At 45.1% G+C, this 288358-nt stretch overlaps 1 protein-coding gene across 1 annotated transcript; it reads left to right on the forward strand.

Annotated features, from left to right (window-relative positions):
* The first annotated feature begins 59453 nt into the window (after nucleotides 1-59453).
* grxcr1a (glutaredoxin and cysteine rich domain containing 1 a) lies at nucleotides 59454-214579 on the forward strand. Its single transcript, XM_078562104.1, has 7 exons — nucleotides 59454-59837; nucleotides 77929-78168; nucleotides 116225-116290; nucleotides 161870-162052; nucleotides 168153-168213; nucleotides 211298-211435; nucleotides 214536-214579. Exons 1-7 carry the CDS (start codon nucleotides 59454-59456, stop codon nucleotides 214577-214579), a joined length of 1116 nt encoding a protein of 371 aa, XP_078418230.1.
* The last annotated feature ends 73779 nt before the right edge of the window (nucleotides 214580-288358 follow it).

Genomic DNA, 288358 nt, shown 5'->3' on the forward strand with positions numbered 1-288358 from the left:
TGCAAAGCATTCTCCCTGTACACGAGAGGCATTTTGGAAATGCAAATTATTGTTGATCTTGAATGAGTCTAGACAACAAAGGTAGTTTATCATGGGGACTATACGGCTGAGCCCAATTCTGTCCTTTCTCAATGGTAACGCATGCAGTCGATGTCAGCCTCTAATCGAGGCACAGCTGATGAAACTGGAGTTGACGATGACAGCAGAAAGGGGTGTGTGGACACCATACTCATGACTGAGTGGGACATAGTTTGAGTGAGGAGTTGGGAATTTAGATCAGGTTGGAATTCGGGGCAGAGAGGGAAAGTGGTGCTCTTTTTTCTACTTTTTTGCAGCCTCCAGTTGTTGGTGAGTTTCCTTCCTTGTCACCAAGGAGTGCAACACTATCCCTTATTAAATAATTGACTAATTAAATAAATAAGGTTGGACAGAAATGACAGGGCTGGTGGATGTGTGCCGTGACTGCAGCATGTGTGAATCTATAGAATGCTTTGCAATCCTGGACAGCCATATCTGCCATAAGTATCTGCAGCTTAGGTACCTTTGGCTCTGAGTTGCTGAACTGGAGCCTGAGTTCTGGACATTGCGGGGCCTCAGGGAGGGGGAAGAGTTACCTGAACACTTTGTTCCGGGAGGCAGTCACTCCCCTTAGGTTAGACCGAACTTTAGAGCTGGTCACTGGTCAGGGACAGGAGGATGTGACTGTGAGTCAGGCAGATAATGGTAATCAGCATGTAGTGATGGTGGAGATTCAGCCCCTGACTTTGTCTTACAAATATGAAGTGCTCGCTCCCTATGTGGATGAGAAGAAGGACTGCAAGATGGATGACGAGACTGACCATGGCACCATGCTGAAGCATGCCATTCAAGTCGAGGTAGTGAAGAGGAATGTGGTAGTGATAGGAGACAGCCTAGTTAGGGGGATCGATACTGTTCTCTGCATTTGAGAGCGTGAGTCCAGGCGGAGGTATTACCTGCCCGGTGTCAGGGTTTAGGATATCTGCTCAGGGCTGGAGACGAACTTGCAATAGGAGCTGGAGGATCCAGTAGTCATGGTCCATGTCAGTACCAACAACATAGGTAAGACTAGGAAAGAGGTTCTTCATAGAGAGTATGAGGAGCTAGGCACTAAATTAAAAATTAAAAAGCAGGACCTCAAAGGTAACAGTCTGTGGATTATTTCCTGAGCCATGTGCAAATTGGCATAGGGTAAATAAATTTAGAGAGATGAATGCATGGCTCAAAGACTGGGAGAAGTGGATTCTGGTTTGTGGGACACTGGCATCAGTACTGGGGAAAGTGGGGCTTGTACCATCAGGATGGTCTACACCTGAACCATGCTGGGACCAGTAGTCTGGTGAGCCACATAACTAGGGAAGTAGAAAGGGTTTTAAACCAAATAGTGGGAGCAAGGGATCAAATTTGGGAAGGTTTGATAATTCAAAGTAGGGATAGGCCAAGAGAGAAAGGTATAATATGGGAAATTATAAACAGACTATGACGGGAAAGGACAGAGAGTACAAATCCAAGAGTAAATCAGCAGATAAGATGAGTTATTACAAAACTAATTAAAGGACAAAACAAAAGACTCTGCATCTGAATGCACATAGCATTTGAAATAAAACAGGTGAACTGATAGCACAAATAGAAATAAATCAGTATGATCTGATAGCCATTACAGAGACATGATTGCAGGATGACATAGATTGGGACCTATATATTGAATGATACATGACAGTTAGGAAGGGCAGGGAACTAGGAAAAGGTGGAAGGGTGGCTCTGTTAATTAATGATGGTATTAGCACTATATAACCTTAGTTCAGGAAACCAGGATGTAGAAGCGGTTTGGGTAGAGATGAGAAATTATAAAGGCAAGACATCACTTGTGGGAGTGGTGTACAGGCCTGCTAGCAGTCACTACATGGTAGGACCGGGTATAACGGAAGAAATTATGGGAGCTTGTCAGAAAGGCATGGCAATAATCATGGGGTATTTTAATCTACATACAGACTGGGCAAAGATAGCCTAGATGAGGAATCCATAGCATGTTTTCAGCATAGTTTCTTACACAGCACATTCTGGCACCAACCAGAGACCAGGCAATACTAGACCTGGTATTGAGCATTGAGATAGGATTAATTAATGACTTCATAGCGATGGCACCCTTAGGTAGCAGTGATCATAATATGATTGAATTTTACATTCAGTTTGGGGGAGAAAAGAGTGGGTCTAAGACTAGTGTTTTAAACTTAAATAAGGGCAATTATGAGGGCATGAAAATAGAGCTAGCCAAAGGGGACTGGCAAATTAGGCTAAGGGATAGTCAATGGAGATGAATGGCAGACATTTAAAGGGATATTTCCAAATACATAAAATCGATACATTCCATTGAGAAAGAAAAATTCCAAGTGGAGGATCCATCATGTGTGGTTAACTAAAAAAGTTAAAGCTAGTATCAAACTTAAAGAAAAAGCATATAATTGTACAAAGATGAATGGCAGGTCAGAACATTGGACAGAATAAAAAAGAAGCAAAGAATGACTAAAAGAGAGAGAGACAGAGTGAGGGAGAGAGAGAGAGAGACAGAGAGATATAGAAAGTGAGAGCCTGCCCCGCACATCGAAGAGAAAATTCTGCCCCATGTGTGTGTATGTGTGTGTGTCTTAATTGGATTAAAGCCAGCTGGTCTAGAGGCTTTGATGTAAGTTTGAAATGGAAATTATATAAACATGGGGCAGTTTAGAAACATAGGTGTCAAGGCGGCATTTTGCATTTTTAAATAAAGCATTCAAAAGAATGGATGAAATCTTTCACCTAGCTAGAAGATGCCAAGCAATGTGTTTATTTTTTTCAGCTTACTAAAAAAATTGGTGGAATCAAAGGATATTATTTTTAGAAGAGGTAAAATTAAAAACCTAGTAATACAATGGAAAATTTACATTCAAAGGAAAAGCTAGGTATAAACTGAAAGGAGTTTGTGTGCGTAAGGCAGAGGCATTTAAGATCTAACCAGCCTGTATGCCTCCAACTGTAGCTGCAAGGAACCAACTTGAAACTCATTTTGAATTTGTAAGGTCAAACGTGCTTTGCCTGGGGACCTTTTAAATCTATAAGTTTTACTGTTGCATTAACAGGGGTGTTGCTGAGAGTCAGATTAATTAGGGGATTTTTGTAGTTATTATAGTAATAATTTTGTAGACATATGTATGTGGTTATGATTTTTCTTCTATTAATAAATGTTTAATTTAGTTTTATAAAAACCTCTTGAGACTCTTAAGCCTGCATCTCAAAACATACAAATTGCAAAAATGGGTTATGACTGTTGTTTCAAGTTTCCCTCTGGGATTTGAGCCACTCATCCTTTACCATCAGCTGTATCATAGTAACAAGTAACATCCAGAAATAGCTGTAAATCAGGAAATGGAAGAGAGGGAGGAACTTAAGAAAATTACAATCACCAGGGAAGCGGTACTGAGCAAATTGTTGGAGCTGCGGGCTGAACATGTCCCTGGGTGCTGATGGATTTCATCCTAATGTCTTAAAAGAAGTGGCTAGTGAGATAGTTGATGTGTTAGTTTTAATTTTCCAAAGGTCCCTAGATTCGGGGAAGGTTCCATTAGATTGGAAAATAGCGAATGTAACTCCTTTATTCAAAAAGGAAGGGAGACAGCAAGCAATAAATTACAGGCCATCTGTCATAAGGAAAATGTTAGAAGCTATTATTAAAGATTAAAAGGAGGGCACTTAGAAATATTAAATCAATCAAACAGAGTCAACATGGTTTTGCGAAAGAGAAATCATGTTTAACCAATCTATTGGAGTTCTTTGAAGAAGTAGCTTACACTGTGGATATAGGGGAACCGGTGAATGTACTGTACTTAGGTTTCCAGTAGGCATTTGATAAAGTGCCACATCAAAGGTTGCCATGGAAAATAAAAGCTCATGGTGTAGGGGGTAACATATTGGTATGGATAAAGATTGACTAGCTAACAGGAAACAGAGAGTAGGCATAATTGGATCATTTTCTTGTTGGCAAGATGTAATGAGTGGTGTGCCACAGGGATCAGTGCTGGGGCCTCAGCTGTTTCCAATTTATATAAATGACTTGGATGAAGGTATTGAAGGGATGGTTGCTAAATTTGCTGATGACACAAAGATTGGTAGGAAAGTAAGTTGTGAAGACGTTATAAGGAGGCTACAAATGGATATAGTAGGTTAAGTGAGTGGGCAAAGATCTGACAAATGGAGTAGAAAGTGGGCAAATGTGAAATTGTTCATTTCGGCAGGATGAATAATAAAGAAGCATATTATCGAAATGGTGAGTGATTGCAGAGCTCTGAGATGCAGAAGGAACTGGGTGTCCGAATACATGAATCACAAAAGGACAGTATGCAAAGGCAGCGCGTAATTAGGAAAGCTAATAGAATGTTGTTGTTTATTGTGAGGGAAATTGAATACAAAAGTAGAGAGGTTAGGCTTCAGTTATACAGGGCATTGGCGAGACCACACCTGGAGTACTGTGTACTGTAATGGTCTCCTTATTTAAGGAAGGATGTAAATGCATTGGAAGCAGTTCAGAGAGGGTTTTACTGGACTAATACCTGGAATGGGCAGGTTGTTTTATAAGGAAAGGTTGGACAGGCTAGACTTGTATCCGCTGGAGTTTAGAAGACTAAGAGGCGACTTGATTGAAACGTATAAGATCCTGAGGGGTCTTGACAGGATGAATATGGAAAGGATGTTTCCTTTTGTGGAAGAATCTAGAACTAGGGGCCATTGTTTAAAAATAAGGCGTCGCCCATTTAAGACAGAAATGAGGAGAGATTTCTTCGATCAGAGGGTTGTGAGTCTTTGCAACTCTCTTCCTCAAAAGGCAATGCTAGCAGTCTTTGAATATTTTTAAGGCACACGTAGATAGATTCTTGATAAGCAAGGAGGGGGTGGGAATGTGGAGTTGAGGTTGCAATCAGATCAGCCATGATCTTATTGAATGGTGGAGCAGGCTGAAGGGGCTAAATGGCCTACTCCTGCTCCCAATTCATATGACCAACAAATAACAATTGAGGCAGGAATCTGTTTTTCTCTATGCTAGTCCATGGGAGCATAGGAACATAGGAGAAGGAGTAGACCATTCAGCCCTTCGAGCCTGCTTCGCCATTCAATAAGATTATGGCTGATCTGGTCATGGTCTCAGCTCCACTTTTCTGTGTGCCTCCCATACCCCTTGACTTCCTTGTCTATCAAAAATGTGTCTAACTCTGCCTTGAGTGAATTCAATGACCCAGCTTCCACTGACTTTCTGGGGAAGGGAATTCCACATACTAACAACCCTTTGAGAGAAAAAAATTCTCCCGATCTCTTTCTTAAATGACGGATCTCTTATTCTTAACCTGTGTTCCCTTGCTCTAGTGTCCCTGACGAGTGGAACCATCCTTGCAATATCTGCCCTGTCCTCAGGATCTTATAGGTTTCAATAGGATCACCTCTCATTCTTCTCAATTCCAATGGGTATAGGCCCAACCTGTTTGACTTTTCTTCATAAGGTAAGCCCCTTATCCCAGGAATGAGTTGAGTTAACATTCTATATACTACTTCTAAAGCAATTATATCTTTTTTCAAATAAGGAGACCAAAAATGTACACAATATTCCAGACGTGGTCTCGCCAAGGCCCTGACAGCTGCAGTAAAACTTCCCTACTTTAAAATTTCATTCCCCTTACACAAATGGCAACATTCCATTTGCCTCCCTAATCACTTGCTGTACCTGCATACTTTTTGTGATTCATGTACAAGGACACCCAGATCCCTCTGTACCTCAGAGTTCCGCAATCTCTCTCCATTTAAATAATATATTGTTTTTCTATTCTTCCTGCCAAAGTGGGCAAGTTCACATTTTCAATCCAGAAGTGCTGGAGTCAATTACATTGCCTTTACTGCTTTAATGGTTAAGGTGAGCCAAGTCAGTAGAGGAAATACGATCTTCCTCATCTGTGTGTCTCACCGTGAACCTACTACTTTTATCCACTGAGATAACAAGAGAGCTATACATTTTCACTTCCAGTAAGCGGGCTTTCAAAAGAGGGTTACATTCTCAACAGATTTGCTTTGTTGCCCCAAACCATTGCTGCCTTTTGCATTTCTGTATTTGTGGCAGACTGTTATGCTACAGATTTGTGGGCTTTTTCCTGCAAAACACATCCTGCTGTGTGGGATTGTGAAAATTATACTGAGATATGAGATTTTGTACTATATCTGAACTTCAAAAAATTATTATCTTACTGTGATTTCATGATACATTCTTCTCTCACCCCCTGGGAGCTTGGAGATTCTTTAGTGAGCAGCAGGTGATAGGCTTTTATTCACTGATTCTGCTGCTTTTAACGTACACCACATTGTGTTAGACCACAACTTATTTTAGAACATGGTGTAGGTTCATTTCCATCTGTTTTCAAATTCACATATGGCCGCAAAAGTTGCAATGCCCTGCAACAGATTTTTAATAATGTGATAGGAGCACAAACATATCATTCACAACATTTATACAGAATTTAAATATGTCAGTTTACTAAATACTGGATTTTAAAGAAAGAACTGCAAAAGTTGTTGAGAATAACAGGAACATTTCTAATTAATACATTCAGGAAAGAAACTGAGAACTTTCTGCTTCTGTTATATTTTTGATTTTGGTGCAATAATGCTACAAAAAGGAATTAAAGCAGAATAACAATGAGATCTGGCAAGAAACAAATTCATCTTAAGGATGTGTGAAGAATTCACCCATTACCCCATTGTGTAGCCATAATTTCGGACTTCCAGGTCATTCTGGGTGGACAATAGAAGTTGCTTGTGTGACGGACCTGTATTCAGATAATGCATTGTACTTATTTCAAGATTGTTATGACCACAGCTGATCATAATTGCTGCACAAACCAAATCCCAGAGGGAAACTTGGCTAATGGCTATACCCTTTTTTTAATGTCTTCTGAAAATGAGAAGAAGATGTACCGATCTCAGCAGCAAGAGGTCCAGTAACATTTTTGGGGATTTTTAAAAAGTAAAAGTGAAAGTTTTATTAACAAGAATAAAAGAAAACTTAAGCACACAAGATTACAGTTAGTCTTATTCCTCCCAACATTCCTCCCAAAAAAGGACTTGGTCAGACCCACAGGTAAACACCTTCTGGACAACACTCCTTTATGGATGTGTAACAATAAGAAATCCAGTAATATTACCCAAGGCAAACAGCAGTAGCTTCAATAAAGGCATACCACATGACCTGCAAATCACTTCCACACTGCTTTGGAAAATCAAACTTCATAACACAACTGCTTTTTGTAGCCCAAGACTTTTCTGGCTTGACTGGATGGTTGGATCAAACGGCATCTCCTCCCAGCGAAGAGCTAACAGCTCCCAACCCAGTTGCTACCTCAACAGCTCAAACAGCTATATCTCCAGCTCAACAATAACTCTAAAATACCTTTCCCCTCCTTTCATCTCCGGTTCCATTATTTTCACATGTCTTTGACACTCAGACCCTTCCAAATATAAGATCCTTCATGTTTCTATCTTGTCTTTGTTTTCTGGGCAATAAAATATAATACCCCCCTTCCATTTACCTATGGCACTCCTGCAAGATGCCAACATCTTTCTACCTCTGACTCCCCTTTGATATTGAAACAAACTCTCAACTTACCTAAAAATGCAAATGTTAGATCTAACCTATTTACTTGTGCCTCAACCTAACACATCTATCCTCTCCATCTTTTAAACCTCTGCCCCCCCCAGACAACATGTCTCCTATTAATCCCTGTTCAGCTTAATTAAATCATACACCCACACAGACCACATAGCCATTCCAAAGAATAACACAATATTCCCCCCAAATAAAAAAAAGCATTCATTTCTCACACCTCCCTTCTTGGCAAAAAATGAACTATCACAATTCCAAAAAGATGGTTTCATTTTTCAACCCATTTCTTATTCCTAAATACATTTAGCTATACAAACAAAACGTTTACGCCATAGTGCCCATGCATTAACCATGAAATATATTTGTAAAAATAGAGTTCATTCCAGTTCATTCTCCATTTGCCAATATTCAAGTTCATTGAATTTTAAATTCTTGACAACACATCTGCAATCAAATTTTCTCATCCAACCACATGTATAACTTGTAAATTGAATAGTTGTAATAATAAACTCCACTGAAACAGTCTTGCATTTCTGTCCCAAAACTTTTCCAGAAACTTCAAAGGATTGTAGTCAGTATATATATCTGTCCCTGAAGAATTGTTTGCAACATATATACTTCAAAATGCTGGAAAACCAACACCAAACTTGAAGAGCCCCTTTCTCTATGGTTGAATATTTCTTCTGGTGTACATTCAACTTCCATGAGAAATACCCTACCGGCTTCTCAATTCCCAGTTCATTTTCTTGTAGTAACACAGCACCAACCCCCACATCACTGGCATCAATAGCCAACTTAAAATGCTTCGTATAATCAGGTGCTGATAGAACAGGTGCAATTGTTAGTACAGCTTTCATACCAGCAAATGCTTTCTGACAGTCCTGGATTTTTTTTTTCTTTTTTAATAATCCAGTCAGTGGAGCAACAACACGGCTGAAATTTGGCACGAATTTCTGATAAAAGCCACTCATGCCTAGAAATCTCAAAACTTCCTGGGAGTTCCACAATAGCTTTTACCTTTGCATCTCGTGGGGCCACTTGACCATGTCCAACAGTGTGGCCTAAATGTGTAACTTGCGCTTTCGCTAATTCATTTTTAGACAAATTCACAACCAAATTGACTTCCTGTAATCAATCAAACAGTTCCTTTAAATGTTGTAAATGTTCCTCCCACATTTGACTGAATACATTGAGTCATCAATATAAACATCACAATTTCTCAGTCCCTCAGTCACTTTGTTTGTTGGACTCTGAAATGTTGCTGGTGCATTTTTCATGCCAAAGGGCATTTCTTTGCATTGATATAGACCATCCGTCGTTACAAAAGCTGATATTTCTTATGCCCATTTCCTATAAGGAGACTTGCCAATATCCTTGCAGCAAGTCAATTTTTGTGATAAATGTTGACTATCCCGCTTTCTTGATACAATCCTCCAATCGTGGAATAGGATATGAATCTGCCTTTGTTACTGCATTCATTTTTCAGTAATCAATACATAAGGCAGAATTTTCTGTGGCCGCTGGGGTTGGGCGTGTTCGGACAATAAGGCGAAGAAGGCCAAAAATTGGTTTCATGACATTGTAAAACCAGTTTGCCATTGACCGCTCAGCCCGTTGATGGCAGGCCTCGTTTCCTGCCTTCGGACTTTGGGAACCTCATTATAATACATCTGCATATCATTAAAAGGCCAGCCTGCCGGAATCATCCCCTTCCACTGGTGGATCGTTTGCTCATGTTGGCGGGAAAACACGTCGGTGCAGAAAACAACTTGATAAGTGTGACGTGCAGAAGTCAGACATAAATCCAGGGCCTGGCTCACATCTGGACATCCGAGGAGCAGGTGATGCTGGAGCCCAACAGCAACAGCACACTGGAGGAACGTCCATGGCATGCTGGGTGGATTCTCATGGACGTGGCTCTGCTGTGAAGCAGTTTATGGAAGTCGAAAAGTCACTGTTGATGCTCACGATGGATGATGGTTGAGGGAGTGCAGTGGAAGGCTGTGTTTTGGAGAGGAAAGTGTACCGGGGGTGGGAAAAGAAGGTCTAGGATCGACCGGGAGAGGAAGAGGCGTCGGTGGGTGAGGTTGGGAGGGGGGAACAAGGGTGTCAGGGGAGTAGGGTGGGGGGAGGATGGAGCATGGGGGGAGGGGTTAACGGGGAGAAAATAGCAACTGGGGAGGTAGATGAAAGGGGGGGCTGGAAGGTGTAAGGAAAGGAGTTTGGAGGGGGAAAGATTGTGGAGAAGGCAGGGAGTCTAGGGGGAGAAGGAGTGTGGAGAGGTGAGGGAGCTCAGGGGGAGGAAGGAATGCAGAGAGGGGAAGGAGTCCAGGGGGGAAGAAAGACTGTGGGTAGGGAAGGGAGTCCAGTGGGGGAGAAAGAGTGCAGAGAGGGGAGGGAGGAAGGATGGAGGAAGAAGTCAGGGAGTTGGAAGGTGTCAGGAAGTGGCAAGGAGTAAGCGGAGTGGGGAGTTTGGTGGGTGGGGAGGACTGGGGGGATGTCCAGTGGAGGGGAAGGAGTTCCAAAGGGGGAAGGGGGTTCCAAGGGCGGAAGGGGTCCGAAGGGGGTAAGGGTTCCAGAGGGGGGATTTCCAGGTGAATTTGCAAGGGAGGGCTCTGATGAGTCCATGGCTGCCTCCTGGGGAATGAACTGAGGGTGGATGGGGCATGAGGAAATGGTGAGAATGGCTGAGGGAAGAGTGAGGCAGTAGGGTGGAAGGATGAGGATTCGACAGTCAGTAGAAGGGACGGTGAGGGTTGTTGGTGGGGACTCGGAGGCAGACACAGACCCTGGGAGTGGGAAGGAGGAGGTCGGGGAGGTGAATGTGGATGGGGGTGGGATCTTAGGGAAGGAAGGGAATGTGCATGTTCACTTCGACATCCCTGAAGGAAAAAGGTTGTGTCTGGTAAGTCACAGAGGGGAGGTGGAAGGTGATGCCAGGAGGGGTTAACTGTGATGGGAGAAAGGAAATGCATGACTGGGGGAGGGGAAAGGATGGGGAGGTGAATGCAAAACTGAATTAGCACCATGGTGTCTAAATCAAAAGTGAAACGAGAGTCGTGGCGGGTGAGATCAGGTGCTGTATGGGAGTGTGATCAGTGGGTGGGCAAAGATGCAGCTCAGCTCAAATAGACAACTGCAAGTGAACCCCAGCAGGCAGCATTGAAAATGCTCAGGACATTGAGGTGAATGTGATATGGGAAGGATTAGCGTGCATGGGAGGGTGCTTGCACAAGGCTCTGAAAGGCCCTGTCACACATACACTTCTCCCTCCAGAATCACTCATTGGCCAGCGGCTTCTTTAGCGGTGACAGAGGTTCAGGGGCTCACAGGCAAAGGGGACTCAGAGGGGGAGGACAGTCTCTGAGATTACCCAGAGGTGTCCTGGGGATTACCCAGGATGACCCAAGGGTTCCCAGTTGCTGCTCCTCCTCCCTTTGGGTGCCCGTGGCCTGATTCCTTGAGGGGAAGGAGCACCTGGAAGGACGTTGAGGTGCCCCGTTTCCGTCTCGCATTGCCACTGCAGGAACTCACCTGTGGCTTCCACAATGGAGTGCAGGTCTGCACACAGCTCCACATTCTGTCATAGGGAAAATGTTGGAAGCTATTATTAAAGAAGTTATAGTATGGCACTCAAGGTCATCTGGCAGAATTGATGTGGTTTTGTGAAAGGGAAATCGTGTCTAACCAATTTATTGTAGTTCCTTGAGGAAGTAACGTGCTGTGGATAAAGGGGAACAGGTGGATGTACTGTACTTAGATTTCCAGAAGATATTTGATAAAGTGCCACATCAAAGGTTATTGCGGAAAATAGAAACTCATGGTATAGGGGGTGAGGGGACATGGATAGAATTTCTTCTCCGCCGATGCTGCCAGACTTGCTGAGTTTTTCCAGGTAATTCTGTTTTTGTTTTGTTTTGGATTTCCAGCATCCGCAGTAGCTTTTAGCTTTTTGTTTTTATGGATAGAAGATTGGCTGGCTAACAGGAAGCAGAGAGCAGGCATAAATGGGTCTTTTTCAGGTTGGCAAGGTGTAACGAGTGGTGTGCCACAGGGATCAATGCTGGGACCTCAACTGTTTACAATTTATATGAATGACTTGGATGAAGGGATTGAAGGGGTGGTTGCCAAATTTGCTGATGACACAAAGATAGGTAGGAAAGTAAGTTGTGAAGAGGACATAAGGAGGCTATAAACAGATATAGATAGGTTAATTGAGTGGGCAAAGATCTGGCAGATATAGTATAATGTGAGAAAAATGTGAAATTGTCCATTTTGGCTGGAAGAATAAAAAAAAGCATATTATCTAAATGATGAGAGACTGCAGAACTCAGAGGTGCAGAGGGATTTGGGTGTCCTAGTGCATGAGTAACAAAAGGCTAATATGCAAGTACAGCAAGTAATTAGGAAAGCTAATAGAATGTTATCATTTATTACGAGGGGAATTGAATACAAAAGTAGGGAGGCTATGCTTCAGTTGTACAGGGCACTAGTGAGACCACATTTGGAGTACTGTGTACAGTATTGGTCACCTTATTTAAGGAAGAATGTAAATGCATTGGAAGCAGTTCAGAGAAGGTTTACCAGACTAACACCTGGAATTGTCTTATGGTTGTCTTAAGAGGAAAGGTTGTACAGACTAGGTTTGTATCCACTGGAGTTTAGAAAGAGTAAAAGGTGGCTTGATTGAAACATATAAGATTCTGAGGGATCTTGACAGGGTGGATGTGGAGAAGATATTACCTCTTGTGGAAGAATCAAGAACTAGGGGTCACTATTTAAAAATAAGGGGTTGACCATTTAAAACAGAGATGAGCGAAATCTTTTCACTCAGAGCGTCGTGAGTCTTTGGAACTCTCTTCCTGAAAAGGTGGTGGAAGCAGTCTTTGAATATTTTTAAGGCAAAAGTGGATAGATTCTAGGTAAGCAAGGGGGTGATAGGTTATTTGCGATAGGTAGAATGCAGATTTCTGGTTACTATCAAATCAGCTATGATCTTATTAAATGGTGGAGCATGCTCGAGGGGCTGAATGGCCTTCTCCAGCTCCTTGTTTGTATGTTCGTATGTTTGTATGCTGGATCAGGGTCCCTATAGGTTCCTCCATAAGTGTACATATGGGCACCAGTTCATCAGAAAGCAGGCAGACACACTCCTCTGACTTGCGAGCCACTCTGTTGATGGCTTCCAACAGCCCTGCACGATGCTTCCCTGCCTTCTGCTGACTCTCCAGGATGAGTTGGAAGGCCAAATCAGAGGTTCTGACTCGGACCTCACAGATGCCTGTTCCCCCAGCAGTCCTCCGAGTGCCGGGGACCTCAGCTGAACCTGCTGTGGACACATGTCCATGTGGTGACCACCAGATTGTGAACCCAAGCCTGCTCTAGATCTAGGGCCCAGGTGTGTGTTTCTGTGCTGGTGGAGGGTGCTTATTTCCAGTTCTTCAATGGAGGAGGTGTCCTCTTTGCTGTAAATGAGGACCTGGGTGGAGTTGAGGGACTGACTGGCTGAGGATGCTTGGCAGAGCTCCCTGTGAACCAAAGTAGAAATAATTAGTGTATGGCAGCAGAGTCAAAAGCAGGAGAAAAAGCACTCAAATTTGCATTAAGAGAGGAATGATGGGGTGCAGAGTCCTCACAAAGGTGTTCATTGGCAACTTCACCATCACCACAGGCACGGTCCATGTCCTCACAGATGGAGAGAGTGTGAGCAGGACAGATTGCACTGCATGGAATGTTTGTGTGGTGAGCAGAGCCATGGACAGGATGAGGATGTGAGCTCCAGAAGATATGAGCCTGATGGAGATGTGAGGGTGTGTGTGAGAGTTAGTGGTGTTGTCCCTTGAGGTGTGAGATCCCTGTGGATGTGTGATGGGTTTGTGAGTGTGTGAGTTGAGAGTGTGTGAGTTGAGAGTGATGAGGAGAGTGACTTACCCTGGCAGAATGGATGAGACCATTCATTCTGCAGTGGCACTGGGTGGCTGTCCTTTTTTCCAGGGCATTGACTCTGACCACTGCTGCCACTGCCTCCCATATTGGATTGGTGATGCCGCTGCCCCTCCTGCGGCCAGAGCCGGGGTAGACAACATCACGGTGGACCTCCATGGCGTCCAAAAGGAGCTTGAGGGATGCGTCACTAAACCTGGGAGCTGCAGTCTTTTTGCCCTTCAGGGCCACCCTGTCTTCTGTGCAGCAGTCCTGACTGGAAGCACTGAGAGGTCTGCATGCGGTCGCACTTTAAATGTGACGCATGGCAAATGAAAGCCCGCCCACCATCAAAACGGCGTATTTTCCGGGAATCCATAATTAATGCAGCAAGTTTGAGATGATACGACATGAGAAGCTGCCATTGTGGCTGGCAGGTAAAACATGGTTTGTCCACCCACTACCACACTTACTGCAAACCTAGGATGATTCTGCCCATAGTCTTTGTGAAACATCCGGTTTCGGCACCATTACAATGGGTGAACTTCAATTACTGTGACAGGGCTCTTTGATGTTATTTTGAAGCATAAATTGAATTTCTCTCTGTGCTTGATCTAATTTTACTGGATTTAATCCATATGAGTGTTGCCTTATTGAATCTGAATTCCCCACATCAACATCATGTATAGGTAAATCTGTTTTCCCCAATTTATTTCCACAATTTGTGTGGCTGCAATAGCTCCTTGAAATCACTTCGACCCTTTCCTGGAAGTTAATCTAACATGACATCTAGATTCTTAAGCACTTCCCCATTGTCCAATTTTAATCAGAGGAAGATCAATTTCAGAATCTTTAATTTCTACTCCTGTTTCCTTACTTACAACTACCAGTACCGACTCCTGTTTATTCTGTCTGTTAAAGTATATTTTGAGTATATGTACATGGCATACTCACTGACTCTTCCTTCTATCTGAGGTTTTTACTACAGAGTTTACCTCACTCAGTCTTTTTTCAACCTGGTAAGTTCCACTAAACTTTGCCTTCACTAGTTCACCTGACACTGGCAACAATACTAACCCTTTTTTCCCCAGCCACAAAACTACAAACCTTTGCCCTTTTGTCTGTCTTTGCCTTCCTTTCTTGCTGGGGTATCTTTAAATGTTTTTTAGTTAGCTCACACTTCTTATTTAATCTCTCTCTACACTTCATCACATAATCTGGGAAAGTTGTTTCAGAACTTTGATTCACTAATTTCTCCTGAATCAGTTTGAGTGGTCCCCTTACTTCATGACCATAAATTAATTCAAAAGGACTGAACCCTATTAACTCAATAGAGGCGTCCCTAACGGCATATAACAAGAATGGAATCCCTCGACCCCAATCATGTGGATAATCTTGACTATATGCTCGAATCATAGGGCAGAATTTTGCCCTTGGTGTGCGGGATCGGCCTGGGTGGGTGGGGGCGGTCCGGAATCAGAACGCCGCCCACGATCGTCAGCACTCCGCGATTTGACGTGAGCGGGCCAATTAAGGCCCACTCATCATGATACGTGGCCTGGAATGTGCATGAAGGGGCAGACAGGGGCGGGGGTGGGGGTAGGGGCATGATGTCCGCCGGGTCCAATGGCGACCAGGTGGCTGATTCAAATGCGGCCTTGGCAGCCCCTGGAAGGCTGCCACCGAGGGATGCAGAAGTGTTGCCAATGAAGACCGTAGTGGGTGGACGTGGCAGGCGGGAGGGCAGGCTGGCGGTGCAGTTGGCCCTGCGTTTTTCTGATGAGTGTCTCGCAGCCCTCCTGGAGGAGGTGGCAGCGAGGAGAGAAATCCTTGTCCCCAGGGACGGGAGGAAGAGGCCCCCCAACCTCACCAAAAAGGCCTGGGAGGAGGTGGCATCCAGGGTCAGCAGCCATGATGTGGTGAGGCGCACTCGGGTCCAGTGCCGGAAGTGCTTCAATAATTTGCAGCAATCAGAAAGGGTGAGTACCGTGTTGGCATGGGTCACTTTGCAGAACAGATAAGAGCTGCTCATCCCCCTGTGGACCTCAGAGGTGTTAGAATGTGAGTGCCAAATGTCAATGAGGCAGGAGCTGGCCAAGGGGGTGAACCCTGGCTGCTTGGACTGAGTGCCTTGCGGCTCCAAGCTCACGAATTGGCTGAGCTCTGCGAGCTATTCCTCAGGTGGGGTTGGTCAGGCTGCAATGGCACTGCAGGTAGAGAGTGGACTAATCAATGCTCCTCTGCCCTTTCAGGAGAAGACATCCCATAACAATGCTGAGTGGTTGTGGATTGGTGGGGGCCCCCACACCTCCTCATCCCCTCGCGATATGAGTAGGAGGCCCTGAAGCTGGAGAGGCGCCTCTGCCAAGTGGCTGCGGTGAGGTTGGGGTGCCAAAGGAAGGTAAAAATGCAGTGCACTCAGGTGAGAATGTCCATTATTGCAACCATTCCAGTGCAGTCTCTATATTTACGTGAGCCTCGAACCTGGAATCCCCACTGATAATCAAATGATGAGGGCACCATGATGCATATCTCTGTCTCATCAAGGTGCCAGGCGTGCACAGTGACAGTTTCATGAGTTAACCTAATGACATGTTCTTCTTCTCCCTTTTAGGCTCACCAGCAATTTGTTATGAGAAGCCTGAAGGCCCATCCCTGACCCCTGAGGGCCACCATGCTCACCACGCACCTGCGTCACACACTCTCTGTCAAGCCGGCACTATTGCAGATACCAGCACCTTGGTGGGCATAACATTGTTGTCTAGTCTATCGGTGCACATTAGTGAGGGCACTTCACACTTGCCTGAGGTGCAGGTGGAGGCAGAGAGTGCCCAGGCGTCGGCAGTCAGAGGACTGCTGGAGACCTGGACAATGCTCAGTCGATGGCTGATGGTTAGTCTCTGGAGTTGTCCATGAGGCAGCAGCTGCAGGATGTCCAGCAGAGTGTGTGGGAGGATCTGGCGGAGATACGTGAGGGTGTGTCCGTTTTGTAGGAGTCCATGTGGAGCATCGGCAATGCATTGACCCTCATGGCCGAACACAATGCTTCCTCCATGGAGTGGTGACTGTCATGGAGAGGATCCGCCAGGGAATCAATCAGGGGTTCCTGGGGATGCGCTCAGATCTGCAAGCCCTCACACGGGCAATAGCCTCAGCTGGTTAGTGTCAGTTTGGGAGATAGATTGGGCACCCAGTATCCCAGCTAGGTGCCCGTCCATCGACGGTGAGCAGGGAGGTCCAAAGTGACGTGATGTTGGCGCAAGAACTGCCTGTCTTCTTTGCGGGCTCCTTTCAGGGCGCTCCGGATGACGGCAGCAGCTCTTCCGTCTCTGTGCCAGTGACCGTGGCATCTGATGGGGCTGCGGCGACTGGGGAGATGCCGGTTGTGGTACTGGCTGCTCCCTCCCAGGCGGGGCCAGCACAGGCTTCACGGGCCAGAGGACGCCCGCTGAGGTCATCTAGGCCAACAAGACAGCAGTCAGCAGGCTGTCTCCAATGCTGGTGCCAGTGAGGGGGGAGAACCTAGATGTAGCAGCCACAAGCAAAAACTTAAAGCTCCTTAAGCAAAACACAGGCTTATCATGGGTGATATTTGTTTCCCCCATTTTTCTTCATTTTTTAATGGTGTGATGGAAAACATTGGTTCCTGTTAATTTCTGCTTTTAACATTCACAAGTAAATGATATATTATTTTGTGCAACTGGCCTCTGGATGCTTCATTTGTTCTGTAGGTGCAGGGTAGGCCATGATGTTATAATGGACGTGTGTCTCCGAAACTTTATTGCAAAGACACATAGTTTATGTTGTTGACCAAGGAACTGCACCTGTCAGGGATTGAGTATGGAGCCTGCAGCCCTGACATGTGGTGGTGGTTCTTATTTGGTACTCGAGCTTAAGGAGCGTTGGATCAAAGTGTCCCGGGTGTCCTGCCTCCCTGTAGGTTACCTAGGTCTGTGTCTATGCCCTCACCATTCTCCTCACCATGCTTGTCCTCGGACTCACTACTGGACTCATCATCTGTTGCCTGTGCAGCCGCGTCAAGATCTTCTTCCTCTACTGTGACCCCCCCCCCTTGCCAGTGCCTGATTGTGGAGACTGCAGCATGCAACCACTATCAGTGACACACACTCTGGGAGGTATTGCAGCGCGCCCCCTGAACGGTCCAGACATTGGAAGTGCATCTTGAGAAGACCCATGGTTCTCTCTACCATCGCCCTTGTGGAGGCGTGGCTCCTATTGTACCGCTGCTCGGCCTCTGTTCTTGGCTGGCAGAGAGGTGTCATGAGCCACCTTTTGAGGGGATAGCCCTTGTCACCCAGCAGCCATCCATCCAGCCGGGATGGAGCACTGAAGACCCCTGGCACCTGGGAGTGCCTCAGGATGTAAGCCTCATGGGAGCTGCCTGGGTACCTTGCACAGACTTGTAGAATCAGCATCCTGTGGTCACACACTATCTGCACGTTTATGGAGTGGAAGCCCTTCCTGTTGACGAAGGCACCGGGCTCACCTGCTGGTGCTTTGATGGCCACATGTGTGCATCTATTACACCCTGGACGCGAAGGAAGCCAGCAATCGCTGTAAAGCCTCTGGCTCACTCAACCTGGCTGGCCTTGTCCATACGGTAAAGAATAAAAGTCTGAACAGAGCGTCTGTCACCAGCTTGAGGCAACTATGGCCAGCTGATTGGGAGACACCACACAGATCCCCCACTGACCTCCGGAAAGAGCCGGAGGCATAGAAGTTGAGGACCACTGTGACCTTCAGCGCCACTGGCATGGGGTGTCCACTCACTCAGTTGGAGCTGATCTCAAGGCTGATCCTCTGACAGATGGAGGTCACTGTCTCCCTTGAGAGATGGAGCCTCTGTCAGCATTACACCTCAGACATATTGAGGTAGCTGCATCGCCGCCTGTAAACCCTGGAAGCAGCATAGTCGCATCTTCTGCGGCCCCTTCTGCCTTGGACTTCCAGTTGTCCCTGCGCCCCTTGTGCCTGTGCCTCTCCTCCCACAGGTCGCTCCCCTGGAAGCTGAATAGGGACACCTGGCCTCCTCCCCTTTCTGGCCCTCTCCTCTCCAAAGGATGTGCCTCCTGCGGAGACCACAATCCCATTACCAGAGTAAGGGAAGGCTGTCTGATACCTGGAAGGCCCCACGTGGTGTGAATCCTCGGGGGGCCTAGAAAACAACACTGAGTCCTGAACTGAAGCCTCTAAAAGATCTGACTGCCGCTCTGAAATGAAATGAAGCTGTCTTGTTTACAGAAGCAACCAGCATCAAGTGATATCCTGCACTCCTCACTAATCACATTGACAAGGCCACTGACCCCTCTTATCCCGCCCACGGATGAGATTTTGCAAATTGTCACGTGCCGCCTTCCTGTTTTGCCCGTGTGCACGAAACCCCATTTATTACTTGTGCACAAGGGAGAACAATAGAGTGAGAGTTATTGTACCGTCTCAAAGCAGAATACACAAAAACTTGCTTAAAAGCATTTTACAACCAATCAGTAAATTTTGTACATCTCAATCCACTAATTTGCATAAGTTTACTGACCAATCCATATTCCAGTAAATTTCCATTCCTACGCAAGTGCAGTTGTTTATAATTTGACTATCACAGCTTTGATTACATTCGGCCCAAGAGAGAGACACATGGAATGTCTCAAGGCCCATCTTGTTATAGTGGTCAGACAAGATGCTATTGTTCTTCAAGGTTGCAGTATTTTTCTCTTAGGCCTAAGCATTTAATTCAATTTCTCCATTAACCCTTTCAATACTGAGTGGGCTCCCTATAGTTGTCTAGGCCACCACACTTACCCCCTTTTGTCCTAAAAGGACAATCCACCACCCTTAGCCAAGTTCTATGTATCCTAGTCGCCGGGCTTCTTCCTCAGTGGAATCCTGATTCCAGAGGATAGGGAGGGAATAGATAGCTGGCTTGAATCAGCAAGGTAGGCACAGGAACCCAATGGCAGCTCGCCCACGCGAGTGCTACCCTTAGTATAATTTCTCCTGATGCATAGCCAGCCCTCCCCCTTAGCAACCACAAAGGTGGGCTCCCGTCTCCAAATGGGCGTTTGCTGAATGAGGGCCCCTGTATTACCCAAGGACCATGCGGAATCTGAGGGGAAAGCCAGAAAATGCATCTCAGAGGAGGAGAGGTTAACAGGAAAATGAATACAAATCCAACATTTAGTCCGATTAACTTGTGAGGCTACGGCCTGCATTTGTTGAACCGCAGAATTGGTAGTCCATGCCCCTTCAAGGACCACGCAGGACAGGATCCAAATCAGAGTCAGCATTCTGATGGCTCAGTTAAAGTTCTTGCACAAGCACTTCCGTCCGAGGTCAGCGTCCGCTTGATGTGCGATGCGTGTATCCACAAGGGACGTCTTTCAACCTTCACGGCCGTATGGGTAGTGAGCAACACTTGGAAAGGCCCCTCCCATCGAGGTTCCAAACAGTTCTTTCTCCTGAAGGTCTTTACCAGGACTAGGTCCCCGGGCTGGTATTGATGGCAATCTTCAATGGTGGGCTTTTTCTGAGCTTCTACTACCTGTATATGCAAGCTCTTGAGAGAATTAGTGAGCGCTATACAGTATGTAATCATTCCCTCATCCATAGCGTGGATGTCCATTTCCCTAGTAGACAAAGGTGGGGCCACTGGGAGGCCCATAGGACGTCCTATTACAACTTCATAAGGAGAGAGGGAGGTGGTACGGTTAGGGTGAGAGCGTATGGTCATGAGCGCCAAGGGTAGAGCTTCAGGCCATTTCAAACCGGTTTCTTCACATAATTTAGCTAATTTGTTTTTCAGAATACCATTTTGTCTTTCCACCGCCCCAGTGGACTGGGGGTGGTATGGGCAGGAAAGGTGATGGTTGCATTGTAAGGCTCTCAACAGTTCCTTTATCACTTTAGCGGTAAAATGAGGTCCATTATCGCTCGATAAAATCTCCGGTATCCCAAACCTGGGTATGTATTCACGCAACAACAATTTTACAACAATAATAGCATCATTCCGTCGGGTGGGATACGCCTCCACCCATCACGAGAACAAACATACTATAACTAAAACATAATTATATCCCATACATTTAGGCATTTGTATAAAGTCTATTTGTAGGTATACAAATGGGCCCCATGGCTGGGGTCCTGTACCAGCAGTCACTGTGGGCGTCTTGCCTGGGTTATGTCATTGACATAGGTATGACAGGTATTACTAATATAATGCCTATAGCATATTACTATTCATTATACATTCAACATTAATTCTATATACACGTGTTAAACCTCTGAGCAGGCAACCAGTCAAGTCATGATTCTTGTCCATAGGTGCTGCATACATCATTTCTGCTCGCTTCGTCTGAAATATCTTTCCCTATTTCAATTAATTTATTGATAGTCCCCGCATGACTTTCAAGCTCGGTAGCCAGACTTTGGATTAACCACTGATGTCCCTACATTGAATATCGCAGCGGCATCATTTATCAGGCTGCGTTTAACGTGGTTCCCTCCCAAGCCTGATCGCATCTCGCCATTGAACTGAACTGCTTCAGTGAACAATTGGTGCGTCAGAGCTGTATAGAGTGCTTGGGTATGGGTTGAGCACCACTGGGGCAGGACAATTCCGGATATGTTCAAGACTACGGGTACCAGCTCATGGTGTACATTATCATACAAAACTTCTGATTAACCAGTACCAAACCATTCGTCGGTCAACCTAGCCAGACAGTGATGCGGGAACACCAAGTCCAGAGGAGCAAGGCGCTGGTGATGAAGAAAAACTGTCATTCAATTTCATCATGCAGTCACCAGCTCAGATACTGGCACTGCACATAATTTAGTGGATGACAGAGAGGTGGGATCTGCACTTAGTGAGTCAATGGGCATGACTGGGCTGCAGCCAGACCAGGGGAAATGGATACTGTATTTTCCGGCTCTCCAAGGATGATGTAACACTAAGTTATGCTGCAGAGGACTCTGATGAGGATTTTGATGGAGTGGGCACGCATGCAGAAGTGCTTGGCACAGTAGCGGACCTGGCAGAAAGCCAGCTGTCACTGTCAAAGAGCATGCAGGCATCTGACTCCAACTTGGCACATGCCTTGCATAGAGCTTGGAGCCTATCATTTCCAGGTAAAGCAGTGGCCAACTCTATGAAGGCACTTATAGACTTGAATGTGATTCAGTGTCTGGTGGATGATGTCAACACAATGTCTGAATGCTGCAGTGGAAGCTCAGGGCTGTGGTCATGAAACCTCAGCTTGGTGCCATGCATGCTCAGACTGCTGCCATCATGGCTGTGGATACCAATGCTCGAAAGGGTTTTCAAAGTGTCAGTCCAGCAATTTGTCCTGCAGAAGATTACTAGGATTGCTGAGGCATTGCCCTGAGGGAGTGACAGCAGCTCTGTGGAGCCTGAAACCTGTTGTCCTTTCTCAGTGTGACGGCTTTCATGTTCCCACCATTGCCACTCAGTCAGTGCCCTTGTGTTTGTCTGTCAGCCTGGCAGACCAGACTGTCGCTGCCCATGCTGAGATGGTACAGCACAAAGTTGGGCTCTCAAGGCTTGAGCTGTTCACCCTGGAAGGCCATCTGCAGTCTCCCCCACTGAAAGTCAACAGCCTTCCACCAGCCATGCTGCCGCCAGTACAGTAGAACTGAGTAGGAGCACTAGGACAGGCAAAGGCACCTGCAAGACAGGCACTAAGTGATTGCACTAAGTTGATTAGTTGAGTTTTGTTTGAAATATTGGTTGTTTTATTGGATAAAGTTGGCTTGGAATGATTGTTTTGTGGCAGCTTCTATTATAGAATTGTGGCCAAGAGGAGGCTGGGAAACATAGGGCAGGATTTTTTGGATGGAGGGGTTTCCTGTCCCACCATCTGAATACTCGGCAGGCAACACGTCCTGCTGATCCCCGCAGCTTCATAGCTATTAACCATTTGAGGAGTGTTAATTGACTGGAGACAAGATCTCCGGCATCGCTCAGTGGAAGTCCTGCCTCAGAGAGCTACCAGAAATTCTGTAGTCCCAGCTCTGCCAGTGGCAGCAGTGGCCAGGACTGGGACTACAAGCAGTCCCCAGATTCCCCTGTAGGTTATGGCACTTCAAGTGCATATCCAAGTGCTTTTTAAATGTATTGAGGGTTTCTGCCTATACCAGCCATTCAGGCAGTGAATTGCAGACCCCCACCACACCCTAGGTGGCTCAACACTCCTCTAATCCTTCTGCCAATTTCTTTAAACCTATGCCCCCTGGTTATTGATCTCTCTGCTAATGGTTTTCTTAATATGCATGCTGCCTATGTATGCATGGGTTGTGTACCAATGAGCCAAATAGTGATTAGTCCTGGTTGTTCAGGTAGCCACCATCTGGTTTCTCGTGGTGGCTCAAATACCAATGGAACAGCAGACTGGCACAGAATAAAGGCATCATGACTACTGCCAAGGTAATGGCCATTGACTTGTATGATGTGCTGCATTTTGGTGTACACTAACTAGATATTGAGGGAGTGGAACCCTTTGTGGTTGTGGTACATCTCTGAATTTAGATGCAGTGCCTGCAAAGCAAGATGCAATAAATGTTGGCCTAGCCAGTGATACCCACATCACATTCCCTGCAGTATGGGGAAATCTGTTATCTTGGTAAAGCCTTGTGCTCAGTCCATCTGCTTCTTTCTGGAAACAGAGAATGCAATGTATTCCTCTCTCTTTGTGTACAAATGGTTGGTGCTTTCCTTTATACAGCAGTGGATGCTGAAATGCAGAATATCAGAAATATTGCCTGCTTTAGCCTAAAACCCACCAGACATGAAGATGTTAAAGGGCACAGTTAACAATAGAGCCAATGGCAATGCTGTCCTTGCCCTGCTCTGAGGCTGCAGGGTTGCCTGTATCAAAGGACAGATTTCCCTTAGTGGAACAGAGACATTTCACACACTGTTCCTTGCTACGGTCAGGCAATTTCTCCCTGAACATTTTGGGCAGATTTTGTGTCCTGCTGAGAGCCCTTCTCCCCCTCCTCCTCCCTCTTCAAGCAACTTGTCCTCCTCTGTGTCACCTCTGTTAATTCTCCCTATCACGCTGCAGGCCATGGGGGATGAAAACTACAGCGTCCATGGCTGGGAACAAGTGGTCTGAACTGATCCCTTGATGTGAGAACTAAGGCTTTCACCACATGCTATACCACTCCCTATAGACTTCACCAACTTTGAGCAGAAGTTCAAACATTTCTACTAACTCAGCAACAATCAAAAGCAATCAATCAGAACTAACCTGAAATTATTTAAATAGCACTGGTGGAGGATCTTTCCTGCAGTTGAACGCATGTTCAGATGTGCGAGGTTAAGAGAGGGTATTAGCTGGAGTTTTCAGTTCAAAAATGGCACCATGGTTGTCGAATTAGCATTGTACGCTGACTGACATTAGGATCTGCTGACTCTGCAAAGTTCCATTGCTTGCTCCCAGCTAAGGCCCACATCAGACACCATTTTGGACCTGAGCCGTCATACATAGTGTTGAAAATATGGGGCTGTGAAACTAAATTTTTCAGCCTGGGCCTTTACAAATACCATGAATAGATTATTGTGTCACTGGTTAAGGTACCATACTTGCACATAAAGCTGGCAGGTTCATTTATTTCTTTAAAGTTAAAGAAACAGTTGCCACACAGACAAACTTTCATAGATTTTGAGGCTTCCCTAGATTGCTGTCTGTGTATCATGGATGGCACTGGCCAATCCTATGATGTAAATCTACTGTCAATGATTTCATGCTCTCGACAGGGGCAAGACAAAGAGATACCAAGAAAATGATCCTCTAGTGACAGCAAAATGACCAGAATAGCACAATGCCAGCAACATCCATTAAAATTAATTCCAGTAGCAGGCTTTCCAGTTCCTGTAATCACATACATTGGGCCTCCTCCCAGCCAACAATGATTGTCAGGGTCATGTGATCAAACTCCACTTGAATGTTGAGTATCTTATCCTTCTGAAGTGGATAAAATAATTACCACATCTAAGAATCCATCCCTATTAACAGTGAAGGAGTGGATTGATCAGACCTTCAACATATTCTGAGCTCTCTCCTCTAGCAATTACTCTTTTTTATCACTTTTTCTGAATCTTGTTTTTTTTTAGCATTATATTCCTTTCATGTCCCCTGAGAATGACCTTTCTTTTAACACATCCTGATCGATGTTCCAATCAAATCTTTAGACTGAAGACTGTTACAGAAATTCATGAGCTATCACCAGCAAGAATTTGGAGTGTCCTTCCTGATTCAGGCTCAACAGAAGTCTGCAAAGGGGAATTGATTAAATACCTTAAGGAGAAAAGAATTGCAGGGATGTGGGGAAATAGCAGAGGGGTGGGACTAACTGGATTGCGCTTCAAAAGAGTCGGTGCAGACTTGATGGGCTGAATGGCTTCTTTCTGTGCTGCACTGTTCTTTGATTCTATGATCTTAGAATATGGGGAGAATGCAGAAAACTACAAGTTAGACTTACTGCACGTGTCAATATTTGTCTTTGGACACAGTCATTACCTTTAGCAATGGACATGAGGATCAGCATAACACCCAAGCAAAAATATGTGTTTCTAAATAAGGCTGACCTTTGGGGTTGACCTCTCTCTCACTTTGATAAGTCTGAAGACAATACATTCTTAAGTTCACAGGGTCAAAGACATAGAAGAGGCAAAAGTATCCCTCAATCAACATTGCAAAAAAACCCCAGATTATCTATATTGCTGTTTTCGAGAGTTTACAGATCAGCTATGGGCCTGAATTTTATGCTCCCCCACCGGCGGGTTTTTAGGAGGCATGAAATTGCAGGGATGGGATTCCCTCCACGTTCCTGCCCGCCCAGACCAAACAGTGATTTTACACTGGGGGCAAGCAGGGCCTCGGATGAGAAGTCTGCTTTTGCCCCAATTAAGGCCTCTAAGTGGCCAGTTAATGGCCACTTAAGGGTCGTTTCCTGCCCAGCTCAATTTTTAGGCTGGCGGGAATGTAGAACTTCCGTGGGTGTTATAGGCAGCTTTTCTTGGTGGGCACATTTAACTTTATTTACAAGATAGCAGCAGCAACTACATGTGTACATCAAACTATATAACTAAAGAAGAACTGTCTCCAAGAGGTTCCCTGCGCTGCTCACTCATTGGTTTACACAGATCATGTAATCTTACAACACAGGATTATTCTTAAAGCTATAGCCCTACATTGCTTAAAACTATAATTACCACATTCCTCCCCCTTTAACTTTTCTGTACATTTTGTGTTTACAAGGATATTTATCTTATGACATTACAATATTTACACAGGTCATGCACTAGTAATCCCAGAGACCCAGGGGGCCTGGGTTGGAATCCTGCCACGGCAGATGATGAAATTAGAATTCAATAAAAAAATCTGGAATTAAAAGTCTGATGATGACCACAAAACCAATATCGACTGTTATAAAAGCCCACCTGGTTCACTGATGTCCTTTAGAGAAGGAAATCTGCTGTCCATACCTGGTCTGGCCTACATGTGACTCCAGACCCACAGTAATGTGGTTGACTCTTAAATGCGCTCTGAACAAGGGCAATTGGGGATGGGCAATAAATGCTGGCCTAGTCATCGACTCCCACATCCCATGAATGAATAAAAAAAAGTTACAAGTTCAGTCTTTCAGGTAGTTTCCTGATCCATGTGGAACATTGTAGCTCCATGACTTCCGATTCTTTTGTAGGAAACACATTTTCTGGAACTGCATTAACATCAGGTGCCTCATTAGGCACAGGCAGTTCAGTGTCTTCCACTCTGACAGAGACATCAGGCATGTCTGTCCTTGGTTGAGCAACCTCAACAGGAACCACAAGTTCAGCAATGGTTACAGGTAGAACATCACTTTCTTGGGCTATCTCCCTTTTTCTTAAATGATCCACATGCTTACGGGTGATCCGGCCCTCCACTTCTACATGGTACGACAATGGTCCGGTCACAGAGCTTACTTTACCAGGTAACCACTTCGGTCCTCCACTGAAATTCCTTACATATACTGCTTCCCCACAGTAAATTGTCACTCATGACTATCCAAATCATGAGTTGCTTTTTGGTGCCCTTGACTTTTCTCCACCTTCCCCTCCAAATTGGTCTTGCTTGAAGACGGTGCCTCATCAGTAATTCTGCAGGTGTTGCTCCTGTCGTAGTGTGGGGGGTTGTTCTGTAGTGAAATAGGAAACGATTAAGTCTAGTTTCCTACGATTAATTTCTTAACTTTTTCATTCCCACTTTAAAAGTTTGTACAGCTCTTTCCGCCAGTCCGTTAGATGGTGGATGGCACAGTGCAGTCTTCACATGGTTGATAACATTGATGCTGACAAATCGTTGGAACTCAGCATTTGTAAATGTAATACCATTATCTGAGATGATTACCTCTGGCAATCCATGGATGGCAAAGCTTTGGCATAGTTTTTCTATAGTAATGCTTGACTTCGGTGACTTTAACTCATAAACGTCTAACCACTTGGAATGAGCATCTATAATCAGTAGAAACATGGTTCCAAGGAAAGGACCGATGTAATCTATTTGAAATCTCACCCAAGGTCTACTAGGCCACTTCCTTAGTGTAATGGGGCTGCCATCAGCAACTTTTGTAGCTGTTGACATTGCACACACTGTTTTACCACTCTTTCAATATTGCTGTCCATCCCCAGCCACCAAAGATAACTTCGCGCTATCGCCTTCATTCGTGAGACTCCCGGATGGGCACTGTGTAACTCTACTAAGAGTGATTCCCTTCCTTGTGAAGGAACTACTACTCGTGGACCCCATAATAGAATACCATCTTGATTACTCATCTAGTGTCTTCGGTTATAAATGGCTTCAATTCATCAAAGACTGGTTCCTGGGACCAACCATGTAACACTTGGTCTCTCACTTGAGATAGGACTGGATCACAATTCATCTAGTTTCCTATCTGCCTGGCACAGACTGGTGAAGAATCCAGGAAATTCATCACTAATATGAGCTCTTAAGCAATTGGGACATGGTCATCATTCTCTTGCAAAGGAAGGCGACTTAGGGCATCAGCATTGGCTATATGAATCCCGGTCTATGTACAAAGGTGTATTCAAATGCTGCCAAAATTAGGGCCCATCTTTGTATTCGTGTAGAAGCTATGGGAGGGATAGTCTTTCCCTTACTAAACAAATCCAAAAGCTGTTTGTGGTCTGATGCTATCGTGAAATGTTGCCCATGCACATATTGGTGGAATTTTTTATACCAAAAATAATCAACAGACCTTCCTTTTCGATCTGAGAATATCCTTTATCAGCTGTGATAAGTGGCCTGGATACATAGCCTATCGGCCTCCCAGTACTGTCGTCCATCTTGTGAGATAGTACCGCTTCCGCTCCATATGGAGTCATATCGCAAGTTAGCACCAATTCCTTTGTTGGGTCATATTGCATCAGCAAATTGGAAGAGTGCAAGAGTTGTTTTACTTTCATGAAAGCTTCATCTTGGGGTGACTCACAAACCCAATGCTGGTTTTTCTTTAGCAGTGAGTGTAGAGGGACTAGAACTGTTGATAAGTTTGGTAGAAATTGGCCATAATAATTTACCATCCTTAAAAATGATTTAAGTTGAGAGACGTTCTTAGGTGCAGGTGCCTCTCTGATTACTTTAACCTTCTCTTCAACAGGCTATAAACCATGGGCATCTATCCGGGGACCCAAATAAATTACTTCATTTGCCTGAAAAGTGCATTTTTCCTTCTTTAGGTGTACTCCTGCTTCTAAAAATTGTTTCAGGACTTCCTCTAGATTAGCCAATTGTTCCTTTTCTGTGAATCCAGTTATCAGTACATCGTCCAGGTAGACCAGAACCTGAGGTAGTCCCAGCAGTAAGCTCCCCATCTTCCTCTGGAAAATGGAACAGGCTGACGAAACACCAAAGGGCAGGTGTGTATATTGGTATAACATTTTGTGGGTATTTATGGTCACAAATTCTTGGAAGGCATCATCCAGCTCCAGTTGCTGATATGTGTGACTCATGTCAAGTTTTATATACATTGTACCTCCCTCTAGTTTGGCATAGAGGTCTTCAATCTTGGGAACAGGGTACCACTTCAGTTTGGCTGCTTTGTTGACCGTTAGTTTATAGTCCCCACAGATCAGGACGGTCTAGTCTGGTTTAAGGACAGGGACTATGGGTGCTGCCCACTCTGAAAACTGAACCACTTTTATGACACCCAGCCTCTCTAGCCCGTTCAACTCAGGGTCAACCTTCTTTCTCTCAGGGCACTGAAAAAGAGTCATAGGGACTCGAAACGTTAACTCTGTCTTTCTCTCCACAGATGCTGTCAGACCTGCTGAGTTTTTCCAGCATTTTTTGTTTTTGTTTCAGATTTCCAGCGTCCGCAGTATTTAGCCTTTATCTTAAGCTCTGTGGTGTTCCTTGGGGCAGGTGCCTCATGAATGGCCTAGATATTTCCTTCCACAGGATGCAGGCCCTGTGCATCAACCTTGTGACCCAAGTAAACTACCTCCTTAGCTTGGAACAGGCAGTTCTTTCATTTTAAATGTACCCTGCTTTTGCGAAACGTTTGAGCACCTCTTCTAGATTAGCTAAGTGTTCACCCTTGGTCAGTCCTGTGACAATACGTCATCTAAGTAAATTATAGCATGGGGCAATCCTTGGAGCAGGTTTTCCATGTTCTATGGAAAGTAGCACACGCCGAAGAGACCTCAAAGGATAGACGTGTGTATTGATACAATCCTCCGTGCTTATTAATGGTGACAAATTCCCTAGAGTCCTTTTCCAAATCTACCTGCTGGCAGGCATGGCTCATGTCTAATTTCGAATATGTGGTGTCCCCTGTCAACTTTGAATACAATTCCTTAATCTTGGGTATTGGGTATCTATCAAGTTTGGCCACCTTATTGACAGTTAGCTTATAGTCACCACATAAACACACGCTTTGGTCCGGCTTCAGTACAGGTATAATGGGTACCGCCCACTCAGAAAATTTCACTTGTTGTAGGATGCCCAATTTTTCCAGTCTGTCCAGTTCAGTTTCAACTTTGTCCCACAGAGCATAAGGGCTGGCTCTTATAAACCTGGGGATTGCGTTTGGGTCTATCTGGATCCTGGCATGTAGCCTTCGAATCCTTCCTAACTCGTCGTTGAAAACGGAAGCATACTTTTGCAACAATTCCTGTAAGCCTTTCATTGTCATTTGAAAGGTTTCGGCCCATTTCAATTTAATCTTTTAGAGCCAATTGTGGCCTATTAAGCTGGGGCCCTCTCCAGCTACCACTAACAACCTTTCAGATGGGTCTTCATATGTCACTGAGACTTGACATAACCCTTTCAGTCTTATTTCTTTGCCCGCATATGTCCGCAGCTTTGTGGCTGAAACTTTTAACTTCAAAGGATTGCTTCCTTTACTCAGATATCTAAATGTATGCTCTCCAATGACGGACATCGACGCTCCCGTATCAACTTCCATCTTAATGGGTTGTCTGTTAACTGTAATAACTACTTGGATTGGCTGGGTTCCACCCATTTTGAGGTTATATGATGAATGGTTGTCTGATTCTATTTCTTCTGGCTCTTCCATGAGGAATATTTCACGAGTTTTCCTTCTGCCTTTATAGTGTTGTTTTAGCCTTTCCCTGCAGTGCTGCCTTATGCAGCCATAGTAGTGGCAGAAAAAGCACTCGACTTGTTTGAGTTATCTTTCGCTCACTGGAGGCCTGGATGTACTTCTCCCATTCATTTTGTGGGTTTTCACTGCAGTACTGTTGTTTTTCAATGGTCTGAGCTAGACAGCGTTTCCCACCTTTCTGTGGAGTCTGAAGTTTTTGCACCTTTTGTGCCAGATTGTCCCGCTCGACCAGATGGATGACAACATTTTGTGTATTTTTTATATCATTGGAATTTCTAAAACACTGGTAGCTAATTCTAATGCCTTATTGAAGTCTAGACTAGGTTCGGCTAGCGAACGCGTTTGGGTAGTATCATCTCCAATCCCGTATATCAGCCGATCTCTCAACATATCACTAATGGATGTTCCGAATACGCAATGCTCAGTTAATACCTTTAAAATGGCCACATAGTAAGCTATTGGCTCCTCTGAAAGCCTGTTCCTTGAATTGGACTTGAAGCGCTGCATAATGACTGAGGGCTTTGGTCTCAGGTGCTCTGTACAACTTTTATTAACTCATTGAAAGTCTTTGAGTCTGGTGCGGTAGGTGACATGAGGCTGCGGATCATCCCATATGTTTTGCTCCCATATGAGGACAAAAGACTCGCCCTGTTCTTCTCCTCCCCCACGATGTCGTTAGTGGTGAAAAAGAACACTAGGCGTTTGACACACTGAGACCAGTCATCTGAAATGAGGTTGAATAGATCGACACACCCAAACTACGGCATCGTGAACAACTGCAAGGGGACTGCACTTCCGATAGGCTTCCCAGGTAACCACGAATTTAGATGTTTTGCTTACCGCGGAGTAGCGCTCTCTCTGGGGTCTCTTATAATTTTCTGCCTGTAGCCATTTTTCATGTATTCACCAGTTTAGATGCATTGCAGCTTTAAGAGTAGTCACTGCTTTTTTTAACTCTGTCTCTGCAGCTGTCGGCTTTTCTCTGCTGTGTTTCATGCTCTTTTTGAGTTTTGGCAGGATCCCTGTGATCACGGTCCTGCAGGGTTTTTTCAAATTTTAAACCGTAGCACTGCTTTCTTTTCCGATAGCCGGCTGTCACCTATTTTACAGGAGAAGTACAGATGCTCTTTTCAATGCTTTGCTCACCCAGCTTGTAATTAATTTTGTTTTGTCCTTTATCTTTGTCGCCACTTATGTGTCTTGGGTAAATGAGTTCATTGGACAACCGAACTCTAATTGCACGCCTTCCTATGTTCTCATCAGTTGCTGCTTGTAATGAATAATGGGGAGAGCCTGATGTAAGAATAAACAGTGAGGGTTTATTGACATATAATGCAGAGCACCAGATCATACGTGCTCACTCAGAAACCTCTAGAACTAGACTTACAGTTCCCAGTTGCCCGCGCTATACAGTGATTTGTCAGTGCTGTCACATGATCAGTACACGTGCATTCTCTTAAAAGGACAGGGTACATCACTTTACCACAGCGCCCTTCCCTTAAGGCCTGGTGACCTGCAGACTTCCCTCCCCATCCTTGCACCCATCCCCACCCCCTCATGACTCCCCAGGCCTTCCCTACCCTCCTCACCCTGGGAACCCTTACACTTACCTTGTCGCTCGACTCCAGCTTTTTTGTTCAGGCAAGTTAGTGTATTTCTTCTTCTGTCCACTGCAGCGTTGTTTTTGGAGGGACTGGAGAGCTGCTGGCCAGTCAGGTTGGCTGGCAGCTCTCGAAGGTGGGACTTCCTTCCAAGTGCTTGCAGCCAATCAATGCTCATTGCCTTTGGGGCAGACAGAATCGGTGGGGATGTGTTCTGTGCTGACTCTTCGGGTGGCGGAGGGTGAGCCCCTGCCATTCGAAAAATTCGGGCCATGATTTTATTGAATGGCACAGCAGGCTCAAAGGGTTGAATGGCCTGCTCCTGCTTCTTGGTCCTATGCCCTTACGTGTAAATTGGCAGTTGCATTTCCTACATTACAATAGTGACTACATTTCATTGGCTGTAAAGCACTTTGAGACATCAGTGGTCATGAGAAGTGCTAGATAAATGCAAGTCTTTCTTTTTTTCTTTTATTGTATCCAGACTGGTTTGTTTAAACAAATGTACCTTTTCTTTTCTCTCTTTTTTATATGAACAAATGCATGCAGATTTTTTGATTAAAATTGACTTTTGTGGGCCATGACAAAGATTTAAAACTGTTTTATGACAGCAATATACAGGATACCCACAAGTGCAAGCAACTGATACACAATTGTACAAGGCGGATGGGTTGCACCTGAACTGGAATGGGACCAACATTCTTGCAGGGAAGTTTGCTAATGCTGTTGGGGAGGGTTTAAATTAACTTGGCAGGGGGGTGGGATCCTGAGAAGAGGTTCAGCAGGGGGAGATGAACAGCCAAAATTAGAAAAGACAGCAAGTGAGTCTGAAAGGCATAGAAATTATAGGCTAGTTAAGGCACAAGGGAGTTTGGCAAGGTTGGGTGGTATTTATTTTAATGCAAGGAGTCTGACGAATAAGGCAGATGAGTTGAGGGCACAAATTAACACATGGAAATATGATGTCATTGCTGTCACAGAGACACGGTTGAGAGGGGGGCAGGATTGGCAGCTCAATATTCCAGGATATAGGGTCTTCAGGCGAGACAAGGAAGGAGGTAAAAGAGGAGGGGGTATTGTAATATTGATCAAGGAATCAATTATAGCAGTAAGGGGAGATGACATCTTAGAGGGCTCCTCAAATGAAGCCATATGGGTAGAACTTAAAAGCAAAAAAAGAGCAATCACATTGCTGGGCATGTGCTATAGGTCCCCAAACAGTCAGAGAGAAATTGAAGAGCAGATATGTAGGCAAATTTCAGAGAAGTGTAAAAATAATAGGGTAGTAATAGTGGGGGATTTCAACTTCCCCAACGTTAACTGGGTTAGTCATAGTGTGATATATTTAGAGGGAGCAGAATTCTTAAAATGCATCCAGGAGAGCCTTTTAAGCCAGTACGTAAAAGGTCCTACAAGAGAGGTGGCGATCCTGGACTTAATTTTAGGGAACGAAGCCAGGGAAGTGGTAGTGGTGGTAGAGGCAGTGGGGGAGCATTTTGCAGATAGTGATCATGGCTCCATTAGATTCAAGGTTGTTATGAAAAAGGACAAGGATGGGCCAGAAATCAGAGTTCTAAATTGGGGGAAGGCCGATTTTAATAAGATCAGATATGATTTGGCCAGAGTGGACTGGGAGCAGTTACATTTAAGTAAATCTGCATCAGAGCAGTGGGACTCATTCAGTGGGGTTCCACAGGGATTGGTGTTGTGTCCCTTGCTGTTTGTAGATTCTGCACTTCGGTCCATCAAGTCTGCACCGACACCTGAGAAACACCCAACCTACCTACCTAATCCCACTTACCAGCACTTGGCCCATAGCCTTGAATGTTATGACGTGCCAAGTGCTCATCCAGGTACTTTGTGATTCTGTGATTCTGTGATTCTGTGATTCAGTGTAAACGAGGGCAATGCATTTGACGTAGTCTACTTGGACTTCAGCAAGGCTTTTTACAAGGTCCCGCATGGGGGACCTATAATGAAGATCAGACCCTATGGGATTCAAGGCAATTTGGCAAATTGGACCCAGAATTGGCTGAGTGGCAGGAAGCAGAGGGTGATGGTTGAGGGGTGTTTTTTTGACTGGATACCTGTGTCCAGTGGGGTTCCACAGGGATCGATGTTGTGTTCCTTGCTGTTTGTGGCATATATAAATGATTTAGACTTGAATGTAGGAGGGCTGATCAGTAATTTCGTGGATGACGTGAAAATTGCTGGGGTGGTAAATAATGAGGAGGATAGCCTTAGATTACAGGAGGATATAGACGGGCTGGTCAGATGGGCTGATCAGTGGCAAATGGAATTTAAGTATGAGGTGATGCACTTGGGCAGGACAAACAAGGCACGGGAATACACGATGAATGGTAGGACCCTGGGCTGTGCTGAGGATCAGAGGGACCTTGGTTTGCATGTCTACTGCTCTGTTAAGGTAGCAGGACAGGAAGATAAGGTGGCTAAGAAGGCATATGGGATACTTGCCTTTATTAGCCGAGGCATAGAATATAAGAGCAGGGAGGTTATGCTGGAACTGTATAAAACGCTGGCTAGGCCACAGCTATAGTATTGCGTGCAGTTCTGGAATCCGCATTATAGGAAGGATGTGATTACACTAGAGAGAGTGCAGAGGAGATTTACCAGGATGTTGCCTGGGCTGGAGAGTTTTAGTTATGAGAAGAGATTGGATAGACTGGGGTTATTTTCCTTGGAGCAGAGGGGATTGAGGGGGACATGATTGAGGTGTATACAATTATGAGGGGCATAGATAGGGTAGGCAGGAAGGAACGTTTCCCCTTGGTGGAGGGATCAATAACCAGGGGGGCATGGATTTAAGGTAAGTGGCAGAAAGTTTAGAGGGGATGTGAGAAAGAATCTTTTCACCCAGAGGGTGGTGGGAATCTAGAATTCACTGAAAGGGTGGTAGAGGCAGAAACCTTCATAACATTTAAGAAGTATTTGGATGTGCACTTGCGATGCCATGGCATACAAGGCTATGGGCTTAGTGCTGAAAAATAGGATTAGAATAGTTAGGTACTTGTTTGACCAGTGCAGACTCGATGGGCCGAAGGGCCTTTTTCTGTGCTGTTGACATCTATGACTCTATGGCTATGACTAATTGTGTTTGATTTATACTTTGGCTCTCTTTTCGGTAATTCGGGAGATTCCCAAGGATGTGTCCTCCTTCCTACTCTTTTCCTTCTCCACAGCAGTGACTTCCTTCTCTCATCATTCTAACCTACCCGTTGTTTTGCTGATTATTCCAATCTACATGTATTAATTTCCTTCACATTTCATACCTTCAGTTCATGGACATGGACTGCTTCAGTATCTGAGAAGTTGCGAATGGTGTTGAACATTGTGCAGCAATCATCAGAAAACATCCTCACTTCTGACCTTATGATGGAAGGAAGGTCATGGTTAAGAAGCTGAAGATGGTTGTGCCTCAGACACTACCCTGAGGAACTCCTGCAGTGATGTCCTGGAAGTGAGATGATTGACCTCCAACAACCATAACCATCTTCCTTGGAGCTATGAACATACGAACAAGGAGTAAGAGTAGACATTCAGCCCCTGAGCCTGCTCTGCCATTTAATAATATCATGGCTGATCTGATAGTAACCTGAAATCTGCATCCCACCTACTGCCATTAACCAATCACCCCCTGCTTACCAAGAATCTATCCATATCTACCTTAAAAATATTCAAAGACTCTGCTTCCCCACCTTTTCAGGAAGTGGGTCCCAAAGACTCATGACCCTCTTGAGAAAAAAAATTCTGCCTCATCTCTGTTTTAAATGGGCAATCCCTTATTTTGAAACAGTGACCCTTAATTGTAGATTCTTCCACAAGCGGAAACATCCTCTCCATATCCGCCCTTTCAAGACCCCTCAGAATCTTATATGTTTCAATCAAGTTGCCTCTTACTCTTCTAAACTCCAGCAGATACAAGCCTAGTCTGACCAACCTTTCCTCATAAGACAACGCACCCATTCCAGGTATTAATCTGGTAAACCTTCTCTGAGCTGCTTCCAACGCATTTACATCCTTCCTTAAATAAGGTGACCAATACTGTACACAGTACTCTAAATGTGGCCTCACTAGTGTCCTGTACAAATGAAGCATAACCTCCCTACTTTTGCATTAAATTCCCCTCGCAATAAATGATAACATTTTATTAGCTTTCCTAATTACTTGATGTACTTGTATACTAACCTTTTGTGATTCATGCAATAGGACACCCAGATCCATCTGCACCTCAGAGCTCTGCAATCTCTCAACATTTAGATAATATGCTTCTCTTTCATTCTTCCAGCCAAAATGGACAATTTCACATTTCCCCCACATTATACTCCATCTGCCAGATCTTTGCTCACTCACTTAACCTATCTATATCTTTTCATGGCCTCTTCACAACTTACTTTCCTATCTATCTTTCTGTCATCAGCAGATTTGGCAACCACCCCTTCAATCACTTCATCCAAGTCAATTAGATAAATTGTAAACAGTTGAGGTCCCAGCATTGATCCCTGTGGCACACCACTCGTTAGGCCTTGCCAACCTAAAAGAGACCCATTTATGCCTACTCTCTGCTTCCTGTTTGCCAGCCAATCTTCTATCCATGCCAATATGGTACCCTCTATACTATGAGCTTTTATTTTCCGCAATAACCTTTGATGTGGCCCTTTATTAAATGCCTTCTGGAAATCTAAGTACAGTACATCCACCAGTTCCCCTTTATCCACAGCACATGTTGCTTCCTCAAAGAACTCCAATAAGTTGGTTAAACACGATTTTCCTTTCACAAAACCATGTTGACTCTGCCTGATGAGCTTTAATTTATCCAAGTGCCCTGCTATAACTTCTTTAATAATAGCTTCTAACATTTTCCCTACGACAGATGTTAAGCTAACTGGCTTGTAGCTTCCCACTTTCTGTCTCCCTCCCTTTTTGAATAATGGAGCTATATTTGCTATCTTCCAATCTAATAGGACCTTCCCTGAATCTAGGGAGTTTTGGAAAATTAAAACCAATGCATCAACTATCTCACTAGCCACTCCTTTTCAGACCCTAGGATGAAATCCATCAGGACCCGAGCACTTGTCAGCCCGCAGCTCCAACAATTTACTCAGTACCGCTTCTCTGTGACTGTAATTTTCCTGACTTCCTTCCCCACTTCCATTTCCTGGTTTATTGCTGCTTCTGGGACGTTACTTGTATCCTCTGCAGTGAAAACTGACGCAAAATACCTGTTCAATTCATCTGCCATTTCCTTGTTTCCATTATCAATTCTCCAGACTCATTTTCTATAGGACCAACACTCACTTTGTTAACTCTTATTCTTTTTTAAATATTTATAAAAACTCTTACTTCTTTATTTCTGGCTAGCTTTCTATCGTACTCTAATCTTTCCCTGCTTATTAGTCTTTTAGTCATTCTCTGCTGTTCCTTATATTCTGTCTAATCTCTGGCCTTCCACCTAGCTTTGCACAATTAAATGCTTTTTCTTTAAGTTTGATACTATCTTCAGCCTTTCTAGTTAACCACGGATGGTGTGTCTGTCCTTTAGACTTTTTCTTACTCATTGGAATGTATCTATTCTGTGCATTCTGAAATAACCCCTTAAATAGTAGCCACTGCATCTCTATTGACCTATGCCTTAACCTAATTTGCCAATTCACTTTAGCCAGCTCAGCTTCAATGCCCTCATAATTGCCTTTATTTATGTGTAAAACCTTAGGGTGGAATCATCCCAGGTTTGCACTAAGTGCGGTAGTGGGCAGGTGAAACGATGTTTTACCTGGTGGCTGTGATGGAGGGTGTTCACGCCGTATCATCCCAAACCCGCCACATTGTTTATGCACTCGCAGAAAATACGCTGTTTCCATGTTGGGTGAGCTTTTATTTGCCCACCCGCCATCACCCCGCCGCTGCATCACGCCGGGCACCATATTTAAAGTCCAGCCGCAAGCACACATCTCAGTGCTTCCAGACCACCGCTGCTGCATGGAAGACATGGCAGGAAAATGAAGAAGACTGCAGCCCCAGGTTCAGTGAAGTGTCCCTTGAGCGCCTTTTGGATGCCATGGAGACCCGTCAGGATGTCCTCTACCCCCACTCTGGCCGTAGGATGGGCAGCAATAGTGCTAATCCAGATTGGGAGGTGGTGGTAGCGGTAGCCAGCAAACGCCCTGCAGAGGAGGACAGCCATCCAGTGCTGCAAAAGGATGAATGATCTTCTCCATTCCACCAAGTTAAGTCACTTGTTTCATCACTCCCAACTCCCAACTCACATTCTCACACACCCACAGGGATCTCACCCACTGCCATTTCAAGGGACATCACCAGTCACTCTTTCATATGCACCGTCATTGTCCTCATTCTGTCCATGGGACCACTCACCACCCACACATGCCAGGCATACTTATCATCTGGCCTGGCAGGCATCCTGCTTACACTTTCTCCATCTCTATCCATGCAAGACAAGCTGGCAAGCAACAACAGGGAGTGATCACAGACTGGTGGAAGAATGCCTGAAATCAAGGTCCTCACAGACTTTGGAAACAGAGCCATCCAGCTGGCCGGCGAGGATCTGGACTTTCCCGTACTGACGGTGAGGTCAGCGATGCTCTACCAAATGAGGATCCAGCAGTGCAACCTCCATCAGACAACCATGCCCTGAGTGATGTGTCCTGTTTCACAGGCCACTGCCATGCACTAATTATCTCCCCTTGCTTTCGTAGGCACATCTGCCAAACAGACGATGGAGTCCACGACACAGAGCCTCTAATCAAACCCCTAAGAAACCTCTGAAGAGGAATCTGAAGGCACCCTCCCTGAAGTCCCATCACAGCACTCACCCTCACTCTCCACCAGCGCAGAGACACACACCTCGGTGGGACCTAGCTTTAGAGTAGCCTCGGGACCACAATCTGGTGAGCACATCACACTCTCTGATCCACAGCAGGTGGAGGCAGGGACTTCCCAGGTCCCCAGCACTCGGTGGGCTGCTGGAGGCCAGAAATCCACTGAGTCCAAGTCAGATAATGAGCCTTGGGACTCAGTCATGTCACAGTTGCTGGAGCTGCAAAGGCAAGCTCGGGAACATCAGGAAGGGATGTCCGCTGCATTCTTCAGATTGCAAGGCACGATGGAGGAGTCTGTTTGTCTTCGGCTGAGGTGATAGCGCCGACATGCCAATACACCAAGGCCAACGCTGGTAGGATGGCGGCTGCCATGGAAACTTTGGTCCAGGACGTCAGTCCTGCACTGCTGCGCAGACTCAACTCCATCGCTGTTGCCATAGTTGGCCTCCAACAGCATGTACACAAGAGGGGTGCTGGGCAGCTCGATCTCACTCCAGCTTCTCCTTCCCCTCAAGAAGTCAGCCTACGGCCCCCAGGCACCCATAGGGAGGAGGATCAGCAGGTGCACACTCTGGACCCATCCATCCAGGTGACTCAGAGAGTGTCTGGCCCATCTGACTCCCCTTTTGCTCAGAAAGGGCCTCTGGACCTCAGAAGCTCCAGCTCTACAGGCCAAGGAGGGTGTCAGTGCCACACAGCAGGATGCCAAAAGCAGGAATCTGCCAAGCCTTGGCTCTCCAGAGGACACCCACCAAGGTCATCATAGACAGGGCGTCACAGTCTGCAGGCTGCCTCCGCCTCCACTGTGGATGTCCAGGGAGCACCAAGATGTAGCGGCAGGGTTTGGAAAGTGATGGCGAATTAGTTGCACAGCCTGGGCACTGGTGTTAATCGTTTGTACATACTGTTCTCTATTGTCAGTAAACTCCCAAGAATGTCTTCCTGCCTATGGCCCCTCCTTCTGATGAGCAGTGTTATTGTCACTCAGATGTGAAACTTTTCTGCACAAGATAAAGGCAGGTGTCTCAGTCCAGGGCCTCTTCCCTGTGCTCTGTGCAGCCTTCAGACCACAGTGAGCCTTACACTCCCTGGAAACATTACTGATGTCTGCACCTCAGAGGTGCTTGTCATTGCTGCCAGAATAGTGGGCAGGCACCACAGAGTTCTCTCATTCTCTTGGTGTGCTCTCAGCACCTTCAAGGAGGGGCTGGCTCCTATCTCTTCAGCACCTGTGACCACCGATGCTGTGCTCCAGCTCCTGAAGGGCTCAGGTGCTGAACGTGGGCAAAGGATCAAATGCTTCTAAAGTTTCATGGCTGCATCTCTATGATATGACCCTGATCGCAGAGTGCAAGCGATCTGCCCTTAGCCAGACAGGAGTCAGACATTCTCAGGGGCTATGTGAAGATTTATGGAGTGTCCTCACTGCATGTCATCATCATCCTCCTGCAATCGAGCGACTATTAGGGCTTCCACTGCATCTCCATGACAGGAACATTCTCAAAGAGGGTATTCAAGCTGCCATGAGCCAGACTGGAGTCAAATGTTCACAGATGAGATGTGAGGATCTATGGGGTCTCCTCATTGCATGTTGTCATCATCCTCCACAAATCTAGCAGCAATGAGGACGTCCTGAGCATGCCTGTCTCATCTAGCCAGTGCGAGGGCCTCATCCCCGTCATCGTCGCTACTAAGTACCTTCTCACCCTCATCCCCATCGGCATCCTCCTCATCGGAGGAAATGTGCAGCTCCTCCATCTCCTCCTCAGCCAGCTCCCTCACCCCGTTGCAGCACCAGGTTGTAAAGGATGCAGCAGACGATGTCAATGCTGACACCCTCTGCGGACTGTAATGCAAGGCTCCACCAGACCGGTCCAGGCACCGGAACTGCATCTTCAGCATCCTGATGGTCTGCTCCACCAAGTTGCGAGCTGCAGCATGAGTTTCATTATAATGTCGCTCTGCTGCAGCCTGAGGCCGCCACACGGGTGTCATCAGCCACGGCCTCTGCGGGCAGCCCTTGTCCCCAAGGAGCCAACCCTGCAGCCTCTGTGGACCCTGGAAGACTCCAGGAATCTGTGACTGACTGAGGATGTAGGCATCATGGACACTCCCTGGAAACCATGTGCAGACCTGCAGGATGCGTTTCTGGTGGTCACACATTTGTTGCACATTCAGCGAATGGGAGTCCTTGCGGTTGATATAGTTCACCGCGTGTTACAACGGAGATTTGAGTACTACATGAGTGCAGTCCATTGCACCCTGCACATGTGGGAAACATGAGATCTGGGTGAATCCAATCATTCTTGCATCCTGGCTGTCCCGGTCCTGGTTAAAATGCACAAATTTGTGTGCCCTCCTGAAGATGGCATCCGTGACCTCATGGATGCATTTTTGGGTGGAGGATTGTGAGATCCTACAAAGGTCACCTGTGGAGCCCTGAAAGGAGCCACTGGCATAGAAATTGGGCACCGCCACTTTCACAGCCACTTGCAGCGGATGCCCTCAATGTCCCTGTGGTGCCAAATTGTGCAGTAGCTGGCAGATGTGACTGACCTCCCCTGGGCATGCACAGTGTTCGGCGACACTGGTTATCAGTCATCTGCAGGAATGAAAGGCTGCGTCTGTTGACCCTGGGTGTCGCTAGGCACCAGCCTGCGACGGCTCACAGTGGCTCTTGGGTGGCATTTGCAGGAGCCCCAATCGCCCCTTCATTCTGAGGTTGCTGCTCCTGCATCCGCGCAGCCAGGTACCAAAGTTACTCACTCCTCCGTCTTCTTCACACTCTATAGGCCATCAGGCATACAGTTAGGTCACCAGGCTCCACAAGCCTGATGTACTCCACCTGCAGGATGAAAGAGAGAGACACGTGGTTAGCGTGGGTGTACTAAGAGCCTGTTCAGTTAAGTGTGACGGCCCCTTAATGCTTCCCGGAGAGTGCTGGTCACACGTGGATGGCCAGAGATTAGTGCACTGCATGGCTGCCCTGTTAGCTTGAACCATGGGGGAGACTGGTCCAAACTGGGTTGCTGAGATTGCAAGGGGCTCTGAGCACCTCCAGCAGTGACTGCTCCATGGACAGCTTTAGTGAGGAGATTGTACAACGTGTGCAGTCATCCAACTGTCCTGCAGTCCACTAAAACGCTCATGAATTTACAGTCTGTGCTGGGTGGGGAGGGGGTGTGGAGTGGGGGAAGCTCTGGGGCACTTGGTGGCATTTTGATGCCTCTACGTTGCTTGACTGAGCAGAAAAGCTAGGAGCCTGACTCCAATCATATCAATGTGACTGCGGCTGAACTGTCTGAGTTGCAGAGGAATGGTCACTTTATATAGATTTCCCTAATGTGTGGCCACTTCCCTCGCCCACCTTACCCCTGACCCTGAATGCGTATGCGCTATATTCAACGGCAGGGCTGCCCTTCCCCTCACCCACCCGCCCCCTCCCCCACCCCCCACCTCCACCAGTCCCCTCAATAGCAGGGCTGCCCTTAACCCCCCCTGCCCCCGCCAACAGTCACAGAACATGTTGGCATGCTTTCCTGCTGACAGGGGTGGATGATCCAGTGGGGGAGGGACAATTCCGATGGGTTGGCCTGATAATGATACGCTGATATATTACAATGAGGTTCCCGATATCTGATAGCAGGAAACACGGCTTGCCATCGGCGGGCTGAGCGGACAATCAGGAACTGGTTTCCAGCTGTTGTAAAACCGATTGTGCCATATTGTCTGCTCATGCCACCGATCATGCCCGATGCCAGTAAGCACTGAAAATTCCATCCTTAGTCTCAGACCCAATCCTCTCTCCCTTAAACTGAATGTAAAATTCAATCATATTCTGGTCGCTGCTTTCTAGGGGTGCCTTCATTATGAGATCATTAATTACTCCCATCTCATTGCACAATACCAGGTCTAATAGACCCTGCTCTCAGGTTGGCTCCAGAACATACTGTTCTAAGAAACTATCCTGAAAACTTTCTATTTACCTTGCCTTTACCATTTCTCATCTCTACCCAAACCATTTCTACATCCCAGTTTACTGATCTTAGGTCATCCCTTTCTATTGTGCTAATACCATCATTAACTAACAGAACCACCCACTTCCTGTCCTTCCTAAATACCCTGTCTCCTTCAATATTCAGGTTCCAATCCACATCCTCCTGCAGTCATGCCTCCATGATTCCTAATGACCCCAGTTTTGCTAGGGCTCCTTGATGCCAGACTCGGTCAAATGTTGCCTTGATGTCAAGTACAGTCACTCTCACCTCACCTCGGGATTTCAGCTCTTTTGTCCATGTTTGAACCAAGGCTGTAATGAGGTCAGGAGGTGAGTGGATCTGGCAGAACCCAAATTGAGTGTCAGTGAGCAGGTTATTGCTAAGCAAGTGCTGCTTGAAAGCACTGTTGATGATCCCCCTTTCATCACTTTACTGATGATGGAGAGTAGACTGATGAGGCCGTACTTGGCCAGGTTGGATTTATCCTGCATTTTGTTTACAGACATACCTGGGCAATTTTCCACATAGTCGGGTAGATGTCAATGTTGTAGCTGTACTGGAACAGCTTGGGTAGGGGTGTGGCATGTTACAGAGCATAAGTCTTCAGTACTATTCTTGAATATTGTCAGGGCCCATAGCCTTTGCAGTATCCAGTGCCTTCAGCTGTTTCTTGATCTCACATGCAGTGAACTGAATTGGCTGAAGGCTGGCATCTGTAAGGCTGGGGACCTTGGAGAGTCCAAGATGGATCATCCACGTGGCACTTCTGGCTGAAGATTGTAGCAAATGCTTCAGCCTTATCTTTTGCACTGATGTGCTGGGCTCCTCCATCCTTGAGGATGGGGATATCTGTGGAGCCTCCTCCTCCAGTGAGTTGTTTAATTGTCCACCACCATTCACGACTGGATGTGGCAGGGCTGCAGAGCTTAGATCTGATCTGTTGGTTGTGGAATCGCTTAGCTCTGTCTGTCACTTACTGCTTCTGCAGTTTGGCACTGTTGGATCCAGTGCCCTGGTTTGTTGGGGCTAAAGGATCTGGGTTGCACTTGTTTCGGGGTGACCGAGTTGGTATCAAGACAGAGAAGGTCAGTAGGTCGTTCTTAGAAGAAACACATTCTGTTTATTTACAAAAGGAACTCAGTAGCTACACTCACGTACTTACAACTCAAAACTCTGTTTATACTCTTCAGACTTTAACTCAAGACTACTGACTACAGAGGTAGCCCGTGCTACTCTGTTATTTGGATTTAAGATCATGTGACCTCACATTACAACATTTGCCTCAAAGGTATATTACATATCAGATTACTACAGGCATGCAAGTAGTCCTATGCCTGGTGTGGCCCCTGGCATGCCCTTCTGCACTCTTCATTGAACTGGGTTTGATCCCCTGGCTTGGTGGTAATGGCAGAGTGGGGGATATGCCGGGCCATGTGGCTACAGATTGTGGTTGAGTACAATTCTGCTGCTGCTGATGGCCCACAGCGCCTCATGGTTGCCCAGTCTTGAGTTTCTAGATCTGCTTGAAATCTATCCAATTTAGCACGGTGGTAGTGCCACATAACACGATGGAGGGTACCCTCAATGTGAAGATGGGACCTTGTTTCCACAAGGGCTGTCAGTAGTCACTCCTGCCAATACTGTCATGGGCAGACATAGGCAGGTTGGTGAGAATGAAGTCAAGCCTGTTTTTCCCTCTTTTTGGTTCCCTTTCCACCTACTGCAGACCCAATCTAGCAGCTATTCCCTTTAGGACTTTGGCCAGCTCGGTCTGTACTGGTGCTACCAAGCCATTCTTGGTGATGGACATTGAAGTTCCCCACCCAGATTACATTCTGTGCCCTTGCCACCCTCAGTGCTTCCTCCAAGTGGTGTTCAACATGGAGGAGCACTGATTCATCAGCCGATGTGAGGGGGTGGTGGGCGTGGGGGGTGGGTGTACGGTCGTATGGTATGTGGTAATCAGCAGGAGGCGCGACACCCTCTGGACACTGTATTACAGGTGCCTGTCGAGGAACCGGAACCTCATTTTCAAAATGCCTATCGTTTGCTCCACCAAAGTCTGGGATGCAGCATGAGCCTCATTGTACCGTTGCTCTGCTGAAGTCTAAGGCCGCCGCATGGGCATCATCAGCCGCGTCCTCTTTGGGTAGCCCTTGTCCCTGAGGAGCCAACCCTGCGACCTCTCTGGACCCTGGAAGATGTCATGGATCTGAGACCTGTTAAGGATGTAGGAGTCACGGACACTCCGTGGGAATCATGTGCAGACCCGTAGGATGAGTTTGTGGCAGTCACAGACCAGCTGAACATTCAGCGAGGGGAAACCCTTGTGGTTAAAATAGTTGACTGCTTGTTGCCATGGAGATCTAAGTGCCACATGAGTGTAGTCAATGGCACCCTATACTTGTGGAAAACCAGATATCTGCGCAAATCCCAGCGCTCTTGCTTCTTGGCTTTCCTGATCCCAGGCAAAATGCGCAAAATTCTGTGCCTTCATGAAGATGGCTACTGTCATCTCCTGGATACACTTGTGGGTGGAGGCTTGAGAGATCCCACACAGGTCACCTGTGGAGCCCTGGAAGGAGCCACTGGTGTAAAAATTGAGCACCGCAGCCACTTTCACGGCCACTGGCAGTGGATGTCCTCCATGTCCCTATGGCGCCAAATCCTGCAGCAGGTGGCAGAATGGACTGACCAAGTCCCTCGACATGTGCAGTCTTTGGTGACACTGATTCTCAGTCATCGGCAGGAATAACAAGTGCCATCTATGGACCCTGGGTCTAGCGAGGTGCTTATGAGTGATGGCTCCCTGTGGGTCTTCAGCTGTGTGCACAGCAGGCCCTGCCACCCCTTCATCTTGAGGGAGGTGCTCCTCCCTTTTCCAAGCCACCGCTCTCTCCTTCTTCTCTGGCGTCTGTAAGTCATGAGGCATACCATTAAATCACCAGGCTCCATGATCCTGATGTCTGCCTCCTGCAGGCCCAAAGAGAGAGATTTGTGGATTAGCATGGGTGTACTAAGAACCTCTCTTGGTTAAGTCTCATGGCCCCTTCACGCATGCTGGATGGGCAGTGTGTTGTGCGCTGCATGACTGTCCGAAATCCCACCCATCTCTGCCCACTCCACTTGATCGGTTGGCGGCAGCTTCAGCCACTGGACTGCATGCTGTGCTCTCAGCTCAGGTGCAGGTAATCTCTTAACATGCACTGCAAGGCTGCGTTGTTAGCTTGAACCATGAGGGATACTGGTCCAAACCTTAATAAAGACATTGCAAGGAGCTGTATGGACCTCCACTGGGGACAGTGTCATGGTCACCTTTTGTATGGGGATTGTACAACTTGCTCAGTTGGCCAATTGTTCTGCTGCCCCCTAATACGCACATTAATTTGCAGTTGGTGCCCAAGGGGTGAAAAGTTCTGGAGCATTTGGTGGCAATTTCTTGCTTTTGTGTTGCTTGAGTGGACAGAAAAGCTTCAGAGGCCCAACTCCAAGCATATCAATGGAGCTGCAGCTGAACGTCTCAGCTGTGGAAGAATGCACAATTTGACAAGCTTTTCCAAGTACGAGGCCGCTTCCCTCCCCCCATCCTTTCCCCACCCTCCTTGCCATGTGCTTGTGCACTTCCTTCAGTCTGTTCTGCCTTGCCACCCATTCAAGCACCATCCCCCACCCCCGCCCTGATCTGAATTGGAGCACTTGCCCTGGAACCGCACTGAAAGCCAGCTGGGAAAAAGGGACTTGCTTGTGCACCCCCTGAATGCGTGGTGCCTGTCCCTTGATGTCCTATGGGTGATGCTCTTGAGCATTGCGCAAGGTTGTGTGCACTCGCCTCTAGGTTCCTCTTGAAGTTCAGCTCACCAGGTGCATTCCTTTTAAAGGCAGTCGTGAAGCATGCCGTTCTGAAGTCATACTGATGTGGGCGTAAAGTGGACGTAGGGGGAAGATTCTGGTGAGCAGAGCTTATAATGAGATGTTAAAGTATTGAAATAAGGTTCCCAATGTGCAGTGGTGGGAAATGCGGCCCGCCATTGATGGGTGGAGCAGAAGATTGCAAGCTGGTTTCACTATGGCGAAAAACTGATTTTTGGCCTTCTCGCCATATTGTTGTCGCCCCCCCCCCACCCCCCATCCTGCCATGACGCCCGATGCCAAAGAGGCTGCAAAAATTCCAGCCTTCATGGTGGTTTGATACAACTGAGTGGCTTGCTAGATCATGTCAGAGGGCAGTTAAGGGTCAATCATATTGCCGTGGGTTTGTTGTCACATGTAGGTATCATAAACAATCACCTGAAAATTTAGCTAATGAAAATGCTATGCACAGATATTAATTTATGGACAGAATTTTATGCTTTGCGGCGGGCGCCTGACCTGATCAGGCATAAAATAACGCGAGATGACGTCGGGCGAGCGTCCCGAAGTCATTTCACGCTCCCGTGATATTTTGGTCAGCGGGCACGCGCAAAAGCCGGAAATGCACCTGCTGACAATTAAGAAGGGAATTAAGCCCATTAACGGCGCAATTGACTCCAATTTTTCTTTGCCCATCCAACTCACGGTTGGCAGCCGGGCAAATCGGCCTTTGCATTTTTCATCAAATCTCATCCACGGGCGGGATGAGGTTTCTGTGATGAAATAAAATATAAATAAATTTCTGTGGACAGCAATTTCATCAGCCAAATTTTCAGGTGATTGATTATGATGGATGGACACTTTTGTTCAGCTTTTGAAACCTTCATTTTTGCTTTTTCAGGTCTTCAGCTGCCTGAGGCAGCTCTCTGCCTTCAGGGAGCTTTCTGTCAGTGCTGGCCTGTGCCCACGTTGTTGTCATCGCCCATCCTCTTCCTGCCCCCACCCTGGCAGTGCTGAGCATTTCAAAGGTTGGGGACCGATCGTGGTCGGAGGTCGGTTTGCGGACTACTCCCGGGCACGCCGATCATGCCCACCTGCTGAGCTGACAATTCAGGCCTAAATTTTATTTCATCACGGAAATCTCATCCTGCCCGTGGATGAGGCTTGATGAAAAATGCAAACGCTGCCTGGTCAATTTGCCCTTCTACCAACTGTAAGGTTGGACAGGCAATGAAAAATTGGAGTCAATTGCGGCGTTAATGGGCTTAGTTGCCCTCTTACTTGTTGGTGGGCACGCTTCTGACTTTTGCACGTGTCCGCTGACCAGAATACCGTGTGAACGTGGGATGACGTTGGGATGCTTGCCCGACGTCATCTCGAGCTATTTTATGCCTGATCGGGTCGGGCACATGCCCGCCCATGAGGCGTTAAATTCTGCCCTAGAGTTGCAGTGTTGGGTCTGATTAATTTATAGTAAAAACAGAAAGTGCTGGAAAAACTCAGCAGGTCTAGTAGCATCTTAGGTAGAAGAGTCATTTTTGACTCGAAACATGAACTCTTTCTCACTCCACAGCTGCTGCCAGGCCTGCTGTTTTTATTTTGGATTTCCAGTATTGGCAGTACTTTGCTTTTACTTTACTATGCATTAATTTGCTTGTTGCTAAAGAACAACATGTCGATGAGGAAGGGGCGACATTTGGGGAAATTCTGGAGATAAAATTGAACCGCCAGGAAGAGAAGCATTGCTGGAGATACTCTGGCTATGATTGTATGGATAAGAGTGGAACCGAGAAAGGAGGTTGCATTAAGCTGGGCAACAAAAGATGGGCATTGGAAGAAACATTAGAATGGTACTGCACAGAAGAAGGCTAACTTACACATGTGCTTACACTGGCTCTTTGAAAGAGATATCCAATCAGTACCAATCCTCTACTTGTTCCTCATAACCCTGGAAAATTTCCCTTTTCAATTATTTAACCTTGCTTGGATTTGCTTCTCATGATCCCTGTGTGTTGACCCACCCCTCACCCCCCCTGCCACAAGCAGGAATAGCGTTGAAGAGCCTTCCTGCCGTGGACTTAATCGGGGTGGGGGCGGGAAATGGTGGGTTCCCCAACCACCACCCTCCCACCTGAATAAATGCCCCCTGCAACAGGAAAGGGTTCCCTTTCATGTTGCCCACCAATCTATTCTCACACACTCTCTTTGTTCTTCTATTTCTCCCCCGTATTTTTTTTCAGCTTGGTTTGTTTGCTGTAAACCTAACATTCATCATAAGACTAAAAACAAAAAACTACTGCGGATGCTGGATATCCAAAACAAAAACCGAATTACCTGGAAAAACTCAGCAGGTCTGGCAGCATCGGCGGAGAAGAAAAGAGTTGATGTTTCGAGTCCTCATGACCCTTCAACAGAGCTAAGTAAAAATAGGAGAGGGCTGAAATATAAGCTGGTTTAAGGTTGTAGGGGGGTGATTCATCATAAGAATCCTTTTTCTGTTTCACTTGAACCTCTATATAATTGATAGTTTGTGCAACTAGCTGTATATTGCGCTTGAAATGGCATCATTTTTTTCAAAGTGAAACTCATTTGCCTGACCTAAAAAATAAAATCTTCCATGCATCAGCACAACAGGCAGCAAAATGGAACACAATTGTTCTTTTTCTTTTTGCATTTAAAAATATCCATTGATGTATTTAAGAGTTGAACCCTAGAGCAGTTTTATCAAAATAGCTGAAAATGGGTTATCACAAAAAGATAAGAATTTTTAAATCAGACTGTATTGTCCACACCGTGTGAGTAACCTGATTTTAAATGACGTAGTGAAAATAGCGTAAACAAAGCATATCAAACCATTTACTAGTTATTTGGTGTATGCTAATCAGTTTCTAAGGCTGGGATCTTCCATTCTGGAGTCTAAGTTCGATGGCAGGCGCGGAAGTAATTTCCGCTGTGGGGTAGAACAGCTGACGGCACGCGATCTTGCACTGGTCAGCTCATTACCTAGGCATCTGTGCAGAGCACAGTGAATTTCCAGATTGGGGCGGGGGGTGGGGGGGTTGCGGGCAGGAGGTCACCATCCCCACCATTACCTCATGGGGTTGAATGTCCGGGCGCCATATTTAAAGGGCACCCAGACAGCCTGCACTATCTCTTCCACTTTTACCCGGCCACTGCTCCACCCTTCCCCACTAACACTTCCTCCCTTCCTTGGTCATCCTCCATGCAACTTGTACTGCTACCACCCGGTCTGAAGCATAGGCTGGCATTTACAGATGCTCCCCAAAAAGGACAATGCAGTGGCAACTGACCATTAATCATGGAACAAGATAACCTCGCCAGGTGCCACTTATAAGCAGTAGTAAACGTGAATGTTCTAATTTCTCACTGGCGGGGAGCTGAATTTGGAGGGGGAGCTTAACTCTGGTGAGGCAGCCTTTTAATGAGCATGCATGACTTGTTAATGCATGCAAAGGGGCTTCTCGACATTGTTCGTCGGGAGGTTTGACCTGCCTTTAACCTTCCTTTAAAGGCCCGAAAATATAGTTGCTAAAGTTCATCCCACTGTCGGGAAACTGATTTTTGGCCTTGCACCAAATTAAGCTCCCCACCTGCCAAGCTTCCTGCTGTTGGTGGGACCAGAAGATTCTACCCGAAGTAAATTAAATACCTTTTGATATTTAAAAACTTTTATAATGTCCCTCTTGGTGCCTGTACGATAAATGAGCTCAATTTGAAGAATCCCCTCGAAACAGGCGTGATATATGGAAACCTAGCATCCTCATTATTTCGTTTGGGTGGTATAGTCTATTTTGTGAATGGTGCCAGATTCCAGTCTGATGTCTTTAAATCAGTATTAAAGATCATGGATACTTGATTTATACTTGATGTAAATTGTGTTCAATATTCTGTGTTCTTTTGCATTGGTTTGGCCAATTTAAGCCTATCAGTACAAGCTTGTGGAAGGCCCAGGCCTATGTTTTAGTCATGCAGTAAGTTTTAGCTTTGGATCCCCTTCCCTGCCCCCTTTTGGGAATGTGCTTATTCTGTACCCAAATGTTCTCCTCTTTAAAGATCTCCATTTGATTCCACAGAACTAGATCGAGCATTGCTTCCTTCCTTGTTGGGCTGGAAGCACACTGATAAAGAAAATTCTCTTGTACACTTTTCAAAAATTCCTTTTCCTCTTTCCTCTTTGCACTCTTATTTTCTCAGTCTATATTATGATAATTGAAGTGTTCAATTGTCAACACTCTAAAGTGCTTGCACCTTCCTGACAATCGCCTGCAAATTTGCTACTCTATCTCCTTCTCACTGTTCAATGGTCTTGAGTGTAACCCAGTTGTAATAGCTCCTCTATTGTTCCTTAATTCTACCTATTGGATTCTGTCTTTGAACCCTCAAGCACATCATTACTTTCTAATTCATGACAATACCTTTGATCAATATTTCCAACCCCTTATTTTTCCTCTCCGTCTTTCCTGAATACATTGTAGCCAGGAATATTAAGTGACCATTCTTTTCCTTGTTTGAATCAGCTCTCTGTTATTATCAAAATCCCATCTAGCTACTTGTGCCTGCAGCTCACCAACTTTATGCTCTGTATATTTATGCACAAGCACGCTAAACCCACCTTCTTCCACCTTGCACTTTCCCTTTCCCAGTCCTATGTGCACTCTGTATCTCTTTTCTACTGCTTCATCTTGGTGTCTCTCCCCCTGCCAAATCTATTTAAACCTTCCCACACAACAGTTGTTAACCTCCCTACGAGGACAATGGTCCCAGCCCTATGAAGGTACATTCCATCTACCTCATCCTAGAACTGGTTCCGAAGCTCAAAGAATCTGGGCCCCTCACACCTGCACCATTTTTCTAGCCATGCTTTAGTTTGCATTATCTTAAGAGCCCTATTTTTACCAGCGAGCGACACTGGGAGTAATCCAAAGATTGTCATGTTTGGATGGTTAATCAACTGTTTTGAAGCTTTCAGAGAGTTTGAGGAGGACATGGGGTCATATGCACCACAGTTACAGTCGCAAAGAATATAATTTGGAGAGCAGCACAGATAAAGCAAATATCTTCTCTCTTAGCTGTTTGGTGGTACAGGCATGAGCATTGCTGAAAAAAGATATTGTCGAAGACTCCCTGGCACTCATCAGGACAATTTGCAAGAATGCCAAATGTAAATGGAACCACGATTTACATTTTGTGAGAAGAGAGTGCTGATTGGTTGGTGAGAGGACTCTGGTTGGTAGATCTTGCATTCCATGAGGAATGCACCAGTTAACTGATGACTGACAGTTAACTGCCAAGCTTTGTTTAAAATCAAACAAGGCAGCTTGACTCTTATTGGTCCAGGCATTGCCCCGGGGAATAAATCAGGGAATGATTGTTGTCTATTTTGTTTAGTTGAAACAGGCGCAATGTGTGTACATAAAAGCAAAATACTGCGCATGCTAGAAATCTGAAATAAAAACAGAAAATACTGGAAAAGCTCCACAGGTCTGACAGCATCTATGGAGAGAGAAACAGGGTTAACGCTTTGAGTCCATGTGACTCTTCTGAAGAAGACTGAGTTTTTCCAACAATGTGTGAACATGTTCTTTCTGTCTGCAAAGAACAAGGCCCTGTGTATTCATATGAGTAGCTTCTGGCACATGTAAGTGCACTACACTGCAAGCCTTATGGATAATCCTGAATTGGTTGTCAGCATAATTCTTAGGGCACTCAGGGTTGTTTAGCAAATGCTGTCCAATTGTGGAATCACATCTAATGTTGGACACTGTGTTTTGAGTATTACAAGCACGGGATGGTTGGATACAGTCAGTATTTTGCCAGTTGGGAACAGCCAACCAATCAGCATTCTGTTTTAATTAAGTATAAATTGCTGTTTCCTTTACATTTGGTATCCTTGTGAATTGACCTGATGAGTGCGAGACAAAATGCTTTGACAACATGTCTTTTTTTCAGCAACATCTTCTCTCTATGAAAGAAGGTGGACACACAGCAAACAAATCCACTTCAGATGGGGTGTCTTCTTGTGGCGTATCTTTGCTGATGGCTCAAGAGGTCAATCCTTGAGAGGCAGGTTCTGCCACAAGTACCACACATGAAGCTACCAAATGTTGTTGTAGGTTGTTGTTTTTGGCGTAAGCGTCTGTTGCAAGCACCTGTAGCCACTGGTCATTGTGGTGGTGAATGTCAGCCCACAGAAAGTGTTGCCATTTTCCTCTGTAATCAGCTATTGACTCCCAGGTGTGATAATTGATGTCTAGGGCCTTCATGTCACACTTGCAAGTGAAGCTTTGGGCATCCCCCTGGTCTAACTCACAATACAGAAAATCCTTGGTATCCTGCAGACATGCTTGAGCCAGCAAAGCATTTTCTGTTTGATGAGCGTGAACAAGCCTGGGAGATCTGACTTGGAGAGGACTGCCACATTCGTGGTTTTGGCCTGCAGGGAAATACCCATAATGCACTGCAAACAGTGAAATTTTTAGGCTTCTTTTTTTGATAGCTGTAAATCATCCAGGTTTCACAACCATACAACAAGATATTGAGAACACAGGCCTTATAAACTGTCAGCTTGACCCTAAGGATCGGCTTGATGTTGCAGGAATAGGGCAGGGTAGGTTTTGGGATGAAGATCAGGACATTAACTTAAGCACTGGGGACTGGGAGGCAATTAATGAAATCATGCTGAGCATCATATGGTAGGATAAGACAAATGTATAAAAAATGACAATTTATACAGAAGATTCGGATTGGCAGGATTTGATCAATCTGAATAGTGAGCTCATAATTGTAATGCACTCAAGTCCTCAAATATGGACCTAAACACTCTGAAGAAGAGTCATATGGACATGAAACGTTAACTCTGTCTTTCTCTCCAGATGCTGTTAGACATGCTGAGTTTTTCCAGCATTTTCTGTTTTTGTTTGGACCTAAATACTGTTGTACATACTATCTGCTTGCTAAAACTAATTTGAAGAATCTATTGAGTTTGAATCATAGAACATTTTATCATATTTAAAATATACTCCTCTAACAGAGTGGATGCAAACAGGTAAGTTTTAATTATTTTTCAAATTTTGTGGAGTCAATATGAGCTGCATTACTTCTCCCAACTCCACAGCTTTCTTGCCAGCTGTGATCAGCCATTGCTCCTGCTTGAGGTCTGGAACTTGAGGCCTGTTGCCAGCAAGCCAGAGAGCCTGAGCTTTGAATCATCAGTCAGAGAGCTGCCTGTGGAAGCAGGACAGGGTCCAGCAGAATTGCTCATATTACTTAAGATAATTATTTAGACTGAACTTGAGCCTCGGGCTTCTTAGTTCAAATGTGGCATGGATTAAATCATTGTCCTCATGCCCAAAGACTTTGAGAGCTATTAAGTGGCAACTTGCGGTCATCAGGCATCCGATCCAGTGCAGCACCTGCTCGACTCATTCCTGGGATGGAGGGCTTATCTTAAGAGGAAATGTTGAACAGGTTGGGCCTTTACCCATGGAGTTTAGAATAATTAGAGGTAATCTTATTGAAACATATAAGATCCTGAGGGGACTTGATAGAGTGGATACCGGGAGGAGGTTTCCTCATGTGGGAGACGAGAGCACAGCTTAAGAATAAGAGGTCTCCCTGTCAAGACTGAGATGAGGAGAAATTTTTTCTCTCAGAAGGTCATTAGTGTGTGGAATTCTCTTCCCCAGAGAGGAGTGGAGGCTGAGTCTTTGAATTTTTTCAAGGCAGAGTTAGACAGAATTTTCATAGACAAGGGGGCCAATGGGTGGAATCATTCCAGATTTGCACTAAGTGCGGTAGCGGGCAGGAAAGATGAAGTTTTACCCGCTGGCTGCAATGGCAGCTTCTCACACCATAGCATCCCAAACCCACAGTGTTAATTATGGATTCCTGGGAAACATCCCATTACAATGGTGGGCGGGCTCTCATTCGCCCGCCATGCCATCATCACGCCGCTTCATCAGCTGGGCGCTACATTTAAATAGCAGTTGCGCACAGACCTCTCAGTGCTTCCAACTGAGGACTGCTGCACAGAAGAGACAGGGTGGCCCCGAAAGGCAAAAAGACTGCAGTCCCCCGGTTTAGTGACGCATTCCTCTAGCACCTTTTGGACATCTAGGAGGCCCACCATGATATCCTCTGCCCCGCTCAGGCAGCAGCATCACCAATCCAACATGGCAGGCGGTGGCAACAGTGGTCAGCGCCACTGTCCTGCAAAAGAAGACAGCCACGCAGTACCATGACAGGATGAATGATCTCATCCATTCCGCCAGGATAAGTCACTCTTCTCATCACTCTCAACTCACATGCTCACAAACCCATCACACGTCCACAGGGCTCTCACACCTCACGGGACAATATCACCAACTCTCACACACACCCTCGCATCTCCATCAGGCACATATCATCTCGAGCTCATGTCCTCATCCCGTCCATGGCTCCGCTCAACACACAAACATTCCATGCAGTGCCACGAGTCCTGCTCACACTCTCCTCATCTGTTTACATGGAGGAGAAGCCTGCTCACATCAACAGGGAGAGGTCCCAGACAAGGCGTGGCCCACATTAGACTCCTCACTCACTTTGAGGAGTGTGCCATCACACTGACTGGTGAGGAGATGGACCGTGCCTGCGATGATGGTGAGGTCGGCGGCAAACACCCTCGGGAGGATCCTGCACCACACCATCCCTCTCTCAACACAAATATGAGTGCTCTCTCTTCTGCTTTTGACTCTGCTGCCATGCACTAATTATCTGTACGTTGGTTCACAGGGAGCTCTTTCAAGGGAACAACACCCTCAGCCATCCAGTCCCTCAGCTCCATCCAGGTCCCTAACTCGCCAAGAAGACACCTTCTCCGTTGAAGAGCTGGAAATAAGCAGCCTGGAAGACCGGTCACAGTGCTTACCCACACCCTCCACCAGCGCAGAGACACACACCTCGGTGGGACCACGATCTAGAACAAGCTCTGGTCTATAATCTGGTGGTCACCATGCGGACATGTGTCTGCAGCAGGAGAAAGCAGGTGCGGCCAAGCTCCCCAGCACTCAGAGGGCTGGTAGGGAAGAGGTCCAAGCCAGATGACGAACCTCTGGATTTGGCCTTCCAACCCATCATGGAGAGTCAGCAGAAGGCTAGGGAACATCATGCAGAGCTATTGGAAGCATTCAACAGAGTAGCTTGTGAGTCAGAGCACTGCGTCTGCCTGCTCTCTGATGAAACAGTGCCACACATGTGCATATGGAGGTGTCCATGGGAAGGATGGCGGATGCCATGGAAACCCTAGTTCAACAGAACATGGAAATGTGTGCAGAACTGCACTCCATCGTGAGACCCATGGGTGAGTCCCTGCAGTGGCAATGCAAAAGGGAAATGGAGCACCTTGACATCCCTCCAGGTGCTCCAATTCCTCCAAGGAGTAAGGCCGGGGCCCCCAGGCACCAGAAGGGAGGAGGAGTGGCAGCTGGACACCCCTGGGTCATCCATTCAGGGATCTCAGAGGCTGTCCACTCCCCCCGAGTCCACTTTGCCTGTGATCCCCTCAACCTCATCCTCTGTCACCGCAGAGGGAGCAGCTGACTGACGAGCGATTTTCGGAGGGAGAAGTGTGTGTGTGTGGCAAGGCCTTTCGGAGCCTCGTGCAAGCATTCTCCCACGCACACAGATCCTTCCTGTATCACACTCATTTCAATATCCTGAGCATTTTCAGTGCTGCCTGCTGGAGTTCACATTCAGATGTCCATCTGAGCTGACCTGCATCTCCACCCACCCACTGATCACACTCTCATGTAGCAGCTGATCTCACCCACCACGACTCTCATTTCACTTTTGATTTAGACAGCATGGTAGTGATACAGTATTTCATTCGTTTCCCCACTCTTTCCCCTCCCCTAGTCATCCATTTCCTTTCCCCCATCACCTTCCACCTCCCCTTTGTGACCTACCAGCCACAACCCTTTTCTTTCAGGAATGTCCAGATGGGCATACACATTCCCTCCCTTCCTGAAAATCCCACCCCATCCACATTAACTTCCCTAACCTCCTCCTTCCCCCCGGGGGACCATGTCTGCCTCCGAGTCCCCACCAACCACTCTCGCCACCCCTTCTACAGATACTGTTGAATCCTGACCCTCCCACCCTACAGCCCCACTCTGCCCTCGGTCATTTTCACCATTCCCTCCTTCCCCACCCGCCCTCAGTTTGCTCCCCAGGAAGCAGTCATGGACTCATCAGAGTCCTCCCTTGCAAGTTCACCTGGACATCCCCACACTCTGGACTCCTTCTCCCTCTGGAACCCCTTCCCCAGATGGAAAACCTTCCCCCCTTGAAACTCCTTCCCACTCACCACCCCCCCCAACCCACCGGACTCCTCCCCACTTAGTCTTTCCCTCCTCACTGGACAGTCCTTCCCTCTTCGTGACTCCTTCAGACACCCTCACTTCTTCCTCCACTCTTACTTCCCTCTCCACACTCCTTCCTCAACCGGACCCCCTCCCTTCTCCGCAGTCCTTCCTTCTCCTGCATTTCCTCCCCTCTCTGCATTCCTTTCTCCCCCTAGACTCCCTCCCCTCTCAACACTCCTTCCCCCTACCTGTACTCCCTCCCCTCTCTGCACTCTTTCCCTCCCCTGGACTCCCTCTCCTCCTCCCACTCCTTCCACCCCCTGGACTCCCTCCCCTCTCTGCACTCCTTTCTCCTTCCGAACTCTTTCCCTTACACCTTACAGCCCCCTTGCACCTATCTCCACAGTTGCCGTCTTCTCCCCCCCATACTCCCTCCCCCCTCCCAACTTCCCCCCAATACCTTTGTTCCCCACCTCTCAACCTCACCCCTCCCGACATCTCTTCCTCTCCTAGTCAATCCGAGAGCTTCCTCTTCCATGCCCCTGGTACATCTGCCTCTCTCAAACACAGCTGGACCTTCCTCTCCATCCCCTCGGCCATCATCCATTGTGAGCAGATCCTCAACGGTGACTTTCCACTTTCCATGCGCTGCTTCACTGCAGAGCCATGTCTATGAGAATCCACCCAGCATGCCATGGACATTCCTCCAGTGTGCCGTTGCTGTCAGGCTCTATCATCTCCTGCTCCTCGGAAGTCTGCGACGTGAGCAAGGCGGTAAGTCCCGACTTCTGCATGTCACACTTGTCAAGACATGTTCTGCACCGTGTGTTTTCCCAACAATGTGGGCAGACGATCCAGTGTGGGGTACGATTCCAGCTGGCTGGCCTTATAATGATATGCAGATGCATTGCAATGAGGTCCCAATGACCGTTGGTGGGAAACGCAGCCCGCCATCAATGGGCTGAGTGGACGATTGCAAACTGGCTTCATGCAGCTATGAAGCCAATTTCTGGCCTTCTTGCCATATTGTCCGCTCATGCCGCTGAATACGCCTATTGCAAGATGGCACGGAAAACTCTGTCCAATGGTTATGGGGGACAGACAGCAAAGTGGAGTTGAGACCACAACAAGATCACCCATGATCTTATCAAATGGTGGAGCAAGCTCGAAGGGCCGAACGGCTTACTCCTGCTCCTAAGCCCTATGTTCATATATTCCTAAAACTGTGCATCTTTGGAGCAACCTTCAACATTGCTAGCCCTCACCTCCTGTTCAACTTCTCCTCACCAGGGCTTACCTGTGGATGGAGCCACTGCTGGTGAGGAATGTGGGGTGAAATTAATGATTAGGCGATGAGCTGCCTCTGGAAATGGCTCATTCAAATTATTGAAATAGGATCCAAGGCCCAATTTAAGGTGAGTTTCTGGCCTCTAACTTATGTGCTTTTTTTTGCCTTTTTTGCATTACTACCCAAGTGAATTTTACCCCTTTATCTTTTTCTCTTGAAAATAGAAGGCTGAGGGATGACCTAATAGAAGTCTTTAAAATGATGAAAAGTTTTAAGAAAATGAATACAGAGAGAATGTTTCCTCTTGTGGAGAAGAGAATCACTAGAGGCCATCAATATAAGAAAGTCACCAAGAAATCCAATAGGGAATTCAGAAGAAACTTATTTTCCCAAAGAGCGGTAAGAATGTGGAACTTGCTACCACAGAGAGTGGTTGAAGTGAATAGTATAGGTGCATGTAAGAGGAATTTACACAAGCATATGAGGGCAAAGAGAATAGATAGCTATGAAGATACATTTAGATGAGACAAAATGGTAGGAGGCTCAAGTGGAGCATAAACACCGTTATGAACTGGTTGGGCCAAATGGCCTGTTTCTGCAGGTATACCCCATGTAATCCTTTGTAATTCTATATAATTTACCTAGTTTGTACTAAACTGTGGCAATGTTCATTTAAAAAAATGTTCATATTCTTCTTACAAAGGCTGATGGGTTTTCCTTTTGGCATGTTCTGTAAGGATTATACATTCATTCTCAGCAGCTGTTCCTTCCTGCACTCCGCTCAAGTGAGGTTTAATATCAGTTGCTAAAATCTACTGTACTGGCCATTATATTTGAGACAAAAGAGAGGTTTAGTATGAATTGGTAGAACATGTTCCAATGGAACTAAATATTTTTAGTACCTTCCTACGTCTGGATGTTACACAGAGAGTGCACAATGGTGATTAAATATTTAATCATTTGTATCACTTTACCTACTGCTGGTATAAAGGTGACTATGGTGTAATCTTATGCATTATTGAAGTAAGACGGTATGAGGATCAGTGCTAATTACTGTCCTTCACGCTCTTATGTTTTGATGGCACTGCTATATATATATGAAACATCTACCCATATTATAGGGAAGTCTATATATACCTTTTGAACTGACTGCAAGAGGATTATTTTGTTGAAAAGACAATGTGAAGTTTACTCTTCAATGGAAAAAGGTAGACTCATCGGCATAATGAAGACAGACGGAGAACGGCAACAGAAAAAAGTTAGATTTCGAGTATCTTCTGCAACCAGTGGAAGAGTGCTGAAAGAAGTGTACACCGACGGAGACCTGGTGGACTCCCAAGTGTCAGAATGTGCCAGCAATTCTGAGACTGAGCAGTGCAGTAGTTACAGTGAAGTGAATGGCCATAATGAGCAGCATTTTGCCTTGGAAACTGATGGCAGTGAAAGTGAATGTGATGACATGTTTCTGTTCGCAAGCGCCACCAAAGACAGAGGGATCTTTAGAAAGAGAATTAATATCTTGAGTAAAAATGGTACAGTAAGAGGGGTCAAACACAAAGTCAGTGCTGGGCAAGCACTTTTCAGTAACTTGTCAAATGGTGCTGTTCAGGTACGTCGTTAAGAATATAAAGATTGTCTGATTAAGCTTTTCACCTACTGTAACATTAATTAACGCTAGCTTCTGATTTTTCTTCAAATGCAGTTAACCTGAGACCCTGTTGTAATTAAGTTGATTGGCTTTTTGTTTGCAGTGTGCTTCTCCTTAGATTGCTGTGTCTGGTATTATCAGGAATCCAACATCCAGAGTAGAGTGCAATAATACTCTCACCACAGCTTGGATCCCTTTCTGTTTTTTTGTTGCAGCAAATGCATGATGCAACAATGTCAAAGGTCATCTGCTGCCTGAACACAGTATTGACAATTTAAGTATTAAGGAAATTAATGTTGGCAACTGACGCACTTGTGGATTTCCACTTAATAAATTATGGAAAGGTTGACTTTTATATCCCTTTCATTATAACGTGAGTGTACGTTTTCAGTTGTAATAGCTTCTTTGGATATGGTCTGATATAACTCATAATGCTAAAATGGCAACTGCCCAGTTCTGTATATGGTTATGGCTGATCACATTTGTAATGTCTGATTCATGTGGATAGGCTTTTGTGAATTGTTAGATTAATACAAGTCATCTCAGTCTAAGATTAAACTTATTTCCCAATGTTAAACTTAATTCCTCTTTCACTCTTAAGGCTTCTTTCACTTTGTCCTCTGATTCTCCTGTCCTGAATAACTCTTAAAAACAACCTGATAAACATGGATTAGGTGCTCTGTAATCATTTTCCAGTTTGTTTGGTTTCCTGACTCATCTATCAAAATTCAACCATCTGAAACCTGTTGTCTCTCTTTTTAAACCCTTTCTTTCATCAATAACCTTGTTATGTTACTATAGCATATTCCCTTTGTTTCATTGTTTTGCATTTTAATAGAAATGTTGAATTCTTTTGTTTAAATAGGGTTAATGCTTCTGTTAAAATAGCAGACCAGGGATACCATACGAAAGTTTTAAATGTTTGTATCATTGCTGAATAATTTGCTGGCTTATAACTTGTCAGTATAACATGGAGGCATTGGGCAGTGTAAAATATTACACAGAGTTAGATAGATTTTACAGCACAGAAACAGGACATTTGATCCAACTGGTCCATGCATGTGTTTATGCACCACATGAGCCTCATCCTATCTCTCTTCATCTCATCCTATCAGCATATCCTTCTATTCTTTTCTCCCTCACGTATTTATATAGGTTCTCCTTAAATGCATCTATGCTATTCAGCGCAACCATTCCGTCTGGTAGGGAGTTCCACATGCTCACCACTTATTTGCTTTTTAATTATCTTCCACTAGAAATAAACCCAAGTTTGTGCTTTTTATGGTTTTGTTAAACTGCTTAGCTACTTTTTAATGATTTGTGTATCAGACTTTGATCTCCTCACTCTTATTTTCCAAGGTGGGTTTCTTATTCCTCCTAACAAACACAATTTTACACCTGTCGTTAAGTGTAATACCACTTCCAGATAGCAATGTTTACGTGGTGGCCATGGAACTGTCACTCCTATCCTTACAACACCAAGACCACCTGCAAATAATCACATTTTAGATTTAGGACTGTCACTTTCCTGAACTTAAATTCATGAGCTATCTTGAGCAACAGTTGGGTGATATGACCCCAAGATGCATAGACCCATTGCCAGGTGTTGAACCATTCCAGGCAAGGAGGGAAGGGCAGGTCAGAAGTGGGGATGTTCGCTGATGATTGCACAATTCACGATTCAGCACCATTCACGATTCCTCAGATACTGAAGCAGTCCATGTCCAAATGCAGCAAGACCAGGACACTATTCAGGCTTGGGCTGACAAGCGGGAAGTTACTTTTGTGCCACACAAGTGCCAGGCAATGACCATCTTGAATAATAGAGAATCCAACCATCTCCTCTTAACATTCAATGGCAATACCATCGCTGAATCCCCCACTATCAACATCCTGGGGGTTACAATTGACCAGAAACTAAATTGACTAACTATATAAATGCTGTGGCTACAAGAACAGGTCAGAGGCTAGGAATCCTGTGACGAGTAACCTACCACCTGACTCCCCAAAGTCTGTCCACCATCTACAAGGCACAAGTCAGGAGTGTGATGGAGTATTCTCCACCTGCCTGGATGAGTGCAGCTCCCACAACTCTCAAGAAGCTTGACACCGTCCAGGTCAAAGCAGCCCGCTTGATTGGCGCCACATCCACAAACATTCACTTCCTCCACCACCAACACACTGTGGCAGCCGTGTGTACCATCTACAAAATGCACTGCAGAAACTCACCAGGACTCCTTAGACAACACCTTCCAAACCCATGACCACTACCATCTTGAAGGACAAGGGCAGCAGAGAAATGGGAACACCACCACTTGGAAGATCCCCTTCAAGCCATTCACCATCCTGACTGGGTCAAAATCCTGGAACTCCACACCTAACAACATTGTGCACGTACCTACACCACATGGACTGCAATGGTTCAAGAATGCTGCTCACCACCACCTTCTCATGGGCAATTAGGGATAGGTAATAAATGCTGGCCTAGCCAGCAATGCCCACATCCCTTGAATGAAAAAAAAGCGGGCCTTGAAAGGGTAGCGGAGCGGCTGTTTAAAGCCTACAGAGGCTCTTCTGAAGGTCCTCCTTGCATTGCTGGTGGACCCTCGGCTCCCTTGATGGTGAGATGAATGTTGAATGCAGCCCTGATGACAGAGGCGGACCCTGCACAGATGCGCTGGGCCCCTCTAGGGCTCAAGAATCCAGCGGCTGTCCATCATGGCTATCTAATGTACTGGAGAAGAAAATGCAGCAAGAGCTCTACACATCCATATCAGAGCAAAATGTAGAAGCACCCGGACGTGTTCACACAAATGCATCTAGCACACTTGGGGTCTTACTAGGTGATACTTATTTGCTGAATGCCACAGCATTAGAGCTTTGTACAACTTGAAAGTGCTTGTAGTGTATGGTGTCTGTTCATTTCTGCACCAATGGGCCTTTACCAGATATTGAGCTCTTGAGACGGAGGGCATGAAAGGGAAGTGAGTTACTCACCTCAGAATTCCCAACCTCTGACTTGCTCTTGTGGCCATGGTATTTATATGGCCAGTCCAGCTCAGTTTCTGGTCAATGGTAACCCCCAGGATGTTGATGATGGGGGATTCAGTGATGGTAATGCCATTGAATGTCAAGGGCAGATGATTAGATTCTCTCTTGATGGAGACGGTCATTGCCTGGCACTTGTGTGGCGTAAATGTTACTTGCCAGTTATCAGCCCAAGCCTGAATGTTGTCCTAGTCTTGCTGCATATGGGCACGGTATGCTTCTGTATCTAAGGAGTTGCAATTGGTGCTGAACATTGTGCAATCATCAGTAAACATCCCCACTTCTGACCTTATTTGGAGGGAAGGTCATTGATGAAGCAGCTGAAGGTGGTTGTGTCTCAGACAGTACCCTGAGGAACTGCTGCAGTGATGTCCTAGGACTGAGATGATTGACCTCCAACAACCACAACCATCTTCCTTTATGCTAGGTATGATTCCAACCAGTGGAGATTTTTCCCCCGATTCCCATTGGCTCCAGATTTGCTTCAGTTCCTTGATACCACACTTGCTGCTGGACCCAAACTGAGCATCCAGGGTCACTCCCAAATAACTCTATACCACTGAGCTCACACCTCTGGGGGACTGTCCTGCAAGTGTTACAGTACATATCGAAGGGTGCTGATGGTGGAGTGTGGGATGTTTGACTGATACATGTGATTCTCTGAGTACAACTATCTTAGGTTGTTGCTTAACTAGCAAGTGGGACAACTTTCTGAGCTTAGGTACCAAAGAGGAGGCGTTTGCAGCTTTGACTGGACTGAGGTTGCCTTCATCTCATCCTTGTGTGCCATCTGGGTCATTGTTAATAGACCCATCTGATTTTTTTCCCTACTTTTTTTAATTTTTGTGGTGATTTTTTTTACTTGGCCATTTTAGAGGGGATTAACAGTAAACTGGAGGACTAGAATCACACATGGGCCAGGCCAGATCATGGTGTGAGACCCCCTTCCCTGCAGGACATCAGCGAACAAGTTGGGTTTTTACAAAAATCTTTCCTTGTTAATTTTCTGGTGCTACCCCACAAATTACTGGATTTAGTGAATCCAATTTCACAACTTGCCTTGGTGGGATTTGAAGTCACCATCCCTGAGGTTCTGGTTCACTAGCTTATATCTAGCAGTTAGGGAAGGTCGATGGGTTAGGTATAATAGCATTATAGCTAATGACAATGTAACCAAAAGCAATCTTGTCTTCTTTTGAACCAAGTCCCAACCCTGACTATACTTCCACTTGCACTTTCATCCTCATCCCATTCACAGTCCTCTTTACCTTTTTAGGTACCATCAACCAGCCCCTTCATTTTCTCCATCATCAATCAATTCTTGGATCTATGGGTGGAATTTTATGGGCCACATGCTGATAGGCATGAAGGCAACTGGACCGGTAACATGGGGCTGCATTTTATGGGGTGGTGGGGCTGGTGGGGGGCAGACTGCTCGTGCCCACGAAAGTAAAATTGGCCAGAAGCTGACTTGCTCCATTCCAGCCCCCTCCACAGCCATAATATACTGCAGGCTAAACTGGTGAACATTAGGACTTCTACCCTCAGGAGCTGCCAGCCAATCTGATTGGTTGGCAGTTCCATCACTCCTGGCAGTACCAGAGCTCAGTAGTGGGTGCTGCTGGGACTGCAAGAAGAAGGCCAAAGAGGAACATGCCAGCCTTGAGAAGGTAAGTCCCATAGTTCTAGGGCAGGGAGGGATCCCAGAGCCCAGGGATGGGGGAGAGGGAGCAGGAGCCAGATTCAGTTGGGCAGGGGTGGAAGGAAGGTGGTGGGGTTGACACCTTGACATATTTACATATGGTGGATGGCTGCCGATTTTGGTGCCTGCTCACCTAGTGTATTATGAGGGTGAGCTCGGGAGTGGGCAGGAAGGTGGTGAGCTAGCTGCCTGACCTATTTTACATGACCCCCCCACCCCCTGCCCAAAAAAACATGCCTGGGGAGGGGCACGTAAAATCCAGCCCACAGTGGAAGACCATGTCAGGGCAGATTCCAATGTCTTCCTGCTGCTTGGCAAATTTCCTGGGGTGGTCAAGCAACAGGTTTGGGGAGGCACAGGCAGCATTGGGCAGGCAATCAAGGCTGTTAAACAGCCAATTGGAAGCGACTTTGCAGTGCTTTAAATTTTCCATGGTGCATACAGTTTCCCCAGAGTGTCAGCAGCTCAAGAGGTGAAAGTTCAACGGCAGGTGGGTGATGGCCGGAAGCACAGCTGCATTGTCAATCTGGCATCCTGAGTTTCAGATAAGCAAAGGTTTGTACATTTGGAGAGGCTGCAGAGTGTGAGACCATAGCAGAGGACAGTTAGTGGAAGGGTGACTGCTAGGCCCCATGCAGCAAATGCAGGCTACCCTAGGGGGTTGAGAAGTGTTGGGCTGTGAAGTTTCCAAATCTCAACGTGTGCTTTGCATTCTTAAGATTCATTCCTCCAGTCATGAGGAAAGTGGGAGAGAGATGCAGAATCAGTGTGGCTGTAGTGGCCAGAGGATCACCACTGTCAAGAAGCTATGAAGGGACATGGACAGGGAGGGTGCATATGGGCAATAAGGCAGGCTAAAATTTGCAGCAGTTGCTATCCAGCTGCAGGGCTTTACAGATCAAGACCTAGCTTCATGGAGATGTCTGAACACCAGTGTCTCTGAAGGCTGTGTCTGTCCAGGCAAATGATCATGGACCAGTGTGGAATGCTGGAGGAGGAGTTGAGGCCACCGGGATTTGGTGGCCACCCATTCCCCGTGGCAGTGAAGGTGACAATGGAGCTCAACTTTTACACCTCAGACTCACGTTATGGATCGTCTGGCAACATTTGTGAGATCTCTCAGGCAACAGAGATCATTGCATCATGCAGATGATAGTGTCCTGTAGCAGATGGCAGGCCAGTAAATAAGGTATCACACCGATCAGGCCAGTCAGACTGAGAGGGCAATTGAGCTCAGGACCCTGGATACTCTTAGAGTCAGGGGGTTACCGACTGCACTTTTGTTGCCATCAAAGCTCCCACAGAGCAACCAGGTACCTATGTGAACAGGAAAGATTTCCACTTGCTGAATGATCAGGTAGCCTGCAACCTCCATAAACAAATCTTGCAGGTGTGTGCAAGGTTCCCAAGAAGCTGCCATTTCTCATACATCCTGAGACAGTCCTAGGTATCTCAGATATTCAAGCCACTCAAATGTCTTCATGGAAGGATCATGGGTGACAAGAGGTATGCACTAAAGACATGGCTATTTACAACTATGCAGGCCCAAGGGCAACCATTGAACAGACCATTAATTAATAAACATGGAATAAAAAGCTAGCTCAGTAATGATGATTATGGGGTTCACTAATGGCCTTCAGGGAAGGAAATCTGCTGTCCTTACCCGGTCTGGTCTACATGTGACTTCCAGCAATGTGGTTGACTTTTAACTGTTAAGAAGCTCGACACCATCCATGACAACGCAGCCTGTTTGATTGGCAACCATCCACCATCTTCAACATTCACTTCCTCCATCAACGATGCACAGTGACAGCTGAGTGTACCATCTACAAGCTGCACTACAGTAACTCATCAAGGCTCCTTCGTCAGCACCTTCCAAACCCCTGACCTCTACCACCTAGAAGGACAGGGGCAGCAGGTACATGGGAACACCATCACCTGAAAGTTCCCCTCCAAGCCAAACACACCATCCTGACTTGGAAATATATCACCATTCCTTCACTGTCGCTGGGTCAAAATCCTGGAACTCCCTTCCTAACAGCACTGTGGGTGTATCTACATCAAATGGACTGGAGCAGTTCAAGAGGGCAGCTCACCATCACCTTCTCATAGGCAATTAGGGATGGACACTAAATGCTGGCCTAGCCAGCGATGCTCACATCCTGTGAAAGAATAATTTTTAAAAAACCCTCTTCTCCAAGTTTTCTTTTTAATCACGCACTGTCCTGAGCTGAGCATATATCATTGTTTGTTCATAATCATGGGTTAGAATCCTGGAAATCCATACTTAATACTATTGTGGGAACACATTCATTACATGGGCTGCAGTAGTCTAAGGGGAAAGCCCACTGCCACCTTTTCAGGGCAACTAGGAGTTGACAATAAATGTGGCCTTGCCTGTGTCACCCGCAAATATAAAAAACAAGCTTAAACAAAATCAATACTGCCAGATTCTGACTCACCAAAACCTTCAAATTCCTGTTGCGATCCTGTTGAATGCCAGGACTACACCCCCACTCCCTGCTGTTGACATCAACCAACATCAATGAACAGAGAAATGCCCTGCCTCGAAGCATACACTGAAACATTAAGATCCAGTAAATAGGAACTCAAGCAAATGAATTCTTCTCCTTCAATCCTACCCTCGCCACACCCCTCCCTCCCTCCTTCCCTCCCACCCCCTCCATGTCTGTGGCCTTTTTTGGGTGGGTGCAGGCTCCTAGCAGAGTCTTCCAAACTCTGTTTGGCGGGAAGACTGCAATCCACCTGGAAAGTTGATTAAATGCTAGGCCTATGCGTATAAGATAAATTCATTAACCTGGTATTGCACATGAGCCTCGCCAGAAAGTGGCATTAACCTAACATGTCAGAATTGATTAAAAGTGAATTTATATTTTTCATTTTATAGCTTTATAGAAAAAAAACTTCTTTGGTGATCACCCTTACCCTATCTTGTGCCCCCAGCTTCAAAATATCATGTGAAAATATCATGAAAATTATACCTTACTGCATCTCTATATACAAACATATATTGAGCATCTGAACATCCTCTACAGGGACAGGCACAAGTGACACTGGATGAACTACAACTCATTCATGTTATGTTGTTTCAGTCAGTACCAGTGATGTTGGAAACACATAGTTAATTAGTTTTCACAACAGTATCTCATTTGCATAGTTCACTACCTGGTGTGGAATATGATTAATTTCCTCATCCATTTAGTCCCCAGAATAGCCTTATGACATGCTCTGAAAATAAGACATGTTGTAATAACTTGCTGCAGCAGTTGCCTAAATTTCTAACTTCATAACTCATTGGCTGTGTAAAGTTAAAAGCATTTTAGAAGTGGTAGATAAAAAAGTGCTGAAGGAAAGATTGTGTTAGGAAGTCTAGTTAATGGTAAAGCTATGTGCCAGTAACATAATATGAATTTATATTCTTGTACGTACTTAGACTGCTAAAAAGTCAGGGAACTATAAATATCTGTAAGCTCCAGAATGGTCATTGAGATGCAAATTTTTAATGCAAGTGCTCAGTAATGGGATTTTCAAGATGGTGAACACACAACCTGAAATGACTCGAAAGTGATTTCACAGAAAGACCAGAGATGGGCTCTAAAAACCCATTGAGGGAAGGGATTTTTTTTACTCTTTCATGGGATGTGGGAGCCACTGGCTAGGCCTGCATTCTTATTGCTCATCCCTAATTCCCCTTGAGAAGGTGGTGGTGAGCTGCCTTCTTGAACTGCTGCAGTCCATGTGTTATAGGTACACCCACAGTGCTGTTAGGTTAGTGTAAGTCCTAGGGATCCACTTGCCTGAGGCCTCCATTGCTGATTCTACCAACAACTGTGGAGTTGCGGAGGGCCTCTGTGCAGCGGTGTTGTCGTCTGCACCACTGAAGTGCACCAAGAGTACCTGTCACAATATGGAAGCTGGAAAGTGCAGTCAAGAAATGCACTTCCAGCAGTGCAGGGAGCAGGGCAATGGGGCATTGGGAGGATCCTGTACCCCAGAAGAACAATCCTCTTGTGAAGGGTAGCTGGAGGATCTATTTTTTACAAGCCTAAATGGAATTTCCCCTATCCAGATCCTGGCCTAGATTCCAGTCCTTCTGGGTTCATCCCTCTATCAATTTTGACGGGAGTCCCTCAAAAGGCCTGGATTTTCAAAGCCAGAAAATATTCAAATATCTCTTCAAATAAGGTTTTTTAAAAATTCATTCATGGGATGTGGGCTTCGCTGGCTGGGCCAGCATTTTATTGCCCATCCCTAGTTGCCCTTGAGAAGGTGGTGGTGAGCTGACATGAACCGCTGCAGTGGTGTAGGTACTCCCACAGTGCTGTTAGGAAGGGAGTTCCAGGATTTTGATCCAGCGACAGCGAAGGAGGTTAGTTTAGAAACAGCACTGTGGGTGTACCTACACCACATGGACTGCAGCAGCTTAAGAAGGCAGCATACCACCGCTTTCTCAAAAGAAATTAGAGATGGGCACTAAATGCTGGCCTAGCCAATGACAATCACATCCCATCAAAGAATAAAAAATAAATAAGCTTGATTTAGGAAAAGTAAGAAAAAGTAAAAGGAAGCTTCTTATGTTTAATTGATATTACACTTGGGCATAGAGGGAGTTATTTAAAAGTCAGATGAAGAGAGTCAGCCTATTTTAGTTCACCCTTCCAGAATATTAACTGCACTTTCATCCCATTAAAGCATCTAATTGATTCTTACATAAGTCCAATGTCCTACCTATGACCTTTCTCGAGTACCAACTGAGTGATAGCCTTCTGTATCTTAAGACGATGGCTTACATGGTAGAAATGGTGGCCAACTCTGTGTTAAGTGTCACCTGGTATGGCTGAGGAGTCCCACCCTGGCATATGTCAAGCTCACAAAGTTATACCTGTGCCTTTATGGAAAAATGGATACTACACTTTTAAAAACAGCATGGAAAATGGACAATTGACTTTGAAATAAGATGGAGTTGGGAGGTCAGGTGATCTTTACTCCTTTCATGTCTGTCAATATACAGGAAACTGCCCAAGGCTGGAAGTAGCCTGCTTGTCTGATCAGGACATCAAAAATATAAATGGCCTTTTGGAAAATTCCTTTGAGAAGATATTAGATTGCAAGAGATCTCTTCAGTGAATCTAACAACTGCTGTTGCCCAAATGCCTGCAGAAATTGATGCACAATGGCCCCACAGGCTTAATGGCTGTAGAATGAAATTCCACAAAATTGGTATGAAGGAAAAACATTCTATCACACGGAGATGCAAATGCCTGAGATTAAAACCCCATTCTGTGTCAATGCTCATGTTGTCATGGATCATTTCTGTGGATAAAGGGAACACCGATACTCTGGTTACCTGACAGAAACCAGCTTTGGGATGGAGCCTCACGTCAGTCAGTCTGGGAGAAAAGGAGATCACAGAGGGAAGGTAATCCGCCCAGCAAAGGAAGAACCCTGCCCAGATTCTATTAACAGACAGAGAAGTGAGCCATTTACCTACCGATTTGAAGAACCAAGCCAGATCTTCACTACAGGGGCTTGGCTGCACCTCAACTGGACCAAAGTCAGAAACCTGCTGTTGTAAGGAGTAAGCTACTATAAATTCGTTGCTGGAAATTTCCAACCTCCATTTCCTCAGTGAACCAATAATGAATCATCAGGCCTGCAATGTTTCTGCTTCCACCTCAAAAGTTAATAGTTAATGCTCTCAAGTGTAGTCATGACTTTTTTGGACTTTTGAAAAACTTAAGTACAGCTATCTCATTTGTAATCAACTTTTCTTGAGCGTGTTTTGTGTACACGTGTGAATGGGTGCTGTTATGATTACTTTTGGGTGTCGAGAAATAAACATTTATTCTTTTTCTCAACCTTATGAGAAAACCTGTCTTTTATCTTTGCTAGACAGTCACGGCACTCGAGGGGTTAAAATGCTTCTTCTTTTAAACACATCTTGTTGCGGTCAGTCGAGAGATGGATAAAGGGGAAACCATCCTATCATCTCACCCTTTTCACATTTACTGCGGACAAAGACAGTGGGCTGAGAAGGTACATGGTTTGCTGTCCTCTACTGTGGGACCTCTTCTTGGCAGCTGAACTTCTCATTTCTGCTTGTCTCTTCCAATGCCCTCCTAAACAGTTAGCTTGCAGAGATCAAAGCCATTAGTGACTGTTGCCCAGTTGTCAGTGTCGATGTTCGCAATCTTCATATCTCGTTCGCAAGTGCCCTTGTAGCAGAGGTGTGGATGCCCAGGCGGTCGTGACACAGTGGCCAGTTCACCTTCCAAAATGTATTTGGGTATATGGCTATCATCCATCTGATGGATATGGTTGAGCAAGTGCAGACATTGTTGGCTCAGCAATGGCTGTATGTTGACGGAATTAACATGCTCCAAGAACTCTGTGTTGGTGACCTTGGGTGGAATTGTCCATGCCCACAGGCAGTGGGTGTGTTCGGTGGCGTGAGCGGACAATATGGCAAGAAGGTCAAAAAACGGTTTCATGACATGGTGAAACCAGCTTGTGATTGTCCATTCAGCCCGTCAATTGCAGGCTGCTTTTCCTGCCATCAGACATCGGGAACCTCATTGTGATAGATCAGCATATCATTGTGAGGCTAGCAAGCTAGACTCATCCCCCTCCGCTAGATCGTCCACTGTTTCACAACAGCATATAAAAGTGTGCACTTGACAGGCTGCACTTTGAACCCAGAGGCACAGTAATGTAGTGGAAAGCTCGTGAGGGACACCTGTTGGACTTCAAGGCTGAGGCGCGTTGGGGGGAGAGGACAATGGCTGCTCTGTAGTTGAGGCAACTTTGGTGTGTTTTTCCCTCTTTTTTGTTCCCTCACCACCTGCTGCAGACCCAGTCTAGCAGCTATGTCCTTTATGGCTCGGCCAGCTCAGTCAGTAGTGGTGCTGCCAAGCCACTCTTGGTGATGGACATTGAAATCCCCCACCCACTTCCTGCGCCCTTGCCACCCTCAGTGCTTCCTCCAAGTGGTGTTCAACATGGAGGACCACTGATTCATCAGCTGCGGGTGGCAGGGTTGCAGTGCGTGGTAACAGTGCTATCAAGTGGCACTGGCTTAGCAATAACCTGACGCCTAGTTTGGGTTCTGCCAGGTCCACTCAGCTCCTGACCTCATTACAGCCTTAATTCAAACATGGACAAAAGAGCAGAATGCACAAGGTGAGATGAGAGTGACTGCCCTTGACATCAAGGCCGCATTTGACTGAGTGTGGCATCAGAGAACCCTAGCAAAACTGGAATCAATGGCAATCAGGGTGAAAACTCGCCGCTGTTTGGAGTCATACCTAGCAGAAAGGAAGATGGTTGTTGCTATTGGAGGTCAGTCATCTCAGCTCTAGGACATCACTGCAGGAGTTTCTCAGGGTAGTGTCCTCAGCCCAACCATCTTCAGCTGCTTCATCAATGACCTTCCTTCCATCATAAGGTCACAAGTGGGGGTGTTCGCTGATGATTACACAATGTTCAGCACCATTCGCGACTCCTCAGATACTGAAGCAGTACATGTCTAAATGCAGCAAGACCTGGATAATTTCCAGGCTTGGGCTGACAAGTGCCAAATAACATTCACGCCACACAAGTGCCAGGCAATGACCATCTCCAACAAGAGAGAATCTAACTATCGCCCCTTGATATTCAATGGCATTACCATCACTGAATCCCTCCCTATCAACATCCTGGGGGCTTACCATTAACCAGAAACTGAACTGTAATAGCCATATAAATACTGTGGCTACAAGAGCAGGTCAGAGGCTAGGAATCTTGTGACGAGTAACTCACCTCCTGACTCCCCAAAGCCTGTCCACCATCTACAAGGCACAAGTAAGGAATGTGTACCATGTACAAGATGCACTGCAGTAATTCATCAAGGCTGCTTAGACATCACCTTCCAAACCCACGAACACTACCATCTAGATGGACACGGGCAGCAGATAGATGGGAACACTAGCACCCGGAAATTCCCCTCCAAGCCACTCACCATCCTGACTTGGAAAAATATCACCGTTACTTCACAGTCGCTGGGTCAAAATCCTGGAACTCCCTTCCTAACAGCACTGTGGGTGTACGTACACCACATGGACTGCAGCGGTTCAAGAAGGCAGCTCACCAACACCTTCTCAAGGGCAATTAGGGATGGGCAATAAATGCTGGCCCAGCCAGCGAAGCCCATATCCTGTGAATGAATAAAAAAAGGAAAGAGGAGATCACATTGAGAAGCTTCAGTGGGAAACCAATTTTCTCCAGCAGCTTAAAATCAATGGTGAGATTGAAGTCAGTAGTAGGTGTGTTAGTGTAAGCAAAGGGAGGTGAAGTGAAGGGACTTATTGTGGTTGAAGGAATGACTTGTGCAATGCATAGGAAAGGATTGGAAGTGTTGTGGGGGTAGTTAGGGAGGTGGTCTTGCAATCTCATTCAACACAAGAGAGGTGTAAAGAGAAGTTTTAATTGCCAGTACTGGCGAGACCATTAAACCATTTGTGGCAACCCAGCTAAATCCTGAGAATGATGCTCCACCACTCACCTGCCATCTCCAAGCCTGCTGACCTATTTGCTATGACACTCAGTTGTTGTCTAAGGAAACAGGACTTCCTCCTGGCCTTGATCTCTTCAATAGGCACTTCCACTGCAGTATCAAAATATCAGGATGGTTTAGCCCATGACATTATTTCTGCTGCTCCACTGTAACAAAAACTCTTCTTTAAGAGGCACAGACTAGTTTGATGAATTGGGAGATCACTAACAGTTAACACGTAAAGAAACAATATACTATTCCGGACAAACTGTCAAATTTAATGCAAACAAAATCTCAGGTCCAGATGAATTGCATCCACCAATACTTAAGGAAATTTCAGGAAATAGCAGAGGCTAGTATTTGTTAGTGTCCCTATGAAAATATTCATTAGGGAAAGGAATAGTGCCAGAGGCCTGGTGAACAGCAAATATAATTCCTGTCTTCTAAAAGAGAGCTAGAACAGGGAACTTTAGATCAATTAGTTAAAATCTCAGTGGTAGGAAAGATACTAGAGTCTTTGCTAAAATATCAAATAACAAAACATCTATGGCAAAATGGTGGCAAACTCCTCATTATTTGAGTATATCCAAGCTGTAAGTGACTTCATTGTCTTCTGACAGTAGAGCCTAATGAGAGATTGGCATGGATGTTCACAGAACTGGCAGTTCATGTTGTCGTTGTACGTGTCTGGGGGAATTTCTGCAGCTGTGCCTTCTCTGGCCTTCCACTTGGCATGTTGGATGTTGTGAGTTTGGCACAGATGGTCCTTAAAACACTCTGAATCAAATTTCAGTGCTTGCCTCCACGTGGACTGGTTGGCTGCAGTGTCTTTCCAAGAAAGGTGCTTTGTAATGCAGAAGTTGGTAAGGTTCTTTTTGATGTTGTTTGTCTTGAGACAGTTCTCCATAAAAGACCTGCTTGGGGAATCTGTAGTCATCCATGCAGAAAATATGGCCTGCCCATCTAGGTCGAAGTTTTTGGAGGTGGTCTTCAAGCTGTTGAGTCCAGATGAAGGATTTTGTTGTTTGTGGTTTTGTCCTGCCATTGAATTTTCATGATGGATCTCAGGCTTCTTTGGTGGAAGTGTTCCAGAGCTTTGATATGACACCTATAGCAGACCCTGGATTCTGCACTTTACAGTAGGGTGGTAAGAACAACGGCCTGGTAGAGTTTGATTTTAGTCTTCAACTTAATGCCATGCCGCTTCCATACACTATCATGGAGTCAACCATAGGCAGAACTTACTTTCTGGATGCATGCACTGATATCTTCATTAATAGTGATGTCCCTAAAGAGCACAATACCAAGGTATGAGAAATTTTCATACCATTGCCATCAACTGTTATTTCTAGTGCTTCATATTGTGTGCCTGGTGTTGGCTGAAACATAACCTCAGGGACCAAGGTTTTTGGCAGAACTCAACAATTTGTTTGCCATAGTCTGGATGTCATTCTTGTTTTGGGCAGCTAGGACAGAGTCATCCACATACAGAAGCTCTCTGATTATTTCCTCTGTTATTTTGATGGAGGCACACAGTCTGAAGAGATTGAAAAGCTTCCCTGGGCAGAAATTAATGTTGATGCCTGCAGGCATGTCTCTGGGGGCTTCCTTAAGCATTGCAGCAAGAAGAGATGAAGAGATTGGGAGCCACCATGCAGCCTTGCTCTACACCGCTAGTTACTGCCAAAGGCATCAGACATCTCACCACAGGCACAAACACTTTCAACTTTGCCATTTTGCAAATAAGCACAGGTTTTTGACAACTTATTTGTGGGATATCCTAGTTTGGAGAGCAAGTGCCATAGGCTATGGGTTGACTCACTCAAAACTTTAGTTAGGACTATGAACAGCATCAATAGACCAACCTTATAGAATTCTTTGAAGAAGTAGCAGAAAGTAGACAATAGCAATGGTGTGCATGTGATGTATGTGAACTTTGAAGAGACTCATAAACAAGGCAGGAGCCAGTGTTAGCAGAATCGATGGTAAGATGGCCAATAGCCATTGGGTTTCCTCATTTGTATCATTGAAGAAACACATAGAGACCGAGCAAGTATGGCCGGCAGTTCAGTCTGCCCCTGGAGAATAGGCGTGGTCTGTGCAGCGTCACTTTGAAATGCTGCTATGCAAATTAATTAAGGTGCGCTATCCCAACTGAGTACTTAGTAAGTAACATTTACAGCACAAAACTGGCCAGAAGGGTGACCACATTCAGACTGCCCATAAATATGGCAAACATGGGAAATGAATAAATTCTGGCAAAGTAAAAGTTTTCTTCTGAACTTGGGGTTAAAAATAAAGCAGTGTAGATCTATGGGCCTCAAATTAATTTTGGCCCATTTTGAGGCTGCCGGCAGCTCACTGGTGTACTAGCCTCAATTAAGTCCTGTCTGAGGGTGGTGTGGGAGATCGAGAAGGGAATGGGAAGGCTGATTGACAATGACTCACAGTAGTGCTATGGGTCCAGGAGGAGCACTCCGTGTTAGGGTAGGTATTTTCAAAAGTAAACACACCATTTTGTTGGAGGAAATGGAAAGAAGTATAGCTGAAATGGTCCGACCCTGTACAATGTAGAGGAAAGGAGAGATATAGAGGTAAAGATATTGGATGGATTTTAAATGGTGCGAGTACAGTTAGAAAAAAACATCATAACAGCAAATCGGATCCTGCGTTTCATATTTGGAAGAATTGATGGTAGAAGGAAATATTGAGTTGGTACAAGACTTTGGTTAGGCCACACAGTTCTGGACACCTCATTGTAGGAAGGCTATTAGAGCTATGACAGATTCACTAAAATGATATCAGAAATTGCTATGACAAAAATGCTTAAAGAATTGAGTAACATTTTGCTTCAATGTAGAAGGTTAAAGGAATTCAGAATTGTGAAAGGTTTTTGATAGCTTTTTTCTACTTCTTGATAAATCAGTGACAAACATTTGGAATTAGTGTCAGAGAATTAAGGGGGAGGTTACCAGAACTTGTTCACACTCAGCATTATGAAGAACATGGGATGCTTTACCATAAGCAGCTATTGAAGTTGAAACAATAATGTAATGTAAAACGGAAATGGATAAGTATTTAAAAAGTACGTTTGAAAAATGTACAGGGGAGGTGCAGGGAAATGGGAATGCAGTAGACAGTTTCAATGGAAAAACTAGCATTGACACAATAATAGAACAAATGGTCTCATTTTTGTCCTGTAATTTCTGTCATTGTTCATTATCTGCATAACCCTCAGAGCATATTTCAAGATACCACTGTAGTCAACCTGACATGATGTCACTCAAAATTTTCAGCCATGGCTCTGCTGGTGGCACTCTCACTGCTGAGCCACAAGGTTCCAGGTTCAAGTTTCACTCCAGTACTTGAGCACAAAAATCAAGGTTGACACTCCAGTGCAGTACTGAAGGAGGGCTGCATTATTGGCGGTGCTGTCTTTTGGATGAGATATTAAACCAAGGTCCTGTCTGCCCTCTCAGGTAGACAGGATTGATCCCATGGCACTATTTCGATGAAGAGCAAAGGAGTTATCCCTTCTGTCCTGACCAATATTTATCCTCTGTCAACATCACAAAAAACAGATTATTTGTCAATTATCACATTGCTGTCTGTGGGAGTTTGCTGTGTGCAAATTGGCTGTTGCGTTTCCCACATGACAGCTGTGACTCCATTTCAAAAGTACTTCATTGGCTGTAAGAGAGTCATGAAAAGCACTTTATAAATGCAAGTCTTTCTCTTTTTTCTCTTTTAATATATTTAAAGTGTATCCACTATGATATAAAAACAAAACCTAAAGTTAATCATAATGTACCACTTCTAATAGAAAGATATCAAAAATTGTCTGGAGTATGCCAGTGAGTCACCCTAGGAATATATATGGAAAGGAGACGGGCAGCATTTGGAATAAATTTGCTGCCCACATGCATTTATTTAGCTTCCTCTTAAATTCTAACTTAAGTGAAGAAGTTAATTAAAGGCGTATTCATATTGACAGGCAACAAGCGAAGAATTAATCTCATGACAGATTGATCCATAAACTTTTAAATGCTGAAGGAAAGATCACCTGATGAAAGGAAATAAAAATACCCCCAGGGCATAGGCATCTAACATGGGGGCCCCGGTATTTACTCAGGGCCAGTGAAGAAAACAGGCATGGGGGATAGAGTTTCCTGATGGGAAACCTGGAAGCCAGGATTTCCTGAACGTCCTGCTGAAAGTAACCACAGGAAGATCTTTAAAATGTGTTCAGCAGGTTACCCATCTGGAAACCAGGCTCATGGACAGCCTGTTGGGTGGGAAAGCAGCTGGGGAAGGTGGGGATAGGTGAGAGATTACAGGCATGAGGATGAGTGCCATCAGGAATCCCAGGGTGAGTGAGAGATGGGAGGAGGGGGGTGGGGGGGAGTGGGTGGTGTGGGTTGAGATTGTGAGATGTAAAAGGGGGCTTGCTTGTTGGGCCTGGAAGAAACACTCCTGCTCCTCCTGATCCATAAAAAATGCTGTTATGGCACTTACCTCCTGGACCTGGCACTTCTTGCTTCCTTTTACCCATTGGGATTCCCGAGACCTGGGAAACACAGCATCCATGGGTTAAAAACAAAAATCTTGTCAAAATAGAGGCAAATAGCCCCCTTAAAAGCTCTAATTATCCGACTTACCTCCTAAACCAGAAGTGGGCACAGTTAAATAGAGAATTAGCATAATAAGGAAAGGATAACACTGTGATTGAGACCTCTCTTTATTTGTTGCAGCCACCACTAACACTAGAATTTGGAAGAATAGTAATCTACACAACTAGCCTTCGTGTTGTGAGGACAACATTTGACCGCTGTGAGATAGTGAGGAAAATTTTCCAAAATCACAGAGTAAAATTGGAAGAGAAAAATATTGCTTTGAACAGTGATTATGGAAAGGAGCTAGAAGAGCGTTGCAAGAGAGCTAATGAATCTCCTTCCTTACCTGTGGTGTTCATCGATGGTCATTACCTGGGGGTAAGTTGAGAAGCTCTGGCCAATTGCCAAAGTGTGTTTATCTTTTTATTTCAGCTGATTTATGGGGAAATAGAAAATAAAACAATACATTCTTCACCATTCTAATGAATCGTACTTTATCTTTAGACCTTAATATGTTCATTTACCTACCCAAGTTACCAAGGTGAAGTTACACAATAAAAAATGAGTGATGCGAGATCAGTGAATGGTCAAATGGATGTTTCAGTGGGACTGATTCTGGAAAGAAGTGCGGATATTTTTATATTGTATATCGACTTTACTTTAGATCCTCAATATGAGGAGCTGTTCAGAATGAGGCTCAGCATAAGCCCGAGTTTCTCCCCACCCCCAATGTTACTTGTGCAGTCCCAATGCCATGCAATTTTGGGACAATGTGGTTTTGCAGAAGCTTGATAAAATCATCCAGATATGTGGCATTAAAGGGAATGGCACAACATGAACAGAGGGTTGGTTATTTGGGAAGAAATGGTTAGTATGCTTTGGTTGGATTGGACAGGGATCGAATTGGTGTATCTTGGAATCAGCGCCAGGCACATTTCATAAATATAAATTTAACATTTGATATTATGGGATGTATTTCTGTGTGGTTTGTTCATGTGTCTGTTGAACCAATTTAAAATTAGCACTAGGAGGGAAGTTAGGAGAGATTTATTAATACACTGTTTTTTTGAATGCTTTGCTACAAATAGCGATTGAGGCAGAGATCACTGTAGTTTTTAAAGGAATAATAGGGAAATATTTTGTGATAAAAAGGGGGCAGCGCCATTCGTGATGGATTTTTCTCGCTAAGAGCCAGCACAGCCACGATGGACTGAATAGTTGTAAATTGGCATGGTATTTCCCGCTTTCCAATCCCCTCCAGGATCACTGACCTCCTCGTGATAACCAACCGGCATCCCTGTGATCATTGACTTTCCAGGTCACCAATCCGCACGCGTGATCTGCAACACCAACTCTGTGCCTGATATCCCTTTTATCCTCCCTCCTCCTCTTTTCACCCTGTGATCTCTTGATTGTTACCCTGAGTTGTAGGATACCTACCTGTTCTTGGACTGTGTCCTCTTCAGGAGTGTTCCCCGTCCACAAGGAGCTAAGGAGCTAAGCCTGGCTTCTGGTGGGGGAAACCTGTTTAAAAAAGACATGCATACGGTGAGGTAAAACCAGACCTTCCCAATACTTGGAAATTTCATCCCAGTAAATATTGTGTCTCAGTGGTTGAACAGAGAATCTATGTCACTATACTTTACATTCAGTCCTGGAATATACTTCTCCTTGCCTTCAGTAACCAGGAGAATATACACACGATCAGACTTTGGCTCCACTGAACCACTTGACAAAATTATTGATCATTAAATAATTAAATAAATAGACTCAGAACAAACAACAGAAAAAGCAAATTTTACTGATCTGCTCAGGGTCAAAAATAAAAAAGGTGCTTTTTGTGCTGAGTCTTTAATATAAAAAAAACTGCTACTTGAAGGGTTTCTTCATCTTTGTGGCTGTATGCTAGCATGGAGTTTCTGACCTGCCAGTGTCTCCATTGGCTTTAGGCTGAATGTTGTCTTTGTGCAATACTGCAAAAGATGCAGCTTTAAGGTCCTTGAAGGATATTCCAGAACGAAGGACAGTAAAAACTGTATTTCTTATTGATCAGCCAATCACAGGATCACTGCATCTGAAGTAAGTGATTTTACCCCTTACTGGGAACCTCATTGATTTGTTTGAATCACCCTGAGTAGCCTGTGATTGCAGGGAATTAACATATATCAAGAAACTGCTAGGATGCTACTGAGCAGAATTGTGCGAAGGCTTTGCAGTTAGCAGACACCAACATATTAAAACACCTTTTGCTTTACAGGGACAATTTGCAGACAAATATTAATTCCCATATCATGGTGGACATTGCCCATCAAGTGGACATGTGCATTCTTTTCAGCCTGCAGAAACACCTTGTAATATCGTATTTTAACTCCTGGGTTAATTTTGATTTCATGCGTTAGTTTCAATTGAATGATAGTGAATCAGCAAATCAGCAGCAATTTTCCATCTCTCTTGATTTTTATTCCCATATTTATTGTGGCTTTGAAAAGGAAATTAGAAAAGCACCTGAAGAGAAAAACCTGCAGGGCTTTGAGGAAAGGGCAGGGGTGTTAGTACCGCTGAGTTCCTGTTGCAGAGAGCTAGTAGGGACATGACAGGCCAAATGGCCTCCTTCTGTGCTGTAAACAGTCAATGATTTCATGATTCTATGACCTCAACCTGGCATAAAAATGAATAGAAAGCAGGTCAGCTAGGGTGTGCTGACATCCACCATTGAATTCCCAGTGTGTATTCCTATTGTGTGAAGTACTGTGCTGGGAGAGCTGCTTTGTAACCTTTATTCTTTGGTGAGCTTTGAATGCACAGGCACTGCAGCAGGTCCTGCTCCATGGAATTATAGAAAGTCCAGTACAAAAGAAGGCATTCAGTTCATGATACCTGTGCTGGTGCAAACTCATCAACTAGAGCTCTTTCCTCATTTGTTTTCTCTTCTTCCTTTGCAAATTGTGTTTGAATTTCTTTTGAAATTATGTATAGTTTGCATGGAAATTGTAGCAATCACTCCACAATTTAAGAAATTCAAGAAAAGCAAAATCTACAAACCAGTCAGTTTAATGTTAGTTGTGGGGCAATGACCGGAATCGATAACCAGGGTCAGAGCGAATAAGCACTTGAACCATTGGCTGAACAATGAAAGTTAGCATGGGTTTATGAAGGGTAAGTCATGTCTAACCAATCTGATTAAGTTATTTGAGGCGATCATGAACATGTTGAATGAACTGTTATGGATATAGTCTATATGGGTTTCCAAAAGGCATTTGTGAAAGTTCCACACAAGAGAACATGAGCAAAAATGAAAATTTGGAATTGGACATAACCTTATGATATAGGTTGGTATTTGGTTAGGATAGAGGAGACAGAAAGTAAGGGTAAAGGTTTTCATTCTATAATTGGTGGGACATGACAAGTAATATTTCCCAAGGATTTATACTGGGGTCTGGACTTATCACCATATATATCCGAAGCTTGGATGAAGGAGTAGAAAGGTATGTAGTCAATTTTGCAGATGATACTGACTTAGAAGATGTAGCATGTTTTGTAGATGGGAGCAGTAAGTTACAATATAACATACACTGATTAAATGAATGATCAAAAATGTGGCAGATGAAGTTCAATGAAGGAAAGTGTGAGGTCTTCCATTTTGGACAATATAACTCTTTAGTGTGTTATCTAAACCATTGGTAAATACAGGACTGGATTTTATGGCAATGGATTGGACAGCTGTTCCTCCCGTGCTGCTGTAAAATAGCATGTCATGACGTCGGGTCAGCCACCTGACATCATGATGCCCTCTTGCAATAATATGGAAGATAAGTGGGGCCTGAAGTCAGAAGACTGCCACCCTTCCAAAATGATCAATTAAATTGTTCTGAAGACAATCAAGCAGCCAATACACCAGAATTTTACATGGCCCATGCAATTTTATGGGCTGTTCACAGCCAAGCAGGCGTGGGTGAATCTCGGCAGATAAGTATGGCCGGCATATGGGTGCTATGTTACAGTTGTGGAATTTATTAGATTGTTACATTTTGGGACTGTGCCTTTAACTTTAAATGAAGGACCTCATGTGGCCTTTGCTGGAGATGGCCTGACAGCAGGTCTGGGTGATGGGGCTGCTAAAGATTAAAAGACCTAGATTGTCTTATTGGGAAAAAGGTCCAGGGTATTCACACATGCAAGTAGTGGCAAAGAGATCTGTGATGCTAATGGACAGACTGTGAGCGCTCAAGTCCCAGAGAAGTGTTAAGAATGTCAGGTTGTAAAAGGGTATAATTTGAACAGTCCATTTGATCCCAGGATAGGAGAGAGTTGGGGTCTAAAGGACAGCTAATCAGCATTTCTACCTGAATACAAGACACACGTGATTCACATTGCCATGGGGAAGCGTGCAGAGGAAGCCATTGTAAATATTGGACTACAGGCTTTCCTAAAATATCATGAATATCACAGATGGTGGGTCTATCTCCAGTAATACTGTGAAGGACAGTTCTGGGTTCTAAGTTACCAGGCTGAGAAAGGAAAAGAACAGAAGTAAGCCCTCAGGAGTTAAGAAACATTGGGAGTTGTCACAATTCCTATATCCTCAGGCACTCCCAGAGACTATGGCTATTCTCTCCAGCACCGTTTTTGGAGGGATGGATTCTTGGTGATAAGGGGTATTTGCTGAAGACATGGCTCCTGACGGAAGGAACCCATGAACAGAGGTTGAGGACTGGTACAATGAGAGCCATGTGTCCATTAGGGGTGGTCTACTCAAAATGAGATTCTGCTGCCTGGGTTGAACTAGTGGCTCACTGCAATATGCCCGCCTGGGGCCTCCTTGTTATTGTGGTTTGCTGTGCCCTTCACAATCTTGTGATCCAGAGAGGGGGAGGCCCTGGCATAAGAGGATCTTGGTGGCCACCCAAATCCTTAGATGGCGAACCTGAAGAGGGTTCAGAAAATGATCAGGAGGATCCAGCTGGTGTACCTGAGGGTGTCCAGGAGACTATGGACAGCCTTTATAATGAGAGACACTTCACCTGAGGATATGGAGGACTTTGATCAACAACATCTGAGCTCCATAGTCTTCTGATCTGTGACCCCGCTTGAACATTGTAAGCTAACAGAGCCAAGGCCAGCATTGCATACTTAATTGCTGAGGAAACTTGTGTGGGAGCTGACTGATATGAACATCACCAGGAATTCATGGGCTAGACGCCTTCATAAAGCCACCTACCACCATCTAACCACGAGGACCCTCACAACAATGACATGCCTATTCTTGGTCAAAAGCATATAATAAAGATCATGAACACCATGGGGCAGGATTTTACGCGTCAGCAAACGGGGGTGGGGCCCACTCGTCAACGCATAAAATGACGCGTGGTGACATCGGGGGAACTTCCGATGTCACCGCGCCCCATTTAAATTTTCCGGTAGGCGGGCGCGCAGCAAAATCAGCCAATTGAGGCCATTGACAGGGTCAATTAAGTAATTAAAGGACCTGCCCGTCCAGCCTTAAGGTTGGCGGGCAGGCCAGGAGCCCTGGTGGGAACTAGAAAAAGCATGAAACCTCATCCACGAGCGGGATGAGGTTTCATGTAGGTTTTTTAAAAAATTAATAACATTTTTGTAAAAATTATGGACATGTCCCAAGGTGGCATGTTAGGGAAATTTTATTTTTCTATTTTTATCTTTTTTACATTTACAGCCGATCTCCCTGAGGTTGCACTTAGCCTCAGGGAGATGAGTGCGCTCTTTCGTGCGCATGCGCACGATAGAGCGCACTCTCGATTTTGGGATTCTCTCCCTGCCCACACAGAAGCATTGTGCTTCTGTGCAGACGTCACACTGGGTGGGCCTTAATTGGCTCGCCCACGTAAAACGGCACCACGCCTCCAATCGGGGGCGCCGATTGGAAGCGCGCCTTTATGTGCCCGCCCTTCAACATCCCCCCCCTCCGATGGATGGAAAATTCAGCCCCATCTCTCACAGAGTAATATCAAGTAAAGGAACACTCGTGATGATCTGTGTATGTCTATAATGATTTCTGAATGTTTTTATGGGTGCTGTGCCATGGTGCTCACCCCTAGCTGTCACCTGCACGGGAGGCAAGCTGCTAGTCCTGATGCCCCTTTGCCTGGGATTACCTGAGTGTACGTCCTCTGAACACCTGAGGCCAAAAGGGCCCCGATGTTGTGAAGGTCTCCCGCACAATGATAAGAGTTTCCTCTGTTACAATGGCAGCCTGAGGTGTCACTGGCAGAGGGACAGAGGAGATACTGTCACCACTTGGAGTGCCCTGAATGGAGCTCCCAGATGCAGATAGCTGCTGCTGAGCCACCATTGTGAGGTCCAATTGGCCCTCCCTGCTTACCTGAGAGGAACGAGATGCTGGTGGATAATTTAGGCCCCTCATTCCCCTCTCGACGTATTGGTGGTTTCTTGAGCTCAGTGACAAGGTGATGGTATGGATGCGTGCACACATCTCCAGCAGCTACTAACTCATTTGCTGGATGTGGCTCTCCATCAGAGTCATCAGTCTCTTGATGGAGGAAGACATGCACACAGCTATCGCAGGGGGATAGCAGCAGTCATGATTTGGACGGACTCCTCCAATGTTCTTGTCAAGGCACACATTCCCTGTGGAATCTCTGCCAGATCTTCATGCACCTCCCGATGTATGTCCAGCATCTGTTGCCTTACGGATGACTCCAGAGGTTTGTCACCAGCCTGAGACTCAGCATCGACCCAGCCTCCCACACTTCTCTGAGTGCCAGAGGTCTGGTCTGTCACAGCCTCCAGCACTTGATCTGGTGCTGATGTGGTTCCCCTACTAATCTGTGATTCCCATTCAGTTGATGTGCAATACCCACCGAGGGACTAGTATCTGAGCTGGAGGAAGGTGCAGAGCAAGAATGGGACAGTGCACCCTCTGAGATCCCTTTGTTTCCCTTAGAGGCTAATGGTGGTTCTGTAGGGTGATGGTGCCGATGACTGACCTGTTGCAGAAGACATAAAGATGAGCAATGATCCTTTTCTCAGATGAAGCTCCAACACAGGTCACCTCATTTTGGAGAAATACCTAAGCCTTTCATCCCACGGTACAGAGTGATGTCCTCTCTAGTTTTTTGACAAGACAATCTCATCCCTTCTACCACCCATTCAACACCACCATAGTCTCTGGACATTCAAAGATTTCAGATCATTGAACGGATGTTTGTTGCTGCATTCAATTCCATATTAGTCAGTGCTTAGTGTTAAGTCTATTTTAATGGGTTTTTGGTGAGGTTAGGTTCACTTAGTATTAAAATTTCCTTTTAGTATGTTCATTATGTTTTCCATTAGCTCAAATATTAAGAGGCAGTTTGGGTATTGCAGCTACTGCTGAGTCCTCCTCAGAGTCTTTAAGTTCTCAAGGTCTCTCTCTTTTTCTGTAGCTACAGATTGTGTTTTTTGTGGGGGTGGTGTTATTTGTAGACAAATTGATTGATCACCTCTGTGCACATTTTGCTCTTGACATAGCAGCACCAGTGGAATTTGCAGTGACAGCGCTCGGTGGGAAACATCTTGAATTGGTCATAGTATTCTTTACACTTTTATATGCTCTTTTCTTCAGTTTTATGTTACCTCATTTGTCAGCTATGGCTGCTTTATTTGTTAATTAGGGATCTTCTCCTTCAGGGAATATGTTGGTTTTTTTGTTGGACTCATCCCAATGTTCCTTTATAGTTTTACCCGCTAACAGTTTTGACCAAGATCAAAATACTGTAGATGTTGGAAATCTGAAATGAAAACAGAAAATGATAGAAATATTCGGCAGAAATTCTCTTAGGCAATGAAGGAACAGAGTTAACATTTTTTGTAGAAATGATCTGGTAGAAATGATGAGATCAGCCATGATCTTATTAAATGGCAGAGCTGGCCCAAGGGGCTGAATGGCCTATTCCTGCTCCTTGTTCGTATGTTTGTATGTAGAAGACCTCTCGTCAGATGTCAGTTCTGACAACAGTCATTGACCTGAAACGTTAATTTATTTTCACCAATTTTCTGTTTTGAGTCTCTGTCTCATCCTATTAAAGTTAGCCTTATCAAAATCTAGAATCTTAGTCACTCAAACCTACTATTGAAGTTGAATATATTATTATCATTATATGTTAGATAAATATTCACTTACTGTTAGATTAACAAAGTCTTGCTCCTTATGCATTACTAAATCTAGTATGGCCGGCCCTTTTCATGATTCTAGAACATAATGCTCCAGAGAACTATTTAGAAATTCAATGCATTTCTGACTTGAGCTACCATGCTCTCCCCAATCTATTGAAATTAGTCTTCCATTAAAACAACTGTACCTTTGCTACAAGCCACTCTAATCTCTGAATTAATGCATTTTATCTCTTCATTTGCTGCTAACAGGAGACATATAGACAACTCCTATTACAGCTGTAGTGCTCTCCTATTTCTTAATTCTAATCATACCATCTGCTGATAGCTTTCCCTTACATATTATCTCTCTTATTAATGTTGTAAAGTATTTTTGATCAATATGGCTACTCCTCCTCCTCTTCCAGTTCCCCTTTCTAATACTTTCCTCATCATCAGCACCTTTCCATCTATGTGAGATGATGGATGTGCAGCAAATTCATTGACAATGGGATAGTTTCACTATTTTGCTGATGAATGAAGGGACCAATGTGTGAGTGGCATGTTCGACCACAGGTACCGCATATGAAGTGGTTATCAGGTGTTCTTGTGGTCTGCTGTATTCGCCATTGGCATTGCTGTCAAGCCATTTTAGCCGCTGATCTTCATGGTGGTGCACAGTGGCCCACAGGTAATGTCGCCATTTCCCTCTGTTGTTGTCAAGTGTCTTCCATGCATGAAAACCAATGTTTAGGTCCTTTATGTAATGCTTGTAAGCAACCTTGAAATGGAACCATGGGCGTGCTACTTGTCTTCAGGCTCTGGCAACTTCTGAAACAGAATATTTTTGGGAATATGCCCATCCTTCAACGTGCAAACGCGCCCAAGCCAGCAAAGTTGCCTCTGTTTGATGAATGCTGGCACAGTTGGGGGATTTGCCTTAGAGAGGACTATTGTATTAATGATTTTGTCATTCTATGAGATGCTCTAAATGCCCTGTAGCCACTAAAGATGAAAACTGTTGAACTTCTGCTCATGATAGCTGTAAGTCTTCCATACTTCAATCGTACAACAAGGTGCTGGAAATATAGGCCTCAAACCAGCATCTTAATCCTATGGATCAGCTTGTTTTTCTCATGAACATTTTGTTGGAATCAGCAAAGGTGGTAGCTGCATTCCCTATGCGTATGTTGAGTTCTGCATCAAGAGTCAGAATGTCCATCACCGTGGACCCAAAGAAGCAGAATTTGCTAACCACTTCCAGTGGAGTGTTGGTTAGTGTTATGATATGGAAGATGGTATTTGCTAGGCTGACCAAATTCACGAGGAAAACTTGGCCACACTATCACAACGATCTTGCAATTTATATTTATTACGAGAAGGCTTGTGCACTGAAGTCAGAAGTAATGAGTCCACTACCACCTTTAGAGATTTTAAAGATCAAATTAAAACATTTATTAACAAAAGAAGAACAAAGTTAAACACACACAAGATTACAGTAACACAGTTGTAAAAGTTCCCAAAATTTCTACTTAACCAGACTCCCAAGTTCACATCCCTTTAAGGCAGCAGCACCCACTGGACAATGGAATTGCAAAGGCTTTCAACACAACTTTGGTTACTGGAACAGCAAACTTCTTCAGGATGGCTAAAAGCTTTTTCCCCAAGGTCTGTTTCACACAGTCACCTTTCAAGGTCTCACATGATCACACCACACACAGCCTTCCATCCTTCTTTCAATATTTTTTACCCCTTTTGATCTATAAATCCCATTGTTTCCACTTGTCTTTAGAAGTTAGTTTTCCCAGAATATAAAAATATTTCATGTAATCATTATGGCCAGCACTTTTGGGAAAAATCAATGTGATAAACTTGCTAATGTTTATCTTGCTAGCTGTAAACATTTCCACGTCCCTTTGAAAATCAAACACCTTTCCCACTTATTTAAAAATGAACATTTCATTCATGGCGTCTCTGCTGAGACCTCACTTTAGTTTACTCATATCCATTTCAAACACCTGTTTTACACCTCACTTCTTTGATAATTTAAACATTGTAGTCTAATCGTCTCTAGTTTAATTAAATTAGCCACACACACAGAACTATACAAACAGACACACACACACACCACACACACACACACCACACACACACACACACACACACACACACATGCTTTAAAATATCCCACAATAATATTAGGAAAAATATGATAGTCTCTTGACATTTCTTTATGGAAAAATGAACCGTCATAATTTTAAAAGATCGTTTCATTTTCTCAACCCATCTTACATTGCTTACTACACTTATCTATGTACATGAAACTATCACACTATCAGGTACATGCATTAACATAATATATCCAAAGCCCTTGTATCCACAAAGGTCACTTCAGTCCAGTGTCCTGGTTTCAAATGTCCAATTTCCTTTGAACTTGAAACTCTTGACAATTGTAATGACTGACGTGGTTGGTAAAGCTGAGTTATTTAAAAATCCCAGAGGGAAATTTTAAACAACTGTCATAACCTATAATTTAAGTGTTATGTTTGAGATGCGACTCTAAATTCAGGAATCAGACCACCAGTTCTCGAGGTTTTACATTAAACTAAATGAAATATTTTATAAATTTACACAGGCTAAAATATATATACACATGGCTTCAAATTACCACCATCATAACTTTTAACAAGTTCTCAAACTAATCTCCATTAAGGCAATAGCAACTCTTGACTTAACCAAACACCAGGCAAAGCATTTTCACCTTACGAATTCAAAATGAAGTTCTTTTCACTTTGGTTCCTGTGGGGTCAGTTGGAAGTTTACAGCTGCTGTTGATCTCACATTGCCTCTGCCCTGCACACACAAAGCTGCTGAAGTTATACCTAGCACCACTCATTGAATGTAAATTCTCATTGTATCACCAGCCCCTTTGAACTCCACCTTTTAACAATAAAACTCCTTTCATAGTACCAATTTCACTAGTAATATAAACATATTGCTTGGTATCTGCTAGCTAGGTGGTAGTTTTCACCCCACTTCTTGAATGCTCTATTCAAAAAATTCAAATGCACGCTATCTTTCTTACATATCAAAACTAGTACACATCAAAGCACCCAGACTAGCTGCTTTAATCCAATTAAGACACACCCACAGACTAAACCTCTATTTAAAAGAAAAATATTTTCCAATAATATTATATACATTAATAGCTTCATGACAACAATGCACCCGCAATTAAATTTTCTCGTCCAGCCACATGTATAATCTGTAAATTAAACGGTTGCAGTAATAAACTCCATCTGAACTGTCTTGCACTTTGGTCTCAAAATTTGTTCAGAAATTTTAAAAAGGGGTAAAGATTGAGGAGAGAGTTCATGGTTTGAAGTTGTTGAGCTCAATGTTAAGTCCAGAAGTGCTGTTCCTTCAGTTTGCGTTGGGCTTCACTGGAATATTGCAGCAGGCCAAGGATGGATATGTGTGCATGACAGCAGGATTGTGTGTTGAAATGGCAAGCGACAGGAAGGTTTGGGTCATGCTTGCAGACTGAACGAAGGTGTTCCGCAAAGTGGTCACCCAGTCTGCGTTTAGTCTTCCCAATGTAGAGGAGACATATGATACGAATTAGGAGCAGGAGTAGGGCACTTAACCCCCCGAGCCTGCTCCGCCATTCAATGAGATCATGGCTGATGAACTTAACCTCAACCCCACATCCCTGCCTACCCCCGATAACCTTTCACCCCCTTGTTAATCAAGAATCTATCTAGCTCAGCTTTAAAAATATTCAAAGACTTTGCTTCCACTGCCTTGTGAGGAAGAGTGTTCCAAAGACTCACGACCCTCTGAGAGAAAAAAAATTCTCCTCATCTCTGTCTTAAATGAGCGACCCCTTATTTTTAAACAGTGACCCCTAGTTCTAGATTCTCCCACAAGGGGAAACATCCTCTCCACATCCACCCTGTCAAGAACCCTCAGGATCTTAAAGGTTTCAATTAAGTCACCTCTTACGCATCTAAATTCCCAGATCACATGGTGGGAAGTGAATACAGTAGACCAAACTGAAGGAGGTGCAAGTGAAGCCCTTGAAATTTTGAGAATTTGGAATGTGTTCCAGAACATCATGTGGAGAGTCAGAGAATTGATCTTTCTCTATGATTTTGACATTTAAATTTGTTGCATAAGTGCAGATGATATTGACAAGCCCTCCAATAGATAATAAATGCAGAGAGATGAGACATTCACTGGTTGTAACTGGTGGCTCAATTGACTGTGTCAATTTGTTGTGGACTCCAAAGCCTACGCCATATTCAGAGTGGTCTTCTACACTCTTTCTATGTCAATAGAAGGTGTAGTTAACCTCAGGCATAGAACCTGTTTTGGCTAATCTGGTCTCCTATAGAGCAGCAATGTTGACATCAAACTTGCAAAGTTCACAGACAATCAGTACTATTTTGCATACGCTCGCTGTACAATGTAGGTCATTGTTCATGAAAGGGCATATAGTCCAGACAGTCCTGTTACCATATTGCTTTAATAGAATATGTAAATAGTGAATGTGCAAAATCACTGCAGGAAGTGATGTCATACAACATGTGACACAGCAGTAGGAGTTGAGTTGATTCTCTTCTAAGTTGTGCATGTGGAGCTCTTCCGTAACTTATACATACAATTGTGAGTCTTCAATAAAAAAAAAAGCAAAGTATTTGTTACAATTGATCAGTGTGTGATTGGTAAGTTTGTTTGAAGAACCCAGTAACAGAACAATTTCACCTTCCAAGCTGGAAAATGTCTCCTTTTCGTACATTAGGAATGTACTTTCTGTCCACTCATTGAACTAAAATCCCTTATCCTCCCATATCCAGAGAGAAAGGCAGATGTTGGTGGTTTAGTACCTGACTAGCTGGGGGTGCCCAGCTTGAGGAGGTGGTGACTGACTAATAGGATGTGATGATCCATCCCACCATTGGAGGCAACCCATGGCACTCTTACACTGAACCAGTTGAGCTGGACTTATAACCCATGGACTGCATCCTCCTATGTGTCTTTTCTCACTTGTGAGAGTTCGGATGAAGTGACCTCTTCACTTAATTTGCTGCATAGCCAAGGCAGCTAGGGCCAAGGAGAGGAATTGTGGGCCCTGGAGCCTCTCCTATTTCTGGGCCCCTTATCCCTGCCCCCCTTTAACCCTTCCCCTCAATCATGCATGTTGAGCATGTGTTCAGCTGTGCAAGGTTAAGAGAGGACACTGGTTAAAGCCTGTTGCTCCAAAATGGCAGGGCTGGCGTCAGATCAGTGGTACTCACTGAATGATGTCATGATGTGTCTACTCTGTATATTTCTGGGAAACATGAGGGGCAGGAGTTTCCTTCATTTGGCGGACGCGGTTGGCGGGCCGGGGAGCAGCTGCGAAATGGACCACCACCCGCGATCGGGCCCCGGCCGCGAATTCACACTGGTTGGCCAATTAAAGGCCAGCCACCATGAAAGGTGCATTGAAATGCTCAGTGCTGCTGGGGTGGGGGCGGGAGGAGGGCAAGCCTGCACATGTGCAGGAGAGCACGGGCTGACAGCTCCCTGAGGGCACAGAGCTGCCTCAGGAAGCTGAAGAATTGGACACTGATCAATAACGATTTTAAAGATGAAATAAACATGTCCTCACATGTGACTCAGTCACATGAAGAGGGGCATGCTTGAAATAATGGCAATTTATTTTCCCTGGTTTTATATTTGCCGTTGGAAACCTCAGCTCGCCCGTGGATGAGATTTCATTAAAAATGCAAAGGCTGCCTGGCCTATTTGCCCACCCGCCAACTGAACGGTCCAGCAGGCAGTGAAAAATACAAATTAATTACTTGCTTAAGGGCTTTAAATAGGACTCTTAATTGTTGGTGGGCGTACTGCCGACTCTCATGTGTGCCCGCTGACCAATAGATTGCGAGAGTGTGCAATGATGTCGGGACGCTCGCCCGACGTCATCGCGCGTGATTTTATGCCCGATTGGGTCAGGCGCGCGCCTGACCGACAAATGTAAAATCCTGCCCTAGGTGTGTGTCACATACCCCGCTACCAATATAGCATCCGGCATACATCAGAAATGTGTGCATGCACTGCAAACACCATTTTGCAACTTTAAGAGGCCTTGTAGCACCCAATAATCCAATTTTGCTCCCAGCGTCATGTCCTTTCTGTTGTGAATCTTGCTAAGTGCAAATTGGGTGTCAGAAATCTCGACATAACAACATTGACTCGAAAAGTACTTCAGCAGCTGAGAAACACTTTTGTGAAGTTGTGAAAGGAACTCTATAACTGCAAGATTGTTTCTATTTAAAACTATTACAAAACACATTTGGACACAAAAGTAGGATAAGTGTCTAACACATAATATAAATGCAGCATCAACTTCAAATTCTGTCGCATCAACAAGGAGCTCAACTGAACAACTGTATTACTACTGGGAAAAATAACCTGAAAATTAGCTATACTTAGGACATGACATGGAAAAGAATACTTTGTATCTCTGAACTTTTACTCATAATTGTTTGGATTATATACCACTTCCTACAATTAGAGCCTTGTATCATAACCAAGAATTGGTTTTACCTCAATCTCATGAACTGCTGGACCATGTCATGCCTATTGCATTTTGTTGCATTCCTCCAATCTTGGCATCCATCAAGCACCTTCACAATGTGCTTTGGGGGAAACAGTGACAATAACATGGTGGAATTTAGCATTCAGTTTGAGAGTGAGAAACTTAGTTTGGAAACAACTGTGCTAAACTTTAAGGGTAGTTACAAAGGAATGAGGGCAGAGTTGGCTGGAGTGGATTGGGAAAGGAGTTTAACAGAAAAGATGGTTGATGAAAAATGGCAGACGTTTAAGAAAATAGTTCATGACTCCGAATAAAGATATATCCTAGTGAGGAAGAAGCATTGTAGGAAAGGGATAAACCAACCATAGTTAACCAAGGAAGTTAAGGACAGTATCAAAGCGAATGAAAAAATATACAATGTGGCAAAGATTAGTGGTAAGCCAGGGGATTGGGAAAGTTATAAAAACCAACAGAAGATGACCAGAAAAATAATAAAGAGGGAGAAAATAAGCTTTGAAGGTAAACTAGCAAGTAAATAAAAACAGATAGCAAGAGCTTCTTTAAATGTATAAAAAGGAAGAGAGAGGCCAAAGTGAACATAGGCCCCTTAGAGAATGAAGCTGGGGAAATAATAATGGGGAACCAGGAAATGGTAGAGGAGTTGAATAAATACTTTGCATCAGTTTTCACGATAGGAAATACTAATAGCATTCCAAAAATACTAAATGATCATGGAGCAAAAGAGGAGGAGGAAATAAATACAATAATTATCACCAGTGTAAAAGTACTAGGGGAACTAAAGGGGCTAAAGGCTGATAAGTCACCTGGACCTGATGGGTTGCATCCTAGGGTATTAAAAGAAATAGCTGCAGAGATAATGGATGCATTGGTGGTAATCTTCCAAGAATCCTTAGATTCTGGAAAAGTCCCAGGGGATTGGAAAACTGCCAATGTAACAACCTTATTCAAAAAGGGAGGGAGACAAAAAACAGGTAACTATAGGCCAGTTATCTTAACATCTGTCATTGGGAAAATATTAGAATCTATTAAAAAGGATGTAATAGCAGAGCATTTAGAAATGCATAATATAATCAAGCAGAGTCAGCATGGCTTCATGAAGGGGAAATCATGCCTGAAAAATTTATTAGAATTCTTTGAGATGGTAACAAGCAGGATAGATAAAGGGGAACAAGTAGATGAAATATATTTGGATTTCCAAAAGGTGTTTGATAAGGTACCACACATAAGGCTACTTAATAAGATAAGAACTCGTGGTTTTGAGGATAGGATATTAGTATGGAAAGAGAACTGGCTAACTAATAGAAGAAAGAGAGTTGGGATACAGGGGGCATTTTCAGGACGGCAACCTGTAACTAGTGGAGTGCCACAGGGTTCAGTGCTGGGGCCACAATTATTTACAATATATATTAATGACTTGGATGAGGGAAATGAATGTACTATCGCCAAGTTTGGGGATGACACAAAGAGGCTACAAAGGGATATAGACAGGTTAAGTCAGTGGGAAAAAATGTGGCAAATGGAATATAATGTGGGAAAATGTAAGGTTATGCACTTTGGGAGGAAAAATAGAGGAGTTGAATATTACTTAAATGGAGAAAGACTGAAGAAAGCTGCAGCACAGAGGGATTTGGGGGTCCTCATGCATGAATCACAAAAAGTTAGCATACAAGTTCAGCAGGTAATAGGTAAGGCAAATGGAATGTTGGCCTGTACTTCAAAGGAATGGAGTAAAAAATAGGGAAGTCTTGCTAAAGCTATACAAGGCGCTAGTTAGACCACACTTAGAATACTATGAACAGTTTTGCCCCCCTTATCTAAGGAAAGATATACTGGCATTGGAGGCAGTCTAGAGAAGGTTCACTAAGTTGATCCCGGGGATGGAGGGATTTTCTTATGAGGAGAGGTTGAGTCGGTTGGGCCTGTACTCATTGAAGTTTAGAAGAATGAGAGGCGACCTTATTGAAACATATAAGGTTCTTAGAGGGCTTGATAGGGTAGATGCTGAGAGGTTGTTTCCCCTTGTGGGAGAATCTCGGACCAGAGGGCATAATCTCAGAGTAAGGGGGTACCCATTTAAAACAGAGATGAGGAGGAATTTCTTCTCTCAGAGGGTGGTGAAACTGTGGAATTCTTTACCACTGAGGGCTGTAGAGGCTGGGTCGTTAAGTGTATTCAGGGCTGAGATAGACAGATTTTTAATCAGCAAGGGAATCAAGGGGTACAGGGAAAAGGTAGGAAAGTGGAGTTGAGGATTATCAAATCAGCCATGACCTCATTGAATGCCGGAGCAGACTTGATGGGCCAAATGGATTACTTCTGCTCCTACATCTTATGGTCTAAAGGTCTTATGGGTCCTATAGTCTTTTAGTGGGCTGGCACCTGCGTGAGAGGGCAAGAGCATGACCAAGGCTGGACTACATCACCCAGAATGCACCCTGTCAAAACAAATGGCCCCACGGACTCAGGCTCATACTTCAGGACAACCGGAGTTCAAGCACTGGAACTTTGTCCTGGGGTGAAGTGCATGGTGGATGTTCCAGATTCAGAGGAGTCAATGTTACCATATGCTTGCACCCAAGGTGTGAGCCAACCACTTGAGTTGGAGATGCGCGGTGCTGCTAGTAAAGGCAAAGGCAAAGGCAAAAGCTGTGAGTTGCACTGGGGCCCCCAGGGCACCTGACCCAGTGATTTGCACCTTATGTACCTCCCTCTCCTGGGCTCTGAGCCAAGGCATGCTTTTAGGAGGTGCAGACTTACCTAAGATCTGAACCCCTCTCTTGTCCTTGTAGGCTGATATCCAGAGGAAAGACAACTGGGACCTGGTTGTTTTGCTGTTGCCTATTGGTTTAAATTACTTAACATATCCATCCCCCTTCTGCACCTAATTCTCACTCTCACCATATTCGTGTCACCACTCTATTTTACAGTTTCTCCCAACTAAGTTCTCATAGCTCTTCCGGACAAATCAATATCTTGCAGTATTTAGAAATCAAAACCTGTAATGTGGCAATTACAAGTAAATTAAATCTCACACAATTAAATTTGTACACAGCATGTATGTTGTGTGGAAGATGTTATGGCAGTGGTGGTGACAGAAGGAATTGCTGATAATGTGAGTGGGAGGAGAAGGAGCTGGAGTGAAATGTGGTGCAGTGATTGTATGAGGGATGCTGGTGAAGGGAATAGTCTTGCATTGCACTTTTCATGATCGCAGGGCATCCCAGCCAGTAGAGTACTTGGGAAGTGAAGTCACTATTGTAAATGGGATGGTTTATGTCCACATGAGGAAGAGAGAAGATGGGCTTCAGTTTAATGTCCCCTCTGAAAAACAGCACCTCCGACATTGCAGCATTTCCTCGGTATTGCACTACAGAGTCAGCTTCAAATTTTTGTGCTCAAGTTTCTGGAGTGGGACTTGAACCCACAGGCTTGTGACTCAGGTATGAGTGCTATCAACCAAGCTATGGTTGATTGGATGTAATGAGACTGAAGGTGGTGAAGGCGTGAGTGGAGAGTAATTGTGATGGGTGGTAGGATTTTTACCTTAGCAACTTCGTTGATATCATTTAAGTTTTCCAGCTAAGCTTCTGGCATATTTTTTTCTAAAACCTCTTCCCAATGCTGGTGCTGCAGGTAGGCCAAGAGGGTGGTGTTCAGCAAAGTTTAATAAACTTCAGGACTGAATATTGAGTTCAACAATTTTAGATCATGAACTCTCTCCTCCATCCCCACCCCCTTTCCGATCCCCCCCCTTTTTTTTCCAGTAATTTATATAGGTTTTTCTTTTTCCACCTATTTCCATTATTTTTAAATGTATTTCCATCCATTGTTTTATTTCTACCTTTTAGCCTATTTCGATTCCTTCACCCCATCCCCAATAGGGCTATCTGTACCTTGCTTGTCCTGCTTTCTACCCTTAATTAGCACATTCCTTAGATAATATCACCACCTTCAACACCTCTTTGTTCTTTTGTCTATGACATATTTTGGTTATCTCCACCTATCACTGGCCCTCTATCCAGCTCTACTTGTCCCACCCCGCCTTAAACCAGCTTATATTTCACCTCTTTTCTATTTTTACTTAGTTCTGTTGAAGAATCATACGGACTCGAAATGTTAACTGTGTTCCTCTCCGCAGATGCTGCCAGACCTGCTGAGTTTTTCCAGGTATTTTTATTTTTATTTCCATTTTTGTTTTTAATAAAATTTAATTGGGCAGGATTTTCTGCCTGCCAGGCGGGCGGGCCCAACCCAATCTCCAGCGGGTGGGGAGACGATCCCCACCAGAGAAATGGGCCCCGCCGCCATTTTACGTGGGCAGGCCAATTAAGGCCCGCCCAGTGTGACGTCTGGCGGGAAGCGCTATGCGCTTCCTGCGTGGGAGGGGGGGGGGGGCATTCCCCAAAAGCGAGAGTGCGCCCTTCCACGGGCTAAGTGCTGCCTCAGGGAGATTGCTTCCACTTTTAAAAAGATTAAAAATAGAAAAAAAAAATTCCCTAACATGTCCCCCTCATGTGACAATGTCACATGAGTTGGGACATGTTCATAAATTACAGTAAAACTTTATTAAACTTTTTAGAACCCTGCATGAAACCTCATCATCAACATAATGCTGAGGATTCCAGCTACCGAGGTGGAGATTTGTCCTTGCTACTCTTAAATTAAAAGGAATATATATTATTGAAACAGATACCTCCAGCTGCTTCATGTGTTCGATAGTGACAGGGAAATCTCTAAAGGGTCTGAAACACTTCACTAATTAATGCTGCTGGCCAGCCCCCTGCTGGCCCAGTCTGCCTTCAACTTCAGCTCAAGAGCAAAATTTGAAGGTTTGACACTCTCGTTTAAGTAGTTGCTCAGTTAAAAAGTAAACTAAAGCAAAGTGAGATTTATTTATTTAACTTATCACCAGATTTACCGGTGACTCTTTCAGAATTGAAGGATGAAGTTCACCTAAATGCTATCTAAAAATCAAATATTTAACATTATTTGCATTTGTTGTTCCTGATGATCTTTCAGTTGTGACATAATTCGGGCAACTAGCTGTACACTCTGGTCCACTCCTCTGCCACCTCAAACAGCCCCTCCATTTCCAACATATGGGACTGGATTTTACAGGCCACAGGTGGGAAAACAGGCAGGTTGATCCATGGAGTAAAAGGTGTCTGTCTGCCTTGAACTTCAGCCCATGCTATGTCCTCTTGAAGTTCCACACCGTCCTCCACACAGTTCACAACACTCCCAAGCTTTGTATCACCCACTAACTTTGAAATTGTCCCCTGCATACCAAGATCTAGATCATTAATATATATCAGGAAAAGCAAAGGTCCCAATACCCCTGAGGAACTCCACTACAAACATTTCTCCAGCCCAAAAAATATCCATTGGCTATTACTCTCTGCTTCCTATTTTTCAGCCAATTTTGTATCCACATTGCTACTGTCCCTTTTATTCCATGAGCAATAACTTGAGGCCCATAAGTGGACAATTAACACCCAATTAAGGGCCTCATCCCACCGCCGCTTTGGTATAATGAGCGGTGGGAGAAGCTTGTCCCATAACATGTAGTCCAGCAGGATAAAACCTGCTGGCTGCTGGTCTGTGAAAGGGGGTGTGCCTTCTTCTCAGGCCCCTCACTCCCACAGCTTTTCCTCCCTATGTTCATCCCCTCAACACTGCCTGTCCAATATGCCTCCCCAGCTGGGGCCAGGCTGACAGACCTAAGTGAGATCTCAGACTTACCTGAATGTCAGACTCCTTTGCTGAACAGCACCTCCTTGGCCTACCTGCAGTACCAGTGGTGGCCATTGCTCCTGCTTGGCACTTTCGGTGTGCAGAGCTGCCAGCCAATCGGAAGCTGGCAGCTCTATGAGGTGGGATGTCCTCCTGGAGATAGATGGAAGTCCCACCTCATACTAATTAAAAGGCCGTTGGCTGAAAAATTAAAGCAGGGCAAGCTGGCTGAGGGGAGGCCAGCTCGCCCCTGAAATTTATGCTGGGGTGCAGGGGGCCCAGCCTCAGGGTAAAATGCAGCCCCATCTTCCCATGCAGGTGGAGGCCTCCTTTAAATGTTAATAATCAAACCACCCAGGCTTGCTGCCAGGCTGGCTTCAGAACAGGTCACATGACCACCTTAAATGAAAGACATAGTCCTAAGGCATAACAATCTTATAGACATCAAAATTATAACACCTCCTCCTAAAGAATGTCCTAGTGCATGAAACGCAGAAGGCTAGTATGCAAATACAGCAAGTAATTAAGAAAGCTAATAGAATGTTATAATTTATTGCGAGGGGAATTGAATACAAAAGTAGGGAGGTTATGCTTCAGTTGTACAGGGCATTGGTGAGACCACATTTGGAGTACTGTGTACAGTATTGGTCACCTTATTTAAGGAAGGATGTAAATGCATTGGAAGCAGCTCAGAGAAGGTTTACCAGACTAATACCTGGAATGGATGGGTTGTCTTATGAGGAAAGGTTGGACGGGCTAGGCTTGTATCTACTGGAGTTTAGAAGAGTAAGAGGTGACTTGATTGAAACATAAGATCCTGAGGGGTCTTGACAGGGTGGATGTGGAGAGGATGTTTCCTCTTGTGGAAGAATCTAGAACTATGGGTCACTGTTTCAAAATAAGGGGTTGCCCACTTAAAACAGAGATGAGGTGAAATTTTCTCACTCAGAGGGTCGTGAGCCTTTGGAACTCTCTTCCTGAAAAGGTGGTGGAAGCAGAGTCTTTGAATATTTTTAAGGCAGAGGTGGATAGTTTCTTGGTAAGCAAGCGGGGGTGCGGTGATAGGGTATTGGCCTTAGGTGGGATGCAGATTCGAGGTTACTATCAGATCAGCCATGACCTTATTAAATGCCCGAGTGACTTGAGTGGCTGAATGGCCTACTCCTGCTCCTTGTTCATATATTTGTATCACCATGGTGATGAATTTTCATAAACCCTATCCAAAATATAACAACTTATAACATTCTATACACTTTAACAACTGACTTACTACCTACAGAACAAGTAACATTGTCTCCTCATACTGTCACATTTCCCATTAAACAGCCCATTTTGGCAGTATCATAATGCTAACCTGTATGAACCCACAAACATATAAAAGTTATGATTTAAAGTCTTCTTTATGGCGATTCTTAATTTCTTCCATTCATATGACTAAGAATTGGTTTCATTGCCAGTAACTTCACCTTCTGAGATGCGTCATTGCAAATCTCCTTTTTCATGATAACGAAAGTTTACATTGTTTCCATGCATTTGGTGAGAAAATTGCATCCTTGGTCTTTTTGCATAACACTGTCAAGAACGACATTGCTGACTTCTGATAGTCCCTCTGGCTCTTGCATACCAACAGGTGTAAATTGTAGCCCCAGAAGAAAGTATTTGCATTTGCTTTCCTTTAGCATCAGTCTGTGAACTACTTGGTCCCAGTTCAAACATTTGCCCTCCATTTTCTTCCTCACCTGCAGGTTTTTTAATATCTAAATCTGCCAAAAAAAGTCTCAGCTAGCCAACCATCCACATTGTCTTTCTCCTATTTAAATTCAGGAATATTGTTCTTCTTTGTTGCTTTAAGAATGTTATGTCAATGTTCTGATAAAAATTCCTTATATTATTTTTTAGTTCTTGCATTCTTTTACATTCATTCCATTTTTTTATCATCCTATTTAGCACAAGCTTTGTCCAATTCCTTCTGAGCAAGAGCCATAGATTCTTCATTTTGAAGTTTTATACTCTATAACTCAAATCTCTCCTCATAGCTCCATAGTAACAGTATCAGTTAGAACCACATCATTTTGATTTAAAGCACTGTCTCTCTTTGTTTGCTGTTGTATTCTGTTTTGATACTAGTGACTTAGGATCTACATGCAGGTTCAACCCGTTACTGTGAATCTGAGGCTACAGTATCTTTTTGGGAACCCCTTGAATCAAACTATTATCTTTTATAGCAGATTCAGAGACAGACATATGTTTTTCAAAGTTCACTAATCTGGCTACCTTTTTCCACTTCAATGGATTTTGTGGAAACTGCTGGGGGCAGGACACTTATTAACAGTCAATTTGGACACCACTCCCAAAATAACACAACCACTGACTAAAGTAGTTTTGATTCACTTTACACAATGGATCAGGTAAACAATTTCCATCAATACCCTGTATCAATACAGTACACTTTTATTTAGCATACTCTCTGGAGAAAAGTTCATGTATTTTGCTAACATCAAGCTTTGAGCCGATCCTGTATCCCTAAGAACAACAATCTTTTTGGCTCATTTATCTGACAAAATTGGAGTTACTTCAACCTCAAATATAAAGCTCCCATCATCTTTTACATCCCGATTTTCATTCACAGTAAATACATTAGATGGTAATGGTTTGTCAACAAGCTTCATTTACTGGTACGGTATTATTAGGAAATAGAGATAGTTTAAGTAAGTTATATGTGTATTTGGGTGTGTTAGGAATAAGGTATATCTTTAAGTTTAAGTTTAATTTTCATTTCTGTATTTGTGTGCTAAAGAACAAGGGAAGCTGAGTTTTAGTCTCACTTTATAAACCGTCTGCATTGTAATGAGATTTTATGACTCTTGAAGGGAAGGTAACAGATACACCGCTTTTGGATACTGTTGGCGGGGGGGATGGTCTCTCAGGGGAAAGCAGCAGTAGCCAAGTTCACGGCACCGTAGGTGGCTCTGCTGCTCAGAGGGGCGGGAGGAAAACAAGTGGCAGGGCTATAGTGATAGGGGATTCAATAGTTAGGGGCACAGACAGATGCTTCTGTGGCCACAAATGTGAATCAAGGGTGGTGTGTTGCCTCCCTGGTGCCAGGGTCCGGGATGTCACGGACATTCTGGGGAGGGAAGGTAAGCAGCCAGTGGTTGTGGTACACATTGGTACCAACGACATAGGTAAACTAAGGGATGAGGACCTGCAAACTCAGTACAGGGAGTTAGGAGATAAATTAAAATGCAGGACCTCAAACATAGTAATCTCAGGATTACTCCCAGTTCCACGTGCTAGCGAGAGCAGTAATAAGAGGATAGACCAAATGAACACATGGCTGGAGAGATGGTGTAGCCGGGAGGGATTCAGATTCTTGAGGCACTGGGACCGGTTCTGGGGAAGGTGGAACCTGTACAAACCGGACGGGCTGCACCCAGGTAGAGCTGGGACCAGTGTCCTTGCGGGAGCTTTTGCTAATTCTGTTGGGGAGTATTTAAACTAGTGTGGCAAGGGGATGGGATCCCAGGAGTAGGATCAGATAGGTCAGATTCAGATCAGAAAAATGGAGGTAGAACACTAGCTAGGGACTTTGTGATAGACACGGAGTTACAGGAGAAGCAAAGTTTAAAAAGTGTCCAGCAAGGGAAATTGACGGGGTTAAACTGTTTATACTTCAATGTAAGGAGTATTACAAACAAGGTAGATGAGTTAAGGGCACAAGTAGACACATGGCACCAAGATGTCATTGCTATAATGGAGACCTGGCTAAAGGAGGGACAAAACTGGCAGCTAAATATTCCTGGTTATAGAGTCTTCAGACACGATAGATTAAAAAAAGGTGGTGGGGGGGGGGTGCGGTTAGGTGGGTGGGTAGCACTAATGGTTAAAGAATCAATTCCAGTTGTGAGAAGGGATGATATACTAAATGGGTCAACAAACGAGGCTTTATGGATTGAGCTTAGAAATGAAAAAGGGGCAGTCACACTACTGGGAGTACACTATAGACCCCCAAATAGTGAAAGGAAGATAGAAGAACAAATATGTAGGCAAATTTCTGCTTGTAAGAACAAGAGGGCAATTATAGGAGGAGACTTCAACTATCCTAATATCAACTGGGATTCACACAATATAAGGGGCACTGAGGGAGAAAAATTCATGCAGTGTGTCCAAGAAATTTTTTTTAACCAATTAGTGACAAACCCAACGAGAGGAGATGCAATTCTAGACCTAGTCTTGGGGAACGAAGAAGGGCTAGCGGGTGAAGTGAACAGTTGGCGACCATATCGGGGACAGTGATCACAATTCAGTTAGATTTAGCATTACCATGGAAAAGGACAGAGATAAGGCAGGAGTAAAAGTCTTGAACTGGGGGAAGGCAAATTTTTCAGAAATGAGAAGGGACTTGGCTGGGGTGGACAGGACAGCACTGCTGGAGGATAAAACAGTGGAAAACCCGTGGGAAGCACTAAAAAGCGAGATCCTAATTGTACAAAGTAGACATGTCCCCTACAAAAATAAGTGTGGTACTGCCAAATCTACACCCCCCTGGTTGTCTAGAGGAATACAGGGGAAGATCAAACAGAAAAAGAAAGTGTACGATAGGCACAAAGAACCAAGCACTGCAGATAGCCTAGACGAATATAGGAAGTGCAGGGGCGAGGTAAAAAAGGAAATAAGGAAATCAAAGAGAGGGCATGAAAAAAGATTAGCAAGTAAAGTTAAAGATAACCCAAAGATGTTTTACCAATACATTAATGCTAAAAGGATAGTTAAGGAAAAAGTGGGACCTATCAGAGATGAAGATGGAAACTTGTGTGTAGATGCAGAGGCTGTAGGAAGGGTTTTGAATGAATATTTTGTCTCTGTGTTTATAAAGGAAAGGGAGGATGTAGATATAGTAGTCCAGGAGGAACACTGTGAGATATTGGATAGGATAGTCATAAAGAGAGAGGGAGTACTCAAAGGGTTGAAATCCTTGAAAGTTGATAAGTCACCAGGGCCAGATGGATTGTTTCCGAGGCTGCTGAAGGAAGTCAGGAAGGAGATAGCAGATGCTCTGAGGATGATTTTCCAATCTTCACTAGATACAGGGGAGGTACCGGAGGACTGGAGAAATGCAAACGTAGTTCCATTGTTTAAAAAGGGATCAAAGGAAATGCCAAACAATTATAGGCCAGATAGTCTTACATTGGTGGTGAGCAAATTAGTAGAATCAATCCTGAGAGATAGGATTAAATATCATGTGGAAAGGCATGGACTAGTCAGGGATGGTCAGCATGGATTTGTTAAAGGAAGGTCTTGCCTCACAAATTTGATTGAATTCTTTGAGGAAGTGACAAGAAGGGTTGATGAAGGTAGTGTAGTGGATGTTGTGTACATGGATTTTAGCAAGGCATTTGACAAGGTCCCACATGGCTGATTGGTCAGGAAAGTAAAAGCCCATGGGATTCAGGGTAATGTGGCAAACTGGATAAAAGGTTGGCTTTGTAACAGGAAACAAAGGTAATGGTCGATGGATGCCCTTGCGAATGGAAAGTTGTCTCAAGTGGTGTTCCACAGGGCTTGGTGTTGGGACCTTTGCTGTTTGTGTTATACATTAATGATTTGGACGTGAACGTGGGGGGCATGATTGGGAAATTTGCAGATGACACAAAGATTGGCCGAGTAGTGGATAGTGTAGAGGATAGCCATAATCTCCAAAACGATATAGATGGGTTGGTGGAGTGGGCGGTAAAGTGGCAGATGGATTTTAATATAGAGAAGTGTGAGGTCATACATTTAGGGAGGTCAAACAGTTACAGGGATTACACAATAAATGGGAATATACTAAGAGGGGTAGATGAAGTGAGAGATCTTGGCGTACAAGTACACAGATCCCTGAAGGCAGCTGTTTAAGTAGACAAGGTTGTAAAGAAGGCATATGGAATTGGCAGAGGTATAGAATATAAAAGTAAGGATATAATGTTGGAATTGTATAAAACACTGGTGAGGCCACAACTGGAGTATTGTGTGCAGTTCTGGTCACCACATTACAGGAAGGACGTAATAGCTCTGGAGAGAGTGCAGAGGAGGTTTAAAAGAATGTTGCCAGGGTTAGAAAAGTGTAGCTACGAGGAGAGATTGGATAGGTTGGGGCTATTTTCCTTAGAACAAAAAAGGCTGAGAGGTGACTTGATTGAGGTGTACAAAATTATGAGGGGAATAGATAGAGTGAACAGGATAAAATTGTTTCCTTTGATGGAGAATTCTAGAACCAGAGGACATAGATTCAAGATAAGTGGCAGAAGGTGTAGGGGGGACATGAGGAAGAACTTTTTTACATAGAGGGTAATGGTTGTCTGGAATTCGCTGCCCAAGTTGATGGTAGAGGCAGAAACTTTAAACTCTTTTAAAAAGTACCTGGATCTGCACCTAAAGTGCTGTATGCTGCAGGGCTATGGGCCGGGTGCAGGAAGGTGGGATTAGAAAGGGCACCTGGGTGCCCTTGTGCTGGCATGGACAAGATGGGCCGAATGGCTTCCTTCTGTGCTGTAACTTTTCTATGGTTCTATGGTTATAAATAAGGTAGGAAAAATCTGTGCTGTTGCCTAGCAACAGGAGGCCCCACAGAGACAGAAATACAGTTTTAGTTCAGTTGAAAGCAGTTTTAGCTCAGTTGGAAGCAGCATAGCAGAGGGACAGATAGCAAATCTCAAACTAGAGTTGAAGCCAGGATTCCAGAGAGGCTGGATACTGGGAGAGGGAACTGCCAAAACAGCAGATTTCCCAAAAGAACTGAAAGGTCCCAAAGCCAAGGAGTGAGACAGAAAAGAGGGGTCCCAAGAAGACCTTTGAGTCAAAGGAAGAATATTGGTCTGGAAAAGGTCCTGTTCTGTGGAAGTGAAAGTAAGGAGCTCCAAGCTCCAAGCCGAAAGAGAAGAAAGCTGCAGGATGCAGATTTAAAGCAATATTGGTTTGGGAGAAGCCGGAAGTTCCAAGGGGACAGTCGACGATCTGTAACTCTTTCCTATTGTCATGTGAAGCAGTGGTGCTCTGTTGGCACGGCTGAGTCAGTGAGAGAGAGTGGATGGAGGAAGGCTTGAATGCACAAAGTGATCCGGGGAGAGAACATTGAAAGGGGAATTCAAAACCTTGGAGATGAACCCTTGCAGAAGGCGTCTGAGAGAAAGCGTCAGTTTGGGAGAAGATTCCAAAGCAAGTTCTTGGAGAGTGGAAATTGGAAACCCTCAAATGAAAGATGGAATTCAGTGAGACTGGTTGGCTCACAGTGTGACAAGCGTCCGGTGGGGAGTTGAGGAGAGATCCATAGCATCTATTTGGGGTGGCATCTGTCACTTGTGGTGTGCCTGACCACAGGTCATCTATTAGTTTACATGGACTATGTACTTACTGTGAACATGAAAGTATAAGATAGCTTCCGTACCTTGTGTTATCCTTACAAATCTCTGATTCTGTGACCTGTAAAGGTATATTTGTGGGTGAAGGAGTATTGTAATATAGTTCCTCTTTTCTTGTTTAATAAATGTTTTATTCTTTTGTTAAAAGTTCATCAGCTGACCTCTGTGACTCTGTTTAGTAGCCACCTTCCATGTATCTAAACAAAAAAAGAGTTAGGATCTATCAAGTCGAGTTCCACCCTGGGATTTGGCTTGTCCAGTAGTAACATCAGCTGGGATCATAACAGTATTTTCTGGAGAAACACTAGACACACCGACGAAAGCTATCAGCTTGGCTTTCAACTTCCAGCAGTCAGCTTTCACATGCCCTGTTTAATGGCAAAAGTAACATGTTGGTTTCCTTGAATCATTTTTATCCTCCATATTGTCTTTTTATTACTCTGAGAAGCATCTGTCATTTAATTCCTGCTACCCTTCTCATTGTAATTAGTGTTCTGTTTATTATCAATTTGTTTATCTTTCCAGTTTACGAACATACATATGAACATAGGAATTAGGAGCAGGAGTAGGCCATTTGACCCACGAGCCTGCTCCACCATTCAATAAACTCAGTCCTAATCTGATTGTGACCTCAACTCTACATTCCGCCTACTCCCGATAACCTTTGACTCCCTTGTTAGTCAAGAATCTATCTAACTGTGCCTTTAAAATATTCATTGAACCTGCCCCCAACGCTGTTCGAGGAAGAGAGTTCCAAAAATTCACAATCCCCTTATTTTTAAACTGGGGAAACACCCTTTCAGCATCCACTTGTCAAGCCCCCTCAGGATCTTATATGTTGATATAAGATCAGGCTCCATCTATAGATCCTAAGGCCCCCATGAGCGATGGCTTGCTGTGGATCTTCAGCTGTGTGCACAGGGGGCCCTGCCACACCTTCATCTTGAGGGTGGTGCTCCTCTCATTGGTCAAAGAGCCATTGAGTCATAGAAGTCTTCTGAAAAAGGCCCTTCGGCCCATTGAGTCTGCGCCGGTCAAACAAGTACCTAACTATTCTAATCCCATTTTCCAGCACTAGGCCCTTGTGTGCCATGGCATCGCAAGTGCACCTCCAAATACTTCTTAATTGTTATGAGGGTTTCTGCCTCTACCACCCTTTCAGGCAGTGAGTTCCAGATTCCCACCACCCTCTGGGTGAAAAAATTCTTCCTCACATCCCCTCTAAACCTCCTGCCCCTTACCTTAAATCTATGCCCCCTGGTTATTGATCCCTCCGTTAAGGGGAAAAGCTCCTTCCTGCCTACCCTATCTATGCCCCTCATAATTAAGCCAGGCACCTCTGCTGCTCTCTTCTTCTTCTTATCTGCTCTCTGTAAGCCATGAGGCACAGCGCTAAATCACCAGGTTCCATGATCCCAATGTTCTCCTCCTGCAGAATCAAAGAGAGAGACTCGTGAGTTAGCATATGTGCCCCAAGGATCTCTCTTGGTTAAGTCTCAATGCCCCATCACACATGCAGGAGAGTGATGGCCAACCCTTGGACGGTCAGTGCGTACTGCACTTCATGGCTGTCCGAAACCCCAACCACCTCCGTCCCACTCAATGGCCGGTAGTGTTGGACGTTGGGAGCTTAATTTTAATTAATTTGCATCTAATTAGTGTGGCCACACATCAGAATCATCTCCCCATGTCAAATTTAAATCCTGCGTCGGTGTGATTTCACGGCGGCATGAACCTGGCGACCTTAAATTCGAGGGAAGTCAGAGGTGAATGCACACACCTTTGTGTAGTGCTTGCAGTGATCTCAGTACTCCGTGGGTTTGGAGTTGGGGGGACACAACAAGTCTTCTTCATGGTTGGCTTATGGTGCCAGGGCAAGGGCCGGTGAGAAGAGGGAGAAGGCAACCTCAGGCCATGGGTGAAAGTGCAAGGGCGGGGTCATAGCAGCACTGACTGAAGTTTGAGCACAAATACATGTTTGGGTGGGGGGGGCGGCAGTTGTGTGGTGGGGAGGGAAACAGCCAGGTTAATGGCAAAACATCTCAAAGATGAGCACTCAACCGCAGCTGAGAGTGTTTAGCTTGAGGTCAATTGACATGCCTGGAATTAGCCTAGTCGAGCAAGTGTGCCCACTCAAGCATCACTAATTCCCGAGAGTGACAATGATTACTCCTCTACTAATAACCCCTCATATGCACGCTTCAAACTGGAATGAGTGCTTTGATGCTGCAGAACCATTGGGCGACTGGGCAAGCTTGAGGCTCCTGTTGGGAAAGGTGGCCATCGAACACTGACGGAGGGGTGTGCTCCTAATCCCTTGCATTATGTTTCAGTTGACATTGAAAAGTCACCCTCATGGTACAAGCAAACTGCAAAGCCTTGGATATCAGGTTAGGACAATGCCTGCACCTGAGGTGAGAGTTCAGGATGCAGTTGAGTGTCCGAAGCTGCCGCCACCCGGTCATCTGGCGTGGGGCGGTGCTGGCTATAAGTATGGTGAGCCATTGTGTGCTCAAAACATTGGGCATCCATGTGGTGGCCTGAACTCTATGGCATGTGATAAGGGGCTTTGAGAGGCAGCCGCAGGTGATGACTTGACCGAGAGTGGTCCTTAGGAGGTAAGTACTGACCCTTGTGTCTCTCTGATTCTGCAGTGAGGAGACCATCAGGAACATGGAGTCTGGTGATCTCGCTGTCTGCCTAATTGCTTATAGGTAGGAGAGAAGAAGGAGAAGAATACAATGGAGGCGCCTGGCTCAGCAATACGAGGAGCAGAACCCTTAAGACCAAGAAGGAGCAGGTCCTCCTCCGAGGGCAGAGGATGAACCCCACAGAGCTGTTGTTCATAGGTGCATTGCTGGACCCAGGGATTTGCTCAGATTTCCAGCTTCCCACAGGTCCAGGGTGCCATCTCCCTGGCAACAAGCAGTATGTGAACCGCAAAGGCTTTCACTCTCTCAATATACAGCTGGTTTGCGACCATAACAAACGGGTCATGCAGGTGTGTGAAAGGTACCCTGGAAGTGTCCATGACTCATACAACCTCAGCAGGTCTCAGATCCCTGACATCTTCCAGGGACCACACAGGATGCAGGGTTGGTTCCTCGGGGACAAGGGCTACCCATAAAGGATGTGGCTGAGGATGCTGGTGTGGCTGCTTCAGACTCCCGGTGAGAGAAGGTACAATGAGGCACATGCTGCAACTCAGAGTTTGGTTGAGCACATCATTGGCATCCTGAAAATGAGATTCCTGTGCATGGACAGATCTGGTTGAGCACTGCGGTACACTCCTCAGAGGGTGTTGCACATTATAGTGGCTTGCTGTGCACTACACAACCTAGCAAAGGGGACAGGACCTGGATGATGGAGAGATGCAGCTCTCCTCTGATGAGGAGAAAGTTGAAGGTGATGAGGTCCTGGAAGGTGAGGGTGCAGGCGATGAGGCCATTGCACTGGTCAGACGAGGCAGGGGTACTTGTGAGGCCCTCATTGCTGCAAGATTCCAGGAGGATGATGATGAGATGCAGTGAGGACACTCCTGATATCTTCAGATTGTATCTGAAACACCTGACACAAGCCACATGGAGGTGCAGCATCACTAATCTGGACAGTGACTTTGAAGCCAGACAATCACTTTGCTCAAAAGGTTACACTCTGCACAGGGGAGAGGCCCTGGACTGTGATATTCTCCTTCGCTTTGTGCAGGAACCAATGTTTCACATCTGATTGACACAAACATTGCTCAACGCAACACAGAACCATAGACAAGGAGACATGCTTGGGAGTTTATTTACAATGGTCAACATTAAGTACAAGTAATTAACATCCATGCCCAGGCTATGCAACTAAATCTTCCTAACCCTGCCACTACATCTTGGTGCTCCCCCGACATCCACAGCGGAGGTGGAAACAGCCTGCTGACTGTGACGCCCTGTCTGTGATGACCTTGGCGGGCGTCGTCTGAAGGGCCAAGACCTGGAGGGCCCCGGCCTGCTTTCGGGGTCCTGCTGTGTGGCAGTGGCACCCTCCTCGACCAGTGGAGCTGGAGCAGCTGGGGTCACAGGAAGTGGGGATTTGGGTGGCCTGGACTCCTGGAGTCACCTGGGTGGATGACACTGGGGTGTGCACCTGCTGATCCTCCTCCCTATCTCTTTCCAATCTGAGTTGCTTCATTTGTAACTGAATTCTAGCCAACTCAATATGTGTTTTATCTGGATCAGCCTTTGTTTCCTCCAGTTTCAGATATTGAGCCAATACATCAGATATCTCAAACAAAAACAAAATTACCTGGAAAAACTCAGCAGGTCTGGCAGCATCGGTGGAGAAGAAATCAGTTAACGTTTCGAGCCTTCACGGCCCTTCGGCAGAACTGAAGCATAGTTAGGAGAAAGGTGAAATATAATCATCAGATATCTCTGCTTTCTTAGTGCCTACTTTTAACTCTTCTGTCACTTCTTTTAAATTAACCTCTGTTAACTGTTACAAGGCACCCACAGCACAATTTCAAGAAAAGGTTCAATAATAGACAAAGCCTTTTTAACTTTTCAATAAATATGACAAAAGTCACTGTGAAGTCTCGTATGTTTAAATTCTGACCAAACTCAGTATACTTTACTCAGCCTGTGAATTGGAAAGCCTGCCAGAGCTCCCAATTTGCTATGATCGCCACAGATACTGATAACTGTTAAAAAGAAATTTGAACTTCCAGTTAATAGCCAAAAGCATGTCAGAGCAAGATTTCACGTTTTAAGATGTTTAATCTAACAAACAACCTAAAGGCACTATTGTCTAAAGACTACTTTTGTAGGCAACTTATACTTTAAATTACACAGAACCTTTAATGCAACTGAAAAAAGCACCATCAGGTATACGTTACAGTGTCATTTAAGTAGACATTTAATTCTCCCAGAATCTGTCCAAAATTATTCTTAGCTCCTGAGGGTTTACTTCTGATCTATTCCTTACCCAGCTTGGAAACTTTTAGCTCCAGAATTGTCTCTCCTGGTTTACTGGAGAGCCCTCCTTCTGGCTAAAGCCAGGCAAATATTTCAGCTTCATTTTTGCTCCCCACGAATTTAATCTTTCCAACCTGAACTCGAGCTTCTATCTGCATTCCTGCACGATGAACCTCTAGCTGCTTTGTCCCTCCCTGGATACTGGCAAACTAACATGTCTGTGATATTCAGTGATGTTTTGTAAAAGCCTATAACCCAATATCACAATGGCTTCCTCTCCACCCTTCTCATATTAAAACCTATTACCATGGCAACATGAATCACATGGGCCTTGTATCTGGGTAGAGATGCTGGTTAGCTATCCTTGAGACTCCAACTCTCTATTATCTTGAAAGTACATGGACAATTTAAAGCACAAATGTTTATAACCTAACATGCTCAATACGTTTCTGGGACTTGCAGACTCAAAGTCCATCTACTGTTAGCACACAAGCTGCTGTTATTGTCTTCAAGGGCAGAATTTTTACCTCATGTGGGCCCAGGAGCCAATTAATGGCCAGTCAGTGTGAAACGTGCGCTGATAACCTCAGCGCTGCCAGGGTGGGGGCGGGAGGAGCACGAGTGCTGAAGTGTGCGCATGCGTGGACGTGCTCAGTGAAAGCTCCCTGAAAGTACAGTGCTACCTCAGGGAGCTGAAGATTTTTAACATTAAAAATAAAGATTTCAGAAATAAGGAAAACATGCCCCTCTGTCACATGAACAGGGACATGGTAAAAATGAGCTTTAAAAATTTTTATTGGTTTTTTATTTACTGCGAAAAATTTGATTTAATTAATTGCTTAAGGGCCTTAACAGGCCTCTTAATTGTCGGCGGGCACACTGCCACCTCTTGCCCACGCCCACCGAGCAAAATATCGCTCCTGTTTTACTTCCTTTCTGGTCGGGTGTGCGTCTGCCTGGCAAGAGAAAAATTCTGCCTTGCATCTCCTTCCCAGTAAAACAATCTGGACCTCCCTTAATCTCTAACAATCAAACGACCCAGGCTTGCTGTCAGGCTGGCTTCAGAACAGGTCACATGACAGCCTTCATTTTTACCTTCAAGACGCAGTTCAAAACATAACAATCTTATAAACCTCATAACAGTAACAATTCTTAGTCTGACCTCTCTGTCCTTGGCCTCCTATACTGTTCAAGTGAAGCTTAACATTAGGATTGAGGATCAGCATTTTTGACTAAGCACTTTACAGTCTTCTGGACTCACCACTGAATTTTTCAATTTCAGATCATAACCACTGCCCAACTGAAGTTGTAAAGCTTCTGCTCTTCCCAATTACACCTCCTCTAGGCCCATTTTTTGTTTCTTTACTTGTCCCATAACCATCCCCTTTGCCTTGCACCTTCATCACTTTTGTCATTTAATTTCTCCTGCCTTCCCCTCTAACACAGATCTTACCTTTTGTTCTTCCTCCTCCCCCTATTCTCTGCCTCTGTATTTGCTCAAAACCTGTTCCATCTCGAACTTTTTCCAGTTATGAAAGATGAAAGCTCATCAACGTGAAGTATCAACTTTGTTTCTCTCTCCACAGATGTCGCCTGACCAGCGGAATATTTCCAACATTTTCTTTAATTATTCAACCAGTTTCCAAATTTCTTTATTTTTATTCGCAATGTTACCCCAATGTTTAATTTGACAACCCTTTTCTTCTAATATAATTGTAATAATGATTTGTGTTCATTTTGATGCCACTCACAAGCTTCTTTTCATATTTCTCTTTCTGCAAATCTTACTGTCTTCCTTGGCCATTCTTTATTTCTCATCCCCTGGACTATTCCTTGCACTTTTATGCTCTTTCCTTTTATTTTATGTTTTTTCTCAATTCTTTTGTTTACCATGGGAAGAATTTTCCCGTCGGCGAGCGGGGACAGGGCCCGCTCGCCGACGTATAAAATCACGTGGAATGATGTTGGGCGGACTCCTGACGCCATCCCGCGTCATTTGCATTTTCAGGTCAGCGGGGGCGCAGCTGAGCCAGCTGTGCCCCCCACCGACCTGTCAACGGGCCTATTGAGGCCATTCAAAAAACAATTAAACCAATTAGTGGACCTGCCTGTCCAGTCTTAAGGTTGGCGGGCAGGTTGGGGGCGCTGGTGGCCACCTGAAAAAGCATGAAACCTCATCCATGGGCGGAATGAGGTTTCATGACTGAATTAAAAAATTAAGATTCACTTTTATTTAAAGTTATGTCCATGCCCCAACTGACATTGTCACATGAGAGGACATGGATGGTAAATGAAATTTTCGACAGAAGAACTTTTTCACTTTTGGAACCAATCTCCCCGAGGCAGCACTTAGTCTCGGGGAGATCGGAGCACTCCTTTGTGCGCATGGTGAAGGAGCGCACTTCCGCATTTGGCATTCCACCCCCCAGCCCGCACAGGGAGTGCATAGCGCTTCCGTGCGGATATCACGTTGGCCCACCCACGAAAAATGTCAGCGCGCCCCCGATGGGGGGGGGGGATAATGTTGCCCCATGTCTAATTTATTTGGTAAGCAGAGCTCTTTCCCTTAGGAATTTATCTTGGTCCTTCAAACACTTCTTATTACTCATGTTTAGTTTTAGCCAATAACAGTTTAGACCAATTTGCTGTTGTCATTCTCTGCCTTATCCTGTTAAAGTTAGCCTTACCATAATCTAGAAATAATTTTGTTACAATAGCATGCATAGCGATTTGACATGACTTTATTAACCGATGTGCTAAAAAATATCAGTTCAGGCAATTTTAACACCATAGTTGTCTGATTGTATTCATAGCATTTGTGATGCAAGCAGGGCAGTGTTGGAGGAAAAGGAGTAGAAAAAGATACTTGTGCAGGATATCAAGAATAACAAAAGAAGTTTGGCAATTATATTTGAAGAGAAAGGATAGTCAATGCTAATGTGGGCCTTTTGGAAACAGATGTGGTTAATATTCCAAGTGAAAAAGGAGGAAATTACAGGAAGGACATCATTGCTCTGGAGAGAGTACAGAGGAGATTTACAAGAATGTTGCCAGAGCTTAAAAATTGAAGCTATGAAAGATTGGATAGGCTAGGATTGATTTCCTTAGGACAGAGGAGGCTGAGGGGTGACCTAACTAAGGTGTACAAAATTATGAGGGGCCTAGATAGGGTAGATAGGAAAGGCCCGTTTCCCCTGGCAGAGGGCTCAATTACCAGGGGGCACAGATTTAAGATGATTGGTAGAAGCATTAGAGGGGACACGAGGAAAAATGTTTTCACCCAGAAGGTGGTGGGCATCTGGAATTTGCTGTCTAAATCGGTGGTTGAGGCTGAAATGCTCAACTCATTTAAAGGGTACCTGGATATGCACCTGAAATGCTGTAATCTGCAAGGCTACGGACCAGGTATTTTTAAAAATTCATTCATGAGATGTGGGCTTCGTTGGCTGGGCCAGCATTTTTATTGCCCATCCCTAGTTGCCCTTGAGAAGGTGGTGGTGAGCTGCCTTCTTGAACCTTGGCAGTCCATTTTGTGTAGGTACACCCACAGTGCTGTTAAGAAGGGAGTTCCAGGTTTTGATTCAGCAACAGTGAAGGAATGGTGATAAATTTCCAAGTCAGGATGGTGAGCGGCTTGGAGAGGAACTTCCAGGTGGTGATGTTCCCATCTATCTGCTGCCCTTGTCCTTCTAGGTGGTAGTGGTTGTGGGTTTGGAAGGTGCTGTCCAAGGAGCTTTGGTGAATCCCTGCAGTGCATCTTGTAGATTGTACACACTGCTGCTACTGTGCATCGGTGGTTGAGGGAGTGAAGGTTTGTGGATGTGGTGTCAATCAAGCAGGCTGCTTTGTCCTGGATGGTGTCAAGCTTTTTGAGTGTTGCTGGAGCTGCACTCATCCAGGCAAGTGGAGAGTATTCCATCACACTCCTGACTTGTGCCTTATAGATAAGCTGGAAAGTGGGATTAAAAATGAGCGGCTAGCTCCTTTTTACTCTTTTAATGGCTGGTACAGACACAATGGGCTGAATGGCCTCTTTCTGATCTGTAACATTTCTATGGTTCTATACAGGTTCAGTGTGTTGTGCTGTGGAGTGTAGGATGTGGGCCTCTCTTTCTGATAACTCCGCTCACACAGAACAGTTTTCAACCTACTTTGGGCTTTGTGAGAAGGCACTGAGCAGCAGCCAGCCACTCTAATATTGGGAGGAAAACTCAGAGGAAAATAATTCAGGTCCATTTACATTTAATTTGCAAAAGCTGTTTACAGCGCAGTTAGCAGCTCGCTATAATGAGACAAGGTAGCAGGAAATAACAAACTAGAATACTGATCAAGTCGATGCTATGGTGGGGAGAGTGATGTGGGTGGGGCTTGGTCTGTGTAAATATCACAATTTTGTGCTTTAATTTGTTCTTAAAATGTCTTACTAAATTGTACGTAAAGAAATTGACCAATTTAAGACCAATTTAAGATTCTCAAACAAGTAAAATGGCCTTTTGCAGAACTGATTACTACAGCTTGCAGAATTGCTAAATAATGCTTAACTGTACGTTATAATTAAATGGTTCAGCAGAGGAATATTTTCACCCAGTACCTCTGAAGGTGACTGTATGTAACCAATTTATTGAGACGTTACTATTTAACACATAATATGACACTGAGTGTGTCAAATATGTTGCATAATGCCTGGTCTACTGTCCTGCATTGCAACTGTCATCAGCGTAAAGGAGGTACCCAACAAACTGAAGAAGCCTCACGAATCCTGGCAAGACATCTGAATAAGTAAAATACAGGAAACATGAGTATTATAATCTTCATTTTGATCCCCGATCCTTGCTGTATTAGTTGAGCACAGGCAGAATAGCAATTGGGATGTGACAATGCCTCAAGATCCAGATTTAGAAAGGGAACAAAATGTTGGATTCACAATCCACCGACTGCTGCTGGAAATTGCCAAGTGAATACAGCACCATGCTTGATTATGATACTCCCACAGGCTAACAATGTGCTGACACATTTCACCTTGAGGGAAGGCGGTGGCATTGTGCTTTTGTCACTGGCTAGTATTCCAGAGACCCAGGGTTTGAAATTTGAATTCAATAAAAATCTGGAATTAAGTCATGAAACCATTGTCAATTCTCGTAAAAACCCATCTGGTTCACTAATTCTTTAGGGAAGGAAATCTGTCATCCTTACCTGGCTTGGTCTACATATGACTCCTGACCCACAGCAATGTGGTTAACTGTTAAATGCCCTCTGAACAAGGGCAATTATGGATGGGCAATAAATGCTGGCCTAGCCAGCGATGCCCACATCCCGTGAACGAATTTAAAAAAAACCTTGGCTTGTACCAATGGAGTACAGCAGCACTCTCAGCAAGAATCATTGCCTTTCGGGGAGGAAAGGAAGAATTGGGGGGAAAAATGTGCTCTAAGATATCTTAATTGTCTTGCCAATAATTCCAAACACTAATTTGCCATAATTATTCGTGACTTGATATGTACAATGAAACAAACTATATTATTTTAATTTTAAAATAAATGTTCAATGTTCCTTAATTTGGGGATTTGGTGTGAAGTTTCTCTTAGTGCTATTGTGCATTTATTTGCTAACAGGATGCAGAGAAAATATTGTCAATGAATGAATCAGGGGAGCTACAAGATCTCTTAACAAAGATTGAGGTAAATATACCTTTAAAACAAAAGTAGCATGCCTGAGGTTTAGAGAAAGTTCAGATTTGTTTAAGTTAGCATGTTGTTTCATACAGTAACAGGCCTGGTGATCTGCTTGCCCCAAATAGTTCATTACTGATTTTCTGTAGATTACTGTTCCTGAGTTTGGATGATCTTGAAACTTGTTTAATGTCAGTTCACCTTTTAGTTTTTTTGGCCACATTTATGATGCATTATAGACATTACTATTGCACCCTTTCAGAACTGAGTGTGTACCATCTTTTTTGCTGTTGCAATAGATTTCTTCAGCTTTACTCATAATGCCTCTAAACCAAACCATCATAAAATATTTTTTATTTATTTGCTTTTCCTTTAACTATTACATAAATTCAAATATGTTGCAAGCTATATAAAAAAAATTAAAGGTTTAATTTATGTGTTGTTATACTTAGGTATAAGTGGTCGCCAATTTTAGGGAATATAGGTGCTAATATTTACAGGGAGACAGGGAGGTACAGCAAAGGGTGTAAACAGCTGGGAAATGCATCGATGTCGGAGGTGCAAAACTCGCATCAGCAGGTGTCAGTTGGGGACCCTTGGGGATGTTCCTAGCAGTCAGGAAGGGTGGAAAGCTAGAGATTGTAGCTGCAGGGTGGGAGCGAGAGGTCTTTAAGGGAAATGGAAGGCTGGACACCTAGGCTTGGTGGGTAGAGAGAGGCCATCATGGGAGACAGAAGACTCTAGATCAGGGCTGGGAGAAGGATGCCATCACGTGAGAGAGAAGGCTGGATTTGGAGGTGTGAGAGAGGCCATGATGAGGAGGGGGAAAGTTGGATGTCAGGCCAGAGTTTTACAAGTGTGACGGGGGAAAACATTGGTGCTTAAGTCAAGGGGAAGGTTGACTGCTCTCGTGGCAGGAAGGAGAGAGAGGCTGTAGTTGACGGATGGGAGGACGAGGTTCCTTGATGAGCAGGGCAAAACACATCCTCCTGTACAAGCAGAGCTATAAAAGGCCTTGTGGAGATGGCAGTCCCCACCTCCCTTTCATGGCTGAATTTCCTGAGCACTCAGAAACCTTTGTGGCAACTGCTAAATTATGCTGTGAGAGCTCAATTTAAATATGTTAATGAATTGTTCTGCTTCTTCACAGTGGGACACAAGCACAACATGATGCCTGCTGCCATGAAAATGACAGCAGGTGTGTACGTGCATGAGTTCGAGACACATTTCATTTTTAGCTTGCCACCCCTGCCCAACCCTCTCCCACCTGTCATGGGGGGGACGGTGGTAGAGGGTGTGGGGGTTAATATCAAGGTGTGCTTTACACAGAATTAATATGTACATTTTACTGAAGTTATATAAAATTAGCAAAATTAATCCTTTCATTATTGCACAACAAATCATATAATATGTCATAATTTCAGAACTGTTTTGTAAAAAGAAAAGCTTTGTTTTACCAGTTTGAGGAAGTTAAGACTGAAGGACAATTAATTATTTGCCAAACAAAAGGATTTAATAATAACACACACCAGAGCACAGCTGAGCGATGACAATGCCTTCTGGACAATCCTGGTGCATGTTTCCGAGAGAGTAGAGTGCTACCAAAAGTCGGTAACACTGTGCATCTGGTGACGTTCAAATTGATGTATTCTTCCTCAGACCAGCAGGTTATGAGGTGATACTTACGACTCTGTCACACGGCAGAAAAGAAAAAACTCTCTGGAAGCCTTTCTGTCCATTATCTTGTTAGGGATAATCCCACTAGTTTGGGAAAATATTGTGGAAATTCTCTTGGCAAAAGCAAAACCTGTGTCATGTGGTACTGAGCCGAAACAAATTTCCTTTTTTTTGATACCTATAAACCACTTAGACTGTTTCTCATTTTGTTTTTGTTTTGAAAATCAAATTGAAAATTGAATCAATTGTTTTTCTCCTTAAACTTCAAGTAAACTTCCCTTTGAGTGCTTGAAATGACAACTCATATCAATTTATTTATCAATTTTAATTTCAGAAACAATTGTTTCCAGGCTTGATGGTTTCATTATTGCACAACAAATCATATATGTCATAATTTCAGAACTATTTTGTAAAAAGAAAAGCTTTTTCTGCTTGCAATGTTTAGAGGTAACTTTCACATCTCCTGTTGTTCTCGAGCACTTTGTCTTAAAAGCTAACAAATGGCCTGAGTGATTAAGATCAAGTCTTTGAAGGGCAATACATTTAGTCCAAATTTGATGCCTGTAGATAAGTCCTTGAATTTATAAGACTCCTAGGTACCTTGCTATGGTATCAGTATTTATGTGGCCCTGGGAACTGTCATCACCTATTTAAAGAAACACAACAATCCATTGTCGCTCAATGGGCCCAATGTGTTAAAATCTAACACACCTGTAAATTTAGAAACTTAAAATTTAATAATGCCCAATATATACATAAATGTACTGAATTAAAAAAAACAGCTGTCAGCAGGATGGCTCTGCTCATTTGAAAGGGGGTGGAGTTGTCATGCCAATAAGCTCATGTGCAGTCATGCATTGGTGCTAACCAATTCCTTAAAAGAGAGCCTCAAACAGAATGGATTAGAACAATGATTGTCATTTAAATGTTTTGGCAGAGATTCAAAGGAACACATGCTTATGTTAGAGGCTTCCACAAGCCATTTCAATAAAACTGTTGCTTCTTTTTGAATTGTTTTTTTTCCAATTCTTTTGATATATTTTCTTCAACAATGCTCAAATGAGGCATTTAAAGATGAGTTCTCCCACCACTGTGGCTGATGCTCCTGTGTCTACTTCTACGAGCAGAGGCTTTCCATTTACTTGAAGTGTAACAGTGATTGGTTCAGTTTTCCTGGCCTTCAGATTGTGTAGGGAATAAACGTCAGCCTCAGTAAATTCTGGCTTCATTTAACTTGACCTGATGTCTGAATGGCTGTCTTGATCTAGCCTGCACTGTTTAACAACATGCCCCTTTTTGTGGCAGTAGTGCATTCTGCCTCTTTAAAACTACAGACTTCAGGTGCATAATTTCCACCATAATGGTAACACATTAACTTCTGGGTTACTGCTGAGCTGCTTCCAGCATTTCTTTTTGTTTTTTTAGTAGTCAGGATCGTGTCCCGCTTTGCGGTAACCTCTCTGATCTTCGTGCCATGCCCGGCAGCAGGTTCCCGCCCTAGCTGCAAAACAGCGCCATGTTCCATGTTACACACTCTGCAAAGCCTGCGAGTCCCTCTCAACACTCGCCATTTCTAGCGCTATCTCCATGTCGTGCTTCAGGTCGATCTCAACTTCTGTAAGCAAACGGTGCTGAATGGCGTTATCGTTTATGCTGCAAACCAAACGATCTCACAACATGTCATTTAAAGTATCACCAAAGTCACAGTGCTCCGTTAATTGTTTTAACTTTGCTACGTACATTGCATTCGACTCACTGGGGGCACTTACTGGAGAATTAAACTTGAATCTTTGCGTGATCACTGAGGGTTTGGGCTGAAAATCTCCTTTCACGAGGTTCACTAGCTCGGTGAAGGATCTGGAATTTGGCGTGTTCAGAGCTGTCGAGCTATGGATTAGGTTATAGGTTTTGCTCCTGCAGACATTTAGGAGAATTGCTTTCCGTTTCTCCTCCACCGTTATTTCGTTAGCTACAAAGTAGAAACCTAATCGCTCAATGTATTGACTCCAGTCCTCAATGGATGAGTCATAAGGGCCAATTCTGCCAAAAAGAGGCATGGCTGGTGAACATACTTCTTTTTTTTCTCTTCCCTTAAAATCTCAGAATACCCACAGCTGCGAGGTGAGGTGCTGCGTGAGTGCTATTTATGTTCGCCACCAATTGTAATAAACTTGGAGTGCAAGACGGGCTTCTTGTAAGATACGGTAAACGTTATTTACAGACTCCTGGTGAGGCCACATGTTTGTTCCCAGACCAAGGCTAAAAAGCTTTGCCCCTAAGATTCCCCACGCTCAGGGCTGATTCAGCTGTACAGTTACAAAATCCCCATAACATTAAGAAATGGTTTAACTTACAATTACTACAATTGATTCAAGTTATGGGCTATGAATTCAAAGTGCCAAACATCCATTCCCAAACCCAAGGAACACATATACAGTTTCAAGCAATTCACGACTGAAACATGATTCAAGCGTCACCCAAAAGATATCTATCGGAAAGTCAAGTTATGCTTCTAACACCAACAGCCAGACATCGAAGAATTAACGACTTTTAGCTTTACAGAAAGGATCATGAGTATAAACAGAGCTAAGACCAGGCATTCATTTGCGGAAGCTGCCAACATCAAAAAACACAAGTACTGAAAATAAAATCCAGTCACCATTGTCTTAACAACAAAACATTCCTTTCTCATAGCCATTTAACCTTTGTTGTAGTCCCTTTTAACTTTAAGTTCTCTTTTGATTCCTGTTACAATTTCTTTAGTGCAGGAGTTCAGTTCCTCCTCCTGTTGCTGGCATTTAACTGTCAGTAAATTGACTTGTCCGCAAGTAAAGCTTTGTTGCTGTAACATTCCTACATATTGTTGGTTTTCCATTTCTAAACTCTGAACTTGTTTTTCTGACCATTTAATTTTTTGATCTTTCTATATTTGTAACTTTTGTAATTACAGTTTCAAACGCTCTACTTCACTCTGTTCTTTTGCTACCTTTAATCTCCTACCAGATACTCTTTTGGAATAAATACAAATATCTCCTCGAGGAAGACTCGGTCTCTCTTCATTAAATATTCTGTCAACAAAGTTGGGAACTTACTACCCAATATTTTATCTAACTTCTCTTTATACACTGACAGCACATTATTCTTATCTTTCCTGATATATTTTTACTTACCTTTAACCGACTGGCAGGTTCTTCTGATCCCACAAATATAGGGCTCATGAAGTGAATGAAGGCCAGTTCAGACACTACCTAGATCTCTAATCACCAACATCAAATATTCCCCAGCCTAGTCTGGTCCTGCTGCAGTGTGCTGATTGTTAGAGGTTCAGAGACCAGACAATACAGTTTGGACAAAGAGACACTTGATGCATTCGTGCAGTAGTATCAGGACAGTTTATTAAGCAACAAAAATTATACTTAACAAAAGAAGGCAGTCAATATCCTAATTCAGATAGCTCTTGCTCCCCACTGACTCTAATGGCGACTGATGGCTTGTGACTCCTTTCCTCTTTTTTCCTCTTATGTCTTCTTGAAATCTGTGCAAAGAATCTCCCTAAGTCCATTCTTTTTATTCTCCACAGCCAAGATGTGACTTCCTGAGTTCTGATGTTGCCCTTGTGCTTTGACCTTATTATTTCATCTGTCAAAACTTATATTAACTTGTCAATAGTGGTCACAACCCATGGTCACAGCCTAAACAGAATATCCTTAGCACATAAAATGCCAATCATTAATGCTTTCCTGTATGACCATTTGCCAGGCGTGATGACCCCTAATTCCATTTAATTATAGTCCCAAAGTCCATTGATTTATACATTGTGAAGTATAACCTTTGATCACAACTGATAACATAGGCCGGGATTATTCGGCCCCGTCATGGTGGGAACCACCATGGAAGATTCGGCGGCCCAGCCAAAAGTCCATTGACTTTCAGCAGGACGATCCCGGACGATCCCGGTAGTGGGTGGGACTGGAAAATCCTGCCCATATTTTGGACATCTGTTCTCTACTTCCCTTTTCCCATTCACATTATCAGTTCACACCATTAATCTGTTACAGTATGATCCTGATTTAATTCAAGTCACACAGGCAATATTTCCTCATACATCTAAAATTAACCCTTCATCAACCAAGAGTTCACAAAATACAAAATGCACATAAAAAGAAATTCATATAATTCATAGCACACACAGTAGAAAAATACAAAGAGTGTGAAAAGATTCACATTTCCTACAAAGGCCAGCACTTATCACTGATCCCTAATTTTTAAACATCTGAAAACATGGTGGTGAGCCGCATCCTTGAAACAATGCAGGTCATGTGGTGAAGGCAACCCCACAGTGACATTCGGAAGGGAGTTCCAGGATTACAACCCAGTGACAGTGAAGGAACAGTGATATAGCTCCATGTCAGGATGGCATGTGTCTTGGGAGGAGACCTTTCAAGGGGTCCCCTGAGTTTGCTGCCCTTGTCCTTCTAGGTGGTAGTGATTGTGGGCTGGAAGGTGTTATTGAAGGAGCCTTGGTGAGTTGCTGCTTGTAGACACACTGGTGCTACTTTGCAGTGGTGGAGGGAGTGAATATTTAAGGTGAGGGGTGGGTGCCAAATAAATGGGCTGCTTTGTCCTGGATGGCATTGAGCTTCTTGAGTGTTGTTGGAGCTGCACTCATCCAGGCAAGTGGAGAGAATTCGATCACGTCCCTGACTTGTGTCTTGTAGATGGTGGACAGGCTTTGGGGAGTCAGGAGGTGGGTTACTCACTGCAGAACTCCCAGAAGACCTGCTCTTGTAGCCACAGTATTTACATGACTTGTCTAGTTATGTTTCAGGATATTGATAGAGGAGAAATTCGAGAATCTTAATGCTCTTAAAGCCAAGGGGAAGTGGCTAGATTCTCTCTTGTTGGCAATGGTCATTGTCCTACAACTGTGTGGTGTGAATTTTATTTGCCACTTGTCAGCCCAAGCCTGAATGTTGCCCAAGTTCTGCTGCATGCAGGCATGGATCTGAGGAGTTAGAAATTGAACTGAACATTGTGCAAACATCAGTGAACATCCCCACTTCTGACCTTATGATGGAGAGAAGGTGATTGATGAAGCAGCTGAAGATGGTTGGGCCAAGGACACTACCCTGAGGAACTCCTGCAGTGATGTCCTGAGACTGAGATGATTAGTCTCCAACAACTACAACCATCCTCCTCTGTGTTAGGTATGATTCTGGCCAGTGGGGAGTTTACCCTGATTCTCATTGAGTTCAATTTTGTTAAGACTCCTTACACAGTCAAATTCTGCCTTAATGTTGAGGGCATTCAGTCTCACCTCACCTCTGGAATTCCACACTTTTGTTTATGTTTGGACCCAGGCTGTAATAAGGTCTGGAGTGGAGCCAAGCTGATAATTGGTGAGCACGTTATGTCCAACAAAGTTTCATTTGATAGCACTGTCAATAACACCTTCTGTATCTTTGCTGATGATCAAGAATGGGCTGAGGGACTGGCAATTGACTGGTTTGGATTTGCCCTGAATTTTATGCACAGGGTATACCTGGGCAATTTTCCACATCAGCCGGTTGCCAGAATTGTAGCTGTACTGGAATAGCTTGGCTAGGGGTGTGGCTGGTTCTGAAGCACCAGTCTTCAGCCCTACTGCCAGGATGCTGTCAAGAGCCATGGCTTCTGTGATCACGGGGCCCTCAGGTGAATGTTGAGATGAATTATCCCCCTGTCACCTCTGGCTGAAGATGTTTGCAAAGGCTTTGGCCTTGTCTCTTACACTCACATGCAGGAATCCACGTCATTGGTGAGGATGTGCATGACGTGTCTTCTTTCCATTAGTTGTTTCATTGTCAACCATCATTCATAGCTGGATGTGGCAGGACTGAAGAGCTTAGCTGTGGGATCACTTAGCTCTATAGATAGAATCTTGCTTCTATTTGGTACGCATGTAGTTCTGGTTGTAGCTCCACTAGGTTTGAACCTTATTTTTAGATATACATGGCAGCACCCTCCTATAGTCTTCAATAAACCAGGGTTGGTCCCTTGGCTTGATGGTAATGGTAGAGTGAGGGATATGCTAGACCATGAGGTGGAATATCCTGCTGCTGCTGATAGACCACAATGCCTCGTGGATGCCCAGTTTTGAGTTGTGAAATCTGCTCTGAATCTATTCTATTTAGCACACTGGTACATGTTTACTTTCATCCTTTGACAGAAGCAGTTTAATAATAGTGTAACAGAACACTCCAGTCTAATGTCAAAACATCAATTTATTCAGATGATCCTCATTATTATGATCAGGACTGGGTTGTGTGTTGAGCAATAATAGGAATAAAGTTGGAGAGACTACCCTGCATCAACCTGGGCATTGGACTTGGGCCCAGCCCAGTCAGCTCTGCAAAATTACCCTCACTAACAAAATAAATGGACTTAGTTTTCACAAAGATGGTGTGACGGTCGCTCCTTCCACTACTGTCACAAACTAATTCATCTGTGAGAGCTAGGTTGGTGAGGTTGAGGCCAAGTTAGGTAATTTCCATGTGCTGGTTCTCTCATCACTTGCCGCAGGCCCAGTCTAGCGACTACGTCCTTCAGGGCTTGGCTGGCTCAGTCAGTAGTGGTACTATTGAGCCAGTCTTGGTGATGGACATTGAAATTTCTCACATTCTGCACCCTTTCCACCCTCAGTGCTTCTTCCAAGTGGAGAGTTACTCATTCATCGGTGGAAGGGGTGGAGGGGGGTGGGCACGGTAGGTGGTAATCAGCAGAAAGTTTCCTTGCCCATGTTTGACCTGATGCCATGAGACTTTATGGGGCCCGGAGTCGATGTTGAGGACTCCCGACTGTAAACCACTGTGCCGTCACCCCTGCTGTGCCTGACCTGCCAGTAGAACAGGACATGCCCAGGGATGGTGTTGGTCAGGACTGGGACATTGGTGGTGAGATATGATTCGGTGAGGATGACTATGTTAGGCTGCTGCTTGACTAGTCTGTGAGAGAGCTTCTCTACATTTGCCACAAAAAGTCCCCAGATATTAGTGAGGAGGATATTGCAGGGTTGACAGGGCTTTTGTTGTGTTCAATCCTGGTGCCTAGGTTGATGCTGAGTAGTCTGTGGAATTTTATTCTTATTATTTCTCACAAAACAGCTCCGTCCTGTTCATAATGATGAGGTTCATTGAGTAAATTGATGTTTTGATGTTAAGGGACAGTAAAGAGTGTTCTGTTACTCTGTTATTGAACTGCTTCTTGCATTGTATGAAATTAAATATGTCAATTGATAACTCTAAAATACTGTGCTAAAACGTGTTTCATATAGAAGAATTTTAAATCCAAATATACTGCATTTGTCACATGGTCAGCACTGATCAATATTTAATCAAATGTATGAAATATGTTACATGATGCAACTTGACTTTAGGAACCTGTAAACTGAGGTGACAACAGCTAGCCCTACAAGCAGGTTTGGAAAGAAGACACAAATCCTAAATGAAATTAAAGTAGTGTGTTTACTGAACATAGCATAGCTATATTTAGATTTTGCTAAGAAGCAGAAGGCACATTCAACAAATATATCAGAGTCAGGAATTCTCACTGTGAGTTATGCTTACAAGGGTTTAACATAATATGACATAAAACCCGGGATCTCCAGTATAAAATGCTGAGGAGCAAATATTAAATTATATCAGACAAAGCTAAGAAAAGAGGTTCAAACTATAACATTCATAAGGTGTAATAGTGATGTCCTGCAAGGCCTTCTCTGGGCTGTGATCTGCTTCATTTGTTCTCTCTGTTTGAATTTGTACAGTGAGAAGGAAGGTGCTGTTAAGTGAGAATGTGAAAACACAATCTGACACAACAGAAAAATCATCCAATCTGTTCAACTAAATATATTGCTGTTCCTTCACAGTCACTGGGTCAAAATCCTGGAACTCCCCCACCATCCAACAGTACTGTAGGTGCATCTATACCACATGGATCGCAGCAGCTCAAGAAAGCAGCTCACTGCCACCTTCTCAAGGGCAATTATGAATGGGCAATAAATTCTAGCCTAACCAGTGACATCCACATTCCATAAAGGAATTAAAAAACAGCACATTGAGCTGTAGCTGGGGTATAATTTTTGGAGTGATATCACTGTTCATTGAACTTAATTTGCCTCCGATTTCTTTTTATATTACAGTCATACCAGGATTAATGTTGATCTGTTCAATTTTTTTGTAATAACATTGCCAATGCCACAGGGAGAATTTATCCTTTTAAAGCCATGACGTTTGCTATTCTGTCATTTCTGACCTCATTGGCAACCACATCACCATTCAGCTCACTGCCCTGCACCAACCCCAATCTCGCTCAGCTCACTCCCCACTCACTTCCTTGCTCCTGCTCTGCATCCACCCCACTCACTGCTTCATTCTCACCCTGCTCTCACCCCACTCGCAGCTTCCCTCCAACCCTGCCCCCATCACACTCGCTGCCTTGTTTGCACCCCACTCACTGCCTCGCTCACACCCTGCTCCCACCCCACTCGCAGCCTCGCTCCCATCCCAATTGCTACCTCACTTCCACCCCACTCGCTGCCTTGTTCTCACCCCACTCACTGCCTCCCTCCCACGCTACTTGCACCCCACTCGCTGCCTTGTTCTCACCCCACTCACTGCCTCGCTCCCACCCTGCTTCCACCCCACTCGCAGCCTTGATCTCACCCCACTCACAGCCTTGCTCCCGCTCTGCTCCCATGCTGCTCATTGCCTCGCTCCCATCCTGCCCCCACCCAACTTGCTGCCTCACTCCCACCCCACTTGTAGCCTCGGTCCCACCACCCTCACTGCCTCGCTCCTACCCCGCTTGCTGCCTCCCTTGCATCCTGCTCCTACCCAACTCACTGCCTCGCTCCTGCCCTGCTTCTCCCCCATTTGTGCCCTGCTTGCTGCCCCCACCTGCTGCCCCATTCACCACCCTGCCTGCTGCCCTGCTCACTGCCTTGCTCCTGCCCCATTCACCACCCCATTTACTGCCCTGATGGCTACCTCACTGTTCCTACATCCACATGACAAAGACTGGGGGGAAACTTGCTGAGGATTGGGGAGAGAATCGCCGGGATTGGGGAGGGACATGCTGGGATTGCGGGGAGACATGCTGGCATCAGGGAAGAGACTCACTGAGGATCAGGGAATATATTCATTGTAAACCGGGAGAGACTCACTGGGGGTCGTGGAGAAACTCGCTGGGGATTGGGGAAGAGAATCGCTGGGATTGGGGAGAAACTTGCTGGGATCAAGGAGTGACTCACTGGGGATCAGGGAGAGACTCGGTGGGGTTCAAGGAGAGAATCACTGGGGATCGAAGAAAGACTTGCTGGGATCGGGGAGAGACTCGCTGGGGATCGGGAAGGGACTTGCTAAGATCTGGGAGAGATTCGCTGGGATTGGGGAGAGACTCACTGGGATTGGAGAGAGACTCACTAGGATTGGGGAGAGACTCACTGGAGTTAGGGAGAGACTTGCTGGGATTGGGGAGACATTCTCTGGGATTGGGACAAGACTCCTTGGGATCGAGGAGAGACTCGCTGGAGTTAGGGAGATTGGGAATTAGGGAGGCACTTACTGGGATTGGGACGAGACTCACTGGGATCGAGGAGAGACTCGCTGGAATTGGGGAGACACTCGCTGGGATCAGGAAGAGACTCGTAGAGGATCAGGGAAGAGAATCGTTGAAGATCAGGGAAGAGACTCATTGAGAAACAGGGAAGAGACTCGCTGGGGATCAGTGAGACACTTGCTAGAATTGGGGAAGAGACTTGCTGAGGAACAGGGAAGAGACTTATTGTGATTCAGGGAAGAGACTCACTGGGATCCAGGAAGAGACTCATTGAGGATCAGGGAAGAGACAAGCTGGGTATCAGGGAGAGACTTGCTAGGCTTGGGGAGAGTCTCGCTGGGATTGGGGAACAGACTCATTGAGGATCAGGAAGAGACCCATTGAGAATCAGGGAAGGGACTCATTGAGGATCAGGAAGAGACTCGTTGAGGTACAGGGAAGTGACTCGCTGGGATTGGGGAAGAGACTCGCTGGGATCAGGGAAGAGACTTATTGAGGATCAGGAAAAGACTTGTTGGGGTCTTGCAGAGACTCATTGGGATCAGGAAGAGACCCATTGAGGATCAGGAAGAGACTCGTTGGGATCAGGAAGAGACTCGTTGACCATCAGGATGAGACTCGTTGAGGATCAGGAAGAGACTCGTTGAGGTACAGGGAAGTGACTCGCTGGGATTGGGGAAGAGACTCGCTGGGATCAGGGAAGAGACTCATTGAGGATCAGGAAAAGACTTGTTGGGGTCTTGCAGAGACTCATTGGGATCAGGAAGAGACCCATTGAGGATCAGGAAGAGACTCGTTGGGATCAGGAAGAGACTCGTTGACCATCAGGATGAGACTCGTTGAGGATCAGGAAGAGACTCGTTGAGGATCAGGAAGAGACTCATAGGGATCAGGAAGAGACTCATTGAGGAACAGGAAAGAGACTTGCTGGGATCAGGGAAGAGACTCATTGAGGAGCAGAGAAGAGACTCATTGAGGAGCAGAGAAGAGACTCGTTGAGTTTCAGGGAAGAGGCTTGTTGGGATCAGGAAAAACCTCATTGAGGAACAGGGAAGTGGCTCGTTGAGGATCAGGAAGAGAGTCATTGGGATCAGGAAGAGGCTCGTTGCAGATCAGGAAGAGACTCGTTGGGATCAGGAAGAGACTTGCTGGGATCAAGGAAGAGATTCAGTGAGAATCAGGAAAGAGACTCACTGGGTATCGGGGTAGAGACTCATTGTGATCAGGATGACACTCACTGGGATCAGGAAGAGATGCATTGAGGATCAGGGAAGAGACTCATTGGGATCAGGAAGAGACCGTTGAGGATCAGGGAAGAGACTCGCTGGGGGTCGGGGGAGAGACTTGTTTGGATCGAGGGAGACACTTTCTGGGATCGAGAGAGAGACTCGCTGGCATTGAGGAGAGACTTGCTGGGATCTGCAAAAGACATGTTAGGATCGGGAAGAGATTCACTGGGATTGGGAGAGAGACTCGTTGGGGATCTGGGAAAGGCACATTAGGATCGGGGAGAAATTCACTGGGATCGAGGGAGAGACTCTCTGGGGATCGGGGAAGTGACTTGCTGGGATAGCGGAGGGATTCGCTGAGATCAAGGAAGAGACTCACTGGGGAGTGCGGAAGAGACCCCCGAGATCAGGGAGATACTTGCTGGAAGCAAGGAGTGTGTGGCTGGGATCAGGGATAGGCTTCCTGGGGATCAGGGGGAGACCCGCTGGGACCAGGGAGAGGGTTTTGGGAAACCTAACTCCAGTTTATACAGTAATTCTTATGGGAGAATATGATTCACTTTATGTTGTTTCATGTAAAGTTGTACTTTTAAAGAATGCCACTAGGACGTTAAGTGAGAAATTACTGATTTTTTATTTTGGCAGCTCATGGTGTATTACCATGGTTGGGCAAGGGCTCATTTTTTTATTTATTCATGGAATGTGGGCATCGCTGGCAAGGCCAGCATTGTTGTCTTTGAGAAGCCGATGCTGGGCCACCTTCTTGACAACTAGGCCTTTTTAGTGAGCAGTTAAGAGTCAACCACATTTCTATTAGTGCGGAGTCACATTTTGACTGGGTTGGGTAAATACAGTGGTTTGCCTTTCCTAAAGAGCAGTAGTGAACCAAATGGGATTTTAGAACAATCTGGCAGTTTCATGGTCACCATTATTGATATTAGTTTTTTATTCTAGGTTATTTAATTAACAGAATTTATATTTCCCCAGTTGCCCGAACGAAATTTGAGTTTATGACTTTAGGACTCTCGATTACTAGTCTAAAAAAGCCCCACTATGCTGAGGTATTATAAATGAGCCCAGGGTGTGTTTAATAAAGGCTATTGGAAACAGGGCATCCAGGAGCTTCCAAACATTTATTGACTATATACATCTATGCTCAGAGATAGATAATCACAAGGCTCCTTGCAGAAGCATCTTTCTCCGAGTTCCAGTGACCAGCAAGTCTCTCCCTCAATCCCAGCAAGTCTCTTCCTGATCCCAGCGAGTCTCTCCCGTGATCTGACATCACTGATGATGCAAGTTAGCTATTAGCATAATAACTATTAACACTTTAGACTACATCTCCCTTCAAGTCTTTCATTCTACTCATTAAATATTTACACACTTACACACCCTACTTTCCGACCAAACCCCCCCACCCCACCCACAATAGTCTCTTCCCGCAACGGCATCAATCTACAACTGTGTTTTCACTCCCTCAGAGGATGTGTAGAACGTATGTTCTCCATATTCTTCCTGTAACATATTAAAATTAGTAGACTAAGATTCCTGTTTCTGGTGAAGGTAATGAACAGACATTCTTTTTCTTCTTTTTTGTACCCTCTTTATAGATTTTGCTGCTGGCTGCTCTTTCTTGAAGGAATGAGACTTGGTCAGCTCCTGTTAAGATTTGTATAGCTGCAGTCTTCTGATCCAGCAATTCCATTGCCTGGCAAAAGTATCCATTGCTTAAGTGCATTCAGTGATTCATGTACCCTGAATGAAGTGCTGTATAATCCAAATGTCACATTCAAGAATGAATCCGATGGACAAACAGAGGAATAAAGGTTATTCTCAAGTGGAGGCTATGCCAGCTTTGTTAATACTGTAGGGTTTTCTCTTTCAGCTTGTGGTTGTTCGGCAGAGTTTGCTGTTTACTAGTTATTGGCATTTCGAGAGCGTCGGCAGTGACGGCAACACCTGGGATAGAGCTGAATGTCGCCTTGGGTTCTGTGGCTATACCATGTCTGACTGGATTAGATTGTTGTTCTGCTGCCTCTACTAGATTTGCAGAAGTTGCACTTCCTTGTATATCTGAATTGTGCATGAGATCAGTAGCTAGCATATCAGCAGCTTCAATCACTTCTTTAGCATTGACATCAGTGTTTGCAGAGTAAGTATGGTGTTCTGTACTTCTCTCACTGTCCATTGATGAGTTTCTGTTCCTGTTTTATTTCATGAAAGTCAGTATCATGTTGTTCTATGTCACTGATGTCTTTAGCAGAATAGTCAGGTGGATAGGCATCCTGGTCACATTCATTAGTGGCATCTTGGTTATTGTCCTCATCCATTATCTCTTCAAAAAGTAGTCCTAGGTCCAGAATTTCCTCCTCTGGCTGGTTACCGTTGTCAGTGGTGGTCTGGTCTCCTTCCTTGTCCGTCTTTTCCACAAAGAGTAATACTTGTCCCAAAATGTCTTCCTGTGGCTGCAGGTGTGGAGCTTCTCTATGGAGACTAGTTCAAGCTGCTCTAGGTCAACTTAGGTTTCCACTGCAACTGGTGAATAAAGAAGCTGCAAAGCTATACCAGTTACTCTGCTCAATGAAGAGAAATCTTGATTATGAATAACATTGAGGCCGTCAGTAAGTACTTTTCCTTTACATTGAAGTGTGGCAGCCATCTGCTCTTGCATCTTGAGTGGAGTGTCCCCTGGACGGTGAAGTTGAGACCGAGATGGTTGGAGAAACTTGGGCTTCAGCCACTGTACCATATCAAAAAGAATGGACACTCCTGCACACTTGAAATTGGTTCTGATGAAGAGTCATACGGACTCGAAACATTAACTCTATCTTCCTCTCCACAGATGCTGTCAGACCTGCTGAGTTTTCCCAGCTGTCTGTGTTTTTGTTTCAGATTTCCAGCATCCGCAGTATTTTGCTTTTATCATATTGAAATTGGTTTTGTGGTCAATGACTATGACATCTGCACCCCGAAGGGTCTCTTTGGATTTTGCAACTTCACACAAGAATGACACTTCATATTCCTCTGTATCTTCTATTATCTGAAGACTGTTTGATCTAATTGGCCTTCCTTTAAATTTTGGAGTGGAGGCTTTCTGTTGTGGCGTACTGCTTCCTGCTTCCTCAGTCGCCGTGTTCTCATCAGATGCGATGGTCACTGACAGAGGGGCAGAGGAGCTGCTGCCTTCATCCGGAGTGCCCTGAGAAGTGCCCACAGATGTGCCTGCAGCTTGCCCGCCAGCGTAAGGTTGGTTTGAACCTCCCTTCACCAGTGATGGGCAGGCACCTATTAGAGTGAATAGGTGCCTCATCCATCTCTCACACTGGCAGTGAGCTGCTCAGGTCACTGCCGTGTGTGGGCTCGCAAGTCCAAGCATGATCCCAGAAAGCCTTGATTCTATTCCTGGAGCTGTCTCTCCATGAGAGTCGCCACTCTCTCTATGGAGGAGGCTGTGCACTCAGAGCTCTGGATCAATGTAATGCTCACACACCACATGGACTCCTCCAAGACAGAGGCCATTGCACGCAGAACCTCATGGATCTCTGCCATATCTTCCCGTGCATCCCGCTGGACACCTAGCATGTGCTGCCTGATGGACTACTCCAGAGGCTAGCCATTTGCCTTGGATTCAGCATAGTCCAGGTCTCCAGTAATCCTCAACTTTTGGTGCCCTGGGAACACTCTGCCTCCATCAGCTCCTCATGCAAGTGTGATGCGCCCTCACCACTGTGCACTCGCATTTGATCTGTGCGCTATTGCCCACTGTAGTGCTTGTGTCTGCGCTGGTGCTTGGAACCGAGAGATGATGTGAAGCAGGTGCATCTGTCCGTGACTTCTCCTCGGGTGTCAAGAGAGGGTCCTCAGAGTCTGCAATATGTTGTGAAGATGGTGTACCTGAGGGAGGAAGAGAAGATGTCATTTGCTAACATCATTACAAAGTGACTGTGCATGCACTATAGTTGCTTGCGACAATGGACAACAGCCTCAGTGAGGCTTTGTGATTGGATGAGCAATGGGGACTCTTGTTTTAAATATCCCATTTGAAATGCCACTACTCTACATCTCTTATATACTCCCCCAGTCTCTAGGCTTTTACCTCCCTGCGAGACCCCCGCCTCTCCGCGACCTGTGGACTTTGCTCCATGCTCGCATTCCATGTCAAGGGTTTTCACTTCAAACTTGGGAGAGGATCAGGGGGTTGGGGTCCCTACCACCTGTTCATGTGTGCTCCTGTGCATTATGGCTTCTCTTCTCATATACGGACAGAAGTGTTTTCATTAGTCCACCCTCCACCTCCCACACCATATCAACCTCACACCCGCACCCCAGGAAAACAAGGTTCAGGTGCCCATAAGATTGGCATACTCACCCTTGCACACACCCAAGCCAAGAGGGCACATTTCCCAGCCTCGGAGAACACCGGGATATGTGCCATTTGGCACTCTGCATCTCTAAGATTTCAGAGTTCAGGGCCACAGATACCTAAATAGGCTGATGACTATTTTAAGATGACTTACTAAGTTTATTAAGAAGCAACAGTTTAGATATAATGCATTAGCTAATTAGACAGTAGAAGTATACGACCCGTGACAGTTGAAGGTAGTGTACCGGTCCCAGAGGATGGACAAATGAATGTAGCTGATCTCTGCAGCCCAAGGTGATGGGGGTCGCAATCCTTCGCTGGTTACAGACAGCAGTCTTCCTGTTTTTCTTTTCTTTATTTGCCTTTCCCTCGGGTCAGCTGAGACGTTAGGAGGCTCTTGGTCTCCTCCCAGGCAGTGATTCTTCTTTTCGCCTCCCCCCTATGCACCCCTTGATATACTCTATTTCTGGGGGCTGGTAGCTTACCCAGTGTCAATCACATATCTACGCCCTTTAGATCAATGGATACAGGATAAATGCCCAAATTGTCAGGGTGATTACCACCCACCCCACTTGACCCCCTGCTTAAGGTCAACTTTTAATGCTGAGGGTCATACCCTGGTCCTTCCTGAACAACTGCATAAATAAGGGGGTACACAGGATGCCATCTTAACAACTTAGGAATGTCAACATGAACTAAGTGACCTTGCCTGTTTCCACAGACTGTTTAAAAATTGTTGCCTTTTTAGAAATCTTTTTAGGGGGTGTCGTATTACGCAGAAAATATCTATTTATTCAAGAACCACAATTTCTTACAGATCTCACATCCCTGAGCACCACGAAGTCTGGCCACCCTTCAAGATATCTATACATAGATCTATGCCAACTCGGTACTCATCTTTGCGGAGCACAGAAGGTCATTGAACCTTACCGACACTGGATCCAAATGCGATGCACAACATCATGCCTGTTCACCTGGACAGCCACCTCCATCCATGCCATCTTGGTTTGGTGAAGTGGCCTCCTCTTACCATCGCTTGGAATTAAGATCTCTTGCCGGGCACTCACTGCCACAAGCAGAACATGCAGGCACTCGTCACAGAAGTGGGGCAGGGTGCAGAGTGCCAACTGGCATTGCCCTCCCACCTGGCATGGGCAGCAGCTCCTAAGGCTATAACTGCTGCCAATCGATTTTCCTCAGAGTCACTCTCACACAGCTCCCTGAGGCTCCTCAGCAAATGTTGGCAGCCCTCAGGGAGCTCCCTGTGCAATTTTTAAAGCCCCCTCTGGGACCTCATTGGGCCTGGCATCGGCCACACTCCCGCCCCCACTGGCAACGCTGAGTCACTGTCAGCGCGTGTTTCACTCTGGCCAGCCGTTAATTGGCCAGCCAGCCTGAAACTGGGTTTCGCATACAATCGCAGGTGGGAGTGGATATCGCATCCGCTTCCGGGCCCACCGATCGCGTGCGCACGCCGACTGAAAAATTCAGGCCCATGTTCTAATTTTGGGGAAATGAGTTTTGATCTTGTCCTATTCCTGTGCTCTAAAGCACAGCCACTTTTCCAGGTCTAGGCTGATTCGAGCAGTTTCAGTGGACTACCAAGCCAGTTTCCCCTTTTTCAGGACGCCTGCCTTCGGATGTGGGGAAGGGTTGGGGCAAGTGCAGGGAAGAAGATTACTGTGGTAAGCAAACTGCAGGGCAAGCCAAGGAGAAGGGAGGATTTCTCTGAGAAATACATTATCTCATGGGAGTGGTGAGTTGACTTGCACTTGTCCTGGGCACTAACACTAGTGTTTCTAGCAGCACTAAGGTGCTAATTCTGGAAGATCCATCATTTGCTCATTGTTTTAATATAAAACAGCCCAGATTTGAATGAATTGGTCTCCAGCATGATTGTCCTCCCCCACCAGCTGAACTTGGGCAATCTAAATGAAAGCCTGTCATTTTGTCTCAAAATTCAATCTCCTCTATTCCACCCCGATAGGAACTGATTCAGTAAGATCCAATATTATTTAACAGATCATTGTAAGGTAGGAACTGCACAATATTGTGCTTTTTGCTATATTCAGTAACTGATAAATATACCAGTCTCTTATTTCCCACCCTGACCAGTGTGAAATTGAGTGACCTTATTAATACTAGCAGGGCTACACTTGCAACATTCCAACATGTTTGAAGGCTTGGAGTAAAAGAAAGAAGAAAAACTTGCATTTATATAGCACCTGCCATGACCTCAGGACATCACAAGGTGGAAGCAGTCAGTGATGTATCTGTTGAAGTGTAGTTACTGTTGGAAACTACGGTGCATATGATGACACATAAATGCTATGTCATGTGTTGCATACAAGTTTATATGAATGCAGGGAGCTGGAAAACACAATGGGCTAAATTTAACCCTCACCCGGGGGCAGGTTGGCAGGCGGATAGAGGAGGGGGGAGGGGGGTGGGTGCATAAAACTGGGCATAATGCCATGGGTGCTGTTCCCAGCATCTACCCAATCAGCCCTATCCCCACAACAATTTTACACGTGGTGAGGGAGGCATCGAGTGGCCCACCACTTAACTCTGTCCGGCTCCACCTGGACAATTTTCCACATTGCTGGGAAGATGCCAATGTTGTAGCTGTACTGGAATATCTTGGCTGGGGACACAGCAAGTTCTGGAGTACTATTGCCGGAATATTACTATTATTACTATTATTATTAAATGATTAATACCTAAGCATTAATAGAAGTAATAGAAGTAGATTTAGAAATGATATGGCCAACATATTTTCTCAGAGGTCTGCCGTCTCAAAATTTGGCACCACACCCCTGGGGCGAGGGGGCAGGAAAAACAAATGTGAAAATCTGTGATAGGGTGGGGGGTTGGGCAGATTAAATAACAAAAGATTTCATGATGCAACAGCCAAAGAGGATGGTAATGGATATAATAAAGAAACATGGTTGTGTCCAAATGAGGTGTGAACTGCTATATATAAATCATCTGAAAGCAAAATGAAGGGATAAAGAAAGAATGAAGACTGACACAGCAAAACAAAAAATAAAGAAAAAAAATCACATATAACAAGATGGAGACAGAGGTTATGGTCTAATGCTGTTGAACTCAATGCTGAGTCTAGGATGCTGCAGAGTGCCAAGTCAAAAGATAAGATGCTGTTCCTCGAGCTTGCACTGAACTTCACTGGAACACTGTAGCAGACTGAGGACAGAAAGGTCAGAGTGGGAGGAAGGTGGAGAATTAACATGATCAGCAACCAGAAGCTCGAGGCCACACTTGCGAACTGAATGGAAGCATTCAGCAAAGTAGTCACTCAGTCTGCATTTGGCCTCCACAGTGTAGAAAAGGCTACATTGTGAATAGCGAATACAGTATACTAAATTGAAAGAAATACAAGTAAATCTCTATTTTCTTGGAAGACGTGTTTGGGGACTTGAATGGTAAGCAGGGAGGAGGTGAAAGGACAGCTATTACATCTCCTGCGCTTGCACAGAAAGGTGCAGTAGGGAAGGGAGTGAGTGTTGAGGTGACTGAGGAGTTGCCTAGGGTGTCGTGGAGAGAACAGTCTCTACAGAATGCTGAAAGGGGAGGGCAGGGGAAGATGTGTTTGTTGTTTGCATCATGCTAGAGCTGGCGGAAATGGTGGAGGACAATCTGTTGAATGCAGAAATTGGTGGGGTGGAAGGTGAGGACAAGGGAATCCTATCATGGTTCTGGAAGGGAGGGGAAGGGGTGAAAAAGTTAAAATTTCAGGTTGAAGGCCTTTCATCAGAACTGGGAAAAAATCAGAGATGTAACAAGTTGTAAGGAAGTACAGAGGCAGAGAAACAGGGCAGGCAGGGAAAGAACGAAAGAAAAGGTCGGTTATAGAGTGGAACACATGAAAGATTATTGGAGAGGCTTCAGATTTAATGTATTTGGTAGCTACAGCTACTGCACATCATGATGTGCTATCACCATGATTTACTTTGAAGCATTTGGAGTTGACATACCATAATTTACTGCAGGGTCAAGAACTAGGGGCTATAGTCTCAGTATAAGGAGACTTCAAATTGAGATGTGGAGAAATTTCTGCACTTAGAGGTTTGTGAATCTTTGGACGTCTCTACCCCTGATTATTGTAGATGCTTAGCAGTTGAGTATATAGATTTTTGGACTTGAAGGGAATAGAAGGATATGGGTAATGTGCGGAAAGTGAAGTTGATGTCCAAGAGAAGCCATGATCTCATTAAATGCTGGAACAGGTTTGATGGGTGGTATGGCCTATTCCTGCTCTTTTTACTTGTGTTCTTACGTTTTTAGTACTTAATTGGTTGTTCTTAGGAGGAATAATGTAAGTTGAAAATTGTAGTATACCAAGGGCTAAATCTATTAAGGGTTGTGCCACCTGTGACTGTTGCCAGCCTAAGATAGTACTGTGTTCTTATGCAGCTGGTTTCATTTAATTACTGCAAAGAATTGTCAATACAGATTGCAGAATCACAGAATCAGAATCACAGAATCACAGAGCAGAAGAGGCCCTTCGGCCCATCGAGTCTACACCAACACGTGAGAAACAACTGACCTACCTAACTAATCCCATTTACCAGCACTTTGCCCATAACTTTGAATGTTATGATGTGCCAAGTGCTCATCCAGGTACTTTTTAAAGGATGTGAGGCAACCCGCCTCCACCACCCTCCCAGGCAGTGCATTCCAGACCGTCACCACCCTCTGGGTAAAAAAGTTTTTCCTCACATCCCCCTAAACCTCCTGCCCCTCACCTTGAACTTATGTCCCCTGTGACTGACCCTTCAACTAAGGGGAACAGATGCTCCCTATCCAACCTGTCCATGCCCCTCATAATCTTTACACCTTGATCAGGTCGCCCCTCAGTCTTCTCTGCTCCAACGAAAACAACCCAAGTCTATCCTACCTCTCTTCATAACTTAAATACTTCATCCCAGGCAACATCCTGGTGAATCTCCTCTGCACCCCCTCCAGTGCAATCACATCCTTCCTATAATGTGACGACCAGAACTGCACACAGCACTTTAGCTGTGTCCTCACTAAGCCTCTATGCAACTCCCACATGACCTCCCTGCTTTTGTAATCTATGCCTCGATTGATAAAGGCAAGTGTTCCATATGCCTTTTTCACCACCCCACTAACATGCCCCTCTGCCTTCAGAGATCTATGGACACACATGCCAAGGTCCCTTTGTTCCTCAGAACTTCCTAATGCCATGCTGTTCATTGAATGCTTCCTTGTCATATTACTCCTTCCAAAGTGTATCACCTCACACTTTTCATGGTTAAATTCCATCTGCCACCTAACTGCCCATTTGACCATCCCGTCTATATCTTCCTATAGCCCAAGACACTCAACCTCACAGTCAACCACCCGGCCAATCTTTGTGTCATCCGCAAACTTACTAATCCTACTCCCCACATAGTCATCTATGTCGTTTACAGAAATGACAAACAATAAGGGACCGAGCACAGATCCCTGTGGTACACCGCTGGACACTGGCTTCCAGTCACTAAAGCATCCTTCTGTCATCACCCTCTGCCTCCTACAACTAAGCCAATTTTGAATCCACCTTATCAAATTACCCTGTAATCCATGTGCATTTGCCTTCATTATAAGTCTCCCATGTGGGACCTTGTCAAAGGCTTTGCTGAAATCCATATAAACTACATCAAATGCACTACCCTCATCTACACACCCGGTCACCTCCTCAAAAAATTCAATCAAATTTGTTAGGCATGACCTCCCTCTGACAAAGCCATGCTGACTATTCCTGATGAACTCTTTTCTTCTCCGCCGATGCTGCCAGACCTGCTGAGTTTTTCCAGGTAATTCTGTTTTTGTTTCCTGATCAAACCTTGCCTCTCCAAGTGGAGATAGATACCCTCCTTCAGAACTTTCTCCAATTGTTTCCCTACCCCAGACGTGAGACTCACTGGCCTATAGTTCCCTGGCTTATCTCTACAACTCTTCTTAAATAGAGGAACCACATTAGCTGTTCGCCAGTCCTCTGGCACCTCCCCCGTGGCCAGAGAGGAATTAAAAATTTGGGTCAGAGCCCCTGCGATCTCCTCCCTTGCCTCCCTCAGCAGTCTGGGACACAAATCATTCAGACCTGGAGATTTGTCCACTTCTAAGCCTGCCGACACCTCCAATACCTTGTCACTCCCTATATTAGAAATTACATTAACATTGGAAGCAGAGTCATTCAATATTTTTAAGACAGAGGTAGATAGATTCTTGATAAACAAGGGGGTGAAAGGTTATTGGGGGTAGGCGGGAATGTGGAGTTGAGGTTACATTCAGATTATCCATGTTCTTGTTGAATGGCGGAGCAGGCTCGAAGGACCGAGTGCCCTACTCCTGCTCCTAATTCATATGTCCATATGTTCACAATAACCTTAAACTTTACCAAACTGGGAGAAACTCCCTAAAGCTTTCACAAAATTCCCTCTCTACAAAAAAAAGTGCCAATTTGCGTAATGGGTGCTGAGAGCATTAAACTGTGTTTTCTGAGCTTTGGCCAGCAGGACATCCTTCAATTTAATGTATTGTTGCTCAATATTGTCCAATGAAATTGGTAAGACATATTACCGAAATATTGCTGTTCATAATAATAGTGTCGAAATACTTAATGCATGCAGATGATATTCTATTGTTGATCATTTAGGAGAGGTGTTAACACATTTTTAAAAATGTATCCTTTCACGGGATGTGGGCTTCACTGGCTGGGCCCATTTATTGCCCATCCCTAGCTGACCTTGAGAAGGTGGCGGTGAGCTGCCTTCTTGAACCGCGGCAGTCCATGTGGTGTAGGTACACCCACAGTGCTGTTAAGGAGGAAGTTCCAGGATTTTAACCTGACAGTGAAGGAACGGTGATATATTTCCAAATCTGGGTGTTGTGAGGCTTGGAGGGGAACTTACAGGTCATGGTGATCCTATGGGGAGAATTTTCACGTCGGCATGCAGGGGAGGGCCTGACATGCCGACACATAAAACGACACGCGATGATGTCGGCCGTGTATCAAAGGCCTGTTAAAGCCAATTGAAAACCAATTAATATAGTTATCAATCTTAAGGTTGGCGGGCAGGCGAAGGGCCCAAGCGACCATTGCGTTTTTATTAATAAATAAATATTTTTTTTCACATTTCATAAACATGTCACATGAGGGGACATGTGTAAATAATTTTTATGTTTCTTTATTGAAGAACTTCACTATGCACTTAATCTCTCTGAGGCAGCTCTGTGCTCGCATGCTAGGTCCAGCCATCTTCTGCTGCTTCATCAATGACCTTCCCTCCATCGTGAAATCAGAAGTGGGGATGTTGGCTGATACTTGATGCATGCACGAAAGAGCGCAAGCTCCGACTCTCCCTCCTCCCCCCGCCCGCACAGGCACCTTAATTTACCCGCCTACGTAAAAATGGCGATGCGGAGCCAATTGTGGGCAGCGATCAGCTCTGCGCTTGCCTGCGCCCGATCCCGACCAGCCCGCCCAACAGAGAGAAAATCCCCCCCATTGTGTTTGCTGCCCTTGTGCTTCTAGGTAGTAGAGGCCACGATTTTCAGATGGGCTGTCAAAGGATCCTTGCTGAGTTGTTTAAGTGCATCTTGTAGATGGTACGCACTGTTGCGCTGTGTGTCACTGATGGAGGAAATGAATATTTGTGGAAGGGGTGCCAGTCAAGTGCTTTGACCTGGATGGTGTCAAGCTTCTTGAGTGTTGTTGGAGCTGCACTCATCCAGGAAAGTGGGGAGTATTCCATCACACTCCTGACTTGTGCCTTGTAGATGGTGGACAGGCTTTGGGGAGTCAGGACGGGAATTACTCACCTCAGGATTCCTAGCCTTTGACCTGCTCTTGTAGCCACAATATTTATATGGCTAGTCCAGTTCAATTTCTAGTCAATGGTAATCCCCAGGATGTTGATAGTGGGGTATTCAGCGATGGTAATGCCATTGAACATCAAGGGGCAATGGTTAGATTCTCTCTTGTTGGAGATAGTCATTGCCTGACACTTGTGTGGCGCAAATGTTACTTGCCATTTATCAGTTGAAGCCTGAATGTTGTCCAAGCCTTGCTGCATGTGGACACATCCTGCTCCAGTATTTGAGGAGTCATGAATGGTGCTGAACATTGTGCAAACCTCAGTCAACATCCCCACTTCTGATCTTATGATGGAGGGAAGGTCATTGATGAAGCAGCTGAAGATAGCTGGACCTAGGACACTGCGCCGAGGAACTCCTGCAGTGATGTCCTGGGACTGAAATGGTTGACCTCCAACAACCACCCATCATCCTTTGTGCTAGGTATGACTACAACACGTGGAAAGCTTTCCCCTGATTCCCATAGACTCCAGTTTTGCTAGGGCTTCTTGATGCCACACTCGGTCAAATGTTGTCAAAGACAGTCACTCTCACCTCACCTCACGTTTAAGATATATGGATTAAGATCCCCATTAAAGTAGCTGTCAGATATATTTTATAGGAGTATAGATATTGTGAAATAGAAAATACTAAGATCCATTTATTTCAATCTCTACCATCCTGATAGTCACATAACACACTGTTAGAGGTGTTGACGAATCATAGTAATAAATCAATATCAAGTAGGCTTAAAAGCTACCTTTTTCTTCCCAAGCATGATACATCTACTACATCTTGACCCAAATTACTCATACTTGAACACATCAAGTGTTTGTAGAGTAAAAGCATAAACAATTATTTCTAGATTTATATCATATGATTGTCAGCTCAAAACCCTCAGCCACAATTGAATCAACAAATGATGCTCCTATCACTCATCATGTTTGATGTGGAATTGGGTGTATTCCTAACCAAGTATTAGTCCTATGCCTCATATTCACCTATATTTGTAGATTGAAATAAAAACTGACTGCATTTGTGGAGAGAGCAGACAGGTTGATGTTTTGGGTTTGGACCTTGCCAAAACTAGAAGAAATTATTAATGAACTGTTTGTCCTCCAACTGTCTGCTTAATTCTTAGCTTTGAAATGTTAGTGTACATAACTGAAGCAGAAGCTACTTTTAAAAATTCTTTGGTGGGATGTGGGTATCGCTGGCAAGGCCAGCATTTGTTGTCCATCCCTAATTGCCCTTGAACTGAGTGGTTTGCTAGGCCATTTCAGAGGGCAGTTAAGAGTCAACCACATTGCTGAGAGTCTGGAGCCACATGAAGGCCAGACCAGGCAAGGACAGCAGATTTCCTTCACTGAACAAGATGGGTTTCTTTATAGAAAGTAAATTGATAGTTTTATGATCACCATTACTAAGGCTAGCTTTTAAATCCAAATTTTATTAACTGAACTCAAATTGTACCAGCTACCGTGGTGGGATTTGAACACACATCCCCAAAGCATTAACCAGGGACTCTGGATTATTAGCCCAGTGACATTATCATTATGCCACCATCACCCCTCACATGTTTGGTACCATATCCTAACTGATGCTTATGGTTCACTATATATGGGCAAAAGCCATTTAATTTTCTGTCAAAATACCAGGACTTAAAACATATGCTCAATTTTAAAGATGGCTATTTAGTTACTTTTGGGAAACATTTTGTTGCAGAATTTGGTGAAGGGATGCAATCAGGTTTGAAATTAGGTAAGTCAACAATTACTTGGCCTTAGGCCTTTATTCACCTAGGCAGCTGCTGAGAGGAGGAATAAATGAGACAGATTGATAAAAGGGGCAAGGGAATGAATAAGTAAAAAGAGATAGGATGGGAGGACAGGACTGGTATCATTTTGAGTGAAGTAGAGTTTGGGAGAAGTGACCAGGAATACATAGAGAATTATTGAAAGTTTACATAAAGCTGGTTCTAGACCTATCGATTAAGAGGGAGATGGAGCATGTGTAAATATAAGAAAGGATTATTGTTTTAAAAAGATAGCTTTACCTGCCTGAATTTCATTGGCTTTTAGCCAGTGGCACAGTTGGTAATGCCCTTGCCTTCAAATTCCAAGGTTTCAGATTCAAGTCCCATTCTAGAACTTGAACACAAAGATCAAAGGTGATATTCCAGTACAGTACCGAGGGAATGCTGCGCTGTCAGAGCTGTTGTCTTTTGGATGAGAAGTTAAACTCAGTGCCAGTCTGCCATCTCAGATGGGCATAAAAGATTCCATGGTATTGTTTTGAAGAATAACTGGGTGATATCCGGTGTCCTGGCCAATATTTATCCCTCAATCAATAGCATCAAAATAGATTGTCTAGTCATTACCACATTACTGTTCATAGGAGTTTACTGTGTGCATTTTTTACATTACAGCAGCGATTACATTTCAAAAATATTCCATTGGCGGTAAAGCACCTGAGAGATCCAGTGGTCTTGAGGAGCACTATATAAATGTTATTTTTTCTTTAGTAATTGGGCAATTAAAGTTGTGATTCAGCAATATTCAGTTAGGAGTGGAGGGTTCCTCAAGAACTGACATCATAGCCCGTTGGAATTTGTGGGGCTCGTGAGGAGATCCCACGGGACCCCTGTAGTCATCAGATTTATGCCCACTTCAGCAGATTTAATTATTTTTCTTTTTCTGGGTATCGTTAGCTTGTTTTGCTGTTACTCTATACCAGGGTTGTCCAATATATGGCCCACAGGCCACAATTTGACCCACCATACTGTTCCAACTGGCCCACGGACTCACTGTTCAAAATATAGGTAAATGGAAGTGACAGATCTGCAGGAACTGCTCCTCCAATTACAGGCTGTTTTGCTTCCGCATTTGCTGCTGATAGGCTTACCAGTGAGGCTATCAGTGGCAAACGCAGAAGAGAAACTGTCTGTGATTGCAGGAGCAGCAAACAGTGTGAAGGCAAGTGGCCCTGGTGCATTTGCTCTCTCTCTCGCCCTCCTGTGCAGGCACCAGTCTCCTAAAGGAACACTGGGGTCAAGATGGTGGAGCGGGCTGGGGAGGCCATGAGGAACAATAGTCAAATCAACAGCAACAGCACCCGGTCTGTTCCCCTCCCCCACACCACCCCACCAGGCCCCAGGGCAGCTGATGTCTCAGACAGGGCAGAGTGAAGAAGCAGTTCTCGGCGTGTTCACAGACATTCTGAATTCTTCCTTGGTGGTAAAATGTCCAAACCTCATGTGCCCAGATGGGGACTGAGTCTGCGCGTGTGTGAGTCTGTATGAGTGAGTGAGTGAGCCTATGTGTTAGTATATGAATCTGTGCATGCGTGTGAGAGAGTGAGAATCCTGAGATTGGGAGTTTATTTTGTTCATTCATGGGATTGGGCATTGCTGGTAAGGCCAGCATCTATTGCCCACCCCTAACTGCCCTTGAGAAGGTGGTGGTGAGCTGCCTTCTGGAACCGCGGCAATCCCTGTGGTGTATGCACCCCTCAGTGCTGTTAGGGAGGGGGTTCCAGGATTTTGACCCAGTGACAAGTGAAGGAACGATGATATATTTCCAAGTCAGGATGGTGAGTGGCTTGGAGGGGAACTTGCAGGTGGTGGTGTTCCCATCTATCTGCTGCCCTTGTCCTTCTAGATGGTAGTGGTTGTGGGTTTGCAAGGTGCTGCCTAAGGTGCCTTGGTGAATTCCTGCAGTGCATCTTGTAAATGATACACTCTACTGCCACTGCGGTGGAGGGGGTGGATGTTTGTGGATGGGGTGCCAATCAAGCTGGCTGCTTTGTCCTGGATGGTGTCAAGCTTCTTGAGTGTTGTCAGAGCTGCACTCATCCAGGCAATTGGGGAGTATTCCATCACACTCCTGACTTGTGCCTAGTAGATGGAGGACAGGTTTTGGGGAGTCAGGAGGCGAGTTACTTGCTACAGGATTCCTAGCCTCTGACCTACTCTTGTAGCCAGAATATTTATATGGCTAGTCCAGTTCAGTTTCTGGTCAATGGTAACCCCCAGAATGTTGATAGTGGGGTATTCAGCAATGGTAATGCCATTGAACGTCAAGGGGCGATGGTTAGATTCTCTCTTGTTGGAGATGGTCATTGCCTGGCACTTGTGTGCCGCGAATGTTACTTTCCACTTGTCAGCCTAAGCCTGGATATTGTCCAGGTCTTGCTGCATTTGGACATGGACTGCTTCAATATCTGAGGAGTCGCGAATGGTGCTGAACATTGTACAATCATCAGCGAACATCCCCACTTCTGATCTTATGATGGAGGGAAGGTTATTGATGAAGCAGCTGAAGATGGCTGGGCCTAGGACACTACCCTGAGGAGCTCCTGCAGTGAGCCAGACACACACGCACACATGCACACCCTTCCTCTCCTCTTCCCCCTCCCCCAAAGACCTATCGACAAAACAGGCCGGGAGAGGAGGAAAACCCACGCTGAAAGGAACCCACTTCTGACCCCCACTTTCATATGAATTCCTTCAAGGCCAGCTTGGAGTGTGTGCCACCAGAGGTGAATGCAAGGTCAGTGTCTGTTAAACCCAACTCCCTAGCTCAGCCCTGGTCCCTACCCCTGCCCTGGTGACCAGGACTAGGGGCCCAGTCTGTCTCTCTGGCTCTGCTTATTAAGCAAATAGGCAAAAAAAAGTTTCTATTGATTAGCTCTGCAGCTTGGCATATTTTAATGGTCATTTTATTAATTATTCTTTATTTAAATTATCAATTTATTTTGCTTTGACATTAATTTAAAAAAAACCTCATGTTTAATGTTGTGCTCAACCTTATCTTTCTGAAATTTGCTCATCAGTCCTCTGAGTGAGAAAAAAAAATGAAATGTGGCGCTTCATGCGAAAAGCTTGGATACCTCTGCTCTGTACAAATATAAAAAATCTCTGCTGATAACATTGTTTTCCTTTGGCCAGCTAACACAGTACTTTACAAGCAAAGACAGGAAATTCATGGGAGCCTGTCAATATTTGCAGAGATCCCTGGATTTGGTCAATATTTTCAAGGATCTTCTTGAATGTGCCAATGTTTGCAGAAAATGTTTGACAACTAGGGCCTTAAATTGATATACATCTAGTGCATATTTACTGCTCATTCATAGTCAATGGCCTGGGAATCCCATCAAGAACTTGATTCTGTATCGCAGTCTACAAATAATATCATGAATATTCAAAAGAATGCTAAAGCACATTTGGTCTGAAAGAGTAGTCTGAACGATAGTTTGCGATTTCCTGTGGGAGCAATTCAATGCTAAAATAACCATGGTAAGTGAAGTTGGCAGTGAATTAAGGATAAATTGCTTCATCCATAACGTCATTAGACACAATGCCATAATGTGATAGGATAAGAAATTAAGCACAAAATAGCTGTTGCCAGGAAGCCACGAACTAGCAGTTCCAAGAAATAAAACACAGCACCAGCTATAGGCTGAGAGATGTTCAGACTTGTACACTATTTACCTTTAATACATTTAGGAGTAGCAGCCAATTCAATAAAATGTTCTTTTCTTTAAAAGCTAGGAAATGGAGAAGCATTGATTTTATTTTCTTTGCCAATGTTCTACCTTTAATTTGAATAGGCAGAAAAATGTACAGAGCACACGCATAAATTCCTGACACATGCTGTTGGTCTGCACTAGGGCCACAAATATTTTAAGCAGCCTTAACATGTCGAACATCATAATTTAGTTAGTGGAAGATCGGAAGTTATACACATGGGGCAGAATTTAGCTCTTGTCGGGCGGGCTCGGCGGGGGTGGTCGGGAAGCCAACTGATGCCCGCGATCAAGGCCGGAAGGTGATTTCACGTTGATGGATCAATCAAGGCCTGCCCAGCATGAAACGCAAGCGGCAGCGCTCAGAGCTGCCTGTGCAGGCGGGGGTGGGGGGGAAGTGCGAGCAGGGCGTGTGCGAACTTCATAATTATAATTATGATAATTTTATATCCTGTGTGGGTGCTTGTAGGAACTATGCAGCCAAAAAGCTGTGGGGGTGGTGATCTTCACTGTTGCAATGAAAACAGTAACCATAGAACCACAGGGCAACATTTTTAGCTCAGTGGGCGGATACACACCCGACCCGCTCAAGTGTAAAATGACGCACGTTAACGTCGAGCGAGTGTCCCGACATCAATGCGCAGTCGTGCGATGTTTCGTTCGGTGGGCGCGCCCCGGAGTCAGCAGCGCACCTACCGATAATAAAAAGGCCTGTTAAGGCCATTAAGGAATCAATTAAGGTACATTTTACGCTGCCCGTCCAACCTTACGAAATTGAAAATCGGTGCAGCGTGTCTATCAGTGGCTTTTTAACCCAGCCACTATACTTGCATCTGACCTCCAGGTTTCCCAGCCAGTTAGGGTGAATGCATGTTGATGAATTGCATGACTCGATTTCAGCTCCAGTACACAAAGCAACTCTGCAAGGATGGCAGTTGATGGATTCTGATGGTGGAAGGACAGAAGAAAGAACTGTCAGAATGGAGTCCCATCATTCCAAGCTTGCACCTCTCTTCAGTGATGCCTCCCTGAATGTGATGCTGAGGGTTGTAAGGGCCTGCAGGAAGATATTGTTCCGTTATAACAGGGAGAAGAAGTATGCCAGTGAAAGCAAGAAGGAATGGCTGGAGATTGGTCAGGAGTTGAGCAGCAGGAGTGGTGTGCCATGTTCTTGGATTGAGTACTGATCGTGGTTTGATAACCTAATCAGGGCAGGAAAGCTAAGTACAGTGGCATGTTCAACTCCATGATGCCAATCCCCTCACTCAGCCTGCTTAAGCCTACTCCTGCACATCCCTTATTACACTAACTTACCTTGCAAGTTCGCCCATTCCCCTCTGTGCATCCACAACTGACATTCACCCTTATCTTAATGCAGTCTCATGTCCCTTCCTCATAGTCACCCTCAACAAATCACAGAATAACAGAATCACACAGTGCAGAAGAGGCCCTTTGGCCCATCGAGTCTGCACCGACATGTGAGAAACACCTGACCTACCTACCTAATCCCATTTACCAGCACTCGGCACATAGCCTTGAATGTTATGACATGCCAAGTGCTCATCCAGGTACTTTTTAAAGGATGTGAGGCAACCCGCCTCCACCACCCTCCCAGGCAGTGCATTCCAGACCGTCACCACCCTCTGGGTAAAAAAGTTTTTTCTCACATCCCCCCTAAACATCCTGCCTCTCACCTTGAACTTATGTCCCCTCATAACTGACCCTTCAACTAAGGGGAACAGCTGCTCCCTATCCGCCCTGTCCATGCCCCTCATAATCTTGTACACCTCGATGAGGTCGCCTCTCAGTCTTCTCTGCTCCAACGAAAACAACCTCTATCCAACCTCTCTTCATAACTTAAATGTTTCATCCCAGGCAACATCCTGGTGAATCTCCTCTGCACCCCGTCCAGTGCAATCACATCCTTCCTATAATGTGGCAACCAGAACTGCACAGCACTCCAGCTGTGGCCTCACCAAGGTTCTATACAACTCCAACATGACCTCCCTACTTTTGTAATCTATGCCTCGATTGATAAAGGTAAGTGTCACATATGCCTTTTTCACCACCCCATTAACATGCCCCTCTGCCTTCAAAGATCTATGGACACTCCCACCAAGGTCCCTTTGTTCCTCAGAACTTCCTAGTGTCATGCCATTCATTGAATACTTACTTGTCAAATTACTCCTTCCAAAGTGTAACACCTCACACTTTTCAGGGTTAAATTCCATCTGCCACTTATCTGCCCATTTGACCATCCTGTCTATATCTTCCTATAGCCCAAGACACTCAACCTCACTGTTAACCACCCGGCCAATCTTTGTGTCATCTGCAAACTTACTAATTAGAATTTTCTCCAAATGCTGTCTATCTATCCGTTCAACATGTTCCATTACTTCATTTATAGACTTCTTCTTTCACTTCTTGCAGGAGAAGACAGCACCAGATACCAGGGATAGGGAGAGGACCGGAAGTGACCCTCCAACAATCTCACAGCTAACAAATGCAGAGGAGTAGGTGCTGAAAAGCAGTGGAGTCTAGGTGTGCCTGGCAATCAAGTTTAATGAGATGAGAACACCCCAGTGACTTGTTGACAGAATTAAATATCACACAGCCACAGGGCATAAAACACTCACTCATGTTGATATGATATCTGCAGTCATTGAGAAGGGATCATGTGCATAACATTCACTTAAAACACTGCTACCTTGACAGTTCTAATTTATGTCTTTAATCCCTCACATAGTCTTCAAGCATCCCACAGGAGGTAGTCCAACAGGATGACGACGTCTCCGCAGAAGAGGTCATAAACTGTGAGGGTGTACTGTCACAGTACTCATGTAGGCCATGATTATGCCATGTAGACCAGATGCACACATTTCAGCTGGACCCGTCAGAAGGATATTTGGGTTTTCATCTGGTAACCTACACATCACAAGTGAGTAAGCAGATGGTGGAGTCAGGGACAGCAATGGACAGTCCAAAAGGGAGGGCATAGGATGCTTCAAGCTCTGCTTGGCTGCACATTATTGCTGAACTTCAGGAGCCTTCAATGAACAGGGCACTACTGAACCAGCTGAAAGGAATGTATGGTATGCTGGCAGCCTTTCCAACTGCATTCTGCACGCTTGCAGACAGATCGGAGGAAACAGCCTCAGACATGATCTTGCAGGCCTCTAGGATGATGTGTTCATCAAAAGAACCATCTGCATGGAGCAGCAAACACTGCAATCAAATGAGTGCATGCTGGCCTTCATCAACGGGTTGCACACAATGATTTCCATCTTAAATAAGGTTGATGAAACCCCAGTCTTGACAGTTCAATTCCTTACTGGTCTACAGCAAAGTGCTCACTACCTCATTGCCAGCAGGGAATTGCAGGTGGAACATGAGAGGGATGGTGGTAAATGGTGACAGGGAAGAGGGGACTCGGCTCAAAATATTTCCATTTTTCACCTTTCACCTCCCCGCTCCACCCAACCATCCTTTCATCTGTCTGCTGCCTCCTGCCTCGATGGTTAACCTGCCCCTGCTAGTGGAGCAATCTTTGGCAGGGCCCTCATGTCTTCCAAAATCCAGAGGATGTTGGCCAAGAACATCTCTGCAATCAGAGCACAGTTCTGAGCAGCCTGTCTCTACCGCTGCTGAAGCAAAAGGGATTTCTCCACATAGACATGTTGGAAAAGGAAGAGTTAATATTTGTAGTTGTACAAAGGTATTCACATAGGCGACTGTATTTAATGGTCATGGCAGTGGGCCTGTCCACTGGCTGGAGAGACAGGGGCACCTCACCATGGCTATTTCTGGGAGCCCTGAGGTAATCAGGCACCTACCTGCCTGTTGTCAAGGTCCAGCAGGATGGATATCCCACCTCCAGGAGCTGCAGGCCAGTCAGAGCCCAACAACTCTTCAGAACCAGCAGTGACACCTGATGCAGTGGCTACTGCCAGTACAGCAGGAGGCCATGGAGGAAAAAAAGCATTGCTAGAGACCCCAGAACCCAATCAGGCAAGGCTTGGCAAGGGTGGGGTGGAAGTGGGATCAGTTTAAAGGGCATGGGCGTGTCTCGCTGCGGGATTGCCCTTGCCTGGCAGCTTGCCTAGGTGGGCTGCTTCCTTGCTTCTATGCAATGGTGTGCACAGTGCAGCACACCAAATCATTCTGCAGACCATGGCTGGTGCCAATTGAAGAGTGTGCCCAGATCTGTCGAATGACACATCTGCTTTTCATATATCTTTCTTTGTAACACTCCTGGGCTTCATTAGTTGGGTTCCCCAGAGTTGTCAACAGCCAAGTTTTTAATTGGGCGTCCCTTGTCTCTAATCAGCCAGTCAGTGACTCTTCTTTGAGGGACAGAGTGCTCAAGAAGAGTGGATTGTATTTTGTCTGGGTCAGGGTCTAGATGGGGTATCTTTAAGGTTTGCCTGTTACTCTAAGAATGCTACCATAAACTGTTATTCATGAAAAACCATTCTTGTGTTATGATCCCAACTGAGATTACCCCTGGACAAGCCTGATCCCAGGGTGGAACCCAGCTTAATAGATCCTAACTTTTAATTGTTGGTTTACATACATGGAAAGTAGCTACTGAACAGAGTCACAGGAGTCAGCTAATAAACTTTTAACAAAAGAATAAAACATTTATTGAACAAGAAAAGATGAACTATATTACAATACTCCCACCCACAACTATACCTTTACAGATATATATGGATATGTAAGGATAACACAAGTTACGAAAGCTATCTTAAACTTTTATGGTCACAGTAAATACACAATCCATGGAAACCAATAGGCATTCTGTGGTCAGACACCCCATTCCCTGAAACCAAGTGACAGATGTCACCTCAACCAGATGCTATGAATCTCTCTACAAGGTCCCCCAGACGCTTGTCACACCGTGAGCCAACTGGTCTCACTGCATCACATCTTTCACATGTGGGTTTCCAATCTCCATTCTCGAAGACCTCGCCTTGGAATCTTCTCCCAAACCGATGCTTTCTCTCAGATGCCTTCTGCAAGGGTTTACCTCCAGGGTTTTGAACTCTCCTTCCAATGTTCCTCTCCCCTGGGTCACCACACATATTCAAGCTGTCTTCCATGCACTCTCTCTCACCGACTCAGCATTAACAGTACACCATTGCATCACAAGCTCAAGGCAAAGACTTACAGACCTTCAGTTGTCTCTTTGGGCCTTCTTGCCTCTTCTCAAGTCTTTATCTCTTTAAGCTTGAAGCTTGGAGCCTTTCTCTGTCCCTCACTCTTAATTTCACTTAACAGGACCTTTTCCAAGTTCCTGTCCTTCCTTTGACTAGAAGGTCTGATTGAGACTTTCCCCTGTTTCTGTCTCACTCCTTTGGCCTTGGGGCCTTTTGGTTATTTTGGGAAATCTGCAGCTCCCTCTCGTAGTGTCCAGTCTCTCTGGGGTCTTGACTTCAAACTGAACTTAACACTGCTGTTTCTTTAGTTTACCTGTGGGAGTCTGTGGGAGGGACCTGCCTCTCTGGACGCCTGTTGCTAGGCAACAACCCAATTTTACTACTCTTGTTTGCTTAACTTAGCTTACAGTCACATAAAACCTTATTAGAAATGCAGGCACCTTTTTAAAGTGAAACTAAAACTCAATTTGATCTTTTCTTAACACACAAATACAAAAATACAAATTAAACTTAAACTTTAAAGCTAAAACTCATTCCTAACACCTACAAATACCAATATACTTAAACCGTCTCTATTTCTTCACACTTGTTTACTTACGGATCATGTAGATCCCAGTACTCTATACGAGGTTGTATTTCTACTTCCCATCAGTCCTCTGTCTCTTAGTCATGTGACATTTCATCATAGTTACATCAGTCATTACATCAGTATCTGGTTCTCCTGATGTTAACCCTTTACTATATAGACTGGTGCAGCATGAAAGCATCATGGCAGCTTCCTGGGAATCTCACGCATTTCAGCGTGATCACCTTTCTGTGGTTGTACACCAGTTGCACATTAGTGTGCACTGGAGTGCTGCTTTGGGTGCAATAGCGTGCTTAAGTTGGAGATTGGTGGGTGAAGGAGTTTTAAGGGTTAATTTTAAGGGTTAATTTAATTTAAGGGTTATTTTCTATCTAAAGTCTAGTCTTTTCTTTATGTTAGAAATTAACTAAAAGTTGCTCCTTGGGTTGGGAGAAGTGAGTTTTATTCCAGCTTTAAAACAAAGGTTTTCAGGGTCTCCTAGGAGCTGCAGCTAGTTACTTAGATAACTGGCTTAGACTGGCTTCAGAAGCTTGAATCAGGGAGCATTAAACAGGCCTTCTTCAGTGCTTTTTTGGGCTGCATTAGAGTGCTTAAGTTGGAGTTTGGTGAGTGAGGGAGTTCGCTGAAGAGGGGAAGGATGTGTTTTTTTTTCTACCTTTCCTCAGCCTCCGGTAGCTGGCTCTTACTTTGCTACAGGAGAAGAAGCTGATTGAATATAATCATAGCCCAGAAAGCAGTGGAGAGAGAGAGAGCCAGGATTTTACAGATAAAATCTTAAAGTGATGTCACAGGATTCCCAAAAGTTGATTGATTGGTAGGTATAGGCCTTTCTGGACTTAGCACAGAGGAGACGATTGGTGAATGACAGGTGAGTTATTATATTATAACATACTGTAGCAAACATGTTATATAAAGCTTAAGGTCAGTCAATGCAGCTCAGCCATGTGGAATGTGCATCCTGCGCGATGTGGGAAGTCATGCAGGCACACAGTGACCTCGATGACTAATGAGGAGGATAGCCTTAGATTACAGGAGGATATAGATGGGCTGGTCAGATGGGCTGATCAGTGGCAAATGGAAATTAATCCGGTTAAGTGTGAGGTGATGCACTTGGGCAGGACAAACAAGGTACGGGAATACACGTTGAATGGTAGGACCCTGGGAAGTACCGAGGGTCAAAGGGACCTTAGTGTGCATGTCCACCGCTCCCTTAAGGTAGCAGGGCAGGTAGATAAGGTAGCTAAGATGGCATATGGGATACTTGCCTTCATTAGCCAAGGCTTAGAATATAAGAGCAGGGAGGCTATGCTGGAACTGTATAAAATGCTGGTTAGGCCACAGCTAGAATATTGTGTGCAGTTCTGGAATCCGCATTATAGGAAGGATGTGATTGTACTAGGGAGAGTGCAGAGGAGATTTACCAGGGTGTTGCCTGGGCTGGAGAGTTTTAGTTATGAGGAGGGATTGGATAGACTGGGGTTATTTTTCTTGGAGCAGAGGAGATTGAGGGGGGACGTGATTGAGGTGTATAAAATTATGAGGGGCATAGATAGGGTAGACAGGAAGGGACTTTTCCCCTTGGTGGAGGGATCAATATCCAGGGGGCATAGATTTAAGGTAAGGGGCAGGAGGTTTAGAGGGTATGTGAGGAAGAATTTTTTCACCCAGAGTGTGGTGGGAATCTGGAACTAACTGCCTGAAAGGGTGGTAGAGGCAGAAACCTTCATAACATTTAAGAAGTATTTGGATGTGCACTTGCAATGTCATGGCATACAAGGCTATGGGCCTAGTGCTGGAAAATGGGATTAGAATAGTTAGGTACTTGTTTGGCCGATGCAGACTTGATTGGCCGAAGGGCCTTTTTCTGTGCTGCAGGCCTCTATGACTCTATGACTACATCTGCAGGAAGTGTCACCAGATGCTGAAACTTGAGCTCAGGGTTGGGGAGCTCGAGCAGCATCTGCATGGCTGAGGATTATATGGATAGCATGTTTAGAGAGGTGGCCACACCACAGATAAGAAGTACACAGGCCAAGAGAGAATGGGTTACTCCCAGAGTGTCTAAGAGAAACAGGCAGGGGTGCAGGAATCCCCTGAAACTATCTCATTCTCTAAACATTTTTCCATTTTGGATACTGGAGACAAGATGGTTCCTCAGAGGACTGATGCAAGAGCCAAGTCCGTGCCACCACAGGTAGCTCAACTGCACAAGAGGGGAGAAGGATGAGTAGAAGTGTTATAGTGGTAGGGGATTCCATAGTTAGAGGAGCAGCAGACAGGCATTTCTGCCACCTTAGATGTGATGCCAGGATGGTATGTTGCCCCTCCTGGTGCCAGCGTCAAGGATATCACAGAGCGGCTGCAGGACATTCTTTTGGGGAGGGGGATCAGCCAGCGGTCATGGTCCACATCGGGACCAATGACATCGGTAGGAAAAGGGATGAGGTCCTGAAAGTAGATGTGAAGGAGTTAGGAATGGAATTAAAAGGCAGTACCTCAATAGTAGTAATTTCAGGATTACTCCCAGTGCCATATTCTAATGAACATAAGACTAGTAAGATTGAACAGTTCAACACATGGCTGGAGAAATGGAGTAGGATGGAGGGCTTTAGATTTCTGAGGCATTGGAGCCGGTCTGGGGCAGGTGGGACCTGTACAAGAAGGATGGGTTACACCTTACCAGGACTGGGACTAGTGTCCCGCGGGGAGGTTTGCTAGTGCTGCTGGGGAGGGTTTAAACTAGATTGGCAGGGGGGATGGGAATCTGAGGGGAAATTCAGAGTGCAGAGGAGACAAACTGGCAGTGGGAAGTAGAGAAGTATTAACTGATAACGAGGATATATCAGAGAGTAATATCAAGGTAAATGGAATACTGGGAAAGTTTGATAGAATAGGCAATAGTAAGTCATTAGGTGGGATCAGAATAAGGGGAAAAGTAAAAAAGCTTAAATCAGGGTTAATGTGCATGTGTGTGAATGCACAGAGTGTGGTGAATAAGATTGGTGAACTACGGGCACAGGTTGACCAATGGAGTTATGATATTATTGCTATAACAGAGACCTGGCTCAAAAAAAGGCAGGACTGGGCATTAAATATTCCTGGGTACAAGGTGTTTAGGAGAGACAGGAAAGGAAGAAAAGAGGTTGGATGGGGTGGAGTAGCAGTATTGATTAAAGGTGGCATTACTGTACTGGAATGAGAGGGATCAAGGATGGAATCTCTCTGGCTGGAGGTAAGGAATGAAAAAGATGCAATAACATTGATCGGTGTAGTATATGGCCAACAACTAACAGAAGGGATGTAGAGAAACAAATTTGCAAAGAAATTACAGAGGGGTGCAAGAATTACAGAGTAATTATAATGCAGGACTTCAATTATCCAAATATAGACTGGGATAAGAGTAGTGCAAATGGACAAGAGTTCCTGGAATGTGTTCAAGGTAATTTTCTGCAGCAGTATGTTATTGGCCCAACAAGAGGTCAGGCACTGTTGAACCTGGTTCTGGGGAATGAGTTGGCCCAAGTGGGTCAAATATCAGTGAGAGAGCATTTAGAGGATAGTGATCATTGCATCATAAGGTTTAGGTTGACCATCTCTCCTCTTGTCCAGTCCCTTCCCATCTACATCCATGATTCCTCTGACACCTTACGTCACATCAACAATTTCCAGTTCCCTGGCCCCAACCGCTTCCTCTTCACCATGGATGTCCAATCCCTCTACACCTCCATCCCCCACCAGGATGGTCTGAGGGCCCTTAGCTTCTTCCTTGAACAGAGGCCCGAACAATCCCCATCCACCACTACTCTCCTCCATCTGGCTGAACTTGTTCTCACACTGAACAATTTCTCCTTAAACTCGTCTCACTTCCTCCAAATAAAAGGTGTGGCTATGGGTACCCACATGGGCCCCAGCTATGCCTGTCTCTTTATGGGGTATGTGGAACATTCCTTGTTTCAGTCCTACTCCGGCCCCCTCCCACAACTCTTTCTCCGGTACATCGATGATTATTTCGGTGCTGCTTCATGCTCTCGTCGGGACCTGGAAAAATTTATTAATTTTGCTTCCAATCTCCACCCCTCCATCATTTTCACATGGTCCATCTCTGACACTTCCCTTCCCTTCCTTGACTTCTCTGTCTCAATTTCTGGTGATAGACTGTCCACCAATATCCATTACAAGCCTACCGACTCCCACAGCTACCTCGACTACAGCTCCTCACACCCCACTTCCTGTAAGGACTCCATCCCATTCTCTCAGTTCCTTCACCTCCGTCGCATCTGTTCTGATGATGCTACCTTCAAAAACAGTTCCTCTGACATGTCCTCCTTCTTCCTTAACCGAGGTTTTCCACCCACAGTCGTTGACAGGGCCCTCAACCATGTCCGGCCCATCTCCTGCGCATCCGCCCTCACGCCTTCTCCTCCCTCCCAGAAACATGATAGGGTCCCCCTTGTCCACACTTATTACCCCACCAGCCTCTGCATTCAAAGTATCATCCTCCGCCATTTCCGCCAACTCCAGCATATTGCCACCTCCAAACACATCCTCCCTTCACCCCCCCTGGTGGCATTCTGTAGGGATCGTTCCCTCCAGGACACCCTGGTCCACTCCTCCATCACCCCCTACTCCTCAACCCCCACCTATGGCACCTCCCCATGCCCACGCAAAAGATGCAACACCTGCCCCTTCACTTCCTCTCTCCTCACCGTCCAAGGGCCCAAACACTCCTTTCAAGTGAAGCAGCATTTCACTTGCATTTCCCCTAACTTAGTCTACTGCATTCGTTGCTCCCAATGCGGTCTCCTCTACATTGGAGAGACCAAATGTAAACTGGGCGACCGCTTTGTAGAACACCTGCGGTCTGTCTGCAAGAAAGACCCAAACCTCCCTGTCACTTGCTATTTAACACTCCACCCTGCCCTCTTGCCCACATGTCTGTCCTTGACTTGCTGCATTGTTCCAGTGAAGCCCAACGCAAACTGGAGGAGCAGCACCTCATCTTCCGACTAGGCACTTTACAGCCTTCCGGACTGAATATTGAATTCAACAACTTTAGATCTTGAACTCCCTCCTCCATCCCCACCCCCTTTCCGTTTCTTCCCCCTCCCTTTTGATTTTTTCCAATAATTTATGTAGATTTTTCTTTTCCCACTATTTCCATTATTTTTAAATCTATACTTTTAATGCCCTGTTAGTCTTTCCACCCCACCCCCACTAGAGCTGTACCTTGAGTGTCCTACCATCCATTCTTAATTAGCACATTTGTTTAGATAATATCACTACCTTCAACACCTCTTTTTTCCTTTGTCTGTGACATCTTTTGATTATCTGCTCCTATCACTGCCTGCTTGTCCCTACAATCACCCCCCTCCCCACCAAATTCTCTCCTCCCACCCCCCTACCTTAAACCAGCTTATATTTCACCCCTCTCCTAATATTACTCAGTTCTGTTGAAGGGTCATGAGGACTCGAAACGTCAACTCTTTTCTTCTCCACTGATGTTGCCAGACCAGCTGAGATTTTCCAGGTCATTCTGTTTTTGTTTTGGAAAAAGGAAGAGTATAGTTGATTAGGGGTAAAAAAGAGGGGCTTGCACGTGGAGGCAGGAGAAATAGCTGAGGTATTAAATGACTACTTTGCATCTACCTTTACAAAGAAGAAGGTGCTACCCAGAGAGGACGTAACTGGTACACTACAATAGTTTACAGTTGAGAAGGAGGGAGTGTTAGAAAGGCTATTTATACTTAAAATATATAAGGGGCAGAATTTTGCCCTTTGCGGGCGGGCTCGGCGGGGGTGGGCAGGGGCTGTAGGGAAGCCCCCAGCACCTATGGAGAGAAAAACAGAGTTCACATTTCAAGTCCGTGTGACTCTTCTTCAGGGCTAAATAGAAGCAAAAATGTGATGAAATTTATACTGTTTAAGGGGCTGGAGCAGGTGAAGCTGGATAGAAGGCTAGCGATAGGTGCGGGCAAAGGCGAGATTGACAAAGATGTCATGAACAAATTAACAAAGGAGGTGTTAATAGTAGTGGTAAGGGCTAAAGGAGGCACTGATAGTGGCATAAAGGTAAGAATGCAGAATGTGATAATAGCAGGACAAGGGTAGGTACTCTGAAAAGAAAAACATGAACAAGTAACAGATGGCCCTTGTGGGGTTTTTGAGGGGGGTAGGGGGAATAGTGATGGGGAAAAAAGATGGAATATAGGTGGGGATAAAACAATGAATAAATGAATAAAAATGAAAATAAATAAAAATTAATGGATAGAAAATAAAAGATAAAAAAAAAGAATATTGAAAAAAGGGGTGAGAATAGAGGATAGAGGTCATGGTCTGAAGTTGCTGAACTCAATATTAAGTCCGGAAGGCTGTAAAGTGCCTAATCTCCCACTGGATGGTGGATGGCTCCGAACGGCCCATTGGTTACTTCTCAGGAACACTCAGTGTGGCAGAATGAAGATACTCACAAATAGAGAAAGAAGGCTTATCCATTGTATTTGGCGTTAAGAAATTCCACCAATACATCCATGGTTGCCACTTCATCATCATATCTGACTACAAGGCACTACTAGGTTGGTTTGGGGAAGATAAGGCAATAACCCAATCGCCTTGGCATGCATCCAAATGTGGGCACTGATTCTAGCTGCTTACGAATACGCTTTTATCCACCGGCTGGGAAGCCAGGTTGTCAATGCCGACACACTGTGCCAATTACCTCTAAAGGACAGCTGTGTGAACGTTCGAATTCCTCAAGAACTTATTTTATTATTAAACTTTCTGGATTCATCACCAGCGAATGCCAAACAGATCAGAGAATGGATAGACCACGATCTGGTTTTGCCTCACGTCAGGGAACAAGTCTTGTAGGGATGGTCTAACGAGCCAAAGTTGGATGAAATGAAGCCCTATTTTAACAGGAGGTATGAGCTCACCTGCCAGGATGGCATCTTACTGTGGAGAGCGAGTGTCATTGTGCCTCCCAGAGGAAGACAACCATTATTGATAGAATTGCATAGCGTCACCCAGGACTTCCTGGATGAAAATGTTGCTATTTATGGTGGCCAGGGATGGACACTGAAATCAAAAACATTGTCAAGGTCTGCATACAGTGCCAACAGGTGCAGAAATTGTCTGCTGCTGCTTCAGTGCATCCTTGGGAATGGCCAGGAAGGCCTTGGGTCCGCTTCCACATTGACTATGTGGGGCCTTTTTTGGGCACAATGTTCCTCTTATTTATCGATGCTCACTCCAAATGGATGGATGTATACGAGGTGCGATCACTCACATCTGCCCCCACCATAGACAGATTACGTCAGAGTTTCGCGATACACGGTTTACCAGAGATAATAATGTCTGATAAGGGAATGGCATTCACCAGAGAGGAATTCCAAAGATTTACAACTCTCGATGGCATAACACATGTCAAGACCTCGCCAGACCACCCTGCATCCAATGGGATGGTCGAGAGGGCAATCCAGACCTTCAAGGCCGCAATGATAAAACTAGAGGGGTCTCTATAGCAATGAAGTTATCATGTTTCCTGCTCATCTATAGGACTATGCCATATATGGCCACTGGTATTGCCCCCACAGAGTTATTAATGAAAAGATGTCTCAGGACATGTTTGAACCTCATAAGGTCAAATTTAGGGGGAGGATAGAGAGAAGTCAGGAGGCCCAGAAAAATGAACATGATTACCACAGTGAAAGAAACTTCACTGTAGGAGAAACAGTTTTTGCAAAGAACTTTGGAGATGGGCCCAAATGGATATCAGGTGAAGTCAGTGCAGTGACAGACCCCTGTCCTACCACATATCGGCTGAAGGTCAGATAATCAGGAGACATGTAGATCACCTCAGGAAAAGGGAAACAGATCCACAAGAAAAGATGTGCCAAACATTCCCAGGTAGAAGGAACTCCTCTGGCTTTGGAGGTAACTGTAGAACCCATTGAGCCTGAAAGAGTCAAAGAGGCAAACTTACAGGTTCCTACTGGGGAGCCTTGTGGACAGATAACTCTTGAGAGGGAGGCCACAGATAAACCATCCAAAGCTGTATAACTAGGGTGGTCAACAAGTTTGAAAAAGCCTCTGAGTGTCTGAATTTGTAAATAGTTCATTTATTTAAATAGTTAACATTTTGTGAAATGTACTTTCAAGTAAAGGGGGAGGGGGTGTGGTAATCTGAGGCGTAATACACCTTTAAGAAAATGTGAGCAGATCGACCATGTGACTGGAAAACCCAATAGCTGTGGAGCATGGGCTATCATGTTAATGTTAGTCTAGAGTAGAGTCTGATTGGAGAAGTACACATCATGTTAGTGCTCTGTTGTTTGAGTAAATAAATAGTATGTGATTCATTTCATATTGGTCTGTCTGCATTATATTGTAACTGACTCACCTGCCAACAGATAGGCGTGCAACCGGTTCGTGAGCAAAGCAACCCCAAAGTAAAACATAACACATGTCCTGGAAGCTGATCCTCTGACTGTATACTTTGAGTTATGTGTATGGCCTCCTTCGAGTTGCACCTCTCTGTTCATTCCCTCTCTCTCTCTCTCTCTCGAGGAATGGCAAGCAGTGAGGGGAAGGCTGCTGCTGCTCCTACCACTGCCATTTCTACTCCTGGTCCTCAACTAAGGTTCAAGTTAATCCAGCATAAGCAGCACTCATGCTGATCTGATCGATCACAGCTGCCATAATGGAAACCAGACACACAAACGTTCAAAGTAATAAAAGAAACTTGCCAAGTCGTGTAATTAAACTCTCAGAGCATGTAACGCGAACAAAAACCTTTCACACAATTAAGCAAAAAAATCAGCTGTGAGGTTTCAGTATTTATGAGAATTTTTGCCTGTCATTTCTTCAGCCCCCTCAATTGCCACTGTGTTCTTGCCTTGCTTTCAATGACGAGCTTCAGATGACCTGGGAAACCTACACTTAAATCCCAAACCCATGTTAAAAATCACACTTAATGAGTTACTAAATATTGAAATTACTGTAATAACCTGTCTTTGCTGAGGAGTTGCTCGGACGCAGTCTAACACTGCTGTTAAATTTGGATGCCAGTAGGTTGGACTTCGCGACATGCTGTCAATTTCATCTCTTAAACCCTCCACCCACTCCCAAGCCCACTCATGCAAAACAAGTTATAATTCCCCCTTGGAGCTAACTAATAAAGTGTTGTCCCTATAGGTCTATCTTGGAATGACATCAAATTTCAGAGAGACTGGTGCAAGGCTGTAATATGAACCTTTGTCCTTAATTTAGCACATTTCCATGCTGTGAATACACTTCCAAAATAATACACTGATCCAAAACTCATCATCTTCCTATGCATTCCTAATACAAGAACTACTGTATATCCAATTAATGGTCAAATTTACATACTATGTACTTGAAACAATCCTCTTTCAAATAACTTTGAATAATTTTATTCATATTATGCAGAGTTGAATGTGTACTCTGTCAATGATATTATTTGTTTCTTCTGTGTGAAGTTATATTTCTATTATTTAGAAATGTTTGTGAAGAAAGGGAAATACTGAATAATGTACTTTTCGCTTTCTCTTTTAGAAAGTTCAGCACACACAAGAGTGTTCAGCCTGTGGTGGATTTGCATTTGTTCCATGCTCAGTGTGCCATGGGAGCAAGATGTCAGTTTTTCGAAACTGCTTCACGGATTCCTTCAAGTCCCTCAAATGTACTTCTTGCAATGAAAATGGATTACAGCACTGCAAACTCTGCAAAATGAACCCTGTACCATCAACATAAATAACACCATAGTGACATTTGTCGTAGTTCAACAATAAATGGATTTATAAGAAGTGTGTTTTTCTGATCTTAATTCTAATGCTCTAATTACATTAGCTGTTAAAGCCCTAATTACCATGCTGCTCTAGCTGGAAGGGGAAAACGAGTTGCCCAATCCTGAAATTATATTTAGACTGATTCCAGGGTAAAGTGGGCCAAACTCCAGCTACTCCTGTCAAATCCTCATTCCACAAAGCAGTCAAATGTTAAGAACTACCATTGCTGTTTACAGGTTCTATTGAGTGATGCCAGCAGAACAGTGATGGCTTTGCATTTAGCAAAATGTGTAGAAACAATAAATGATGTGTAATGTATTGCACAAAAATGTTAATAAAAATTATTTCAGCGGAACTGTGATACAAGGAATAAAATAAACCAAGTGAGATTAACTAAAATTATGCTGTTTGCAACATTAAGTCACTGACTTAGAATGAACTTGTATTTTTTTAATTTGGTGAAAAAAATCCTCTCAGTCTGACAAGAATGGATTAGCTTCCCTTAATATTTTTATAACTACACCTAGCCATGTTCTAGTATGCTCACAACCTCCAAATTTGGCAGATTTACTAACTCCTCCAAACACAGGCACATATTTCCTAGACAACAGTCGGAAGAAAACATTCAGTTGGAGATTTAAAACATAGGGTAACTTGGTCAAGAAACTATTTATATTAGAAGAACTGTACTATTTATATGGGCCAGCACTAACATGAATTGGGTACTTAATTCTCCCTAACATATTTTAGAAGGGAAGCTCTTACTTTTTATGAAGCCAATTAATTTGATTGACTTCTGCTTTAAGCCTTCTGAAAAGCAGAATGCAATGATTAATTATTTAATGCAAATCACTTCAGCATTACCAAGGAACTTAACATGGCTCCAAGTCAGCACTGTTTCTTGTTCAACCAAGCCACCAGAGAATCCTCAAAGAACCCAGGGCTTTTTATAACTTGGTAGAATTTTGTAAGAATTTTAAAGAACTGTTCTTGATTCAAATCTGGATAATTTAGTTGGGTGGGCCCTCAATGATATCCGCTGTGCTCCTGCCATTAATTAACAGGCCACTTAAGGCCCTTGACTCACCAACCAACACCGATTTTTCGGCACCTGTGCAATCTTCGGGTCGGGCATGGGTGCAACGGGCAGGTCGGTAGGACACATTTGTATAAACCTCATCCACGGGTGGAATAAGGGGGCTCAGTGGGGTCGCGAGTGTGCTCTGTCAAGTATTGATTTTTCAAAGTTATTGAAACTTGCCTGTGTGATCTGCAATACTTCAAAACGTATACCAGCTGCTTTGACTGGACTCTTAACCCTCAGGTCAGCACTCTGCAGTGAGGAATCTATTTTGGGCCTGCAGGTTTCAGGAAGCCTTCCCATAGCCTGGGAATGGGAGCTAAACTGTCCAATGGGGGCACCTCCTCTGAGGAGGAAGGGAGGGCTTGAAGGGGGAGGAAGCCAGAAGTGCACATTCAGCTTCCTTTTGGGAGTTCAGGCGCAGGCACAAGAGGTAGACCAAGGCAGAAGGGGCCACAGAAGACGCCATTATCCTGCTGCCAGGGTATACAGGTGGCGAAGCAGCTACCTCAATATGTCTGAGGTGCAGTGCCGAAGGAGGCTCCGTCTCTCAAGGGAGACAGTCAAATATATCTGTCAGATGATTGGGCCTGAGATCTCCGCTAACTGTGTGGATGGTCACCCCATGCCAGTGGCTCTAAAGGTCACAGCTGCCCTCAACTTCTATGCCTCTGGCTCCTTCCAGGGCTCGGTGGGTGATCTTTGCGGTGTCTCCCAATCACCTGTCCACACTTGTGTCAAGCAGGTTACAGATGCTCTGCTTAGGGATGCATTGACCTTCATCCACTTCCGCTGCGACCAGGCAAGTCAGACGCAGCGAGCCAGAGGCTTCGTGGCCATTGCTGGCTTCCCCCGCGTCCAGGGTGCAATAGACGCACACATGTGGCCATCAAGGCGCCAGCGGGTGAGCCCAGTGCCTTCGTCAACAGGAAGGGCTTCCACTCCATGAACGTGCAGATAGTGTGTGATCACAGGATCCTGATTCTACAAGTCTGTGCAAGGTACCCAGGCAGATCTCACGACGCCTACATCTCAGACACTCCCAGGTGTCAGGGCTCTTCAATGCCCCAGCCCAGCTTGATGGATGGCTGCTGGGTGACAAGGGCTATCCCCTCAGAAGGTGGCTCATGACGCCTCTCCACCATTCAAGAACAGAAGCGAGCAGTGGTACAATAGGAGCCACGCCTCCACAAGGGCTGTGGTGGAGAGAGCCATCGGTCTTCTCAAGATGCGCTTCCGATGCCTGGACCACTCAGGAGGCGCACTCCAGTATCCCCTAGATGGTGTCTCGGTGATAGTAGTTGCATGCTGCGCTCTCCACAATCTTGCGCTGGAAAGGGGGGATGCAGCGGACGATGAAGACGTTGATGCAGTGGCTGCGGCTGCACACGATGAATCCAGCAGTGAGTCTGAGGATGAGCATGCACAGGGAAATGCTGAAGGGGTAGATGCTGACCCAGGCATACTGCAGGGAGGCAGGGACACTTGGGAGGCTTTAATCCAACGGACACTCAGCTAGCACACCATAGATGGACCTCCAGGAGAAGCCTGGGCTGCAGGCTCCATACTCGATATCTAAGTGCCAAATCTTCCAGGTTAGGAACTGTAACTAAGGGCCTTGTTAATAAAGCTGAATGTCCCACAAAGCACTCTTAACATTTTTGGAAACCATACACAGGCAGAAGAAAAGAGGCACCCTCAGCCATGGTGACATGTCTGAATTTAATATCACAGACAAAGAAACTTAATGAAACAAAATGACAAGGGTGTTTCAATTCAAAGCAAAACATAAGGACCTCATCTCGGGCCAACACAAAAGCACCAGTGAGAAACCCATGGTGTGCCTCAGGTGCCTTATGTTTACTTTTCCGGGTGCCATGTCTTGGTGCTGCCCCATCGCTGGGAGTAGCATCTGAGACAGCCTGCTGACTCTGCTGTCCTGTTGGCCTTGGTGACCTTGGCGGCCATCCTCTGACCTGCCTGGGAGGGATCTGGCTGTTCCACAGCTGGCATCTCGCTAGTCGTCGCAGCCTCACTGGATGCTACGGTCACTGGGAGAGGGGCGGAGGAGCTGCCGCCCTCATCTGGAGCGCCCTGAGAGGTGCCCGCAGAGACGACAGGCAGCTTCTGCACTGATGTGAGGTCGCTTTGGACCTCCCTGCTCACCGTGGATGGATGGGCATCGAGCTGGGAAACTTGGTGCCCAGGCCATCTCCCACACTGGCACTGGCCAGCTGAGGTCAACACCGATGTGATGACTTGCTGGTCAGAGCGCATCTGCAGGAAACCCTAATGGGTCTCCTGGAGGAGCCTCTCCATGAGGGTCACCACTCTCTCCTTGGAGGACACATGGCGCTCGGACATATGGCTCATTGCTTCGGCGATCGTCCACGTAGGTTCCTCCACCACGGACACGAAGCCAAGCATAGCCTCATGTATTTCCCCCAGATGCTCCCGCACACCTGGCCGCATTTCCTGCCCCTGCTGCATTGCAGACAGCTCCAGAGGCACATCATCAGGCACCGACTGAGCATGTGCCTAGTCCCCTGCAGTCCTCCGACTGCTGACACCATGGACACTCTCTGTCTCTGCCAGCTCTTCCAGCAACTGTGAAGTGCCCTCACCGGTGTGCCCTGGGACACTAGCCGATGTTCTAACTCCCATCGAGGTGCTAATACCTGCGCTGGTGCCTGCCTGGCAGAGACGGTGCGGCGCTGGTCAGACTTCAGGGCCCTCAAGTGTGAGAGGGGGTCTCTGCTGCTCGTCCTCCTGGCCCTGCTCCGGTGATGCTGAAAGGAAGAACAAGAGCAGTGGATCACTTAGCGTGGAGATAATGACAAAGAGCATCCCTGTCCCCCGGATCATTATGCGCTCATCCTTCCATAAACAATGGTCAAGCCACGTTGCAAAATTAAATTAATTAACATTCAGCACTGCTATGGCTGTTGGGAGAACAATGCTGACCTCACCGCTGTGCAAACATACCTGGCTGTGGCACCCCAGCCTCACCGACACCAATGGACCTCGGCGCCTGGTGCCTCTCCAAATCCAGGGCCTCCTGCTCAAACCGGCTGAGAATGGCTAACTGCGCCTGGCCACCGCCAGCCCTTGCACGCTCTGCTGCGTTATGAGCATTCTCCTGAAAATGAGAGAGGAGCATTGATTAGTGCAAATTGTACATGGATTCTCTCCGCAGATGGCCCACCCCAACCAGAGTGGGACATATCAGGGCTCCAGTGCCTCCTCACCCCGCTGCTGTCGAACACTCTCTCAAAGATGCTAGGCCTGTACCCCACCCCATCACATTAGGCACCACACGGTATATCCTTCCATAGCAAGGATGCGCAAGCATGTGGAGCACAGAGGGCAGCAGATGGTTCGTTGTCACGCCACCTTGAAGCTCCCTTCCCAGCATGTCATCACCCTGACTTGGACATGTCCTGGAGTTCAAGCACAGCCCCTAGGTGCAGCTCCTTCAGGTTGCCACGAAAACAGTCATGTGGGTCTCAGTGTACCACATCACAGCTGAGTAAAATTGACCTTTCCATAATTGGATGAGGTTTGTAAAAAGTGGGTTGCCTGCCTGCCCGTGTGACAAGCGCAAAATCACACAGGCAAACTAAAATTGTGAACAATTGCCTTTTAATGGCCTTAAGTGGCCTTTTAATTGATGATGGGTGCGGCTCCGACACTCCTGCGCGCCCACCAACCGGAATGTTGCTCGCGTGCGGGATGACGTCGGAACGCTCGCCTGACATCATCTTGCACGATTTTACGCCCGATCGTGTCGGGCATGCATCCGCCCGTGGAACGTAAAATTCTGCTCATTATTTCTGTTGAATAAAATGTGACAGGTTTTGTTGAACTCCTGAGCAATAACTGAATACAGCGATTTTCATTCTTTAGCCTTGGCACTAAGCATTCCCTGATCAGTGTATAGACCGGAAAATATGATCAGAGGGATCAAACCCTTACAGAACCCGCCCAATTTTCCCTCCATTAATTCAATTGAAGGAAAATCCAGCGGGTTCTCTTGCTGACATGCTGACAGTTGTACCAAACATCCTCCACTGAGAAAAAGCTTAATGCACAGATGGTAAAGATAAAAATCTACCTCAACACGTTATAATCTCTATTTTGACATAGAACGATTCTGTTAGATAAAGTGTGCAATATGCAGCTCAGAAAACATGCTCTATAGCGTATTTAACCATTTGGATTAACTTTATAACCCTGGAAGATTTACGTCTGTTGCTGTAAAGCTCATGGCCTGAGTTTTTCGTTCGTCGGGCGTTGCGATTGGTGGGCCCAGAAGTGGATGGGAAACAGGCCTTCAGCCGCGAAGGGCCCCTGACAATAATTTCATGCTGTCTGGCCAAATGACAGGCAGCCAGCGTGAAACATGCACTGAAATGCTCAGCGCTGCCAGGGTGGGGGCGTGAAGAGGGCGGGCGATGACCTAACTGAGGGTGTGGGTGAACATTTCTAGTGAGCTCCCTGAAGGCAGGCAGCTGCCCTAGGCAGCTGCAGACCTCCACAGAATAAAAAAAACAACAAAAATACTGCAAAATATGTCCATGCAGCACAATCAAGCTCCTGAAGGCATACCTGATAAAAAAACAGTCCCCAGATATCTCTTTTTATTTTATTTCCCCATGGAGATTTCATCCCGCCCTGGATTAAGGTGCGAGCAAAAATGTGAATGCCGCCTGGGAGAATAGCCCGCCTGCCAACCTAAATATGGGCAGTCCACGTAAAATTGCTGTTAATTGCATCGTTAATAGGCTTAATTGCCCGTGGCAGTCGGAAGCGTGCCTGCCGAGTGAAATATCGCCCGAGAGCGAGATGACATTGGGACGCTCACTGTCGTCATCTCACGCTATTTCACATCCGTTTGGGTTAGGAGCCCGCCCGGCGTGGGGTATAAGATTCTGACCTGTGTTTTATAAAAGTTAAAACTATGGCCCAGATTTTTGCCAAGACGGACAGCCTCTCCATCATGGCGAAAATAGCAGAACTGGCAGAAAATGGTAAGTCTCTCCTCCGAACATGGCACTTTGTATTGCTGTGGGGGCAGGAATGGGGGCGGAGTGCATTTCATGTATGTGTGTTTTACCGAGGTAGCATTTACTTCCTCAGCTGCCTCCACTCTGGTCGGATTTTGGTAGGCCAGGAGTATGGAACTAGAAGTATGCAAAGTTAGAGAAGGTCTGAACTAGGAGTATTTCTTTGGGCAGCCAGGGGACCTCTTTGAAAAGGTAGATCGATCTGTTGAATTTGCTTAAAAATTTTACTCAATCCCAGAAATGGCACAAAACAAATTCCAAATGTCTTCCCTTAACCCGAGGAAAACGGAGGGTAGGGCTCCTCATGTCACAGGGCAATTATTTTTGCCCCTACTGACTCATGCACCAGGTACCAAGAAGAACTTTGTGCTGGGGCAGAAATTTCCCCCGGCTGGGGGAGTTGTGCAGGGGCAGGCGCAGGCACCCCCAATCAGGGCCGCGCTGCCATTTTACATGGGCAGTCCATTCAAGGCCCGCCCAGCGTGACACGTGCCCGGAAGCTCTGAGCGCTCCCTGTGTGGGCGGGGTGGGGGGGGGGGGGGGGGAGGGGGGAGGGGGGGGAGGGGGGGTTGGGGGGAGAGGGGGGTGGATTCCCTGAGTCGAGGCCTGCGCTCTTTCGCTCATGTGCGTGAAAGAACGCAGAAATCAGAGATTAGTTTACGGTTTAAAAATTTAAATGAAGAAAAGAAAATATTTTAAGACATGTCCCATCATGTGTCAGTATCACATGAGCTGGGACTTATCAATGAATTTTTTCAAAAATGTTATTTAATTAATAAACCCTTCATGAAACCTCATCCAGCCCATGGATGAGGTTTCATGAAAAATGTGAAGGGCGCCTGGGCTCTTCACCTGCCCGCCAACATTAAGGTTGGACGGGCAGCATTCTTAACAACTTTCATTACTTTCTTAATGGCCTTAATAGGCCTTTGGCAGTTCGGCGGGTGCGCAGCCGACTTGGCTACGTGCCCGCCAAGCTGACAATCTAAATGACTCGCGGTGTAGTCGGGACATACACCCGACGTTGCTGCACATCATTTTATGCGTCGGCGAGCGGGCCCCTCCCCCGCTCTCCAACACGAAAATTCTTCCCCTGGAGAAGGGTGCACAGCACACCATGCGAAACAACATACAAAATGGACATGGCACCCTCGCACAGAGGCTATAGAAACCAGTCACTGTGAGCAGCCAGAAGCCAGGGGGAGGGCAGAAGATCAGGAGGGAGAGGCTGCTGCCCACTAAGCAGGGAGGAGGAGGAGGAGGAGGAGAAACAGGACAACCAGGTACTAGCCTGTAGGAAGGGTGTCCAGACCTAGGACATCCTACCTCAATATGATGGAGAACCAATGTTGAAGGTGACTGAGGCTAAGCCATGAGGTAGTGACTGACAGATGTCACATGGTCTAGCAGCAACTCAAGCCGCCATCCATTGATCCCTATGCCCTGCCTGGCTGTGAATGTCACCATCACTCTCAATTTCTATGCCTCAGGATCTTACCTGGGATCATCAGGGGACCTGCCTGGTATATCCATGGCACATGGCTGCATTAAGGCTGTAACTAATGTTCTGTTTGCTCATGTGGGGGATCACATTAATTTCCCTGTAGATCTGGCATCTCAGATGCAGAGAGCCACGGCCTTTTTTCCAGTTAGCAGGCCTCCATCAGGTGCAGGGTGTTACTGATTGCACCCATGTTGCCATAAAGGCCCCAAATTAAACTTTGTCAACTGGGAAGTCCTCCCACTCAATCAATGTCCAGGTGGTTTGTGACCACACAAGGTTTTCCTTCATGTGTGTGCAAGGTTCCTTCATACTAAGAAGGTCCCAACTCCATCAATTAATGCACCAATTCAGGTCGGTGATTGACATCTACGATACCTTAACAAGATTAAGAACTTGGATAATGACCCCCTTTAGGAGTCCACAAACAGAGGCAGGGTGCAACTACAACAGCAATCATGTCATCACCAGGAGTAACACCGAGCAGGCAATTGGCACTTTAAAGGTGTGCTTCCGGTGCCTCGATCACTCAGGTGAAGTCTGCTATATGACCCAGCAAGGGTATCAAGAGTAGTCATGGAGTGCTACATGCTGCACAACATTGTTTAGTGGAGAGATATACAAATTAATGACAATGATGCCATGAGTAGAGCTCCTACCTCGGAGGAGGAGGAAGATGAGGAGGAGGAGGATGATGATGATGATGATGATGAGGAGGAGGAGGAAGAGCAAAATGAGGAGGAAACCCTTCTCCTTTCGGAAGATTCCGAAAAGGATGAGGATGAGGAGGCCGCCAGTGACGGAGCAGCTGTGAGGCAGGGCCATGTGGTATGACTGTCCTGTTAAGGGTATTCATCTCCTCATGTGTTCCATGGATGTCAGTGCTTATACTCTGAGCGGTCGGTTTCATGCTAGTGAGGGAGGCTTGCACCCCTTCCTTGCTGAGACGCTGCTCTTGTATCCACTCCGAGTGCTGCTGCAGGTGCCTCTCCATATGATTGGCCAATCTCTCGTGGTCAGATCTCATGCGGTTGAGCCCCCGGGACAATGTGGAGCTCATGATGTTGATGGATTACTCCATTCACAGCCCTAGAGCCCCCATTGCCTCAGGGAACACAATGTGTGAGTTAGTATTTTGCGATGCTGTGTCCTGAGACATCTCTTCCTCCTTTTTATGCCCAAGGGATGATCTGGTCGTTTTGGGGTGGGCATCCTGGCAATCTCCATGACCATCTGTTCCACGGGACGGATGCATCCCAGCCAGGCTGACCCACCCCAGCCTGGGCCATCTCTGTGGCGTTCTTTGCCCTTTTTGACTGCAACGCCAACATGAATTTATGTTAGCTTGATCTCTAGTGCATAGAGGGATATTGCTCTTCACTGTTTCTGTGCAACACAGTGCTCATTCGCATGTGTTCTGTACACATCTACATGAGCTGCATACGCATACAAGCCTCGATGCTGAAGAAGAGCTATGTGCCATGTTTCACACCTTAGTTACAGCATGCAGAAATGACCCTTCCCTTGGAGCTCTGTGTGGAGCTACTCACCTTACCAGAACGCAGCAGGTCATTGAGCCTTTTCCTGCACTGAATCCATGAGTGTGGGCCAATTGGACCCATCCCTTCCCCACATCTCCTCTGTGTCACATTCTTTGAATAAAATGTGATGTATAAAAGGACCTGAGCCATTCAGATGACAATGCTCCCATTCATTTTTGTGTGCTTATATGCATTCAGCATTTTCACCATATCACCAATGATTACTGGTAAGGTTTGGTGGAGAAACTGGTTCTGTGCAAATGCTTGGTTCTATGTATGTTGCGGCTGTGAGTCCAAAGTAACATGCTGAACTCCGCAACCACTGACAGCCCTCCTTGTTTCCTCCCTCTTAGTCACACTGTTATGCCATGGCAGTGTGCAGTTGTGAAGGACCTGATCAGAGGTCAACAGTTTGGGAGCACCCTGATAGGTGGGTGGCAAAGGGAAGTAGATGTGATAATGAACATGGCACTGTTCATCATTCATCCACCCTCTGAGTCTTGGCAGCTAACTACATGACAGCTTAATATCTGTAGCAGATAGTGGTGGCAAGATGATGCCAACTCCATGGCTGTGCCTTGAGAATCCACTCCATGTTTTCAATGGTCCAGTACAGTACACTTTAATTAGGCAGCAACAATGACAATTCTCCCATAGGGAAAGCCTAGGATGCGCCGTCCATTCCAGGATCAGCTAACAGTTGGACAACATTTACAGCTTGTTCACTCACCTGACAAGGCAATGGCATCTCTGAGGCACAGGGACTTCACCATTGATGACCTACCTCTCAAATGGGCCTTTCTGAAGGCCGCTTTTTATCTGTGCCTGAGTCAGATGCAGCACTTCCAACCCCTTACTACTTCCAGGGTCACCCATCCAAACTCATTTTCTAGCCTGCCCCCACCCCAGACCAAATATCAGAAGTTCAGGCAGACATTTTTAAAGGTTGGGTTCATGGAGTCTGTCTCTGCACACTTGACCCAGGATTGAAAATACATGGTTCACATCGCCTGGTCATTTAAGGAAGTAAAGGAAAGCAAAATTAGCTGTTCAATTTATAGTGTAGGGCCACAAGAAAATGACTATGCCATCATGTGATACCAAAGCTTTTTCCAATCAATTACTATAACCGTACATTGGTAAATTTAATTTGTTTAACTTCTGAGAGAACACAGCTTATTTATTAAGTGACCACAGAAGTGCTCAGCAAGAAAAAGGCCATGTGCTAAATAATTTAACTAAGTTAAGTACTTAGACAACTCAGCTTGCTTTTAATTATTTATAGATCCTCTGCTCAAGATTAGTCAGACCTGGCATTTTACAGGCACCGGGGAAACCCATCAAAATACAACAAATATTGGAAAGGAATTATACTTAGAGAGCTGTCTTTTTACAATCTGTGTTTACTTATTTCACTTAATTTATAACTTAACATTAATTGCAAGCCTGACTAACTAACTCCTTCCAAGTTACAGTTGCTTCATGTATTTAATAGAGATTTTAGTTACTGTTCAAAATGCAAAGCTATAACATTAAGATATTCTATGGCACATGATACTTAGTGAGCTGCTGAAACCAAATAAAAGTCATGCCATTGAATGACAATGATAAAGGATAAGTAACGCAAAGTGTAAGGATAGATAAATAGCCTGCAATTTCAATCAATTTACCTGCAGAGGAGGGGACAGGTGAAATTTTGTGAAACCTTTCTTTAAGAAATTAAGAAGTTTGTACATGATTATTAGAACAATGGATTTGATGGTCAAATCTTCATTCTTGGCTCAATGCTTTCATATATTGTTAACTATGAGAGTGTTATTGATGAAGTAACTTGAGGAGCATATAGTCTACTGGACTGTGATAAAATACTTTTTATTGTGGAGATGGAGGTCTGGATTTTCATCCTTGAGGTGGGCAGAGGGATTCGGGAAAATTCCCGGCTCAACCCGCCTGCCTTGGGAAAAAGTGTCCGCAAAGGCAGGATTTTCATTGCGGTGTGGGTGGATGTGGGCTAGACTTGGGCCAGCCAACCTGGGAAGAAGTTTGGAGAGAGCCACAGGGGCTGCTGGGTGCAGAGGTGGGCTGTTTAAAAGGCTCACCTTCCTGCTGTGGTCCCAGTTAAAATAAAAACACAAAGGCTCTCCAGTCCTCACACCTCACACCCCCTCACCCTCCAAACACTCCCCATGCCCTATCCATGCTGCCTCATGACCCACCCACCCTCATGGCCCCTATGCCAAGCTCTGCATTTCCGCCTACCCCACACCCCACCACCCTGCCCCGATGTCCCCTCAAGCCCCCGGGTCTAGTTCTGTCCTTTCACCCAAACCCACGTCCCCTCATTCCCCCATGCAAAGTTCTGCCCTTCCACCCACCCCTTATTGCCCTCATGCCCCCATGCCAAGCTATGACACTTCCATGCCCATTGACGCACTATACACTGCCTAGAATCAATGAACCCTGTAAAAAGTTTTTTAAAAAGATTTTATTCATAACTGTCCTATGTTAAAAAAGTAATTTCACTACAAACTAGACACTCATTTTCTGCCAAAGCTGGGCTGTCCAACCAATCAGCAAAATTCAGCCCATAGGACCTGTTTCATCTTTCTCCCTATCAAACATTACATTGAACTTGATTATATTATGATCGCTATTTGATAAATGTTTATGCACCATTCGGCTGTTTACTCCTTACTTATTACTTTTAGCCATTATTGCAAGAGTGATGGAGTATAAATATAAGGAAGTCTTGCTGCACCTGTGACACAACACCTAGCGAACTGTGTATAGTTTTGGTCTCCTTATTTAAGGAGCGATATATTTGCACTGGAGGCAGTTCAGAGAAGGTTCACTAGGTCAATTTGTGGGATGTCTTATGAGAAAAAGTTGAGCAGGTTGGGCCTAAACTCATTGGAGTTTAGAGGACTGAGAGGAAATCTTATTGAAACGTATGAGATTCTGAGGGGGCTTGGCAGGGTAGCTATTGAAAGGATGTCTCCTCTTGTGAGGGAACCTGGAACTAGGGAGCACAGTTTCAAAATAAAGAGTCTCTCATTTAAGATAGAGATGGGAGGAATTTCTTCTCTCAGAGGGTTGTTAATCTTTGGAATGCTCTACCCCAGAGAGCAGTGGAGGCTGGATCATTGAATATATTCAAGGCTGAGTTAGAGAGATTTTTGATCTACAAGGGAGTCAAGGGTTATGGGGATAGTGGTGGGGGCAGGCATGGAAACTGGAGTTGAAGTCACAACCAGATCAGCCATGGTCTTAGTGAATGGCACAGCAGGCTCAACGGACCAAATGGCTTGCTCCAGCTCCTATTTTTTATGTTCTTATGTTTAAATCTAATATGGCCTGCTCCCTTGTTGGCTCTAGTACATATTGCTTTTCTCTTGTGCCTCAATGTGCGGAAAAATACCTTGGGCACAACTGAGAAATTCACTGCCTGGGAGACATGTGAGAAGGCCTGTGAACCTATGAAGTAACTACCTTTACAGCTCTGCTTGTGGGTCAGCAGCACTGTTTTCTTGAGGTGCAATAATCACACCTGTAAACCTCGCCATGATCTGTCTGCTGTCCCACAGAAATTAAGCACCATCTCGGTCCCATCTCTACCACCTGCTCTCCCTCTCCTGACCACGATCTTCCTTTTCTGACCATGATCTCCCTCTCCGGACCATGATCTCTCTCTCCTGACCACAATCTACCTCTGCCAACCATAATCCCACAATCTCCCTCTTTTGACCACCTGCTTTTCCTCTCCTGACCACGATCTCCCTCTCCCTAACCAAAATCTCCCTCTCGTGGCCACAATCTCCCTCACCCAACCACAATCTACCTCTGCCAGCCACAATCTTCCTCTCCCTGACCACGATCTTCCTCCACCAACCATGATCTGCCTCTGCTGACCACAATCTACCTCTGCCAACCATAATCTCTCTCTCCTGACCATGATCTACCTCCCCTTGACCATGATCTCCCTCTGCCAACCTCAAAACCCTTACGTCAAACCACCTTCTCCTCCCCTTATCACCATGATCCTTATCCCATCCTCCTAACGATCTCTTCTCCTCTCCCATTCGGAACCCCTGATCACAGTCTCCCTTCTTCCTTGGCTTCTCCTCCACCATGTCTTTCTGTTGTATTCTCACTGACATCAGCTGGGGGAGGGTCGGGCATGGGGTTGTGGGGGGTGGGTGGGGAGGGGGTGGCGGTGGCATGAGGGGTGGGGGTGGGTCCTGGAGAAAAAAATGAAAAGACCTCCTGCAGTCTGTGACTCCTGCCTCCCAATGCCCCCTAACATTCCTCCATCCTTGCTCTGAATGTGCCATACCACAAATATTGGGTCACAGTGTCTAAACCAAGAAGTATGAATCAAAATGTTTAATTCAATCTAAAATCATGTTCAGAAAGTGAAATAGGAACATAGGACTTAGGACTTAGGAAAAGGAGTAGGCCATTTGGCCCTTCGAGCCTGCTCTAGTGTGATTATGGTTGATCTGGTTGTTGTCTCAGCTTCACTTTCCTGTCTGCCCCCATAAGCCTTGATTCCCTTGTCTATCAAAAATCTAACTTTGCCTTGAATGAAGTCAATGAGCTAGCTTCCAATGACTTTCTGGGGAAGAGAATTCCACAGACTAATGACACTCTGAGAGAAAAAAAATCTCCTCATCTCTGTCTTAAAAGGAGGATCTCTTGTTCTTAAACTATTTCCCCTAGTTTTATTCTCCCCCACAAGAGGAAACATCCTCCAGGTATCCAACCTTTGAAGTCCCATCAGGGTCTGATATGTTTCAATAAGACCACCTCTTGTTCTTCTAAATTCCCATGGATATAGGCCCAATCTTTTCAACCTTTCTTCATAAACAGAGGGGGAAAAAATAGGGTTGAGAGAGACAGATTAAATGGAAAGAAATTTAAATTTTTTAAAGATCTTCAACAAAAATTACATTCAGAAGGAAAGTGATTCCACATTTGTAAAATTAAATTTTCAGTGCCAGGGAGGTTGTTTGTCAGTGACTAAGACTTACCACACCATTAAGAGCTCACTTGCACCAAAACTCACAAGCCCTAATTTTTTCTGCTGAGTTTAGTGGGTACCAGCAATTTCACACCCTTAAACGTATTGCACTGCTAAATCTCTCAGCGAGGTACTGGTGCTCACAGCTTGTGGAGAAAGAATGCAAATCGGAATGTGACTTCTGGATTTTGCTTTAAATTACACGTGTGCAGATTTTGGAAGTTGCTGTCTGATTTACTTCATAACGATGTTGACCCCAATAGTCTCACCATAATTCCTAAGGCAAAATCTTGGTCAATATACAAAAGTGAAATACTGCAGATGCTGGAAATCTGAAATAAGAACAGAAAATGCTGGAAATACTCAGCAGTTCAGCATTGTGGAAAGAAACAGGATTAGCTTTTCAGGTCAATGACCATTCATCAGAACTAGGCCAATACAGGGTGTGATTTTATGGTCCTGCCGAAGTCAATGGACTTTTGAATGGCTCGCCGCATTTAATGGACCCATCCCCACTGCTGCAGGGCAGTAAAATTCCGCCCATAGTTAATGTTGAAAGATTGAAAAGAGGTTGCTAGATTAACAGGGTACCATTACAGGCTCATTAATGGTGAGAGGGAAATAGAATACCTGTAGCTAGGTCAAGTAGGTAAGTAGAATAACAAAAATATTGTTCTTGGATATTTTAATTATTTAGTTGTTGCCTGGGGATAGGGAACCACTAGAAAGCGAAATGGGGGTGGAATCCTGAAAACGTGTAAGATTCCTCCTTCAAGCAGTATGGGCAGAATTTTATGGTGGTTTTGCAGGCAGGAGGGCCCATAAAATTCCCTTTGTGGCCTACCCGCCACCCTCCCACCTAACTCCCAACCTGTCTGCAATTTTACATTGGGGGGGGCGAGGCCTAGGGTGACCTGTCCATCCTTGGCCCAATTATTGGCCACTTAAAGGCCGCTTCCCATCCAGCCTTAATTTTGAGGCTGGTGGGAGGAGTTCAGGGGAGGGGAGGCAGTGGGAGACTGGCAGGCCACCCTGCTTGGGCCTCAGACTCGAAGGAGGGTGGGCCTTCCCTCAATTGTCCCCTTTCTACATCGATCGCACCCCAAATGGGCGCTCCTTCCCTCTCCCCCATCAGTCCATCAAGTCCCCCACCCCGCCTCCAGACCTTACCTTACCTCCCCACCATGAGACCCCTTGCACTTACCTGTCCTTTGACTCTAGGACTTAGGCCGGGATTTTCCTGTTCCTGACAGCAGAAGCAGTGGTATGCGCCATTTCTGCTCTCCTGCTTTTTCTGATTTCCTATGCAATTACAATTAAAATTTAAAGTGCTGGTAGCATGCAGCACCTTCCAAATCCATGGCCTCTACCACTTAGAAGTCAAGGGTAGCAAGCGTATGAGAGCACCACCATCTGCAAGTTTCCCTCCAAGCCACACACCATCTTGACTTATATGTGATGTGGGCATCACTGGAATGTGTAAATGATGTGATGGTATTTTATTGCAACTTACATGACTGTGACAATCAGTAAAATTTGCTACATGTTTTTTTTCTTGAAGACAGAATCCCTTTAGTGTAGATTATGAGAACAGGGTGGTAAGAAAATTCCCCAATTTTGCTTAACATATAGCTTGTCCTCACTGTATGGTCAAGAAGTGTCAAAGCTCTCTAAATATGTGGTTGGTAGGTTAAATGGCTATCAGAGCTTAAAGATTGCCATTATAGATGGGAGATGTCTCTGGTCATCATGATGCATCTGCCCTGCTAATAAGTTTTGTCAGATGCATAATAAAAATACCAAAATTCTGTGGATCCATAAATATGGTGAGTACATATTTTTAGTCGTAACATTAAAATTATATTTCAGTCCAGTTTTTATGAAGGATTGTGCACCTAGTACATAGGGGTTACTTAATAGGATATGATGAGATGTAGATTATTAGAACTGCTTGGTGGATTGCTGCAATGTGTTTCCAACCAAGGTTGCAAAGTTCCATAAATGAATCATATGCTCCCGACATGAGTTGTAAATGGAATAATGGCTCTTTTCTATCAAGCCATCCCATCAGTGTACCTCTTGATGTCTGCCAGGGACAAACTAAAATGATTCGGTTTCATATTTTTGTATAGATCATTACTGCATTCAGTTGAATCTGCAGTACTTTCAGCCAGTGATAAGACATGGCTTCAGACTGCTGTGATCTGTATTAAACCTACACAGTCAGAAATTAAGCATGTAGGCAGTCTATCGCCATTTGTGCAAATTATCAATGGGCTGAGTAAAAATCGAATTGAAGCAATCTTATGGGGAGAATGTAATTCCAATTCAATAAGTCTTATGGAAAAAATGTAAGAATAGAAAAAAATAAATCATATTTGATTGGATTTAAAAATCTTCTGTACTTGTAAGAAATATGTTGACTAAGGTGGAATTTGGTTACAAGAAATGTAGACAGTAAAATTTATTATAATTTGAGTAAATAACAAATGATCATAAATAAAATTAAATCAAGGAAGAATGGTATTGCAAAAAATTTTGACAATAATTTACTATAAAAAGCAAAAGTTAAGTGACAGTGTTAGAAAACGATATTTCTCCATTTTAAAAAGAAAGTATTTTTTTCTTGTCAGTTTCCTTAGCCAGCTTTTTCCTCTCATTTGAAGCAATGATTTAAAGAAGGGCATGAATGGAAGTTCAATATTCTTGGTTGTAGGCTTTTCAGACATGATTCAGAAAGGAATAAAACAGGAGGAAGAGGTTACAATATTGGTTAAAAGCAAATTAGAGCTCTCAGGAGGGATGTTATGCTAGCAGGGTCATCATATGAAACCATTTGGGTTGAACTGAAAAACAGAAAGGGGCCATCACACTGTTGGTACCGTAGGTCCCTATACAGTCAGAGGGAGATAGGGGAGCAAATCTCTGGGAAGTGCAAAGACAAAACGGCAGAAATAGTAGGGGATTTCAACTGCCCCAATATTAACTGGGAAGGTATAGAGGGCACAGAATTATTAAGATATGCACAGGGAAACATTTTTAGTTAACATGCAGTAAGTAAGAGGAATGATAGTGTAGTGGTAATATCACTGAACTAATAATCCAAAAGCCCAGACTAATTCTCTGGGGGGCATGGGTTCAAATCCCACTTTAGCAGCTAGTCGAATTTAATTCAATTAATAAACTCTATTATGATCATAAAACTAAAACCCATCTCATTCACTAACATCCTTTAGGGATAGTTGCTGTTTGCCATCCTTACCTGGTCTAGCACACATGACCCCAGATCCATAGTACTGGTGGGAGACTCTTAACTGCTTCTGAAATGGCTGAGCAAGTCACACAGTTCAAGGGATGGACAACAAATGCTGGTCTTGCTAGCTACATGCTTATCCCATGAAAGAAAGGTCCAGTTCTAGACTTAGCTTTAGGGAATAAAGCTGGGCAGGTGGAATAGATATGAATTATAAATTTTGGTGATAGAGTTCATAATTCAGTTAGTTTTGGTGTAGTTGTGGAAAATGACAAATGACAAAGATAGACCAGGAATAAAAGTTTCCAATTGTGGAAAGGTCAATTTTACTCAGCTGTGATGTGGTTTAACAAAAGTGTACTGGGAACTGCGACTTAAAGGGGAATCAGTGGGAAGCATTCAAGGAGAAGATATTGTTCCCACAAAGAAAAAAGTAGGAATCCCACATCTAGACCCTTCTCCCCCTCGCCACTGGAAGTCCAGGAGTATACAGCATAGGATAAGGCAAAAAAAGAGAAGCTTATGCAAGATGTCAAGAGCTCAATACTACAAAGGCAGCCTTGAGGAGTGTTGAAAATGCAGTAGTGAAATCAGAAAGGAACTTAGGAAAGCAAAGAGAGACCATGAAAAAATATTGCCTAGTAAAATTAAGAAAAACACAAAGTTTTATAAGTAGATAAAGAGCAAGAGGATAGCTAAAGAAAGATCAGGCCCATTAGAGACTAAAAAGGTAACTTCTTTGTGGAGGCAGAGGAGGGGAGCATGGTTCTTAATGAATACCTTGGCTGGATTTTTATGCCTCTGCTGTATCAGATCAGAAGTGGGAGGATTTCAAAATAGAGGTCTGGACTCGGTTCAGGGATTCCCGCCCCCATCTCCGGCACCCCAATTTTTGGTGGCGCTATATAAGGGTTTGGGTAGTGAGCCTGCATCCTATATTCCAGACCTGGCTGACTCCATTGTGAGGATAGGCATCTCCTAGCGTCCCAAAATCTTCATGGAGTCAGGCCAGCTTCTCCATGATTCATGTCCACAGCCCCTCAAGGGAGCCATGAATCACAGTATGGATTAAGAGGCCTTTTGAAATCTAAGGTCAAAAGATCTTACTCATGCCCTCCATGACCCCCATGTCCCCTCCATACCAATTTATGCCAACTCATGCCCCCACCTCCTCTCAATGACCCCTCATACCCTCTGTTGTATGATGTTGTGCTTGCATGCCATTGTAATGTAACGGTGCTTGGCAGAGCAAGAACTAATGTGGGACCGTAGAATAGCACCATTCACAGTATGATGCATAGAGTCATATGATAATAGACTGAGAGAATAGTCTGGAAAGAACATTCTGGAATCAACCTGCATGGAGCTAACACCATGCATGACAGAAGCCTGGGACCTGTAAATAGTTAAAGCTCATGGATCACATAATCAGCAAGATTAAGACCATCTATTCTGTTGCCTCAGCTTCTTCTTTCCATCTCCTTTCCACCTAAGTCAACACTCCCCACCTGCCCCAAGAACAACAAAGTCAATTGTCTTCAGCCCTTGTCATGCCCTCACCATCGACACTACCCCCTCCTCTGGATGCATCTTCATGCTGAACCACACTGCTCACAACCTCAGCAGTCTGTTCAACCATGAGCTATGCTCCTTATCCTGTATCTTCTCCATCACAAAGACAATCTTCCACCTCCATTGCATCATCTGACTTCATCTCTTCCTCAGCCCATCCACCCCCAAAACCCTCATAAATGCTTTTGTTGTTTTGGATTTGATTACTCCCATGTTCTTTTGCTAATCTCCTATTCACCTTCCTCCTAAATTTCTGGCCCATTTGACACTGTATCCTATTCCAGACAAAGTCCAACACTCGCATCATCCCTGAACTAGATTAGCAGCTGGTGAAACAAGTTTTTTTTTGTCTTTCTATTTAATTCACTCATGGCTCCACCCCCTCCTCTCTTCCCCTTTCTCTGTAATTTTAACTCCAGCTCTGTGGAATCCCTCTCACTTTGCCCCACTATTGGTGTCTGCACCTTAAGACTATAAGACCATAAGACGTTGGAGCAGAAGTAGGTCATTTGGCCCATCCAGTCTGCTCTGCCATTCAATGAGATCATGGCTGATCTGATAATCCTCAATTCCACTTTCCGGTCTTGTCCCCATAACCCTTGATTTCCTTATTGATTAAAAATCTGTCTATTTCAGCCTTGAATATATTTAACGACACATCCTCTACAGCCCTCTGCGGTAAAGAGTTCCACAGATTGACTACCCTCTGAGAGAAGAAATACCTCCTCAGCTCTGTTTTAAATGGGCCCCCCCTTACTCTGAGATTATGCCCTCTGATTCTAGACTCTCCCTCAAGGGGAAACAACCTCTCAGCATCTACCCTGTCAAGCCCCCTAAGAATCTTTTATGTTTCAATAAGGTCGCCTCTCATTTTTCTAAACTCCAATGAGTACAGGCCCATCCTACTCAACCTCTCCTCATAAAAAAATTCCCCCATACCCAGGATCAACCTAGTGAACCTTCTCTGGACTGCCTCCAATGCCAGTATATCTTTCCTTAGACAAGGGGACCAAAATTGTTCATGGTATTCTAGGTGTGATCTAACTAGTGCCTTGTATAGTTTTAGCAAGACTTCCCTATTTTTATACTCCATTCCCTTTGAAATGAAGGCCAACATTCCATTTGCCTTCCCTATTACCCGTTGAAATTGTATGTTAGCTTTTTGGGATTTATGCGCAAGGACTCCCAAATCCCTCTGTGCTGCAGCCTTCTGCAGTCTTTATCCATTTAAATAATATCCAGCTCCCTATTCTTCCTGCCAAAGTGCATAACCTCACATTTTCCAACATTATATTCCATCTGCCAAGTTTTTGTCTACTCAGTTAACCTGTCTATATCCCTCTGTAGACTCTTTGTGTCATCCTCACCACTTGCCTTCCCACCTATTTTTGTGTCATCCGCAAACTGGGTGATAGTATATACACTTCCCTCATCTAAGTCATTAATATTTATTGTAAATAATTGAGGTCCCAGCACTGAACCCTGCGGCACTCCACTAGATACAAGTTGCCATCCTGAAAATGCCCCCCTTATCCCAAGTCTCTCTCTTCTATTAGTTAGCCAATCCTCTGTCCATATAATATACTACCCCAATACCATGGGCTCTTATCTTATTAAGTAGCCTTATGTGCGGTTATCTTATCGAATGCCTTTTAGAAATCCAAATATATTACATCTGCTGGTTCCCCTTTATCTATCCTGCTTGCTAGCTCCTCAAAGGATTCTAATAAATTTGTTAGGCATGATTTCCCTTCATGAAGCCATGCTGATTCTGCTTGATTAGATTATGTACTTATAAACACTCTATTACACCCTTTATAATAGACTCCAATGTTTTCCCAATGACATATGCTAAGCTAACTGGCCTATAGTTACCTGTTTTTTGTCTCCCTTCCTTTTTGAATAAGGGTGTTACATTGGCCATTCTCCAATCCTCTGGGATTTTTCCAGAAACTAGGGAATTTTGGAAGGTTACTACCAGTGCATCCACTATCTCTCTAGCTACTTCCTTTAATAACCAAGGATGCAACCCATCAGGTCCAGGGGACTTATCGGCCTTTAGTCCCATTAGTTTCCCTAGTACTTTTTCTCTAGTGATAGTTATTGTATTTATTTCCTCCCCCCACCCTTTTGCCCCATGATTATTTAGCATTTTTGGAATGCTATTAGTATCTTCTACCGTGAAGACTCAAGCAAATTATTTATTCAACTCCTCTGCCATTTCCTGACTCCCCATTATTATTTCCCCAGCCTCATTCTCTGTGGGGCCTGCTTTCACTTTGGCCTCTCTCTCCCTTTTTATATATTTAAAGAATCTCTTACTGTCCGTTTTTATATTACTTGCTAGTTGACCCTCAAAGTTTATTTTCTCCCTCTTAAGCCACCAAGGTCTCACTTTTTGGAATCCATGTCAGCCTAAATCCATCCATTATGCCTTCTTCTCCTTTAAGACTCTACTTAAAACCTATTTCTTTGACAAGCTTTTGGTTATTCCTCCAAGATCCTCCTTTTTTGACTCAGTGCCCATTTTCTGCATCCACCTGTGAAGTGCCTTCAGCTGTTTTTTTTCTATATTAATGGTGTTATATTGTTGCTGTTATTTCCTGGTCAAACAAGGTGAGAGGAGAAGGCCACACTTTCTAAGACAGGTTAAGAATTAATTTAATAGACAGAAAAATTGGAAGTTTTCAATCCTCTCTGGTCGATGTTTCCTCAATATACTTTATAACCAAGTAATGTTTACACTCAAGTGTTAAAAAGAAAAAGATGCCCTCTATTAACATTGCGTCATTACTGCCTCAGTTGGAGCTGCTCATCCATTTTAGTGCAGGCTTTTTCACCATCTTTTGTAAATGACAGCAGAGAATTGGGCAAATGTTAAAAGTAGGCACAGATTTAATATAACAAATCAATGTCCTATTTCCCACTCCTGCTTGACTGGCTACCTCCTGAAAATATAACCAGGTTATCAGCTTTTTGAGATCGTGACGCTTTTGCTAGTTTTCTAAGTTGATATGTTTGCGGCAGGAATCGATTGTGGCAGGAAGGTAGCTGTCAATACATTAAGGAGCAAATGATACTGCCCTGGTTAAACAACATTAGTGCCATTAAAGACTGATTCCCACCTCCTTCCCATTCTGTTTATGCTTACTTTTTCTATCAGTGCAATAAACCACCCGGCTTGTCCGGATGTCTCCCAGAATGGAGCGCTGATCTCATGGACGCTGTTGCTGGAAACGCAGGAGCAAAGGGCTGTTTGTGTCTGTGCGCCACCTCTTGCAGGTCAGTGTCAAGCTTGAACTTCAGCCAAAAAACTTACAGTAATAAGTTATTCAATTTATTGATTCCCTGCTCCAAACAAAGGTCTCCCCAGCTTTAATCTTAATAGGATCTATGCCGCGGAATGGTGGATGCTGCTATGTGCAGTACTGTGTGCCACTCTGTTTCCAGTTGAAAATAATCCACTGTTCATACTTCTAATATGATAAGAAAGTGGGATGCTTCAAAAATGAGAATTGCAAATTGTAGAAAAATATTTAAATTTACCCTTGGAAAGGAGAGATAGTGACTTTCTTCAAGGTGGGTAAATTGGCAGGAATTCAGAAAAGGCCAGAGTGTTTTCCTGAGAGCTGAGATGAACCTGAGCTCTCTTCTGAAATTACAATGACATTGTGAGAGGTCGATGTTGGAGAGAAAACCTCCATCTTTGAAAATGCTCTGCTGTTGAAATTTGAATACAATTTACCCAGATCTTTGTCTGCATTGAGAAATCAGTCCATGTCCAAATGCAGCAAGACCTGGACAATATCCAGGCTTGGGCTGACAAGTGGCAAGTAACATTCACGCCACACAAGTGTCAGGCAATGATCATCTCCAACAAAAGAGAATCTAATCATCGCCCCTTGATGTTCAATGGCATTATCATCACTGTATCCCCCACTATCAACATCCTGGGGATTACCATTGACCAGAAACTGAACTGGACTCGCCATATAAATACTGTGGCTACGAGAGCAGATCAGAGTTTGGAATCCTGTGGCAAGTAACTCATCTCCTGACTCCCCAAAGCCTGACCACCATCTACAAGGCACAAGTCAGGAGTGTGATGGAATACTCCCCACTTGCCTGGAATGAGTGTAGCTCCAACAACACTCAAGAAGCTTGACACATTTAGGACAAAGCAGCCTGCTTGATTGGGACCCCATCTACAAATATTCACCCCCTCCACCAGCAACGAACAGTGGCAGCAGCGTGTACCATCCACAAGATGTACTGCAAAAACTCGCCAAGGGCCTCCTTAGCATCACATTCCAAACTCACGACCACTACCATCTAGAAGGACAAGGGCATCAGATACATGGGAACATCACCACCTGGAAGTCCCCATCCAAGTCACTCACCGTCCTGACTTGGAAATATATTGCTGTTCCTTCACTGTCGCTAGACTTGGACTCCCTCCATAACAGCACAATGGGTTTATCTATACCACATGGACTGCAGCAGTTCAAGAAGGCAGCTCACCACCACCTTCTCAAGGGCAATTAGGGATGGGCAATAAATGCTGGCCTAGCCAGCGAAGACCACATCCCATATATTAATAAAAAATATATATTATTCTTGCCACTTTTATTTATATTTATAATGCTAACTACTTCAGTTCCTGCTGGTCTAGACTAAAGGATTTCTTTAGCCTTTCCATCAGGTATCTGGCCAATTTGTAATAAGCACTTAGTCTGCACCTATCAAATGGCTTGAAGACCACTTAAGTATTAATGACCTAATATGAAAATACTGCTCTGAGAAGCAGGAAATAAATTAAGCAATAAAACCAGAAAGTGCAGGAAACACTCAGCAGCTCAGGCAGCAACTGTGGAGAGAAAAACAAAGCTAATCATTCAGGTCTGTGAATCACACAGCTAGATTAATCGACCAACACTGCTCCTGATTTTGTGAGACAATTTTGCTATCTCATTTGCCAGACTGAAATATTTACCTCTTGTGCAATGAGTTGTGAACTCAGATACAAATTAAACTAAAATCCAAGTTTTACCAATTGCATGCATCATCTACATGTGTAGATGTTCTGTTGAAGGTTCATGTGGACTCGAAACGTCAACTCTTTTCTTCTCCACCGATGCTGCCAGACCTGCTGAGTTTTTCCAGGTAATTCTGTTTTTGATCTACATGTGTATGTTGCTTTAAAAGCTGTGGAACCAATATGCAATTACATTTGCAAACTGTAGGCAAATATCATATAATCAGTTTTCATGTGATCAGACATCATCACATGCTTGATGTGATCAGACATCACATGATTGGATGTCATTTGTTCAGACTTGCAGGAATGTAGCAAAACAAGATTGGTAATCTTGGCCATCAACAGGCTTAGCTTTTTTCTCTCTGCTGTCTGCTTGAAACTTTAAATAGCATCGATTCTCATATTTGGGGGATACTAGCTAATGACAGAGGAAAATGACGACATCACCTGTAGGCCTGTGTGCACCGATCAGTGGTTGCAGTGGCTTGGCAACAGTCTCCAATGCCGAAAACAACAACCCACACCATCTGATAAACATTTCATATTCAGCACCGTGTGGCAGGACCTGTTTCTCACAGATTGGTCTCTTCAGCCATCAGCAAAACTGCACTATGTAAAGTTACCCTATCCCCAATGGATTTGATTTGCTGCCTGTCCTGCACCTTAGGCAAATGGAAGGTTGCCAATAATGACGATGTCTGCTTGAAACTTCAAATGGCCACAAAAACAAGACTGTCCCACCAACTAATAGGATATAATCTTTATTACTTCAATACGAAAAAACAAACAGCAGGTAGCACACCCACCCTGGAAATGATTCGACCTCCCATCCAATTCCTTGTCCTTTTCTTTTCTTGTTGACTCTCCACATTGAGAAAATTTACCCGAGCTGTCTCTTTGGGTGGAATTTTCTGCTCCTGCCAGCAGCGGGAATCGTGGCGGACGGGGGCACTTAATTTGGCAGGAGGCAAAAAATCTGTTTCCCGATGGCCGGATAAACTGTTGGAGTTCTGTTCTCCCGAGACAGGTTAAAGGAGGGTCGAGCTTCCTGATGAACAATGTTGGGAATTCCATTTGCCTACATTAGCATCTCATGCATATTCATTAAAAGGCCACCTCGCCGGATTTAAGTTTGCCGTCCAAATTAAGTTCCCCGTCAGTGAGAAATAAGAATGTTCAGTTTTACGACTGTAAAAAGAGGTGTGCGCCTGGCAAGCTTCACCTCTTCTGCCACTTTTAGGCCCATAGATGTTGCTATCTCCTTCTTGGGGACTTTGCGTAACTTCACTCAAGCACTGTTAGGAAATGCTGCACCAAGGCTGGACAAGGGAGGCAGGCAAAGAAAGCTGGAAGTGGGGTGCAGTAGGGTGGAAGGGTGGAACGAAGGCTGGACAGGGGAGGCAAGCTTTCGGGGGAATGGTGGGAAGAGTGCCCATAAGGGGTGGTTAATGACCGGGAAAGTGGGGGAATATCCAGGAAAGGTGGGGACAGAGTGTCCAGAGAAGGGGAGGGGAGTATCTTAGAGGGCAGATTCTGTGGTGTCCTGGGGGGAGAACTTGAGGCACTGGTGATAGGAGGGAATAGTCACAATCAGAGGGGGAATGGGATGTGGTAGGGTGGCAGGTGCAGGGTAAGTGTCTGGTACGTGAGGGTCTCATGGGTGTTGGGGGAGGGGGGTGGCTGGGGGTGAGGTGGGGAAGAGCGGCGGGCGGGTCACAGAGCGGGAAAAGACAGGATGGCTCGGATAATGGGAGGGGGCAGGCTCTGGGTGGGATGGAGACAGAAACAGGCGTTGGCTCTTAGGTGAGGAAGGGCATCTGGAGATGGATTGTGATAGGGTCCAGGGTAACGCGGGGGCGGTTCAAGTGTGACAGAGGGGAGAGGCATGGTGATATTGGGTGGGTATATAGTGATGGGGATAAGTTGGTGGGTGACAGGGGGAGGGTAGAAGGTGGTGGAGCAAGTTTGAAAGATGATGTGCACCATTTTTTCAAACTGACCTTGACCACGCAATTAGTCAGTCAGTGAGATCCTCCGAGGTGGGAGGAGGCTCTTTTCGGGTGGGTGGGGTTCAAGGTCAGCACAAACGGCCAACTAAAGGGACACCCTAATTATTATGAGGCAACTGGATGCCAAAGATGCTCAGTTGTGTTCTCCTCTCCATGGTGAAGCCAGCTTTGCAGTAAGTTTGTTCCCAACTCATGGGTCTCATAACATTGAGATCCCAGCAAATTGTGGAGCTGCCGTTCATTCTTTGCCATTTGCCATTGGCTGCAGTCAGAAGCAGGGATGAGAGGAGGGAGGGGGTGTGGGGTGGATGAATCCAAGGGGCACGGCTGGTAGAGGGCAGCCAACTCACGATTCAAAATCTCCAACATCCTGAGTGAATGGTCATGGCTGACAAGGGATCATGCGGTTAGTCTTTCTATGCTGCCAAGGCAGTGGTCTCTCTATAGAGTGCTGAGTGTCATGGAGACAAGCAGAAAAGTAAGAGAGTGAGGCTTCTTGCACATGGCCCTCATCACCCTGGTCAAAGAGCAATGTCTCCATACGTATTAATTTATGAAGAGGAGGAACACCCATCTCTGGTCCTCCAGGATGTCCTTTACCTGGAAGTGGTGGGTAGTGAAGCCATGTATAGACAGAGGCCAGGTGAAGGGCCTTGCACTTGCCTTTTGGCTTTGAGACGGAGGGAAACCTGTAAAGGACATGCTCACTTAATGGGCAGAATTTTCCAAGCCCGTTGGTGGTGGGCGTGATAGGCGGCATGTGTGGAAAATATGGTGGGACAGCGTGAAGGCAGGTCGCGATCTCCCGCTCAGCCCACTGATCGTGGGCCGTGTTTCCTGCCATCGGTTGGCAGGGAGCTAATTGTAATACATTAGCATATAATTAAAAGGTCACCCCGCTAGGCTCTTGGGGACCCTGCCGTATTGTCCGTCCATGTCGGCGGGAAAGCGCGCCGACGTGCACTTGGTGGCCTTCACTTTAGGGGAACTGAGGTAAGTGAGCAGCAGCATTCTCCACAGCTCGCCCATTGTTTACAGGCCTCAGGGGCACCGGGGTGGGATGGGGTGGACGTGGGATGGGGGGCGGTGGGGGGGTGCGAAGGCAACTGATGCCTGACCCCGCAGGTGACTGCTGAGGGGGAGGGGGCTGTCCGGGGGTAAGTGCTGGCCATCCTTGGAGCCAACTGCTAAGGGTGGGGAGGGTCAAGTTCTGACCTGGTGCTGCATTCCAGACACAGGCAACTGAGATGGGGGGCAGGGTAAGTGAGGGAAATGGCTATGCATTAGAGATTATAAACTGACCATGCCTCTGCAACTGAGACAGATCATGCGCAGCCACAGTGATATGATTGGGGTCAGGCTCCTAGCCGGTCCGCCCATGCAAGCATTGTGGAGGAACCAAAGGGCCGCCAAGCACTCCATGCCTTACCCCCTCCCTCCGCACTCCCTGCCACCGCCACCCCCCCTCCACCCCACAGCACAGACTTCGAGTCCGCCGCCACTTTATTGGACCGCAGAGCAGTTGGGCTGCACACGTTGTACAATCTCCTCGCCAACACATGCAGCCCTTTGCAATCTCAGCATCCTGGTTTGGACCAGTGTCCCACATGTCGCAGGTTGACAGGGCAGCCATGCAGCGTACTCAGCTCTGGCCATCCGAGGAGTAACCAGCACTTTCCGGGAAACATTAAGGGGCGGTCACACAGGGCCAGAAAAAGCGCTAAGTACAGCCATGATAACCACATCTCTCTCTCTTTCATGCTGCAGGAGGGCCACGTCAGGATCATGGATCCTGGTGACCTAGCTGTATGCCTGATAGTTTACAGAGACTGTAGAAGATGGAAGAGAGAACGACTGAGGCTCCTGGCTGCGCGGAGGCAGGAGCAGCAACCTCATGAAGAAGGGGCAGCAGGGACTCCTGCACACGCTGCCCAGGAGTGACAGTGAGCCATGGCTGATCGGCGCCTTGCAACACCCAGCGTCTATAGACACCGCCTGCCATTCCTGCAGATGACTGAGAACCAGTGTAGCTGATGACTGTGCATGTCTAGGGACCTGGTGGCTCACATCTGCCTCTTACTGCAGGACCTGGCGCCAAGGGCATAGAGGGCATCCACTGCCAGTGGCTGTGAAAGTGACCGTGGTGCTCAATTTTTAGGCCAGAGGCTCCTTTCAGGGCTCCACAGGTGACCTTTGTGGGATCTCACAATCTGTCACCCACAAATGCATCCGTGAGGTCATGGATGCCATCTTCTCCATGGCACACAACTTTGTGCATTTCGCCTGGGACCGGGACAGCCAGGATACAAGGGCTATTGGATTCGCCTTGATCTCAGGATTCCCACAGGTGCAGAGTGCGATTGACTGCACTCATGTGGTGCTCAGGTCTCCATCACTACACTCAGTGGACTTCATCAACCGCAAGGGCTTCCACTCACTGAAAGTGCAGCTGGTATGTGACCAACAGAAACACATCATAGTCATAGAGTCATAGAGGTCTACAGCACAGAAAAAGGCACTTTGGCCTACCTGTGCCAGTCAAACAAGTACCTAACTATTCTATTCCCATTTTCCAGCACTAGGCTCATAGCCTTGTATGCCATGGCATCACAAGTGCACATCCAAATTCTTCTTAATACATCCTGCAGGTATGCGCATGGCTTCCAGAGAGTATGCACGATGTCACTCGCAGATCCCTGCAGTCTTCCAGGGTCCACAAAGACTGCAGGGTTGGCTCCTTGGGGCCAAGGGCTACCATAGAGACCGTGGCTGATGACACCTGTGCGGTGGCCTCAGACTGCAGCAGAGCGACTCTATAATGAGGCTCATTCAGCATCTCGCAACTTGGAGCAGACCACCGGGATGCTGAAGATGACTTTCCGGTGCCTGGACCGGTCTGGTGGAGCCCTGCACTATAGTCCACAGAGGGTGTCATGCATTGTTGTCGTCTGCTGCGCCCTTTACAACCTGGCGCTGCAACGGGGTGAGGAGCTGGCTGAGGAGGAGATGGAGGAGCTGGAGGTCTCCTCCGATGAGGAGGACACTGATGGGGGTGAGCGGGTCCTCAGTGGTGATGATGACGGGGATGAGGCTCTCGCACTGGCTAGACAAGGCAGGCACACTTGGGAGGACCTCACAGCTACCAGATTTGTGGAGGATGTTGATAACATGCAGTGACGTGTCCCCGTGGATCCTCACATCACAGTTTTAAATGCTTGACTCCAGTCTGGCTTATTGCAGCGCCAAACCCTCTGTGAGAATGCTCCTGTCATGGAGATTTAGTGGAGGCCCTAACAGCCACTCAATCATAGGAGGATGATGACGAAATGCAGTGAAGACACTCCATAGATCTTCACTTGGCCTCTGAGAATGTCTGACTCCTGTCTGGCCGAGGGCAGTTCATTTGCGCTCCATGATCAGGGCCATCTCAGAGACACAGCCATGAAACTTTAGGCGCATCTGATGCTGTGTCTGCCTTCAGCACCTCAGCCCTTCAGGAGCTGGTGCACAGCATCACTGGTCGCAGATGCTGGTGTGATGGGGGCCAGCCCCACCTTAAAGGTGCTGAGAGCACACAGAGAGAATGAGGGAACTCTGTGGCGCCTGCCCACTACATTCTGGCAGCAATGACCAGCACTGCTGAGGTGCAGGCAATAGTAATGTTTCCAGGGAGTGTGGGGCTGGACCATCACTGTGGTCTGAAGGCTGCACAGAGAACATGGAAGAGGCCCTGGACTGAGACACCTGCCTTTATCTTGTGCAGAAAGGTTTCACATCTGAGTGACAAGAACTCTGCTCATCAGAACAAGGGGCCACAGGCAGGGAGACATTCTTAGGAGTTTATTGACAATAGTGAACAGTATGTACAAGTGATCAACACCCATGGCCAGGTTGTGCAACTACTTTTACCTAACTTGAGGTGTCAGCTGTGGCTCAGTTCATAGCACCCTCGCCTTTGAATCAGAAGGTTGTGGGTTCACATCCCACTCCCGGAAACCAAGAACTGTGAATGTACTCGAAAGAGTTACATGCGATCTGTTGATAACTCGAAAGAGTTACTTTTACCTAACTTTCCTGACCCTGCCGCTATATCTTGGTGTTCCCCAGACATCTACAGCAGAGGTGGAGGCAGCCTGCTGACTGAGACGCCCTGTCTGTGATGACTTTGGTGGGCATCCTCTGGAGGGCTGAGACCTGGAGGGCCCCGGCCTGTTTTCGGGGTCCTGCTGTGTGACAGTGGTACCCTCCTCGGCCTGTGAAGCTGGATCTGCGCAGGTCACAGGAAGAGGGGAGTCAGATGGGCCAGTCACTCCCAGTGTCACCTGGGTGGATGGCGCCGGAGCGTTCCCCCGCTGATCCTCATCCCTAACTGTGCCTGAGGGCCCCTGGCTGACTCCGTGAGGGGAAGGGGTCGCTGGAGTGAGATTGAGCTGCCCAGCACCCCTCTCGCGTACATACTGTTGGGGGCCAACTATGACATCAGTGATGGAGTTGAGCCCGAGCGAGGTCCTGGTCCAAGGTCTCCATGGCGGCTGCCATCCTGCTAGTGTTGACCTTGGTGCATTGCAATGCCGACGCTATCACCTCAGCCTGAAGATGGACAGACCCTTACACCATGCCTTGCAATCTGAGGAGGCAGCAGACATCTCTTCCTGACGTTCCCGAGCTTGCCTTTGCTGCTCCAGCAACTGTGACATGACCGAGTCCAGAGGCTCGTCATCTGACTCAGACTCAGCAACTTTCTGGCCTTCAGCAGTCCTCCGAATGCTGGGGACCTGGGAAGTCCCTGCGCCCAATGCTGTGGATCAGAAAGTGCGATGTGCTCACCAGATTGTGGTCCCGAGGCTATTCTAAAGCTAGGTCCCACCGAGGTGTGTGTCTCTGTGCTGGTGGAGGGTGTGGGTGAGTGCAGGTGGATGTTGCACTGCTGGATCCTCACTTGGTAGAGCAGTGCCGGCCTCACCGTCAGCACAGGACTGGTCCCTTTCATCGCTGACCAGCTGGGTGGCTCTGGTTTCAAATTCTGTCAGAAATTTGATTCCCTGCATCCTTCCACCTGTCTGTGACCTTTCCCTCCTGTTGTGAGCCAGTTTGTCCTGAATGGATAGAGATGGGGGAGACTGTATATGGATGCCTGCTGGGCCAGATGATAAGTATGTCTGGCCTGTGTGGGGGGTGGGGGGTCCCATGGACGGGATGAGGACAATGACAGTGAGAGTGAGAGAGTGAATGGTTATGTCACTTGCACTGGCAGTGAGTGAGGGCTCTGTGGATGTGTGATGGGTTTGTGAGTGTGTGAGTTGGAAATGAAGAAAAGAGTGACTTACCCTGGTGGAACGGAGGAGATAATTTTTTCTTTTGTGGACTGGGTGACTGTCCTCCTCTGCAGGGTGTTTGCGCTGACCACCGCTGCTACCGCCTCCCAAGCCGGGTTGGTGACCTTGCTGCCCATCCTGCGGCCAGAGCGGGTGTAGAGCACATCCCGGCGGGCCTCCACGGCATCTAGCAGTCGCTCGAGGGACCTGTCGTTAAAGCGGGTACTGCAGTATTTTTGCCTTTGCTGGCCATGTCTCCCAGGCAGCGGTGGTGATCTGGTGGCGATGAGCGCTTTGCTGGCGGCTGCCTTTTGAAAAGGGCGGCCGACGTGATGCAACAGCAGGGTGATGACAAGTGGGTGAATGAGAGCCTGCCCGCCATGGAAATGGTGTGTTTTGCGGGAGTGAATATATAATGAGGTGGGCTTGGGAAGATACGGCGTGAAAACCCGCCATTTTCATTGATGGATAAGAGTCCATTTTACCTGCCTACTACCATACTTTGTGCAATTCTGAGGAAATTCCACCCAATGTATCACTTCAATTTGTTCACACATCCACTGAGGCATTGATATGCAGGCTGCAGGAACCCTGCCTTGGTAATGGCTGTCTTCAAGGTGAGGAGAGGGATGGCCCAGTGCCGGTGGCACAGGGCCAGGAGAAGCAAGAGCCTGAGCAGCAAGAGGCAGCGGGGCCTTTGTAAGATCAAGATTCTGGCGAATAGGGTCCACTGCAACAGCGAGCATTGGCCTGACCATGGGTGTATCGCTGATGGTGCTCTTCTCGTATGTCTCAGGAAGTGGTTTGTCACATCTACCAGCTTCTCCAGTATGACTTGAGGCCACAAGGTCTCTGGAGGAACAATGCGGAGCTCCTGGCCTGCATTGAGTGAATGACTGTCTGGATGCAGTTTAAATATGGCGCCCAGGACCTTTGATCCCATGAGGTAACGGCATGGAAGGCGACTTCCTGTCCGACTTGCCATGAGATTCGTCGAGCTCCTCACTGATGAACAATTAACAAGCTGAACAGTGGAAGATTGCTCGTGTGCAGCCATCCTGCTGCCCAGCGGGAATCATGCCGACTTTCCCGCCTGCAACAGGACTTCGATTCCAGATTCTGCCTTTTATCTTTTTAACAAAATACTCATTTTGGTGAAATTCACTGCATGAAAACTAGTCACAACTGGCACAAATTGGCAGTGCAAAAGAGTGCAAAGTGAGGTCAAAGATTTCGCAGGGCTAGAGTGGTAGGGAAGGGGGTGTGGTTGGAGGATGATTTGTTAATTTACTAATTTCTTAACAAATTACACATGAGATATGTCTTACTGTGAACAAAGGGACAGGAAATTCAATCACTCTGACTTTTGGACGTGGGGGCCATGGTTCATGGTGTGCCCACTTTGGTTGGAAGCGGGGTAAGTCAGACAGAAAATTTGTCTACCTGCCTTATTTCCATGATTGGGGCATGGAAAGGTACAGCCCCTGAGCAGCCTCAGTACCTATTCTGTGTAGGCTTTCTCTACACATTCTCTACACATTCTAGCGGGCCAAGTATGTCACCTGCAGCCTTCCCTTTTTAAAGGCACAGTCCCTGTAAAAGAGAAGTTGCTGCATTGCACTGCAAGGTGCTGGGTAATTGCCACAGACAGAGAAACCATGTCACACCAAGGGAAGGAGAGGGCTGGAAGATTTAGCGATGCCGCACTGGCCACAATCTGCTAAGAGGCTGCAGAAGAAGGCCATGTTTTTGGAGGAGGGCAAGAAGCTCTCCAGACTGACTCTGAGAAGGGTTTGAGAGCATGTGATGAGGGCAGTGAAAGCCCAGAGTGTGGCACCATGATACTGGTAGCAGTGCTGGAGAAAGTTGATCTTATTCTAGTGATTAAGATGAGTGAATGCATCAGCACATCAGATCTCAAACGCACCACATCACACACCCCCACACAACTCAATGCACCACACTCCCATCACTCACCCACTCCTGCAATCATATCTCCTGGGACTAAAATTATTGGCTTCCAACAACCACAACCACCTTATTTAGTATGACAGACCAGTAGAGTGTTTTCCCTCAATTCACATTGACTTCATTTTTGCCCTGGCTCCTTGATGCCACACTCAGTCAAATGCTGCCTTGATGTCAAGGGTAGTCACTCTTACCTCACCATTTCAGCTCTTGCACCCATATTTGGACCAAGGCTATAATGAGGCTGGAAGCTGAATCGTCTGGCAGAACCCAAACAGTGTATTGATGAGCTGTGAACATCCTGCTGGATAGAACAGATAGTTACATCTTCCATAACTTTGTGGATGATTGAGAGTAAACTGATAGAGTGTAATTGGCTGGATTGGACTTATCCTTCTTTTTGTGGACAGGATATACTTGGGAATTTTCTACATTGACAGGCAGGTACCAATGTTGTAGCTGTACTGGAACAGCTTGGCTCAATCTGACTCCACTGTGGCACAGTGCATCATGCAGAGATTGGAACCCATCCTTTCCACTGTCAAAGTGGTGGCTATCTCTGCAGCAGCACTACCAGATAGACTCAAGATGGAGTGTATGCTGGCTGCTCCCTCAGCTTCCACTATAGTATAGGTGGAGTCCTGTAGATGTATATGTGCTACAGTGGAAAGTCAGGCAGAGGCCATGAGATCCCTGACTGCCATTATGCAGTCTCAGGTTGGTGCCATCCAGACACAGTTGATGGATGTGAATCTCAGTGCTCAAAGAGGCATGCATGCCCTCGTGGTAGTCCAGCAATCTGTGCTCCAGTAGATGATGAGGATTGCTGAGATATTGCCCTGGGGGAGTGCCAGTGGCTCCATGGAGCATGAAGCTGCTATCATCTCTCAGGATGACAGCATTTGTGCTCCCACCTCTGCCACTCTGCCAGCCCTTACTCTTGCCTATCAGCTAGCCAGCCTAGACTGCTGTAGACCATGCTGAGGTGGTGCGGTCCGAAGCCAGGCTTTCTCGGCCTAAAGCTGCTCAAGGTTCTCCAAGGCCATCTGCAGTCTCCCCCAGTCAGCAGCCTTCCAGCAGTCACTAAGGTAGCACTGTGTAGGAGAGATGAAGGCACATGGAAAACAGGTGCTAACGGGATGCACAAGAGTGTATGTATTATAGATGTATTGCTGGATAACATGTTCAGTTTAGGCTATTGCTGTTGATATATATTGAGAGATGTTGCCCAAGGAGACTTTGTCATGGGGACTCAGAATTGGATGTATTGTAAGGGAATTGTGGGTCCATGTTGGTTTTGGGAAAGTTCATTTTAACTGAAGCAAAGCCTCACAATCTGGTCCCTCTCGTTCTGTCCAGTTGTAGCCGGTAGATGTGGACTACCTCTTCCTCATTCTTCTCCTGGTGTGCCCTCTGGATCTTAGGAGGTAGTCATGGCCCTCATAATTGCTAAATTGTGGAAGCTGCAGCACAGAAATATGGAGATCCCCTCAGGTGTGTACTGCAGAGATTGCACCCCGCCCCCCAACCCCAAGTGAACTAAGTAGCATGACCTCAGCTTTAGGAGACTGATAGCTTGTTCCATGGTTCTGCAGGTGGCTCCATGGCTCTCGTTGATGGCCCTCTGACCCCGCTGACCTCACGTGGTGGGCTGGTAGAAGGGATTCGTGAGCCGTGTGTGGAGTGGGTGGCCCTTGTTGCTGAGCTGCCATCCTGTATTCTGTCTTGGGGGCCCAAAGGAGTGGGTATTGCTGACTGCCGAGGAAGGAAGCATTGTGGGTGTTCCCAGGATAGTGGGCAGTCACTGAGATGAATTTTTTAATGTGGTCACACACCAACTGCACATTGACAGAGTGGTGACCCTTGTGGTTGCGGGATTGCTCCCTGATGACATGTGAGGCCCACGGAGTCATGCAAATGCAGTCGATGGTGCTCCTGCGCAATTGATAAGTCAGCTATTGTGGTATAACCTTTCCTACTGGCTTTAGGTGTCACGTGATTATACTGATGAATGAGCTCTAAGCACAGGTAATCCGAGGGACTGAGCTTTCTAGTTGCAGGTTCAAGCATGTAGCTTCTAAAAGCTCTGTAATAAAGTTATCTGTTTCAAGTAGAAACCTATCCGGTACATCAAGTCTAATACATTTGCAAAGAGGATAAAATAGCTCCAATTCTGCACCTCGCCTTGTGAATGTGAGTACATCAATTCATAGGGAAAGAAAGAAAAGTATATTCACCAGTCATGCCTCTCTTCAACAGAATTGACTCTTATGATGCGTCCATGGAAGACTGGAGCCAGTATGTAGAGCACTTTGGTTTTTATTTTGTGGCGAATGAAATAAACGCAGAGGAGAAGCAGAAAGCAATTATTTTAAGTCTCTGTGGTAACAAGACATATAACCTCATCTGCAGTCTGACAGCCCCAAATGCACCCAATTCTAAATCTTTTAACAAATTGGTAGACCTCGTGAAGAAACATTTTCAGCTGAAGCCATCGGTAATAATGCAGAGATTTAAGTTTAACTCCATAGTAAGAGTCCTGGGAGAGTCCATGGCAACTTACATAGCGAAGTTGAAGCAGTTGACTGAGCACCGTGACTTTGGAGATTCACTCAATGACACGCTGCGGGACCGGTTAGTTTGTGGCGTTCACGACGACGCTGTTCATCACCATTTACTTGCAGAAGTTAATATTGATCTGAAGCGCGCAATTGAAATGGCACTAGCCATGAAGAATGCTGAGAGAGATTCGCAGGTTTTACAGAGAGTGCGACATGGTGCCATTCTTCAGATGGGGTGGGAACCTACCGCTGGGTGTGATGCGAAAACCAGAGAGACAGCCGCAAAGTGGGAGACAGTCCCTACTGCTTGAAAAACGAAAAGACATAGTGGAATCATCTCAGCAGTGATTCAGAAATAAACCTGTTACAGATGTGGGGTAACCATGTACCAGAAGCCTGCAGATTTAAGGAGGCAGAATGCCATTACTGCCATAAAAAAAGGGCATGTAATAAAGCATTGCAGGGGGAAATCAAGACAGCCCATCAGACAGCAGACCAAGATGATTGAAGTGCACAATATAACAAAACCAGAAGCTGCTGATACCAATATCCATTCCCTATACAATGTCAAAGCAGTAAAAACTGAACCAATAACCGTTACCATTCAAGTGAATGGGAAGCCTCTATTCATGGAGGTAGACACAGGAGCATTGACCGCAGTGCTGGAAGAGCACACATTTAAATACCTAAATGAAGGTACCCAGCCACTGAATCTGGAGCAAACAACGGCTCAGCTAAAGATGTACACAGGAGAGTCAATATAGGTAAAAGGCATCATCACAGTGCCTGTGTCTGAGAGGCAACAGACAGCCCAGCTTCCAGTGATCATAGTGACAGGTGAAGGACCTAGTCTTCTGGGCCATGATTGGTTACCTAAAAATTAAGCTCAACTGGTCAGAAATATTTAAAGTGAGAACAGGAGGAATTCCTAAGCTGTTAAGGAAGTACGATAGCATACTTCATGATGAATTGGGAAAGATAAAAGGCTTACAAGCAAAAATATATGTAGAATTGGAGGCGACACCCCAGACCTGTGCATTATGCCCTAAAGGAGAAGGTGGATGCAGAATCATGCCACTTAGAGAAGCTAAGAATCATCCAGCCAGTCCAATTTTCTGTGATGAAACCAGACCTAACTATTCACATTTGCAGAGACTACAAATTAACTGTGAATAAGGCTGCTAAATTAGATAAATATCCTGTCCCGAGGAGAGAAGATTTGTATGCAAAGCTAGATGGAGGAAAATCCTATACCAAACTGGACATGAGCTAAGCACACCAACACCTAGTGCTGGACAGCACATCTAGAGGGTATGTAACCATCAACACGCACAAGGACCTCTACCAATATACACACCTATCCTTTGGTGTATCATCTGCATGAGCAACCTTCCAAAGGACCATGGAAAGTCAATTGCAAGGACTTCCCTGAGTAGTAGTGTACCTGGATGTTGTCCTGATCACAGGATCAATGGAAGCCTAACATTTGGCCAACCTAGAAGAGGTTTTAAGAAGATTTTTGGAAGCTGGTGTATGATTGAAGAAAGAGAAATGTACATTGCAGATGCCAGAAGTCAGTTACTTGCATCCAGTGGTGAGGAAAGTCAGGGCAATCAAGGAGGTGCTCGCTCTGTCCAGTGTAACTGAACTCAAGTCTTTTTTGGGCATGATTTATTATTATAGTCACTTTTTGCCAAACTTGTCAATAATGTTAGCACCTTCACACTTATTATTGAAGAAGAAGCATTGTTGGTCATGGAATGCGTGATGAGAAGAAGCTATTCTATTCATCCTGTCTACTAATACATTATGACCCATCAAAAGAATTAATATTAACCTGTGATGCATCTCCCTATGGTGTGGGAGCTGTGTTATCACACAGGATGGAAGATGGTTCTGAAAGGCCAAGAAGATATGTCTCCAGAACTCTCTCTGCAGCCAAGAAAGGTTATTCACAACTTGAAAAGGAAGGTTTATCAGTAATATTTGGAGTGAAGGAATTCCATCAGTGTCTGCATGGACGATATTTCACCATCGTGTCGGACCACGATGGTGAAATATCGTCCATGCAGACACTGATGGAATGGGTTTATTCAGTGAAGATAAAGCCATTCTGCCAATAGCCTCAGCAAGAATTCAACATTGGGCTTTGATTTTATTGGTGTATGAGTAAACCTTTATGCACTGTCCTGGTGTGCATATATTAAATGTGGACACACTCAGTCATCTTCTGTTACCCGAAAGCATTTTACATGCTCCAGTACAAGGAGTTGTGCTTGTACTGAATTTTCACCAGTTTGTGCAAAGCAAATAAGGAATTGGACAAACAGGATCCAATTTTGTCAAACGTCCAAAACCAGATATTGCAAGGATGGTCAAATTCACCAGTGTCTGAAGAGATAAGACCATTCCATGCTCGAAAAACAGAGTTAAGTTGTTAAGGTGGAATCTTGTTGTGGGGATCAAGAGTCATCATCCCTTCGCAAAGAAGAGAACTACTCCTGACAGAGCATTACAGTGCACATCCAGGCAGTTCGAAGATTAAAATGTTTGTGCGAAGCTATGTCTGGGTGGCCAGGCATTGACACTGACATTGAAAGCATGGTCAGACACTGTCTCCAGTGTCAGCAATAACAGAAGTTGCCTGTTTCAGCTCCACTGCATCCGTGGGAATGGCCTGGTCGACCCTGGGCTAGACTACATATAGACTATGTAGGTCTATTTTAAGGTACCATGTTATTATTGATCATCAAATCACATTCTAACTGGATGGATGTATATGAAGTTAGATCACTGACATCGAGTGCATCTATTGAAAACCTGCGCCAATGTTTTAGTATACATGGCCTACCAGAAGTCATTGTTTCAGATAACTGCCTTCACTAGCTCAGAATATCAGAGGTTCATGAGTTAAATGGAATTAAGCATATTAAAACTGCACCGCATCATCCCTCATTTAATAGGTTAGCTGAAAAAGCAGTGCAAACTTTCAAACCTGGAATGAGGAAGTTACCCAAAGGTACTTTAGAAATTCGATTTTCACATTTTCTTCTCAATTATCATACCTCTCCTCATGCAACTACAGATTCAACACCGTCTGAATTACTGATGAAACACTGCCTTCATACAAGGTTAAATCTGCTGTTTCCAAACTTAGAGGGAAAGGTAGAGAAGAACCAGGGTAATCAGAAATTGAATCACGATATCCACAGCAAAGCTCAAAGATTTACTGTGAGAGATGCATTTTTCATGGAGAATTTTGGAAATGGTCCTAGTTGGGTTCCTGGTATAATTGTCTCTGAAACTGGCCCCTTGTCATTCCAAGTGGAAGTCTGGACTCTTTGAAAACATGTGGATCATCTAAGAAGTAGAGAGACATTCCAATAACCAACTATTCTGTCTGTAATTGACGTCGAACCTTTAATCCCTGAGGTGACAGATCGACCTAGAATAGACATACCTGATGTTTGTGTTGAAGTGCCTAATCCTGAACTACCACTGTGTAAGGATGTACCTGATGCTGCAGTTCCTGATCATGTCGATCCAGTGGGACAATCTCAAGTGGTAGAGCTATGCCGCTCTAACCGAATTAGAAAACCACCTCAGAGACTTCATCTTTAATCATTGTACTGACAAATGAGCCCTAAGCGCGGGCAATCTTAGGGGTGGAGCTTTCTAGTCGTGGACTTGGTTCAAGCATGTAGCTTCAAAAAGAGCTCTGTAATAAAGTTACCTGTTTCAAATAAGAAACCTGTCCGGTACATCAAGTTCATTCATACACATTCCCTTTCATCCTGGATGTAGAGCACCTCTGAAATTTCTCTGATACTTCTGTGGATGGTGAACTGCAACACATGGATGAAGTTGGCTGCTTCCTCCTTGAAGGTTCCTGTTACACAGAAAGAAAGGGCGACAGCGATCTTCACAGCCACTGGAAAGGCCTTTTTCAGACTGTAGTATTGGAGTTCAGGACTGAAAGGTTTAATATGGGACTGGGGAAACAGTACCACCCACATGATCATGTAAAGGGAATCACATAGCTCATGGTTTGGATTGAAGAAGCCTCTTGTCTTGTATAGCTGTACATTCTCATGTTCTACAACAAATAGTTACTGTTCAGACTCCACGCCTCTGAACCTCTTAGACAACCACAACAGCATACAACATGGTGGCAGCAGGTGAAGGACCCTGAATCCCCAGAAATGAAAATGGAAAGTTCTGCAGTCTGACCTGAAACAAATCATACCAAAATAGAAGACTTTGATGAAACAGTTGGAAATTGCCAGAAAAGTTCCAAAATAGATGTGGGGCTTGGGAGGAGAGAAGACATCAACTATGCAGCTCATGAAAGACTCCACCATAGTATGTGGAGGTTCGTTGAAAATTCCCATCAAAAAGCAGAATCAAAGAACCTAACGACGATCGAGGAAGGGTGAGCAAACTTTAAAAAAGGCTTAAAAAAGCTTCTAAACAAGGCACAGTAACCATGCGGCACTTGGAGATAGTTCATCAGGACAAATGTGATGAGACGGCAAAATGGGAGAATGGAATGGAGTCCTTACAGGAAGCAGGGTGTGAGGGAGTGTAGTCAAGGTAGCTGTGGGAGTTTGTGGGTTTGTGATGAATATTAGTTGATAGTCTACCTCCAAATATGGAGATTGAAATGCCAAGGGAAAGGAAGAGGCAGAGATGGACCAGGTGATGGTGCTGCCCCCATACCAATGCAAGGTAATATAATTCTCTCAGTCTCGGTGGTCAGCAAAAACCTCCAAACTTGTCCAACAGCTCAGCACAGCGCATCACCAACTTTGCTCAAGCATAAGTGTGTCAAATGCACCTCAGCTACAACTTTTAATGGTTCTTTCAATAGTCTCTTAACAGGGCTCACCTTGCTTCCTAAGACTTATTGGTCCATAACTTCTGAGCTCCAAGTCAGTGTAACTGTGCGGCGGGGGGGGTTATCCCAAAGATGCACTGGGGAACTCCCCCACCCCCACTACCACCAGATGTTCCTATTTAAGATTGCAAGGCAATTACCTGGGAAGTGCAAACTTCCGATGGGCATTTGCCCTGCACTGGGAACTATCTGAAAAATGTGATTCAAATCGCAAACTTTGGATGATTCCGACTGTGTTACAGAAAAAGTTAGAAGAATTAAAACCACTTCTAGCTTCTGGGTAACTATTGTGCGGACCCACACCGACGGGACTCCCCCATGTGCCCGAATCCGCAGGGACTCCCCCTGGGACTCCCCTCCACCCAACCCCCGACTATACCCCCACAGGACTCTCCCACTCCCCAATAATCCCCACCCCCGTGGGACTCCCACAGCCCCCATGAGTCTCCCCTCCATTGGACTTCCTCCATCTGAACTCTCAGGAGACTCCTCCTACCCAACTAACCCCTTCGTCACCAGACACAACCCCCTCACAAGACTTCCCCCAGCGCCTGACTATCCACCCTCCAGGCCCGAACTGAATTCCCCTAACTGCCCAACCCTAACCCCCCACCGACTGTCCGACAACCCCCAAATGACTCCCCCACCATTTTCCCTACCCCCACCGACTGTCTGGCTCCCTCCTTGACTGTCGATCCATACCCCCCCGACTGTCCAGCACGGCCACCCCCCCTGCCGAGTGCCCAACCAACCCCCCACCACTACCCAAATTCTAACCACTTATGTGAGAAACATTCCTTCTCCCTGGCTTGAACGTGGTGGCTGGACCTTTACTCTTACCTGATTTACGGCAGCCAGTGCCATAAAAAAGGGGGCATGGCCTCCTCGTGTCCGATTCTGAAGTCTTTGACAGAAGCACTGGGAACGCGCTGCCCTGCAGTTCTTACCCAGCCTCAGTCGGAAGGTCAGGCGAGGAAGGATCGGAAAGATTTCAAAGTAAAAAAGTAGAAGCAGAGTAGCAATCTGACTCTGATTGGCACTCTGAGGAAGTTTGGGAGTTTCAGGAGTGAATAGGGGAGGCATTCCCTGCAAGTTTCTAGGCTGATTTTAGTATTTTCGTGTATTCACTATACCCCCTGACCTTCCCCTCTCCGACGCTGAACGTTCAGTGCTCAGCAAAGGACTTAGTTTCATACTCTTACACCCTCATCTCAATGAATTTCGGGCTCGGCACGATGCTGCACTCTTCTTCCGCTGCCTTCGTCTCCATGCTCACTTCTTTGGGCAGGAGACCTCTCCCCGTTCAACGCATCCTTTTACCCACCTCCAATATTCTCCCTCCACCTGGACCCCTCCCTCTGGATTCTTACCTTCTCTTGATCTTTTCATTGAGAACTGTCGGTGTGACATTAGTCGTCTCAATTTCTCTGCTCCTCCCACCCAGTCTAACCTGTCTCTCTCTGAACTTACTGCACTCCGTTCTCTCAGGTCCAACCCTAACATTGTCATCAAACCCGCTGACAAGGATGGGGCTGTTCTTGTCTGGCGTACTGACCTCTACCTCACGGAGGCTGAGCGTCAACTCACAGACACTTCCTCCTACCTCTCCCTGGACCATGACCCCACCACTGAACATCAAGCCATTTTTTCCAGGAGTGTCACTGACCTCATCTCCTCTGGAGATCTTCCTCCCACATCTTCCAACCTGATAGTCGCCCAAACTTGGATGGCCCCCTTCTACCTCCTACCCAAAATCCACAAACAGGACTGTCCCGGCAGACCGATCGTGTCAGCCTGTTCCTGCCCCACGGAACTCATTTCTCGTTATCTTGACTCCCTTCTCTCTCCCCCTGTCCAGTCCCTTCCCACCTACATCCATGATTTCTCTGACACCTTACGTCACATCAACAATTTCCAGTTCCCTGGCCCCAACCACCTCCTCTTCACCATGGACGTCCAATCCCTCTATACCTCCATCCCCCACCAGGACGGTCTGAGGGCCCTTAGCTTCTTCCTCGAACAGAGGCCCGAACAATCACCGTCCACAACTACTCTCCTCCGTCTGGCTGAACTTGTTCTCCCACTGACCAAATTCTGCTTTAACTCCTCTCACTTCCTCCAAATAAAAGGTGTGGCTATGGGTACTCGCCTCTGTCGCATCTGTTCTGATGATGCTACCTTCAAAAACAGTTCCTCTGACATGTCCTCCTTCTTCCTTAACCGAGGTTTTCCACCCATGGTCGTTGACAGGGCCCTCAACCGTGTCCGGCCCATCTCCCACGCATCTACCCTCGCGCCTTCTCCTCCCTCCCAGAAACATGATAGGGTCCCCCTTGTCCTCACTTATCACCCCACCAGCCTCCGCATATAAAGGATCATCCTCCACCATTTCCGCCAACTCCAGCATGATGCCACCACCAAACACATCTTCCCTTCACCCCCCTGGCGGCATTCCGTAGGGATCGTTCCCTCCGGGACACCCTGGTCCACTCCTCCATCACACCCTACTCCTCAACCCCCACCTACGGCACCTCCCCATGCATACGCAAAAGATGCAACACCTGCCCCTTCACTTCCTCTCTCCTCACCGTCCAAGGGCCCAAACACTCCTTTCAAGTAAAGCAGCACTTCACTTGCATTTCCCCCAACTTAGTCTACTGCATTCGTTGCTCCCAATGCAGTCTCCTCTACATTGGAGAGACCAAACGCAAACTGGGCGACCGCTTTGCAGAACACCTGCGGTCTGTCCGTAAGAATGACCCAAACCTCCCTGTCGCTTGCCATTTTAACACTCCACCCTGCTCTCTTGCCCACATTTCTGTCCTTGGCTTGCTGCATTGTTCCAGTGAAGCTCAACGCAAACTGGAGGAACAGCACCTCATCTTCCGACTAGGCACTTTACAGCCTTCCGGACTGAATATTGAATTCAACAACTTTGGATCTTGAACTCCCTCCTCCATCCCTATCTCCTTTCCGTTTCTTCCCCCTCCCTTTTGTTTTTTCCAATAATTTATATAGATTTTTCTTTTCCCACCTATTTCCATTATTTTTAAATTTATGCCTTTTATGCCCTGTTAGTCTTATTTCATCCCACCCCCACTAGAGCTGTACCTTGTGTGTCCTGCCATCCATTCTTAATTAGCACATTCTCTTAGATAATATCACCACCCTCAACACCTCTTTGTTCCTTTGTCTGTGACATCTTTTGATTATCTGCTCCTATCACTGCTTGCTTGTCCCTACAACCACGCCCCCCCCCCACCACCACCAACTTCTGTCCCCCCACCCCCCCCCCACCTTAAACCAGCTTATATTTCACCCCTCTCCTAATTTTACTCAGTTCTGTTGAAGGGTCATGAGGACTCGAAACGTCAACTTTATTCTTCTCCACCAATGCTGCCAGACCTGCTGAGTTTTTCCAGGTAATTCTGTTTTTGTTTTGTGTTTAGTTTTTGCGTGTTGCATTAGCCCCTTTGATGTCTGTGACATCACAATCTTGGCCTTCTAAATTCCTTGTGCGCGCATAGGGAATGTACATCTGTGTGAACTCCAGTCGCCTGACACTAAGAAGCCTGTGTGAAAAGTGGTCATCGGCACATTTATGATGGAAGTAAGGCTGTGAACTATCACCTGCGTCGAATTGCGAGCCCAGGGAAGCGATTATATTATACATTAAATGGACAAAAAAATTCAAGTACAGCACTACATCCACTAGGTGGAGTTTCTGTTCTTTGTTTTGCATGGAGCTGTTAATCATGGAATAAATACCATCCCTCACTGTAATATAGCAAATTCATTGAAGCAATATGTCACATGACTGACACAGGGCAAAAATGTAACACCTAGTACTAAGAGATGAAAGGTGCTTCTGATCTAGTGTATGTAATACTATTTATGATCACTTTACAAACTGTGGTAACTGCATGTATTGTCCTACCCTCCTGTCAATCACGGGTGTTATGATGTACTTGGGGGCTTCGGCCAGTGAGCTCTTAGAGCGGGTAATCTGAGGGGCGGAGTTTTTCAGACAAGAGACTGGGACTAGCATGTAAGCACTCCTTGATGTCTCCGTAATAAAGTTTTACTGTTTCTTTATGAAACCCGCCTGCTCCATCGAGTCATCACACAAATTTTGCTTAAAATGCGGCAATTTTGGTTCTTACCCCGCCCCAGAATCTTGTAATTTTAGATATTGGATTTGTAAAACTGCCAAGGTGGATTAATAGATTTGCTTTTTTATCTTCGTCTTCCCTATTCCCTCCACAGTTTCCAGTTATTCTCATTAATTTATACAACTGTAAGAGATAATAGCCTCAAAAAAACCAAAATTTGTGCCAATGTCAGGTGCTCTCACCAATGAGACCATGTCTGAAACCCCCACCATTGGCAACAGGCAGAAAAATCCAGTCTAAGCGCCTAGAAGGGGTGGGTGGGGCAGGAGCGGGAGAGGTAATTTTAACTGTCCCCTTTCACTGAGAACAGCCCAGGTGAGCAGTTAAAATACAGCGTCTCCATTTCATACTCAGTCTCCAATTTTAACCCTGGCGGAAGCTTTCATGCCTCATGTGTCTATGCTGGTTGGTCTTATGAAGTCAACAGGATCTGATTGACACCAACTTAACAATGATTTGGTGTCATCAACAGAACACCCACAGTGAGAAACTGGAAGAAGAACTGTTAATAGCAAAGGCCTGAACACTTTGCTTGCGGGGAGGCACACTAAGAATCGGTAGCGATGTCAGCAGCAGTCGAGCAGTCACTGCCCCTTCCACAGCTGTTTGAAAACTTTGAATGTCCACAGGGAGGGCCAACATTGGGAGTCGTAGAAAAAAAAATGCTTCTTAAGGTACGGAGCAGCATAGGGTTTGCATTCCACAGAGCAGAGACTCCAGGTTAGTTCATTCCTCTACATTGTTGAAGCCAATCGCCACAATGTCCTCTTGAGACTGTGGGTAGAAGGGACCTCTGCAGACTTTGAAACTGTCCTTAATGTATTCAATATGTATATTAGTCCGAAATGGAACCTCATAATCGAATGAGCATGATTCAATCAAAGATCTCAAAGACCAGGGGAATCCGTTGAATCATTTCTTACTGGCCAGTATAGGTTAGCCAGTTGTTGCAGACTTAGTGCATTGGAAGATGAACTTATTTGCGACCACACTGTCATCGGTATCCGTGATGAACAGCTGTCAGATTTTTTGCAGATAAAAGACAACCTAACACCTGATCAAGTGCTTCAATATATAAAAACGAAAAACTACTGCGGATGCTGGAAATCCAAAACAAAAACAGAATTATCACCATGATAATGAGTTCTAAGGGCCATAGCTGCTAGACTGGGTCTGCAGCAGGTGGTGAGGGAACAAACAAGAGGGAAAATCATTCTTGACCTTGTCCTCTCCAAAATACTTGTCACAGATGCATCTTTCCATGACTGTATTGGTAGAGGTGACTATCGCACAGTCCTTGAGGAGACGAAGTCCAGTATTCACATTGAGGATACCCTCCATTGTGTTGTGTGGCACTACCACCATGCTAAATGGGATAGATTTTGAATAGACCTAGCAACTCAACACTGGACATCCAGGAGGGCGATGTGTGCCATCTGCAGCAGCAGAATTGCATTCAACCACATTTGCGCCGGTGCTCAGTGAGGGCAGTGGTAATCAGAAAACACAGCCTCAGCTTCGGTGGAAATACAGTGAGAGGAACAATGACCCGAGAACACAGAAAGAGCAGAGAGAGAACCCGAGAACACAGAGAGAGCAGAGAGAACCTGAGCACACAGAGAGAGCAGAGAGAACCTGAGAACACAAAGAGAGCAGAGAAAGAACCCGAGAACACAGAGAGAGCAGAGACAACCCGAGAACACAGAGAGAGCAGAGAGAACCCGAGAACACAGAGAGAGCAGAGACAACTTGAGAACACATTGGGCCAAATGTTCCAGTCCTAAGATTGTTCGAGGCCGAACATACGACTGTAGATGTGCATCTAGGTATGTCCTAATGTGCAGAGCAATGAGGGAATTGCTTGGGACGTTTCTACTTCCATTGCACTATTCCCCTGCTCCTTGGGGCCCTCTGTGTATCCCTCCCACTTGGAGGTAGAGTTGGAGATTTGGGAATGTTCTGTGGTACTTACCTGACTAGTTACCTAGGAAATCTTAGAAAAATCCTAGTCTAACTCCTGGGTAACTACACAACCAACTTCCAATCACCACCACACCCCCGAGCCACTGACCAACCGCCCCCTCAATCCATGACAAACTCCCTTTGACCCCCCAAACAACCTCCATACCAACCTAACTGCCAGCCTCCTCGCCGATCTGACCCGGCTAAGCCCCAGACACCTGAATACATCCACGATCCAACCTGACCTGACCATCTCTTGAGCTGCCAACCCCTCGTGACCGCTTGACTGCCCCTCCAACTCGCCCTGACTACCCTATTGTAATCCCAGGCTAGTCCCTCAAATGTTTGGCATGATCTGGTTCCGGACCAGTAACTTTTTGTTTAAAGTAGATAACATTTGAGATCCAAGGCACTTGCTAAGAGAATAAAGCCACAAGATTCCATGGTTTTTGAACAAATAAAATAAACTTCACTATACAAGGTCAGACAGATAAAGCAATTTACAATGTCTATCTTATCCTCTAACATTCAGGGTAAGTATAAGGTACATGTGAATTAAGTGGCAAACCGACTGGCACACCCACACCACACATTAAATAACAAAATGTGACCAAGACAGAGCCCATGGATTTCTCAGCAACCTACCCATATATCAGTAAAACACTATGGGCAGAATTTAGCCCTTGATGGGCAGGCAGGCCCTATCGGCTTGGCGGCGGGCGGGCAGCTGATCGCCACCACCGAAACGGGCCCCGCTGCCATTTTGAGTGGGTGGGCCACCCGACGGGAAGCGCTAAGTGCTTCCTGTGCAGAGGGGGGAGGGATTCCCCAACTGTCAAAGTGCGCTCTTTCGCACATGTGCACGAAAGACCGCACATCTCCCTGAGACTAAGTGCTGTCTCAGGGAGAGCGCTGAAAGTTTTATAAACTTAAATAGAAAAATAAAAAAATTAACATGTCCCCCTCATGTGACAATGTCACACGAGATGGGACATGTTAATAAATATGACATAAAGTTTATTAAAGTTTTTTAAAACGGACATGAAACCTCATCCCGCCAGTGGATGAGGTTTCATGTTTTTTCAGAAGCCCGCTAGGGCTCCTGGCCTGCCTGCCAGCCTTAAGGTTGGACGGGCAGGGCATTTAATTGGCTTAATTAGCCTCAATTGGCCATTGACAGGTTGGCGGGCGGACAGCTGATCTCGCTGTCTGCCCGCCTTCCTGAATATTTAAATGGGGCGGGATGATGTCGGGGGTTCCTCCCGACGTCATCCCCGTGTCATTTTTGCGTCGGCGAGCAGGCCTTGCCCCCAGATTGCCCACGGAAAAATTCTGGCCAATGAGTCAAACAATCTCATTGAAACTCTGTCTCTCTTGCAAAGGGTTCCCATCTTCATTTTCAAAGATTCTGCCTTGGAATTCTCTCCAAAGGTTGCTCCGGCTTGGACTGCCTCAACGACGGCTCACCTCCCAGGGTTTTAATCTCGTTTCCCTGGACTCCATTGCTCTGGATTACCGAGTCTGCACTCCCGCACAAATTCGCAAGCACAATTTCAGCTCTTCAGACATGCTGAGCAGAACACCACTGCTTCAAAGGGTTACCTTTCCTCCAATGTCCATCTCGGATCTCCAGGGCTACTCTCAAGCCCTCATTACTGCCAACCAATATCACTTGCATCCTTTCTTTGCTCCTCTCCCTTTCTTTGGGACCTCTTCCTGATCCACCTCCCTGGGTTCCCTCTTTGGGACCTCTCGTTGTCCTCTCTCTCTGGGTTCTCTCTTTGGTGCCTTTTATGCCTTGGGTAAATGTGTTCGTTGGCCAACCAAACTCTAACTGCATGCCTTCCTATGTTCTCCTCAGTTGCTGCTTGCAATCAATACTGGGGAGAGACTGATGTATGAATAATTAATATTGGTTTATTGAGACATAGGGCAGAGCACCAGATCATATATGCTCACTCAGAAACCTCCAGAACTGGACTTACAGTTCCCAGTTGCCCACGCTGTAGTGATTCATCAATGCTGTCACACGATCAGTATACTTGCATTCTCTTAAAGGGACAGGGTGCCTCACTTTACCGCAGGGCCTCCCTCTGTCCCGTCTCTCTGGGTTCCCCCTTTGGGGTCTCTCTCTGTACCCCTCTCTCCCAGTCCCTGTCTGGAACTCTTCTCTTCTATGGTGCCCTGCTCCTGAGTCACATGATCCGGTTTTTGCATTATTTCTTTTTTTCTTCACCAGGGACATTGAGCCTTGTGCTCGGCCCGAGGAACTCCAAACGCTGGACTGCACATGCACCACCCGCTCCCGGTCTGCGGATATGTGGAAATTCCCCAGGCATGCTGGGACCTGTAGTTCCTGGCCCCAACTCGGCAATAGGTAAGTTTGGATCTTGTATCACCCCCAACCTGACTACTTCACCTGACCATACAAGTACCCCCTCGACCCAAACTTACTATCCCCCCAACCTGACTTCCCTTCCTGACCAGCCCAGTATCCAACGATCCGAACCACCCTGACCACCCCCCTGGCCTGACTACCCACTCAGGCATCTACCCACCTAACCACCCTTTTCACCTCATCCACCTATTCACTAACCCACATATTCACTCGCCCACCTACCACCTCACCCACCGACCCACCTATCACTAACTCCCACCCACAAGAACCCATCCTACCCATCTATCCAGCTACCCACTTGCCCATTTACCCACCTACCCATTCTACCCACACTACCGACCTACCCACTAACCCACCTATCCACTTACCCACCCCACCCATCTACCCATTACCCACCTACCCGTCTAACCACTTCCCCACCCTACACACCTACTTACCTATTCATCTACCTACCCTACTGTCTTGCCCACCTCATGCAACTCTCCATCTGCCCGCTTACCCACCTCATCCGCCTAGCCACAGTGACAGCAGCAGCGGTGGGAACACAGTGAGAGTAGTGACATCACAACAAGAACAGCAACGACCCAAGAACACAACGAGAGCAGTAGTGCGATCACAGTGAGAGTATCACAAAATCACAACATTTACAACACAGAAGGAGGCCATTCAGCCTGTTGTATCTGTGTTGGCCCTTTGAATGAGCAATTCACCTAGTGCCATTTTCCTGCCTTCTCTCAGTAACCCTGCACATTGTTTCTTTTCAAATAATCATTTAATTCCCTCTTGAATGCCTCGATTCAACCTGCCTCTACCACACTCTCAGGGAGAGCATTCCAGACCCTTATCATTCATGAAAAAGATTTTCTCATATCACTTTTGTTTCTTTCGCTAATTACCTTAAATCTGTGTTCTCTTTTTCTCAATCCTTCCACCAGTGGGAACAGTTGCTCCCAATCTATTATGTCCAGACCCCTCATGATTTTGAATGCCTAGTCAAATCTCCTCTCACCCTTCTTTTCTCCAAGGAGAACAGTCCCACCTTCTCTAATCTATCTACGTAACTGAAGTTCATATCCCTGGAACCATTCTCATGAATCTTTTTTGCACTCTCTCCAATGCCTTCACATCTTTCCTGAAGTGTGGCACCCAGAACTGGATGCAATATTCCATTTGAGGCAGAAGCAGCACTTTATACAAGTTTAACATAACCTTCTTGCCTTTATACTCTATGCCCCTATTAATAAAGCCCAGGATGCTGTATGCTTTAGTAATCACTCTCTCAACCTGTTCTGCCACCTTTAATGACTTATGCAAATATTCAACCAGGTCTCTCTGCTCCTGCACCTGCTTTTGAATTGTATCCTTTATTTTATAGTCCCTCTCCAGGTTCTTCCTCCCAAAATGAATCACTTTACACTTCTCTGCATTAAACTTCATGTGCCACTTGTCCATCCATTCCATCAATTTGTCAATAGCCTTTTGAAATTCTACATTATCTCCCTCACAGTTCTCAGTACTTACCATATCATCCGCAAGTTTTGAAATTGTGCTCTGCGCACCACGGTCTAGGTTATTAATATATACCAGGAAGAGGATGGGTCCCAACTTTGAACCTTGGGGAACTCCACTCCAAATCTTCCTCCAGTCTGAAGAATATCGATTAGCCACTACTCTGTTTCCTATCGCTCAGCCAATTTTGTATCCATGTTTCTACTCTCCCTTTTATTCCCTGAGCTATAACTTTTCTCACAAGTCTGTTGTGCGGCATTGTATCAAATGCCTTTTGGAAGCCCGTGTACTCCACATCAACAGCATTGCCCTCATCCACTCTCTCTGTTACCTCCTCTTTCACACAGCTTGGGAAGCCCTTGCGCTGGCTGTTTCGGCCTGGGTGCTGGCTTAATTTCAATTTAATTACCTCTTCACATATGCTGGTAACAGACCTGACATCCCCCTGGAGGCCTTAGGCAGGCCTCCAAACAAACGTGGTTTAAAGGCGGAAATGAGCAGAATCATGCAGAGTATCCGATACGCTGCCATTTTAAAATTATTTTATCTCCAGTCCAGATTGGGACCGTCTCCCTGCCCCTGCACCTCCCACAAACCCTGTATTGTTTATAAAATAGGGGAGTATGCAGTTCATTTATGAATTTTTAAATTGTGACTACCATACAACATAACAGATTACTGCACCTGGCTTAACTTTTGAACGATCCTGTTATTTACTAACTTTCGCTGAAGCGTGCTGCATCCTCATCCTGAATGCTTGTGTGCAATCTCTTGAATTTCTCTCCCTGATTCACTAGATGGAGCACTGCACAGCAATGTACTACTACTACTACCTCTCAGAAGCAAAAATGACTGTAGGGCTGAAATAAAGTCTGGTTCCGTTGATCAGAGCTCCTGTTGTCCTGATTGTGGCTGTCAAGATATTTTTGGTTCAGACTTTTGTGCAAATCTGTTGCCTGAATTTCCTTAATGTCAATTATGTCACGATTGCATGGGAACGTTACACTGCTGAGGGAGCTACACACAAGCTTCCTGGGGTAAGGTGAATCATCTGCTTAAAGCAACACACATTACAGAACTAGTCTTCCTCCTCTCTCACATCCTCACACCCAACACATCTCTTACTTCATCTTGCCCATCACATCTGTTATACAGTCCTTAATCTCATACACACACACACACACACACAAAAAACCTTCCCCACATCCCCCTCCTTGACCTTGCAATAAAATAAATATTTGCTTTGAAATGCACTGGGCACTTCTCTTGTCATTCTATGGAAATAAAAATTACAATAAGTCAAGAAACATATCATTCACTAGGTTTGGATTTCTTCACACAGGTGAGGATTTGGGGATTCGGTGGAAGCAGGGTCACTGAATATTTTTAAGGCAGAGGTAGATTGATTCTTGTTAGGCAAGGGAATTAGAGGTTATCGGGGGTAGATGGGAATGTAGAACTCGAAACACAAACAGGTCAGCCATGATCTCATTGAATGGTGGAGCAGGCTCGAGGGGCCAAATGGCCTACGTCTGCTCCTAATTCGTATGTTCATATGATTCCTGATAAGGTCCTGAAGGACAAAATTTTGATGTCATCTGGCAAGATGAGTAGAAGAAAGGCTGAGGTGCTGCCATTGCAGTCGATCAGCTGAGAAAGAACCTTTCCTTTGGTGCCTTTAGTAATGGAGAATGAGTACACAGCTTGGTTTGCATCACCAGTGGCTCCTTGGTTTGCGCCCACAACCTCACATGCATACCACTATGCCACCTTGAACACAAGGAAATCAAATTGTGCTACAGAAGTCCATGACCCTATCCCTCTCCTACTCTATGAAAAGTATCTTCTGCCACCTACACACTACACATCTGGCAGTTTCCTGGATAATATTGCACAGGATGCAGCCTGGATGAGTTGGAAGACCTGCTGGCAGAAAGTTTCCTTCAGTACTCAGGGCTGTAATTGCAATTCTTATTGGGCTGCAACATGATTTGGAAAAAAAGCACAGGCAGCAGAAAGAGGGGGAGTATGTGAGCTGCCTGCCATAATAGGACTGGGCTCAGGATGACCGCCCATTGTGGGCCCTGTGCCCAAAAAATGGCTTAAGCTTATTTTTACCCCACCTTGTTGTGCGCTGTCCAACAGATAGTTAATTGAAGGACCTGGCTATAATGAGCATTCATTTCTTACCCACTGTGGCAGCTTAGGATGGTGTGTAGGATGGTGAAAAGTTGACCAGGAGCAAAGTTGGGTGTGCACAGAATTGGGCTGGTATGCAATATCATAGGCCATAATTTGCTGTAGAAGTGAATGTACCAATGTCTGCCCTTAATTAGATTTGCAATTGCACACTTAGATGTTTAAATTTTGCCTGGCACATTATTGAAAGTGTGAGCTGATAATGTTGCAATAAGGGAAACCAGGCATCTGGGATCAGAGTGATTAGGGCGGGGAACTGTGTTTCTCCTTAACCAATCACATTGAAGGATTGTGAAATGAGCAGTGCAGGAGAAGGAAGTATAAATTAGAGTAAATTCAGCATCAAATCAGGTACAGAAAGAGAAATAAAGAAAGGGAAAGAAAGATTGGGTCAAGACTGTGAGCCAAAAGGGACGTAAATTCAAAACACAAACAGGTCAGCCATGGTCTTATTGAATGGCAGAGCAGACTTGAGTGGCCAAATGGCCTACTTCTGCTCCTATTTTGTATGTCCTTATGTTCATAAAGGACAGTTTTAAAAATGGGCTAAGTTATAATAAAGACCTTATACATATAACTAAAGTTAATAAATTAAACAAGGTTATTACCTGGACTAAAAATTATAAATTGACAATTGAGTGATACTTCAAAACTTGAAAATCTAATTAGTTAAATAAAATTCAATAAAGGCGTTACAAGGAATGTAGTTGTAGTAAGGGACAGTGTAGCTACAGGATAGATACTGTTCTCTGCAGCTGGGACTGTGAGGCCTGAAGGCTCTGTGGCCTGCCCGGCGCCAGGGTTAAGGACATCTCCCCTGGGCTCGAAAGGAACTTGGACTGGGAGGGAAAGATCCAGTTGTCTTGGTCCACATGTGAACCAATGATATCATTAGAACTAAGAAAGATGTTTTGCTGAGGGAGTGTAAACAGTTAGGGGTTAAATTAAAAAGCAGTACCACAAGAGGAATAATTTCTGGATCACCACCTGAACCACAAGAAAATTAGCATGGGGTTAATAAGATCAGAGAGTTGAATGCATACATTGGTGTGAAACAATAGGGGCGGAATTGTCCCAGATTTGCAAAAGTGCGGTCATGGGTGGGAAAAAAGTCATTTTACCCACTGGCTGCAATGGCGGCTTTTCGCGCTGTATCATCCCATTCCTGCCTCATTAATTATGCAGCCACGGGAAACACACCATCTCGCTGATGGGTGGCCACTTCTCCACTTCCTCATGCAGGGCATCATAGTTAAGCTAAAACTGCACGTACAGGCCAGGGCTGCTCCGGTGAAGACATGGCCCCAAAAGCCAAGAAGAGTGCAGCCCCTGATTCAGTGATGCATCCCTGGGATGCCCTCTGCATGCTGCGGACCCACCGTGATGTCCTCTCTGGCTATGGAGGCCCATCAGTCCCACCAATCCAACTTGGGAGGTGGTGGCGATGGCCAGTGCCATCGCTGCACATAAGAGGTCAGTCATTCAGTGCCGAAAACAGATGAATGATCTCATCCATTTCTCCAGGGTAAGGCGATTATCTTATCACTCTAAACTCACACACTCACAAGACCACCACACATTCACTGGCATCTCACTCACTACCAGCTCAAGGGACATCACCTAGAGTACTGCATACAGCTTTGATTTTCTTAGTTAAGGAGGGAAGTACTTGCACTGGAGGCAGTTCAGAGAAGATTCACTACGTTGATTATTGAGATGAAAGGTTGAGCAGGTTGGGCCTATAATCATTGGTGTTTAGAAGAATGAGGGGTGATTTTATTCTGAGGGGGCTTGACAGGATCAATGCTAAGAGGATGGAGGAATCTAGAAGCTGGGGTCAGAGTTTCAGAATAAGGAGTCTCCCATTTAAGACTGAGATGAGGGGGAATTTCATCTCTCAAACGGTCATGAATCTTCGGAATTCTCTATCCCTGAGAGCAGTGGAAGCTGTGCTATTGAATATATTAAAGGCTGAGATAGATACATCCTTGAACTATAGGGGAGTCATAGGGCAGAATCATCCCAGATTTGCACTAAGTGCAGTAGCAGGCGGGGAAAATGATGTTTTACCCACCAGCTGGAATGGCTGCTTCTCACCTTGTATCGCCCAAACCCACTGCATTCATTATGCCTTCCTGGGAAACAGGCTGTTTCCATGGTGGGCGGGCTCTCATTCGCCCGCCACGCCATCACCTCACCGCTTCATCACGCCGGATACCATATTTAAAGTGCAGCAGTGCGCACAGTTCTCAGTGCTTCCAGCCCACAGTTGCATTACGGAAGACAGGATGGTCCCGAAAGGCAAAAAGACTGCAGCCCCCAGGTTCAATGACGCGTCCCTCGAGTGCCTTTTGGACACAGTGGGGGCTCACTGTGATGTCCTGCACCCCCACTCTGGCCACAGGAGGCGGCAGCAACATCACCAATTCGGCTTGGGAGGCGGTGGCACTGGTGGTCAGTGCCAATGCCGTGCAGAGGAGGGCAGCCACCTAGTGCTGCAAGAAGATGATTGATCACCTTGGTCCACCAGGGTAAGTCACTCTTCTCATCACTCTCAACTCTGAAACCCATCACACACCCACAGCACCCTCACTCATTGCCAGTTTAAGGGACATCACCATTCACTCTCTCACACACACCTTCATTGTCCTCATCCTGTCTGTGGGACCACTCACTACCCACACATGCCAGGCATACATATCGCCTGGCTTGGCAGGCATCCTGCTTACACTCATTCCAACTGTCTTCATGCAGGACAAGCTGGCACACAACAAGAGGGAGGGGTCACAGACTGGTGGAGGAATGCCTGAAATCAAGGTCCTCACGGAATTTGAAAACAGAGCATCCGGCTGGCCAGTGACGATCTGGACTGGTCCTGTGCTGACGGTGAGGTTGGCTGTGCCCTACCAAGTGAGGATCCAGCAGTGCAGCATCCATCAGACAACAATGCTGTGAGTGATGTGTCCTGTTTCATAGCCCCAGCTATGCCTGTTTCTTTATGGGGTATGTGGAACATTCCTTGTTCCAGTCTTACTCCAGCCCCCTCCCACAACTCTTTCTCCGGTACATCGATGATTACTTCGGTGCTGCTTCATGCTCTCGTCGGGACCTGGAAAAATTTATTAATTTTGCTTCCAATCTCCACCCCTCCATCATTTTCACATGGTCCATCTCTGACACTTCCCTTCCCTTCCTTGACCTCTCTGTCTCAATTTCTGGTGATAGACTGTCCACCAATATCCATTACAAGCCTACCGACTCCCACAGCTACCTCGACTACAGCTCCTCACACCCCGCTTCCTGTAAGGACTCCATCCCATTCTCTCAGTTCCTTTGCCTCCGTCGCATCTGTTCTGATGATGCTACCTTCAAAAACAGTTCCTCTGACATGTCCTCCTTCTTCCTTAACCGAGGTTTTCCACCCACGGTCGTTGACAGGGCCCTCAACCGTGTCCGGCCCATCTCCCGCGCATCCACCCTCATGCCTTCTCCTCCCTCCCAGAAACATGATAGGGTCCCCCTTGTCCTCACTTATCACCCCACCAGCCTCCGCATTCAAAGGATCATCCTCCGCCATTTCTGCCAACTCCAGCATGATGCCACCACCAAACACATCTTCCCTTCACCCCCCCTGGCGGCATTCCGTAGGGATCGTTCCCTCCGGGACACCCTGGTCTACTCCTCCATCACCCCCTACTCCTCAACCCCTACCTATGGCACCTCCCCATGCCCATGCAAAAGATGCAACACCTGCCCCATCACTTCCTCTCTTCTCACCGTCCAAGGGCCTAAACACTCCTTTCAAGTGAAGCAGCATTTCACTTGCATTTCCCCTAACTTAGTCTACTGCATTCGTTGCTCCCAATGCGGTCTCCTCTACATTGGAGAGACCAAACGTAAACTGGGCGACCGCTTTGCAGAACACCTGCGATCTGTCCGCAAGAAAGACCCAAACCTCCCTGTCGCTTGCCATTTTAACACTCCACCCTGCTCTCTTGCCCACATGTCTGTCTTTGGCTTGCTGCGTTGTTCCAGTGAAGCCCAACGCAAACTGGAAGAACAGCACCTCATCTGCCGACTAGGCACTTTACAGCCTTCCAGACTGAATATTGAATTCAACGACTTTAGATCTTGAACTCCCTCCTCCATCCCCACCCCTTTTCCGTTTCTTCTCCCTCCCTTTTGTTTTTTCCAATAATTTATCTAGATTTTTCTTTTCCCACCTACTTCCATTATTTTTAAATCTATACCTGTAATGCTCTGTCCGTCTTTCCACCCCACCCCCACTAGAGCTGTACCTTGAGTGTCCTGCCATCCATTCTTAATTAGCATATTCTCTTAGATAATATCACCACCTTCAACACCTTTGTTCCTTTGTCTGTGACACCTTTTGATTATCTGCTCCCATCACTGCTTGCTTGTCCCTACAACCTCCCCCCCCCCCACAACTTCCCTCCCCCCACCCCCCCCACATTAAACCAGCTTATATTTCACCCCTCTCCTAATATTACTCAGTTCTGTTGAAGGGTCATGAGGACTCGAAACATCAACTCTTTTTTTCTCAGCCGATGTTGCCAGACCTGCTGAGTTTTTCCAGGTAATTCTGTTTTTGTCCTGTTTCACAGTCCACTGCCATGCACTAATTATCTCTCCTTGCTTTCGCAGGCACATCTGGGGAACAGCTGATGGAGTCCACGACCCAGGGCCTCCAATCAAACCCAGAGGGAAGCTCAGAAGAGGAATCGCTGAAACCTTCCCTGAAGATCCATCACAGCGCTCACCCACACCCTCCACCAATGCAGAGACACACACCTCGTTGGGACCTAGCTTTAGAGTAGCTCTGAAATCACAATCTGGAGAGTTTAGAAGATGTAGTTGCACAGCCTGGGCACGGGTGTTAATCACTTGTACATAATGTTTACAATTGTAAATAAACTCCCAAGAATGTCTCCCTGCCAATGGCTCCTTGTTCTGATGAGCAGTGTCCTTGTTGCTCAGATGTGAAACCTTTCTGCACAAGATAAAGGCAGGTGTCTCAGTCCATGGCCTCTTCCCTGTGCTTTGTGCAGCCTTCAAACAAATGTGATGGTCCAGCCTCACACTCCCTGGACATATTAGTGATGTCTTCACTTTGATGGTTCTTATCACTGCTGCCAGAATGTAGTGGGCAGGCATCACAGAGTTCTGTCATTCTCTCTGTGTGCTCTCAGCACCTTTAAGGTGGGGCTGGCCCCTATCGCTTCAGCATCTGTGACCAGTGATGCTGTGGTCCTGAAGGTGTCAGGTGCTGAAAGCAGACAAAGGATCAGATGCTTTTAAATTTTCATGGCTGCTGATCACTGAGCCCAAGCAAGCTGCCCTCAGCCAGGCAGGAGTCAGACATTCACAGAGGCTGTGTGAAGATCTATGGAGTGTCCTCACTGCATGTCGTCATCATCCCCCTGCAATGGAGCGACTATTAGGGCCTCCACTGTATCTCAGTGACAGGAGCATTATCACAGAGGGTATGTGCACTGCCATAAGCCAGACTGGGGTCAAAAGTTCACAGATGTAATGTGAGGATCTATGGTGTCTCCTTACTGCAAGTCATCAACATCCTCTACAAACCTAGCAGCTATGAGGGCCTCCCGAGTGCGCCGACCTTGCCTAGCCAGTGCGAGAGCCTAATCACCATCATCGTCACCTTTGAGGACCCCCTCACCCTCATCACTGCCGACATCCTCCTCATTGGAGGAGACCTCCAATTCCACCATCTCCTCCTTAGCCAGCTCCCCTCCTTGTTGCAGTGCCATGTCGCAAAGGGCATAGCAGGCAGCGATGATGGGTGACACCCTCTGTGGACTGTATTGCAGAGCTCCACCAGAGTGGTCCAGGCACCAGAACCTCATTTTGAACATCCTGATGGTTTGCTCCACCAAGTTGCGAGCTGCTGCATGAGCCTCATTATACCTTCGCTCTGCATATCATATCACAAGGTAGTCCTTGTCCCTGAGCAGCCAACCCTGCAGCCTCTGTGGACCCTGGAAGACGTCAAGGACCTGCGACTGACTGAGAATGTAGGAGTCATGGACACTCCCCGGAAACCATGCACACATCTGCAGGATGTGTTTCTGGTGGTCGCACACCAGCTGCACATTCAGTGAATGTGAGCCCTTGCGGTTGATGTGGTCCTCCGCGTGTTGCGACAGAGATCTAAGGGGCACGTGAGTGCAATCAATCGTACCCTGCACCTGTGGGAAACCTAAGATCTGGACAAATCCAATCGCCCTTGCATCCTGGCTCTCTTGATCCGGAGCAAAATGCACAAAGTTGTGTGCCCTCATGAAGGTGGCATCTGTAACTTCATGGATGCATTTGTGGGTGAAGGCTCACGATATCCCACAGAGGCCACCTGTGGTGCCCTGAAAGGAGCCACTGGCATAAAAATTGAATGCAGTGGTTACTTTCATGGTCACTGGCAGTGGATACCCTCCATGTCCCCATGGTACCAAATCCTGTAGTAGCTGGCAGATGTGACCGGCCAGTTCCCTAGACATGTGCAGTCTTTGGTGGCACTGGTTTTTGGTCATCTGCAGGAATGAAAGACAGCACCTATAGACCCTGGGACTAGCTAGGCACCAACCAATGACGGCTTGTTGTGGCTCTTCAGTGGCATATGTGGGAGCCCCAGCCATCCCTTCTTCCTGAGGGTGCAGTTCCTCCCTCTGTGCAGCCAGGCATCCCCATCAGTCTCTTCTCCATCATATTCACTCTCTATATGCCACAAGGCACACAGCAAGTTCACCAGGCTCCATGCACCTGATGTACTCCTCCTGCAGGATGAAAGAGAAAGATGTGTGAATTAGCTTGGGTATACTAAGAGCCTCTCTTGGTTAAGTCTGAAGGCCCCCTAACACATCCCAGAGACTGCTGGCCACCACTTGGATGACCAGAGTTTAGCGCCCTGTATGGCTGCCCGAAACCCCACCCACCTCCGCCCCTCTCCATCTCACCGATTGGCAGCAGCCTTGCCCATTGGACTTCATGCTGTGCTCTCAGCTCAGGCGCAGGCATTCTCCTAACCCGCACTGCAAGGCTGCACTGTTAGCTTGAACCATGGGGGATACTGGTCTAGACCGGGATGCTGACAAGGGGCTGTGAGCACCTCCACCAGTGACTGCTCCATGGACAGCTTTAGCAAGGAGATTGTACAATGTGCCCAGTCGTCCAACTATTCTGCAGGCCACTAAAACATTCATTAGTTTGCAGTCTGTGCCTAAGAGGTGAAAAGCTCTGGAACACTTGGTGACACTTTCATGCTTCCGCATTGCTTGAGTGGGCAGATAAACTAAAGGCCCGACTCCTCGAATGTCAATGTGGCTGCATCTGAACTGTATCAGCTGCAGAGGAATGGTCACTTTATACAAGGTTTCGCTAATGCATGGCCGCTTTCCTCTCCCCCACCCCGCACGTGGTTATGCATGACCTTCAGTCGCAGGGCAGCCCTTGGCCCCACCCCCAAGTCACCTCAACCGCAGGGCAGCCCTTGCCCAATTTTGGCCTTCTTGCCATATTGTCCGCTCATGCTGCCGAACACACCCGATGCCAATGGACACGGAAAATTCCGCCCAAGGGTTATGGGGAATCAGTAGGAAAATGGAGTTGAGGCCATGATTAGGTCAGCCATGATTTTATTGAATAGTAGAGCAAGTCCGGGGGGCCAAATTGCCTACTTCTGCTCCTATTTATTATGTTCTTATATAAACTAAAAATCTGAATCTTACATTTTAAATAACTCCAACAACAGTTAATAGCTGAAGAAATAAAACTGCTGGATTCTAGTAGATAATTTTCATTGCCAGAGGGGTTGAATGGCTGTAATTTAACACATACCTCATCATTAAAAGGGTACTTCGACTGAAATGGACATGACTAACTTCCTTTTAGTTTTAGTTAGATGATTTTAGTTCAAATCTACTATGCAAATACACCAACTTCACATCATTCAATGCATTTTTGAGGACAGCAAGAAGCTGTTTTTGCAATGCTAATGGAAAAGCTGCATATATAGTCAGCAACTTTTGAATTTCCACATTTAACTGCCCATCTGCCCTTGCTCAAACTTACAGATAAATATCGACGAGTGCTATTAGTCTCATCATTATTTTGACAGAAACTCATGGGCCATTAGAACTCCATTCAGCCGAAGTTTGTGCAGTACTCAACTGTAAATGCAGGTTTGTGTATCCACTCCAATTTCTGCACTGCCACACAATTAATGATGCATTCGTTAAAAACAACATTTAATTAAGTCAGCAGTCAAATGACATTCCAATCTCTTGCTTACAGAAATCTTAAATGGATAATGAAGTCAAACTCATGCACATATATCATTTACTTTATTCAAGCAATTGCTTGATGATGAAGTTCCTCATTGGAACAATGATAATTATGGAAAGCAAATAAACCAGGATTTACTTCACTCTAAAATAAGAATAGAAAATGCTAGAACTACACAGCAGGTTTTGTCAACATCTGCAAAGAGAAAAGACAGGCTAACATTAAACTGTCCTTTCTCTTTCCAAGTGCTGGCAGACCTGCTGAGTATTTCTAGCATTTCCTACTTTCATTCTGGGTTTCAGGTTTTTGCTTTTTTTATACATTCCATTTTTTCCTCATGGTTGACTGATTTTATTGAGAAAGTGGTCATGTGTAAATGTTAGTGCACTACAAGCTGAAAATGTTGGTGAACACAGCAATGTTTTCCAAGGTTCCTGTGCCTCTGATGGTAGATTATTGGAAAAGCAGCTGCAGTGTGCACACAATTTTCCAATAAACGGCTGGCAGCATGCAAAGTGCAGCTGGTACACAGAGTTTCAGGAAATGTTGCCCAATTCTTCATGTTTAGCCCATCCCTGAAGAATCCATCAATTAAAAACTTGTTTAGCAAAACTCACTGAAAAATTATTTAAAAGATACATTTTGACAACTGTCGACACAATTTTCCTTCCAAGTTATTGGTGTTACTTGGTCAGATGTTTTGTTGGGTTGTCAGCCATCTGTATAGGTATAAGGACCATCTGATGTTATTCTTGCCAGTTGCTGAAAGTGTGAAAAAAACAAAAAATGAAAGACTTGCATTTATGTAGCACTTCTCATGACCACAGAACATTGCATAGTACTACCAATGAAGTGTTTTTGAAAGGTAGTCAGTATTGTAATGTAGGAAACATGGCAGCCAATCTGTGCACAGAAAGCTCCCACAAACAGCCGTGTGATAATGTCCAGATAATCTGTTTCTGTGTTGCTGATTGAGGAATAAATATTGGCCAGAACCCTGGAGATAACTCCCCTAGCCTTCTTTGAAATAGTGTCATGGGATCTTTTCTGTCCTGAGACACCAGATGGGCCCTTGACTTAAAGTCTTACTCAAAAGATATGCAATGAAATTCTGGCATTGTTTTGAAAAGAAATGATAAAAATGAAACAACTTAAAGGTCAAGTTTTCTGTTATTGTTTTGCCAATATATTACCAAATATTTACCAAAATATTGGTAAATTGAAATATTTACCAATATTTCAGGTAGCAATTAACAGGTACTCAGAGTGAGGAAAAACGTTGGGAGAAAAATCTAAATGGTGAAATCAGACGTTAAATAGATTGGTACAATTAGCACCAGGATCCTCATTAGCAGAAATTTGTGGTGTTGAAAGATGTTTTAGATGATGGAATAATCAGAGGGCACCTTACAATATTTTCTAAAGAGCATTGGCAACATTATAGTGGCATACAGCATGCTGCAAAATATTTTCATGGACAGAAGCCATGAATGGGCTTGAACGATGAATGAGCAGGAGGGTAAATGGTGTGTGTTGATGGTGCATTACAGATCACTCAGGGACTCTGAGGTGTTGTGGCAATATGCACTTTTGTACGCATGTTGCAGACTAGAGTTATGGATAGTGATGGTGGAGGCTCCAATTTTCTTTCCATCACATGGCTGACCAGGAATCTCCAGCTCTTAAATTTATGCAGGATCCACTGTGCACCTGACACTGCAGAAAGTCCATTCAAAAGCAAATTACTGTGGATACTGGAAATCTGAAAGATCATATGCCTGAAATGTTAACTCTATTTGTCTCCCCATACATATGATGAGAACTGCTTGAGTATTTCCAGCAGAAAGTTCTTCAGCTGTTTTTGCCAATAACCATTGCTGGGCTGAATTTGGGTTCACGTCGTATCTCTGGGGTTTCCATGGATCTTCAACACTGGGCACGAACATGCAAGTACAGCAACAACTTAAGAAAGCAAATGGCTTTGTAGCTTTTATTACAAAGGGATTGGAGTATACGAGTAAAGAAATCTTACTGCAATTATATAGGGCATTGGTGAGACCACACCCGAGCACTCTGTACAGTTTTGGTCTCCTTAGCTAAGGAAGGACATATTTGCCTTCAAGGCAGTGCAACAAAGGTTTACTAAATTGATCCCTGGAACGGCGGGATTGTCCTATGAAAAAAGATTGAGTAGACCAGTACTATATTGCCTTAAGTTTAAAAGAATAAAAGGTAATCTAATTGAGACATATAAAATTCTTAAGCGGTTTAACAGGGTGGGTGGTGAGAGGATGTTCCCTCTGGCTGGGGAATCTAGAACACAGGGTTCACAGTGTCAGAATAAGGGTTTGGCCATTTATGGCTGAGATGAGCAGAATTTCTTCACTCAGAGTTGTGAATCTTTGGAATTCTCTATCCCAACGAGCTGTGGATGTTTCATCATTAAGTATATTCAAGACTGAGATCAATAGATTTCTGGACACTAAGGCAACAAAAAGATATGGAGATAGAATGTTAAAAGAGGGATTGAGCTACAAGATTAGTCATGACTTTACTGAATGATGGAGCACATTCAAAGGGCTGAATGTGCCACTTCCACTTCTATTTCCAATGCTCTTTTGCTGAAATTATGCCACACAATTGGTGGGATGCTCACAGAGTTTGAACTCTATGGGCGGAACTTTACTCCAGTGGGATTTTATGGTCTCACCGAAGTCAATGGAGTTTTGAATGGCTCGCTGCATTTTAAGGCCCCACCCCCGCTGCAACATGGCTGTAAAATTTCACCCTATTACTTTCCATTGAACACAGGGCTGTTCTTTGTTGAATCTGTACATTGGTTGGAGAGAATTGCATTAGGCTGATTTTGCATCATCTGGGGAATATCCAGTTCCCAGACACAAAGCAGAGACAGATCCAATGGAGATCTTTCCACCACCTTAATATATCTCTGGAGTTGGTGCAAGGACTGCTATGTAAGTGAGTTGGGAGTTGGGGCCATGGCACACCATTATCAGTCACCTGACTTATGCATTTATAAGCTGTTGACTGGGAGATCCTAGATATGTCTCCAGCAGAGCCCTTGTAAGATCAAATGGCAAAAAATTGAAGGAAGTAGTGTCTTTGAGAGCCACTGGTAATGCATGGCCTTCAGGTCCAGCAGGCAGGAGGCTGCAGAAATCTGACAGCACGTGGTGTAACAGCTTGAGCATCCTGAGCACTGCAGTTCTGGTATGTCAAAGGAAACTCAGCCACTTCCTGAACATGCCACTCTGCTGCCCCCCTCTCTGCTGTTCCTCTCTCTGCCACTCCCCTCTCTGTTCCCCCACTCTCTGCTGCTCCTCTCTCTAATGCTCCCTTTTCTAATGCGCCCTTCTCTAATACTCCCCTCGCTGATGCAGGTCTAGCTACAGGTCTGTCAAGAGCTTAGGGCTGGTTGTGGTGGTGCTAAGATTGGAACATTGGGGTTACCTGTTACAAATGGTAATCACACAAATGGAGTGATATTTCAATGCACTTTCAAGTTTAATGTTGCCCCCACAGGGTTTCCTGGGCTCTTTGAAACTTTGCAAACATCGAAAGTAAGTCAAGAACACAATGGCCATGGAGATGGCTGAATAAACCCCTGCAAGTATTGCAATAAATACTCACAGCTACTTTCTTACCTATTTTTAGGAAGGTGTTTGTTCACAATACTTTTGCTGAGAATTTAGTTCTATACTTTGGAGGTTTTCTGAATCGCATCAGGATGGATAGCACCTTGGCCGCCTTAGGTTGGATATCTCATGAGCAGCTTGAGTGCAACCAGTGTAACATGACGAAGTTAAATGTAAAAATTGGCAGGTTGTCAGTAGCTTCTCAACAGGCTCCCACTGTTGTTGGATTTAACTCCCTCTTCCCTGCACCCAACCCCACACACCGGATCAAGACTCCCCTTTTGTAGCTGTAATGTGGCTTTCCACTTCTTTAGGAAGGAAAATGGAATGTTGTTATTTATTGCAAGGGGAATGGAATATAAAAGTAGGGAAGTTTTACAGCAGCTGTACAGAACATTGATGAGACCATATCTGGAATATTGTGTATAGTTCTGGTCTCCATAGTTAAAAAGAAGATATAATTGCATTAGAAACAGTTCAGAGAAAGTTCACTCAGATCAGCCCTGGGATGAAGGGCTTATCTTATGAGGAAATGTTGAACAGGTTGGGTTTATACCAATAGGAGTTTAGGTGAATGAGAGGTGATCTTATTGAAACATAAAAGGGGGGGACTTGATAGGGTAAATACTGGGAGGATGTTTCCACTTGTAGGGGAGGCTAGAACAAGGGGGCACAGTTTAATAATAAGGGGACTCCCTTTTAAGACTGAGATGAGGAAAATTATTTTCTTTCAAAGGGTTGTTAATCTGTGGAATTTTCTTCCTGAACAAGCAGTGGAGGCTGGGTCATTGAATTTATTCAAGACTGAATTAGAGTTTTGATAAACAAGGGAGTAAATGGTTATGGGGGGCAAACAGCAAAGTGGAGTTAAGACCAGAACCAGATCAGCCATGACCCTATTGAATGGTGGGTCAGGTCAAAGGGCCAAATGGCCTATTCCTGTTCCTATGCTCCTATATATTTTTATTCTTTGTCCTTCCTAAAAAATGTCACTTCATGTTTATCTACATTGAACTGAATTACTAATGTTTCTGTCTAACCTCCTAAACAGAAAACTGTTTTCTTCAGTCTTTCATGTCTCAATATAGGTATTTTGGTATCATCTTCAAACTTGCAGATTATTTCCCCAACACCTACATCTAGACCATAAATGAAAATAGTAAATATCAAAGGTCCTAACACCAATCCCTGCAGGACACCACTGGTGACCAGTCTTCAGTCAGATCTTAATCCATCTACAGCCACTTTCTGCTCAATGGCTTCCAGCCAGTTGTCAATCCCATGCTCTAGATTTCCTGGGGGGAAACATTTTCTCAGCATCTACCCTGTCAAGCACCTGAAGAATTTTATGTTTCAATTAGATCACCCCTTAATTCTAGACAACATAGGCCTAGCCTACTCGATCTCACCATTTAGGACAATACTCTAATTCCAGGAATCAGTCTAGTGAACCTTCATTGCACTCCTCCTAACCTAACCTTCTTCAGGTAAGGAGATCAAAACTGAACACAGTACTCCAAGGCCCTATGTAATTACAGTAAGGCTTCTTTACTCTTATTCTCCAATCTAAAGGCTAACGTGTCATTTACCTTCCTATTTGCTTGTTGTACTTGCATGTTAATTTTCTGTTATTCACATACAAGGACACCCAAGTACCTCTGAATACCAATATTTCCCAGTCTCTCACCATTTAAAAAATACTCTGCTTTTTTTAATTTTTCTAAAGCAAGTGGATAACTTCACAATTCCCAGTGTTATATTCTACTAGCCATGTTTTTGCCCACGTTCTCAACCTGCCTGCATTGCTTTGCAATCTCATTCTCCTCACAGCTTACTTTGTATCGTCAGCAAACTTGGATGTATTACACTCAGTCCTTTCAATCGATGATATAGATTGTAAATAGCTGAGGCCCAAGTACTGGTCTAGTTACAGCTTGTCAACTCAAAAATGACTGCTCCCTGTTTTCTGTCTGTTAACCAATCCTCATTCCATGTGAATGTTATCCTCAAGCCCTAATTTTGTGTAATAACCTCTTGTGCACCTTCTTATCAAATTATTTTTAAAAATGCACATACAACACATCCACTGGTTCCCCCTTTATCCACCCTGTTAGTCATATCCTCAAAAAACTCTAACAGATTAGTCAACACATAATTTCCCTTTCATAAATTCATACTCATTCTGCCTAATCCCTTTGGGCCCGATTTTGCTGTAATCATAATGACAAAACTTGCAGCATTCAACCGTTATTACTCCATTGAAACTGACAGCAACTTCTGGGGTGTGCTGTAGAGCTTTCCATAGACTGCCATTCCCCTTGTAATCATTAAATGACAAGAACATTCTCTCTAATGCTGCTAATTTCACTGTAAAAAACTTTGGAAAAAGTTGCATCTTTTTAAATGAGGTGTCACTGGGATTTTAACAGTGTACTAACTTCATAATTACTGCTTAACACTCTTACTGGCCCTGAAACACTGATTATGGGATTATGAAATATTTATGGAATTTCAAATGTCTCCATAATGATTTAAAAATTCACATACTTTTTTGAAGCTTTTTCTTATAGTCTGTTTATTTTAGCTTCTGTCTTAATACAATCATACACTTACTTCACTTTCTGAAAATGTAAATTAAAAGTGAAGGGTTTTAGGCAGAAGGCCAAGATTGCTCAGAGAATACCAAAAGACCTCGATGTTGAAATTACCAGTTTCGAGCAATTCAACACCAGAAGGCAGCAAAAACCCATTTGCCACAATGGCAACATGGATGAAATGCCCATGAAATGCCCAGCACTGTGGAGTAGAGAGGCTCAGAAACAGTTCTAGTGAAAACGACAGGACATGAGAAGACAAGATTGACAGTGGTACTAGAGTGCGCGGCCAATGGAATAAAATTAAAGCCTATGGTAATTTTCAAAAGTAAAAGTATGCCAAAAATCAAGTTACCTGCAGGAGATTTTGTACATGTCCATGACAGCCGTTGGATGGATGAGGATGGAGTGAAGTTGCGGATAATGTATGGAATAAGCATCCTGGTGACCTGTGCAAAGAACACAGCTTATGAGTGTGGAATATGTTAAGATCACATATAAGTGGTGAGATCAAGATGTGCCTGTGAAGAAATTTCTCCCAATTTGCAGTTATGCTAGGGGGACTAATGCCTGTAGTTCAACCTTTGAGTGTGCGCCTCAACAAGCCATTCAAAGATCATTTTCACACCAAATGGAATAGGTGGATGATTGATGGAGAAAAAACCTTCACAAAGAGTGGAAATATGCACGCTGCCCTGCTTGATGTTTTGTGAGATTTCACCATCAAATCATGGGATGCTATTAATATACCAGCTGTCATTAGATCATTCAAAAAATACAGATTATTCAATTCAATGAATGGAGAGGAGCTGGTTTGTTGTGGAGGGAGGATTCTGAAATGAAAAGTGTCAAATCTGAACCAGAGTGGGATCCATACGATGATACCATTGTCAAAGTGAATCAGAACAAATCTTTTGAATTCTTTATGTTAGATGACAAAGACAATTTGATGGTTTTTAAAACATTTTGACTGTGATTAAAGGTATCCTTGTAGAATTAACTAATTCAATAAAATGCATCACAATAAGTTAATTTGAATCACCGATGTTGTTATTTTTCACATTTCAAAATGGCAACCACCTACACCAACACCAGCACTTCACATTTTATACTCGGCGTATAAGTTGACCCTTTTGAGGCTTAAGATATCGACTTATCGGCTACGATCTCAAAATCACAGAATCACAGAATTGTTACAATGCAGAAGGAGGCCATTTGGCCCATTGTGTCTGCACTGGCTCTCCGAATGAGCATTTCACCTAGTGACATTTTCCTGCCTTCTCCCTGTAACCCTGCACATTGTTTCTTTTCAAATAATCATCTTATGAATGTCTCAATTGAACCTGCTTCCACCACACAGGGAATGCATTCCAGACCCTAACCACTCACTGCGTGAAAAAGATTTTCTTTTTTTTGAATTCATTCATGGGATGTGGGCTTCGCTGGCTGGGCCAGCATTTATTGCTTCCCCCTAGTTGTCCTTGAGAAGGTGGTGGTGAGCTGCCTCCTTCTCAAGGACAACTAGGGATGGACAATAAATACTAGCTGGGCTGCCATTTATTTCACATATCGCTTTTGCATCTTTTGCCAATTACTTTAAATCTGTACTCTCTTGTTCCTTATCCTACCACCAATGGGAACAGTTTCTCCCTATCTACCTTGTCCAGATCTCCCATGATTTTGAAAACTTCTATCAAATCTTCTCTCAGCCTTCTTTTCTCCAAGGAGAACAGTCCCAACTTCTCCAATCTATCTTCATCCCTGGAATCATTCTCGTAAACCACTTCTGCACTCTCTCCAATGCCTTCACAACCTTCCTAAAATGCAGTGCCCAGGTCTGTACGCAGTACTCTAGTTGAAGTCTAACTAGTGTCTTATACAATCTCAACATAACATCCTTACTCATGTACTCTATGCCCCTATTAATAAAGCCTAGGATACTATATGCTTTATGATTGCTCTCTCAACCTGTCCTGCCACCTTTAATGGCTTAACTATTGCTCCCTGTTTCCTGTCACTCAGTCAATTTTGTATCCATGTTGCTACTGTCCCTTTTATTCCGTGAGCTATAACTTTTCTCACAAGTCTGTTGTGCAGCACTGTATCAAACGTCTTTGGGAAATCTATGTATGCCTCATCATAAGCATTGCCCTCATTGTCACCTCTTCCAAATACTCTAGCAAGTTAGTTAAACATGATTTTCCCACAAGAAATTCACCCCCCGTTACCACGTCCCTACCAATAGATTCTAGCATTTCTCTACCACAGATGTCAGGGAAGTTGGCCTATTATTCCATGTTTTCTCTATTCCTTTCTTGAAGAACAGTGTTACTTTTGTTACCTTCCAATCCTTGGGAACTGATCTAGAAAATAATGTTTAGGGAATTCCAGGAGAATTAACTGAATCAAGTACATTAGCTGGTACAATGCCAAGTCGTGAGTTAAAAAATAATTATTCGCAGGATGTTTGTGGTGTATCCAAGCAAAAATAGCAGTTCAATCACATGGATCAGTGGCTTCATTTCTATGCATGGAGAATTGGATGATGGCAAAGGACATGAGTGAAGTCTTATGAAGAAACTTTACAAAGGCTTTGAACAGTGAAGGGCTTTGTACAATGAAGGGCTTTGTGAGTGCCTGTGGGTTGGAGGGGGGAGGGGGAAACAGGTAGATGTAAATTGACTTTATTTTGGTGAATATAGTGATTAGCATTGTGCATTATCTGCAAGTTGGTAGAATGGAAATCCTTTTTATTACTGTAACGCAGGAAACAGCACACAGAACGCACAAATGTTCCAGCTCAGTGATCCATTATTCCCAAACACCAAACATATAAGTACATTCATGAAAAAGTTTATCTGAAAGAAAAAAAAAACTCTTGTGTGTGTTATAATGATATAAAGGCACCAATTGCTCATTAGGGGTTGTGTAAACACGTTATGTGTTCATTTATCAAGAATAGGCACATGTGAACAGATATACATGGGCAGAAAGCTCGAGGACATCAGAGCTGCTCCCTCCTCCAAAGGAACCCATGCTTCAGCCCACCAGTCATGGTCTCTAGCTCCACCCCTGCAAACCTGCCAAGGACACCGTAGTTTAAGAATGCTGCCTCCAATTTATTAGTGTAATGAGGAGGTTGCGCTGCTTCCCTGACTCACACTGGGTCCTGTGGTTGTCGTGGCAGCTGTCAGGCGGTCCCCACCAGTAGGTGATAATGGCGGGGGAGAGCGCCAGGTAGGGGAATTTTTCAGACCCCCTGGGTCCCTTCGGAGGAAGGTGCAGCTTCGCACTGGAAACCATAATTATGGTGACTACTAGCTCTGTAGTCCTGGCAACATCTTCCCCTTTAAAACTGAAGTCCTGTCTGCCCTATCAGGTAGAGGTTAATGATCCCATTGTACTATTTAGAAGATGATCAGGAAGGCATTCCCTCCCCCTCATGATGGTATATTGGTCAATATTTATCCCTCAACCAATGTCAGTGAAACAGATTAACTGGCCCTTATCACAGTGCTGTTTGTGAGACTTCACTTTGTGCAAATTGGTTGTCACGTTTTCTACACTACAACACTGATTATGGCCCGGATTTTAATGGGGTTGTGGAGACTCTGTGCCTTATCCGAAATGGTGCCAGAATTCCAGACCCAGAAGCCCCACCTCCATTTGCAACAGATCCTATTTACAGTGCTCGGGGAAAGGGTGTGAGATATGATTCACACATGGGGGTGATCCAAAATCACCAGGGACATTTGAACTCAGGGATTAGTTCAAATAAGCCCCACTTTCACTGGAGTGATGTTCATTTCCCATAGTGTGTGACTTACGATCTTTAAGAGTAGATCTGAATGCTGATACAAAATGGATAAGGTCTGTGGAAGCTTTATTTAAAACCCTTTCTCTTTAAGTTTAGAAGAAAAACAGCCTGTGTCTCTGAATTAAGAAAAATCAGTGCATGCAGTTTCAATAGCTGTTTGTTGTCAAAACCCTAAGGGCTATTATTATGGTATTATAACTGCTTAATTGCTTCATTATCACTGCTGACAGTTCACAGATGGTTGATGTCAGTAAGGGATTAGCTCTCTTTGTTATAGGGCTATGAATGTAAATGTTTGTTTTTGGTGGGTAGGGGACATATATTGGCATGAGTTGACACTAAGTTGGCATAGAGGCTATATGGGGCTATGGGCATGAATGTGGGGCATATGTTGGCATAGAAGGTGTAAGGGCCTTGGGGGTGGGTGGAGGCATGGGTTGGCATTAATGGGGCATGGGAAATGGGTGGGGGAGGTAAGGGGTTGTGAGGTGTGAGGTTTGGAGGGCCTAATGTTCAACAAATAGGACAAAGTCCCAGAGCATTGAGGCAGGCCTTTCAATCAGCCCACTTCTGGTGGCTGCCTCTGAATTGCTTGTGGGAATGGCAGACTTGACTCCAGCATGCACCCTCCTCAGCACCCCCCGCCCCATCCCCCTGGAATGAAGGTCTCATTACTCGGGGGAAGTTTTCCCTAGTTGGGTATGGTGAGCCAGGAAATTTCCCAACCCTGCACATCTGCCTCAGGAGCAAAAATCTGGGCCTAAATGTTGGGACATCCTTTGGTCGTCCAGAGATAGATAAATGCAAGTGCTTTCCTTCTTTTTAATTCATTGATGATATGTAGACATTGTTGGCTAGGCCAGTATTTAGTGCCCATCCCTAATTGCCCTCGAGAAGGTGGTGGTGAGCTGCCTTCTTGAGCCACTGCAGTCTATGTGGTTTAGGTACACCCACAATGCTTTAGGGAGGGAATTACAGGGTTTTAACCCAGCGACAGTGAAGGAACTGCAATATATTTCCAAGTCAAGATGGTGAGCCACTTGGAGGGGAACTTGCAGGTGGTGGTGTTTCCATGTGACTGTTGCCCTTATCCTTCTAGGTAGTAGTGGTCGTGAGTTTGGAAGGTGCTGTCTAAGGAGGCTTGGTGAGTTCCTGCAGTGCATTTGTAAATGGTACACACTGCTGCCATTGTTCATCAGTGGTGGAGGGAGTGAATGTTTGTGGATGTGGTGCCAATCAAGTGGGCAGCTTTGTCCTGGATGATGTCAAGCTCCTTGAGTGTTGTTGGAGCTTCAGGTAAGAGGACAGTGTTCCATCACACTTCTTACTTGTGCCTTGTAGATGGTGGACAGGCTTTGGGGAGTCAGGAGGTGAGTTTCTCGCCGCAGAATTCCTAGCTTCTGACTTGCTCTTGTAGCCACAGCATTTATGTGGCTAGTCCAGTTCAGTTTCTGGTCAATGGTAACCCCCAGGATGTTGATAGTGGAGGACTCAGCGATAGTAAAGCCATTGAATGTCAAGGGGCGATGGTTAGATTCTCTCTTGTTGGAGATGGTTATTACCTAGCACTTGTATGGCGCAATTGTTACTTGCCACTTATCAGCACAAGCGTGGACATGGACAGCTTCAGTACCTGAGGAGTCGCGAATGGTGCTGAACATTGTACAATCATTAGCGAACATCCCCACCTTTGAGCTTATGATGGAAGAAAGTCATTGATGAAGCAGCTGAAGATGGTTGGGTCTAGGACACTACCCTGAGGAACTCCTGCAGTGTTGTCCTGGAACTGAGGTGATTGACCTCCAACAACCACAACCATCTTCCTTTGTGCTAGGTATGGCTCCAACCAGCAGAGAGATTTCCCCATTTCCCATTGACTCCAGTTTTGCTAGAGCTCCTTGATGCCACCCTTGGTCAAATGCTGCCCTTATGCTCAACCTTGCCATGTGGTTACTGTTAGGGGGCCTGTACACAACCCCTACAAGTGACCTCTTGCCTTTACCATTTCTCATCTCTACCCAAACCGTTTTGACATCCTGGTTTACTGAACTTAGGTCATCTCTCTCTATTATTCTAATACCATCATTAACTAACAGAGCCATCCCTCCACCTTTTCCTTGCTTCCTGCCCTTCCTACATATCCTGTCTCCTTCAATATTCAGGTCCCAATCCATGTCCTCCTGCTGCCATGTCTCCACAATTTCCAATGATCCCAGTTTTTCAAGGGCCCCTTGACGCCAGACTCGGTCAAATGCTGCCTTGATGCTAAGGATAGTCACTTTCATCCCACCTCGGGAGTTCAGCTCTTTTGTCCATGTTTGAATCGAGGCTGTCATGAGGTCAGGAGCTGAGTGGCCCTGGCAGAACCCAAACTGGGTGTCAGTGAGCAGGTTATTGCTAAGCATGTACCACTTGACAGCACAGTTGATGACCCCTTCCATCACTTTAACTGGCCGTGTTGTCTTTCTTTTCTATGTACAGGACATACCTGTGCGATTTTCCACATTTCTGGGTAGATGCCTGTGTTGTAGCTGTACTGGAACAGCTTGGCTATGGACGTGGAAAATTCTGGAGCACAAACCTTCAGTCTTATTGCCGGAATATTGTCAGGGCCCATAGCCTTTGCAGGATCCAGTGCCTTCAGCAGTTTCTTGATATCATGTGGAATGAATTTAATTGGCTGAAGACTAGCATCTGTGATGCTGGGGACCTCCAGAGGAGGCCGAGATGGATCATCCAGTCAGCACTTCTTGCTGAAGATTGTTGCAAATGCTTCAGCCTTATCTTTTGCACTGATGTGCTGGGCTCCTCCTTCATTGAGGATGGGGATATTTGTGGAGTCTCCTCTTCCAGTGAATTGTTTAATTGTCCACCACCATTCACAACTGGATGTGGCAGGACTGCAGAGCTTAGATCTGATCTGTTGGTTGTGGAATCGCTTAGCTCTGGCTATCACTTGCTGTTTATGCTGTTTGGCATGCAAATAATCCTGTGTTATAGCTTCACCAGGTTGACACCTTATTTTCAGGTATGCCTGGTGCTGCTCCTGCACTTTTCATTGAACCAGGGTTGATCCCCTGGCTTGATGGTAATGGTAGAGTAGGGGATATGCTGGGCCATGAGGTTACAGATTGTGGTTGATTACAATTCTGCTGCTGCTGATGGCCCACAGCACCTCATGGTTGCCTAGTCTTGAGTTGCTAGATCTGTTCAACATCTATCCCATTTAACACGCTGGTAGTGCCACGCAACACGATGGAGGGTATCCTCAACGTGATGACGGGACTTCATCTCCACAGGGACTTAACATTGGTCACTCTACCGCAGGCAGGTTGGTAAGGATAAGGTTAAGTATGTTTTTCCCTCTTACAAAGATACATTCAGGTTCTGATGCTTTTCTTTAAGCAGCAATGTAAAGTGACTCACATTATAGTCACCTTATCAAAATCATTCACATACTACCAAAAACAACATTTTCAATCATCTCAGAATGAAAACTCTCAGGCCATGATCCCAGTCATTAACTTGCCTTACATGCCATCCAGACAGAGTTTGCGGCTTCAAGAGAAGGCATCCAACTTACATGGGCCCAGTGAGTTCCAGCATCAGTACAGGCATATATCACTTGGCTGCCAATGGCAAGGCTGCTTGAATCTCTGATACATGAGTGGGTTATCTGTCCTCTCTGGAGAAACACTAGAAGCCTCCCTTTGGAGTGGACAGAGGCTCTGACCCCTAACAAAGCCACTTGCAACATCTATAATGGCTGGAACATGGCACATCCAAGTTCTGATGGATTCTCTGACCATGCCATTTTAAATTACCATTGGACTTTGCCAGAGGGGCCAGGTAAATTTAGCCCTCCCTGCTCCTCCCCAAATAAAGTAGAGGGAACCAGGTGCAGATTCAATTTGCCTTTGATTTTTAAAATTTGTTCATGAGGTGTAAGCATCACTGGCTAAGCCAGTATTTATTGCCCACCCCCAATTGCCCTTGAGAGGATGGTGGTGAACTGCCTTCTTGAACTACTGCAGCCCATGTGCTCTAGGTACACCCACATTTCCGATACAAGGAGTTAGGAGATTACTTATATTAAATTAAGAGAGCTGCATTAGCATAGGTAGAAAGAGGCCATGAGTGCTATGATCACCCACAGGGCTAATTCTTACTGCCTCTCCCATTTGTGCCAGCAACATTTCAAGATTTTCTTCCTCAAAAGCACTTGGAGCCCAGATACTGGGGGCAGTGCATTATCAATTACACTTCTCTGTCTTGGTCTAAGTACTGCTTTCCCTTTAATGACTGTCTGTTTGCTTCTGTACAATCTAATTCCATGCAGAAGTCAGTGAGCATACTATCATAGGGGTGAGAAAAGGTGCAGTGAGCAACCATAAACAATTATGTGAGACTTGAAAGCCATCCATTCATGCCAGAATGTAAGATGGAGATTAAGAAATGGTCAATGAATGGTGTTGGTGTGTCTCCAATGCATTTATTATTAGAGAATTTAAGAAAAATTCATTCACAGGATGTGGGCTTCGCTGGCTGGACCAGCATTTATTGCCCATCCGTAGTTGCCCTTGAGAAGGTGGTGGCGAGCTGCCTTCTTGAACTGCTGTAGTCCATGTGGTGTAGGTACACCCACAGTGCTGTTAGGAAGGGAACTCCAGGGTTTTGACCCAGCATCAGCGAAGGAATGGCAATATATTTCCAAGTCAGGATGGTGAGTGACTGGAGGGGATCTTCCAGGTGGTGGTGTTCCCATCTATCTGCTGCTCTTGTCCTTCTAAATGGTATTGGTCGTGGGTTTGGAAGGTGCTGTCGAAGGAGACTTGGTGAGTTCCTGCAGTGCGTTGTGTAGATGGTGCACACTGCTGCTACTGTGCATCGGTGGTGGAGTGAGTGAATGTTTGAGGATGTGGTGCCAATCAAGGGGGCTGCTTTGTCTTGGATGGTGTCAAAGTTCTTGAGTGTTGTGTGAGCTGCACTCATCCAGGCAAGTGGGGAGTATTCCATCACATTCCTGACTTGTGCCTTGTAGATAGTGGACAGGCTTTGGGGAATCAGGAGGTGGGTTACTCATCACACGATTGCTAGCCTCTGACCTGCCCTTGCAGCCAAAGTATTTATATGGCTAGTCCAGTTCAGTTTCTGGTTAATGGTAACCTCCAGGATGTTGATAGTAGGGGATTCAGATGGTAACGCCATTGAACATCAAGGGGCGATGGTTAGATTATCTCTTGTTGGAGATGGTCATTGCCAGACTAGTGTGGCGCGATTGTTACTTGCCACTTGTCAGCCCAAGCCTGGATATTGTCCAGGTCTTGCTGCATTTGGACGTGGACTGCTTCAATATCTGAGGAGCCATGAATGGTGCTGAACATTGTGCAACCGTCAGCGAACATCCCCACTCCTGACCTTATGATCGAAGGAAGGTCATTGATAAAGCAGCTGAAGATGGTTGGGCCGAGGAGTCTACCCTGAGAAACTCCTGCAGTGATGTCCTGGAGCTGAGATGACTGATCTTCAACAACCACAACCATCTTCCTTTGTGCTAGGTATGACTCCAACCAGCAGAGAGCTTTCCCCCTGATTTCCATTGACACCAGTTTTGCTAGGGCTCCTTGATGCAACACTCTGTCAAATGCAACCTTGATGTCAAGGCAGTCGCTCTCATCTCACCTCGAGAGTTCAGCCCTTTTGTCCATGTTTGAACCAAGGCTGTAATGAGGTCAGGAGCTGGGTGGCCCTGGTGGAACCCAAACCGGGCTTCAGTGAGCAGGTTATTGCAAAGCAAGTGCCGCTTAATAGCACTGTTGATGACCCTTTTCATTACTTTACTGATGATCAAGAGTAGACTGATGGGATGGTAATTAGCTGGGTTGGATTTGTCTTGTTTTTTGTGTACAGGACATACCTGGGCAATTTTCCACATAGTCGGGGAGATGCCAGTGTTGTAGCTGTACTGGAACAGCTTGGCTAGGGGCGTGGCAAGTTCTGGAGCACAAGTTTTCAGTACTGTTGCCGGAATATTGTCGGGGCCCATAGCCTTTGCAGGATCCAGTGCTTTCAGCCGTTTCTTGATATCACGTGGAGTGAATCGAATTGGCTGAAGACTGGCATCTGTGATGCTGGGGACCTCCAGAGGAGGCCGAGATGGATCATCCACTCGGCACTTCTGAGTGAAGATTGTAGCAAATGCTTCAGCCTTAACTTTTGCACTGATGTGCTGGGCTCCTCCTTCATTGAGGATGGGGATATTTGTGGAGTCTCTTCCTCCAGTGAGTTGTTTAATTGTCCACCACCATTCACGACTGGATGTAACAGGACTGCAGAGCTTAGATCTGATCTGTTGGTTGTGGAATCACTTAGACCTGTCTATCACTTGCTGCTTATGCTGTTTGGCATATAAGTAGTCCTGTGTTATAGCTCCACCAGGCTGACACCTTATTTTTAGGTGTGCCTGGTGCTGCTCCTGGCATGCCCTCCTGCACTCTTCATTGAACCAGCGTTGATCCCCTGGCTTGATGGTAATGATAGAGTGGGGGATATGCCAGGCCATGAGGTTACAGATTGTGTTCGAGTACAGTTCTGCTGCTGCTGATGGCCCACAGCGTCTCAAGGATGCCCAGATTGCTAGATCTGTTTGAAATCTATCCCATTTAGCATGGTGGTAGTGCCACACAACACGATGGAGGGTATCCTCAGTGTGAAGATGGGACTTCATCTGTGCAGTGGTCACTCCTACCGATACTGACATGGACAGATGCATCTGCAGCAGGCAGGTTGGTGAGGACGAGGTCAAGTATGTTTTTCCCTCTTGTTGGTTCCAGTCTAGCCGCTATGTCATTTAGGACTCAGTCAGTTCGGTCATTACTGGTGCTGCCAAGCCACTTTTGATGATGGACATTGAAGTTCCCCCATCTAGAGTACATTCTGCCCCCTTGCCACCCTCAGTGCTTCCTCCAAGTGGTGTTCAACATGGAGGAGCACTGATTCATTAGTTGAAGGAGGTAGGTCAAAATCTGCAGGAGATTTCCTTGCCCGTGTTTGACATGAGACTTCATGGGATCTGGAGTCCATGCTGAGGACTCCCAGGGCAACTCTTTCCCGACTGGATGCCACTATGCCGCCACTTCTGCTGGGCCTGTCCTGCCAGTGGGACAGGACATACCCAGGGATGGTGTTGGTGGTGTCTGGGATGTTATCTATCAGGTATGATTCCGTCAGATGACTATGTCAGGCTGTTGCTTGACTAGCCTGTGAGACAGCTCTCCTAATTTTGGCACTAGCCCCCAGATGTTAGTAAGGAGGACTTCAGGTCGACAGGACTGAGATTGCCGTTGTCGTTTCCGGTGCCTAGGTCGATGCCAGGTGGTCCGTCCAGTTTCATTCCATTTTTGTTACTTTGTAGCAGTTTGATACAACTGAGTGGCTTGCTAGGCCATTTCAGAGGGTATTTAAGAGTCAAATACATTGCTGTGGTTCTGGAGTCACATGTAAGCCAGACCAGGTAAGGATGACAGATTTTCTTCCGTCAAGGACATTAGTGAACCATTTCCCTTGTTAGCTTCAGTTACATCAATCTCCTTCCCTTTATATATTATTTGTTATAATATTTGTTATAATATTTGCCGTCATGTTAAGAAAGGCAATAGTATAAAACTAATCATTATTCCTTATAAAATAAGAAAATTACAGGGTCCATGTGTTGGCCTCTCGTCAAGTTGAAGAAGTGTATAAACACCACAAATAATGATTAGTTGAATTACTTTAAAAGGGCTTATGGTGATGCAGACATTTATTTTACTTACAGCAGCTATCTTCCTTTTTTGACTTTTCTTTCTGTCAAATACAATGCTGAAACCTTCACAAACATAAACTATATAAAAAATTTATAGCTCACCTATAATCACTTAAATGTTCACACAACATTAGTATTACAGTTTTGCTTCCATTTGGAGGCTCTATTTAGTGGCTTGGCAAATCACTGCGAAGTAATCCTGTTCGCTTCGGACCTGATTTATGAAAAGCTGTGTATCATTGATAAATGGGAGCTGGTTATCAGTGGTTTGCATGCAAAGAAACATGAAAGGCAGTGATGTAATCGGGCTTCAGAAATTAGCTGCTTTAATTTAAGATAAGGAACCAAGGACAATTCTCTTTCAGAAGAAAATTCAGGAAACTGCACTTCATCAAATAACTGAATATAGTGTCAAACCAATGCTTTCATTTAAGCTGTTATGAGACCAATTTCTTCCTCTTTGTCATGTCTTAAAATGAACTACAGTGAATTGTGGATGTTCATTAGTTGAGTGCTGAACAAGCTGCTAGTACATTGAGATTGAAGTGCTGATCAGACACTTCCACCTACCTTTAACAAACTGTAATCAAATGCCAGGTTGTTATGAAAACCATTTTGTTTTAGAATATTATCTTGCTAAAAATGATGTATTCAGCATCTTTATATTCAGGTGATTCAGTAGCTTTCCATATGGATTTTATATAACTCTTTGGGAATGAAAGCAAGTTATTGAACATAGAAGATTGGTCTTTCAGGGGAACAAATGTGGTCATTAAAGTGGAACAAATCTTCCATTTAAAATCCATTGTTTAACCAAAAGGATAGGTTTCAGATCATCTGCTGTTCTGTTGAAAACAAACAAAAAAACACAGCTGAGCCTTCCTCTATTCTGCACATTAACTTTCCTGCAGAGCATTCTGGAATAACAACATCAATATAGCCTGCTAAGGTTCCATTAAAAAGGGGGATGTTTGGAGAAATGTCTTTGTGCACTGCTGCCCCTTATGTACTGTAGCTTGCCATAGTCATGTGATCATTGAGGTCATCCTCAGTGAAACAAAGGCTTTGTGCAGAAACTATTTTTACTCACCACATGAAACAAAGGCAGCAGCAGCAGGCTGGCAGTGGTACGTGAAGGCACTCCCCTGCCAACCAAATGTACAGAGTCAGGGTGTCTGACCTGCAGATGTCAGAACAACAGTGCCTCTGAAGACTGCGTCTATCAAGGGAAACAGTCTCATCCATGTGTGATATGCTCTCTGGTGAGATAATTGTGGGTGCGGCCACTCAATGCCTATGGTCATAAAGGTAACTGTGGCATTGAGCTTTTTGTCTCCAGGACATCCCAGGCAGCACATGGAGACCCTAGTGTGATCACCAGCCTGCAGCACATCATTCCATCAAGGTATTCATGGATTCCATGTTTAAGAGCACCCATCATTTCATATCTTTTACATCTGACAATGCCAGTCAGGTGGAAAGAGCAGGCTGGGGCTTTGCAGACATGGCTGGATCCCACAGGCACTTTGGATAATTGATTGCATCCATGTAGCAATAAAAACACCAGCTGGACAGCCAAGGCATCTATAAACAGAAAAGGATACCACTCCATCAATGTGCAGACTGTGTGCAATCACAATCAAAGAATAATGCAGCTGTGTGCACGTTACCCGGGGATTGGCCAAGATGCAGACATCCTCAGACACTCGCAGGTGCCCGGGATGTTTACAATAGCTAGCTACTCGGAGGTTAAGGACACCAGTTAAAAATATGGCTGATGACCACAGGATAGAATCCAAGGATAGAGCCTGAGTGTAGGTATAACGATAGCCACGCATCGACCAGGCCCATCACTGAGCAGACCATTGATCTACTCAAGATGCAGTTTAGAAGTCCGGACAGATCAGGTAGCACTTTCCAAAATGCACCTGTGAGACTGTCACTTATGATCATTGTTTGATGTGCATTGTACAACCTGACCCTCCAGAGGTGGGGGAGGGCCTGGCAGAGGAGGGATTGATGGAGACAGCCAGGTCCTCTGATGGCGAGTCCAAAGAGGAGGAGGCTGAGCTGCACCAGGCAGCTGTGCAAGCCAGACCATGACAGGCTCTAGATGCCCATGAGACAAGAGATGGTCTTATACTTAGAAGATTCCGATAGCAGAGTGTCTCCAGCTCAATAATACTTTTCTGACCCTAGGCATCTTCTCCTGTTAGCTCCCTGCCATGAACCCCAGGGCCATGTAAGGCAATGTGACACACCAAATAACGTGGAGCAGAGGGACCCGCATGAACTGAAACTCACATAACAACAGATAAACAATCCATATCAAATCATTTCACATTAGACAGAGCTAGTGTGCAAATGCAGCCAGAGAATCATATGAAAAAAAAGCTCATTTATTTCACAATAAATTAAAACAATGTTCAAATTTCACAAATAAGAAAGGCATCCATGTGTACCAATGTGCCACTATTGAGGTTGCTTGGAAGCTGGACCAAGCCACACAGCCAGCCCGACCTGAGTCGATCGTATTTTCCTCACCCCCAATTTCCCACCTCCAAAGTCACCTTTGCGAGGTTAGGGAAATTCAGCACATTAAGTCTTCTGTTTTCTTCACAGATGTTGCCTGATGTTCTGGGTGTTTCCAGCATTTTCCATTTATGTCTCATTTTTGAACAGCTGCAGTTTTTTTTTGTATTTTGATCATAACCCTCTGGCTGGTTCATTATTCAAGACAGTGAGTACAGTACACTAGTGGGGGCTGAAATTTGGTAGTTGTGGGAGGTTTGAGGGGTGGTTTACCTGGCATAACACAGGCACATTCCAAATTACTGCTGCAAGGAGTTTTCTGAGGCATCACCCAGCATAGATTGGTTCAAATGGTGGCAGTATGAAGACTAGGCGGGGTGGGGCTGGGATGGTGCTGGATGAAATGGGGAGTGTTAACGAGGCATCTAGGGACGAGCTTAAAGGTGCAAGTGCAGCCCCTTATAGAGGTAGTTGCACATTCCAGTGAGCCTTGCCTTTTTGTGCAGCAATTTGTTGGAAGATTAGCCAAGAACCTGGGAGGAGGGAGAATGGTTCACTTTTCAGATTGAGTGTTGGCAGTTATAGTAGAGGAGGATGATGCAAAGGAGAGTCGTCATTTCACCATTTTAGGCTGTTAGGGTTGGGGTTGGGGGTTAGAGGTTGGGGTTGGGGTTGGGGGTTAGGGGTTAGGTGTTCGGGTGTGAGAGACGTCTTCATCAAGGCAATTGTCAGCACTACTTGAGAAGGTGATAAAGCAAGTCAATGCTGTGCAAACTGTAGGCCATCTTCACCCCAGTTGATGATAAACTAAACTCCTTGAAGAGATTTGCTAAGGAAAATGGCTGCTGATGTTACATTTTTACAATGTGCTGGAACATGCAAAGAAATAACTCTTACCAGCAGCAACTTGGACCTCCCCATCCACAGAGACCTTCAAGACCCCCCAACTCACTGAATGGCTCTATGAAACCCCCTCTGGACATGAGTTGAACATCTTCAACTCCATAACACCGACAAAACCTGAGGGAAAGCTTGGGCAGAAAACACCCTTCCAAATAAGCACATTGGCCTGGATTTTCACTCCCGGGTCGGGTGCGTAGAGTCAGGAAATCTCCTAGCTCTGTGAACTCGACCCAGGATAAAGAGGCCTGGAAGTTGGGATTTTCATTCCAGGAGGGCGGGTTAGATTAGGCACTTGGGTGCAGAAACGGGCTGGGCGGATGGCCTGACCTTATGCACTGGCACGGTGTGAGAGATTGAAAAAAAGCAAAAAATCCCTCGCCCCTCAGCCCACCTCATCCCCCACACATTCCTATGTGCCATCTATGCCAGCCAATGCCAACCCATGCCACCTCATGTCCCTGTACCCAATCCCATTCCCTCCATGCCAACCTAAGCTCCTGTGCCTACTCCCCATGGACACCCATATCCTCCAGGCCAACCTATGTCCCTTACCCACCCCCATGTCTCCTCATATCTCCATGCCAACCTATGCTCCCGTACCCATAGCAAGCAATTTGTTTTTAACAGTGCAGACATTTTTCAACAATTTAAAGGGCAGGTCTTTTAAATTGCTTGACAGCTCCCTTTGACAGTTGCTTTTGACAGGGCCTCTTGACAGTTGATTTTGACAGGTCTGTTGACAGTTCCAGTGAGATTGACAGTAATGAGTTTTTGCACTTTTTGCACACATTCATGTCTACATTTAACAATTCTAAAGGGCACCGGACCTTCGCCAAAGGTATCCCAGGACTAGATCTGAAGGGGTACCTTACCTCTCCAAAGGTTGGGGGGGTGAGGGGGAGTGCGCAGGGGCACCCTGTCTATCCAAATGATTCCACAAAGTTCAGACCAACTCTTACCTGATCTAATCTGTACACTTCAGGTTTCACACTCCCGGCCTACCGAAATCCCACTTCAGTGGAGGCAGCTGATGATTTAGATGGCCAGCTGTCTCCATAAGCCATGCATACTTGAACCCAGCCTGACTCTATTCCCACCCCAGGCTAGTCCACCATTTTTGTGGTGAAAATCCAAGCCATTGTCTCTGGCCCAACATCTCAACAACCAGGTTTCAATCTCCTCTAGAGCATGTGGACAACCCTTAATAGAATACAGACTGGATATGGCTGAAGTGGCCATCTGATGTACAAGAGCCTCACCGGGCTGCAATTGCGGAACCCTTGACCAAACCATGGAGCACATAATAACATATTGTCCCTGACTCTATGAGGGCAACACCTTGAAGTTACATTTGCTCTCCAGCAGGACATTGGAATGGTTAGGGAACTTGATATGAAAACAGCGACGACGGCTTCTGCTCCTAACACTATAGGAAAGAGGAATAAATTCCCTGCTGTGATATGGTACACACACACACACACACATGAACGCACGCACAGACGAACGCATGAACACATGCGCACGTACACAGACACACAGACCGCACGCACACACACAGACACACACACAGACACACACTGACACACACACGCGCACATACACGCACACACAAGCATGGGATGCTTCCTCATCTTTTTGGCCTTTTAAAAAATATCACAAGGTGACCTTGTCATGTATGACACTCGTGTCAGACTTTCTGGGAACCTCTCACTGGCAGTAGATGGCCCCCCCTTCACCTCATCCCAAATACCCCTGTGCATTGTACACATTTTGATTCTTGCTTAGGAAGCACAGTGGTCAAATGCATTGCTACGACAGGGGTCATTAAACTGTCTGCACTTCAACACTCCTCATGGCTGTAACTGAAGATTGAGACTGGAGGTCATCCCCAGCCTATCTGGTGGAGCTTATTGTTGGTATTTTGGGCTTCCGTTCTGCAAAGCTGATCAGAGATAGCAAACGTGTAACTGCGAGCTACTCATTTGTGAAGCCTTGACTTCCTTAGAGGAATTTGTCATTCACACTGGCGTTCTGTTAGCCTGTTTGTTACCACACCATCATATCACTGCATTTGTTCGCTATTGAAGTGTGTTACAATGGTGGTTTTGTAGACTGCAATATAGGCTTCTTCCCATTGTGTTTCCATAGGTATGGCTGAGGCTCAGCAGCCAGCCTGAAGCTGGAACAAGCATAGTTGGCAGCAAAGAAACAAGAGGGAGCTGACTGGAGATCCAACTTCAGGACGCATCACTTGCTGAGTTCTGGGACTAATACCATCAGGATTTGCCTATAAAAGAAATCTGCATTCAGTGCACTGTCCATTCTCTGAGTCCTTTGAGAGTGCATGAAGCACCCTACATAGTATGATGTATTTTTGCAGGAATGTCTGACTGCTTCTCAGAGCTACAGTCCACAATGGAACACATGGCAGCTCCTGGGCATCTGCCAGGCAGTTCTGCCTTAACCAAGGTCTAAAGCACAATATGGATTATTATACACAGCCAGAAAGCGAGCAGGCTCAGGCAGTCACCGCAGTAGCACACATGAAACCTGAGGTTCTATGGGTGGTTCTCCTGGTCTTCCATCATAGCTCTGGAGAGAATCCAACAGAACTTCAAGGGAACCAGTGGAAATGGTTAAAACTTTGGAGTTTGCTGGATAAATCAGGTGCTGGGCTCATGAAGTTACTCTGCTATATGTGTGATGCTATCAGGGAGTGAATGGCAGGTAATTGCAGGCTTGTAGCCTGCGGTTTTGTGTGAAGAATCATGACAATGTGTTTGTCATTTTCTGTCTTGTCTGACTCTTCAATGTGGTCTGCTTCTGGGAGCGTAGAATCATCCCTGAAGACCCAACTGACACAAATCTTAAATGAGATCATTGTCTCCTAAAATCAAGGGTGGGATACATTTAAAGCATCAATCCAATAGCAGGTTTGAGGATAAATAAATTTATGCATCACAAGTCCTTCATAATTATTTATTTAATAGTGGATGGAAATTTCTTATCAACTTGCATTAATAATATTAGAAGTCTGATGCGGTGACATTTTACTTTATGTGTATATATATTGTATTTAGGGGAGGTGGTGGCGTAGTGGTATTGTCACTGGGCTAGTATTCTAGAGACCCAGGGTAATGCTTTGGGGACTTGAGTTCAAATCCCACCACAGCAGATGGTGAAATTTGAATTCAATAAAAGTCTGGAATTAAAAGTCTGATAATGACCACGAAACGCCAATTGTCAGGAAAACACATCTGGTTCACTAACGTCCTTAGGGAAAGAAATCTGCCGTCCTAACCTGGTCTACGTGTGACTCCAAACCCACAGCAATATGGTTGACTCTTAAATACCCTCTGAACAATGGTGGTTAGGGGTGGGTAATAAATGCTGGCCTAGCCAGCGGTGCCAGCATCCCATGAATGAATAGTAAAAGAAATTGAATGAATATTAATCACAATCACAGTATGTAACAGTGATGGAAACTGGAATGTGAATGTGTATGTAAGTATGTGGAAGATACACTGATGGGGACCAAACGTTCTAATAGATGTGCGTCTCTTCCCCAGCAGGGAAGTCATGTACACTTTGAGCTAATATTTGAGATCACACTGATTCTATGACCCATTTCAATGACCCATTCCCCCTCCAAACAAGGCTGCCAGTTAGAAGTATCATGGAGCCATAACCTAGCCTTCAAATATAAAATTTGGGTACATTCAGTATATATTCGCTGACTTACATTCGTTCCCGGTCAAGTAACATCATGATTTGAAAATCCTCATCCTTGATTTCAAATCCCTCCATGCCCAGACCACTCCCTATCTCTGTAATCTTCTCCAGCCTCACAGCCCTGTGAGATATCTGCATGCCTCTAATCCTGGCCCCTTGAGCATCCCTAATTTTAATTGCTCCACCATTGGTAGCCATAATTTCATCTGTTTTGGCCCCAGTCTCTGGAATTCCCTCCCTTCACCTCTCTACCTTGCATTCTTCCTTTGAGACACTCCTTAAAACCCACCTATTTGAGCAAACTTCACTCATATGACCTATTATCTCCTTAAATGTCTCGGTTTCATATTTGGTTTCATAATGCTCCTGTGAAGTACCTTGGAATGTTTTATAATGTTAAAGGCATTATATGTCTGTAAGGTAGGAATGATGTATTGGTTTGTAATTTTAATACAATTGAAAAACAGTTTTAATCTTCTTTTAATATCTCTGCAACCTGTTGAATTTGTTTGTCTATTTTTGTTATAACATGATTGTTACATGATTGCATGTTCTTAACCTGATTACTTAGCCTTTATGTGAATTTTTCGATGCAAGTTACACTGCTATTCAGCCTTCGGGCTGCAAATGTGTTCCTTTAATAAAATACTATTATTAAAAAAGATTATACATTTTTCAATAAATGTGACCATAGACTGCACTCATTGTGCACCTTCTATGAAAATTCCCTAGTGGAATAAAACAGAAGGAAACCTTACCAAGTACCAAGTGTCATATAAATATAGGTTGTTGTCTTAAAACTTCTGCAACATTACTGCAGGAGCTGTGAAGCTTGTGAGGATCCACTACCAATGTTACTCATAGGGGATATTTAGGCGAGGAGCAGCGTGTGCTAGTACGATAGCCCATTCTTTAACTTCAATAGACAGAAGCTTTTGTGGGGCTACCTTTTTCCAAACCTAGGTTTCCTCTAGCCACTGCACCCAGGGGAGTCAATGCAACAAACCAGAAGATTTGCCCCCAGGTTTCATTAAACCATCAAAAGGTCCAGTTCCCGGTGACCTACACCAAGAAGGATAATTGCAACATCTTGAACTGGGTTAGTTTTACCTTTCCCTCCCCTCACAGGGAGCATCCCGCTTTGTCATCATTAATATTTCATTGGGTCAATTCCACTTTGAAATGATTGGTATTGATATTCATGGTCAGATCAATTGTCTTTTTCCTTTAATCTAAAATAACGATTATTTTTCTTATAAAAGTGCTTCGAAGGCAATTTCCAAAGCCACAATAGGATGCTTCTCGATATTACAAGAACTGAAAAATTTATTTTTTTTGATTTGTTATCTCAATTATAGTCTTTTGTGATTGTAAAGTATCTCATTTCCTATAAAATTGATCAAAACAAACTTCTTAAAGAACTCAAGTAAGCAGTCTTCTCATTTAACTCCTTGTGTACATGAACATTAAATGGGGTCTTTGACTATTATTATTGTAGAAGGCACAATTAAGTTCAAAATACAAATATTAGTATATAAGTTGTTACAGGGATTAAATTCTGTCTGAAGTTTTTGATTTGCTACAATTGATAAATTGTAATTTACTAAAATGGACAATTCTACTGAAGTACAATGCTACAGAAAGCAAGAAAGGTGTCATCTATACATATGGATTTGTACCACTGATATGGAATGTCAACTAACAGTAGCTGGGGTCCTTGTTAGTTACAGTTTGTCCTTATTTATTTTTTGTTTTGCTACATTCACTCCTTTCACTGATACAAGAACATAGTCTTTTCTGAGTCTTACAAGTACCCTTCCCTTGGTGCACAAAAATAGCATCTGTGCAGTGTGTAAACACTTCTAGGGCAAATCATACTGCATGCCATATGGTGAGGGTATTAGTTTGCACGTGGTGACGTCTGTGGGAAATATACTGAGCAGGCAGATCATAGCGTCAGTCAGTATACAATGTGGATTTGACACCAGTGGCGCCATATTGATGTTCAATGCTCAAGCTAATGGTTAACCTCATACAGCTGAACACAGGTTCAACAGCATCAAGGACTGTTTTAAAGGGATAATCAACTATTAACATTTTAGTTCTGATTGGTTTCTTCTGGTCTTATTTTGTGCTGTCTATCGTAGTTTCAAGTTAGAAAAGTCTAGGAAGTGGTGTGAAAGATGCTGCTGGATTTTTCTGGTGACTTCAAGGCACCTGCACAAACCAACTGCTCCCAGACCTGCGGAAGAATTTTACAGTCTCCCACTGGCAGGTTTTCAGGCAGGGAGGCCCGTAAAATTCCCTGGGTTGCCTTCCTGCCACCAAGCCGCTCAGCCCCAACCTATCCACAATTTTATGTAGGGCGGGGAAGGCCTAGCCAGAACAGCCTGCCCCCACCCCAATTGAAGACCTTAAGTGGTCAGTTATTGGACATTTAAGGACCACTTCCCAGCTGGCCTGGTGGAAGGAGGCAGGGGAGAAGCCTGGCAGGTCACCCTGCTTGTGTTTCAGGCAGGAATTGGTGGGCGAGGTGGGGAGAGAGACTTCCCTCAAGTGTTCCCTTTCTACATTGGGTGCCCCTCCCAAGGCTCAAGACCCACCCCCCACAGGTGCTTATTCCCCACCTGGCATCTCCATCAAGACACCCACCCAGACCCCATCCCTCCTCGCTCCCCAGGCCTCATACCCCATCCCGGCCCACACCCACCCCCACTGCCCCGCACTTACCTGGTCCTGAAATCTGGGGCTCAGAGTCTGGGGATTGCTTGCAGTCTCAGTCCTGGCCACAGCTGTTACCTGTGATGCTGGGACTACAGAGCTGCTGGCCAATGTGATAGGCCGGCAGCTCTCTGAGCTGGGACTTCTGTCTGAGTGAGTGGGGGAGGACCCGTCTTCAGCCAATTGACACTCTTCAGGGCGTTAAGTGGCTGTGGGGCTTCTGTGATTGGTGGGGAAGCGATCCCCACCAGCTCTCCACATGGCGGAGTGGGAAACCCCAGCATCTGAAAAGTCCTGCCCATGGGTGCACCAGTATCAGCTCTTGGAATACAGCATGATTTGGAGAATGAACAGAGGATACTCAGAACAGGACAAGCTGTTGCAAGTGTACTGAAAAGCCTGAATTGACAATGTAGCTGATTAATTTTTGGCTGCATATTATGGCTAGGGTTATGCCTATTATGTTGTGAGAATGTAAAGGCACAATGGGATTAAGTCAAATTGGCCACTGTTGAACACACAAACATATGAACTAGGAGCAGGAGTAGGCCACTCAGCCCCTCAAGCCTGCTCCGCCATTCAATAAGATCATGGCTGATCTGAATGTAACTCAACCCCACATTCCTGTCTACCCCGATAACCTTTCACCCCCTTGTTATCAAGAATCTATCTAGCTCTGCCTTAAAAATATTCAAAGACTCTGCTTCCACTGCCTTTTGAGAAAGAGAATTCCAAAGACTCTCAATCTTCTGAGAGAAAAGAATTCTCCCCATCTCTGTCTTAAATGAACGACCCCTTATTTTTAAACAGTGACCCGTAGTTCTCGATTCTCCCACAAGAGGAAACTTTTCTCCATCCACCCTGTCAACACCCCTCACGATCTGAAAGGTTTCAATTAAGTCGCCTCTTACTCTTCGAGATTCCAGTGGATACAAGCCTAACCTGTCCAGCCTTTCCCCCTAAGCCAACCCGCCCATTCCTGGTATTAGTCTAGTAAACCTTCTCTGAACTGCTTCTAATGCATTTACATCTTTCTTTAAATAAGGAGACCAGTACTGTATACAGTACTCCAGATGTGATCTCACAAATGCCCTGTACAACTGAAACATGGCCTCCTACTTTTGTATTCAATTACCCTCACAATAAATGATAACATTCTAAAAGCTTTCCTAATTAACTGCTGTACCTGCATACTAACCTTTTGTGATTCATGCACTAGACACCCAGATCCCTCTGCATCTCAGAGCTCTGCAATCTCTCACTATTTAGATAATAAGCTTTGTTTTTATTCTTCCTGCCAAAATGAACGATTTCACATTTGCCCACTTTATACTCCATTTGCCAGGTCTTTGCCCACTCACTTAACCTATCTATGTCATTTGGTAGTCTCCTTACATCCTCTTCACAATTTACTTTCCTACCTATTTTTTTGTCATCAGCAAATCTTGCAACCATCCCTTCATCCAACTCATTTATATAAATTGTAAAAAGTTTAGGCCACAGCACTGATCCCTGTGGCACACCACTCATCACATCCTGCCAACAGAAAAGGACACATTTATGCCAACTCTCTGTTTCCTGTCAGCTAACAAATCTTTTATTCATGCCAATATGTTACCCCCTATACCATGAGCTTTTATTTTCTGCAATAACCTCTTTTGTGGCACTTTATCAAATGCCTTCTGGAAAGCTTAGTACAGTACATCCACCAGTTCCCCTTTATCCATAACACATGTTACTTCCTCAAAGAACTCCAACAACTTGGTTAAACATGAGTTCCCTTTTACAAAAACCATGTTGACTGTGCCTGATTGCCTTGAATTTTTTTAAAGTGCCCTGCTATAACATCTTTAATAAAAGCTTATAACATTTTTCCTATGACAGCTGTTAGGCTAACTGGCCTGTAGTTTCCTTCTTTTTGTCTCCCTCCCTTTTTGAATAAAGGAATTGCATTAACTATTTTCCAATATAATGGAACCTTCCCCAAATTTAGGGAATTTTGGAAAATTAAAACCAATGAGTCAACCATCTCACTAGCCACTTCTTTCAGGACCTTATGGTGAAGTCCATCCGGACCTGGAGATTTGTCAGCCCGCTGCCCCAACAATTTACTCCATACCACTTCCCTGGTGATTGTAATTTTCCCGAGTTCCTACCTCCCTTCCATTTCCTGATTTACAGCTATTACCCGGATGCTATTTGTATCCTCTATAGTGAAGACCGAAGCAAAATACCTGCTTAATTCATCTGCCATCTCCCTACTTTCCACTATCAATTCCCCAGATGCACTTTCAATAGGACCAATGCTCACTTTGTTAACTCTTTTCTTATTTAAATATCTATAGAAACATTTACTATCTATCTGAATATTACTTTCTCTCATACCCTATTTTTTCCCTTATTATTCTTTTTATCATTCTTTGCTGTTCTTTATATTCTTCCGAATCTTCTAACCTGCCAACCATCTTTGTGTAATTATATGTTTTTTCTTTAAGTTTTATACTGTCTTTAACTTTTTTAGTTAACCATGCATGGTGGGCCCTCCCCTTGGAATTTTTCTTTCTCTTTGGAATGTATCTATTCTGTATATTCAGAAATATCCCTTTAAATGTCTGCCACTGAACCTCTATTGACCTATCCCTTAACCTCATTTGCTGGTTCACTTTAGCTAGCTCCCCTTTCATACCCTCATAATTGCCCTTATTTAAGTTTAAAATACTAGTCTTGGATGCACTGATTTCTCCCTCAAAATGAATGTAAAATTCAATCATATTATGATCGCTGCTACCTAGGGGTGCCTTCACTAGGAGGTTATCAATTTGAATTTGCTAGCTTGATCTCTGTGGGAGCACAAGGGTTGTGAGTGAAAAATAGTAATGGCCAGTTCATCTATACAGGCAAGGACATAAAGAAAAATGCATTCTTAGGGTAGGATATAGTCCATAAAATGACCAAGAGCCTGTAATTATAAGGGGTCAGGAAACATTCCGATGGTGCTAACACAATGAAAGTCACTTAAAGTTGACTCATGTAATGTTGTTTCACTTTAATGTCATTAATATAGTGTCAGTATATCCATTTAATGTTGCCGTTTTCACTTATAGATCATTTGCCACAAACTTCCTTTTCTGTGACCAGCCTGCTCACATGACCTTTCCCACAGCATTCCCACTCTCACTAGATAAAAACAAAAAACTGCGGATGCTGGAAATTCAAAACAAAAACAGAATTACCTGGAAAAACACAGCAGGTCTGGCAGCATCGGCAGAGAAGAAAAGAGTTGACGTTTCGAGTCTTCATGACCCTTCGGCAGAACGCAGAAGGGTCATGAGGACTCGAAACGTCAACTCTTTTCTTCTCCGCCGATGCTGCCAGACCTGCTGAGTTTTTCCAGGTAATTCTGTTTTTGTTTTGGATTCCCACTCTCACTGTCTGTTCCTCTTGCTCCCATTGCCAGCCTTTCCTCCTGAAATTGCTCCCTGGCCTTGCTGCCGCCTGACCTTGCCTCTGCCCTGCCCAGACCCGCCCTTGCCTCCCAGTTCTTGCTGCTCCACTCCTGCTCATGACTCAGCGCTAATGGCTCCAGCTTCTGGCTTCACTCCTGGGTCCACTGTTGAACTTGCACTGATGTCCTGGTCTCCATCTAGTGGCAGCAGTTAGTCAGTGCAGGCAACAGCTGATAGGCAGGACTTCAGCTGCTGCCTGCACTAACCAATTTCTGCCACTAGATAGAGCCTAGTCAATCTAAAAGCACTGTTATAAAAGCAAAATACCGTAGATGCTGAAAATCTGAAATAAAAACAAAATGCTAGAAAAACTCAGCAGGTCTGGCAGCATCTGTGGAGAGATAAATGGAAAGAGAAACAGGGCTAATGATTCGAGTCTGTATGACTCTTCTTCAAGAATATTCTATCCAGGCTAATATGTTACCCCCTACACCATGCACTTTTATTTCCTGTAACAATCTTTGGTGTGGAACCTTATCAAATGCCTTCTGGAAATCCAAGTACATCTACAGGCTCCCCTTTGTCCACTGCTCATGTTACTCCTTCAAAAAACTCCAATAAACTGGTTAAACATGATTTTCCTTTCACAAAACCATGCTGACTCTTCCCTGTTGCCTTGAGCTCTTCTAAGTGCCCAGCTCTAAACTCCTTAATGATCGATTCTAATAACTTTCCCATGACAGACATCAAGCTAACTGGCCTATAGTTTCCTGTTTTCTGCCTCCCTCCCTTCTTGAATAGAGGGGTTATATTTGCTACTTTTCAATCTGATGGAATCTTTTCAGAATCTAGTGAATTTTGGAAAATTAACACCAGCTCATCAACTACCTCATTAGCCACCTCTTTTAAGACCCTAGGATGTAATCCAGAGACTTGCCAGCTTGCAGCCCTGTCAATTTACTTAGTACTGTTTCTTAGTAATTTCCATTTCACCAATTTCCTTTTTCCCGTTCACCTCCTGATTTGCAGCTATTATTGGAATGTGTTTTGCATCCTCTATAATGAACACAGAAGCAAAATATTTGTTCATTTCTTCCGTCATTTCCTTATTATCTACTATCAACTCCCCACTGTCACTCTGTAGAGGACCAACACTCACTTTACTTACTCTTTTCTCTTGCTATCTGTTTTTACATTTCTAGCTAGCTTCCTCTCACATTCTAATTTCTTTCTTCCGATTAACCTTTTAATCATTCACTGCCATTCCTTATATTCTGTCCAATCATCTGTCCTGCCACTATCTTTGCGGAGTTGTATACTTTTTCCTTAAATTTGATGCTTTCCTTAACACCTTCAGTTAACCATGGATGGTGGGTCCTCCCCTTAGAATGTTTCTTTATAGTAGGGATGTACTTATTCTGAATACTCTTGAAATATTCCCTTAAATGTCTATCACTGCTTCTCTGTTGATCTATCCTCTAGCCTAGTTTCCCAGTTCACTTCAGCTAGCTCAGCTTTCATCCCCACATAGTTGGCCTTATTTAAGGTTAAGATACTAGTCTTAACCCCGCTTTTCTCCCTTTCAAACTGGATGTAAAATTCAATCATATTGCGGTCACTGCTACCTGGGGATGCCTTTATAGGTATTGTGAACTGCGAGGAGGACGGTGTGGAACTTCAGGAGACATAGACGAGTTGGTGGAACGGGTAGATAGGTGGCAGATGAAGTTCAATGTGGAGAAGTGTGAGGTGATGCATTTTGGGAGGAAGAACATGGACAGATAATATAAAATAAGGTGTCATGAAGCTATTCATGTATATATTATTATTGGAAAATATTTTTCTTTTAAAATAGAGGTTTAGTCTGTGGGTGTGTCTTAATTGGATTAAAGCAGCTAGTCTGGCTGCTTTGATATGTACTACTTTTGAGATGTAAGAGAGGTAGAGTGCATTTGCATTTTTTGAATAGAGTATTCAAGAAGTGGGGTGAAAACTTGACACCTAGCTATCAGATACTAAGCAATGTGTTTATATTACTAATAAAATTGGCAATATGAAAGGGGTTTTATTGTTAGAGAGGTTTAGTTCAGAGGTTGTTGATAAAATGAGAATTAACATTCAATGGGAGTGGTAGGTATAACTTTAGCAGTTTTTGGGTGTGCAGAGCAGAGGCGATGTCAGATCAAAAGGCAGCTGTAAACCGCCAACTAGCTCCACATGGAACCAAAGTGAAAAGAACCTCATTTTGAATTCATAAGGTGAAAATGCTTTGCCTGTTGTTTGGTTAAGCCTATGGGTTGCTGCTGCCTTAATGGAGATTAGTTTGGGAATTTGTTAAAAGCTTAATAGTAGTAATTTGTAGCCATGTGTATATATAAAAACCTATGTAAATTAATAAAATTTAGTTTCACTTAGTTTAATGTAAAACCTCGAGAACTGGTGGTCTGATTCCTGAACTTAGAGTCGCATCTCAAACACAACACTTAAAATTATAGGTTATGACAGTTGTGGTTTCCCTCTGGAGATTTTAAATAACTCCGCTATACCAACTGCATCGCTCATAACATAACGGGTGAAATTTTGAAGGGGCTGCAGGAGCAGAAAGAATTGGGTGTATATGTGCTTAGATCATTGAAGGTGGCTGGACAGGTGGAGAGAGCAGTTAATAAAGCAAATAGTATCCTTGGCTTTATTAATAGGGGCATAGAGTACACAAGCAGGGAGGTTATGCTCAATTTATATAAGACACTCGTTAGACCTCAGCTGGAGTATTGTGTACAGTTCTGGGCACCATATTATAAGATGGATATGAACACATTGGAGAGAGTGCAGAAGAAGTTTACAAGAATGGCTCCAGGGATAAGAAACTTCAGCTATGAATGGTTCGGGTCTGGAATGCACTGCCTGGAGGTGTGGTGGAGGCAGGTTCAATCAATGCATTCAAGTGGACATTAGATGATTATTGGAATGGGAACAATGTGCAGGGGTGCGGGGAAAAGGCAGGAGAATGGCACTAGGTCATAATGCTCATTTGGAGATCTGGTGCCTAATGGGCCAAATGGCCTCCATCTGTGCCGGTAAGATTCTGTGATTCTGTGAGATCAATGGACTCTTCCAGGGTGCACAGAGGCTGCAGGGTTGGCTCCTCAGGTTCAAGGGCTACCCACAGATGCAGTGGCTGATGACACCCGCACGGCGGCCTCAGGCTGCAGCAGAGTGGCATTATAATGAAGCTCACGCAGCAGCTCGCAACTTGATGGAGCAAACCATCGGGATGCTGAAGATGCGGTTCTGGTGCCTGGATTGGTCTGGTGGAGCCCTGCAATACAGTCTGCAGAGGGTGTCACGCATCATCATCATCTGCTGCACCCTTTACAACCTGGCGCTGCAACGGGGAGATGAACTGTCTGAGGAGGAGATGGAGGAGCTGTAAATTACCTTCTCAGTCTCCTCCGATGAGGAGGACGCTGGCTGGGATGAGGGTGAGGAGGTCCTTGGAGGCAATGGTGACGAGGATGAGGCCTTTGCACTGGCTAGACGAGGCAGGCATGCTCAGGAGGCCCTCATAGCTGCTAGGTTTGTGGAGGATGATGACGGCATGCAGTGAGGTGACCCCATAGTTCCTCATATCGCATTTGTGAACGTTTGACTCCAGTCTGGCTTATGGCAGCACGAATACCCTCTGTGATAATGCTCCTGTCATAGAGACTCAGTGGAGGCCCTAATAGTCACTTGATTGCAGGAGGATGATGACGACATGCAGTGAGGACACTCCATAAATCATTCACATAGCCTCTGAGAATGTCTGACTCGCTTGGGCTCCGTGATCAGGGTCATATCATAGAGACGCAGCCATGAAACTTTAGAAGCATCTGATGCTTTGTCCACCTCCAGGACCTGACCTCTTCAGGAGCTGGAGCACAGCATCAGTGGTCACTGATGCTGAAGAGATGGGGGCTAGCCCCTGCCTATGGGCTGAGAACACACTGAGAGAATGAGAGAGCTCTGTGGCACCTGCCCACTACATTCTGGCAGCAATGACCAGCACCTTCGAGTTGCAGGCATCAGTAATGTTTCCAGGGAGTGTGGGGCTGGACCATCGCTGTGGTCTGAAGGCCGCACAGAGCACAGGGAAGAGGCATTGGACTGAGACACCTGCCTTTTATCTTGTGCCGAAAGGTTTCACACCTGAGTGACAAGAACACTGCTCATCAGAACAAGGAGCCACAGGGAGGGAGACATTCTTGGGAGTTTATTGACAATAGTGAACAGTACGTACAAGTGATTAACACCTGTGTCCAGACTGCGCCACTAATTTTCCTTAACTGTCCTAACCCTGTCGCTACATCTTGGTGCTCCCCGGACATCCACAGCGGAGGTGGAGGCAGCCTGCTGACTGTGACATCTTGTCTGTGATGACCTTGGTGGGCCTCCTCTGGAAGGCTGAGACTTGGAGGGCCCCGGCCTGCTTTCGGCATCCTGCTGTGTGGCAGAGGCACCCTCCGTGACCTGTGGAGCTAGAGCTGCTGAGGTCACAGCAAGACGGGAGTCGGATGGGCTGGACACTCTCGGAGTCACCTGAATGGATGGGCCCGGAGTGTACACCTGCTGTTTCCCCACCCTATGGGTGCCTGGGGGCCCTAGGCTGACTCCTTGAGGAGCAGGAGTAGCAGGGGTGAGATTGAACTGCCCAGTACCCCTCTCGCGTACACACTATTGAAGGGCAACTATGGCATCCGTAATGGAGTTGAGCCCTTGCAGCAGTGCAGGAGTGAAGTCTTGGACCAAGGTCTGCATGGTGGCTGCCATCCTACCAGTGTTGAGCTCGGTGCATTGCAATGCTGGCGCTATCACCTCAGCCTGAAGATGGACAGACTCCTCCATCTTGCCTTACAATCTGAGGAGTGTAGCGGACATCCCTTCCTGATGTTCCCGAGCTTGCCTTTGCAGCTCCAGCAACTGTGACATGACCGAGTCTAGAGGCTCATCATCTGACTTGGACTCAGCAACGTTCTGGCCTCCAGCAGTCCTCCGAGTGCCAGAAGCCTTGGGAGTACCTGACGCTGCCTGCTGTGGAACAGAAAGTACAATGTGCTCACCAGATTGTGATCCCGAGGCTACTCTAAAGCTAGGTTCCATCGAGGTGTGTGTCTCTGTGTGGGTGAGCGCTGTGACAGGTCTTCAGGGAAGGTGCCTCCAAATTCCTCTTTTGAGGTTTCTTCAGGGTTTGGTTGGAGGCCCAGGTCATGGACTCTATCGGCTGTTTGACAGATGTGCCTACGAAAGCAAGGAGAGTAAATTAGTGAATGGCAGTGGCCTGTGAAGGAGGACTATCACTCAGGGCATGGTTGTCTGATCGATGTTGCACTGCTGGATCCTCATTTGGTAGGGCACCGCTGATCTCAGCATCAGCACAGGACCAGTCCAGATCCTTGCCAGCCAGCTGGATGGCTCAGTTTTCAAAGTCCGTGAGGACCTTGATTTCGAGCATTTTACCTCCGGTCTGTGACCACTCCCTTTTGTTGTGTGCCAGCTTGTCCTGCTTGGATAGAGATGGAGAGAGTGCAAGCAGGATGCCTGCCAGGCCAGATGACAAGTATGCCTGGCATGTGTGGGTGGTGAGTGGCCCCATTGACGGGATGAGGTCAATGACGGAGTGTATGAGGGAGTGAATGGTGATGTCCCTTGAACTGGTAGTGAGTGAGGGCCCTGTGGATGTGTGATGGGTTTGTGAGTGTATGAGTTGAGAGTGATGGGAAGAGTGATTTACCCTGACAGAACGGAGGAGATTATGCATCCTCTTGTGGCACTGGGTAGCTTTCTTCTTTTGCAGGGTGTTGGCACTGATCACCTCTGGCACTGCCTGCCAAGCCGGATTAGTGCTGTTGCTGCCCATCCTGCCGCCAGAGCGGAGGTAGAGGACATTCCAGAGGGCCTCCACGGCATTGCTTGAGGGATGTGTTGCTGAACCTGGGGCTGCAGTTTTCTTCAGTTTCAGGGCCATGTCTTCCGTGCAGCAGTGCTGGTCTGGAAGCACTGAGATGTGCGCTTGTGGCTGGACTTTAAACATGGCGCCCGGCATGATGCAGCAGCAGAGTGATGGCGGGAGGGCGAGTGAGAGCCCGCCCGCCATGGAGTCACGTGTTTCCTAGGAGAATATAAATTCTGAGGCGTGTTCAGGATGATACGGCATGAAAAACCGAAATCGCGGCCGGCGGCGGGTAAAGCGTTGTTTACCCGCCCGCTACCGCAATTAGTGTAAATCTGGGAAAATTCTGCCTGTGGTATAGTTGGATTTCCAAAAGGCCTTTGATAAGGCGCCACATCAAAGATTACCACACAAAATAAGAGCTCAAAGGTGTAGGGAGCATGCATAGAAGATTGGTTAGCTAACATGAAGCATGGTGGAGGGAAAAGTGGGTCCTTTTCGGGTTGGCAAGCTGTAACTAGTGGAGTGCCACGGGGATCAGTTCAGGGGCCTCAACTATTACAATCTATATCAATGACTTGGGCGAAGAGACCATGTATGTGTGCTATAATTTGCAGAGGACACAAAGAGTAGGACAGTAAATTGTAAAGAGCGCACCAGTCATCTGCAAAGGGACATATGTAGGCTAAGGAGTGGGAAACATTTGGCAGATGGAATATAACGTGGGAAAATGTGATCTTGTCCACTTTGGCAGGAAGAAAAGAGAAGCAGGATATTATTCAAATGCAGAGGGATTGCAGAACTCTGCAGTACAGAGGGATCTGGGAGTCCTGGTACATGAATCACAAAAGGTTAGTAAGCAGGTACAACAAGTGATTAGGAAGGCAAATGGAATGTGTCCTTTATTGCAAGGGGAGTGGAATATAAAGGTGGGGGAGTTTTGCTACAGTCGTATGGGACATTGGTGAGACCACATTCATTTGGAATACTGTCTCCTTCCTTAAGAATTAATATAATAGCATTAGAAGCAGCTGGGGAAGCCTCATTTGACTTATTCCTGGGTTGAAGAGGAAAGTTTGGACAGGTTGAGCCTGTATCCATTGGAGTTTAGAAGAATGAGAGGTGATGTTTTTAAAACATATAAGATGCAGAGGGGACTTGATAGAGCGGATGCTGAAAGGGTGTTTCCTCTGGTAGGAGGGGCTAGAACTAGGTGACACACTTTAAAAATAAGGGATCTCCCATTTAAGATGGAGATGAAGAGAATTTTTTTCTCTCAGAGTGTCATTAGTATGTGGAATCCTATTCCCCAGAAAGCAGTGGAGGCAATATCTACTCTCACTTCCTTCAATATCCTTGGATGTATCTCATCCGGTCACGGTGCCTTGTCAGCTTTAAGTATGGACAGTCTATTCAACACTTCCTCCTTGTCAATTTTGAACCCTTCTAGTGACAGAGCTCCCAGTCTGTCACCTTGGCCTGGGAAGCATCTACCTCCTTGGTAAAGATGGATGCAAAGTATTCATTTAATACCTCAGCCATGGCCCCTTCTACCATGTGCAAATTCCCTTTTAGGTCTCTATTCGGCCCTACTCCTCCTTTTACTATATATATGCCTATAGAAGACTTTGGGATTCCCCTTTTTGTTGGCTGCCAGTCTTTTCTCATTATCCCTCTTTGCTTCTCTAATATGCTTTTTGGCTTCCTGGTGAAAAGGGTCCTGGCAGATGAATTCTGTTTGCTTTGGGTGTAGCCTGACCTGTCCTGCATTCCTCTACTATGGTTGCTGCAAGGAACATAAGCAAAGGAAGAATTCCATTTGGAAATACATAAATGTACCAAACAAAATGTCAGTATGAGAGCATCAGTCACAAGTCACCTGACCATCTAGGTAGAAGCACAACAACAATTCATATTTCTATAGTATACTTAACATGATAAAATGTTCCAAGGCGCTTCACAGTATCATTATAAAACAAAATATGACACCGAGCCACAAAAGAAGATATTAGGTCAGGTGACCAAAAGCTTTGTCAAAGGGGCAGAATTTAAGGAATATCTTAAAAGAGGAGAGCAAGGTAGAGTGGCAGAGAGGTATAGGGAGGGTATTCCAGAGCTTGGGGTGTAGGCGACTGAAGGCACAGTCACCAATGGTGTAACAATCAATGCTGGGGATGAGGCCAGAATTAGAGGAACACAGATATATCTGAGTGTTGTGGGCCTGGGGAAATTACAAATATAGCGTGAAACCATGGAGGAATTTGAAAACAAGGTTGAGAAGAATCAAAGATAAAAAGCAAGAAATCAGCTAATAAATAGCCTTAATATGCTACTGTGAATTTTAAAAACAACTTTGTAAACAACAAACCTTAACAGCTCTTGATGCTCATTTGTATTAATGGGGAAATTATTGAATTGCTAAGCTGGGAAATTATATGGGGCCTATTTGCAATGTAAGGGAAAGTTTACAGCTCCGATACTCCAGTGATACAAGCACTTATTGTGTAAAAGCAAAATACTGCTGATGATGGAAATCTGAAATAAAAACAGGAAGTGTTGGAAAAACTCAGCAGGTCTGGCAGCATCTGCGGAGAGAGAAAGAGAGGGCAGGTCTTTCCAGTTGGCGAGCGGAGGGCAAGGCCTGCTCGCCGACACGTCAAATGACGCGGGGATAGGTTGGGCATGCGTTCCAACATCACCCCGTGCCATTTAGACTTTCAGTTCGGCTGGCATGCAGTCGAATTGGCTGTGCGCCCGCTGAACTGTCAACGGCCTGTTAAGGCCGTTAACTTGATTGATGGACCTGCTCGTCCAACCTTAGGGTTGGCGGGCAGGCCGGGAGCCCAGCCGGGCCTCGGAAAAAGCATGAAACCTCATCGACAGGCGGGATGAGATTTCATGAGGGCTTTTAAATGTTTATCAAATGTTTAAATAAAAGTTAAGGACATGTCCCAACTCATGTGACAGTGTCACATGAGGGGACATGTCAGGGAAATTTTTTTATTACCTTTCTGTCAACTTTTGAATCGGAGCCAATCTCCCTGAGGCAGGACTTTGCCCCAGGTCTGTGCGCTCTTTTGTGCGCATACATGAAAGAGCGCACTCCCGGCTGAAGGAATACCCCTCCCGCCCGCACAGGGAGCGCATAGCACTTCCTGGCCCTAATTAGCCCGCCCACGTAAAATGGCGGCGTCCCCCCAACTGGGCGTGCTGATCAGGAGGCCGGCCACCAGTGCCCGCTCCCACACTTCCCCCTTGACGGGGGTAAAATGTTCCCCAGGGCTAACGTTTTGAGTCCGTATGACTCTTCTCTTCTTCAGACAACAAGCATGTGTTGGGTGTAGGAGGCAAAAGATTTGTGTGCTGAGACTGAGCACCAACCATGCATCAGGAGTAGTTGCACTCTGGGATTTCTGGGCTTTAGTTTCCAATGTTGTAACTTATCCAGATGAATCATATTTTATAGATGTGAACAGCTCGGGGTGCAATGCCTAATTGCTGGAGAGCATGAACCAAAGACTAAACACTCAGACCTTTAAATCCTGGGAGTATCATGGAGGCTGGAGTTCTGGAGTCTGGTTGACCTCCCATTGGGGGTCCACCGTAAGTTTGCTCTGCGCAAGAGAACATAAAATTCTAGTTTCCAGGGGAGTGGGTGCGTCTTCTGCCAGTATCCCTAAATCAGGAGGGTAAGCCTAGGAAGTTGCTGGATCACAATGGGAACTCCTCCAATTATGCCCTTCAATGCCCACCAGCAGTCTTACTAGCTGAGAGCTGGCGTGAATTCCCTCGAGGGGTTACTAAAAATACCAAAAGGTTGAAAATGGCACCAAGCTCCTTGAAGAGCTGAGGAAAAACCTATCTAACTTTTGCTTCAGCTGCTCCCAGGCCAAGCATTCCTCCAGCATAGTGGCTTTGTGGTCTCCGACTTTCAATGGCATAATTAGATTGATGCTGCTGGTATGCCTATACAGGCGTGGGTGGTGTGGGAGGCTCACCTCCACCATATTAATGACCCCATGACCATGGATGCCAGGAATCCTTCTCCACCCCACTTTGGACTGGCAGGATTTTTGGGAACTCAGTCTCCGGTGTGCTAGTAAATGCTAAGTCATTTTAAATAGAAATCATTTTGCTGTGACACAATGCAGCTCTTATCATTATTGATTGACAAATTGTGCTTTACAATAAATGAAGCTAAATTGCACTCCTCATACCTCTGAATAATTGCCTATTACTGTTGTATTTAAACCGATCATTAAAAAGTAATTTAAAAGTAGACTGCAATGGCATAAATGCATCATTTCCTAGAGACTAGAACAATATAATCCCATATATGGTAATATGTGATGCTTAAATATATTGAAAATTTTACTTACTGACAGCTTTGTAGTTTATTTCTGAGCAAGAGATTTTTAAGGAATGAAAAAAGCCTGCATGTCACTCAGAAATAGTTCAAAACAGTAACAATCATCATTCCAATATGTTTTATGGATACCAAATAGTAACTTATTATTCCTGATGTCAAAATTGGGCCAGTACTACTGGCACCTTGAACTGAACATCATGGATCGATACCTTTGACCCAATGTGATAGTTAGCTCTTGTATTGAGTGGTTGGGTCATTATAAAAATGAGGCTCTCAAAAAATCTGAGTGTTACAATAAAAATTGTCTTGAACCACCTATTGGAAAATAAACCATTCTTGTTTTGATTCTTTTAAACGCATAAAAGAAAAAACAGATCACAGAATAATCAAGACTGATCAAATCAAATTAGTATCACTGGCCTGCCCCACCTCCATAACTTCTCAAGTTTTTCCTTTTGAATACAGTATATATCTAATTGCTTTTGAAAATTACTATTGGATCTGCTTCAACCACCCTTTCAGGGTGCAGCTCATGACAACACGCTGAGTAAAGTAAATGCTCTTCATTGTTTTATTTTTGCCAATTATCTTTAAGCTCTGTCTACTTGTAACTGACCCTCCTGTCTCTGGAAACTTTCTTCTTATCTACTCTATGTAATTAGATTTTTAAAATAACCTTGCTGTTTTTATGGTAATTTGTTGACTGATACTAGCCCACAAATGATCAGATTTATTGAAATTCAATGTCACTACTTCCTATGGTTTGATTTAAACCCACAGCCTCCAGGCTGATATTTCAGTATGATAGCCACCACACTACCATATCAATTGATTAAATGCTGTCTCATTTTCCTGGAAGACCTTTAATATATTTGGGTTGGATGACCATTGGTCTCTTGATGCCCATGAAAATTTCAGTCAAAATGCAAGTTGTAGCTTTTAAGCAGAGTGAGTATTGTGTCTTTCCCAAGATGCCATATGCTTTTGCTATTCAAATTGTCCTGGTTTCAGATCAGTTCTATATTTCAATAGCGCTGTACTGACTCTGTATCCATTTAATAATGTACCCAATCAATTAATCTATAAGCATGTTTATTCAAAGGCTTTGATAAAAATATATTCCAGATTTGTAAATTCACAGCCCTCCCAATGTGTCACACACCTCACAGTGTTAATATGACAATAAAAAGTGTTGTGATTACCAGAGCTGTCATTGAAACTTCAAAAAATTAGGGGCTATAGGAAGTATTTCTCCTCCAAACACATTTAGTAAAAACTATTTTGCTCTTAGATATCTCAGGGGCTGAAAACATACAATTTAAAGGTAAGTCATAGAGACAGGAAGATCAGGGGTGCAGTTCCTGGCCTGTACTCAGTTAGACTGGTCTTAAACAGGCAGCAGTGAAAACATTACAACTGAGCTGCCAGCTCAAAGTAAGAGCAGGGAAACTTAGCTGAGAATTTTAAATCTGATTATTAGCCAGTTATTCCTGTTGGAAATGAAAACATATGGGGCAGAATTTCCAACTTGGCGTGCTGGTGCGTGCCCGACACGCCGGAACGTAGTATGACGTGCGATGATGTCGGGCGTGCGTCCTGACGTCATCGTGCTGTCTCATGATATTTTGTTTGGCAGGTGCGTGCTGGAGTCGGCTGCACACCCGCTGATAATTGAAAGATCTATTAGGGCCATTAACAAACTAATTAATTTCAAATTTACGCTGCCCATCCAACCAAATGGTTGGCAGGCAGGTGAAAAGGCTAAGCGGCCTTTACTTTTTTTAGGAAATCTCATCCACGAGTGGGATGAGGTTTCCTAAAGCTTTTACAACTTAAGTAAAAACTTTCTTTGAAAAATGAAAACATGTCCCTGTGTCACACGAGGGGGCATGTTTCATTAAATTTTTATTGTATTATTTATTTTTTTAACAATCACTCCAATCTCCCTGAGGCAGTTCCATGCCTCAGGGAGATTAGAGCGTTCTTTCGTGCGCATGTGCAAAAGAGTGCTGGACTTGACTCTCCCCTCCTCCCCCCACCTGCACAGGTAGAGCTCAGCACTACCACTCACAATCCACGCTGGCCGGGCCTTAATTGGCCCGCCCACGTGAAATCGCGGTGTGGAGCTGATCGCAGGTGGCGGTTGGCTCTGCGACCGCCCCCGCCTGCTCCCACCGAGCCCGTCCGACCAATGAAAAATCCTGGCCCATAGAAATCCAGCAAAGGCAAGATGGTAGTTATTAATCCAGCTCTCGCAATGGAGACTGGTGCTTAGCGAGAGTACGTTGTGGGCAACCTGCGATTTTTCACCCATTAACACTATTAGATAGAAAATCATAGACTTTTGTGTTCGAGATTGTGTCTGAGATTCCCCAAGGTGTGCTTCTCGTGAGAACTTTTCCTCATTGGGAACAGTGGATCACAGAATCATTCCCAGCTAGGGCTTCATCTTGATGGTATTGATACCCATGGTCCAATAGCTGGCCATTGCTCGTTGTTTAAGCTCAGACATGAGAAGTGATTTGTGAATGGATTCCCGCATCTATAGAACCCAGCAACACAGCCCTGGGTAACAAATAGACGTGAGGACTGGTGAACAAAAATCTGAGGAGAAATAAAAAGGTAAAACAATGGATTAAAAGGCTATAAATAAAAATGTTGCATATTGCAGGTCTGCCAGGATTCAAAAACAGGAGTGGCAGGCTGAAGTTTTGGATAGAGACCCAAACTATCAAGAAAAGCAAAAAAGTTTGTATTAAAACTTTTCCCCCAGGTTCTTCTTCACATTTAAACCATAATGGATATATAATGAATACTACAACCATGAAAATGCCTTTTTGGGTGTACTGCACTTAGGGAGAAAGATGACATAATTCACCTGTAGCTCTCATAAGTAATGGACTTTCTATACAATTAAGCTAAGCCGATTGTGCACTTTACTAGACCAATGTGCTACATATATCATTCATACAATAGTTGGACTGTAAATTAGAACTTACAGCTGGAAGCATGCACTATACTCTTTCATACTCAATGGCCAATTTTATTCTTGTCCTTGATGTTAATCCACTGAATCGCATGGTTCTCAGAAATGCCAGCTCCACTATCCTATTTAACAAGCAGACTTGAGTGATTCTGGGCACACACAAAATTTTCAAAAATGCCAAAATCTTTTAAATGAAAATTTCAGGATATAAACCTGCATCAAATTTGCATCACACAGAAACCTGGTCTACGGTCTCACAGTCCCACAGACCTGAACTATAGTATGTCATAGATGGTTTTGCAATATGTCTCCATATTTATCCCTACAGTCTTCGATTCCTTTCATAACCAATCTTACTCACAGCTAATTTTCATTAGAATTAATGGACATAATATTAACAATTATTAACTGGAAGTTGATTTCAGGAATATATTGGAGAATTTTAATACTGGCCCATGTTTACTTCAATCCTAAGAAACCAACATCTGTCAGCCAGCCTGCGACATTTACACTACTAAATGCAGCTCTCATATCCCAGCAGCTGGAACATTGATCCAGCTTTTCCACTAGCATATGGAAGCATTATTTAGTAGTTCAAATGTCAGTCTCTGGAATCTGTCGATTACAAGCTACCACAGGGCAGCAGGCATTATTTTTGGAATGTTTTATCTCATTCTCTCCTGTTTCCAGTTGTGACACTGAAACTGTAACATGATAATAGTTTTTTGGCATTATCAGCCATGTTATTGCTGTTTAACATCCACATAAACAGTAGCCCGAATGCCCTGTGCCCTATTCCCATATTCCTTTATTCCCTTTTTGCTCCAACAAATCTAATTTATGTTGAAATGCCCTCTGCTTCAAATCCTGGCTCTGGTAGCTATTTACATTACCTTCAAACGATTGTGTACAAAAGCTTCTCCTGATATCTGATCTGAATAGCTTACATTTAATCTTTTATAGTTATGTCCTCTCATTCTAGATCTCTCCATCATGGAAATGATCTGTTTCTATCTAGTCTATCCCATTTCCTTCACCATTATAAACACCTTTATCAAAATACATTGTAATCTCTTCCGTTCTAATGTTAACAATTTCACTTTCTCACCTAATCTCCGAATGCCCTTACAGCCCAAATTTTTTGTGTCCATTTGTGTGCTCATTTTGGCTGCTGCTCTGGACCTGAGACCATTAATGCTATCTGCCTATTTTTGCTTTTGGTTCCTATTCAGTCCATCCTTCCTCTATCCTCCCCTTTTTGCCACCTTACCTATTATTTCTCTTGTCAGATACTTTGCATTCCTAACACCACCACAACCATCGTCCAAATCATCGCTACCGCTCTTTCCTCCAACTTTCCTGCCAACATTCCAGGCATAAATCCCATCTCAAGAGGCCACAATTAATCTCTGTGACTCACTCAGCCCTCTCTGAAGGGCACACTGAGGCATCTGCCTCTTTGTGAGTAACCACCCCTTAACTGCATGATCCTTGTTTATCACCAAGTCTTGCTGCATTGTTCCAGTGAAGCCCAACGCAAACTGGAGGAACAGCACCTCATCTTCCGACTAGGCACTTTACAGCCTTCTGGGCTGAATATTGAATTCAACAACTTTAGAGCTTAAACTCCCCCTCTCCCCATCTCCACCCCGTTTCTCCCCCCTCCCTTTTTTTTCCAATAATTTATATAGATTCTTCTTTTCCCACCTATTTCCATTATTTTTAAATCTAAAACTAAAACTTTGTTAGTCTTTCCACCCCACCCCCACTAGAGCTGTACATTGAGTGAGTATCCTGCCTTCCATTCTTAATTAGCACTTTTCTTAGATAATATCACCACCTTCAACACCTCTTTGATCCTTTTGTCTGTGACATCTTTTGATTATCTGCTCCTATCACTGCTTGCTTATCCCCACAATCACCCCACCCTCAACTTCTCTCTCCCCCTGCCCCCCCACCTTAGACCAGCTTATATTTCACCTCTCTCCTAACTATACTCAGTTCTGCCGAAGGGTCATGAGGACTCGAAACGTTAACTGATTTCTTCTCCACCGATGCTGCCAGACCTGCTGAGTTTTTCCAGGTAATTCTGTTTTTGTTTCTGCCAAGTGTGCCTGCTAGGGATTAATTTTGCTAATCTCCTCCCAGTCCTTTGGGTCTCTACCTGCACATCAACTACAACCATATCTTTCTATATATCCCTTCAGAATATCTGGCCACTCTTGAACAAGACTCTTGCTATCTAAGACATTATTGTTGGTGATTACTTTGCTCTATTTGACTGAAACTTGGCTAAGCAGTGGTGCAGCCCTGTCCTTAACTAAAACTTTCCTTGTCTGGCTATATTTCCCACCACAGATCCCTTCCAAAATGCCATGGTGATGGAAAGGCCCTCAAACTTGGTTTCTCCTCAAAAACCTTCCGCTTCTATTAGAGGATGCACATTTGTGTATAAACTGTGGGTCATTTGGTGGTACTCTTACCTCTAAGTCAGAAGATTGTGGGTTTAAGTTCCATTGTGGAACACTCCAATGCAGTACTGAGAGAATGCTGCACTGTTGGAGGTGCTGCCTTTGTATGAGGTGTTCAACCAAGGCCCTGTTTACCCTCTCAGGTAAAATATCCCATGACAGTATTTCAAAGAAGAGCAGGGAATTATCTCTGCTGTCCTGGTCAATACTTATCCCTCGATAAACATCACAAAAACCTATCATCTGGTCATCACATTGCTGTTTGTGGGAGCTTGCTGTGTGTAAATTGGCTGCCCTGTTTCCTCTTTTACAATATTTCACAGTATGCTTCATTGGCTATAAAGCACTTCTGGATGTTTTGTAGTGGTGAATGGCAGTATATAAATGCAAGTCTATCTTTCATTTTGTTTTTATAAGTTAATAAGTCACTCACAAAACTATAGGGTTCAATGCATTTATTGTTGATGTTCACAGTAATTAAGCATATACTAATAACTATTATTGACAATAAGTAGTTATACATTTAACACTACATTTACTACCAAACCTGAGTTTACCAGAAAATTCAAAACGCATTACAATTCTGGGATCAGTATACTTGTTTGACTAAACCCTAAACAAATTCCAAATTATCTGTTCTAACATCCACTTTTAAACTCATTCTTTTGTACATGAGAATTTACATATTTCTACATTACCTAATTAACTTGTATCATTCAGCATCAACTTGCCTGCCCTGAAGCTGCCTGGCAGCTGAAGGAATGGCCACCTATTGAGGAGCAACTAAAATCAGTGATGCTTGGTTGGAGAGGCCAGAATTAAATGAGCGCAGGTTTGTTGGGGAGTTGTGAGGATGGAGGAGATTAGAGACAGGGAGGGGCGAGGCCATGGAGCGATTTGAGAGCAAGAATGAGAATTTTAAAACTTAGACTGGCAGCCAACGTAGGTCAGCGAGCACAGGGATGATAAATAAATAAAACTTGGTGTGAGTAAGGACACGAGCAGCAGAGTTTTGGATAAACTCAGGTTTACAAAGGGTAGAATGTGAAGCCAACCAGGAGTTTGTAGAACCAGTCAAGTCTGGAAGTAACAAAAGCCTGGACACTTATGGTTTTAATGGAGGTGAGTTAGGAGGTGGGCAACTAATCCACTCTCAGGTGGAGCGGTTGGTAAAATATTATTAGCAGGCCTCCATTTTAACCTTGTTTTATTTTTACCTACCCTGACCATGTTTTTCACCCAACAAGCAGGCAGCCTATTAATAAGGCTACTGTTGAGTGGGGAACATTGTGAATAAATATAATCCTGCTGCTAATTTCAACAGGATGCCCAGAAAACCTAAAAAAATGGAGCTGTGGTGCATGAGTTGCAATCATGATCTAATTGAATGATAGAGCAGGATTGTAGAGCAGAATAAGTTATGATCTGATGGGCTCATTGATTTTATAGGCAATCTCTCCTAGACCTCTGTTATGACCACAGCCAATGTTAATTGCTGCGCAAACCAAATCCCATAGGGAAACTTGGCTTATGGGCCATACCCTTTTTTTGTATTCTGAAAATGAGAAGAAGATGTACTGATCTCAGCAGCAAGAAGTCCAGTAACACTTCCGAGATTTTAAAAATTAAAAGTAAAAGTTTTATTAACAAGAATAAAAGAAAACTTAAGCACACAAGATTACAGTTGCACAATTAAGCTTAGACTTACAAAGCAGTCATCCAAAAGGATTCTCTACTTGGTCAGACCCACAAGTAAACAACTTCCAGATAACACTCCCTTATAAATGTTTAACTATAAAAATCCAGTAATATTACCCAAGGCAAACTGCTGTAGCTTTAATAAGGACATACCACATGTTCTGTAACTCTCTTCCATTCTGCTGTGGAAATCCAAACTTCAGAATAAAACTGCGTTTTGCAGCCTAAGACTTTTCTGGCTTGACTGGATGGCTGGTTCAAACTGCATCCTCTCCCAGCCCAGGGCTCCAGCTATAGCCCCAGCTGCTACATCGCCCACGCTCCACAACTCACAGCTCAGCTCACAGCTACAGTAACTCTAAAATATCCTTTTCCCGCTTTCATCTCAGATTGTATTGTTCTCACACCTCTTTAAAACTCAAATCCTTTCAACTCTAAAATCTTTCATGTCTCCATTTTGTCTTTGCTTTCAGGTCAACAAAAATAACATCCCCACTCCTGTTTACCTATGGAACCCCTGCAAGGTGCAAACATATTTCTTGTCTCCTCTCAATTTATCTAAAAATGCAAATGGCAAATCCAACCTATTCATTTGTACCTCAAGCCTAACACCTTTATCCTTTTCATATATTAAATCCCCCAGACAACCTGTCTCCTATTAACCTCTGCCCAGCTTAATTAAATCATAGACAGACACACACAGCCTTTTTCATGGAATAACACAACATTCCCCAAAAATATTTTAGAAAATAACCTCCATTTCTAACACCTCATTGTTTCCAATGAGTGCTGCAGCTAGTTGCAAAATTTGCAAAGAATTTATTGAAGTAAAATAAAAACTTGCATTTATATGATCTCCGGGTGTCCCAAAATGCTTTACACCCAATTAAGTATTTTACAAGTGTGGGGCACGATTCTCCATTTTTGATCAGGACCGCAATGTTGGGGTCAAATGCAGGTCCCAACCTCAGACTGGATAGGGAGCAGTAACCCAACTTTTTCTTTTGTTGGATTTGCCAATTAGTGGCCAGAGGGTGGGCTCGCCATCTGACTAAGGATAATGGGTGGGTTCTTGAAGCTGGAGGGACAATAGGAGGCACTCCAGCGATGATGCAGCAGCAGTCCCACCATCCGAGATAGAAGCTGACAATACTTGCACAGAAAGAGAGAGTGTGCCTGGCCACAATGACACTCTCTGAAGACTAGCGGTCTGAAATAGGTTCTCCCATTCCACTAACCACCAGGATGCAGTTTTTTTTTTAAATAGCAGTACGTCAGCTGCTTTGTGGGGCCTGCCTGCCAACTGGAAAATTCTGTCAGCATGGGAGGGTGGGGCGGTTGTGGTTGGTGGTTGGGGGTCAATCTGGCATTCCTGAAAATGGCCCAGGGGAAGAATGGTGCTGGCAAACTGGCACACTGGCAGATGGTGCAAAATGATATGCCCACACACCTCAGTTTCTCCCCATTGGCCTCAGGAAATCCTGCCTGTAGTCACTGTTGTAATGTAGGAAATGCAGCAGCCAATTTTCACACAGCAAACTCTCATAAACAGCAATGTGATAATGTAGATTTTATTTTCTGTGACGTTAGTTGAGAGATAAATGCTGGCCAGGACACTGGGGATAACTCGCCTAACACTCATTCAAAATAATGGCACAGAGCCTTTTACATCCACCTGTGAAAGCAGATGGTCCACAGTTTAACATTTCCTCTGAAAGACAACACTTCCAACAGTGCAGCACTCCCTGGGTGGAATTGTCCCAGATTTGCACTAAGTGCGGTAGGGGCGGGTAAAACGATTTTCTACCCGCTGGCCGCAGTGGCGGGTTTTCACTCCTTATCATCCCGAACCCACTACATTATTTATGCATTCCCCGTTAACACATCGGGCTGAATTTTTCCGTCGGCGAGCAGGGGGCGGGGCCCGCTCGCCAACGCGAAAATGACGCGGGATGACGTCAGGGGGAACCCCCGACATCATCCTGCCCCATTTAAATTTTCAGGAAGGCGGGGGCACAGCAAGATCAGCTGTCTGCCCGCCGACCTGTCAATGGCCAATTGAGGCAATGGCCAGGATAATTAAAACAATTAAACAACCTTAAGGTTGGCGGACAGGCCAGGAGCCCCGGCGGGCTTCTGAAAATACATGAAACCTCATCCACCGGTGGGATGAGGTTTCATGTAGGGTTTAAAAAATTTTATTAAAGTTTGAGTGAAATTTATTGACATGTCCCAACTCGATGTGTTAAAGATTTTTTTATTTTTCTATTTTTAAAGTTTGAGTAACTTTCAGCGATCTCCCTGAGACAGCACTTAGCATGCGCGAAAGAGCGCACTCTCACATTTGGGGAAACCAAACGCATAGTGCTTCCTGCCGGATGTCATGCTGGGCAGGCCTTAACTGGCCCGCCCACGTAAAATGGCGGTGTGGCCTGCTTCTCCAGCGGGGATCGGCTCCCCACCCACCGGAGATTGGGTCGGGCCCGCCCGACAGGCAGAAAATTCTGCCCATCGTTTCCATGGTGGGCAGGCTCTCCGTGCCCGCCTGCCATCACCTTGCCGCTTCATCATGCCAGGCACCATATTTAAAGCCCAGCTGCGTGCACACATCTCAGTGCTTCCAGGCCACAACTACTGCAGGGAAGATGTCCATGAAAGGCTAAAAGATTGCAGCCCCAGGTTTACCGACGTGGCACTGGAATACCTTTTGGATGCTGTGGAGGCCTGCCGCGATGCCCTCTACCGCTGCTCTGGCTGCAGGATGGGCAGCGGTGTTACCAACCAGGCTTGGGAGTGCGGTGGCAGTGGTGGTCAGCGCCAATGACTTACAAAAGAGGACAGCCACCCAGTGCCACTACGGGATGAATGGTCTCATCCATTTCGCCAGGGTAAATCACTCTTCTCATCACTCCCAACTCACACACTCACACATCCACAGGGATCTCACACCTCAAGGAACAACACCACTAACTCCCTCACATTGCCATCAGGCTCATATCATCTCGAGCTCACATCCTCACTCCTGTCCATGGCTCTGCTCACCACACAAACATTTCATGCAGTGCCATGTGTCCTGCTCACACTCTCTCCATCTGTTTTCATGAAGGAGAAGCTGGCTCACATCAGCAGGGAGAGGTCCCAGACCGGGTGGAGTGGCCCACATTAGGCACCTCACTCACTTTGAGGAGCATGCCATCATGCTGATGAGGATGCAGATCGTGCCTGTGGCAACAGTGAGGTCGGCGGTGAACACCCACCTGAGGATCCTGCATCACATCATTCCTCTCTCAATGCATTTGTGAGTGTCTCTCTCCTGCTTTTGACTCTGCTGCCATGCACTAATTATCTCTACTTTGGTTCACAGGGAGCTCTGCCAAGTGACCGACACCCTCAGCCAGTCTGTCCCTCAGCTCCATTCACATCCTCATTTGTAGCCAAGAGGATTCCTCCAGTGAAGAGGTGAAAATAAGCAACCTGGAAGACCCATCACCACAGAGGGTGCAGCCGGCCCATGAGTGATTCTGGAGGGAGAGGTGTGTGTGTGTGGGGCAGGGCCTTTTGGAGCCTTGTTCAAGCTCTCTCAGGTGCTCGTGAATCCTTCATGTTTCACACTCATCTCCCTGAGTATTTTCAATGCTGTCTGCTGGGGTTCGCTTTCAGTTGTCCATCTGAGCTGAGCTGCATCTCCGCCCACCCACTGATCACACTCCCATGCAGCCCCTGATCTCACCCACCATGATTCTCATTTCAGTTTCGATTTAGACTGCATGGTGCTAATTCAGTTTCACTTTCATTCCTCCAATCCTTACCCTCCCTCAGTCACCAATTTCCTTTCACCATCACAGTTGACCACCACCTCCCCCCTACCCCACCCCCACCCAGCGTCACATTCCACCTCCCCTCTTACCAACCAGCCACAACCCTTTTCCTTCGGGGATGTTCAGGTGAACGCGTACGCTCCCTTCCTTCCTGAAAATCCCTCCCCCATCCACATCCCACTTCCCGACCTCCACCTTCTCACCCCCAGGGTCCATGTCTGCCTCTGGGCCCCTACCAACCAACCTCACCGTCCCTTCTTTCACTACCGTCAAACCCTCACCCTACCACCCTAACACCTCAATCTGCCCTCGGTCACCTTCACCCTTCCTCCACACCACACCCACCCTCAGTTTGTTCCCCAGGAGGCAGACATGGACCTATCTGACCCCGCTCCCTTGCACGTCCACCTGCACATCCCGCCTTCTGGACCTCTTCCCCCCTTACACATCCCTTACACCCTTCCCCACCCCCCCCGGAATCCCTCCCACCCCAGTGCTCCCAAACCCCAGAACTCCCCCACTACTAAGTCCCTCTCCCTTCCTGACTCCTTCCTCCACCCTTACCTCTTCTGCCACCTTTAGTCCCTCCCACTTCCCGGCTTCTTCCTCCAGTCTTAACTCTTCCTCCAGCCTCACTTCTTCCTCCAGCCTCACTTCTTCCTCCAGCCTTGCTCCTACCCCCTTCCTGACTACTCCCTCCACTCTTACTTCTTCCTCCAACCCTTACTCCCTCCTCTCTCTCTGCACCCCTCCTCCATCTGGACACCCTCTGCTCTCCACACCCCTTCTCTTGCACTTTCCACCTCCCCCCCACCCTCCCCCCCCCCCACCTCCCCCAACCCATCACACACCCCCTTACACCTACATCCACAGTTGCCGTCTTCTCCTCCATTACCCCCTCCTCCCCTGTTCTCCTTCCCCACCTCCCAACTTCCCCCCACCAACACCTTCATTCCCCCATTCCTAACTTCATCCCATCCAGACACCTTCATTCTCCCTCTCCAAACCTCACTCCCAATGCTTCTTTCTCCCCCAATCAATCCTAGCCCTTCCTCTCCACCCCCTCGACCATCATCCATTGTGAGCATCAACGGTGACTATTCAGCTTCTGTTTGCTGCTTCACTGCAGAGCCATGTCCATGAGAATCCACCCAGCATGTCATGGATGTCCCTCCAGTGTGCTGTTGGTGTTGGGCTCCAGCATCTTCTGCTCCTTGGATGTCCGTGATGTGGATAAGTCCTGACTTCTGCACGTCACAGTTGTCAAGACGTGTTCTCCGCCGGTGTGTTTTCCTGCTGATCTAGCAGGGGGGCGGCGAGCGATTCTGGCAGACTGGCCTGATAATGATATGCTGATGTATTACAATGAGGTTCTTGATGTCCAATGGCAGGAAATGCGGCCCGTCATCGGCGGATTTCATGCAGTTGTGAAACCGATTGCGCCATATTGTCCGCTCATGCCACCGAATACGCCTGATGTCGGCGGGCATGGAAAATTCCGGCCCCTGAGTATTGCCTTGATTTTTGTGTTCAAGTCCTGGGCCTGGATTTTGCGGCCCAGCGAGGCAGGGCCAACCACTGCGGAAGCGGTGAGCCATTCAAAAGCCCATTGACTTCAGCGGGAACAGAAGACCCCACCCCTGGAATGGGACTGGATCCCCTGACTTCTGACTTAGGGGCAAGAGTGCTACCAGCTCAGCCATGGCTAACACACAAAGTGGTGTCTCTAGGTGAGGATCAAACTCACAGCTTCAGTATTTCCAGAGCCTATACTGTCATGTAAATACTGTACAAAAACCAACTGAGTCTCGCACAAAATAAATTTATTTAATCCATTGAAGATTTTGCTACACCTTCCACACAGAGGAAATCACCTACTATATTTTGTAACATTTACCCCATCAGATAATCCACCTCAGACTTTTTATTGCCCACCAGTGTTTTTGCAGCTCCACTGCTTTTATTTTGCTGGACTATGTGAAGCAATTTGTTTTAATGATAATTCAAATGAGTCTATGCATCATTAACATTTTCTGGCATTTTAAATGGATTGATTCTAAGTCTTTGTATTTTAACCAAAAATTAAAATGTTTACCTCAAAAATTCAACATTAGCAAAGCTGGATTTATTCAATTTTGTTTTAACATTTAGATATTAGGTATAGTGCCATTTCACACACTGTACCATTAAACAACAGCAATTGATTTTAAGTTGTCATGAAATCAAGTTTATGCAGAGGAGAGTGTGATGGTGTGATTGGTAATAGACTGATAACCTCACATCACTGATTGCATATAATGTTACATGTAAAAAAAAAGTCTACCAACTGATCCTGAATCATGAAGAATATGCCACAGGAGTAATAACATTGCCTTTAATATAAGTATTTCCCAGTGGTCAACAGGTTACTCTCATAGCAAAGCTTTTGAAATGGGTTGTTCATGAGTTACCCAAACATGTCCCTTTCTAATACATTTAACAACAATTCAAACAATCTAAAATAACCAGCAGGTGGTGATGTATCACTTGTAAATTTTCATGTCCCATTTACACATTCCCATATAATTGATCTAGTTGCCCATTTCAACTCATCTTTTCCTGTTTTGTTAATTTTAATGAATATAAGGAGAGGTTTTATGAATGTGCCTAGGCACTTTACAGCCCTCTGGGCTGAATATTGAATTCAACAACTTTAGATCTTAAACTCCCCCTCCCCCCATCCCCACCCCGTTTCTTTTCCCCCCCCCACCCGCTTTTTTTTCAATAATTTATATAGATTCTTCTTTCCCCACCTATTTCCATTATTTTTAAATCTAAAACTAAAACCTTTAGTCTTTCCACCCCACCCCCACTAGAGCTGTACTTTGAATATCCTGTTTTCCATTCTTAATTAGCACTTTTCTCAGACAAAGACCACCACCTTCAACACCTCTTTGACCCTTTTGTCTCTGACATCTTTTGATTATTATCTGCTCACACCACACCCTCAATGTGTCCCTTCCCCCCCGCCCCCCACCCACCTTAAACCAATTTATATTTCTCCCTTGTTGAAACTATGCTGCAGTTCTGCCGAAGGGCCATGGAGGCTCGAAACGTTGACTTATTTCTTCTCCGCCGATGCTGCCAGACTTGCTGAGTTTTTCCAGGTAATTCTGTTTTTGTTTTGTTTTATGAATGATCTCTGCAGGTACTACAGGGGATCCCCTGGCTGCAGTTGTAAGGGGTAACTTTCAAAGTTATATTACAAAAAACCTGTTGTCAGATCTTCACAGGTCCAGGCCCCAATTCTGCAAGTCATAAAAGGGCTTCACACAATAAATCTTTCCAATGCAATTTAGATGCAAAATACATGCACCATTTACTCACATTGGCTGTAACTGTCTATGCTACAGAAACTTCCAGCATCCCAATATTACTTCACTGCTTACAGGACACAATAACCTAGAAGTCAGTGCTCACTGGACTCAGGCAACAAACCCTGTGCTCAAATGGGTAGCCAATGTAAATTGGCCACATCCAAATTGGGCCCTAGCACTCATTGACATGGGACTATTTCCATGTGGCCACTCTCCTCTACATGCTTACTTGTTCTTGGTAAGAACCGTTTGGTATCCCTAGGCAGCTTGTTGTTGAAGAGTGTTTCAGTTCTTTGTTGACAGCAGCAGGCCTCAGGTAGATACTGAGGAGTTTGACGGGGAGGCGCAGGGCCGATTGGGAGGGGCCAAGTGGAAACAACAGTCTTCAGCACTGCACTCTTATATCTCTCAGCTCCACATTCAGGTAAGTTTTGTTAAACTTATGTTTTTAATGGCAGCCTCCAGCAGTCCCTTTAAGGACTTCGGGTTAGGCTGCATGAAGGTCATTCAATGCAGCCAGCACTGGGCTGGCTACATCAAGGCAAATGAATTTGGTAAAGTGGGGCATCAAACAGACATTAGGCCCCTTACCTACATATGTAGGATCCTGATGCCAGTTTCTGGTGCATGCTCTGGATGCCTCTTATTCTGTCTTTACCAATATGGTGGGCAGTATCCTATTGCTCTGGAGAATGCACATGTTGCCGACTACCATATAGGACATATTTGCACCTGTTTTATGTCTGGATGCCATGTCATCAAATGTCTGGGCCAATCGTTTATGACGAGAGCAAGGAAAGGTGCACAGGACAGTGGCTATCAAACTTCAACCCTTGAGGCGATTATGCTGGATGTCATTGACCTAGAGAGCATTGAAGGATTAGAGTAGGCTAAAGCCAGAGGTATCCATCAAACTGAGGGATAATACTGTGTATGCTTTTATTGGACTGTCTTCTCCTACTTATAAATTCACTCACTAATTCACTCCCTCACTGACTCTCATACAGATATGCTTCTAAAGCACAACACTATGCCATACAGTGAACTGCAAAGTAAGAACTTTTCTATTTTTCTAGGCTTCTTCACCAACTCAGCACAGCAATTTGCATCACTTACCTGCTGCAAGTACCAGAATAGCCACACCAACCATGGAGCATTTCAATAGCGAGCTTGAAGCGACACCAGATGAATAGCTGCATACTGAGGAGGAATATGTTGACTTGTTAGTAGAGGAGCACAAACCAGTTGACCAATTCTTCCTCAACTTCAAAAGCCAGCAATTCAGATCTACTTACCTCTACTGGTATCATTTGAATGTACACAACAGACCTTGCATGAGTCCAAAAGTCATCCATGTGCCAACATGCAAGAAGGCTTCTCAATCCTACAGTCGGCTATTGAGCACAATTCAACTCCAGGGTTATCTACATGAAGGTCAAAGTGGAAAAGTTTCTAGAAACAGTTTCTTCCTGAATGCTTAGACTGTTGCCAAGGCAACTTTGGGCTCCAATCCTCAAATGGCTCTCTCATCTGGCTTCAAAGCGCCAGTGGATAGGATTGGGAGAGCCCAGCTACAGGGCTTCACTGATTTTATTGTTTCCAGCTCATTTTGATCACTAGTCAAGCTGAGGAATGTCCAAGGGTCACAGCTATGCACAATTCAAGCTGCTGTCTCTTAATGCCATGCAATAATCCAGCTCATCAATGCTCCCCACACAAATTGGTATCCCAATCGATAAGGTGTGAAGCAGTAACAGGGCCATTTCAAGTGTACCACATCATCCTGAAGAGGCTCCCACTAAGACTCAGCTACCACACTTACTCCTCCTACTTAGGAGTCCATTTGTAAAAGTCACAGGTTAGGACTGAAAAAAAAACCACACAGTATACAAGCACTAAAGGAAAGCATGAAGCAAAGAACTAACATCATGCAGATAAAGCAGGCTCTGCATCATAAAGCCTCAAGAATCATAAGGTTTTGAAAAACAATTGACTCATCTCACTTGCCTTAGTTTGCAGAAAAAGCTAGCAACTTTATTTGTTTTGCCCCTTTCCCAAATATTTTAAATTATTTCTTATTTCGATATTTATCCACTTCCCTCTTAAAATTAACAAAATTTTTGCTTCCACCTTTCAAACCCATGACTGCTACCAGCTAGAAGGACAGGGGCAGCAGACACATGGGCATACTGCCACCTGAGGTTCCCCTCCAAGCCACTCACTATCCTGACTTCGGCCTGAATTTCTAGGCCGGTGGGCAGGCACCATCGGTGGGCCCGGGATTGGCCAGGGAACAGATCACCAACGGCAATCGGCCCCCAACCGTGATTTCAGGCTGGCTGGCTCAGCGCTGCCGGGTTGAGGGCGGGAAGAGGGCAGGAGCTGATATCAATGCGGGCGTGGGCCAGCACTGAGAGAAAGCTCGCTGAAGGCAGAGGGCTGCCTCAGGGAGCTGAAGACATGAAAAATCAAAAATAAAGGTTTCAGAAGCTGAAAGTGTCCATGCATCATAATAACTCACCTGAAAATGTAGCTACTGAAAATGCTGTTCACAGAAATTTATTTATACTTTATTTCATCACAGAAACCTCATCCTGCCCGTGGATGAGGTTTGATAAAAAATGCAAAGGCCGCCTGGCAGATTTGCTCATCCACCAACCATAAGGTTGGGCAGGCAATGAAAAATCGGAGACAATGGTGCCGTTAATGGGCTTAATTGCCCTCTTAATTATCGGTGGGCACGCTTCCAACTTTTGCGTGGACCTGCCAACCAAAATATTGCATGTGTGTGGAATGACATTGGGACGCTTGCCCCACATCACCTCGCGCAATTCACGCTGGATGGGGTTGGGTGTGCCATTCCTTCACTGTCGCTGGGTCAGAATCCTGGACCTCCCATCCTAACAGCACTGTGGGTGCACCTACACTACATGGACTGCTGCGGTTCAAGAAGGCAGCTCACCACCACCTTCTCAAGGGCAATAAATCCTGGCCTAACCAGCAATGCTCACATCCCATGAATAAATTAAAAAAAGGGTTGAATTATACATGGCACCATGGTCCCTGCTCCCCACCCATTGCTAAAAAGTCAGCTAAGAGGTAGCTGCCCAGGGGAAGAACAGCTGCCCTGCAGCCATTTAACAGGCAATGGACCTGTAATAGATTGGAGGCACCTCAGGGAAAGGATTCCTCTAAGATATGTCAGCCAGTCAGAGGCTGGCAGATTTCGATATATCAGTAGCACCAGCAGGAGTGGTGGCCCATGTTGGGCTACCTTAGGCAATGAGAAGGCGAGCTGCGATGGATGGGAACTTTTTAAGTACTTGTGGATTGCCAAGGGGGACCAGTGAGGGCAGTGAAGGCCGGGGTTTGAGAGGCCTGTGCGGGGAGGGCAACTTGGGATGTGGGTTACACCATGGGCTGGGCCCTCCAATGGGCCAAAGAGGACAGTTAAAGCGGGAACACCCTGCCCACCACTAGCCCATGCATGGACACATTATCGGCTCGGGCATAGCCATCTCCTGCCGCCAGTTAAATTGCGGCGGATGCAGAATTAGTCCCTTAAGTAGGCATCAATTGCCCAGTTAAGGGCCACAATTGATCCACTGGTGGGCAGGCCGCCCGCCCCCACCCCCGCCGCTGGTATAATTGTAGTGGGGACAGGGGCTGATCGATATGCGGCAGGCAGGCTGCTCGCTAGATTTAACCTGCTCTCCTGTCTTCAAAACCATCATCGGAGAAGTGTTGAATCCAGCCCATAACTTCTAGTATGGTCTTTCTGTATCCTAAACGTCCTTTCTGTAACAGTATTCTCATAACCCCTCCTTTTGCTTTTGATGATGTTCTTAAATTCTGCTCTCCAGTTACCAATTCAACAACCAATAGGAATAGTTTTCCCTGTTTGCCTCATCAAAACCCCTCATATTTGAATAATTCTATTGGACTTCCCCTTAACTTTTCTCTTCATGGCATAGACAACATCAGTTTCTCTAGCTTTTCGTTGTAAATAAAATCTCTCATTAACGCTATCATTAATCTGTCTCTTTCATACATGTCCTCAGAAATAACACTTTTCCAAAGCAGGGCATCAAAAACTGGGCTCAGTAGGGGCTATTTTCATTTCACTTCTATTCTGACTTTCAATATGACTGGGAGAGAGCTTGGTTTAAAGACAGGAAAATAAGGAAAATACTACTTATCTGACACCTGACCCAATTTTTAAAGGTGTTTCGATTTAGGCAGCGATTGCCCCAATCAAAAATAGGCTGGATCTCGTTAATATTTGCAATTGGTGCTTTGTGATACCTTTAGAAGTCTGCTGCAATTTTGATTTTGTGCTCTACCCAGTGGAATTCAATGTAAAATGGTGGTCAGATGGAGGCCACTCAGAAAATATTATAGACAGGGAAACTTCTCCCCACCTTACAAAAATCCAAAAATCATTCCAACTGTTTCCAGTCCCTCTGTGTTCCCCTCCGCCCACCATCTTGCATCCTACTGGCTCAGTTCCATAAAGAAACCTTGATTTCTGGTCCCCTGCAATCTGCTAGTTGTCTGTTAGCACTCACTTGTCATTAGTAGCTCATCGATATTGCAATAGTAAGGCCCAATCACTAAAATCGATGGTGAGCTCAGCAGACAGTATGGTCACCCCACCTCTCACATTGCTGATGTCCATTGAATTAGGAATTGACCCCGGGTATTTTGACTAGGACCAATGAATAATTTGTATGAGTTTAGATGAGATATTCAACAAAAGGTCCCAGCTGCCTGATCAATAACTAATCCTGTGACATTTTCTTAAAGAAGAGCGAAGATGTTCTATCCTTTGATTGATATCACTATCTGATCATTCCTCTCATTGCCGTTTGTGGGACCTTGTTGTGCATGAATTGCCTATCACCCTTAAACCTATAAAATAGTGGCTGCTCTTCAAAAGTAATTAATTGGCTGTGAAATGCCTTTACATATCCTGAGGACATTAAAAAGGAGCTACATCAGTACAAATATTTCTTTTATCAATTTGTCATCCCAATTCTAATGATCTGTGTAACACCCTAGGCCTTTCCGTTTCTCTGTTCCTTTAAAAATGTTGGCAATTATCTTTATTTCTCTTTCATATTCTCCCCCCAAAATGCACATCACGCCACAAATAACCTAATTAAATTTCATTTGACAATTTATTCAAACAGGCACTCAGGCTCATTTCAATGTTGGGGTTGAATGTTTGCTGGCTACAGTCAAATTAAGACCAAACACCAAGTCCTTTGATATTAGAGCTATAAGGTTGAACTGAATATCACTTGGCTGCTGCTGTGTGGTTGATAACTGAATAATTTGATCATCCCATGATAGCAAATAACTTGATTGCCCTATGATTGCCCCAATTAACCAGATTTAGAGGAAGTTATCCTATATGGGCATGAATGGGGAAATGCTTTGATATTGATAAGATCCGGAGAAGCATTGCAAGCAAATGTGAAAGTATTGCTTTCTGCATTAATATTCTTTCAAGGTTTGAGGCAGAAAGCGATGTAAAAATTATAACATCAATCATCTATGAAAAATGTTCTGCATACATTTATATTTAAATGTACGCTGCTACTGGGATTGGAAACCAAATTCTAAACACAATTCTAATTTCTACCCATAAGTATCTCATTAAGACAAGGTAACTCAGCCAATATTTACAATTTTAGCTCTTATTTATATCACTTTTTAAAAAGTATTGGCAATTTTTGCAACAAAATTGTTGTAAATAATTTATATCAAGACTTACAGCTCTTATAAATTCCTAAAACTCTGTCAGAATGTATTATAATTTTACTGATATTTATTAATTTTTGGCTAGGGTTGTATTTATTTTTTCACAGTGATAAACATATATATTTCTCCATTAAATATTAAGAAGTGCCTCATGTTTTTTTATTATTATGGCTCCCATGGTAGCCAATATTATTAATGGTTCGCTCTCTTCAGGTACTATTCCCCTCTCCTTCAAATCGATCCCTCTCCTCAAACAACCAACACTTGGCACCATTAGCCTTGCAAATTAACATCCCATCTCCAACCTCTCTTTCCTCTCCAAAATCAATGGACGGGATTTTCCATGCCGGCCGGTGTCGGGTGTGTTCGGTGGCATGAGTGGGCAACATGGTGCAATCGGTTTCACGGCTACAAGAGCAGGTCAGAGGCTAGGAATCGTGCGATGAGTAACTCACCTCCTCACTCCCCAAAGCTTGTCCACCATCTACAAGGCATAAGTCAGGAGCGTGATGGAATACTCTCCACTTGCCTGGATGAGTGCAGCTCCCACAACACTCAAGAAGTTTGATGCCGTCCAGGACAAATCAGTCCACTTGATTGGCACCACATCCACAAACATTCACTCCCTCTGCCACCAATGCACAGTAGCAGCAGTGTGTACCATCTACCAGATGCACTGCAGGAATTCACCAAGGCTCCTTTGACAGCACCTTCCAAACCCATGACCACTACTATCTAGAAGGACAAGGGCAGCAGATAGATGGGAACACCACCACCTGGAAGTTCCCTTCCAAGTCACTCGCCATCCTGACTCGGAAATATATCGCCGTTCCTTCGCTGTCACTGGGTCAAAATCCTGGAACTCCCCTCCTAACAGCACTGTGGGTGTACCTACACCACAGGGCCTGCAGCGGTTCAAGAAGGCAGCTCACCACCGCCTTCTCATGGGCAATTAGGGATGGGCAATAAATGCTGGCCCAGCCAATGAAGCCCACATCCTATGAATGAATAAAAAAAAATGATTGCAACCTTCAGACGTCGGGAAGCTCATTGGGAGCATCAGCATATCATTATAAGGCCAGCCTGCTGGACTCATCCCCCCCCACTCTATCATCCGTCTATGTCAGCAGGAAAGCCCGCTGACGTATTTCACAACAGCACATAAGCGATGTGTATGGGACGGGCTGCACTTCGCTGGGAACTTCGAGGTTTGTTTGTCTACCTTGCTTCAAGCAGCACTCGCAGTCATCAGCACCAGGCTTCACAGACAGCACCACATCACTTTTAGAAGGGGTCGTGGACAGGTCTCTACTTACCAGATCAGCCGTACGTGGGTGGCTTTTTAATGGCTGCAGGACAAGGTTTTGCTTGGGGAAGGGGGAGAAGTGGCCTCAGGCAAGGGAAAAGTCTGCAGGACGAGAGTTGTACTGGGGAAGGAGGGTACCCCAGGGTGTGTGAGGGGGCACATGTTGATCAGTACAAGTGGCCTCAAGATGGTGAGGGCTGAGGAGGCAGCCTCCAGAGAAGATGAGGCGAAATGGACTTGTGAAGGTATGTGTGTGAGAATGGGTGGTGATGTCCCTTGAGCTGGCAGTGAGTGAGATTCCAGTGAATGTGTGATGGGCTTGAGTGTGTGAGTTTAGAGTGATGAGATGGTTGCCATATCCTGGCTGCATAGATGAGATCATTCATTCTCTATCTGCATTGGATGGCCAACCTCTTCTGTGCAGCATTAGCACTGACCTCTGCTACCACCACCTGCCATGCTGGATTGGTGATGCCGCTGCCACCACCTGCAAGAGTAGGAGTAGAGGATATTACGACAGGCCTCCCAGCATCCAAATGGCATTCCAGTGACGCGTCATTAAACCTGGGACCTGCAGTTTTTTTGCCTTTCGTGGACATCTTCCCTGCAGAAGTTGTGGGCTGGAAGCACTGAGATGTGTGCGCACGGCTGGACTTTAACTATGGTGCCCAGCGTGATGAAGTGGCGAGGTGATGGCATGGCAGTCGAATGGGAGCCCACAAGCCATCGAAATGGCGTGTTTCCCAGGAGTGCATGATTAATCATGTGGGATTGGGATGATACAGCGTGAAAAACTGCCATTGCGGCTGGCAGGTAAAATGTCCTTTCTCCCCCTCACTACTGCACTTAGTGCAAATCTGGGACAATTTCTCATCTATGCCAACTCATGCCAGCCCTGCACCACCCACCCACAATGCCAACCTATGTCCCATGGTCCCTCATACCCATGCTCCTCTATCCATCTTCCATGGCACTTCATATCCTCTATGCCAACCCATGCCCCTCTACCACCCCCATGGCCCCTTATAGCCCCTATGCACAATATATATCAATGATTTAAATGTGGGAACCAAATGTAATATTTCCAAGTTCACAGATGACACAATGCTAGGTAGGAATATGTGTTGTGAGGAAGTTGCAAAGTGGCTTCAAAGGGATTTGGACAGACTTAGTGAGTGGGCAAGAACATGGCAGATGGAATATAATGTGGAAAAATGTGAGGTTATCCACTTTGGTAGGAGGAACAGATGTGCAGAGTATTTCTTAAATGGTGAGAGATTAGAAAGTGTGGATGTGCAAAAGGATCTGGATGTCCTTGCCAGTAAGTCACTGAAAGCTAACATGCAGGTGCAGCAGGCAATTAGGAAGGCTAATGGTAAGTTAGCTATTATCTCAAGAGGATCTGAGTTCAGGAGTAGCAAAGTCTTGCTTCAATTGTGTAGAAGCTTGGTTAGGCTGCACCTGGAATACTGTGTGCAGTTTTAGTCCCCCTACCTTAGGAAGGATATTATTACCATAGAGAGAGTGTAGTGGAGGTTCACCAGACTTGTTCCTGGGATGGCGGGATTGTTCTGTGAAGGGAGAATGGGGAAACTGGGCCCGTATTCTCTAGTGTTTCAAAGAAGGAGAGGTGATCTCCTTGAAACCTGCAAAATAATTAAAGGGATAGACAGAGTAGATGTAGGTAAGACATTTCCCCTGGTCGGGGAGTCTAGAACTAGGGGACATAATTTCAAAATAAGGGGAAGCCACTTAGGACTGAGGTGAGGAGAAATATTTCACTCAGAGGGTTGTGAATCTTTAGAATTCTCTACCGTAGAGGGCTGTGGAAATTCAGCCATTGAGTACAGGCAGAATCGTCCCAGATTTGCACTAAGTGCAGTACCGGGCGGAATAAAGGACATTTTATCCATCGGCCGCAATGGCGGCTTCTCACTCCGTATCGTCCCAATCCCGCCTCATTAATTATGC

This window comes from Cetorhinus maximus, chromosome 1 (genome assembly GCF_964194155.1).
Source record: "Cetorhinus maximus chromosome 1, sCetMax3.hap1.1, whole genome shotgun sequence".
In the NCBI taxonomy this organism is placed as follows: Eukaryota; Metazoa; Chordata; class Chondrichthyes; order Lamniformes; family Cetorhinidae; genus Cetorhinus; species Cetorhinus maximus.

Coding starts and splice junctions, on each gene's coding strand:
- grxcr1a (XM_078562104.1), top strand. CDS start 59,454: ATGAAGACAGACGGAGAACGGCAACAGAAAAAAGTTAGATTTCGAGTA. Junction 78,169..116,224: donor TCGATGGTCATTACCTGGGG/GTAAGTTGAGAA, acceptor ATTTGCTAACAG/GATGCAGAGAAAATATTGTC. Junction 168,214..211,297: donor AGCAGAACTGGCAGAAAATG/GTAAGTCTCTCC, acceptor TTTCTTCACCAG/GGACATTGAGCCTTGTGCTC.